The following is a 288,358-nucleotide window of genomic DNA, read 5'->3' as shown; positions in this document are numbered from 1 at the left end:
GTGAATCCATAAGAATGTGGAGTTTGAATGTGAGTGAGAAGAGAGCACTTAGCCAAGTGACCTTAATTGTACAGTACATTGTGGATGTCTAACAATAGCAGCACAAAAACTTCCCTCAGGAGTGGGCGGATCCCATAGATTACATATAAAGATAGAAGACATGTCTCCATCTCCTCCCATTGTACAAAAACGATGCCTTGTGCATTTGAAGCCAGAGTCTGTGTAGTGGAGTCGAGTTATTGATGCTCTGCTTCTTCAGCCAACAGAAACACTTGTTAGTGTTCATTGTTTGTCCTCTGCTCTGCATTTAGGAGTAGCAGTAGAGCTGTGTTCATTACTACCAAATTGATACTACATCTAAAAACCTAAACATGCATTTGAATACAGTGCGATTCCTAAAGCTACAGAGGAACAGCTGCTGTCTCAAAACAACAAACTTTGGACTTTTAAAGGAGGTGAAAATATCCTTGAGAGCAAAGAGGGCTCAAAGTTTACAGAGAAGGTGGTTGAGTTCATCACTTTGGACTACCAGCCCATCTCCGTGGTAGAGAATGCAGGTTTTTGCCTTCTATTGTAGCTTTTGGAATCAGCCTTTGTCCTGCCATCTCAGCACTACATTAAAGTCACCACCTTACTTGAGCTGTGCAGCTAAGTTTGTGACTGCATTTGAGGTGATTTAAAACATGATGTATCTGCTGTTAGTTTTACAACAGACATTTAGAGCTCTGATGTTTGTCCCATGTCATAGCTGAGCAGAAGAGAGACTAAAAAGAGTGCTTAAAGAAAGTCAATATCGCATCATGTGGACCAGAACTGGATTCCACATCAGTGAAAATGTTGTGCTGTGTAACTGTTAGGTTTGAAAATACCAAATGAATTGATCATATTGATATTTAAGTTGATCACATATCTGTGTTTTAATGCCGCCAAGAGACCGAAAACTGATTAAACATGTGAGATATTGCAGATTTTAGAAGTGGAGTAATTCAGGTTAGCAGTTGACATCGGGTTGAGATCTGTAATAGAAAGTCTGTTAAACAGAACCACACAAAACCCAGCCCCCATTCTCCTCTACTTATTTACATTATTAACCCCCCCCCTCTTTCTGCCCTGGGTCGTTGTGTTTGTTGTATAAAGCGTGGAGAGTCGCCTGTATCTCCTTTCCTCCACTCCTCCTCCTCCTCCTCAACCATTTCAGCTCACACCCAGGGGTCGTGGTCCAGTCATGAGGCCCCACCCCTCCCTCTGGCCCTGTCTCTTCAGTTACTCTGACGCGGTTTACCCTTGACAGCATGCAAGGACACACACTGCTGGCAGCCAGCAAGTCCCAGTGAGAGAAAACAGGTGTCTGACATATACATACTCAACCCTGCTCTCTTTGGATGAATGTAACCCAGAGCCTCATTTATATTCCTGTCATTCTCCTCTCACCTTAGCTGTTGGTGATTCTGAAACAGTGGGACATGCAATTCATGCATACTTAATAACTACATCAGCTGCCTTGTAGCTCAGATTTTTTTATCATTATTTTATGAATGAGTAATCCTCAGATTGAAACATTGTCTGCTAGAGATTAAGGGCTGCTGCTAAACGCTTACAGGGTAATATGCAGGGCTTTTATTTGCCACAATCAGCTGTTAAAGTGACCGATAAATCCCTCTTGTGAGACTGAAATCCTTCAAGACTTCCTGCCTGAGCTCCAGTGTTTCAACAGTGTCGGTTTCAGCATGTTAGGGAAATTAGGTACTCTCTCAGTGGATCAGCTGAAAAATGTTCTGTGACTCATTGTCAAAGTATCTTGATCGAACATTGGTTGTCTGTGTGTTTCAGTTTTAGAGTCTCTCCGTCTTAGAAATCTTGCACAGAAATCAGGAGCCTTGTATCTGTTTTGTTGTTTTGTTTGCTTCACACACTTTTGGATTAAATGTCCATGACACCAGAATACTGTACCCGAGCTTTGTCGGCTCTGTTAACTCGTTGATGAATATTTCAGGAAGTCGTGTGTGTGTGTGTGTGCTGTGTTTGTGGCCTTGCTGCCTGGCAGCGTCTCAGTGTTGTTTATGTAGGAGAAATGTTTCGCACATGTCTGACCATCTGAAGGTAGTGTCTCCTCTTGATCAGGTTAATGACTGATGGCAGCCGAAGAATATCGGCCCACACATCTAACGGTTCAGGATGCTTCTTTTTGTTTGTGTTTGAGCTTTCTTTTTTTTAATCTTTGTTCTACTGGTAATCTGTTTCTCTTCCATCACAGGGCACAGTGCAGATACAGCCATGGTGAATGGTGATGGGGCTCATGGGCACACAGATGAAGCAGAATCAAAACAGGATGGGAGTGCCGAGGTGGATGGAGGAGAGGAGTCCAACGAACAGGAAGTGATTGTGATCCAGGACACAGGCTTCACGGTTAAGATCCAAGCACCTGGGACAGAGCCGTTTGACCTGCAGGTAAGACTGCAGACACGTGTTCAAACATGCAGAGACAGCGCTGGGAAAAGGTACTTTGCAGAATCAGATATTTGCATGTTCTTGGAAAAAAATCTGATATCTGGGATGTATATCTGGACCCTGTGGAAGTGGTGGCTGACAGGAGAATTATGGCCAAGCTGTCGTCTTTGATGAACATTTCTTTTCTATATATATTCTTGATGAAATTCTTGTACTATACACCTTTTTGTTTGCTGCTGTAACTCCATGAATTTCCCCGTTGTGGGACGAATAAAGGAGTATCTTATCTTCTCTTATCTTATCTTATGTATGCTGTTGACTTGACAATTGTAACTTTAGAGAAAGAAACACTTAAGAGCCATGATAGCTTTATAAAAATAAGAAATTTGTCCTCAGTAATAGAAAAGTGCTCCTCAATGTTTTGTGTAAAATAAAAATACATTCTTGTAGATTTTATACTCAAACTAGATTTACGGGATCACATGGAACCAGCACTGGTTAAGGGCATTTTTGGTCATAACATCATGGAATACAGGAATGTTTTCAAACTAGAAAAGAAACGATGAATTCAGACCAAATTTGGCGAAGGATCACAAGCTATTAGTATTTCTGAGGTTGTACCTTATCTACATTGTTTAATCTGCCTCTTCTCCTGCCCTACATCAGGTGTCTCCACAGGAAATGGTCCAGGAGATCCATCAGGTGTTGATGGACCGCGAGGACACTTGCCACCGCACCTGCTTCTCCCTGCAGCTGGACGGAAACGTGCTGGACAACTTTGCTGAGCTGAAGTCCATCGAGGGCCTGCAGGAGGGCTCGCTGCTCAAAGTGGTGGAAGGTCAGAGTCAGCGTACTACACAGTTACTCATTACGCAAACAGTAGTTTAACCTGGTTAGGACAGTAATCACTGTCAGTGTCTGGGCTGTAAAATGAAGAATGGATTGATCCGTGTCTAGGGGTGGGAATTGATACGATTTTATCAATGTCAATGCCATTGTCGAGTCTGCCTATCAATCCGATTTCTTATCAATTCTCCTAACGATTCCTGAGTATTTTTTTTTGAGGGGAAAAGAAGGCCCGTCGAGCCTGGATGAAAATACTTGAATTTGGAGAGGAAAAACGCTTATCCTCCGGTGGTCATCGCAGAGGTATTTTACCCGCTCTCGGTGCCTCATTTTCGGCCGTGTGTGTCCGGACGTGGCCCCTGGAGCCTGGAGTTAATTACTTTGAATTTGGAGAGGAAAAAACGCTTTTCCTTTCCATGTTTGCGTAGCAGAGTGTGTGACGTAATGCAACGTGCCGCGACATGACGTGACATAACGTTGTGCTGGGAAATTAATCGTTAAGAAGAATCGATACAATTTGAGATGTACAATTCCGATGGAATTGATCAATTGGAACCGGTTCTAAGTCGGATCTGGTTTTTCCATTCCCACTCCCTGTCATACTTATCACAAAGATAGTAGTCCATAAAACTGTCTGTCTGTATGTGCATAAAAATGCAGACTGTAACTATAAGAACATTGTTACTGCAAAGATGAGGCATTTCACTGCCTTGCGGTTACAATGTCTGCAAACACACAAGTGAAAATAAATAATCATCAAAGAGATAAAAATCAGATATTATTTGCAAGTGCAGCGACAATGCATGTGTCAACCAGGATGTGTCAACACAAAAACAATAAAACATTTGAGCTTCAATTATTTACCCTCTGTACAGCCTGCACAGTTATCTGGTGCAGGGAGTTTCATTTAGCTGCAGGCGAAAACCAAACTGAATAGTTTGCTCATTATCCTGATCTGTTACTTGTCCAACCACTCCCTTCTGCTATTTATACCCCCTGTGTTTATCTTGTCTCCTCTTTCTTCAGAGCCGTACACAGTGCGCGAGGCCCGCATCCACGTGCGTCACATCAGAGACCTGCTGAAGAGTCTGGACCCCTCAGATGCCTACAACGGGGTGGACTGCAACTCTCTCTCCTTCCTCAGCATCTTCACTGATGGAGACCTGGGAGGTATGACACCATGTAGATGAAAACAGTGCAGGGTTGATTATCATGTTGGATGCATTTGTGCTTGAATGTAGCCACATTCAGGTCTGCAGGCTCTCACCTCTCTTATTTTGATGTTGATTTCAGACAGCGGTAAGCGGAAGAAAAAGGGCAATGAGCTGGAGCAGATCGACTGCACTCCCCCAGAGCACATCCTGCCAGGCAGCAAAGATCGCCCCCTGGTGCCCCTCCAGCCACAGAACAAGGACTGGAAGGTGAGAAGGAGTAGAGGTCCGGTTTAGGGAAATGAATGTTGTATGAAAAATAAATGAATTCCTAAATCCATGCTAAAAGAAATAAAAAAAACTCAACTGTCAAATTTGTATTCATTCCCTAATGTTTCAATCCCAACAGCCCATGCAGTGCCTGAAGGTCCTGACCATGAGCGGCTGGAACCCGCCACCAGGAAACAGGAAGATGCATGGTGACCTCATGTACCTGTACATAGTGACTGTGGAGGAGCGCCATGTCAGCATCACTGCCTCAACACGTGGCTTCTACCTCAACCAGTCAGTCAATATTTCAACCTTTTGGTTCTTTGTTTCTACTGCAGAGGCCTCTCTGCCAATAAACTCTATAGACTGTTCATATATAGTATATGCTCAATGCATTTAGCAGACAAAACTGTACATGGCACTACTTTCTTTCAATGTAAAACTGTGTTAAGCACTTAAAGAGATGCAGGCTCAAGCAGTAGGTGTGCTAACAGCGTCGGGATCCTAATTTTGGATTTAAGCAAGGACTTAACCCTCCAATTAAAGAGGTGTAGTTGGATAACATTGGAGATTACAATTAGGAAAAAATGCTGTGCTGGTTAAGGAATGATTTTTTTCTTTGTTCCATAACAGTCATGATAGTTTCCTCCAATGTTTTAGTCTTTCCCATTTTTAGTGGGACACCACACATGCCCCTAATTCCAATCTAGGCTTTTTTAGAATAAACATTGGTTAATTGTCACAGATAATCTTTCAAACAAGCAACAATAATGTGAAATTTAATGTTGACCTTTATGTGTGTTTATATTCCAGATCTACTACCTACACCTTTAACCCTAAGCCAGCCAACCCCAGCTTCTTGAGCCATTCTCTGGTGGAGCTGCTGAGCCAGATCAGCCCTGCCTTTAAAAAGAACTTCACTGCCCTGCAAAAGAAAAGGTAAAAATAGGTCTCTCTCTTTTTTTTTTTTTTTTCTAAGATTGCCTATGTTTGTTGTCAATTTCCTTTCATGGTGAACAACTTTGTGTCTGAGTGATTCAGAAGGTCAGTACTTATTCAGTCTGTTATGAAAAAGTCTATCTTTTCTTAAACCACAGCCTCTGTCCTCTACTTTTTCTGCACTGTAAACAGGTTCTCTTTGAGTTTATTGGTACACTTCATTTGCACTTCTTCTTTAATTCTTCTGAGGGTCATTCCTTCATACATTCACTTTATTGTATAAGTCAAGACCTGGTGTTGATTTAGGTCAAAGCCTTAAAGCAAAGTAAGAAAATAAGCTAAAAAGGTAGAATTATGAGAGGTAAGGTCAGAGCTCAGCATTTCTGCCATCTATCTGCTATAATTTCAGTGTTTATGGGCTCTTTACTGCAAGGGCAAAGTTTGATGACAAGACAAAGATACACAAAAGTATCTAAAATAACCAATTCCTGTTTTGTTTTTTTCCTGCAGGGTCCAGAGACACCCGTTTGAGAGGATAGCCACACCTTTCCAGGTGTACAGCTGGACAGCTCCACAGGTAGACCACGCAATGGACTGTGTCCGAGCTGAGGACGCCTACACCTCCCGCCTGGGTTATGAGGAGCACATACCTGGACAGGTTGGGACAACCTAACCCTAACCTCTAAACACAGAAACACACGGGCCAGTTTGTTATTTTTTTTCCCAAGTATTTATATGTTTGTTCATGTTAATGTTTATTGCAGACCAGAGATTGGAACGAGGAGCTGCAGACCACTAGAGAGTTGCCCCGTAAGAACCTGCCTGAACGCCTGCTGAGAGAGAGAGCCATATTCAAGGTATTTGCTGTTTCAGCCATTGTGTACTGATGACATCAAATCAGTCTTCAAGCATAGAATCGGTCTTCACACAACCAACATTAGAGACCACACAACAATAAATCACCCAAACTTCTGACAAATTTTCCTATCTGGCAGTGTGACTTGAACACTTTTTCCTCCTGTAGGTCCACAGTGACTTTGCTGCTGCTGCCACTCGAGGCGCCATGGCAGTCATCGACGGGAATGTAATGGCCATCAACCCCGGTGAGGAAACACGAATGCAAATGTTCATCTGGAACAACATCTTCTTCAGCCTCGGCTTCGATGTGCGGGACCACTATCGCGAGCTGGGCGGGGATGCCGCCGCTCACGCTGCGCCCACCAATGACTTGAATGGAGTACGAGCTTACGGTGCTGTGGATGTGGAGGGTCTGTACACTTTGGGGACAGTGGTGGTGGATTACAGGGGATACCGTGTCACTGCCCAGTCCATCATCCCTGGGATTTTGGAGCGCGAGCAGGAGCAGAGCGTCATCTATGGATCCATCGACTTCGGAAAAACGGTGGTGTCTCACAGCAAATATCTGGAGCTGCTGGAGAAGACCAGCAGGCCACTTAAGGTCAGTAACATGATATAGTTTTCTCTTTAAGTTATTCCTTTCTTTTTACAGTAAGTTAATTTGCTTTATGATGTGTGTGTGAATTTCAGGTCCAGAGGCACAACGTTTTAAATGAGAAGAATGACTCAGTAGAGCTGTGCTCTTCTGTTGAGTGTAAGGGCATCATTGGAAATGATGGCCGCCACTACATTCTGGACCTTCTTCGTACCTTCCCTCCTGACATGAACTTCCTGCCTGTGGACGGAGAGGTGCTGCCTCCAGAGAGTCAGCGCCAGGGCTTCCCCCGCCAGCACCGCCACCGCCTGGCTTGTCTACGCCAGGAGCTTATTGAGGCCTTTGTTGAGCACAGGTTTGTGATGCAGTACATCATCTCTTTGGATCCTAAGAAGAGCTTTTTTGGTGTTAAACTGTTGCTTTTGTTTCTCTTCAGATATCTCCTCTTCATGAAGATGGCAGCATTACAGCTCATGCAGCAGAAAGCAAACAAGGACACAAAAACTGAAACACCTGCCATCACAGAAACTGCTGAAACACCCACAGAAAGCAAACCTGATGCAACTCAGACACCGACGGCCTCATCAGACTCTCCCAGTGCAACAGATATCTCCACGGACAGCACAAGCACGACAGACAACGACACCTCTGCTGCCCCACAGACGGCAATGGACGGTGAAGAAAACTCCTCAAAGCCCACCACAAATGGGCCTCTAGAGCTCACAGCCACCCAGAACGGGGAATGCAAGAGCCCACTGGAGGGTAAGGAGCTTGAGGAAAGTATTCCAGGATTAGCTCAGGCCAAAGAGCTGGCGGAGACCTTAGTTGCCGAAGATGGATCTTGTATTGGTATGTCCCCAAAAGAAAACACCCCGTAATGTGAGGCCAAGACAAAGCAGGGAGAGGTACTCTGGTGGATTATAGAAAAGGTCGTTTAGAAAAGCAGTGATTTATTTTAGAGAAAGGTGAATCAGAGTGGTAAAGGATCAGGTGTGGCATCATGTACTGGGTATTAGTGTCTTCTTTCCACCAGAGTAGCTGTCCCTTCTGTCCTCAGCCTACAGAGGGGATGAGTGTTGCCCCCGCCCCCTATCCCACCCGTGCCCCTTCATCTCACCTCTCACTGTTCCAGCCTGCACTGTGCCTCTGCTGTGGGATTTGACCCATTAAAAAATAATCAACTGCACGGTTCTTTAATCTAAATGTGTTGTGGAGTGCAGAAATATTCTCACATTCAATGATTTGCCTGAAGCCCAATTGATACTGGATTACAGCCGCCTGCTTGCCAAACACACTGACCCAATCTGTGGTGTTTGTTGAAGTTAATTCATTTTTTTGAAACTGTGGTGGGTACACAGTCAAGGCCATGTCCACATTAATTTCAGCAAATTACTGACAAATACATCATCAGCAAAATCAGTCTTGCTATACCTTCCTAAAATGCATGTAATATGCATCAGTGAAACACTGCAAAATGTTACACATTGACAGCATCATACATTATCCTCAGTGCATCTGCTAAGTAGACTAATATGTTGAGAATAAATTGGAGGTGTTACAGAATATGAGGTGACCAAAAAATCAGCTTCTTTACATTATACAGCCACAGCACCTGATGTCTGACCAGCTCATTGCTTTCATGACTGGCTTAATGTGGACATGGCTTGCACTGTTTCTGTTTGGGTTTGTTGATAAAATGTGACTGTGTTTGGTACTTTAACTTTAACTTTTTTTTTCTCATATCTGATTCTAATCGAAAACAGATCCCAAGAGCCGGGAGGTGGTTCTCAATGCCTGCAAGGCAGTCGGCTCCATCAGCAACACATCTTTCGACATTCGCTTCAACCCTGACATCTTCTCCCCAGGTAGGCATATTAGTCACACGCAGAAAATACATGGAAAACCTTGAAAAGATTTACTGTTGTTGTAAGTAAAAGCTATATGTGCCAATATTTTTGACAATAAAATGAGCTGTGTAGCCTTAAAAAGAAACAAAACAATATCATAAAGATGGTCTTTAAATACCTTTTATTTAATGGTTGAAGGATTTAGATTCTTGTTCTTCTCAGGAATTCAACTTAAAACCAAAATCTGTACAAATAAAATGTATAGCCTTTCATTTTTTCCTATTTTGTGGTTTATGCAGGCTGATATTCAAAAAAATTAAAGGTCTGAAATAAAAAAATGATCGTTCCAAGATCAACATGTCCATGAAACACACTAAACTCACAAGCTCTAAGCTTGAGATGATTTTAAAACACAGTGACTGATGTAAGAAAGGGCAAGAATTTTGAAAAAAAGTCACAATTAGTCTGCAAATGTTGTCAGAAACTGTCCCACACATACCATGAGCCAAGCTGCAGTGTCTCAACCTCACAGATGGTTAATCTTCCTACTATTTTTAATTTAAGAGCAGCCAAGATAACAGTAGCATTTCATCCATTTGCATCCTGTGAGCTGACAGATTTCAGTCTTGCTTGTACTAATGTTTTGGCAAATTTGCCTCCAAATGTCCTTCAAGTGGTATGAGACAGAGTTAACAACTCATAGGAAAATATTAGTACAGAATTGACTGTTTGTATTCATGTGTTGTCCAACAGGAGTGCGTTTTCCAGACGACAGCACAGATGACGTGCAGAAGCAGAAACAGCTCCTTAAAGATGCTGCTGCCTTCCTGGTTTCCTGTCAGATCCCATCACTGGTCAGTGACACAGATACTCACTCAACCAGAAAATTCAACCTCTATATGACCTGGATCTGACTTTAAAATCATATGTGTGAATGTGTTTCTTATGACCAGGTTAAAGACTGTTTGGACCACAGTGCTGTTCCCATGGATGGAGCCACACTGACAGAGGCCTTGCACCAGAGAGGCATCAATGTCCGCTACTTGGGTACAGTTCTAGAGTTTGTGGACAAAACTCCTGCCAAAGCCCAGCTGGAGCACTTCTATGTGAGTTTAAAGAGTTCAAACACTGTCCCATATTTTTTTCCCCTTTTCTTGCCATTCTAATGTTTCCTTTTTCGTCCTGCAGAGAATAGGAATTAGTGAGCTGATCACCAGATGTGCGAAACATATCTTCAAGACGTACCTCCAGGTTAGTAAAATCAATGTGATCATCATATAGCCTCTTTTAAAGACAAACCCACATTTGTTCTGATTAATATTCCCTAACTCATGACATCCTACAGGGTGTCGAGTTGTCTGCCCTCTCTGCCGCTGTAAGCCATTTCCTCAACTGCTTCCTGAGCTCCTTCCCTGACGCAGTCGCCCATCTGCCTCCCGACGAGCTGGTGTCACGCCGCAAAAGCCGTAAGCGCCGCAACAGAGTCCCCGGCGGTGGAGACAACACGGCTTGGGCCAGCCTGACACCCAGTGAGCTGTGGAAGAACATTGCTTCTGAGGCCCAGAGCTACTATCACTTCACTTTACAGTGGTGAGGGATCCATCTGTTCATGCAGAGGGAATTTTAAAGCTGCTTTTAGCATTAGCATTTTGTGTGATTTATAGTTGCAAATAATGTGTTTCTTTGTGCAGTGAAAGTGTGGACCAGGTGGTGGAGAAGTACGGCCTCCAGAAAACAACTTTACTCAGAGAAATTTCAGTCAAAACTGGCATCCAGGTAACTCATTAAGCCTCCAGACATCTCTTCATGCCTCTTTGGAAAAAAAACAACACAATCATAATGTTTCTTTTATGTTTCATTTCCCTCCAGATTCTGATAAAGGAGTATAACTTTGACAGCCGCCACAAGCCTGCCTTCACAGAGGAAGACATCTTGAATATTTTCCCTGTTGTGAAGCACGTCAACCCCAAAGCCTCAGATGCCTTCCACTTCTTCCAGAGCGGACAGGCCAAAGTGCAGCAAGGTAAATATTTTACTTGCCACTACTTTCAAGGTAAATCTACTTCAGCCAAAGTCACTCAATCTCCCATTCATTTCTTCCCCAGGTTTCTTGAAGGAGGGCTGCGAGCTGATCAACGAGGCTCTTAACCTCTTTAACAACGTGTACGGAGCTATGCATGTAGAGATCTGCGCCTGCCTGCGCCTGCTGGCACGCCTTAATTACATCATGGGAGACCACCCTGAGGTAGGCAGAAATATGACACCTTTTAGCATGTCAGCAACTTAAAAGCGTCCTATTGATTTCATGTCGCTAAATGACGTTTGTGTATTTACCATCAGGCTCTCAGCAATCAGCAGAAGGCTGTACTGATGAGTGAACGAGTCCTTGGTATCGAACACCCCAACACAATCCAAGAATATGTAAGTTATCACAACAAATATTAATGCTGAAAATGATGATTTTATTATCCTCTTACGTTAATGTTTCCATTCACCTCACAGATGCACTTGGCTCTGTACTGCTTTGCAAACGGCCAACTATCCACCGCCCTTAAGCTGCTGTATCGCGCCCGATACCTCTTGTTATTGGTGTGCAGTGAGGACCACCCAGAGATGGCTCTGCTAGATGTGAGTCTTTACCCGAAGCATTGATCCTGATTTAATTCTAACCTACCACAAGAAGACTTGCCTTTTTTTTTTGAACTCCTGACAGAATCAATGACTTTTATTCTTGCTCTTCTCTTTCTTTCCTCAGAGTAACATCGGGCTGGTGCTGCACGGAGTGATGGAGTATGATTTATCGCTGAGATTCCTGGAATACGCCTTGACCGTCAACACAAAGTACCACGGACCTCGGTCCCTCAAAGTGGCCCTGAGGTAAGAAGAAGCTCCTCATGTGTATGCATATAGCAGGAACTATGCTGTCTGACACGATGTTGACATTATAGGTGCCTTGTGATTCTTTTTCAGTCATCATTTGGTGGCAAGGGTTTATGAGAGCAAAGCTGAGTTCCGCTCTGCACTCCAGCACGAGAAAGAGGGCTACACCATTTACAAGAACCAGGTCTGTCTCAACTCTACTCATTACTGAAACACTTGTCGTTATTTCGTATTACATATGTTTTTAAATCTTATGTGTACATTTTCTTCCACTCAGATGGGTGAGGCACATGAGAAAACCAAGGAGAGCTCAGAGTACCTGAAGTATCTTACCCAGCAGGCTGTAGCTCTGCAGAGAACCATGAACGAGATCTACAAGAACGGCTCCAACGCCAGCATCATGCCCCTCAAGGTGACTGCCAAATCATGACGACCTGTTTAATGGCTTCTGTTTCATCACCACCTCCTCCTAGCAGTGATGATGAGTGATATGCTATCTTCTGTTTTTCAGTTCACTGCTCCCAGCATGGCCAGTGTTTTGGAACAGCTGAACATTATCAACGGCATCATCTTTATACCACTCAGGTAGAGTAGGAGGAGAGCTTTATCCTATGGGTATACATGGGGAAACATTTTACCTCACTGTCTGTGATACCAATATATTTTGAGAATTTCTGCAGACATAAAACCTGGAGTCAAAAATACAGCTTAAATTTGATCTGCAAGAAGTTCATTTATAATTTTTATGGTGTTTCCCTTTCAGCCAAAAGGATCTGGAGAACCTTAAGGCAGAGGTTCAGAGGCGGCAGCAGCTGCAGGAGCTGGGAAAGAGTGAGGAGCCCATTGAGGACAGTCCACTTGAGCTAGAGGACAAAATTCCCATCGATTAATGTCTAAATGCCCTCAACATGGCTACTTTCTGCTATATGGGAGGGGGGAGGCCGTGACTTAACAGCAGTGTCGCTGAGCCTGTGGAGTTGAGAGCGGAGCAGTGTGAATAAGCATTGAAATAAACAGGGGAAGGGATGGGTGAAGGCAGTGCAGAGAACAAACTGTATGAACTGTAGGACGAGAACGCAGAGAGGGAACTTCCTACAAGGTAGGAAAGAGCAGAGGACAAAAGTACAAACAACATAGAATCAATGTAACGTGCAATCTGACAAATCCCCGGCCCGAGAACCTGCTGATGCAGATGTTAGCTGCTGTAGAAATACAATCGCATATGAACGCGGTTACAGCCGGGGGAGGGAGACCAAGGACGACCATGACATTGTATACCAGAGCCTTATCCACTGTACCATAATCCTCCGATAATACTTCTTCTTCTCAGCTCAAACACCCCACAGCACTGTTAGCCCAGGACCATATTCTGCCCCGCCATTCCTTATAGCGCCTTGGAGACCCCCAGGCATGTAGCCACCCCTCCCTCTCTGACAGTGCTTTAAATGAGGAAGCACTGACCCTGTCCTAGAACTCAGGGTTACTTTCTACTGTGCACTAAGACCAGAATACAGTCACTAAATTCAAGATTTTTCAAGTTGGGCTTCAGAATGTAAATCCCCTTCTTGTGGCTGTTTTGAGCCGCTTCTGCAGCAGTCACCCATCACTCTCACACTTCCCTGGTGGTTAATTAATTTAATCCTTCTATCATTTTTACTTTACGACATCCCAGGTGGGTGCCTGCTGGGTCTGATGGTTCCTGTCTCTCTGAGCAAGAAAATAGTACAGTCACACAATAGTGAGCCTTCAACCGGTTTGATTTCATTTGCTGGATTTTTTTTCTTTTTTTAAGTAAATGGATTTTGTAAAAGTGCAAAGGAAGATAAGAAGGTATTTTATGCCTGTTAATCATCAATTAATTTAAGCCATGTCTGTTTTATAGAAAAATGTATAGAAGTGGAAGAAAAGATGTATAAATCTCTATCAGATTTAGACAGGTGCTTGAATGATGTTAATGGAGAACCGCAGATTCGAGACATCCACCTTACGCAGTAGATTTATCTATCTATATACTAGCTGTGTTCAATACTCTATTTTTACACATTGAAAGAATATGTGCATGTATGTTTGTATGTGTGACTGTGTGTGTCTTTGTTGTAGTCCAACAGAAAATCTATCGGCCAGGGCTGTTGCTGCTTTCACTGCTGGTGCATAGTTTGAATAGAGGCTAAAAGCAAACATTGGCTTTCCAAATGTTTTATTTTTCTACTCATAGTCGACCTGTTGGATGGCTAATGCCTCCTTTCTTTAATTAACCATGGCCACCAATGTTGTAAATCTGTTTCTGTTTGAATTGGTACTAAAATGAGCCTCTTCTCATCATTGGCAGTAGAGACTGATTTATTGTTGCAGGGTGTGATATTTTTTCTGATTCCACTATTGGGTCCTCTTTTCACGTGTGACGGAGACGAAAACCAGCCAGGAGTATCTGTTTATTGAGCAGCGTTTAGTGCACTTTCTTCTGCTGTTTGAATGTGCGTTCATGTTCACAGCACAACCAAAAGTGGACAAAAGAAGAGCTGCCTCAATGTGGTGTACCAAAAAAAGACTGATAAAGGTTTGTGTGCGCTTGTATACATGCAATGTACCCCTCCCATGGCAATTTGTTACTTAATTGTTGCCGTGTCTAAATGTATGTGATTAAAGCAATAGAGAGATGGGGCTGGAACTGATTGTTTTTCAAGATTGAGGTTTTTACTCTGCAGAAAAACATGCAAGTTGGACTACTTCCTGTATTGGTCAAACACCACAAAAATGAGGGAGCTATAGGAGAGAAAGTAAAGGAGAGCTCTTCAGACTGATTTGATTGTTAGTGATTCTTTTTTTCTTGATTGTGCACCTAAAACAAGATGTCATAACATCAATAGCAGAGACTGGTGTGTATTGTGCCTATTGTGTATGCTTCCGAATGGAACCAGGGCGATAACAGGTAATAACTTTATGACATATGCCTCTTGATTTTGTTTTTTGGGTTTGCTGTATCTTTTTTTTTTTTTTATCAGTTTCTTTACCCACTTCATTTTCTTTTGTCCCCTGCTCACCAAGTAATAGCAATACCAGCAGTGTCCACTGAGTGGCACACCGACTGTTTCAACCTGAAGGACATTCATTGACCCTTACTGGCAGTGCAAGCGCACACAAGTAAACTATGGAAGCAGAAATGCAAATCACAAAATTAGCATTTTAAAAAAATATTTCATGGTTCAAAAATATGGCCAAGATATGCAAAGAAGTGATACAAGTTGAGTTTTTTCTTAACCTTTTACCATCAAATCAGCAGTGTATGACTTTGTGGCCATTTTATAGTTTAAAACAGAATAAACCATCAAGAATGATAAAACTATTTGTGTGCACGATAAGTGTTTTGATGCACACATAGGGCTTCTGTTTAGTCAAGGGCACAGATTGTACTGCACTGGAATACAAGCTAACATTTCTGTCTTGATTTGTGTGGTTGTAGAAGTATTTAATTTTATTAGGAATTAGCATCAGAACTGAAAAAGAGAAATATGGTGTAACAAGACTAGGAGCAAAGGTTATTCTTTCACAAATGATTTGCATACTTGTTAGTTGCTGGTCTGAAAAGCATAGCAGATGTGGAACGTGAATACTAACTGAATGACAAATACAATCAATAAAGAACAAAACATTACGATTTCAGATAAAAGGTTCAGTACAAAATCTTAAAGACTGAGAGGGAAAAAATGGTCTAATATCTACCCTTAAGATGTTATACCGCTAGCCATATTGCATTTGTTGTCACTGTGTGAAACCTATAAAGATGATTGCGTAAAAGATTTGTGCTCTCTTAGCTGAAGAAACTTTTTATGCACAAAGGCTCCTTAGGCCAAGTGTTTTAACCCGCTTCCTCTGATGATGTGTGGCATTTGTGTGTTGCTCTTTACAAAATAACAATTTAATTATATTTTGGACTGAGTATTCTTTTTTTTAAATTAAGATGAATAAAATAATACAAGCAAATGTGTTGTTTGGGGTTTGATAACTTCTTCATAAAGCCTGTAGCGGAACAAGTAGTAATAGCTTTCTGTTAAAGACTGTGCTGAGTTTTTTTTTGTATTTGTATTACAAAATTACTTCATGTGCACAGTCGTGCACTCTATTATTTTGGTAGGGCTGTTTGTACTACATGTTACTCTAAACTTAAAAGTAGTTTAATCTAGAACCATTTATTACAGGCTGACTACATTTTATTTGATTTCTCTTTTCAATTTGCAACACAAGCTGGAGAAGCTATATCAATGTAGTGGTAGACACATACAAAGGTTATGTTTTTAATGTTGTAAATAGAGTATAATTGGAGGAAACAGTCATGTAAATACAAGTAACTAAGAAGTAACAGTTAATTTATACATTTAGAAAAGCATTTAGTAATGGCAAGTCTTTAAATCAGTTACAATATATTTAATTGTATCCTTAATTTTAATAACTACGGTTAACATGTATGAATGGTCGGTATCCACGAAGTCAAACTTGAGAAAATAATGCTTAAAAAAATAAGACTGTTTCCTTTTTCATTGGCATCAATCAATCAATCAATCAATCAATCAATCAAGCTTTATTTATATAGCACCTTCATACAAATCAAATGCAACCCAAAGTGCTTTACAGCGATTGAAAAAACGAGAAAGAAGCAGAAATTAAACAATGGCAAGACATTAGGGGACAATAATAATAATAAGAAAAATATTAATAATACAAAATAAAAATGGGAACAGCATAAAACAGAGACCAATGCACACCAAAGTAAAATATGTGTAATTAAAATAAGTTAAAGCATAAAAATTAGGAATAAAAAATAGTTAAAATAAATAGATTTTAAAAAAGGGTAAGGATGAGAGTTGAAAAATAAAACTAAGGCTAAAAATATCAATAAGACTGAGTAGATAAATAAAAATTAAATAAATGAATGAATAAATACATAAAATAGAATAAGATAACACTTAAAATTACTAAAATAATAAAGCAACATTCAAGGACGTGCGCGCTCCTGTCAGCCCGTGCACGCGACCGTCGTGCGCGCGCCCATCTGAAGGCGAATGCGGTAGGCTTCGGAAAAAAAAACAAGCAGGCAGCGCCGGGGAGACAAGACGGGCACAGTTTACCTCCACATCACAAGATCATATTTTGGTGCGGAAATTTCACGCCTTGTCGGGTCGCGTTATCACAGGAGACGGCTGTGGACACTCACGGGAGGAAACAATAGGGTGAGTTCAACTACTTTCCAACTGTGAAAGCCGGTCAGAGTCGAAGGAATCTGGCGTTAGGTGGGGGAAAATGACGATGTGGCTGTAATTTTTGCACCTCCTTTTTATGTCTCAAAATGGCGGATAGGCCGCTTGGACTGGAGCAGCAGGTACCTTGTCAGCGGAGTTTATCCTTGTGTCCAGATGAACAGTATAGTGCACTTACACTAATTGAGTCGGCTAGACATCTGTGTAACTTGTAAGTGTAGCTAACGTAGCTTGGGTTGTTTTTGTACGCATGTTCAAAGTGGAGGCTATGAAGGAGCTAACTTTCTGACTGCTAACTTAGCTAACATTAACTTCAGCTAACTGTAACGATAACAGGGACAACGTTAAGCTACCGGCTGATACCGTCGGTGGGTGCACCAAAATCATTCACAGTAAAGTAAGTATGTGTAAGTACCATTAAAGCTGTGTACAGTTGCATTTGGCGAACACCCAAAGTTAGTAATGATCTGCAAGTAGCATAGTTTGAAGCATCGTAATGAACTCTGCTCGTTGAAGTGAAGTCTAGAACAAATTAAAATGTAGGTCACTCGTTTCCACGGACACCTAATGTCGTCTCCTTTTACTACCTCACAGCACAGTTTGGTGTTCTGTTGTTAATAGGCAACACCTCTGTAGCTCTGTGTTCCTGCTGGCTCCAATGTTAGCAGATGGATAGGGCGTGAGGAGACATTTTCGTCTGGTTATTTATTGACGTTTAACTGTGTAGATATGATTGCGGTGAAACCACTGACAACATGATATGCTCTGGTGTTCGTGTCCTCTGTCCTCGGCTGTTTGTCGCTGTCATCCTGCTGCTATGCTCAGCTGAAGCTCTCTCCTCATCCCTGCGCCTCGATGTGCTTCATGCGGTTTGTTGGCACAGTGTTAGAAAATCAGGGTGGAGCACATCGGAGGAGCTGAGTTTGTATGTATTGCGTCTACCCCCAGAGCTCTTGTTTTCTGTTTGCACTCCCTCTCTCTAATTGTGTGGATGTACGATTGAGTGATTAATGTAGGGCATTTGTGGACCGAGGGCTTATATACTCTGGAATGAATGCAGATGATCAGTGAGGTGGTTCACAACGTTGTGCACGTAATTGAAGCACATCTGTTCGATTTGAGAAACGTGGTCATGATATTGGATAGCATAGATTCAATCTAAGGTCCTGGGCAGGAACACTCGACTTAGACACGCCTTAAAGGACTTCCCTGCAGACGATCGTATGGATTCAAAGGATATTGATTGAAATAGTTTGTTTGCGCAAAAAGCCACATCAAAGAAACATTGACTTAAGAGTCCGATCCTCAGGTAAGAGTGTGTGTTATTAAGTCTGAGTTAAATGTATCCATTTGAAGAGGCTATTTTCACATCTATAATTTTAGCTAATGTCTGGGCTTTTGTGAATCTAGCAGGACTATGATTGACCCTTCCCTGGTGGATGTGTGCTGTGATCCATGGATGAGACCATTAACTGTAAGGATACTTGTCTGGCAACACAGTCAGAGAAGAGTAACTATTCTATCTGTTGTATGATATATATGGAGAAACAGTTATGGCTGATGATTTTTATATGCTGGTGTTTTCTGTTAATAGACCCTCCTTTTAATCATGCAAACCCACATAACTAACACGCAGGGCATAACAGCTGTAGATCTAAAGCTGAGCCAAGTGCTTGTCTGGTAATAATGAAAGGTCTTAAAGAATCTAGCAGGACTATGATTGCATACTTCCAGAAACTCATCTATCCATTAAATGAGCTGGTAAGTTGGCCATACTCCAGCTGCAAATATCAGATGAAGGGTCCTGATATCCAGCCCCACGTGTTGGGTCAAAGAGGGTGCTGTCCCAAATGGTTTATGTTCTTGTTTCAGAGTTGGTTTATTTATTCTGTTATCCCAGGCTTATTATTTGCAGAGAGACACACAACCCTATCTTGTTGCGTCAAAGGCAGGGCTATTTCTTATGGACTAATCCATATTTTCAAACCAGTGTTATTCAATTGGATTCATAGTGCAAGCTAGCGCTAAAGCTGAAATTATTAGTTTTTCATGTGTCTGAAAAGCGAACTGGCTGACAATAATGTAAAACAACTCAATGTTCAAGCTGCAATGCACAGCACAAAAAAACAGCTTAAACTGTGGGTTTCTCGACAGTTTGATGTGTTAGACAATTCTGAAAAGAAGCTACTCTTAGGAAAGTCAGCCTTCTTTCTTGTAAATATACACAACTTTCATCCAGTGGTTCCTGTAGCAGCTGTAGATGCCACTAGATGTTGTTTGCAGCTTGTCCTTCTTTGTCAGTTTTATCATAACTTGATTTGAATAAGTGCATCCTATCATCAGGGCTCTATTCACTGCAGTCAGGCACTGGACATACAGCAACACCAATTGTGTTGCTTCTACCACAGAAAGAGCTTTTCTGCTGGCACTTGTTGCCTTCCTCAACAGGAGAGTTAAGCAGTAACTGGTCATGAGGGGTGCTTCCCTCGGGTGTAGTCGAGGTAGTCTTGTGGAAGTGAAGACGGAGGGGGCCTTGTCTTTATTTTGTGTCAACAGACAATGGAGAGCCTGAGAGGCTGTTTGTCTTTGTGATTGTTGTAAGCTGAAGGGCAGATACATACCCGTATCACTCTCCTCCCCTGAGCTGACAGCAACACAGAGGTTGACCTTCCTGACAGGCGGCCCACCAGCCTGCCGACTGGTCATTACTGGCCTGTTGCCAGTATAAACTGCCTGTCAGTCATAAAGCAGCTGTTCTGATATGCCGTCTGACATTTTGTCCGTGCAGCATCTTTATGTAGATTGTAAGGAAAGACACACTATCACCAAGCTTGAGGAGCTTAGATTGTCTCAAAGACCATGCTTCATAAGTTTGGCAGCAGAGGCAGACAGATTAAGCTTACACGTCCAGTCTAAATTTGGAGTCATAATATTTTCAAACAGTTGCTTGTTGGCATGAATTTAGCCCTGTGTAGAAGGCTAAAATCTACCACAGGTGAACAAGTGTGGTATGGCTGCAAAGAGGAACTTAATTCACATGAATGAGTTTGAGTCTGTCAAGTCTTCCTCACATTGTTTGATTGTGAGTGCAGGCTGGCTTGACCATGTGATTGATTTGCTGCTCTTGTGAGCTTCTATCCTGCTCCTCTTGTGTCTCTAGGCTTCCCTGGTGGATGTGTGCTGTGATCCATGGATGAGGCCATTAACTGTAAGGATACTAGTCTGGCAACACAGTCAGAGAAGAGTAACTATTCTATCTGCTGTATGATACGTTTGGAGAAACAGTTGTGGCTGATGATTTTTATATGCTGGTGTTTTCTGCAAATAGACCCTCCTTTTAATCGTGCAAACCCACATAACTAACACACAGGGCATAACAGCTGTAGATCTAAAGCTGAGCCAAGTGCTTGCTCAGTTAATAATGAAAGGTCTTAAAGAAGATTTCTGTCTTGAGAGTGAATCCATTCAAATAAACATGAAATGATTTACATAATAATCTGCCTCACAGTGAGTTCCCAAGGTTCAGGTTCTTCACATGTTTTTTTAAGTGTCTGGAATAATAATGCTAAAAAAGATAGACAGAGCTATCATCTAACAAACGATTACATTTTATCCAGCTTACAACAGCACAGTGAAATACTTTGCATGGTATTTTCATGTGTTAGGATGACAGGAACATTTTTATGTAACAAAGTTATCTTTAATATCGGAGTCAGTGCTTGAAATTAATGTCAGCACATTGAATGATCATCACTAATTTCCCTCAATACTAAAATAGCTGAGTAGATCAGATGTGCAGTGTTTGGATCACATTAAGGCTTTGTTGCTTTTAAAGTTTTGCAAGTTTCTGACATTTAAACTGGGCCAAATGATAAAAGTCCCAAATTAACCCAAATCTGCCTTGCCACTGGCACAGTACAGGGAGGGAAAGTTCCCCTTTGATGATTTCAAAACAGACAGTCTTTGATTCAGACTTAAGGTTCAGTCATCTTTATAAAACTTAACTGCTGGTCATGTGTTTTCAACATAATCATGAAAAACACCTGGAATAGTCCCCTGTATCTTCTTTGTGTTATTTCTCTGGGTCAGCACAGCCAACCTGGTTCTGAGGTGTAGTGTAACATTTGTTGGATGTGAAGGTGTCGTTGTGAACAGAAAATGAAGATGCTCCAGATTCCAGCTGTTTGAGGTGTTTACTTTTGAGTGATGTAATGAGACGAATGGAAAACGGTGAATATGAGGTGACGCTGAGGTGATAGCTGTCAGCATTGTTAGCATTGCTGTGATGCTTGTGTGGTGAGTTCATGAGACACATAATCTTAGTCCTCTTGCACTGCACACGTCAGGGATGTTTTTTCATTTCCAAAATCATGAAAACAAACCTTATCTGACGTACATGACAGGTTGAGTAATGCAGAAATGTGATATTGTATTACTGACTTATATTTACAGTAGGGATGCACGATATTGTTTTTTTTGCCGATGTCCGATGTGCCGATATTTTACAACTCATTTATCCGATTACAGATACCGATACTGAACATTTTTCCGCACATCTAATTGCAGAGATCATCAATTCTCTTCTGTATTTAATTAGCGTACAGTATTATGGTGATACTCTTATCACATTTGTTATGTACTATTCATTTCTTGTGCAAAATAAGAAAAATACTTAATACTTAAAACTGCATATTTATTTATGAAAATGGCTTTTAAACAAAATTCATACAAAAAGATGCATCCTACTTAAAACTTGGATGATGCTCTCCCTGACACAATTTTAACAATCCCCACAACCAGGGCAAATTTGGCCAATTTCACAATTGACATAGTAAGTAAACCTAACCTCTGTTCACAGGGAACATGTGAAAAGTGCAACTGTACAGCAATTAAACCCAAATGAAATAAAATGGTTTACTCTTTGACAGTAAATGTGCCTAAATTAGTCAGCTACATGTACCTTACAGACTGCTGCTTAAATTCAGATTTAACTTAAAACATGAGCCCAACATGTGTGCAGCAGCCCATTATTTTATCGGTTAATTATATCAGCGGATATCGGCATGTTGGCCGATGTCCGATAATTCATTTTAAATTTCGGCCGATTACGTGCCAATAATATCGTGCATCCCTAATTTACAGTGCTAAAGAAATACAGTTACTCCCAACTTAACCAGGAAAAATACAATATACATGCTAATGTTTATTTTATTGGAAAATCAACGCTGACACTGGGGTCTGCACATCCTGGGACCAGAAGTCAAAATTTGGTCTCCTGGCTCTCTGTCCATGCATTTCCTGAATCTGACACACTTTTTTTTTTTGTGAAGTCCTTATTCCTAAAATGCATGGATGCATGATGGCGAACGCAGTATTACCTGTAACCTAGTCTTGACAATGAAGAATGGAGTGTATTGTGCTATTTTCATAGTGGCGCCTCTCTCTCTAAAAACTGTGAGCCATCTTTGTCACTGGAGCATCCGTAGTCACATTCCCACCACCACCTTCAGGGCCTTTATTTTCTGTATCTCTAGGCGGCCTACAAAAGTAATCCCCTAGCATTCTCTTCAACGCCGGTCTTCTGATTTCACGCTAGTTAGCTCTCTGTCACGTGACAATCAGGTACAATGGAAGAGAGTGATTGAAGGCTAACATTAAGAATTGCAAGTTGGCGTTTGATTGATGATGGTAGCGTTGGATTGAACAGATCACTGGTTGATTTATAACGCTATCTGAGGGTTATATCTGTTACTCTTTATTACTGTGTTTTCTTACATGGTTCCTCTTTTACATTATATTATATTGATACGATAGACTAAGAGCTCATGTTTCATAGTACTCATTTATCATATGATCCAATCCATATGCATGACTTCAGTGGGTGTGGTTCATCGGAGTAATGACATAGCTCTTAGTGTTTGCATTCTTAAACAGACATAAGATGAGTCTTCATTTTCATTAAAAACTGCCTTTTAGCAACAGATAGGCTGTTCAGACTCATCAGGAAATGAAGCGTCGTTTCATGAAGCAGACATTGCCATTACTGTAAGAGACATTTATTGCGCAGTTCCTGCTGCTACACAAAGAAGAGAGAATCAATGGGAGGAAGACACATAACCATTATTAACCGTCAGTGGGCAGATTTATAGATGCAGCCCATTCCAGCAAGACGCCACCACATTTTGTGCTGAGCCAATTAGCCTGATTATGTGGTTGTGCAAACATTTTGCTCAATACTGAAGCAACAAATGAGATTTGCTGAGCAGGGAGTCTAACACTTTAATGGATGCACACAGCGATGACAGCTGCCAGCAGCACAGAGGGAAGTATCAATACATAGTAGATGACCTAGTTTCACACATTACAGCACGCTTACAGGTTGACGTGAAAGAAGCAAACTTTCTAATAGAGCTGGGTGATAAAAGAATGTCAATAAAGGGTAGTGATATAATACATGTTAGTAGTTATGATTCACTTTTACATATTTGACTTATGGATTGATTTACAGCCCGGCTCTCTGCACACTAACTGTCTGCTGTCCAATGTATATAGCAGTTGTTAACTCATGAGCCATAAATTCAAACTTTACTGATGACTTTCTTGCTGTTTTATTTCTTGTAACTGTCACCACGTAGGAACAAGGGATGGGCATTTCAAGCCAAAATATTATTCGATAATCATTGGCATCTATTCACCGCTACCGGTCCATTTGTGTGGCAGTTGTGTTAACCAGCAGTGGGACGAGGTGCTGCTAGTAGCGGGCACTGACGGCGTCTGTCTCAATCTTTTTGAGTTTCTGTGGCGTGGCGTGGCATAAATGTTTACATGTTAGAGCCACACTCAGTCTCTGGAAATACGCGTGTAGTAGTGTGAGATTCAGAAACGGAGGAAATAGCCATGACTGTCGCTAATAGTGATAGACCGATATGTTTTTGTCAGGGCCGATACCCATACCGATTATTAGTACTCAAGGAGGAATAAACCGATATTTGGAGCCGATATTCATTTGTAGTAGAAGGGAAAATATTGGAGTAAAATTTTTAACAATACAAACTACTTTGTTTAAATGCCTTTTAAGCATATGCTTTTTAAACAACTTTCTAGATTTGCAACATGTTAAAGTTTTTTTTATCTTAGACTATAGACATCTTTGTTTTGCATTTTTAACAAAAAGTGCAGGAAGCTCCCAGGCTCAGCAGCATGTCTTATAAAGTTAAATGAAAACGTAAACAAATTAATAGCTCCCGATATGCATCAAAATACCGAATATCGGCGCCGCTAATCGGTCGATCCCTAGTCGCTGATGTTTTCTTCTTCTTTTGCTATTTAATGCAGGTAGTGTTGTTCTTCCTCTGTTACTTAATGCTGTCAGCAAACAGCTGTAAGACGCTCTATGACCACCATCTGGCGGGAATACCGTATTACAACACCAATGAAAATGATGAACATTTTTTACTATTTGCTTCGATTTTTACTAAGTGAATGAATATTTGAATTTTCAAAAATCATTGCTCATCACTAGTAGGAACTGATCACTTATACATTTTCACTAAAGAAACTATATGATAGATGTAATTCTCCTACTGTGTTAAAGACCGTAAAAAAACAAGTTGAGCTGAAGATAGCAGCAGCTTAGCGCACAGCCCCCAAGGCCTCGCTAAAGAGCACAAGAAATGTAATGATTTTGAACAGGAAACTGCTTTATTCAGTGTTTTTACCAGCTTAATCACCAGGGACCTTTGTATTGGAGAGGTGGAGTGCTGAATGGAAATTTAGCCCCCCAGTAAAAACCTTGGGAACAGTGAACAATGAAGGAATACTATTTTGAGCTTACTGAGTTGGTGTCAGCTCAGCATGCAGCCCCTGTTTTGGTCCTTTAAACAGAAGAGCATCTACGAGGTAGTTTCAACTACATACAACCTCATAGACAATCTGAGTGCTTCTCTGGAAGCTGTTCTGAAATTATATTATGAACCCTTTAGTTTCTGTAGACTTCCATCACTCTTCAAACTGCCTATAATATCTGAGATGTGATAAACACTTATAATAATAACCTGCCCTCGTCAGCCTGACCTCATAACAGATTTTTTGAATGTGGAGCCAAAGTGTGAGCCATTTTTAGTTTCACTGGCTTTGCAGTTTTGTGTTGTAATAGTGTTGTGACCCTGAACCACCACAGAGTAGTTGGAAAACAGCCAGAAACCCCTGCCGGCCTGCAGTAATCCACACACAGTCAGAGGTTAGCAGACATTTGGACCGGTTTCAGGTGATGACATCAGGGTCCAGAGGTTAACTGTGGGCTGTGTTGGACTGCTTTCTGTTAGCAGTCTTTCTGCTAGGTCAGAGTGTTTCATATTAACTTTACACATTCAGTGCAGTGGACTCTGTGTGCCAGGTAGGTTAATCTGAAATCTGCAGCCTTCATGGTTTAAATATATGTGAGTAGGTCCCTCAGCTGCTGTCTTTGCAAACAAAAGCAGGAGTGAGAAGGAGGAAATTTCCCTGTGGTAATGTCACTGCTGCAACGCCAGCTGAAACGTGTGAATTTTCCTTTATTGCAGCTTCCCGCAGTGTGTCCACTCCTCATGCTTACTCCAAATGCAACACTGTTAACCTCACTGCTCTGTTTTCATTCAGCAATCTCCAGCTCAACACAGTATCCGGAGCTTGCTGTTGGACATATGCGTCGGATCGTAGTTGTGTCAGTTTGTTGCAGGTCTCCTGAGGGAAGTAAATTGGCTTTGTTTGTAGCTTTTGTTTTAATGGTCTGGCAGAGATTTAGTCAGGCTGGTCCCAGTAGATTAAGAGGCTTATTGTGGCTCCCAGTTAGTATTCTGGTGGCTACCTGTTTTGGTAAAGTGCTTTTCAAAGCATTGATGTAGTATAAAAATAGACCTCATCACAGCATTGTTACATTTACTGTTCCTCACATCAGTACTCCACTTTCCGCCATAAATCAATTCTCACACGAACACTAATAAATGTTTTGCTGACACAAACAGTCGCCGTGATTTCCCCGTGCCATCAGTCAGGCCGGCCAGCTCTTTGAGCGCCATGATAATGAGACGATAGGGTCGAGCTCAGCCGTTACTCCAGCCCGCTCTGCTGTGTCCCGTTTTCCTTTTCTGTTGGCAACCTGGGAGGAGAAGTACGTCGACGGAAGAATGTGGGTCAGCTCTTGTATGTTCACAGAGAAAGGAATTTGCAGCAAGAGCAGACCAGAGCTCTCCAGACTTGACTGGTGACATGACGGACAGATTGTGAAGGGAGATAGGATGACCTGAAAAGCAAATGCTTGGTTGCAATGGTTTTAGAAAATGTCTGATGGAGGAGTTTATGCTATAAAATCTTTCCTCAGGGAGTCACTTCCTCCTCCTCTATAAAAAAATGATTGCATTTTGTTTTACTATATTGATTTACATTGTAGACAGACCCTTCAGCCATTTTATCTGCATATAGACTGGTGCAGACGTTGATGCAGCACTCATTTGGTCTACAAACAATTTCATCCCCACCCACTCTTCATGTTATCTGTCATGCATACCTAATGCTAGCTCTCTCTCTCTCTCTCTCTCTCTCTCTCTCTAGATGCAGTGTAGATTTGGCTGGTGACTGGTCTGCAGGCTCTCTCCACTTTTTCTTGTCCCTGGAGTCAGGCAGTTTTTGAGAGAGGGGGGGCGGATTCCTGCGTTCCCCTTCTCTAGGTCTGAGTCTTTTTTGTCCCGGGAAAACACAACTGCCCGCCATTGGAGTACACAGCTCGTCCTTGCCCGTGTTGCTTGGATCAGCACAGCTCATCTCCTGACTGAGGAGAGCGCAGCAGCTGCACAAGATTCACCTTCTACCGTCTGATCCCTCCGACCCCGCCCACACTGCCCCGTCACCATGGTGCTGTCACAAAGGCAACGAGACGAACTGTAAGTCACCAACACACCTTTCATAACATGTGGCTGAGAAAAGATGTCCCATTCATAATGAATGGGTTTATACATGCTGTGTTTGCAATGTGGAACATCTGCCACTGTTGCATCATGGGATATTACTTTATGTATGTGCTTTATACAAAATGTACTGTCTTATACTTGCACACAGCTGCTCAGTTAACATTTGACTATAATCTGATATATTTACACAATGAATTATAAAAATCAGAGGTGACATTATCAAATTTATGTTTGAGTGTGTCAGCTCGACTTTATGGCACTTCGACATGCAGACAGCTGATGAGCAGCAGACACAAAGCTGTAGCTACACCAAAACCCATGAAAATCTCTGCATAGTTTTACCTTTAAATGACCTAACCTGTGGTACAAACATTTACTGTCCACACAGCGCATAGCCCCCTCAGAATTACTTTCCAAACAGAAGATCTACTTGCATTTGGCACTTGGAGACCAGGGCCCGTATGCACGTCCAGCCATTACACAAACGGGACAACAAGTCTTAACGTACCTTTTATGGAAAGGCCAATTTGGCCGTAGAATTAGCCGCATGCGCGACTGCAAAACGTCACATGTCCAGGGAACCTCCTGGGAAACCCCTATCCAACAAATTCAAACTGCGCATGCCTGCCACGAATAAACAACAATAAACATGACAAGCGGTACCGGTGTGATTGAGAGAAGATCAAGGAAAATCAATTTTCAGCGGAAGAAGAAATGGACATTTTATTCCAAGAATATAGAATGGACAAACAGCTATTATCAGCAAGTCAAAGATAACAAACAAGGAGAAAGGGAAAGTTTGGCTTAAGATCTGGACCTACAAAATAAATGAAGCAACATGAAAGTGGCTTTGCACAACAAGCACCGCCACCAAGAATTGTGTTGCGTCTCCTAAATCTAAATTTGCTGTATATTTCGACATCGTCATACTATTCCAAAGGATTTGTTCGATCCCTAAATATCTGTTGTCTTCGCATATGTCGTCTTAAACGGTAACGCATAAGCACGATGTCCGCCATCCTTTCAACAGGTGCTGTAATCCTGACGTGAGCACCTGTTATGGCAGGGTCTACCACCATTAAATGTAATGCTTTGTTGGGGCGTTAGCCTGGCTCAAGTATACCGCTAATCCGTTTGTTTTTCACCATTAGTACAAATGGCCCGTTTTCATCGCTAATGGCTGGATGTGCATACGGGCCCAGAAAGTTATAGAGATCAGCAGTTCATGCATCAGTTGTGGCGTGCATCATTGGCTCGATTTTACAACACTCAGCTGACTTGAAGTGTAGAGACCAGCAGTTTTTCATGCAAGGAAATAATTGTGTGGGTTTGAGCAATTAAAGTTTTACAAAATGCCAACTATTCAAGCATTTTCTGTTGCCTCTTAAAAGAAAGCTTGCCTGCAGCCAATACATTTAATTTAGCATTCCTTATATGGAGAGATACGAATCTGAATGTAATGGAAGAAATGTCCCCTGCCAGACAAAAACTGGGGGTATTGCAGTTCATGGTTGGCACCCTGGGACTGTGAGGTTAAAAGAGTGTCACAGGAGTAAGATTGATACCTGTAATCACACATCCTCATCAGAATGTGTACAACAGCTTAACATGTCTACTCTGTTTTATCCCTTTACTAAATCTATCTTGTGTCAATGACCTTTTTGTTTATTTTGTGGCAGCCAATCATCTAATCAGATGAGCCATAGAGCTAAACTGCTGTTCTGCTGACCTGAATCCACTGTTTTTTAAGCTCCCATGAGTACAAATGACCGTATCAATGAGCTTGATGAATAAATTGTTTGCCTGCTTCATTGCGCTCTATTTGTTTACCTCTTAAAACCATCTGTTTCAACTGTTCTTAATGGTTCTTAAAATAACCACACGTCGTTTTATAACATGTTTGCCTTTCGGTAAAAGAGTGGTTTAATTACTAGAATCAGTTAAAATGAGCATGTTTTTTGGTACCCAAGAGGATGAATCGATGACTGGTTGATAGTTCCTAAGCTCCCCTGAGGTCTTGTAGTACAAATACATTGATCCTCCACCTACCGTACGCACCCCTGGAAAGGTTCTAGTGTTCACCATTTGCCCTAAACGTGTGACCTCAACAAGAGCCTAGAGTGTCACCTTTGCTTGAAAATGAACACAACCTCAAAAACTTGTTCTGAAACATTGCTTGCAAGATGTCTGGGATGTGCAGATACATTTTCTTGCAAAGACACTCGTGGCATATAGACAGAGAAATAGCTCCATGTGTGCGATTGAGTGTGTATAGAGCAAGTGGGCAAAGTGAGAGAGAGGACATTGAAAGGGGGAACTGTAATTTGGCTTTGCTGAGTCTGTGAGCCTGGTAATTAACCCCTGACACGGAGGATAAAAAGTTGAGGCAGCTTGATATGAGACACAAGGTCATAGAGGGAGTCGAGATGACTTTGCTTGGCTTTCGTCCTTAAACATCTCTCCCCCACTCACGAAGAGTCAATATATCTGAACAAGGATATGATTGAGATATTTCCCTTCTTTATATTCACTTTTAGCTCCCTTCTTGTGCTGTCATTGAGAAATGCATCAACAGTCACACGACCAGGCTCTCAGCATTCCCGACTGTTTCTGTGTTTCTAGATTAGCTCTGTGGGAGGGTTCTGTTGGTATGGAGAGATCTATTGGAATGCTAATCTTTTATGCTATTTGCTATTCAGGGGAAGCTGCCAGTGACCCCCCACTACCCCCTTTTTCCCCTCCGTTGCACAAATCTGCTGCCCCATGGCTAACAGGAAACTAATGTGGGACCATCACACCACTTCAAGTCACACTCAAGTATCTGTTGCATTCCTCCTGTTGGAGATGTTGTCCGGCTCAGTTGTTGCTCTCATTGAGTTTGCCGCCTGTAAAGTGTCTCCAAGATCTTACTTCCTAACTTCATCTTGTGAAGCCTGCTTGGAAACCTGGTGTCTGCTTTTGAATACGACAGGGTGGCAGAGGGGGTACTGTGAACAGTGACAGGGTGACAGTCTGCTTTTCACTCTCATTCTTTCGTTTGGACCCATCATGTCTTTCTCGTAGAACTTTTTAGTGGCAGGCAGCAAAAACCAATAGATTTTGTTCCCATTACAATGAGGTCTCTTATTTGCATAACAACCAGTATAGTACGCATGCAGGCTAAACCCGGTGTTTTAGTTTAATGTCTTCTCTCTTAGATAACAATTTTATTCTGCATGATTCTTAATAAGCCTAATTGAAACCTTATCTTTTCCAAATCTAAAATCCTTAACCTTAAATTTGATTCAAGTAATAAATAAGTAAGAGTTGGAGCATTTCAGTGTGTGATTATTTGTTTCTAAACAGAGTGAGACTCTGTCTTTGTGTTTATCATCTTTGCTGTGCACCATGTAGCATACACAAGCGGCAACCTCCAGTCTCAAAATATGAAGCCCATGCGGAAGTGTTATAAACTGCAATTCATCGAGAACCCCCTGGCTGCAGAAACACCGGAAACCACATACACACCAATTCAAAAAAGACGATCATTGCAGCATTAATAAACATGTTTACAGCCTGGTTCAAAAAACGAGTGTAGTCTGGATTGCTCATGTCTCTATCTGCACAAATCGTACGGGGGGTGATTTTTTTTTCTAATGCAACAGTTCAGAAGATATTAAGATTACGGGTTTTTCCCCAAATAAGGACATGACTGACCTGACTCCCAGACGGAAACACATAGCTGTTCGCTAGGAGTCTCAAACTCCGCCCCTTTACGTCACACTCTGCCTGGTTGAGTTCCGCATTTCCAATATGGCTGCCGACGTCGATTGGCTTCAAAACAGCGTCCAGGAACAGATGGGCGACGTCACAGAGGCTACGTCCATTATTTATACAGTCTATGAGCATACACAGACTTTAACAAAACACTGAGAACTCACAGGAACATTTTAAAAATGTAGTGCTGTCATACTCAGCTTGGGCGCCTTTACAATGAAGTGAATTTACTTGATGTGACAGACATGCCATTTGTTTAGACCATGTGTAAATTAGGGATGGGTACGATTACTCGAGTACAACCCATTATTCGAATAGCATTTTGTTATTCGCGCACCTGGCAAGATAATCATACAGCGTTACATGTGTGACCATGTGCTCTTTGTTTTCGCCTAACTGAATATACTAGGTAGGAAAATAATTAAGGGGACATAAACGTTTGACTTCTCTGGCCATGGCTTCAGCTTTAGAACACACCGAGCCAGATTTCAGCAAAAACAACTGTTTGACGACAGCTACGGCAACTCTCTAGGGACACGTTAGTCAACGGAAAGCGAAAGCACAACAAACAGAACCGTCTGCGACACCTGCAGCATGTCAGTTAAAAAAAGTAATGTCTGGAAGTACTTCGAAAAAACTATGAAGTTAATGAGCAGTGCAAGATAGGTGGCGTTAAACTTACATACCATAGAAATGCTAGTTTGATGCTTAACCACATGCACTTAAAGAACAAGGAGAAAACAGTGGAGACAGACAACAGGCAGTCTCCCATCACGTCTTTTGACCGCCCTGTTAGCACACGTCGTTGTGATGAAACCAGAGCAGAGAAGATTAGCCTGATAATAACCAAAATGGTAACTGGAGATATACTCCCATTAAGTTTTGTGGAAGGAGAAGGCTTCAAAGAGCTGATCGTGTTAGTCGAGCCGGAGTACAAGCTACCATCACAGAGAACAACAACTATGAGAGTGGAAGAGATGTATGAAGGAAAGGCAGCATAACTTACTACAACTCTGGTCTGGTCAGTCCGTGTCCGACGGACTTTTATTTATTTATTTTTGTTTATGGTTAAAAACTAATAATAATTGCCTGTACTCGAGTAATCGTTCATTAGGAAATTCGAGTAATCCATTACAAGGATTACGGTAAATTCCCATCCCTAGTGTAAATACATCCTTGTATGAGCTTAGAAGTGTAACAGAGAAGAAGAGCTGCTACAACGATTTATCTAGATTTGCAGAAATCATGGATACACTCTAATCATCCATGATCTTACATCATCCTATTGCACAGCCCCAAGAAAAGGCTTGTTTTTCTCTTTTCACTAAACATCAACCTGCTTTTAAACATCTGCTACAAAGACAGCAAAACGCATATCACCCCCCATGAATAACTTAAGAGAGTTAACCTTTGTCTCCCAGGCTAGTGATATCTTTTCAGCACTGCAGTCAGATGCTGTGATTGCGCAGCATCTTCATAACAACACTGTTTTTGTGAGCCTTAGCCAATGAAAAGCGCATTTGTGTTTCTTTCCAGGGTCAGGGGACTCGTCCCTGCTGGCGTCAAGTAAAAATAGATGCAGAACATAAACTCTCTGCTCCCCTGAAAGACCTGGAGGCACCCATGTGCAGATGGGCCATCTTCTTTTGAACTCTTTTTCTCTACTTAACAAAGAAAAACCCCTCAGCCCTCTCCTTCTTTGGCTACAAGATAATTCATGTGATTTTTGTTCCTTTTCCATCATCCCCTGGCTGTGAGGGCGATTACATAACAGATTAAATGCCAAGACCTCACACATTCAGAGGATATAAAGGTGACTTTAAAAAGGAATGACTAAAGACTGCAGTCAGCTGAAAGTCTGTGATGTGAGGTCCAACAGGCAAATAACATCGACCACTTCATGTTGGCTATCTCCTCATTGTTTGGATATACTACTAACATGGATATTTGACAGTCCTCTAGAATGTATGTTAGGTAAAGTAGTAAATAAGTATAAATATCTAATGCCATAAATCCTGTGAGAGCCTTTAGCCTTTCTGCATCCATCGCTGTGCTTTTAGCTCTGAATCAAAGCTTTACAGGTCCTAGTGTCTTGGGTTCTATCAGTAATACTTGCTGCAAGAATGGGATGAAAAAATTGAAAGCACAATACTTTATTCTATTAAAGGTCAAAGTGAAAAAAGAGCCCTTCGTGCACAGGCATACACAGCAGGGTTTATCAGTGATTCTGTCCATCCTTACATCCGCCAGCAGTGAATGGGATTTTGTCATCATAGAAACATAGCTGTGAATGCTAAAGCAGACTTTTATATTGATTTTGTGTCTTTAAATTGGTGGGTCAACAACTCCTCAATGTAGCTTTGTCAAACTGTGATTGCATTGTCAGCTTTAATTGTCAGAGACCAGATTTGTGGATTAAAGGACAAAGCTGAAACCTTTTTTAAGTAATTGCACTGATGCCGTCGATTACTCTCAACTTGATTCCAGAGATGCAGTATTTCACACGGTTGTCACATACCTGAGGTTACATGTCAGTGTTTGGGTGTGTCGGGTTCCTCCTTAGAGAGACTGCACTAAAAACATTTGTTGTTGAAGCACACATACTCTGAGTCTTCATGATCTGGTCCTGGGTGTCTTTACTGGTGCTCGGTGTTCTAATTGTGGCCTCTGCAGGGAGTCTGTCAGCTATACAGATCTGATTTAGCCTCAGGACTGGCACACAGATGGATTGGCATGGTAACAATATCTGTTGTCTGGACCCGCTCAATCATTCACAGCCCTGTGTGTTCAGAAATACTCTGGTCTTAGAAAGGGGAACAGTGTACTGGGCATAGAAATATGGATCCTCAGCACATTATAGTTTACATTGCTTTTCTGATGATTTGTTTGAAAGAAACTAAACCAGAATCTAAATAATAAAAATAGAAAAGATTTTGGGACAAGCTTCTAAAATGTTAGCTTATGTTTCTTTGTGAAAATGAACACTGAACAGTGAAAATAAACACTATTTGCTGCCTTTATTCAGAATAACCTGCTTCATCATGCCATTGCATGTTTCATCACAGTATAAGAAACAGCCTTGCTAATCCATTACAAGGAAAAGTATTTCAGCTCTGTCTATAATAACAATCATTTAACCACGCATAGGATTAAGGATTTCTACTTCAGTAAACACAGATTAGCAAAAGAATCTGAAGTAATATTAGGGCTGGGTGATAATTCAATAACGATAATTATCGTGATATAATTTTTCTTGATATAAATTATAACAAATTTTCGATAAATTAAAACCTGTAATTACACCCCCCAACCACTGGAAAGGGAGGGGGCGGGAGTGTGTCTTAAACGCTAGTTGCTACACAACATTAGACAGAAGAAGAAGATGGTATTGGACAGCCGATCATGTCACAGGGTAAGAGGTTGGCGGGCCTAAAGACGTTGGAGCAGAATGTAAACACAGCTGAAACAAGCAACAGCGACACTGAAAAGGCAAAACCTACCAGCTTAAAGGTGACATATCATGCAGAATCAACTTTTTAATGGTTCTCTACCTGGAATATGTTTCCCTGGCATGTCTACAAACCCCCTGAAAATGAAAAAAAACATTCTGCCCCTGTTCTGATTTCTCCACCTTTCTGTAAATGTGTGCTGAAACGAGCCGTTTCAGACTTCCGTGTTTTTGTTACGTCACAACAATATCCGGTCTGTAATGGAGTCAGAGATCGGAGCTTGTTCAGCCCATAGACTGTATAGAATACAACTCAACACCTCCTCCGTTTTTCATTACCTGCACACGTGTGCTAACAAAGGAGCTTAGGAGGGAGGCATGCTAGTTGTAGGCTGTCTTAATAAACACAAAGGTCGGTTTTACTCCCCACGTCTGCAGATTTGAAGATCTAGTGGATGATTTTTATTTATCATGGATAACTGGTAGTGCTAGTTAGCATAGCCACATAGCTACATGTCGTAGCTGTGTACCAAGACACGAGTCGACATACTGACAAATAAAACAACAAGAAACTCTAAATCTGTGACCAATCCTTCAGAAAGGTCCTGCTGTAGGCGCCTCTCTGTCAGGATCAGATTCTGGATCAAATTCAGAGGGTTGAAGTAACGCGGGTCTGTGAGCAGCCGTGTATATTCAGCCAACATGTAAACATTAGATCAACGTGCTGGAGAGCCGAGGGGATTTCCACTTCCTGAGGGGGCGTGGTCAGAGAGAAAACGGAGTGTTCTGAACAGGGCTGACAAAGAGAGTTTTTCAGGCATGCCAAAATCTGATTTCAAAGTGTTTTTTTAGCATAAACTTTAAAGACATGTTTTGGGGACCTCTTAGACCAATATATTTTGATGAAAAAAGCGTAATATGTCACCTTTAAAGCAGGGTTGTTAGCCTTACACTGTGCTGACTCAGCGTTAACTACTAACTTAATACACTTAATTAAAAACACGTTCAGGATGTGAGTAAATAAATCTGATATATGCAAATGATCTCAACCTGAGAAAAATAAGAATCTACAAACTAAAACTTCACAAAAATCTCATCTTACACAAAAGACCTGCTTCCTGTTAGCACTGTCAGAAATGATGGATTCAAGAATCTTATCAGAGAACTAGATCCAGATTCAAGCTAACAAACCGTCTGGTTTATTACACTTAGGAGCAAAAAATCTGTCTTTAAATTTAAATCAAATAATGATTTTTATTGTGATTATTATTCCATATTGACTAATATGAAAAAGAATTATTGTGATTACATATTTTTTAATATCGCCCAGCTCTACGTAACAGCCCTTGGTTTGTGTGGTTTGGAGCCTCCTCTGTTTATCTCCATATTTCAGAAAGTACTCTAGCTCTGGCTTCATCTTTGCTAACACTGTCATCATGTGATAGACACGTGTCTTCATGCGACAAACCCATGGTGTGTTTTGGCGTGTAGACTAGAAAGCTGAGTTTTCAGGCTTATGCTGCTTTTTGGATCAGTATCCACACTGCACACACCTCCAGTTAAAAAGAGTAGTAATATGACATTAAAAAAACAGTCCTGGATTGGAGCTCTTACTCTTGCTGGAAGCAGAGCGAGATGAACCTTCTCCTTTCAAGTTTTCCTCTGGCTTACAGTTGATCCTCTCTGTAGAGCTCATTACTAGTATGAAAGACGACTGCTCCCCCACTCCTCACAGCCTACCTGTTTCACATTGAAATTAACAGCATTATAATAATCTCCCGCCTAAGAGGCTTTCAGATGATTGAAAGTTTAGGAAAGTAAAGGGTAGAAACTTTTCTAGATAACCCAGATTTTCTCTTTCTTTGTTACTCTTTAAATGATCTGGTGGATTAATTGTCTGGTTAAAGGCGGCCCTGATTGCCTTTAGGTGACATACTTCATGTCTCAGTGAACAGCACAAGAGGCTCCTTAACATCAGTCGAGTAAGAGAAACAAATCGCCGATCATTTACAGTTTCATGGAGATTCCAACTGTAACGGGATGATTATGCAATCATGTCGTATGACTTTAGAGGAATGTTTCTGGTAACAAGTTCTCCTGGTCCTGTTATCAGCTGTTCATTGCTCAGCTGTTAAGACTGGGGAATAAGCTTAACTTTTGTAGCTCTGCAGGGGCCTTCTTTGTTTCTGTACACACTGTCTGCTTTGCTGAACATTTCTCATTACTTTCTCAGACTAACAGAGTGGAGGGGTTTCATAAATAGAATTAATTTAACAAAAAAAAAATGCCTTCAATGTTCCCACTAATGTTCCTACAAATCTAGTTTATTTAAAATGTATTTTTTTTGTTTTTAACAACAACCTGTTGGTTTGTGCAATTAAATCCTGAGCTGTTGTTTAAGTTTGCACGATAGACTGAATAATGGACGTATTATCCGTGAGGTCACCCATTTGGTTCTGAAGCACTGTTTTGAAGCCAATTGTCTACAAGAGCCATATTGGAAATGCTGAACTCAACCTAACTGCTGTTGAGCTAGTGTGAGGTAAAGAGGAGGGCTTTGAGCCTCCTAGCCAACAGCTACAGTGTTCCCACCTGTCAATCAAGTCAGCTGTGCCTCTCATAATGGAAAACTTGTAATCTTAATATCTTCGAAAATGCCACGTTATGAAAAAAATCACCCGCCGTACATTGTGTGCCAATCGAGAAATGAGCTATCCAGACTACACTCGTTTTTTGTACCAGACTGTAAACATGTTTATTTCTGCTGTAAAGATCGTCTTTTTGTAATTGGTGTGTACATGGTTTTCGTTACTTCTGTAGCCAGCCTCAAGCGGACACTCGAAGAACTGCAGTTTCGAACACTTCCGCATTGGCTTCAATTCTCGCGGCCGGAGGTTGCTGCTTGGTTTTACACCAACAGAAAGGTCTTTTAAAAGTCTTCAGCACCAAACATCTCTTTTCCTCCATTCTGATGCAACAATTTTTGGGCGTTTGCATAATTTTATATCAATGACCTAGTCATCGTTTGTGTCATTTTTTCTCAATCTCTTTTATTTTTTGTTGATAGATTGCAATCTTGATTTTGCCCAATAGAGGGGTCTGGACAAAGATTGATGACAGTACTGCTTTGTCATTAATTACATCTTTCCCGAAGTGCATCTAAGAGAGCGCAAAGTAACAAGTTGCAGGTTACTGTTAAACAAGAGATGTTACACTGCAACCAATGCATTTAGCAAGATAGCGGATGTCTCTCACGCTTTGATCATATAGCCTACAGATGCTACTCGCAAAGGTATGAGAGGGATGCAGAGCGAATGCACAGATCATAGATGGTGATCATACAGGGGTAAAAATGGTCAGAAAATGTACTTTGGCAGGCCGCCCACACAGATGTGTGGGAAACACTGCTGAACCTTTAGGCAGAAATGTTGCTTTATTTTCTACATTTTGCTTTGTCCTTTATATGAGAGATTGGGTTGCGTGTATCTGATGATATGGTCACTGAGTGTGTCAGCTGTTTGATGTTTCTGTTTCAAACTTGAACAAATGCACAAGTGGGTAAACGGCAGAGTGTGTGTTTAACTCTCCAGTTATTTCAACATTTTATTCCACAAAAATGACATGCAAGTGTTTCCCTTATTGGGCTCACTATGACAACAATGTCTATATAAATATTTGAAATGTATTTTTGGTATGAAAAGTATAAATTAGCTGTCCAGGTTTAGTGTTTCCTCTACAGTACTACCATACATTGGCAGTGGCCTTGCTGCTTGTATACGTGTACTTAGCAGAGGCAGTGGTTACATCACCTTCCAGTTGGCCTGTTTGTTCCTCTGTTGTTTGAACACTCCTTATCATCAACTTCTGGTACAATCTCTGCAAGTTCTATCCAACACATTCACAGCCACCAGACAATGTTTGGCCTTATCAGGAGATGGTTATACAATCACTTTCAAACACTACATGGCTTAAGGTGTTGGGAAAAACTGTGACTTTGAAAATATCTTTAGAACGTTGAATATTATATGTGCTGAGAGACCTTTCTAGATGAAGTCCTCCAACCCTTTTAATCATTCATCAAGGGTTGTGAAAGATTGAACAGGTCTATACATCATCAGATCTAGAGAGGCACCTTTATTAAGGCTTGTGCCTATAGACAGATATATGGCACAGGGCAGTGGCCTGGCCAGGCCAGCAAAACCCTCCTCATTCTAAGATTTATTAGAGTGTTTAAAGCATGTCTGCAGCTGAGTGGAGCTCTGCACTTACTGCAGTGATCAATAGAAGTCTTTTATTTTGCCACTGGCCCAGCAAAAAATGTTACTGGCCCCTTTTATATATTTTCACTGGCCTGAATTTACTATACATTATCCCTTAGTTACATTAGATACATTTAATACTACCAAGAGATCTATTTTAAAGTGCTAAGAGATCTCTCTTAAGGAGAAAGTGTCTGCAGAACAGTTCACTCAAGTAACAGAATATGGCATTTGTTTGTTAGCGTGTTCACTATATGTTCATTATTTTGACTTTTGTCATGTGCATCGGCTGCTTGTTTTTGATAGTTCTCTGTCTCTTTAAAAATGACTCATACATGTCATTTAGGTGTAAGAGCATTGCATAGACAACGGAGCTATAGCACCAAAATGTGAGGGCAGTCGAGCAGTGAGAGGATATTTCTGTGAGTCTTTCGTGCTTATGGAAGTGCTATGATTTTTTCAGACAGTAAGGGGTTGTTGCCACCACTCTTATTGCTTTCAGTGTAAACAAACACAGCTGTGCCGTCGATGGTGGCAGATGCAAGGAGAGGGAGTACAGTAATAACAGCTTCTGTGAATGTGCAGAGCCTTACTGCTGCTCTTGAAGATTGTTGTTTGACTTCTTCTAACACTGACAAATGCTTCTTGTCTAAAATCACCCTTATTCTCACTGTTGACTGACATATTGATTATTATTAGCTAGGACTGGGCGATAATTCAATTACGATTATTACTGTGATATAATTTTTCTCATAAATGTAACACATTTTCGCTAAAAATGTGATATATTTAAACCTGAAATTACATCCCCCAACCACTGGAAAAGGAGCAGCAACCGCCATGAATAACCAGGATGCATTCACTGCACTGTGGGAAACAATATGACTACGTCCATAAACCTTAGTAATCTTAAAGGGGAGTGCACTACTACAACAATACTCTATAAACTGATTCACAGAACACAACTTGATATATCGTTGTTGGTCATTTAAACCAAATTATGCAAATGATCTCAACCAAGAGAAAAATAAGAATCTATAAACCAAAACTTCACAAAAATCTCATCTTACACAAAAGACCTGCTTCCTGTTAACACCTTAAAACAGGCATGTCCAAAGTACGGCCCGGGGGCCAATCGCGGCCCAAGGTCCATTTATTTATGGCCCCAAGCTTTTATCTTTAAATGTGTTATTTATAGCACAGAAATTAATCACATTCTGAATCATCTGTGCATTTTTAGTTTCTTTCAAGCGCACAAACAAAACTCAAGTCAATCCAGAAACGTCTCAAAAAGCTTCATATGGACTACTTGTATAAAACTAAAGCACTGGGAATTCTGCAAGACTGCAATACAGAAGAAACGCAAGAACTCTTAAAGTTGACAGGTTTTTGAAATTAATGTTTTTGTCATCCTGTGAAAATGTTCTTGATGAACACTCAAAGTTTGGAAGACACGAAAGACACAATCAAAATTAGGAAATTGTGCAGAAAAGGCAAAGTTTGATGCATAAAAATTGTTCAGAAAGCAGGTAAATAATTATTTAGTTCTTAAAATGTCTGCTGGTCAGACAAGTCTTAAAAACAACATGAAAAAGAAGTGTGATGAAATCCAGATCGTGATCCTGCTATAGAAAAATAATGATGCAATATTTTCCCCACATTGCCGGACCCGAATGAAAAAAAAATTCTTACAGAAGAAGATAGTTAGCTAATGTTTACGTGGCTTGTGGAGAACTAAGGACTACCTAGTTACTGATTTATTGACAAATGATTGAAAATCATTTTTACTAAATAGAGATTTCATATATAACTTTTATGATTCCTAAGGCTCGGTAGGAGCCACTGGCCCTAATGTATTCTGACAACATCAAATGTGGCCCTCTTTGAAAAAAGTTTGGACACCCCTGCCTTAAAACAATGAGGGATTCATCTGATCAGAGAATTAAATCCAGATACAAGCTAACAAACCGTCTGGTTTCTTCAACTTTCACTCGAGTGCAAAAATCTGCCTTTAAATTTAATGAAATAAAGCTTTGATTTTTATTGTGATAATTATTGACTGATGTGAAAAATGTTATCTTGATAACAACTTTTTCAATATCGCTCAGCTCTATGTTAAACTAGCATCAAGGAGTAAAGATTCCCTGAGCTCAAGGATTGATTCTTGTAACATTCAATGTTACAATAGCAGAAAAATAACTTGATATTATATCATAATCCAATAACCATTGAAGCAAAGTAGCTTTCCACAGAGAGGTACAGCTTAACTTGGTTTTTTTGACCACATGAGGTTGACTTCATATGTAATGTTGGACACTTACAGCTGTTTTAGACAGTCAAATGTATTAGTCTGGGGATATTCTTTGTTGTTTGAACAGAAAATACAGCACTCTAAGAAAATCATGGAAGCACTGTTCGAAATTGTTTCATTGTCACAAAATTGAAGTGAAAGTCAGTGACGAAGGAGCAGGAATCCGGAGGCAGAAGTCACTCTCATACTTGCTGGATGTCTGACTCACCTCTCTTCTCTGAAAGATGAGGTCATTCATATTTCTGTCTGTCTCTCTGTGTCACAGGAAGCTCTTTTCTCCCCCGTCCATTATGAGTTTACAGTACATGAGAGAGCATCTCAGAACCAATAGGTCTGACTGACCTCAACATTGATACCACCCCTCATGGACTCAAGTTTACCCAGAGACACAAGCTTGGCTGCACAGCATAGAGTCATGTTCTTTTATTTCACTGAAACAGACTAAATGTACAGATACCATAAAGGCTGTCAGGCTCTCTTTTGTTCTTATCCTCCTCTTAATCTGTCTTCTCTGTCCATGTACTTGCCCTGCCCTCTTTCTCACTATCTCCCCATCACGTCATCTAGCTGTGGGCTGCTAGTAACCATGGAAACCATGAGGTTTGCTCTCTTTCTGTCCACATTAGTGCACATCTTTCCCCCTTTCCTTTCCCGATTCTCATCTTTGGGGACCAGAGATGTTTAAAACTGCATGTTATTGTGTGGTTGTTTTTATTAATTTACTTACCTTGTGACGTGGGGTGAAGTGGGGATCAGGAGGGGATGGGACCTTATTGACAGATGTCCACTCCAACACTCAGTTTTTCTTGATTTTGCTTTCATGTATTTCAGATTGTACTCATTAAAACACAGAAATGGTAGGCGTAAATATCAACCCTCCCCCCTTTTAGCTAATAATGGTGTTGTGTGTTGTTTTTGCACCATGCCAAAAAACTCAAACGTATTAAATATGATTCATGATAACAACCTTATGCCCCGCAGCTACATAAACAAACCGCTTTACCACGTGGGTTGCATTAAACCGCATGTAACAAAGACATTGAGCTATAAATGTTACATTAAAGTGGCTGTTGTCCACTACCATGTACTGTCGTCAACAACATTACTTGAATGTAAATGTGCCCCCTTTCTGTATCATTATTGTCAATGCAGTGTTCCACTTTTTGTTCTGCATAAGCCCCATGTTACTCATACAGTACCTGCAAAGTGATTAGATCATCTTGCTTCTCCTGTTCAGCTCAGAAAGATTCCACAGATCCAAAACGACTTCACGTCTTCCTCTAGTATTAGATTGTGCCTTTAAATAGTGGCAGCTCAGAGTTTGGTAAATAGCTGGTTTGACGTCTCATTGTTGGGTTTGCTGGAGGCACACCTGCTCACACACACTCTTCTGACACACCCTCACCACATCAAAGCTTCGTCTGTGCCTCAGCTTCCCTCACCTGCTTATACACTTTCTCACACATGCTAACAAAACCCCCTCACTACGTCCTCCTCCTCCACCCTTTGGTTTCCAGTCCTGCGGCAGGCAGCCCGTCAGATGAGTAGATAACCTCCTGCTAACCTTGAGCTTTAATAAGGCCTGCGCCTGTCGTCATGGGGATTCAGGTGGGCAGAGGAAGATGGGTGGGGGGATTCAGCATGCAAAACTGACCGTGAGGGTGCAGGGGGCACAGGCTGGGCCGACAGATTGTGCCCCCACCCCTTTCATATTGGCATGTCAAAGCCTTGCCTGCCTGACAGCTTGTCTGGCTCCTCCTGGTATTAATGGTGGAGCTCACTCTCCACAAACACAGGAAGACTGGGATAAGAAAATATAACTTTACAGTTAGATAAAAACATCAGTTTTATCAGACATTCATGATTCAATGTCTTTGTCTGCCGTCATTCTATTGTATCTATCAGTCAATTTTTATCAAGTCTGCATCACATAGAAAAACAGAAAGCGCTTGAAGTCTGAGAAATAACCGGAGCTTCAGGGCCAAAGAACACATTCAACAACTGTTTCCACAGACCAAGACATCCTCCTGTTAAATATGGCTAAGTTGATACGGTGTACATTTTAAGAATGAGTCAAACTCTTTGTCTAACCCAGCTATATCAAAATGTTCATCTAAAATATTCACAACAAACAATGTTTGACGTCTGAGGCTAGCACAGCTTAATAAGCTGTAATCACTTGTCGTGATCAAGCGTCAATCTTCGGTCTCAAAATATGAAGCCCATGCAGAAGTGTTATCAACTGCAGTTCAACAAGCGTCCGCTTAAGGCTGGCTGCAGAAGCACCAGAAACTACATACACACCAGTTCAAAAAAGACTATCTTTGCAGCATTAATAAACATGTTTACAGCCTGGTTAAAAAAACTGACTTGACTGACAGGCGGGAACACTGTAGCTGTTGGTGAGGAGGCTCAAAGCCCGCTCTTTACCTCACACTAGCTTGACAGACGTTAGGCCTTTCCAATATGGCCCCCATCGACGATTGGCTTCAAAATAGCGCTTTAGAAATAGATGGGTGATGTCACGGATACTACGACCATTATTTATACAGCCGATGGTCCTGATATAGACAAAAAGGATGGCCTCTCTCAGCATTACTTTCCTTTTCTTCATAATGTAATTGGTCAGTGCAGTCTTTTATTGTGTGTTAGGAGCATAGACCGTAAAAAAAATGGACGTCCAATCGCTTGGCTGGAAGTGAGGCTTCCACAAAAACCGCTCCCCCTGGTGGCTGGCAGTATAGGTCAAAAACTCTGTGGTCAAACTTTACAAAATAAATACACGTTGTACGAATGTTTCTCAAAGCAGAACTGTTCCTATTCCTTAATATAATTGTTTTTAAAACCATTACACAAGACATCAGAAAAGATGTTTCAGACTATTTTGTCAGATATCGTCACACTACCTTCGGACCAAAGTTGGTCGGTCTGCGTACTGTCTAGAAAGTTTGTCTTTACACTCTAAAGTGGGACACTGTGGATGTTAAAAGAAAGCATGATAAATAATTTACTTTTCTGCACCCTCATGAGAACCTAATTAAATGGAAAATAAAAGCCTGAACTATGAGACCCACAGACTTGAACCTCATTAATAACTCTCGGTAAATTGAGCTGCTGCTGAGGCTGCAGTCGTAAACCAGACCTGTGAGTGAGTGTATGTGTGTGAGAGTGAGAGGGAGTGATGTTTGCTGTGTGTGGGTTTCCCTTTTGGCTGCCCATAAAATAAAAACAGGAAGAGCGAAGACGGCCTCCTCTCTCCTCACTTTCAGCTCTGCCTGTCTGGTCTATTGTTTGTCCTATCTGGACATCTGTTCTCACATATTTAAAATTCTAGGATGGTTACACACCTGCTATGAAAGGTGTGGGTCTTATAATAAGACATAGCTTCTCTGAAAACATTTTGCATGAAAAGAAGCAAAGGTGGAGTAAATATAAATGTCCAGAAGCGTATACAAGAATTACCCCACTTCCACATTCTCCTTTTTTATGTGTGACCTGTCTTTCTCTATGTATGGTGGGATGTGCATTGACTCTCATTTTTTTCCTGATATCTACACCATAGGGAGTTATCCCTTTCCATGATTTGCCCACAGCAACAAGAGCTCATTATAGAAACCAGACAGATGTGATCTCGATTTGTGTCAAATGGGCGGAGGGGGTGGTGTGTGTAGATGTGTGTACATAAGAGATCAGGAGACTGTCTATCTTGTTTGAGATAGTGCAAAGTGTTACCCTGCATTTGTGCATGCAAAGCACTTTTGTTTTACAGCTAGAAGTGCGATAGTCTGAAATGTGTGAAAGCATGTAAAATGTACATCTTTGTCTGCCACATTTCCTGAACATGCTCATTTTGTCTTTGTTTTACAGTGTTGAATACGACTCCAGTTTCCATTTCCCTTGGCACTTTAACAACTATCTTGTCTGCTAATCAGGAGAACTAATTACTGCTTCTCTTTGTCTGTTTCAGAAATCGAGCGATAGCCGATTATCTACGTTCCAATGGATATGAAGAGGCGTATTCCACTTTCAAGAAGGAGGCGGAATTAGATAATGTGAGTAGATTGAGGGTGGACACATACATCCGCACAGCCAATCAGACTAATTTATACACACAATAATGCCCTGATTTGTTCTTAATTTGTCATTTTAGTTAACACGTTCATGAGTGTGACCGGGAGCACCTGCATCCAATTATGGGGGTCTCTGTCTGATTAGGGGGTCTTTGCTGCGTGCTCCTGCTAACTAGTCCTCTCTAGTCTAGTCTTTATCTGTCATTGAAGCTGTTGGGTTTGAGGATGGTTAAATTACCTTCAATGGCCCCTTAAATAAGGTAGATCTGTACAATCTAATGCACCTGCTACATCAGTCAGCTGTTTGGGGTTCCTATGAAGGATTTCTCCACCAAAGAGGTATTTGTGTTAATAATGGCTAAGTCAGTTCTATTAATAGCCCAAGATAACCAAACATTATTTCATTAATGGGCTTTAAAATAAGTACAGTCATAAAATGAATTCAGATGTGTGTGTCCACAACACAGAGGCAGGAGTATTTACTATCTTAACAACTGTATGCTTCTAAAACATGATTCCTGTGCTTTTCAATACCCAGATTTTCTACAGCTTCTGTGCACCATGAACTCCTATTATTCATCTCAATCCCCTTTCATATAAGAATCCTTTTCATCTTACTCTTCCTCTCCTACGTCTCTTTTTTGGCACCTCTTCTTCTCTCACCTTGTGTTCTCATGAGCCCCCCCCCTCCTCCCTGTTCGTTCTTCTCCAGACGCTTTCTCTGTGGCAGCCCCGTGGAAGCAGGCTGAATAATAGATGAATGGCATGAAGGAATAGGTGCTCCCTGTCGAGTACACGCAGCCACACACACCTCGGCAGCGTTATGCTAAACAACCAAGTTATTTTAAAGCCACATAGTTTGGCTTTTATAACCGATGCATCTCCCCGTGTCTGTCACATGTGTTTAGGTTTTATACACTGTGATTTGAATGTTCTTTGACATTTCCCCTCCAGTCTGTTAGACCACTTGAGCTGTGGATTACAGTAAATGCTGTGATGGGAAGTGTGTAGTTTCAGGTTTTCACTGAAAGAATTATTTATAAGGGTCATGCTCATTTTTACTTTTATGCTGCTATAAAGAAACTGACATTCATACATACATGGTTACTACCTACTGTTAAGAGACGGGTGGTGCTGCAGTTAAGTCTGGCACAGTCCTGTGTGTGTGTGTTCATACGTGTGTCTTTGTTTGTGGCGTTTTAATGGGCAGACTCTCCTGGCAGATGGCAGATTAGATGATGGCAGACTTGTCCACACTGGATTCCCTGCGCTCTCTCTCTGTTTTCTTTCTTCTTTATTTCTCCGCTGAGCCATTCATGTCCTTTTTTCTTTATCGACACCTCATACTAGTCACAGGAATCACCTCTTCTCATTGAGAAGTGTTTCATACAGGCATCAGGGGTGTCTCCAAATCCCCACACCTCAAGGATGTCTTCTTTGTTTCCAGCCAAGGCTGAAGAGCTAACTGTGAAATTGGAGCAAATGGCTAATTTTCTCCCTCACTGACACCCGTGGCTGTCTGTCAATGTGGGTTTTTGACGCTTTGATAGTAACAGCCTCAAGGAAATGCTATACACAGTGTCTGCACGGCTGTTGTGTTAGGTGTATAGAATAAGACTACACCAATCAAACTAAGATCATTTATTTAAGGAGAAGTAATCATCGGTTGCAGCAGCAGTTTGCGTGTGGTGACAGAGAGCATGCCACCACATTGTCTTGTGTCCTTCTTGGCAGTAAGAAACAGACTGTGCGTGCCATGAGGGCCGTTATGTAAAAGGTAGTGGCCAGCTCGTGGTATTAGCCTGCAGGTGGAATCAGGCGTCTGTCTGCCAGGACGGCCACAAGTTAACTTCCACCGCTGCCTCCAGGACCGGGTGTGTGGCTGTAAGCTGCCTAAGCCCTTCTTGTCTGCAGGAGATTAGCCTGTGTGAGAAGGATTAGGACTACGGTGTGTGTTTACGTGTGTGCAGTATGCATGTGTTTGTGTTGGTGTGCTGTACAGTAGGTTGATGGTGTCTGGCAGTCAGAGTTGGCCTGTGAGGGGGTGTGTAAATAATTCCCTGTTCTTTCTTACTATAGCCAAAGACCTTAGCATGTCACCCCAGCTGGCCCCCCTCCCAGAGGCTTCCCTGATAATGCTGAGCTCTCCACTTTGATTGGCTTTCTTCGCATATTTGCCTGATATCTTTTTTTTGTCCCCCAACACCCCTCCCCCCTTTTCCACAGAATGAAGAATTGGATAAGAAGTACGCCGGCCTTTTGGAAAAGAAATGGACCTCAGTCATCAGATTACAAAAGAAGGTTTGTGGAGCTTTTTACCGTTACAGAGAGCTTGTGGGGATTGTAGCGCGGTGAATGGTCCGTGACATTACATTTGAATCCACTGTTTACACTGAAAGGAAGTCTTAACAAGGCATAGAAAGCATTAATCCAACAGTTAATACAGTTTAATTTGTTTAAAACTGACTCCATAAAACTTTAGAACAGTCTGTTCATTCACACCCTGCTGTTCTAATACTCTGGCATTTACTCACTGTACTTATACAGTGGAATTTACTCTGCATCCACAGTGATCATTTACACCTGTACACTTCATTCCACAGGTGATGGAACTTGAATCCAAACTGAATGAAGCTAAAGAGGAGATCACCCTGGGCGGGCCCGTAACTCAGAAGCGTGACCCCAAAGAGTGGATCCCACGCCCACCAGAAAGGTACGCACTGAGTGGCCACCGCAGTCCAGTTACCCGGGTCATCTTCCACCCAGTCTTCAGCGTCATGGTGTCAGCTTCCGAGGACGCAACAATAAAGGTCAGTGCTGCTGGTGACTGCTAAACAACAAGTTTTTCGCTAAGCTTGTCATCTATGGGGCTTTTGAACTAATATTCTGGAGTTTGGCTGTTTTTAGAGTTATGTTTCTGGGTAGTCTATCTTTCCATCACTGCAATCCCTATTGGATAACTGAACGATGCCCCCTCTCTCATGCATGAGCGCCGCTGATTCGCGAACATATGATTGTGACTGATTCAAAACCGGTCCTCAGCACATCATTTCTGTTTTGCACTATGTCAACTCATGTCTCACTCAACGGTAAGAAAACACCAAAACATTATCATAGTGAAAGTTAAAAACACTAACAAAAATGAAAGGTACGTGCAGGAGGCGGACAGAACGGCAGGACGGGATTTAATTGGTTTCATAAATTGTCTCCCAAAGGCAGGGATTGGTTGGTGTTTTCCCAGGTTTACTCCGGCTGTAGATAGCAGCTTTTTTTCACTCTTTTTAAAGAACACATTATGTATTGATTGCCATGGACATAAAGATAATTTTAACAAAAAGTGTATTTAAATCTGACTACCAACCCCAGCTTTAAATTACACACGAACAACTACTTGGACTCGTGGGATAAAATAATTGGATTTTGGTGTTCAAAAGTTCAAAGCACAACTTCAAAATTCATACTCTAATCACCACTGGATCTCAAATACATGTCTAATGTGTTGGTGGTGACCAAAGTGGACCCAGAGATTTAGAGTTACTTCTCTATGACACCATAATGTCCTGGAAAACATGTAATCTGCCATTAATCCTTCCTAGTTCTTGTGAATGCAACATCTCATGAGGAACTGTGAGATATCTGATCTGGTCTGCAGAGGCAGTCAGCCACCTGGTGGTAATTCCACTTCTGTGTCCGTTGATTTAAAATAACCCTGAGCTGAGCATTTGCAGATTGTCCACTTGAGTTAATCATCTTCAGGCTGGAGATGGACAAATCAGTGAATTATCCCATTAAAGTTTTTATTACACATAATCTGATAACTCTAATCCGTTGTTTGTTTACAGTTCAACATTCCCACATACCTAAGTACTTTATATAATTACACCTTTAAGCAAACTCCAAGGTTTCCTAAGCCAGAGTTTGTAGTAGGAATATGTACGAGGCTCAGGAGTCTAATGTAGACCTTGAAGCAAATTTTGTCAGTGATGAAAAATAGATCCTGTGCTTTTTATTTTTACATGATAGAAGCACATTGATATGTTTTGGTCTGAGGGTAGGAAACCGGAACAACATGATTTGTTTCAGATGGGAGTCTCATCATGTAGTGTTAGATGGTTTGTTGTCAGATGATACAACAACAGAAACAACTTCAGACTCGAGTCACAGATGTCATTTTGTGTTGCAGAGTTGGGTTTAGAATAAGGTCACACTGTTAAAAAAGTGTCAAGGGGGGAAAATGTGGATGTTAAAGGTAAAAGGTAAAGGTCTCTCTGCTGAGAGTCAGTCATTTGTTTTCCAAAAGAGCTACATCTCTTAAACCTTGACTCAGTGCATGGGACCTTCCTGCTACAAGTTAACCAGCAAAGCACACCCAAACAGGTTTTCGTTTAATTTTGTTTCCATCAAAGATGTTTGGACTACAGCAGGCAACCCTCCTTCCCACATTACAGGAGTGTTTGCAACAAACCGCCTTTTCTCCCTCTCTTGAACTCTGCTCCTCCTCCTCATCTAGTATTCTTCATTCTTAATCAGTTTCTCCTCTTACTCTCCCTCCTAGACACGCCCTTGATCTTGTATCCCTCTGTCGCCTGTTTTTCCCAGATTCCATATATAAACTACATGATTTGTCTCTGGGCTATTTTTGCAGCAGCAGCAGCAGCCCTCCCTCGCCTCACTGTACAATGCCAATACTCTGTTGAGGTGTTTGTTCTGCATGCTTTATTCATGAGACAATGAGAGACATGTGTACGTCTCAACTCCACCCACACAGCAGGGATTCCTCTCCTTCTCCCAAATCCACCCTAACCCCCCTCCTTCTGCAATCCCCGCCCTCCAGCATCCGGCTTCATTTATCTTACACTTACGGCATCAGCTGCCACAGCATGACTACCCTCCACCAGAGATTTCCATCCCACAGGAGGAGACAGGCCTGGGCCCTCAATCTAAAATTCACCCCTGCTTCTTTTGCACCTCTCTTTCCTCCTCTCTCTGGCATAGCTTGACTCTCCCTGTGCCCTACTTTCCTGCTCTTTAACAGCTCTGCTAAATTTTTAACTCAAGAGTAGACCTTGTGTTCATCGCACTATTTCACTCACTGAGAGGCTGCTGATGTGCTGAGCCTTGCTTTTTAGATTTCTTGTTGCATGGAGGGGTGTTGTCCTTTTTTGGTGTTCTCACAGGAGCAACCCAGAAGCTGTAGTGACGGGAGATAGAAACCGTTTCATGGTGAAACAGGTCATCGATTATGATTAAATCAATATAAAATCAATGTGTTGAACAATTTCTAAAATAATGAAGGTTGCAGCCAAAGAGCAGTTAACTAAAATGTATTATTTTAACAGCAAAATATTTTTCCCTCCAGAGCTAAATGCAAGGATTAAAAACTCACCAGTCTGCATGGTTTACATGTAGCTTTGTCATGTGACCACAACTTCTGCTTCTGGGAACAATGGCCAACTTTTTCAGGGGTTCTGATGCAGCTATCGGTTTGCTAAAACAATTCCCAGCCAAGACTTCCTCTTACATGTGCTGCAGTGTTTACAGTCCAATTAGCAACTTGAGAAACAACAATGTGTTCAGATGAAAGGCTTCACGAATTCCTCCTTTTCAGATATGTCTGCAAAGTAAACACAGCCAGTTTTAAGGGTCCCTTTGTTATCATCCTCTTTCATTTATCTTACTATCTATCACAACATTCAGAAGCAACAAACAAATAAACTGTCAGAGTAATGAGCTTCTCTGTCTCTGTGATGGTCATTTGACAAGCATCTGTTTTCCTGGTTACCTGGGTGACCAGTCCCACCCTATGTGGTATATGATTGGAAGCCTGGAGCAGTGACACCAGCACTTTGCAGAGCAGTACAGGTAGAGATGTTTCAGTTGTTGCGCCTGGAGGGGCCAAACAGACACTAGGCCAACCGTCTGGGTGCACATGTTTCTCTCTGTGTACTCACATGCTGCTCTCACCTCATGTGGAACAGTTCTATTAAAAGCTGAAGCTAAAACAATTGACTGCGGGTAACTGGATCCAAGTGCCACAATCCACTTGCAGCTGATGGCAAGTGTTTTGAGGTATGATCTTGACAAAACAATTGTTATTTACATGAGGACTTCAGCTAATAAGCTAGCTAGCAAGTAGGGATGTAAGTTTCAAGTATTTTCCGTGATCGATCTTTGGAAAGTTAACGATCAATTATCGATTAATCATTAAATAAAAGTAAACGTTTTCCATGTCAAAAACCGATGCCAAATGCGCTTTTTCCCCTGAATCAGATTTTCCTTCACAACAAAATGTATATAACTGACAGTATTAAATAGCTACGGATCATATTGAGGCGTACAAAATGTTAAATACACTGAATATCACTGTGTGGAGCAGGCTCATAATCTCTGCAAACTTACAGTCATAGAAGTGAAGGCTCGGGATACAACATGTGGATTTTCTGCAACAAGAGAACTGAACAGAAACATATTTTAGACTCAGTGTCCAGTTTTTTGTCTACTCATTCTTATTGAGAAAAATAAGGATATGAAGAATATGGTCTCAGCCGGGAGTGCAACCGAGTCATAATCAGTCCAGCGGTGGAGAAAAAAAGCGCTCGTGGAAACCTGAGCATCTCCGCTGTGCGCAATACCTGTAGTCAGCTGATTCACATCGAAACATGCTTTAAACGTAAAATGCCTCCCTAATAGCTGAACAAAATATGAGACCATATGATGTTTGTTACACGTGATATAAAATCGAAACAAAAAAATGTGTTTGAGTAAGTTCCTAACAATCAATTGTTCAAATCAAATCAGATGGCAATTTTTACACATTAATACAATTTTAAATATATTGTCCAGCTCAGTCAGACAGAGTGACGGGGTTATAGCTTCTTTAATAACCTGAAAGATTCTGGGCTTTTGGGAAAACTTTCATGACTTGAGCCAAAGTATCCACAACCACGCTCCACTGAAGGTTCTCAATATGTGGTTCTGCATGGGGAGGAAGAGGTGCATCCTTGTTATGCATGGGTCGTGAGTTTGCTGCATTCTTTAAAATGTTTAAATACTTGCATCATCACTGACTGCAAAAAGGCAATGTTAATATTCAAACCCAGCCCATAATGCTCTGATAGGCCTGTTTTTTTAACAGTTTGCTGTTTCTGTCATCAGTTATTCCTCTGTCTTTGATTTTGTTCAGTCCCTCAGTTTAGCCCTTCTCTGGTCCTCCTCCTCTTTATTCCTTGTCCTCTCTGATGTTTACAAAGCCAATATTCCCATGCAAAAGTGTTCCCTTCTGCGCTGTTCTTTCACAGTATGTAAATCAGTATGTTTTGAGCATAGCATAGTGTTCACTGATACACATCAAGTAGAGGCTGGGTTAAACTGAACAAGGGCAAAGAGCTGTGGTGTCAGCTTACTCATTGCTTATTTCACAAGTGGCTTTTATACAGAAAGTCTTTGTATAAAAGACTTGGCTTTGACAACATGACAAAAAGTAGAAAGAATTTAAGCTTTTAATCGACATGAAATACAGCAAGTTTTTTTGGCAGCTTGTTCATTACTGCCATGGCAGTGTGCCACCAGGAGTCATTGGTGACATAGAGTTGAGTTACAGGTAGTTAATGGATTATGTTTGCATAAGCTTAACACAGTTTTATGTGTGTATTCTGCTCAACCTGGTGTACCTCCAAACACATTAGCTGCACTGATCTTCTCCTGGATAAACCCCCTCCTGCACTTTATACTTCGTAGCCATCTGTACTGTCTGTTGCTTCCTTTCAGGGGGAAGGCAGAAGGACTAGACGGAGGGGGGGGAGGGGTCTCCTGTCACCGTCTGCCCAAAATCCCCCACCCCAAGAGGGTAACCAAGGAGGGTTTATCCCCTCCATGACAAACCGTCTGTCTGCTTGAAAGCCAGAGAGGAAACAGCTTTCTCAGGCTACAAAATCAAGCTCACTACATTTCACTCTGTGCTCTGTCTGCTCTCCAACTGGCAGTGCCACATGCTGCACAATAAACTGTCTCTCTTTTTCTATCAGGACTTACTGTAACCCCGATCGTCCTGGCTCATGCATCACTGTCGTTACAATAGTAATGCATCACAGGATCTGAAACTCAATATGCCAAGAGTGTGTGGTGTCTACAAACTCAGGCCAGACGTGATCTGTTAGTGGGGATGCCACTGCAGCCTGGTGATATTTAATCCCTCTACCATCAGCATATCTAATTGTTGGAGTGTAATATGACTTCTCTGGAACGCTTGGCTCACACATCTTGTTTTGGATTCTGGACAGTTCAGCTGAGAAGGAGATGACACAGGGCTACAGATAATATGACACGTGGGGGTTTAGCTCCAGTTTGAAGGGGGATGATGGTGGCATGGTGTGGCTTAAATGAGAATATGATATTAACTAGAAATTTGTGGAGTTAATATGTCCCTCTATGTTTCTGTAAAGCTAATTAATTCATATGTTCTCTTCTGCAGGTATGGGACTACGAGACAGGAGACTTTGAACGCACACTGAAGGGCCACACAGATTCTGTGCAGGACATCTCTTTTGACCAGACCGGCAAACTGCTAGCATCCTGCTCTGCAGACATGACTATCAAGCTGTGGGATTTCCAAGGCTTTGAATGCATCAGGACCATGCACGGTAAGAAGAAAAATCATTAAGAAATTGTCTATACTTTACACGACCACTTCTATCTTATATGAACAATACATAAAGATCTTTTATCTTTGTAAACAAGCTCTTTTACAGTTTCAGTCATTGCATCCTAAATGTAGTCCGTGGTGTACACAGGGCTCAGGTGGTGTAGATGCTGTTGTCACATTCGATGAGCTTCAGTCTCATGAAGAGAGTTAAACCTGTTCTGGGGGCACTGGTGGCCTAGCGATCTAAGTGCCCCATGTTTAGAGGCTATAGTCCTCGTCGCAGAGGTCGCTGGTTTGACTCCCGGCCGGACAACCATTTACTGCATGTCTTCCCCCACTCTCTATTCCCCAAATTTCCTGTCTCTCTTCAGCTGTCCTATCCATTAAAGGCAAAAAAGCCCCAAAATATAACTTTAAAAATTTAAAATTAAAAAAACCTGTTCTGATAGAATGGACTGTTTTAGCCATTTATGTCTCCTTTTTTGGTCTCACAACTTATCCAAACCACGGTACAGTACTTCAGACATTGATTCTACCCCTTTTTCCAATGTCAACATTTAAATGTGAATGATTTTCAAAGATTTAAATGAGCCGTACAAGGTTTTTTTACTGAGGACGATATTGGTGATGTCATTGGCATACACCTCCTTTTTTATACCCCAATTGTCAAGTAAATCATGGCAGCTTGGTCTGTATGTGCCCTCAAATCCTCCTCATTTTAAGAATCAGCATTTGAATATTCCCCCCTTCTCAAAATTGTGGGAACATCCCCCATCAAGCAGCCAGCAGCAGTAGCCCAAACATTATGACGCCTCAGCATTTCTAAATTTGTTCTCCTCTTCTCAAGTCTGCTTTTAGTGCCCATTAATGTCTACTTGTGAAGCAGACGTGAATGAGTATCAGTGATAAGCCTGCTTAGCAAACAGACAAAAGGCATTTTATATTTGGCATCTTACATTTACACTGGAGTTGTAAGAACTGCAGAATGTGCAGTGAGCCAGTGAGCAACAGACTTCACTGGCTGCTTCTCTTCTGTAGTAAAAAGGTGCATGAGACGAGCAAGCTTCGTTCACTGTGGGCAGAAACCCATTTTTTTTATTATTATTTATTTATTATTTCACTTCTATTCATCTACTTAACCCTCCTCCATGTTTCATCCACTCCTCCTTTTTTTTCTATCTTACAAAAAATATACGGCTAACCAGGGAAGTAGATTAGTCCTGATCTGAAAAGCAGTTTAATTATCCTCTTCAGCACCACATAGCACTTTACTGTGTAGCTGTCACCCATTAAACACAGACACACACATACACACACATACACACACTTACACACACTTACACACAGAGTTAAGCTGGCCTTTTAGAGTATACTTACTGTTGTCTTCATCTGTTTAGCAGCTTAAATATGGCACTGCGTCTAGGTAATTAGGCGTCTCCTATTCTTTGTGGTAAAAAGTAAGCCCCTGCAAATTGTCTGCTAAATTACGGCCAAACTCTTTTGGCGCTGTTTGTGGCGAGAGTACATTTTTTTTTTGTTCAGTTTTAAAAGACGATGTAGAAATATGATCCATCTGTTGAAAGAAAGACTGAAGGGATGGTGTGTTTCCTTCTGAAGGGGTGCAGCTCTTTCTGTTGCTCAGGAAGCATTGCAATAAATGGCTTTTGCTTAAATCTTGTTTTTGTCTTTTCCAGGACATGATCACAATGTTTCGTCTGTAGCCATCATGCCCAATGGAGACCACATTGTCTCTGCCTCGAGAGACAAAACCATCAAAATGTGGGAGGTGGCAACCGGGTACGCAGCCTCCATAAACATCCTTGAAACCGCTGCTTGAGTTTTTAAAGCACCATATTCAGATTGATTGATCCACTCTGACAATACGATGACACGCCTCTGTTTGTCGTTTATTAGGTACTGTGTGAAGACCTTCACAGGCCACAGGGAGTGGGTCCGTATGGTGCGGCCCAACCAGGACGGCACACTGATTGCTAGCTGCTCCAACGACCAAACCGTGCGTGTGTGGGTCGTAGCGTCCAAAGAGTGCAAGGCCGAGCTGCGGGAGCACGAGCATGTGGTGGAATGTATCTCTTGGGCACCAGAGAGCTCACACCCCACCATCCTAGAAGCCACAGGCTCCGAGGTAAAGGACCACTTGAAACCCCCACCCCTCTCTCTTTTTCGAAAGATCTACGAAAGAGGAGCAAAGGTTGAAAATAATCAAACCTTCAGAGCTAGAGAGGGATCTCTTGAGGTCTGCATGTTCTTTCTATTCTCCAACTAATTATTTCTACATCACATATTCTAGACAACACTTGACAAAAATCGCCCAACAGAGCTGGTCTTATACCAAACTAGCTTTCATTCAATATGTAGCCTGCTGATTAGATGTGATGAAACCTCACACAGTCAGATGATAGGCAGTTTGTTCCTTCTCTACATGCTAGCCATGTCATAATCTCATACATCACTACTCTGACTCTCAACCATGTGAACAGGCCAGTTTAAATGAACAGTGTTGCCACGTGTGTGTATCAGCATGGCCTAGAGTCAGCTTAGATTCCCTTGTCATGTCTTGTGATCTCAAGCGTATCCAATCATCCCCTTGTCAGCTTAAAATAATATTTGCCTCGGCAGTAGTTGTCCCAGTCTAACCTGTGAGCAGAGAATAACAGAGATTCATTCACACAGAAGAGAGTTTTGTGTCCTAAAGAATATGAAGGATTGCATATCACAGCCTAACAAATGGGAATGTTTGAGGTCTGACTCCAGAGAGACGCCTGCAATCACACAGATGTTTCACCATGTGCTCTCACACTAGGTTTCAGCAACATTAAACACCTCAGGCCTCCTTCAAGGATTTTATTTAGACGATCTTCTAATTAACTGATGCTTTTTTTCTTTAGCTTTATAAACACAGGTTAATGCATAGTGGAGCTGAACATCATTATTTTGACGCCAATTCCAATAACTCAACACTAAGTGCCCCTCTAAAACCAGTGTGATAAAAGAAGACACGATATTAACGGACAAATACTGATAGCTGATGTTGCGCTAACAGGACAAAGATTAAGGTATTAGCTAGTAATGCACTGTTATTTGTTATTTCACTGCTGTGTTGAATACTTGTTATGATTCGTCAACAAAAAGCAAAAGTCTGTTGTTCCTAGACAGCAGACCGTTCTGCTCACCTCTTGGGTTTTCAGGATTCCAATCTACTATTACGGCCTGCTCACTATATGTTATCTCGTACTTGTTGTCACATGATCATTTCCCTGTAACAAGTTCATCTTTCATGGGTCCAATATATTGCGGTATCAGAACGGTGCACTGACTTGCCTACTTACCGATACCTGATATTGCACTATAGGCGATATCCTTAGACTGTATAAATAATGGACGTAGTATCTGTGACATCAGCAATCTGTTCCTGAGCGCTGTTTTGAAGCCAATCCACAGCGGCAGCCATATTGGAGATGCGGGACTCAACCAGGCAGTGTGACGTAAAGAGGCGGAGTTTGAGCCTCCTAGCCAACAGCTATGTGTTCCCGACCGGGAGTCAAGTCAGTCATGTCCTTATTTGGGCAAAAACTCGTAATCTTAATATCTTCTGAACCGTCGCGTTAGAAAAATATTCACCCTTGTACAGCGTGTGTCTAAAGAGAGATTAGCTACGTAGAGCCAAGCGTTTTTTTGAACCGGGCTGTAAACATGTTTATTAATGCTGCAAAGATCGTCTTTTTTGAATTGGTGTCTTTGTTTCTGCAGCCCGCCTCAAGCGGATTCTCGATGAATTGCAGTTTATAGCACTTCGGCATGGGCTTCATATTATGCTTGCTTATACCAGAGGCCCAAACCATACTAGAACTTGAACTCGATACTATTTTCCAAAACAACTATCTGTATCTAACCACTCTACATTGGAGTATTGGAAACAAAACAAGCATGGAACATTTAATACGTAATAAAGATGTAAAAATAGAGTTTTAAGAAATAGAATTATGAAATGTACAAAGTTAAACAAAAATACAGTTGTTGTTTGGAAGACACAAAACTAATCTGACCTTGTTCCCTGGATGTTTGCCTCAGAGGCAAAGCTATTTATTGAAATGTCAATTTCACGATTAGCCTGATTATTTACTAAATTTAGATCTCTTATTCCAAAACATTAACAGACCACAGCAACGATAACGAAAAACAGCTTCACTGGCACTCGTAATCACTTAGATGGACCTGCCTGCCTGTTTAAAAATCATCAGGCATGGGAAGACTGGGCTACTGGTGTGTTTTTCAACAGCTCTGTTTACAATGTTGGTGTGTTCACAGCACTTTATGGCCATTGATTTAAGCTCATTTATTTCCATACATGTGGCAGATGAGTGAATAGCCAAGTCTGTGTTTGTTTATTTTAGATCAAAAAATTGGTTCAAGGCCACAAAATAGATCGGATGAAATAATGATGATAAAAAGTAAATTTCAAGAAATGTGATATTTATGATTTAACTATGCGACATATTGACATATATTAGGGTGACAATTTTGATGCTTTCTTTGTGTTTGACAAAAAGTCCTAATTGTTTCCCCTTTGTGCCCCTTCAGTCCAAGAAGAGTGGTAAGCCTGGCCCCTTCCTGCTCTCTGGCTCCAGAGACAAGACCATCAAGATGTGGGATGTTAGCATTGGCATGTGCCTTATGACACTGGTGAGAACTATCAGAGCACAGAAGCCTTTAAAGTTTGAAGTTTACATCCACTGTAACATGGAGGAAAATCACTTTGTGTCTTGATTGAGATGTACTCGTCGGCAACTGGTCTCTGTTCATCCCACAGGTTGGCCATGACAACTGGGTGCGTGGTATCCTCTTCCACCCTGGTGGCAAGTTCATTGTGACCTGTGCAGACGATAAGACCTTAAGGATCTGGGACTACAAGAACAAGCGCTGCCAGAAAACCCTGTGTGCCCACGAACACTTCGTTACCTCTCTGGGTAAGCAGTCCATCTCGCCAGATGAAGCTTCATCCATGCTTTTTGTTTGACCACTTTTTCACTTGAGTTGCAGCAGGAACCTTTGTTTTCACACTCATTGGACAATGCAGCTGCTTTCACAAATATCTGCTTTTGCCAAAGGTTTAATATTTGTACAGAAGCCCAGTTTTTCCATCATAGTGTGTTTAGAGTCCCGGGGGTTGCAGGCAGCTGGGGGTTTAGGAGGTAAAAAAGAGCTGGAGGATTTTCCTGCCTCCCCTCCTCATATCTGCAGCTTTCCAGTAGATCAAGGCTCGGGAACTCTCTTGAGGAGCTCTTCAGCCAACTTTTGCTTGGCAAGCCGTTTGAAACCCAGTCCTCTTAAATCCTGTTTCAAACAAAGAGGATATCGCTCTGAGCTATTGATGTGATGAATTTTTGAGCAGTGTGGGAAAGATAAAGCACCTTTTGTTTTACATCATTGATACAAAAAGGTATTTCTCCCCCCCCCATTTTCCAAAGTATCCACCGACCTGTACACAGAATACAAAACCCCTAAATGGGTTGTTATAATGGCTGGTAACCCTTTATTCTCATTGGTTTCAGCCTGACATCATTTGCATGTTAGATCATTTTTCAGAGGAGGACTTTTTTGTTTGGTATTCCCCAAAAAATCAGCAGTTTGAGGTGTGAGCAGGCTCTGTTCATTTTCAGTAGACAAAAGCCATTGCAGCTTTGTGCTTCCATTCTTCAGGGGACCTTGCAGATGATAAGCTTTTCCTGTTACTTGATGTAAAGATCAAGTTTAAAAGCAACAGTTGCATATGAGGAAGGATACTATAAAAGCAGATCTTATTTTTTAGTTGTTCCTTGTCCTGATATTTTTTGTGTTTGCTCTACAGATTTCCACAAGGCTGCACCCTACGTGGTCACTGGGAGTGTAGATCAAACAGTAAAAGTGTGGGAGTGCCGCTGATTTGGACCTAGGAGGATTGGACCATCACACCAATTACCCAGGCGCTCCTCTGGATCCAACCTCCCCTTTCTACCACCCCACCTCCCCTTATCATTCCCCCTTCCCCCTCCTCACCTGACCTAAACCTCACCCGCACATCATCATCATCATCTCCTCCTCCGGCTGCACTTACCACCATGGTTATCTTTCCATCGCTCTCTCTGGTCCAATAACTATTGTCCTTCTATGTAAATTATTCCTGGATGTAGATTGAGCTATTAATGTTACACAAAAAAGTATTCTTGCATGGTAATCCAAAATTGTATACTGTAAATTTACATAACGTCTAGAAGTACCATAGGTTTACCACGGGGCTGGCCGTCTGTCACGCAGCCTTACCGACCAACCGAAGGCAGATGTTTTTGACTGGGTGTAAAATGTAGGGCACTAAAAACCGATAATTTAAGAAATGACAGTGTCTTTATGTGTAAGATTTATTTTTGTCTATTTTTTTATTTAGGATTTTGTTTTCTGTTATTTCTCTCCTTCACTGTCGTAGTCTGTTGGTGCCTAGCTTGGTGAAACGTTTGAGAGAGAAGGTTGGAAAAAGCATAAATGATGCGTTAAGATGCGATTGTCTGTGGGGCTTTGTTATTGAAATAATCTGTAGCTTTATAACATCACTTCTCAAATGTGCATACCATTTCTCTTCATGTGGAACTAGGTAATATTTTAATGGCTGTATATACGAATGTTTCAAACTCTTGTCCTTGGACCTCGGGGGCTTAAAAACAGCTTTGTACTCTTGTCATGGTGGCACATGAACCGCTGATAGGCTTTAAGTAAATGATCCCATCTAATGAATCTGATGAGAAGAAGAATAAAAAGATTAATGTTTAAAAGTTGCCTTGTGAATTAACCGCATTTTTTCACAAGACGACCCAACCGTATGGAGCAAGTCTGTTTGACTATCTCTGTCAGTAAGCGCCCTGGGTCACACTGACATCTGAGCAGAGTTCAGGGATTACACCTGTTTAATCTGGAGCACTTCGTTGTGTCTCCTTTTAGGAGACGAATCCCTGTAACCTTGCATGTCAGACTTTCACTGAACCAAAGCACTGCTGTCTACTTCTAGTCCTCTTATCGAGTCAATCTTGGCACGGTTTGGTGTGCTATAGGAATTATATAAAGTCAGAAGATGCTTCGTTGTCACATGGCGCCTCTGAAGGTCTCAAATAAAAGCCTCTGGTGAATATAGACCTGCTGAAAAGAAAACCTAAAGGCAGGATGAGTCAAAGTGAGCCCCCAAGGTTTGATATCTGGGATGTGCAAAGATAATTCTGAGGGTAAAAAATGGTTTTGAATAGAAAAATTCATTTTTCTGTGAAAATATGAAATGTAAATTAAGGTAGTTATAAAGAGATTTGGCAATTTTGTATTATCGCACTAAAGGATGAACGGGATGGGAATTAAGGAATAGTGAGGAAAATGCTAGCAGCACAGCAGACATGCTGAGTGATCTGTTGATGGTGTTTTGTCAGTAGAGGGGTCTGATTCGGGCAGTGGTAGCTCCTGGATCAGATATGAAGGAGAATGCTGGAAACCTGAGTGGAGAGAATCTCTACAGACAAACCGCCCTGCAGACCACATCATATGTATGCAACGTCTTCTGAGTGGGTTTTCTCAAATGTTCAGCTTTCGATCTTTGTGGAGGGGTCGTTGTGAAACGGGAAGATTTGTGCAAAGACTGGATCTTACTATAAACCAGTCCATACTGTAGAAACAACCATTCCACTCCTTGTGGAGGACAAAAAGAATGGAACATCTTGCTCCTAACTGTAGCTGACAAGGTGATTCATTAATCTTGCACATCCCTCTTTTCACAAAATCTTTGGTCCTTGATTGATGATCAAAGACAACGTTAAATTTAATGCTGTTGATAAATGCATAAACCTATAATTTCTAATTAGCCTTTTCATTCCAATGCAGTTCTTGGCTAATAAAGAATTCAACTGCTTAACTGATCTTATCCTCGCTTCTTTGCCACATTTTTCCTCTTCCTGTGTGTATTGGATGTGGTGATCTGCTGCTCAAGCTCCTGCTAGTGGCTACTGTGAGCCTAATGTGACCTGTTAATGTAGCACTGCTGCATGTAAACCTGTGCCGGAGGCAGAGCTGTCAGAACATTATTACCACAGAAGCTTCAATATTGGAGCCCTCCCATCACGGACCAATTGGTTTTTCACAATCAGATAAGCTATCTCTGTGTTCTCCAAGTACCCAGACATGTAGGGAAATGTGCTTAATTGGTATTATGCTGAGAGATAGATGAGAAGATGTATACACCTCTCAAACTCAGCTGAAAATATGATGCTACAGCTTAGCTTAGCATTAAGATCTGCTCGGAAAGAGCTAGTCTGGCTCTCTACAACAAAGCAAATCTGCCTTCTTACTCCAAACAGGTTTTGGAGTAATTAGTAGGTTTTTCTCCTGTTATAAGATAAACTCAGAAAAAAACAACAAAATGCTATTTTATGAGGAGGATTTGGAAGATTTCTTTGTTTTCTATTGCTGTTAAGGTCAAAGTGGACTTCTTAAAAGGTGAAAGTAAACAGCTATTCTGTCATGAGAACTCACATCTAGGATTTAAGGATTTTCCACGTGGATTTTTAGCATTTTACAACTGTAAGTCTTTGTGCTAGGTTCATTGGCTGCTAGCTGGTGCTGCAAATTTTTGAGCAAGTACGGCAGCCTTAAGTGGGCATATGTTTTATTGATGCTGTTTTCCTGTAATAATGAGTATTATCTGGTTGTTTCTCAAGACCTCAACATTTCTTTTTTGTTATCTCAGGATAACAAAGCTGGATTTTCCTTTGTGGTGGATAATTTATCTTTCCATTATCACAAGAAAACAAGCTTTGTTATCCCAATGTAACAAGAAAGATATGTTGCGTTGTGGAAACAGCTAAAATAAACGTGTCATTTGAAAAATAGTGATATCAAGATGATAGAGTCAGATTTTGAGACAACCAGTTATCACTCGTCAACACAGGAAAACGGTAAATAAATCAGTTGTATGGATTCATGTCCATTGAGGGCTTCTGTATACAGTCATTACAGTCTTTCAACCCTGATCAACAATCTAACTCGGTAGCACAATGAGCAGGCATTTTTCCAAAATATATGCTACTATTACACTGCTGTGTCCTCTTTGGGGGGCCAGTTGAGTTCAGACAGCTCTGTTCAAAGGTTGTAGAAAGGCGCATTTTGTTGTGTGTGATGCAATTTGAAGGTGTACACACTCCTTCTGTAAATGCAACGGGATTGTGGCAGACTAGGATGTCCTAAAGGAGAAACCCTTTCCTCCTGGGAATAAGACTTGTGTCTCCTTTTGCTGTGTGCCCCATTACCAAGGTCTTTTTTTCTTTTTTTTTCTTCAAGCTGTTATCTCTGTCCTCACTTTGGGTGGAAAACCACCACATTTTTGATACTACAAATTGGCATTGATGATGAAGATGCCAATTTGTTAAGTGTTCTCGCTAAAGCCAAAAAAGGAGACATTTGTCAGTACAATCTGGTTTAGCTTGATGAATCAGCCTTGTTCTCTAGGTCCAACATTTTGAAAATGATGCTAGTCTCCTCAGGATCACGCTATGACATGCCAGACCGTAAAATGTAAATTAAAAACTACTTCCCCTCCTTGGTTTTACTCAAGGAAGGGAGTTAATCAAAGGTCAGGACGATGTGTGTTCTGTTTCTTTTGTAAGAATTGATGGAAAAAGCTACAACACAGCTGCTTGTGTTGTATGCAACTGTGTGCCCTGTGGAAGAAAATCCCCTTTTGCCATTCGCAGGTCCCAAGCAATCCCTGTGCAGCACTGGTCAGGTGTGTGAATGGACTGACTGACAGACAAGTTTTGCCTGTCTGTTGGTTTTTTTCCTCTGGCCTCAAGTCCGCCTGTCTTCTTCTTTACCTGTCCATGAACCACATTGGAGGGCTTCAGACTGCACAACAAGCTCCTACAGGAGAGCTTATGATGTTTTCGCCACTATGGTCTCACTCTTCACTCAGCAAACTGTTAACAATATACCTGGATGTCATTATTGTTTGCAATATAATAAAAGAGAAAAATCTGCATCTTTTGTTGTCCTGCTCATTTGTTTAGAGCTTATTGTTCTCATGCTAAAGGCAAGTGCATATAGCCTGTCAAATAGCTTGGCTATGTTAGGAACATATTTGAACTAAGTAACCCTTCAAGCTAGTTACAGTTTGTTCAAGTTGATTATTACTGAGATAATGGCAGATACAAGCAGAAATTGCTTTTATTCATTTATTTTACCACTAAATTATTTGTTATTTTCTCTCTAAAATCTCATTGCTCAAAGACGGTTGCATGCATAGGCGTTTCTAGCCCATTTTTGGGGGTGCTGAAGCACCTCTAAATTGATTCTCACCACCCCTAAAATTTGAGTGTCCTTTTTAACAAGCTAGAAAAGTTTCAAAACCATACAGTACTTGGTTGAAGCGTAATATTTTAACAACAAAAATACAGCAGCTCCACCACGTTTTACATGTTGTGCATTGCATTTCAAATGAAAGTCCAAAAAATAACTCCAGTGTCAATTTTTGGTATTTTTGATACTCACTATAGGAGGCTGGTTTACTCCAGAAACATGCAAACTGTTTATGTATATGTTGAGGAGCTGCTTTATCAAAATGAGTTTGTCTTGTCGTGTCTTATCAGCCTGTGATGTGCAGATGTAGAATGAACTTCGTGACACTGGCCAGCTTGAATAGTAATTTGATTTATTACAATCAAACAGCATCAGCATCAGTAACAAGCATCACGACTGCTTGGAGGACGACCGGGCCAGATGAAGTCGCCTCTCTTCTGTCTCCACGTTCTGGCTTAAATACTATGAAGGTGCACTCAAATTAGAATGAGGGTGTCCTTCAAACATACATATATATGGACTCTTCAACAAAAGTTTCAAGTTAGCTGCTATTTGACTCCATTTATGAACGCCTTGTTCTAAGTATTGACAAAGACGTCAGCTGTCAATCATATATTTGCCTAGGTCAAAGGTGATCTTTTTTAGGCCCTTCCTAGAGACTTCTGGAGCCTACTATTGTAACTCATTCTTGTGGGCCCCTGGACTTATTTTAAACAACACAGACTAGCAACATATACTTAATCTTATGTGGTTGAATATCAGATACTTCAGTCTTTCCCAAGAATTAGGGTTACCATATGTTTCTTTTATGTTTCCAATCCATTTCTCTTTTGCTGTGGCTCAGCATTTAAATAATCTTTATCAGACTTGATGGTTTAGTCACAGACTTTCCCAAAAAGTGTTATACTTTTCTTTCACAAATGTGTGGAATGAAAATGCATTAAAATGTACAAACAAGTGAAATTTATCTTGCCCGGCTCAGCACCCCTAAACATCCTATCCTAGAATCGCCCCTGGTTGTATTTGTCATTAATTGTGAATGTTAAAAGAAGGTTCAGTCAGTTTCGATAAAGATATGAATTGAACCATAGAAAAAGGAAAAAAAAAAAAGTTAAAATCAGAGAAAGATCAAGATGATATTAAAGTTACTACACTTTATATGAATCTATTCTCTTAGCAAAGATAAAGCTTTATGGGGAAAAACGCAATGTTCTCTTTTAGAAAACATTTGTAAACAAAATGAATGTCTTGGAGTTTAAATAGAGAAGAAATTATGATAAACAAACAGCTTTAATTAGTTTGAATAACGTAGGAAATAGTGGAAAAGCTAATATTTAAGGAGTTAAGTGAGCTTTTTTAGCTCAGTTGATTTTTTTGGGACCAGTTCGTTCAGTACTAACGCCTACCCGTTTCCATGGGAACTGTATTCTGGTGACGTCAACGCGTAACGGCGTAGTGAAGTGACGTTTAGAGCATCCAGGAAGAGAGTTGCAGAAACGTTAGAACAACGTGAGAGTATTTTCCACAGCTTTTAGCCACATTTGATCAGCCGTGGTCATTAAAAGGCTTCAACACAACAAGGGAAACTTCAGTTAAGGTAGGCAGAAACAAACTACACGCCGCGCATGCGTCTAAATGTTAGCTTACTGCTCCAAATGAGTGAGTTTTCACCTATTTCAATGATACACAGCATGGCCAAGAACTGTAAGTTAAGCAAAGTTTATAGGAAAGTTTCATCTTGATCCAAAAGTTAAATTATAGTAAAAGTTACCTACAGGGTAAAGTTACAAGTTTCCAATCTTCCCTGCTCTGCTCTTATATGATTTTGAATGTTATATGTACCTTCTGTTGCTACATGCTCCCCTAAGCTTATGCACAGTTCTAATTTCTTCGTTTTAAATTCAGTCATGGCCCTGAATAAGTCCATGCATCCCCGGAACCGGTACAAAGACAAACCACCTGATTTCGGTTACCTGGCTTCCAAATATCCAGACTTCCAGCAGCACGTGCACACCAGCCTCGCGGGAAGACCTGTGTGAGTATCTGAGACTTTAAAGTTTTTAGAGAAAGGGAAGGAACCTTTTCTTGGTTGCAGTGAATCATGTTTTTATTTTTCGGTGTATCATATGTCCAAATTACAAGGGATTCAGAAGTGTATTCTGTATAATGAAAGAAACATGAATGTTTTAGCATGCTCTTGTGCAGAATCATGTCCTGAGAGAAATGCATGAGGTTGGTAAGATAAGATAAGATAAGAGATTCCTTTGCTCATCCCACAACGGGGAATTTCAAGTGTTACAGTAACAGAGTAGACAAAGTGCAAAAGAAATATATAAAGCAAACAAGAGCCTATAAAGTAACAATTATTAAAAAGTTATTAGCAATTAAAATTAAAGAGGTAAAACATAAGCATATCTTAAAATCACACACACACACAAACACACAAACATATATATATATATATTATTGGTTATAGAGTCTGACCACTGCAGGAAGAAAAGACCTGCTGTATCTCTCCCTGAGACACCGCAGGTGAAGAAGTCTGTCACTGAACAAGCTACTTAGTGTTGTTATGGTCTCCTGGAGGGGGTGTGGCGTGTTGTCCATCAGAGAAGATAGCTTTGCTATCATTCCCCTGTCAGCCACCACCTCCACAGGGTCCAGTGGGCAGCCCAGGACAGAGCTGGCCTTCTTCACCAGTCTGTTCAGCTTCTTCCTGTCAGCAGCAGAGATGCTACTTCCCCAGCAGACCACTCCAAAGAAGATGGCTGATGCCACCACAGAGTAAAAGAAGGACTTCAGAAGAGCCCCCTCCACACCAAAATACCTGAGTCTCCTGAGCAGAAAGAGTCTGCTTTGTCCCTTCTTGTACAGCACATTTGAGTTGTCTGACCAGTCCAGTTTATTGTTCAGGTGAACACCCAGGTACTTGTAAGATTTCACAATCTCAATGTCTGTTCCCTGGATGTTCACTGGTGTGGGAGGAGTGGACTTGCGTCTTCTGAAATCCACCACCAGCTCTTTGGTCTTTCCTGCGTTGAGCTGGAGGTTAGGGTTAGGGTTAGGGTTAGGGTTAGGGTTATGTGAAGGTATTTGACTGTGCTGCACAAAGCTCTGACCTCAACCCAATTCAACATCTCTAGTTCAACTGAACCCCAGATGTCTAAGTTCAACTGAATATCAAATTCATAATGCACTGATCTGACACTTAAAATCAGACTAATGCACATACTGAGGGTTTCAGTCATTTCATCATCAACCAGCTATTATAACCCATTATTACAGTTGGTCTGTTTTGTATTGTCCATGTTATTGAATAGTTTAGCTTTTCCTCATCAGACCAACTCACTCAGTCTAGGCAGAAAGCCATCACTGGTTTCATGCACTGACTCATACAGATTTTACATTGGTGAAAAAGACACTTGCATCATTGGATCCCTGATAATTATGACTTTGGAACTCAAGAAACACGAATGTGCTTGATAAGAAGGGAAATATGTTTTGTAGTCTTCCAGCTCATTAGAACGCCTACACATCAACGATATTCACACAGTCACGGCTCCCCCATATGGGCTCCATCACTCAATGTCATCAAATCCAAAGATAATGGATGTAGAGATATTTCATTAGGTTTATTTTGGTCTGCATCAACAACCAACACTTCCCTCCACAACATAGGAGCCAAAACAAAACAATCACTGAGGGATTCATCAAGAAAATATATACAGAGTCTAGCATAAACATACACGCATATCGATATGTACATGCAAACGTACACATACACATGCATGCATACATACACATGTACATTCATGCATACATATAAACATGCATACACATCCACATATATTTTAGCCAATTACATGCTGACCAAAAAAGGTGTAGACTGAAACCAAGGCTTATCCTGCCTACCCTTTAACATAACTTATACTGTATCGGCAACATTGTGAAAGTAATTGTGTTTATTACAAAGCAATCTTCAAACGTTTCAGAAACAAACTTAAAAACAAAAAACAAAAAAACATTTCAATCTCAACAAGCAGCAGCTCAGAAATCTTAGAGAAGTCTAATTTAAATTAAAGTTTATACTTCATGCATATATTTATTTAGGTTTGTTTTTAAGCATTTTTTTAAATACACAAAGGGAGTTACATATTTTTAATTCCTCATCACAACTCTTGCAAAAGTGTACCCCTCTAACCGATACACACCTCTGATATCACATCACCACACAATATTTTCAACTTGTCACTAACAAATTTGTGATTTCTTTTTGGACTAGTTTTATGAGCCCATGCATTTTTCACAAATAGAAATATCCGTTTCATCTCCCCCATCCTTCTATTTTCAACATGAAAGCTACATTAGTATTATCTCTTCCTGATAGCTGCATATTATTGTACATATTTCTAAATGGAAATATACAAGAATGACATATCGTGTAAACTATATTGAAGTAATGAACACAAAAGTTTACTGAAGTCAAATTCCTTGTGTGTTCAAGCATACTTGGCGAATAAAGCTGATTCTGATTCTGATTCTTAAAAAGAGCATCAAAGTCTAGCCCCAAGGACCCCATTCAGCACCACTCAGGCCCCAGCTGACTCAGTCAGATCCTTGCTGCTCATTCAGCTTCTGGCAACAGCAGGATGATGACGAAACCTGGACAAATGATTAATGGACTCAACATCAGAAGATTTCTTTTTTTTTTTTTTTCACTTCACCCTCTTTTTGCTGCTACAGTTAATGATACTTCAAAACTACACAGGAGTGCCAGTTTTAAAAGAACTCCCAATTTTAAGAATGGTTGAGTGTGTCAATCAAAAAGTGGCTTCCTGTGTTTCACTCAAACTGCCCGGCTACTAATTATAGTACTGGAACATTGCTTGTGCATGTGTGTGTGTGTGAGTGGGATGCTGCAGAGAAGTCATGGTGTGAATAAGTGCACGGCAGGCAGAGGAACAAAGAAGGAATATGTCTGGTGGGATTAGCGGATGCTGACGTTGAGCAGTGCTAGCTCATGATTGCTTTTTCCCCCCCCTCTCCATTTCTGTTAAAGCACTGCTGTAAGGAGCTGAGGTTTGGCTATAGAATATTTCCATCAGATACTCTGTGTTTCCCAGTTTGCATTAACACTAGCTCTAACAAAAAATATGACCCTTCAGGTAAATCTAGGGGTGTGTTTGCATTCCTGCACATTCAGAGAATGAGGATTGATTGGTAGAATCCTGGACGGACGAAGAAAGTTCAGATATTGGTATCAAATCATGGTACTTTATTGGCTCTGGTAATGGAAAAAATGTAAGAAAGCTTTGCCAATTTAGTTAAATAGGTGTTAAAAAATAATTTAAAAATATTTTTTTATGAAGTTGTGTCTAGTCTTGGGCAAAACATGTCTGCCTGTCATTCCTTTTTTATTGAGATGTTATTGTTCTTTATTGATAAAAAAAATCAGTCAAACAAAGCTAAACCCTGATGCATGTACAAGCTGACAATCATCTTCAAACTTGTATTTGTGGTCTGCTCTTCATCTGTCAGGACAGAGCCGCTCTCCTCCCTCTTTGTTTGGGGGGTTTTCTGAAACAGGTAGTCTGCCCAGTCTGCTCAGTGAGGGGATCTCTTGTAATTGTGTCTGTTTTATGCAGATAAATGCAGACATCTGTGTGTGATGTGTTGGTGAACATATTGGTGTGGGTTGAGTCTCTGCGGCTTTGAGCTGACCAGTCAATCATGTGATTGCGGGTGTAGCATGCATGTGGGGAAAGCTGTGAAATTCCACTTGATGTCTTCCTGTGACAGGTGATAATTATCAGCCTGTTGTGTCTCTGTGTCTGTCCGTCAGATAGACAGACAACAAACAAAAGGCTAGTCATCTTAGGGCTGAAAGTTTAATGTGGAAACGTTGTTAAGACAGTTAAAGAATTAGTCAATTCACAAGCATTTAAACAACAAAATCACAAGAAGCTAAATGTGGTATTGGTTGTTTGGAGTAAAGATGTCAAGAGTATAGTCTATAGTCTATGCACAGATGTTGGTATGAATTAATGTCATCCTGTTTAATACTACTGTCCTGAGCTATTACCATAGACTGTATAAAATATGGACGTAGGATCCATGATATCACCCATCTGTTTCTGAAGCGCTGTTTGAGGCCAATCATCGGTGGCAGCCATATTGCTGCTGTCATGTGATTGTGAAGTAAAGAAGCAGAGTTTTAGCCTCCTAGCACCAACAGCTACAGTGTTCCTGCAGTCAGCTGTGCCTCTCATTGGAAGACTCGTAATCTAAGTATCTCAGAAACTGCCGCGTTAGAAGAAAATTCACCCCCCGTACAGTGTGTGCCGATCGAGAAATGAGCTATCCAGACTACAGTCGTCTTTTATACCAGGCTGTAAACATGTTTATTTCTGCTGTAAAGATTGCCTTTTTCCCATTCATGTGTGTGTGACTTCCGGTACTGCCGGAGCCAGCCTCAAGCGGATCCTCGATGAACTGCAGTTTTTAGCACTTCCGCATTGGACTCATATTTTTAGACCGGAGTTATAGAGTAGATATTTGGCAGCTGTAATGTTTTCAGTTTAGTGAAGTTTTGTAGTAGAAAATAGTAAATACGAAAAAAGTTAAGCTAGCTGGATTGAAAAGTTTGCAAGACAGTCAAAAGTGCATGTTTTCACTATATTTAGGGTCTGGCCTAAGCGGCAACCTCCGGTCTAAAAATATGAGTCCAATGTGGAAGTGCTAAAAACTGCAGTTCATCGAGGATCCGCTTTAGGCTGGCTCTGGAAGTACCGGAAACCACATACACACCAATTAAAAAAAAAAGATCTTTACAGCAGAAATAAACATGTTTACAGCCTGGTACAAAAGACAAGTATTGTCTGGATAGCTCATTTCTCGATTGGCACACACTGTACGGGGGGTGAATTTTATTCTAACGCGGCAATTTCGAAGATATTTAGGTTATAAGTCTTCCAATGAGAGACACAGCTGACTTGATTGACAGGCGGGAACACTGTAGCTGTTGGCTAGGAGGCTCAAAGCCCGCCTCTTCACGTCACAATCACTTGACAGCAGCAATATGGCTCCCGCCGACGATTGGCCTCAAACAGCGCTTCAGAAACAGATGGGTGACGTCACGGATACTGCATCCATATTTTATACAGTGTATGGTCTGGCCTTTACCTGCTCTCCGTGCTCTCTGCACTCAGGCTTAACTCAATAAACCATCTGTCTTGGATTGAAGAGCTAAAAGCTTTAATTCTTACTCTCAACACCTGGTATTTACTGGGATATTTTAAGCATTACTAATTAAATGTGTGTGAAAATGTTGGCCTCTCAAGCTGACTGCAAGTTTTTTTTTTTTGTGATTATTTTCTTGACCAAACTTTTCTAGCATTGGGTCATCTCAGCTGTCTATGATATAAAGGTAGACCTGAAAGCCAATCCTCCTTTATCTACACGGCTGTTAATGAGTGAGAGTGGCTGAAAGGACTCGCCTCAGTTTTGCCTTGAGACTTTGATCCATGCTGTGTAACTCCAAAAATATAATGAAGCAAATATTACAAATGGTTTGTTATGGTTCAAGTACTTGGGTATATGTTTTTAGCTCATTTAAACAAGCATTATACAGATTTAGGTTAACTGCTACCATTTGGGTTCACTTTGTGTCCAGTTCACTGCATGATTCCAGCCTTTGTACGAACCTAATGCAAATTTTACACAACATACATTTAGTCTTTTAGCATCAAATGGTCAGGAACTCTTCACACTGACATTTCTCTTGCCTGTTTCTCCATTTCACACTCACTTCTTACACTTTGGACAGAGAACAGTGATCATTGAAGTTCAAACAAAGGCCTCTGTGTGCTTCACTCACATCACAAAATGCTGTATACACAAATGAGGCTTTGACGTAAAAAACAGCATTGATAGTTTGTCATTAAGTTAATAAAGCCTCAAGAGAAATCATTGCCCTAGTGTGGTGGACCTGCTGACATCCCCGTCTGAGAGCCACACAGTTAGTTTCAGCAGCACATTATCCAGGCTGTAGTTAGATAGTGGTTCTTTCTCTGCCTGCTATACGAACGTATGTAAAGGATTTCAACTTCATATGTGGTACCAGCTTTGGTTGGCCGTCTGCAGAAATGTGGCTCCTCTTCCCCATCAGTCTGTCATTCCATCAGTGAAGGGATTAGTGTGTTTTTTGTATTCCCCAATGAATTCATCTACTGGGTTTTTTAAGTATTAAGCAGTGAGTTAGGGATGAGCTTAATCTTGGGGAGACATTCACGCAATCCTCGGGGGAGATATGTCCCCCTTCATTTGGGGCTCGTCTTTGGAGAGGACTGATAGCAGCGGGCAGGGAGTCGAGCTCAGAGGCAGGAGGAGAGGAAATATGGTGGATGTAATTGGAATTGAAGTGAGGACTAAATAAACCCCAAACTAGTCCGGATGTTGGTTTCTTTCAGTTTTCAGGGAAGGAGAAGGAGGGGCTGAGATCAGAAAGATAGAGGGATGGGATTAGCAGCCGTGAGTGGGTATTAAAAATGCAGCAGCCCGCATGGAATTTAATTTGGAAGTCATATTTTTTATGGGCTGACGATCATCTGTTGAGGATTTTCACTTCAGTAATTAATGAAATGTTACATTTTCACACCAGTATATATTATTTAACATGTTCTTGGCAGTAGCTGAGAAATGAATGAATAATTTCGGGCTCTGGCGCCAAGCTTTAAATTGATATTGTGAAGCTATAACAGCCAGCTGCACTTCCCTCACTGGGACACTCAGCAGAGCCATTATCATACAGACCTGTTTTATTATCTGGTTGGAGACCTGCTGCTTTAGTGGGACATTTTTTTTACATTTAAAAGATCTGCTGGGGAGAGGAAATGATGTGCTGTGTGACTTTTCTGTCCTTTCCTTGATATCTTGGTGCAGACCCATCTTCAGACTCCTAACCCTTTGTCTTAAAACCTGGTTCAAATGAAATATAAATAGTTTTGGGCTGGGGGTGGCCACATGTTGTTTTATTGAGCTGATATAAACACATCCCTCACTACAGCTTAAGTGTTTGTTTAATTCCTGGGTGATGTTTTCATTAAAAGTTTTTTTTTCTAGGTTACATTTGAAATTTAGATTACAATTTTTTTCTTAAATATAGACATACCACAATGTGTAGTGAAACTGTCCATCAAAATAATTACTTATATCAAATCATGGTCAGATCCAGAGAGTGGCCGTGGCCCTCCTTGAAATCTTGATTGGCCAAACCCGTGGCCACCCTGAATGTCTTGATGTCTACCTTGATTGGCTTTTATCTTTGTCAGAGGTCAGACTTATGTGGGACTCATGAGTAGTGCTGTGTTTCAACCATAGACTGTATAATTAATGGACATAGTATCCGTGACATCAACCATCTGTTTCTGAAGTGCTGTTTTGAAGCCAATCGTCGCCGGGAGCCATATTGGAAATGCTGAATGCAACCTATCTTCTGTCAAGCTAGTGTGAGGTAAAGATGCGAGCTTTGAGCCTCCATGCCAACAGCTACAGTGTTCCCACCTGTCAGTCAAGTCAGTCATGTCCTTAAATGGGCAAAACTTGTAATCTTAATATCTTCTGAACTAAGGAATTCAACAATTAATCAACTATTGATTAATTGATTAAGAACTTACGCGAACACATTTTTTGTTTCGATTTCATATCACTTGGAACAAACAACATGTGGTCTCATATTTTGTTCAGCTATTAGGGAGGCGTTTTAAGTTTAATTATGAGCCTGCTCCACATGTTGATATTGGGCGTGTTTAACGTTTTGTACGCCTCAATATGATCCATAGCTATTCAATACTGTCAGTTATATACATTTTGTCGTGAAGGAAAATTTTATTCAGGGGAAAAAACACATTTGGCATTGTTCTTGATAATTGATTGTTAACATTTCCAAAGATCGATCACGGAAAATACTTGAAATTTACATCCCTATTCTGAACTGTCAAGCTATAAAGAAATTCATTTAGAGGAATTAGCTATTCATACCTAAGCCGTTTTATGAACTGGGCTGTAAACATGTTTATTATTGTTGCAAAGATCATCTTTTTTGAATTGGTATGTATGTGGTTTCCAGTGTTTCTGCAGCCAGCCTCAAGCGGACGTTCAATGAACTGCAGTTTAAAACACTTCCACATGGGCTTCATATTGTGAGACCAGAGGTTGCCGCTTGGTTTCAACAGACTGCTATCTCTTTGCATTTCAGTGTAGTACATTTTCTTATGATGGTACTTACAATTGAGTCTTTTATACGTTAATGTACTAGATATAATAAGTGGAAATAGAAATGCCTAGTGAGTGCAGACTGTCTTCATGCCGCCCTTGCTAAAGTCAGTGCCTCAGTTTGGCCACCATTCGGCCCCTGCGTGGTTATGGATTCAAAATACTAAGACATAAAGAGTATTGTACAGGGCACAGATTTTTCCTAATACTGAAATTGCATGCCCTTATAGCGGGTGTCCTGGGTTCGATTCCAGTGACCCCTTTCCCGCTTGTCACTTCCCCATTCTCTCTCCCGGTTTCCAGTTCTATCCACTGTCATCTCCTCTCTGATAAAGGTTTAAAAGGCCAAAACTATCACTAAAAAAAAAGAATATGGTACAAAGTTAAAAAAAAAAAAAAGGAAATATTAAAATGTAAATTTTGAATAAAAAACAAAATAAATGTATATCATAATTGAAGTGGTTTGGTAAAGACTCCCTACATGTGTTGTGTAATTTATTTAAAATGTAAGAAAAATAAATTGGAAAAATGTATAATTTGACAACTTTCCAAACAATGTATCCATCAAATCATAATTCCTAACAATCAGAATAATGATACTGGGAAAAACACGGGAAAAACAATTACATCAGCCATTGTTGCTGGCTGTTGTTAGGATTATAAATCAGCCATTGTGTTTTGTAACTACATCAGCATATCTGCAGAATAACAGATTGATATGCAAACTGTCATTGTAGCTTTACATTCATGTTGAAGTTGAAGTGATGCAGTTATTCTACTCTTGTGAGGAGTTAAAAAAGAAAAAAAAGAAAATGCCTGACTCAAGAGGAGCAGGACCAGATCAGCACAAAATATTTCACAGCACTCACACAGTGAAGTAGATGTAGCTTGAAGGTCACCTCTCTGTGGATGCAGATTAAAAGAGCCCATGTGTGAGAGTGTGAGTGAGTAAGTGTGTGTGCTTTCATGCTGATCATGTAGCTTGGAGGTGAGAGCGAGCTGTTTGTCTCAGCAGTTAACTCCCCTCCGGTTCTAATGATGCTGCCTCTCCATCCATCCGAAGAGTTTTGTGCCACGCAGCACTTTCATCTCTTCTTAACCTGCAGAGTCCTCCTCTGTTCCCCCTCTTCACCTGGTGGCTTGTTTAATCTGCATGAATCGCCTGTGAGATCAGTACAGTCATTTTAGCCCCATTCCAACTTTTTTTTCTCACCTAGGTTTGTCCCACACTGTTTCCCATCTTACACGTCGTACTCGTAAGCACGCAGCGATGCACCTACGTGGCAGCAGAGGCGTGAAAACCACGGGCACGCTCACGCTCGGTCTGGCATCAGCCATTGCTCCAGCGTGGCCGGATTTGCGTGCTCTCTTCATCTGTTCAGTAGGTGGGGTTGCCATGGAGATGTTGCATTCGCAGTGCTGCCGATGGGAGTGATTGGTCTGCACTGCTCACACACACACACATGCGCTCATCATAGACTAAAAATAGAGGGCTGGCCTGAGCAGCCTTCCTCTCTGAATATTGATCATTATCTAATGATGCCTCTGAGGAGAAATGAAAGGGGGCAGAATATCTCAGAGGCGAGCAGATGAGAGACACTTTTATTTTGGAAATGAGAGAGTTATGCTGATGTATCACTTCTCCATCATTAGTCTGGTTCTTCCCCAAAGCTCAGGACATTTTCAAAGTGCAGATTTCTTCTTTGGTTCATCTGGTGCAGACGTTGATGTACATCCTCAGAGCAGCCAGGTGTTTCTCAGATAGGTCACACTCTCCTCAGCAGCTGATTAAACTGGACCATTAACCTAATATGTTCATTAGCTGAAGAGACAGTTGGTAAGATCGATGTCCAACTCTACAGGTAAATCACTCCTCATTTGTATCTTTCTCACACCGGCTGCTTGAGGGCTGTGTGTCTCTGTTATCAGTCCTGAATGAAGAGGTCAAACACCTAAGCAAGGAGGCAGGAGGAGTTGTTACTTCACCTGTATTTTGGAGGGATCTTTATTCTCTTATTATGCCGGCGAAGCAGTAAATTTGATGAAAAACAAGGTTAAAAAAATCAAGGAAGGATGTGCAGCAAAGCTTCTCCGGGGGTTGAGATTAGAACATAGGACATTGCTGCACCAGGCCTCCTCACCTACCTCTTTTAGTTGCTTTCATATCTGTATTTCAACTCAATGGCTCATATCTAAAGAGGAGAAATAATACAGAGCCTATAAAGGAGACACAAACGCAATGCACCAAACCCTCTTTAGTTTTTGGTTGTTGAGGGAAACATCGTTACATTCATGTCCTGACAACATGGAATGCCATCAGTCAATCTTTAGGCCTGCCTCACCTTCAACACAGACTTTGCATAAATATGGACAATGTGCATCCATTTCCTTGGAGTACTGACACAATTTCAGCTGCCGTGTTGGGCTAGTAACGTATTTAGGAAACAAGGCGTGCACAGAAGCATCTGACTGGTGGAGCCATGGGGTTAATGTCACATCCCTTCCTCTTAATAAAAACATTTATCTCCCCAATCAGAAAAATCTTGTCTGTTTGAATTACATCGGACCTCCACCAGAACTGTGTCCGGTCTGTCTCCGATCCACTGTGGTCCAGCTCCAAAATAGAAATCTTACGTATCAGATGTGGAGGGCTCTGGCCTGCCGGATCTGAAACAGAGCCAGAACACAACGGAACAGAGCGAGTTGGAGGAAACACATTGAGTAGAATTGAAACCTATCAATTCCGGTGCCATGATGGAGTGGAGATAGACCAGACACAGATCTGGTGGTATTTAGCCGTTAATGTTGTTACATCTTCTCTCTTCGTTCTTCCTCTTCTCTGCTTATTTGGTAAAGAATGCTGCAGGAGCCTTATTTGTCAACAGAGCTCTCAATCATGATGTCACATCCCCTCTTTTAACATGAAATAGCTCATTCAAAGTAAACTTCTCTGAAAAAAGAATACTTGCATACAAGGCAAGACAAAATTAACAAACTGTCATGACTGTGTGTGGCATGTATTTTAATCTTCTTCTTCTTCATCCCTTGTTCCATCAATTATAATGGAGGAGGCCGGCCTTATGACATATAATCCCTGTGTTAATCATATAACACTAGGGGAGCTTTAAATGTTTTGGCTTCACTTTTGGGAAGCGAATATGCTGTCCATCATCTTATACAGTCTATGCCTCAAGACCTCTGCCACCCCACACCCACACTTCACACTCAAATCAAAACCAGACTTTTTACTCAGGGCTGAAACTGACCTGCCCCAGTATCTTGGGATAAAAGCCACATTTTGCCCACAGTGATTGGGGAACAATGTGTTCCTGTATCAGCAATTCAGTTAATGTTTGAGCATACAAATCATCAAATTATAAAATAAATGGTTCAATAAAAGCATCTACAACAGTTTGTGATACAGGACCCTTCTATTAAATCAGAGGGACTAGAGATGAAGTAGAAATGCACAAGCTAACCCAGATAGCAGATGGATAGATCCATGAAAATGCTAAATTGACCTCTTATATGTGCCTGCACACATTCCAAGAAGATTGTTTTGTTAAGTGAGCGCAGAATTCAGTTGCATCTCCATCTGTACCAGCAGAAGATGTTTTAATGTTTTGTATCTCCAGTGGTATATACTCGCACCAAACCAGCAAGGTGCCAGACGCTGCCATCACCAGGATGTGTCTAATTACATCTGCCAAGGTGTGAAAACGCTCAGCAAAGCTTTAATTATACCTATCTCGCCCACTCGTTTTGTCTGCCACACTCGTTCCTGCCTGTGTGACAGCTGAAATCATTAAACATGTCGAGAAGGAGAAGATGAGAAAGACAAACATGTGGGACCGAGAATCGGGAGTGAAATGTGCGAGGTCTGTGCAGTGTTGTAAATTTGAATTTCATTGTCATTAGCAGGGGATTGTTTGGATTTATGGGCTGCTTATCTCCCTATTGTCCCGTGTGAGTGTGCACACGTGTATGTGTGTGTCCGTGTAATTTGAATTAATGGGGTTCAGTGCGGAAAGTTGCAGAGGGTTAATGAAGAGCTGCATTAAGAGAGTTTGGTAAATTGCTGCCATGGTGCCTCGTTGGTAAAAGTGAGAGGATCAGCAGGTTAGTAAATTGAAATTCAAGAGAATTCAGGTTTCATACGAGCATGCTTTTGTTGCTTTTAAACTCGGATGATAAAAAAAATATTGCTTTAACCATATCCATTTCTGAGATATGGAAAATGAAAACATAGGCAGCTTTTACATTTTTTTTTATTTAATGCCTTGAGAAGTGGACTTTTTTTTTTTAAAGCCCTTTTTATTCATCAAAGATAGCAAAAGTTAAGTATTGTAAAATTGAAAAGGGATTACAACTTAACAGCCTAAAATTTCCAACATAACATTTAAATAATTAAGTGTCTGATAAAGAGGAAAGGATTAAAGGTTCTGACCACACAATCTCCACTAGCCTCCAACAGTGGGATGTTTCACAAACTCAATGCTACAGACAATATATAGTCTGTTCTTTACAAACACACACACTGAAACTTAACCTATAAGTTCATCTCCTGATAAAGCTGTTCCATAAACTTGCTATTTTTCTTTCATAGCAATATTTTTTTGGTTTGTTTGTTTGCCTTTGGGTAGAAGCTGAGAACAAATCTATGATAAGACCATATAAGGATCATTATTGCATTATTGTTGCCATGAACTCATTCAGCCTGTTTGTCTCTATTGTAGTGTGAATTTCAAAGAGCCAGAAGCAGTGCGAGCGCTGACCTGCACCCTGCTGAAGGAGGACTTTGGTCTGACCATCCAGATCCCTCTGGAGCGCCTCATTCCCACTGTTCCCCTCCGCCTCAACTACATCCACTGGGTGGAGGACCTCATTGATGGCCAGAAGCAGCTACGCAGGGGCATCGACATAGGTAACAGCATTAATACATCTGGAGTTTACACAAACTGCTGTGCCTCAGAGATGTAATTTTCGTGTATCTCTCCTGCAAATGACTCCTTAATGTCCTTCAATTTTAGCTTTAACAAAATTGTATATGTTGTTATATAAACAGGTATTAGGGTTTTTCCATTTCACATCAGTTTTCAAAGATTCACAGCACAGCAAAAAAATCCAAACCAGCAGCTCTGATCTAAAGGCTGCATCTCTAATCTGGATGGAGAGAGGGTTTGTTTTTTGAGGATCATGATCTTAGGCATCAACTGAATTTAAATGAGCACACATGTAAATAAGAATGAGGTACAAAAAAGAGGAAAAGAGCTGTGGATGAAGTTAAAATTATGTTTAAAAGAAGAAAAAAGATCTTGAGAGTATGAGTGGTTGTCCCTCAGTTCGAGGTTGAGGCTCTTTGCTCCTCTTTATTCTCGCTGGGGTTGCCAGTGGCTCAGAGCAGTAAACAAAATGTCAGGTGGTGCTTCCAGCTGGTGCAGATGAGCCCAGTCATTTCCAGTGTTCCTAGCACTTAGCACCCAGATCCCAGTCCACATGTCACAGCGTGTTTGTGCTTCTTGCCTGTCAGAGAAAAAGCTGTGTGCCTTTGTTTCTGTGACTGTTCCTCAGATATGTGTGTGTGTGTGTGTGTTTGTGCGTGTGCGTGTGTGTGTGTGTGTGTTTGTGCGTGTGCGTGTGCGAGTCCGAGTCCTCTGTAGGTTCTTGGGTCACTGATTGGTGACCCTGTGTCTCTCTCAACAGACTGAAGCTGTCTGATCCTTGATGGATCACCTCTGGGTGTTTCCTGTACTAAGGAGTGCCACCTTTGTCCGATTCTGGACTGAATCATGCAGCCTATCATCTGTGAATAATTAGAAAAATCCTGCAGAAACGGGCTTTGATTGTCCATTATGGCCACTGAGTTAAAGATAATTCTTCAGAAACAAACCACATCATGTTCTGGGACAATCTTCCTTTCAAACAATCATTTACTGACGTACATCTGTGGCTCAGGAGACACAGCGGGTTGTCCATTAATCAAGTGTGGTTGAAAAGCACTCCTGAAGTGCAGTCAATTTTCCATTTCCATACTGTTCAATAAAAGTCAAAAACATTTATCATCTTAGTTAACACCTACATCCCCATGTGTGTTGTTTGTGACTGTGTTTCATCAGGCACGGGTGCGTCCTGTATCTACCCCTTGCTGGGAGCAACAATGAACGGCTGGTACTTCCTCGCCACAGAAGTGGACGACATCTGTTTTGACTATGCGACAAAAAACGTGGAGCAGAACAACCTGTCTGATCTGATTAGAGGTAAGTGTGTTGCAACCAAGCTGGTCAGACATCCCTAGTTAAAATGAAACATTTTGGTTTTATCATGCATTTCACAATCAAGTTTAAGCATTTTATCAAGAAAATAGTCGATGGATTACTGATTGATTAATCCTAGTTGTTATTTGCAGCACTAGACTGTACCAGAATGTCTATTAAAACATAGCTGTAATATGGAATTGAAATTAAGCTTTCAGGTGATTAAAGGTTGCATCAGTTGTTACGTCTCATTTCATACCATATCCTGAGGGAGTGGTTTGTAGACTTGGGCTAACCTTCAGAAACTAGCCTTTTTTATTATATTATAAGTCTGCAACAACGCCGTAACACCAGCTACGTCGTCACCAGGCTACTGTACCTTCATTTTGATCCTATAAAGGCCCTAATAGGAGTGACCCAATGTGCGATTTCACATTACATTTGGGTCGTTGTGGAAGCACAAATGGTAAACACGCAGTGGGAGCTTCACACGCACAATGAGACATGGACACAGACAGCACTGATCCGTTGACTGACAGTGATCCCATCTTGCCTCTGCTAATACCTCCAATGCTAGCATAGTGGTTTGACCACCATCATGCCTCTGAGTTGTTTGTATTGAAGGTGACAAGTTACATGGAGTAAATGCCACGCCTTTAAATAGCTTTATGAAAAGGGGTACCGTCAAGATTTTAACACATAACGTCCAAGGCTCCCTCCAGATTAGCTGTTTTTGAGGTGTCAACACACATGTTTCTTCTGTTAAATATATGTCTCTACATGAGCCTTCTTGCTGTCGCTGTGATTTAAAAATCCATCCTAAGAATTACTTTAAAAATCCCTGATGCTTCAGCTCAGTAGGAGCTAAACCTAGGTCCTGGTGTCCACTGAGCACGCCATAAACTGGTGGAAACCCTGCTGTGTTCGGTCAACAGAGCTTTAAAGTCACAGTCTCTCAACATAGTTCTGTTGTATTTGTTTCGTTAAGTTTCTGTCATGACCGTTCAATAATATCTGCAACAGTCATGATAAACTTCCACTTCTGACTCACATCCCTGCCTCATCTCTGTCCTAGTTGTCAAAGTCCCTCAGAAGACGTTACTGATGGATGCCTTGAAAGAAGAGACAGAAATAGTTTACGACTTCTGCATGTGCAACCCTCCTTTTTTTGCCAACCAGCTGGAAGCAAAGGTAACAGTTTCCTGACTTACAACATTATACTATGTCCTGATCCAATACAAATGAAAGTCTTCTTGGTTATAAAGTTTGGTTTTGAGCGTGAACAGAACTTGTTGACTGGTCAGAGTGAACCTGTCACGAAACACTATTTGTTTACACGATAGTAACAGATCTGCTAATAGGATTTAATCTTAATCTCTGTTTGTCTCGTTGCTTCTCTCCAGGGGGTTAACTCCAGGAACTCACGACGACCTCCTCCTAGCTCAGTGAACACAGGCGGGGTCACGGAGATCATGGCCGAGGGTGGTGAACTGGAGTTTGTCAAGAGGATCATACATGATAGTCTGCAGCTCAAGAAACGCTTGCGGTGAGGAAAAGACTTTGACCTTCAAACTGAAATATGTGTAAAACCAAATTCAAACCAGATTTATCACATCAAATCACAGTAAGAATATCTATCAAGCCCAGGGTTCAGAATTAGCAGGTGGGTGAAAAAGAGTGCTGCCGTTTTCAGAGGCTTTGAGAGGTTTAAATAGCTGCTGAGAGCTCCGGTGAGGGGCAGACACCACGAGGGGGAACGTGCAGATGGGTCGCTGCACTTTGATGGAGCTGTCACCCAGAGTTGGTTTAATGATTTTGGCAAACACTCAGCTAGTACTGTATTGGGGAGCCCACAGGGACCAGCTGTGTTTGGGTGTGTGTTGAAGGGTGGGGGTGTCTCCAGTGGCCGCCACTTTTACCCTCCCCAGTTAACGGGGCAGTCAGTGGAGCAGCAGAGTGGGACAGATAAAGGGAGCTGCAGAGTGCTGCTATTAAAACTGATTAGACATGCCACACCTGCTCTGCCCCCTCCTGCTGACAGAGGACAGTGTGTATGTGTGAGTTTGTGTGTTTGCATAGTACGTCAGAGGAAAGACGAGTAGCCCTGAGAGGGATCTGATCTCGACACCTGCCTGCTCTTGCGTGGTTCTGTGTTACACTTGTGAGGCAAAGTCGAGCAGAGTCTTATTAAACAGGTTTGAGGCTCAGGCCAACCAACCGGAGCTAGCTGTCACTCCCAGAAGCATGCAGGGCCACCAGAGCCACCAGGTGTCCATGGAAACACTGCCAGCTTCACCGATTGGTGCTTTGAGATGCCCCACACCACCCTGCCGTGCTCCTCTTTCCCCATTTTTCCACTGCAGTGTAATTACTGTCAAAAAGGGGCGAGCCACCTTAGCTTCCAGGATAAAACACATCCACATCTCCCAATATCCTGCCACAAATGAGGTAATACTCCTCATTTATCCTGCCATTGATATGAAAATGATCACCTCTGGTTATAAGATTGTAATCATACAGCCATGCTCCAACATGTAAAGAGAAAGTGAAGGTTGAATATGGATGCTAATGCAGCTGCACACTTCAGTCTGTTTTGAAAAGCCGCGGGTGAAGGGGGGGAAGCCGGGGTGCTGCTTCTGGTGTTCCTCCCCACTGTGACAAAAAGTGGGAAACATCTGTGAATATTAGAGCTGTTTAATATTTCATAGTGACAACTGAGGCTGACATGCTGTGCTCTCCGCCCCTTTACCCTCTGGGCATCTTTATACCTTCCTATCATCATCATCACCATCATCATCATCCTTTTGTCACTGACAGGTAATAAACTGATATCAGGATGGGATTTCATTGACAGAGGTGTGTTGTGACTGTAGCTTCTATGATTATGCATTTAGATAACTGTTGTCTGAGGGTTTTGGTTTGGTGCTCATATACATATCTATATATCAAGCAAAATGTTGTAACTGTGTTTTTCAGTTTTATATCATAATATTAATTTCTGTCTGATGGGAGGAGACGCCCTTGTTATGTTTGCCATCCTTAATAGGAGCATGATATTTAGTTTTAATTGCTTTATGTTGATGTGGTTTTGATTGAGAAGGGATTCTAGAAAAACATGAAGTTGGGCTAAAAAGGTGATCTGCATAATTAACTAATCAGTCCATTACTTCTTTAATTAACTCATTAAGTTTTAGTAGTAGAGTTTTCAAGGTTGTTACAGTGAATCAAAGTCCAAGATGACTTTTTGAGCTTTTTATTTTGTCTAAAATATTTAGCAATGCTGTATTAATGATTATTTCACCTTGTTAATAGTAATTAATAATTTCACCAATTATCTGACGTGTATTTTCTCGATTATTATCACTGAGTTGTTTAGCTTTCCAAATATTATTCAAATCACTCATCTCAATTTTTGGGGACCCAAAGCTTCATCTCAATCCACCAGTCTAATACCCTAGGACACTTATTTATTGTCTTTTATATATAAAAACCTATCAAATCCACACATCTACTATCATCACTGTTAAGCTTGTCTCTCCAAAACCACTACTTTCCAGGAAGTGAAAAATCTGTCATCTGTTTGATTTAGAAAGTATACTGACATGCATAAAAGGAGGTCAATAGCATTGATTAATGCAAAAATATATAAATATTGAGATGCTAGGTTTCTGCCTGACAGTGACGTTAATCCTGGAAAATCAATAATAATAATATTAATAATAATAACTTTATTTATATAGCACTTTTCAAAACAAACTTAAAAGCACTTTACAAACAAGTGGAGTTAAAAAATTCAGAGCTCCATTAAATCAAATAATGGAACTGTATTGACAATATAATTGTTTATTAAGTTATAAGACTATTCCTGGAGACATTTTTGCTGTTTTACTCAAGACATTATCACTGTACAATGAGATATAGTTATGTTTCCTTTACATATTTTATAAAAGTTTTTATTGAAATCACAGACACAATTTTTCTCCTTCCCAAAGGAGGTGGGAGCATTTTCAAGTGAAACCAGCAATCATCAACAAAGGCTGCATACAAGGCCAAAAACATTACCAGGAAGTTAAGGTAGTTTGTGGTGTGAGGCAAAACCCCATTGTAGGAAAAAGGCAGCACATTACTTATCCCTGTAACTTCTGTGAGGGACTTCCACTTTGTCAGGATTTAGGCGCCCACTGTGGACAAAGCAGTATATCTATTTCTTTGCAGGATCTATCTCGTTCATGTGTAAATACTGATATCCAAAATACAACAACTCATCTTTGTTTTTGTAGCTCATACAGAGACATCTTTATTAATTTCTGTTTTTCATAACCTGCTGAAAGTTCCTTACAGGAGCTTTAAAAAGCTCACTGTACATTTTATGATTGCAGTTAAAAACAGAACACATGATTAGCTTTAAATGTCGTCCATTGAAAAGTATACAAACCCTGATACAGTTGATAAAAATTGTCAAGTCCTCCTGTCAGACTGCCTCCTTGATGTGTATGTCTTTCCTCCAGCTTCCCCTGGCTGGACTCTACTGCACTTATTGATCAGAGCCAGCCTTATCTCTTTATTGCACAGCAGAGGTTATTGATCAGGCCTCCACCAAGGGGCAACTTCAAAACGGCTTTTCCACCTCTGTGACCGAGCACACACAGATGTTTTTCCACCTCTCATGTTGTGCTTTCCTCTGTATTGCTCCCTAAAGCTCACCTCTGCTTCTTTTGATCTCTGCTTGGCAGTTTGTGCTTGGCCATTAGCTGCAAAGCTAACACCACGGCACACACAGCTGGTTAATGTGAATTTGTCTTTCCTGCAGGTGGTACAGCTGCATGTTGGGGAAGAAATGCAGCTTGGCACCTTTGAAAGAGGAGCTGAGGAAGCAAGGGGTGAGTGCAAATGAAGGCAGCACATACACATCTGCATGCACAGCTTTTGATCTCAGTTTGCTCACGCGTTAATAAGCCCCTTCTCTGCAGGGTGAGATAACAGCTTGTTAAAACAATCTTCTTCTCCCCACTCAAATTGATACTCACCTGGGACCCACCATTGACTTTTGAAGCAGACGGTTGGGCTGTAGAACCCCAAAAATACAACACATCAGCATTTTTAATATGCCAGCTGAGCAGCATCACAAACAAGCCTTGACTGAGCTGATTTCTGTTAGCAGTGCATGACTGGATCACACAGCACTCTGTAGCTAACATGCATTAGCGTCATTAGCCTAACTAATAGCCCGGCACATGACTCCCGACTGCTGCAGGCCTCTGGTCCTTAGCCAGTCCTTCCTATCCCTCAAGCCTCCTCCAGAGGTTTCAGGGTGCTGTCGCTGCTCATCAGGGTGAGTGCAGGCTTGGCGTACATCCAGGAAGGGAGACTGTTTCCTCATTTTAAAGTGTGTGTAAATAGAAACCTGGCTTAGTTAATATGCTAATGCTTTTATCACCCATTACTTGATCTTCTCTCAGGTGTCCTCTCATCTCTCTTTGTGTTTTTTAATTTAGCAAATGAGGATGTCTCAGAACAGAGCTCTTTGACCTTTGACCTTTTATCTTAGTGACCCTCTTCTTTCTGTTTACTGAAGCAGCCCTTAGAGACAGTTAGAGTTCCGTGTTTGCACAAGGGTTTTCACACCAAACGTGTGTCTTTTTCACACCAAGGATCTTTGTTTTCTCACTTACAATGAGAAATGTTGAGCTCACTGAAGCTAAAATCTACAGAGCTGTCTCAGTTTAATTTAGTTTGTGGAGTCCCGGGCTTTGAAAAATGATTTTGTTTTGTTCTGCTTTAAATGTAATGATACACATTACAAAACATAATCAAAGCACTGAAAGCAGACAGCTGCTGTGGAGGCTCCAGCTGTTAAGTGTTTAAATGACAGAGGAAAGTTTTACTTTCTTTCCATCTGCTGTTGTATTGTAGACGTTCTGTTCAATCAGGATTTGTTTTTGTCTTCTCTAAAGTTTGTCCAGGTATATTCAAGACATAAACATGATTAAAAGTATTCTAACAAGGTCAAAAAGAAAGCATGCAGATAGTAGTAGAAGAAGGAACATCTGACTGTTGACCTAAAGGGATCAGTTTCCCTGTTTTATATCAAATCAATGAACAGTGTTAGCACCACAGTTACTCTTTCTTTTCTTCTCAGGTGCCTAAAGTGACGCACACAGAGTTCTGCCAGGGCAGGACAATGCGCTGGGCACTGGCCTGGAGTTTCTACGATGATGTGATTGTTCCGGTGAGTAACAGATTTTCTTCCCACCCTGCTGTGCACACTTCAAACTCAAGAGCTTGTGTTGTGGTCATAAAAGCTAAGTGGTGAAATTCATCACCTGTAATGGCACTGCTTGACCTGATTTGATGTCACAAATAGATCTGACATTTAGTACTGCAGTGAATACTCAGGTAAGTCATTGAAACACTGTTGGTCATTTTACCCGTTGAACCTCTGACTCCAGCTGCTGAATGTTTCCAAAACCCCTCCTCAATTATGTAAAACCTCTGCAGACTTTCTCCTCTCTCCCTCTAGCCTTTTTCCATTAGAAGCACTTATTTCTTCCTCTGGGGAGATGTTGATGTGATTTTTAACAGGCTGTATCCAGGCAACAGTTGCTAGGACCAGGACTGTGTGCAATACAACACTGAACCATTGTCTGGTCTGGACAGTTAAAGGGTTGGATGTAAATAGAAAGCAGGGAAAGTGAAGTAAGTAAAAACAGTGAGAGACTGAGAAAGATGCTAGAGGGAGGAGAGGGTAAAAAATGGAGGGAGGCCGTGAGACGGCGGCTGACTGTGTTTTGTTGGACTCCTCTCTGTTTTGGCCTTTTCAGCATGAGAGCAGTTGAGCAGAATGATTGGCCTACATTTCCTCCTGCAGCCCTCCTCCTCCACTTTCACGCACATCCACCATCATTTACACTCACCATCATTACAGGGCAGACCCCTCAAGCATGTTCATGTGTGTGTGTGTGTGTATGCGTGTGTTTGTGTGTGTGCGTACAATGCTTACATGACAGAAGTTTCTACATATGTAATCCCACGCATGGTTGACTTCCTCATTCTGCCTGTTTGCATGTCACTCAATTCATGTCTGGTGTATACTGTATGAGTGTGTATGTGTGCATATAGAATGCATGTATGTGTATATGTGCGTGCTGGTGCTCATTAATGTTACATATAGCCTTTAACATATGTGACACGCATGCAGCTGTGACCTACTAAACCTACATCACCAGGTCAGCCCGCAAACTGTAATTACTGCCATTACCTTATACTGCATCTTCACCATCCCCCGAGTCTGTTTAAACAGGTGACACATAGGATAAAATGCAAGATGCTACACAATTAATCAATCTTACTCTAAAGATTCTCAAATGTATATATTTTATTCTTAGTCATCATTAGTGTCAGTCTCTGGTTTAAAAAGACAGATGGATTTTATAATGAATGAATAAAACTGTAGACATTCTTCATTTTGAGTCATGCAGTTTTTGGTTTAAGCTTCAAAGGGTTAAATTATGAATAGAAACTAAGCAAATAGGTAACATTAATTGATAAATGTTGGTAAAGCAACATTTGTTTTAAACATTAATGACCAAATTTTACACACACGTATTTAAACGATAAAGCCGTCAAATGTTCAAACATCGCAACAGTGATATCATCCAATACATATCCATGAAGATTTTTAATATAGGCTTTTAAAATTGATCAGCCAGCTTGTTTACTTCCAGCACCACATTCAATGATAGATTTGTTTTTTAGCAACTTCTCATTTCAGTCGTGCATGACCTGTGTGAGTGTGTGTGTGCACAGTCCCTGCAACCCCATTACCTTTTATGGGCATTGGAGGGTCATTTACCTATGTTAATCAGGAAAACTGGCATGAGCTTCGAACTCATGAGGAGATGGTGATCATCAATTCAAGAACACTGGTGTGAACAATTATGCAGTTTAAGAACAGAGTTGTAAATCTGCCTTAGACTTGTCTCTGCCCTTCTCGCACTTTTTCAGCCGAGGCAGATGGCTGTCTAACATGAGTCTAGTTCTGCTCGAGGTTTCTGCCTGTTAAAAGGACGTTTTTTTACTTGTCGCTGTAACTTGCTAGATGCTGCTAGATGCTGCAAAGTGCTCTCCTCATGGTGGTTTAAGATGAGATAAGACTGAGTCTTACCCATAGACTGTAAATAAAAATGGACAGCATTGCTCCGTCTCTTCCCGTTGTATGGTTCTGAAGCCAAAAAATCCCGCTCCTGGGCGCCGCCATTGTGCAGCCAGAGCCTGTGAAGCCACTGTGACGAGCTCTGCCCTACAGCGTAGCGTCACAAGACGCTGTGTGTCATTTGAAGTTTCCCTCTACCGCGGCTGTGAATCAAAGGAAACCCGGAAGTAAAACTCCGTTTTTCAAACTCTAATAACTAACGAAAAAGAAACTTTTCAGGAAAAAGAGGCCTGGAACACAAAACAGTCAAATAATAACTACATATCACCACAGCATACGGATGTGAGAAACATTCGTACGACATGTGTTTATTTTTTTAAGTTTGATTGCTCCCCCATTCGACAGATTTTTTTTACCTATACTGCAGCCAGCCACCAGGGGACAGACGCTTTGCTGAAAGCTTCACCACCAGCCGAGCAAGCTGCTCCCCTGGTCTTACCCTGTCTTGATGTTGGGTCTTTGTTAATAATATAAAATAGAGCGTGATCTAGAACTGCTATGTTTGTGAAAGCGTCTTGAGATAACAATTGTTGTGATTTAGTGCTATATAAATAAAGATTGATTGATTGATAAAGATGTTATTATGAAGATATTGGTGAATTAGGGCTATGCTCTTTACAGGTCTCAGAGGAATTAGCATAACACCCAGCTGCATGATGGGTAATGTAGAAGCCAGGATTTGACAAGTTGCAGAGAAAGAGATAAACATCCACAAAGATGGAGACTGTGGACATGGAGATAAGAGTGCATGCAGACAGAATATAAGGACAGAGGATAGAATAGAGGCTGGAGACTGGCAGGTTTTATCCGAGCCCCAGGGTGAGTTGTTGTTGTTGCTCATACAGGCCTCTGGCAGGGGGGTGGGTCAGCAAAGGTCCTGAGTTCAGGAGTCCATGCAGGGGCTTTGGGACTTAAGAGTATGGTTTACAGGTTTTGCCTGGAGGTGAAATAGGCAGTATTTTGTTTCCCCAGTTTTTGTGTCTGTGTGTATGTGTGTATTTGTGTGTACTTAGGAGGTCAAGATGGATGATTGAATGACGTCGTATCTGGAGAGAGCAGCTATTATCAGACTTTAGGCTTTTACCACAGCTAGTTTTCAAAACGAGGGGAAGGCTTTTATTAAGAGGTTGTCATTTACCCACATTTTGTGTGTGTGTGTGTGTGTGTGTGTGTGTTTGTGTGTGCGTGCATGTGTGTGAGGATGCTCCTGCATGAGAGTGTGTAAGTGGGATTAATAATGGAGTGAAAGAGCAGCGGAGTCAGGAGTGGATGTCGTTCAGTGGTGTGTGTGAGTGTGAGTGTGCGTGTGCGTAAAGTAAAACTGAGTACATGTAGTCTTAAAGCTCTTTGTCTGTTGGTCGTAGTTTGTGTTGTGTATGTTGACTGTGAGTTTTTGTGTTTTCATACTGATGTTGTAGTGCTTGAATCTGTGTCAAGGATGCTGCGTGCGAACAGACAGGTTCGGCTTGATGGATTTTATTGATTTCCTCTGCTTCTACGATGAGCTGCAGGGCTGGCAGAGCAAGGAGGAGAAAGGGGGAGAGACGTCTGTGAGGAACAATAAGAAATGAAAAGAAGCTCTAACCAGAAGCCAGACAAGCAGGGTCTATTGTCAAACCATTAATTAAATATGTCCATCTCCTCTGAACATGCATCTTAAGGGACCAATGTTTTAACTAAAAATCAGGATCAAGGCAAGGAATGCTTTTACTGGGGGTGAAGATGGAGCTCTCTTTTGAGATAAGCACTTGCTGGAAAGATGTGAAGTAATTTATCATACAATCTGATACAAAATCTTCTGATGTACTAGAACGATGGAGGAACAAAAACTTGTCTATAGGGAGTGAAGCAGTGTGAAGGTCACGTCGAGCTCCTCTGCTGTTTGTAGGTCAGTCGGCCATGCTGTCTGCTCTGTCACAGCACAGTGCAGGCTGCAGACCCCTGCTGTCTCCCCCGGCTCAGTCACTCTGCAGTGACTTTGCAGAGTGCAGGGTGGACATGTTGGCTGCAGTGGATGTGTATAGGGGACAAACGCTGCAGAGCGTCTGTTATATTCAAACACAGTTCAGCGACGACCTCCACCGCCATCACAGTGTGACATTTAGAGAGGATTAGAAATAAAGAACGGTGTTTAATTCACAGCAGGTTCCAGCAGGAGTGCACGTGCGTAGAGTGCCCTCTTGTGGTGCGTGATGAATATGTTATGTTGTAACTGTTAACCACACATAGACTCATTACAGCTTTAAGTATCATCTTATAGGAAGTAATGACGAGAGCAAAATACATGGTTTAGGGTTCCTGGAAGCTGTTCATGCTCTGAGATCATCAGATCAAGACATGACTGTGTCTGTAAGATGAAAGCACTCGCATGTGTTTTATTGTGACCACACCCACTTAACTACAAAAAGACCAATTAATGGCATTTTGAAATAATGGGCTTGATTTAACAATCATCTTTTCTAAATGATAACAGATTTTTCCCATCCTAAATGACAGCAATTCAAGTCTAAAACAGTAACTGGCTAATGTTAATATAAATTCGGTTATTATGTAGAATAATAGTTCAACATAAATATAAGCTATGCTCTGAAATCTAGAGCATAACCCAATGTGTTTTTTAATTTCAGGAATTAATTAGAAATGTTAAACTTGCTAATAGACAGTAATTTTCATTAAGTAATAACATTTTTACTGCATTTTTTCCCCCAAAATATTTAGTTTGTATTTTCTCTATTATAGTAATTACAGATGCCTGGATAGATATCCAGATTCCAGAAGTCCCTTGTGGCAGTATTTCATTGGGCCTGAAATATTAATGTCTACATTTCATAAAAAGTTAATTCAAGTTCAGCCATTTTGTTCATCAATTGCTATATTATTAAATTGTTGTATTTATCAAATGCAAAACAGCAAAAACAACAAAGTGATATTGGTATTATATATCTGCATTTAGCCAACCTGCTTTCTAATTATCACATCGGCCATTGAAAAACCGATATTGGTCAACAACAGGTGTACTGTATTGCAACTATGGCTGGCTAATTGATCATTATTAGTATTCACAAATTGTCTATGATTTTGGACCAACCCACTTAATATTTTATTATGTTGGTCTCCTTCTTTCAGCCTCAACAGCTCTTACCTGTCTTTGGTCGGGTCTTGACCTTGAGAAGAGTGGTCATGTTGTTTCTTGCCCCAGGATGTTTTTTCAAGGCCTGAAGTCCTACAGATCTCATTTCAGCAGATAAACGTCACACAGTATGGAAGCGCATACGTAAATCTTTGGAACTTAAGTCAAAGCAAGATATGGTTACTCTCCTGAGTTTGAATCTTGGTTGTGATTCTTGATCTTCACAAACACATGGGACACAACTGACTGCTTGAATAGTATGAGTAATGTGTAGGGAGACTTACCTTTTAGGTATAGACAAAAGTAGTCATTGAACTACAACTAAACATGAACAGCAAACAGCACTGCCCTCTGTTGGCAGCCTTGTTGGAGACATTTTGGTGTGGTTATTTAAGGATCACTACTATCATTGATGTCATGTCTAGCCTCTGATGTGGAACGTCTGTAATGTTTTGACAAGATCAAAACAGCGTCTTAGGTTTTTGAGTTTTCAAAATCCACTTTTTTTCATGCACCAACATGTAAATGAAAAACACAGAGAAGAAAAACAGAATAATCAAGACAGACCATGGAGGAGAAAAAACATATGTAAATTTGAGGGCTGCCAAAATGTAGCATGAAGAATGAGTTAAATGAAGTGAGGAATGTAAACATTACTTTACATACAGCTGGGAAAAACAACATGCAATGAGCCACACAATGTTAAACTGTGCTTTCTTTAGTTGGAACACATATTTCTGTCTGTTGTCGTTTCTCATTTATCAAGTGTGAATATTTTCATGCATGTCTCAGAATGGAACTTATCCTCTGTGTTGACTTTGTCCCCACAGATATGTCTGGTATTGTTGAATTCATCCACACAGCTCGAGAGTTCATCTGTCTGACCCTTCCTTTTTGTTTGTTTATGAAGCTTTCCCATATGAACCCATTTTGATTCCTGTTCTGCATACTTGACTCTGTTACAGCTTGGATGTTTTTTTTCTTTCTCCCGATCTGTCTTTGTCTGTAGTCTCCTCCCAGTAAGAAGCGCAAACTGGAGAAGGGGAGAAAGCCGCTGTTGTTCACAGTACCAGAGCAGGGAGTGAAGGAGCTCCAGACCAAGGCCTTGGCTGTAGGCTGCACTGCTCGCAACCCTGTGGAGAGCATCACTGTTCTGCTGGAGAAAACCCTCACTGACCTAAAGGTGAGCTTTGAGGGATGACTGACTTGCAAAACTTGTAAAACGACAAAAGGCTTCACCACTACTTCAGTCAGCGTCTCTGTGTCCTTTAAGGCATTTTTGCATCTCCATAAATTGAAACATTGGTTTTCTTCTGTATAGCACCCATGTTACATTAAACACATAAAGCATTTCAATAATCGTAGGGAAAAGCTCTATTTTGGAGTGTAGATGCACCTATATTTCATGAGGATGCATGTGGAGATATGGTTAAACTAAAGGTACCGGGATGCTAAAACTGTAAACCACAGCCTCAGATGTTAAGCTCACAAATGCATTTTACTATTGTAGAGGCAATAACTTTTTTAAATGCATCATAACTGTCCAGTTAACCTCCTCATATGTCCAATTGCCATATGTGTGTCTCTGCAGGTGTTGCACAAACATGTCCCCTGCAGAAAAGAGGAGCAGAGCCTTCATCTAACAGCTGTGGAGAACACGTGGATCCACATTCGTCAGAAACGGCGTGATGGGGCGCGACAGCTGCGAGAGCTTCCCAGGGCACCTCAGTCTGCTGGAACCAGCTCTCAAATTACCATGGTCACAGTTGCCCCCACCACATCTTCACAATCTCAAAACCAGTTTGTGCCCACAGACAACACCCAGGAAGAAATTGCTCAGGACAATTGTGCCTCTGCAAATGAGACAACCAAAGATGTGACACTGAACCCTGCTGGAGAACAAAATCAGGTCTCAGAAAATGCATCAGGTAGAGACGTGGAAATGGAGTCCTCAACATCCACAGGAGCAGGACAGGAAACAGGACCAAAGGAAGTGTCTGCTGAAGCAAGTGAGCCGCCCTGTAAGCAATCCCTTAGCCCTGCTGCAGTGGAACACTTCCTGTTTAAGTGTGTGCTGAATGTCATGCCTGAGGAGAGCAATGTGATGATCGAGATGCACTGGGTCGAAGGTCAGAATAAAGACCTGATGAACCAGCTTTGCACCTACCTGAGGAACACACTTTTCAGGTCCATTGCAAAGTGCTGAATAATCAGCTAAAGTAATCTATTTTAAGAAAAAAAAAAAGTTGATTCAGACCTACAAATGACAGCTCACATTATTGTCAGAGACGTTTGACTGCATCTCAGTTGGAAAATATTTTTGGGACAGTTTATATAAATATATTTTGCGTAACTCTCTGCAGCTTTTGAGAATTTTAAGCATTTCATTCACCTGTTGAGATTTGTTCCAGGGAGAGAAAAACATTTTGTTGCAGTTATTTTAGTAACATAATTCATAATTGCTTGCACAGTGTACCTTTTCTGGTTGTGCATATTGTACATTATGATTGAGTTCACATATATTTGCAATAAATTGACAACTTTTTTAGTGTTTCTACTTAGTGGTTCATCTTTTGTACACAATGATGTCATTTGTGCCCATTGTTTATCAATATTGCAGTACCTTCCATTATCCACGAGGGGGCAGAGAATGTATTTTTATTCTAAAGGGATTTTCCCTCTATGCTCTTTTACAGTAAGAGTATCAAACTATTGTATTGCTGCTTTGTTAAGCATTGTTTGAGTGAATAAGAAATGTATCTCAACATGATGTGACGAGCTGGCACATCATAAACTGATGCACACACACGTCTTTCTGGATCTTCCTGGACCTCCACTGTGTTTCCTGTGCCTGGAGAACCTATAGCACTGTATCCACTGTTATTACTCTGTTGGAGACTACATACTTCCAGATCAGAGCTGGGTGAATAACAGGAAGAGATACCTAAATATTCAGTGCTGTGTGCATACTTTCACATTGTTGGTGTGAAGCAAGAAGAAAAAAAAGACACAGTTCCTGTATGATCCTAGTTATGACTCCACCAGCCTCTGTGTGTGTGAGGGAGAGAGTAATGTGGGAGATATCACTGTTAAACACAAGCTTCCAGGGTTCTAAAGTCCTATTAGCCCACTGATAATGTAGATTGCGTCTGTTTTTTTTTCTGGGTTATTTGTTTATTACTGTTCAATTTTACATTCATGAGAAGACTAGACTTATAACTCAGTCTGGCCACTGCCGTAATTACAGTTACATGAATAATTTACTGGACTAGCTGGAGTAATAAGCTGATCAATCAACGTAGAAAGAAACAAAAACACTTATCAAATTGGATAATTCATTATTTAAGTCATAAATGAGATGCCACTTTTGGACATGCTACTTCTAACATTTTATCAAATAATGATTGTTGAAAAAGTATTTACATAATCAGCAGTGACTGTTTGTTTGCCCTAAATTTAACAAAATGCAATATTCCAGAATGTAGAAAAATGGGTATTTCATAGTAAAACAAATACTCAGATTTATAAAAAGTGGAAAAGTTGAAAAAAAAATGTATCAAAACTAACATCAAGTGCTAACAGTGGAAGTACTTCATTATTAAAATTGACCATAGAAGAAAATAATGAATAATGCATGATTGGATTTAACTATTAATGCAAGATACTGCTACTCTTTTCCTGTGGCAATTGGATTTGTTTCTTTACTTTGGAAGCTAGTGACTATTCCCCCAGAGTTTTTATTTATTTAATTAGTCTTTCATTCATCATTTATTTTTGCCACCTTATTAATCAGAATGAAGGAAGTACAAACTAATACCTGAACGCCAACAGCACTTAAGATTGTACTTGGCTAAGGCAAATTAATTTGCACTCATACGGCCCCTCCCGCACCTAATACTGCTCTGATTTACTTTCTTTTTATCGGTTTCAAAACTATTTCTCAAGAACCCTTATTCTTTATTCTTTATTCAGATCCCCATTGGCTGCCACTAACACAGCAGCTACTCTTCCTGGGGTCCACAATAAACAAACATGACATACAAAATATACATAAAATACAAAACTAAAAATTCTACAAACATTACAAAGAAAAACTGTGAATGCTATATAGAAATAAATTACATGAAACAGAAAAATGCTACAGACATGAAATACAAAAACAGAATATACTACAAATGTAAGATACAACAACTGAAAATGCTAAAAACACAGTGTAGAAAAACGGATTCTTCTCGTCTGAGTCTGATGAACTTGGGCCTACAGTTTTTGTGTTGATAGAACAAATGACACTACTTGTATCCATGTGTACAAGCGCCATACGTTGTTGTTCTTTACGCTGATTTGTGACTGGGTAACACATCGTTGAGATGTAAATTTACCGCAGTCGAGGTTACTTCTAATATACGGAGGCAACCCCTTACAACCTACATGAACACAGGTACTGAACAGCAGAGCAACAAGTATGAGCATCTATGCGTGGGGAAAAACACGGTGACACTTATTTCTAAAGGGACATTATAATGCACGACGGTGACAACTATAGCTTATGTGGAGTGTTAAGACACCATATCAGCAGTCTTAGGGATTTATTCATAATCAGGGTTCCCACGCGTCCTGGAAAACCTGGATAGCAGTTGACCAGTTTTCCAGTACTGGAAAACACCTGGAAAATGTGAGAAAAAGTAAAATGTCCTGGAAAATCACGGATTGTCCTGGAAAATTATTCCAACATGACTGCGTGCGATCAAACAAAGGTTAAAAAAAAACATCCCCATTCAACATTTGTGGCCATTTTTGTCATTCAGTTCTATTTAGGTCAATTTATGCACTGATCCTCTGATTATTATTCATTTCAGTAAGGCAGCTTCCAGATTCCTTTGCTGGTTCTTTTGTTTTTTCTTAGCTAATTATATATATTTTTGAGAAAAGAGAAAGCTGAGATGAGAGTTGGCCATCATTGTTACTTGGTTGCACTAATAAAGTGCTGTACATCTGTGGTTGCATTATTCTATAATCAATGTGCCATACTTTTAAGCATGTAAGAGATGACTTCATGGATAGCCATAGACTGCATGTCTTTCAATGTAGAATTCCACTGAGACGAACATATTAGACTATTTAGGAACTCAATTTAGACTGTCACACCAGCTTGATCATCACTGAAAATGTCCTTGAAATGTCCTGGAAAATGATCTCTGGAGAAGAGTGGGAACCCTGGTAATGATACATTTTAATTCTTAGTATTAAAGGGAAAAATGACAGCAGTAAGATGAGTATAGCACCAGTTTTATAACACTAGCGGACGTGACTCAGCTCATAAGAGCTTTGTAACACACTTATTAATCCAATCCGTGTCTTTCTCCGTGTTTTGTTGTCCCCTCGCTGCTGTGCATGAGAGGCAGTGTTTCTGTCTGTGGGCGGTTACAAACGGTGCGTGATTCACAAACCTTATTTGTTCCCACTACTTTGAGCGCCATCTTGTTTGTAACTCTCCTACGTAAGTGGTAGAGTTTCTACTGAGGGGGTATCCGATTACCCTTTTTCCAGCTTTATACTGGGAACCTCTCCCTGTAGTACTCGGGCGCTATAGCGTTTTGCATTATCGCCTGTCTCTTGAATAAAAGAAACCTCAGTTTTTTCCAACTGGAATAGAAATGAGCATCGAAACGCTTCTGGAAGCAGCCAAGTTTTTGGAATTGCAAGCCCAGCAACAACAGAAAGCACGTGGTAAGTTGGTGTTTTATTAAAAAATAGAGCTGATGTTTTTCGAACGTTGGTAAATGTTAAATATCAACTGTTAAATACTTAAAATTGGAGTCAAATGTTACAATGACAACTTAATTCAACTGTGAGAGATACCTTGTGAAAGGTTTTTTTCCACAGCGTCATTCGTGGTGTTAAAAAACAGGATGAGAATAACCGGTTTGTCGCTTTTAAAATACAACGTTGAGAGGAATTTGTGAAAGCCATTTTGCAACAATTTAGTTTTACTTTCATATTCGTTTTTATGTCCATCCGCATTGGAGGATAGTATCTACTTTACCTTTTTATATCCTGCTACAATGTATCTTTATCTCAACCTAAATCACAGCTGTCCACAATAGCTGATAAACACACACACAGCTCTGCAGCAGTGTCGGGGGTTTCTGCATTGAAACCTGCTGCATAGACACTGTTGTTACAGACTGCATGTAGTCATCGTGGTTAAGGGTTAACGTGGATCCTTTCTGTTTCTGATTTTTGCTTAAAAGTTTATTCACGACTGAAAACCCACACTGCTACTAAAAATGTAAGGGCAAAAACCTCAAACATGGGGGGGATACAGGGCGGTGGCGCAGGGTATGCCAAGCTCGTTTTACATAATGACCTGACATCGTCCGTGGGGGATCCATTTACAGGCTCCCACTATATTAGATGTGCTCTTAAATGATTCTGAAGAAATACAACATGCTCTTGTACTAAAACGCCATGTTCCTACATGTCAAAGTCTGCTTGATTTTGTCTTTAATTTAAAAAAAAAAAAAAACCCTCGCCTCTCAGAAGCTCGTGAAGAGCTTTGAATGTCTGTCGATGACGTGTACCAATCAACCACGCCTCCGTTTCTTAGCAGAGGATGGGGGTCTGGTCCCGCCCCTTTCACCACGTGCGTGCAGGGCAACCCCTCCCAGAGATCGTTTTTGAAGAAGATGAGTTACTACTGCATGCAGTCCGAGGAACATCTGCAAAATTAGTGTGCTAAATTTCGTAGTACAATTTTGCAGTTTTCTTTTTTTTTTCAATTTTCTTTTTATTTAAAGCTGCTGTGAGCAACTTTTGATTTATATCAATTTTTGCGCCCCATTGTGGACAAAGTTATACCTCTTATCTCTTGTTCTGCACATGCAAAAGTAGTATTTTTTATTTTTTTTGTAACATTCTTTTTATTGATTTTCGCATTGAAGACAACAGCTCAGGACATCTTATCATACTTTTTGCATAGTTTGTCTAATAGTCACATCCAGCATTCATCAATCCAGCATAGTACAGTTGTAATAGACAGTTGTATTGAACATTAGTAGAACAATCCTCAAGCATATTCATTATAAATTGCACTTCATATTTAGAAGATTCAGAGGTTTCTCACATTTTATTTTAAAAAGATGAACTCTCCTCGAATACAGTATCCCAACTTCTCCAAAGTGACAACATCAGATATCAGAGGCTTTCACAATATAATAGATGGAGATTCATCAAAATTAGTATTTTCAACAAAAACCTCACCCTGCTGTCTTTAAACAGCCAGATTTATCACTCAATGTGATTATTTGCCATGAAAACAGACAAAAAAGGATGTTTCTGAAGCCAAATGTCAATCATGTGGTCTGACACCTACCCCCTCTGAGTGGTTTAAGGCATTAAAAATGACAACAGAGAAGATATCAGTGTTTTTGTTTATGGTTTTGTTTGCTTTTGAAGGTCACAAAGAGGCATCAGTGTTGGTTTCAGTCTGTTTCTCAGCTGTTTCTCCTCATAGTGCCTTTAAGTTCAAGATAGATTTATAAAGCACATTCTCAAATGAGCACTTTTTTTCACAAGAAAAAACAAAAACAAAGAGGACAGACAAAATAACAACAAACAAAGAAAACATAACAGTCCATGTGTAGCAGTGAAATAAGGAAGTTACAGTACAGCTGTAGATTTACCTGAAATCTGTTCTATGGGGGTTAATGAACTCAATCCATCCTTTCCAACAGTTATCAAAAGCAACACTTTTGAGCCTCAGAGTAAACATTAGTTTTTCCATTACAAAAATGTCATGCATCACATTAAACCAATCTACTAATGCAGGTGAATCTTGACATAAACACTTTTTTGTTATGGCTTTTCTGCTGGCTACCAGCATTACTCTAAACATGTACACTCTGGAAAAGCCGAGAAGTTGAGGTGGCATCTTACCTAGATACAATACCTGAAAACATAAATCCATCTTGATTTTTAGAACTTGTTCCAGGCTATCTCTGATTGACTTCCAGTAATTTTCAATCTCTGAACAATCCCAAAACACATGAAAGTGGTTTGCTCTCTGAGTCCCACACCCTCTCCAACATGCTGTCTGCCCCTCTGAATGTTTTTGTACAGGTGTTATAAAAAACCTAACCAAGTTCTTCCAATTGTACTCTCTCCATGACAGGGAGTTAGTTGACTTCCATTGCTTGGCATTTAAATCCTCCCACTTCTCCATCGAGTTTGCAAAGTTACCCTCACGTTCCCATTTCTCCTTTATGTAGGATGTACTCGCTACTCTTAACTCCTGGAGGCCTTTGTATAGCTTAGAGATAGTTTTGAAACTTGGCTGGGATTTGTAAGCTGAAATGAAAATTCTTGATATACTAGATCCAGATCTAGAGTTTTCCAAACTTTCTCAATCTTGCAGTTTTTCACAAACCCCAGTCCTTATCATTTATATTTGTCTACATTTGTGTCAGGTTTTATTCTATGACTTGGCATTCAACAGAATATGTTTAATTATAACCTTTTAATAAATGACAATTTATTTACCTTAGTATAAAACACATTTCCTGAATTTGTGAATTGATTTTTGAGTATGGAGATTCATGGAGAGCAAAGCTGTAAGATCCAGGAACCTTGAACTGTCCTAGAACCATGACCGATAATCACCTTTCACTCATGGACTGTAATCTGTAATCACTGCCAATTCAACATGTGGCTTTAAGCCAATCCGTCTACCTTGGTCTTGGTAACGTTTTATAACATGTTGTCTTCAATTTATCAAATCCCCAATAGTAAATGCAAGCACCAAGAGGATGATTTTGTTAAAAGCTTATGAATCCGTCCTAGAAAATAAAGCTTTGGATACTCTTACTAGTCTGAAAATAATTTTGAAGCTACACATTTGACTCTCAGTAGCTCTGATTTCAAGCATTAAGGGCTAAGCTATCTTTCTACATCTGGAAAAGACCTAACTTAGCTCAAGACACAATTCTCTTTATGGATTTCCCTCAGAGACAATCCAGACCTGTTGCAGAAGACAAGCTGACCATGTACATTATAACTGATTAATGTGCTTGTACACCAAATGTCTAACAATTTCTCCATGATTTTACAAACTCTCAGTATGCTTTTGTTCTTAGTCTTTATCATGAAGATATTTGTAATTTTCAGTTCAGCTCAGAATAAGAGCTCAGAGTGAGAGCTCCTGTTTCGCTCCTCTTTCAGCTCCTCATGCCATGCTGCATTGAGAGAGCTGAGTCCTTCCCCCTCCTCCCCTCCTTCCCTCCCTCCCTCCCTCCCTCCCTCACTGCTACTGTAGAGCAGGTCACTGTGTGCAGAAAAGTAGGCCAGTGTTTCTGTGTGCTACTGCAGTTATATAATGTCTATAGAAAACCCTCTTGTTTTTATAGGTGTTTCATAGGTTTTCACTTGATAAGAGAACCTGCTCAGCATCGGGTGCGTCAGAACCACAACAACAAATTCATAATCTGTCATTGTGAGACATTTAGCACAAAAGCTGCACAGCACAGCAACCAGAACATCTTGTTCTTTTCTACTTGTTTTGACTTTAAGCAGCCTTTTCGGTGCAATGTCGCAAATGTATGCAGCAGAAAGTGAAACTCCTGCATGTTAAGTATGATACTATTGAACTGACCTTACAGTAAGCTATTCAGAGCTAGAGAGTGTTTTCTTCATCTTTCATGATTATAGTAAGGGTAGAATATGCTCACCAAGAGTGCCAAGGAAGTAACTTGCTAAGTGTTCTGCTTCTGGTGGATTAAGATGAGATAAGTCTCATACGAAATGATGGGACTGAATCTTATCCTGTCTTGATGTTGAGGCTTTGTAAGTAATCAAAACAATGAGTACAGTCTAGACCTGCCCTTCTTTTAAAGTGTCTTGAGATAACATTTGTTGTGACTGGTGCTATATAAAGATTGATTGATTGATTGATTGATTGTTTGTTTGTTTGTGTGTGAGTGTGTGTGTGTACAAAAGCTGTGTAGTTAAGTTCCTGACCTTTGAACTCTTTGGCAGCTCGACAAATACAGTTGTGGCAGATTATTAGTGGGGATTTATTTATTGTGTTGCAACTTTTCAAGTGTTGATTTTCATACAAAAAGCCTCATTTCGATATAGAGGGAAAAATATGAAAAAGTCAAATGCTCCCCTTAACTCAAATAACAAATAAGAAATACACCATTGTACATATACCAAAAAGTACAGCTATATTCTAAACATTATTTTATTATCATTTTTAACATTATTGCAGTTTCAGTTGCTTTATGATGAACTCCGTGACATGAACAAGCAACAGACATGTGAACAGTGTACCGTGACCCTAGAACACCTCATAACCACAACAACAAGTATTAACTCTGAACATCACTACTGCCATAATAAGCAGTCAGCATCCAGACACAACAGGGAGTGTGTGTGTGTGTGTGTGTGTGTGTGTGTGTGTGTGTGTGTGTGTGTGTGTGTGTGTGTGTGTGTGTGTGTGTGTGTGTGTGTGTGTGTGTGTGTGTGTGTGTGTGTGTGTATGTGTATGTGTATGTGGGGGGGTCTTGAATGTGAAGGGATAGTATGACATGGCCAACTCACCATATTGGAACATTGATCTCCAATACTTACTATATACCCCCGAGATGTGTTTTTATTTAACTCTTTACATCACACACCTTGTTGTGTCCTCTACTTGATTCAAGATACCTCACACAAAAGTTACTCTCAGACACATTTTCAGACTTGTGATGAGGTTTACCTCATTGTTTGTATTTATTATTTTAGAGATCTAAAGTAGACGCTTCCAACTCCCATTATAAAACATGGGCAGAGGACTGTGGCTGTGGTATTATCACAGTTTTCTAGCCATTTGTCCACGTTACATTTTGGTAATGGTTGTGGTCAGTAAGGGATTAAAATCACCTTTCCTTATCGTTTTTATCATTTATTAGGCATTACTGCAATTTTGATAAACAGAAATCTGTTGTGAGTAGCTGATATCCAGTTACACGAGTTCTGGATAATGAAGTCTGACTCTACTTTTTCTGTTTGGACACTTTTCGCTTTCAATTTTGAGGTGTTAACCTTTAACTGTGTGAAATAAGACACAACTCTTATTGATGTTTTGTTAGTTGGTATTAATCGCAGAAGAACAGCCTTTTTTTTTTTACCTTTTACAGACTCTCATTATTATTATTATTATCATCATCATCAACGCCAGGCTTCTGTCATCAATTATTGTTTTGTACTTCAACCAATGTGTTGTTCTACGGTGTGGTTTTGTGTTTAATAGTATCTGAAGTGTGTATGAAAAGACTTAGTCCTGTTAACCTGCCTTGTTTCTTCCACAGAGGATGAGCTGAGGGAGAAGCAGCGTCTGGAGCAGCTGGCAGAGCTGAGCCGCTCTGACGTAAACCATAACACAACAATCCACACCAACAATGTTTTTAAAGCTGTCGAGCTACGCACCGAGTGCCGCCCCACGCCAATCCCGCCCTCTCTGCCCCCCCCCTCCATGCCCATCACAGTCATCCCCATCCCTGTGGTCACCCCCAACCTTACAGGCTCTCCCACCTTCCCCATCGCCACACTCTCCCCTCCGGCCGCTCCACCACCCGCTGCCACCCTGCCACGTTCTCCACAACCCAAACCCGACCACCCGCCCTCTGTGCTGTCCACCAACCACAAGCCGTTGATACAGAACCACCACCATCAGCCGCAGATCATTGCCCCAACCAACAACACTAAACTACAGCAGCAGACACACCCGCAGCTGGTTCAGCGCTACCAGGGCTCCATCGTCTCGCCCCCTCAGCAACAAACCTTACTGCCCCAGCCCAGTCCTGTGCTCCAGCAAGCTCCTCTACAGAATGGCCCCTCAGGTCGGGGGAGTCCTCCCGATGATGGTCGCCACTTGGACAACAAGAAGAGGCCTGGAGGGTGAGTCCAAACCATTTTGTAATTAAAGCAAAGCTGCAAAATACTATTGTTTTTGACTGATCTGTTCATTTTTGTCAACCAATACATCAACTAAAAGTCTAAGTATGTTTGAACTTTAGCCTCAATACATCACTAAAATATTAGTGTTGTTTATATTCTAATCAAGAACAAATAAGCACAATGTAATATTTATGAGGCTGTTACGATGTAGCCATTTAACTACCAAAATCATCTCTATAAATTGGACACACACAACAGAATGTTGTCTAAAATTATCTGCTAAAAAGCAAATAAACTCTTCTTTACATGGTTTTGATTAGCTTTGTCACATTGCCCTTTTTGACACTAAATTCTTACTGTGCTCTCATTTGTGCTATTACAGGGCAGGCACAAGAGAGGGGCATAACAAGCTTGAGAAAAACAGGTGGGTTCAGCCTGTCTGCTGCAGGGCCTCCTTACAGAGAGAGAGAGAGATATGAGGACATTAATATGGTTACTTCTGAATAGTATTGTGCTATTGACATTAAGTAGTGTTATGTTGTAACTATGGCCTCAGTTCCACATGTTTACTCTGAAACTAATGGATGCTTTTGTTTGTTAGTTACAGTTTAAATCCAAATTGAGCTTGCTCTCTTTTTTTCTTTTGCCAATAACGAAATGAAAAGAGTTATGCATTTGCAGAAAGAAAGCCATTTATATTTTCTAAAAGCCCTCCTCTATGTGTTGTGTCTGTTAGACGAGCACATTTAAAGGAGTGCTTTGAGACGCTGAAGAAGAACATCCCTAACATAGATGAGAAGAAGACGTCCAATCTGTGTGTGCTGAGAAGTGCGCTGAGATACATTCAGGTGAGCGAGTGGTCACTAAGCTTTGGCTTTGCCAGGTCTTGCTGCGAAACTTGTGAACTCTAAGAAGGGTTTGAAATGTAGTTGGTTGTCTCATCACCATTTATCAGGATGTTTCATAGAAATTAGAAATCTTGTGCTCGGACATCTTCACCCCCTTTTTTTTCAGGTTGTACAGATTTGGATTAATGCGGGTGTCAACTTTCTTAAAAAAAAGAGTTTACTTTGTTATTACAAAGTGTTTTGCTGTAAGTCCGACAAAGACTTATACCCATAAAAAAACACCATATATTGAGCCACACATTCACTGTATCCACAGCCAAACAAAATTACATGGCAACTGATGAGCCATTATTTCCAGTCGGCAAACTTTAGCCGTGCATTTGGTCATGCATCATGTGAACCTTGCTACAACTTGTTTGTACTGATGAATGGCATTCATGATTACTACTGAACAATAGTGGCACCATTCTTCTGTAGCCACGCTGCAATGTGAGCCACAGAGTACTCAAGGAGGGCCGTTTGAAAAAAAATGGACTGCAATAAGAGCACCGTAATGAAAACACAAACATGTTGTGATCCTCCTGTCTTTAGAAAACTGTACAGCTAGCTTGTACCATTTTGTAGAGGTGCTTTGATTAGTGTTAGGAATGTGTGCTATGTCCACAAGTGTCTTACCATGTGTTTGAGGCAGACACTCGCTGTTAGAGTGTGGTGGTTGTAAACAGCTGGTGCAAAGGTCCACCGCTGGCCTAGTTTAACCGCTCAGACTGTGACTGCGCTGTTGAGCCTGTCACAGTGGGTCCTTTTTCTCCTATAGATAGATACTGTAGGGTGGCAGCTTTAAACATGAGAGTTCTCCCATTGGACTATCCTTCCCTCTAAAATATTATTGGCATATTTTTGTCTATGTTCCAGTTCCCTAGTAGTACGTTTTTTATGTGTCATAGCATGGCTGGGGTTTGTCACGCCCACCTAAGTTGGCTCTAATTTGATCATGTTATGTACTTGTTTGGTTTCGCTACACGTTATTTCCCTGTGCTAAAACTCCCAGTCTACATTGATACTCCTGCTTGTTTGTTTTTCTCCCAGTGTTGAAGAGCCTGTTGTTCATATCTTTTTTGATCTAGTTGTGTCGAAGGTATTTCTCCTGTAAATGCTTCAGAGCACTGCATGCTGCTGACTCCATGCTCTGAGTAGCAGCAGTATTGTTGTTCCTCAGTGCGCGTGGATACCGAGGAAAACTAGGACAGCGTGGGTGCAGAGCTCGTCACCCAATCTCCCTCCCTCTGCCCCCACTCTGTGTGATTAAGCAACACGGTGTTCAGCATGTTGCCGACTGGCTGACTGACCTGCCTCTCAACAGCTGAGCTAGCCCAGAGATATTGAAAGCAAATAGAAGTGGAGACAAAAAACACAACACTGGATCCAACTTTCTGACGAAATGTAAAGTTTAAACCCTCATTTAGCTGAGTGAGTAAATGAGGTGAAGTGTATCCATAACTGTTCTTCTGTTGTAGGTCAGATGAGTTAAGCTGTTCCTGTAAATGTACTCTTACGTGCCTCTTTGTTATAGGAACACTTCTTTATTGGCCCAAGTGATTGTTTTGTTTTTCGAGGGGTGGAGCAAAAGAGGGGAACTTAAGGTAATAGGAAGCCCAAGCAGAACGAAAAAAACACGTGCACACACTGTCATCTTGACATGGGTGGTGCAGACGCGTGTCCAGCATACACCTCTCTCTGAATGCTGCCTCCCCCCTCTCTTCCCCTCTGTCCTTTCCCTCTTCGGGGCTGGTAGCAGTAAGGCAGCCTGCACACAGTGACGCTTAGCTTAGGAGTGGGTCAAATAAGAGGAATTAGGCTAAGCATCACATTTTATTTGATGTAATGTGACTGTTATATAATGTGTCAATTGAGAAGTGGCTGGATTTTTTTGTACCAGTTTTCACAGAAAGTCACAGCAGACCTCTCTGTAGTTAAAGTTCCACCTCTCATTTCACTTAAGTTTGAAATGATGCCGTTAATGTGACCAAAAATAAGAAATCCAAATGCTCTCCCACAATTGAGAGGTGTTTAGGTTTTAACTTGAAATGCTCTGTTTCGAAAGGATCTCCCTGGAGCCTGTAGTGTTGCTGTGAAAGCTTAAGCTGTAAAATAAGCCTCGATGCATCAGAGCTCCTCCTCCCAGCTCCCCTCTCCCTCCTTCTCTCTCTCCCTCCCTCTCTGAGCTTTTAAGGCCACATGAGCAGCAAGCACATGGCTAGCCTGAGCCGCGTGACGTCATCCCCCGTGCTGGGCCTCCGCCCAGTACTGCAACAGGCAGGACTTGCCGTACCACCAGGCTTAGCTGCCAGCAGCAGGGAGGGAACATGGTGCGGTAAACACAAGGCTTGGTTTACTCCTCTCGCGCTTCATTTACCCCTCAGAGCCAACTGAACTTGTTTCTCTACTGAAGGTGCTCTAATGCCCGTCTGAAACCTGTCGGGTATGACTTGAGTTGAGAAGTCGAGGAATGTGGATATGTTTAAATCTTCAAGCACTGTTAATATATGAAATCACATTGTGCTTTTATTGTCATGTTTCTCAGAAGCACTACCTTTGAACAAAGTAGTGCTGATTGCTTTGACATTTTTCCTTCACATTTGAACATTAGAGATAATCAGCCTGTCTTTGCAGCAGATTTCTGCTTTTAATGTTTTACGGTTTATTTTAGATCTTTGGTAACATTTTTGTGAAGTCTGTGTCACTCTCCTCCTTTATGGTTTGATGTGAGAGTCAAACACTTACACCTGATGACTGCTACATTTTCTAGAGTAATAAATATTTTACGACTACAAGACAACTACATATAAAAGTAGAGTCCATGTTCAGTAACTCAGTGTGGACTATCAGCTAGTCTTTTGTCACTATAAGGTAATTAGGTCAGTGGTCACCAGCTCATAGAAACGTTGTAAAAAGTAGGATTCACATTTTTACAAAGACAAGCCTTATATTGTTGAAGTGAGGCACCACGTGAGGTGCACAGTTCCAGCTCGAAGGCACTGTGAGACAAGGGTTTATGGTTACCACACTGTCACAAGACCTCTGTAAAGAAGCCTGATCAGTCAGCCAAGCCAAGCAGCATGTCTGCAACGTGGCTTCCTGCGCTCCTGGCCCTTTAAGAAACCCAGCCTTGTGCCGTCTGCTGCAGAAGTGAGTCAGTGAATACAGCTTGTATTGCTCTCTTTCAATCCCCTGCTATCTGCCGCCCCCCCCCCCCTTCCGTTCTCTGTGGGGCCATGTGCTCGGCACTCGCATTGCTTGTGACAGCGCTTGAGCAGTGTTTACCTTCCACACACACACGTACACACAATGCAGCCGAGCCCTGTACAGATCTAGATTTTCACATGCAAACAAGGCCCAGGCGGGGCCATGTGCAGAGAAACAAAAGGTACTTGGCACCTTGTGTCCTACCAACCTGCTAACATGATTAACAGGCAGATGAAATCATGTGGGATCTATCTGCAATGTACTCGACAATCAGGTTTTACCGAGTTAATCTCAGACTAGCTGTTTATAAAGAGACGAGCCCCATCCACCATTAGAGTTCAGTGGGTCTCTGTGTTTGTGGAGCATTTTCCATCTCCATGAGTCATAGTTTGTGGCATGCACAGTTGTGGCGCCACTCACGTAAGGCTTCTGGCTAAAACAAGAGGACGAAAAGTAGACGGCCACGAATCACATATTTTCTACACTCTTTATTCTTTTTAGTTTTGCCCATCTGACAATCCTTTTAAGTTATGTGATTAATGTGTGTGTGTTTGTGTGTGTGTGTGAGTGGGTGTATCTGTGTGTATGTGCATGTGTATGTGTATGTGTACGTGTGTGAGCGTCTGTGAGTGGAGAGAGAGAAAATCAGTTCTCCATACATGTGGAAAACCTTCCTCATAATTACTCCCAGATTGAGTTTCACAAGAAATCTTAACACATTGAAATGCTGTCAGAGCAAACTAGACAAAACATAAAGGGAACATTAAGGAGTGCGCGGTCTTTTGGGTCACAGAGAAAACCTTAAGACGGTTTCCAGCTGTTTCCATGACAACCAAAGACAGGGGCATTTCGGTACATCATGCAGGGAGACTGAGGATAACGTTAGCTTACTCAGACTGACTACGGCTCTTCAAATACAACTACTTCATTGTTTGAATTCTTGTGCTTTTTCCGAAGCACTCGACCACAGCATGGTGGGAGGTGTTTTCCTCTCTGTTTGTTTTTAACAGACGGTTATTTTCTAATTTTTGTCTTGATCCATATTTGGAAACAAGCATTTCAAACAGATCTAGACTGATCAATCTAACTGATCTCTTTGCAGATATTTGAGACTATGAAACTGCAGAGGAGTCTGTGTATTGCATTTTTTGTACATCAGACACAAAGCACCCAGGGTTTAAAGGTAGAGCCAGACTGAGTGATATGGATACCAATTTCAAAGGGTCTAATATCTTCAGTAAGGACTACAGCAGACCATACAGCGGTTTCTACGCTTTGAATAGACCTTTTCTATATGGATTGGCACTTTATGCAAATAAACTCTGACACTTCTGTCTTGGACAAATAACTGAAGTAGGTAAAATATAAGTTAGCTGCAGGTTGTGGGAAATAGGGTGAAACAAGACCCCAATGCTAACCCTGAGGTTGAACAGTGAAAATGTATACTGTGATAGCACTGTATCTATGATAGGCCCGAATCAGCCAGGTAATATTCACCAGCCAATGCGTCATTCCTGGTTTGAGATAAGTCAATTCAGCGAGAGTCAAGATGACACAATCCCTCTGAGTTTACCTCTCGGTCTCCAGGGATATGTGTCAAGAATATTTAATATAGAAACTATTTTGGCCATACTTCATTATCCTATTTTTTTTATCAGTGTTGGCCTTTACTCAAACTAGTTTTCTTTAATTTAATAACCAGATTAAAAACTCATTTATATGGATTTAATTGAGCTTAACTGTGTCGTTGTCACATCTTTCCTCTGCCAAACTCATACATGAGTAGGACTTCTTCTTCTGAGTTTGTATTTGTGTGTGAGGGAACTGAAATCACTCCCAAGTTGGATGGAGTCCAGGCGCAGACTGCTTGGCCCGTGCTTTTCTAATCCTGGATAAGGACCAGAGACAGGTGCCCAATTACACAAGGCCCGCCTTTTGTCCCCATTTGCTATTTATGTACAAGTTTGTACTGTAGTCCTACACGCACGGATCATACTTACAAAAGCCTCAATGTACAATATGGTCGAGCCTCTTAATTTGCACACAAGATGACACCCGCATGTACTTCAAACTCACACACACAATGATACATCTCATGTACATGAATACACAGTGGCATGAGCACTAACAGGAAGTCCACTCTTTATGATCCTGAGTCATCATGTTGCTGGTTCCAGATTCCACAGTGTCATTTCCCTAAAGCCTCGCCCAGAATGTCTGTGTTTATTAGTTTGCCCAAGATGAACTTGAAATATAATAAACTACACTCTGTATACAATTTCAAAACACTAATCCCATACAGCATAACCTCACCTGATCTTTACTGCCATTTATTGTGAGTGTTGATCTTTCTTATAGTTTAAATGCAAAAATCTTTCTTCTTATTCCCCATTTATTAGAGTTTTCAGAGATTTTTAAACTTTCCTCCTGTTGCTCCGCTCAGTTTGCTTGGTTATGTCTCCTGCCAGCTGACGGGTTAAGGGAAATTAGGTCACAGAGAGCTGCTGCCTGGAAGCACCTCCTATTTTCCATACTCATCTCCTCCACCTCCTCCTTCCCTCCTGCTCATGTGGCTTATTTTGCTCCCAGCACACAGGCTCTGGTTGCAAGTTTTTTTTTTAATCATTCATTGGATCATTTCCTATTTAATCAGCTGTAGAGACACTGTAATTAATGCAGGTTTTCTATTAAGATTTTAGGAAGTTATTTGTTATTTGAGCAGGTGGTATATTGATTTTCTGCAGGGGTTGGACAGGAATCCACTGATAGCAAATGAAGAATTAATATCATTGAAATGATTTGTTCATGTGAGAAAAAACTGTTTTGTACAAGGCCTTGTTAGTCATGTTTTTGTACAGTACAATGCCAGGCGAATAACCTTTAATTTGCCATTCATTTTACAAGATGTGTTCAGGAGGTTTAATTAAAGTTACTGAAACCAATTTTTTTTTTCTGATACAGAAAAGATTCCTGCTCCTTGAGGAACTTGTCTGGCCACTCGAGACTTTTGCAGCACTAGTTTCATTGATCTGTCATGAGCAGAGCAGAGTGTCATACTGAGCCAGACAGCAGCCTCACACAAAACACAAAGCACATGAGTTTTCCTGCTAATGTCTTGATCCGCGTTTGAAAAAACTGCTAACAATATGAGTGTTCATTGGCAAAAGCCAACATCATCAAGGAGTTATTAAAGGCAACTATTAATGAGGTTTTATTTTATTTTGAATGTCTTCTCATCTCCTTTCAGACGTTGAAGCGGAAAGAGAAGGAGTACGAGCACGACATGGAGCGTTTGGCCAGAGAGAAGATTGCCACCCAGCAGCGATTAGCAGAGCTGAAGAACGAGCTGAGCCAGTGGATGGATGTGATTGAGATTGACCGAGTGCTCCGTCAGACGGTCCAGCCAGAGGAGGACCAAGCTTCAACCTCCACTGCCTCAGGTAAGACTGACTTTCAGGGTGGAAGTCCTGGAGGTCTACAGGGATACAAGTATTAAGAATGTGTTGAAAGTAGGGCTTTCAGCGTTGAAGTTACCTGTAATGGGATCAAGGTCCAAAATCAACACGTCATTTTTTTAAATTCTGTGCTATTTGTACACTTTGGGAGCTACTTGATTACCATCCTGCTACCGCCATGACACCATGGTGCTTTTGAATGGCTCATGTAACTTTAAAGAAGACCCAGACGGCTAGACGACCAGGAGAATAAGCACTTAAAAGCTGTCTTCTAAGTCATGGTTTCAACCCTCACTGGTGTAGTATATTATCATTATAGTAAAATATATTTCATTGAATTAATTTGATTCCCAAATCAAGACACTGGTAATAGCTTCACATTAAAATGAACTTAAAACCTGTTTGGAAAATGCAAAAATAGTTTAAACATGATTAAAATGTGATTAACCACGATTAACTCCAAAACACTGGTTATTTATGCAAATTATAATCACTACAGGTTGAGCAGGACCCCCAGGAGGAGATGGCTGAAGGGTATAGTCTCTTAAGATCAGCCCAAGATAGAAACTAAAGTTTTTGCCATAATGTCAACAAGCAGAAAAGAAAAGGTGCTGGATTGATTTTATAAGAAGTGTATGATCAGGTTGTTCCCAGGGTTGCCTCAGGCATAGAGAAATAATCACCGTTGTTGTTGGGTTTGACCAACCAAAATCAAGTATATATCACAGCTTAGTAACTAGTAAGAAAGTTAGTTTATATTATCATGTAATAACTCAGAGTACATTCTCTGTTACAGAAGGTGAAGACGTCATGGACGATGACCTTGAAGATGATGCACCGCAGAGAGCACAGACTGCCTTACCCAACGTGCCTCAAACTATGAAACCAGAGATACACAAGACTGCAATGCCCATTCAGATCCCAACCCCAGCACCCAGCACCACCACCACCTCTACCTCCTTCATCACTCAACACATCTCTATCCAGCAGAAAGCTCCTCTTCACCAACCCATGCTCCAGCCACTGCCTGTGACTCCTCCACAGCCGGTGCCCAAGTTGGCAGTCACTCTGACACCCACAGCCACAACATCCACCATCCCTACCATCCCTACTCAAGCCCAGATCCCACCCCAGACTCAGATGGTAACAATGCCAAGCATTCACCCTACAGTGATCGCCCACGCTTCAGTGTCCCACCCCTCAGTCATCCAGGCTGTCAACCACGTCATCCAGGGAGGGGGTCCAAAACATATTGCTCACCTGGCTCCCTCCACCACAACTAGCTCTGTCCAGTTAGCCCCCGCCCACCAGCCCATTGGCCACATCACTGTGCATCCTGTGGCTCACCTGGGCCAGCATCTACCTGCCCTCTATCCCCAGTCGGTGGCTGTCACACAGCCAGCTGTAGTTGGTCACATTACCCATACCCTGAACCACACCCACCCTCAGATGAACGGCACTGCACCGAGCCAAACTACCACTGCCATCGTCAGCAAGCAGACCCAAATGGTGACCCACCATCCGCAGCTGGTGGGTCAGACAGTGCTCAACCCTGTGACAATGGTGACCATGCCCTCGTTCCCCATCAGCACTCTAAAGCTGGCCTGAAAATCACCCATGGGACCATCAGGCTGGATGGAGGAGACACCCCAAGACAGGGCAGAACCACAGGCCTCTGCCCAGGCCAGACCAGGCCACAGTGAGGGCAGGAGAGCTAAAAGGCACCTGGCTGATCAGAAACAGAGATCCACTATCATTCAAAGACGATACAGCTGATAAAAAGATGGGAACAAGACAAAACTTGGTCCTCTTTGGAACTAGTCGATCACAGCATCCAGAAATCTTGATCACGAAATTAAGATATGCCAGGCTGCATGTGGGTAATAGTCTTCATGTTGACCGTGTGTGATTGCTGCAGACAACAGAGCAGTGGTTGCTTTACATGACAGCACCCTGTGACAGTGCTTTTGTAGGTCCTAGCTGGTGGCTAGACTTCCCAATATCACTGTGGATTAACCAACAGTACATCATGTACTTGAGAGGCTACGTCAGGTTTGAGGGTTGTGACAGTGTAGATTCAGAGCGATTGACCCGCCATAACCAGCAGCACATTGGAAATGTGATTTAGAGGAGCTCCTCCTCTCCAGACAGGCACATGCAGCAAGGTATGAGTAAAATCACGGACCGACCTAAAGCTCCTGAACTGGAGCTGCAGTCCTTGTTAATGCTGCATACAACTCTAGCTCCCCCTGCTGGCTGTTGCGTTCAATGTGATACAGAAATCCCCTGATTGTGAAAAAACCTTAAGTTGATGTAAAATGCTAATTAACAATGGCCACTGAAAAGCAAAACAGGCACATTTGCCAGGGTTTAAATGGAACATTAATTTTTATTAATATGTTGTGTTTCCCCTGCAAGTTTACACTTTGCACAACCACAAGTTCAGTTTTTTCACAGCCCCAAATATATTTTGAATTATTTTTGCCAAATAGGATCCTTTTGCACATCTACATGCCCTCTAAACACAAATGCCTCAACATTGTCTGGTTTAAAAGCTCAATTATTTTTAGATACTGATTGAGATGAAATTCTGAATGTGATTGATTTAAAAGGTAAAATAAATGTGTTTCAATGCTGTCTTGCAGGAAAATGGTAGTGCGATGAGTGCTTGCATGCCGTAAATGCATTACTCTGAGATTGTTTATAAAGTAAGAGCCCATAGCAGTGCTGTCTGTCTGCAGCAAGTGGATGTCGGATTTATTGGTTGAGACCATGTCACCCTTCAATTTAGTATGAATCACTTTAATGTGCTTTTTTTTTCAAAACTTTATTTCTCCAAAGCTAGCACTGTGAACATTTCAGTTTAGTGTCACTGAGCAGCAGATCTGCATTTTAGCACTTGCTAAAACTGCAACATGTTGTGCTCTCCTAATATAATCTGAATGTACTGACCTGTGAAAGGATATGGAGTAGCACACTCATCTGATGTTAAGCCCTTCTGCTATTACTTTATTAAAGTATTATGTGTATGTTATGTGTAACATGTAAAGATGATTTTGTATTTTAAGATAATATGTTGCTTGTTTCATGTTGAGAATAACTTTTTTCTTCAGTGCAAATTTGATCATTTGATTTATTTTTCCTGGGACCATCTAAAGTGCTGTATAACAGCATGCCATGACAACACAAATCTCTCCCCCAAATTGCTATTAAAATTTGGCCTGTTCAGAACTTTTTTTAAAAACTCATTTATTGGAAAGATAACAGACCCTTGGTAACATTATGATGGTTTGTGAGTAATTCTGAATCATTTCATTTTGAAATAATATTGTAGCAAAACAAAATGTTTTTAGTTTTTTTTTAAAACAACCTTGGTTCGGATACTTGAAAAAGCAACAATATACTGATGTTTTCCCTATGGAGAAAGTTTAAGTTGTATATTGCCTGTAAATGTTGGGCTGCATTTAGATCTAACTGTATTATGTTTAAAGCTTGGGAAATTATGTAAAATGAAAACTTTATAAAAAGATACTTAATAAATTGTACTGTATATTAACTGATGGGTGAAACTCATTTCTTTCTTTATATTTTTGTACTAATAAAAAAACAATTTTTGAAGGGCTTATTGGAGCTGAAAGTGACAAATGACAAACCATGAAGTGATTAATTAAAATTGATAATTGAGTTTTAATCAAAGCCCTAGTTTTATTTGTATAACAAGGGAACTTGATGAACAACATCACATACACTCAATTGATAGATGAGCTACACCTAGCAAAATATGCTGCTACTACTATTTATAGGCACACCTTGTTAAAATTGCTTCTAATATGATTTTAATTCATAGGTAAAAATAACATTTTAAATGGTCATTTTTTATAGAATGTTTTAGCTAAATATTACTACAAGAAATTAAACTGTTAAAGTTATTGAAACAAGAAAAAAAGAAGAGGAAGATTTGATTCACAGCTGTAAAACCAAAACCGGCCCGCCAGAGGTTCATATCCGGCCCGCGGAACCACTTTGCAAAGTGAAGAAATTACAGAGAAGACATTAACTGGAATTTTTCAATGAAAGTAACTACTATTTCAGATTTGTCCTCTGGGGGGTCACATCAAATCATAGGAGTAAACCAAAACCTGAACAATGCTTTTTTTCTTAAAGTGAGAAGATAGATTACTTGCTATTTGCAAAATTCAGTTGAGATCAGGCGGCAACCTCTGGTCTATAAAATATGAGTCCAATGTGGAAATGCTAAAAACTGCAGTTCATTGAGGATCCGCTTGAGGCTGGCTCAAGACGATCTTTACAGTAGAAATAAACATGTTTACAGCCTGGTACAAAAGACGAGTGTAGTCTGGATAGCTAATTTCTCTATCGGCACACACTGTAGGGGTTGAGTTTTTTTCTAATGCAGCAATTTGAAAGATATTGAGATTATGAGTCTTCCAATGAGAGGCACAGCTGACTTGACTGACAGGCGGGAACACTGTAGTTGTTGGCTAGTCAGCCAGCCTCTTTACATCACAATAGCTTGACAGCAGTCGAGCAGCATATTTTATACAGTCTATGGTGCTGACTGAGTGAACCAGAAGCTGAAAAGCTTTTTTTTTTTCAGGACTTTTTTTCACAAAGTGATAAAATAAATGACTTGCTGTTTGCATAATCCGATTGAGATTCATAAAGATTTTTTTGGGCACTATAAGATGATCCACTAACTACTAACACTAGCACTACACCGCTGCATACAACACTGTCCAGCAAGCAAACTGCTCATGCTGGAACTGAGGAGTCCAAAATAGTCAACTTTACCTTCTTCATTATTATAATCGATCTGTTCTTTTGCAGTAAACATTAAATTCGGTGTCAGGTGAATGGATAACTTGTGTGTTTGGTGTGTTCGCAGCAGGTTTCAGTGCTTAAAGAGCAAAAGCCCACTGTGAGACTCATCATGGCAAAAAAGAGCATACAAACATATTATGTTATGATTTTGCTGGTCCGGCCCACTTCAGATCAATTTGGGCTGTGTGTGGCCCCTGAACTGACATGAGTTTGACACCCCTGGTCTAAACAATCAGCAAGCTTCCTTAGACACCTGTGAAGTAATGTAGTTAAACACATATTGCTTAAACATAAGAAAATAAGTGAATTAGAGTGCAAATGGGCCAACATAAGATGATCGAATAGAGTTTACTTACAACTTGTGTAACAGCAGCTTCTTTTGGCCTCAGACAAGATAGAGGTCAGATAAACTTAACCCCCAAAACAAGGATAGTCTTCAACAGCCATTAGCATGTCCTTAGCTTTAGGAAACACTAACTGATTTACACCATAATTACACATCAATATCTATGATCAATATGAGTAAGTGGGTAGTGATTCAACATTATTTTCTTGTATAAGGTGTAGAATTGTGTGTGGTATTTTAAAGTGCAGTGTTTAAGGTGTAGTTTTCTTAGGTTTAAAGATGGGCCCATGAAATGCTTTAAGCTTAGGCGTGCAAACCACAACCATGCTCAACATATGCGCACGTAAAGTTACACTGCTAAATAATTCAAACGTTTAAAAACAAATCAATAATAATCACCTTGGAGGTTACAAATGGACTTAACACTGTAGGTAGCCCATGCTGTATCATTCGACTATGATTATTATTGAATCCTATGTTATGAAGTGGCAACCTCCGGTCTCAAACTATGAAGCCGATGCAGAAGTGTTATAAACTGCAATTCATCAAGAAAACCACTAGAAACTGGCTGCCGGTTAGGGTTAGGATTAGGGTTATGGTTAGGATTAGGGTTAGGGTTAGGATTAGGGTTAGGGTTAGGATTAGGGTTAGGGTTAGGGTTAGGGTTAGGGTTAGGATTAGGGTTAGGGTTAGGATTAGGGTTAGGGTTAGGATTAGGGTTAGGATTAGGATTAGGGTTAGGGTTAGGATAAGGGTTAGGGTTAGGATTAGGATTAGGGTTAGGGTTAGGATTAGGGTTAGGGTTAGGATTAGGATTAGGGTTAGGGTTAGGATTAGGGTTAGGGTTAGGATTAGGGTTAGGGTTAGGATTAGGGTTAGGGTTAGGGTTAGGATTAGGATTAGGGTTAGGGTTAGGGTTAGGGTTAGGATTAGGGTTAGGGTTAGGGTTAGGATTAGGGTTAGGGTTAGGATTAGGGTTAGGGTTAGGGTTAGGATTAGGGTTAGGGTTAGGATTAGGGTTAGGGTTAGGGTTCGGTTTGGGGTTAGGGTTAGGGTTAGGGTTAGGATTAGGGTTAGGATTAGGGTTAGGATTAGGGTTAGGGTTAGGATTAGGGTTAGGGTTAGGGTTCGGTTTGGGGTTAGGGTTAGGGTTAGGGTTAGGATTAGGGTTAGGATTAGGGTTAGGGTTAGGGTTAGGGTTAGGGTTAGGATTAGGGTTGGGGTTAGGGTTAGGGGTGGGGTTAGGTTTAGGGTAAGGGTTAGGGTTAGGGTTAGGGTTAGGGTTAGGTTCTACTTGTTTTATGGTCGGTAGTAAGGGGGGGTAGGCCATTACTCCCTTTTTCAGGGTTGGGTATTTAACGGGGGTTATGAAGACTTCTTCTGTTCAAGGACATAGAGGTTGTATGGTGACTTTTTTATTAGGTTTTGGGGGAAATCTGAGGGGAGGTGGGGGGACTTAATCAGTGGAGGTATGAAACTTTTTTTTAGCTTTAGGACTTAAAGTGGGAGGGGCTTGTGGCCACTTTTTTTAACTTTTTTTCAGGTCGGAATGCAAAGGAGGGGAGCCATAACTTTCTTCAGGCTTGGTGTGTAGGTGACCTATTGCTTCTTCTGTCAAAAGGGTCACCAAAGCAAAAGACTCTGTTGCTACAACAGTGAAAAGAAGATTTATGCTAGTTCTTTAGCCATTGTTGGTGCTCTCTTTCTTCGTCTTGAACCCTGACCTGTCAAAAGCAGCAACCACAGACTTCCTGAATCTTTGTGGTGCCTGGATGTGTGCCAAAGTCAGTGTGTTTTTTTGAAAAAAAAAAAAACCATCCTTGAATATAATGCCATGACAGAGATTAATTTTTACTGACCCAAGTGCATTGGTAGCGAGTGTGAGATATAGTCTATTGTCCTAATTTGTTTGTCTGTATCTATGTATGAGAGGAAAACACTACATTACTTGTTTGTGCTTTTTTATTGTTTGACAATGTTCTACTTTTTGTGTCCGGTTTACCATTCAGTGATTAACACAGGTATTGCCATGGCACCCTGCAATGTATTGTTGTTAGGACTATGGTCTTCAGGTATCACCACAATACCATGGGACCTTAGACATTATGATTTGTTGAACTATGTTTAAAGCTGATCTTATGAAAACCCAATGATCTCCTTTGTTTGTCTGAATTAACGTAAAACCAGTAACTCAATACCCCAACAGAAGCTCTCATTTAGGTCACAAGCAAACATGCCTTACCTTAGATGTATCCCATTTAATTTTGGTTTGTGTATACAACATTGGGTGATACCTGTGACAAAGATGACATCATTGTTGTTTAGTTAACTTTGCACAGGCACATTTAGTCTATGTTCACACTGCAGGCAAAAGTGGCCAAAATCTGATTTTTTTGGTGTGTGACCAGGTCAGATTTTTTAGAGGCAGTGTGAACACTCAAATCTGGCCCAAATCTGATTTTTTCAAATCAGATTTAGATGACTTCCATATGTGGTCCTGAATCAGATACAGATCAGATTTTTTTCAATGCGACCTCAGTGTGAACGGCCACGGAGGATTTGATGCGCATTTGATACTTTCACGTCACTTTATAGCGACACACGTCACAATTCTGTGCTGCGGTAGCCTTGCAAAAGTGGAGGATAGCAACAATGGAGCAAGTCAATGGAGGGAGAGCGAGGTCTCGGACCTTATAAGAATATGCTTGCCATACAATCAAAGCTTGTAGGTTCATACTGTAACCGGTCTGTGTTTGAAAGTATATCGAAAGATCTTTTGAAACAGCTGCATGTGACGTCATTGTTACTGTTCTTTTGCTCATGAGGGGCAGTTCGGAGCCGCAAACAGTTCACACTGGAATCGGATACAGGTCACATTATAGATGGTAATGTGAACGGGCAAACAAAAAATCGTATCTGAGCAAACAATTGGAATTGAGCACTAAGCCTTACAGTGTGAACGTAGCCTTAGACTCAGCAGTGGTTTAGGCATAGAGCCCATTCTGACCTGCTTTGACATTTTAGTTTTGCTTCAGGATCAAGATTTCAAGACTTCTCTTTATTTACATTTCCTCTACAATTTGCATACATAGTGAAATGAAAGTACTGTTTCTCACCAGGTTGTCAGTGCATACGTTAAATAGCCCCACTAAAAACACACTTAAATATTTAAAACACACTAAAACATTTAGAACACAGAAACACTTACAAGGCAAATGTTAGCAGCAGGATAAAAACCATGAGAAAGAAAGAAGTCTGCACAGTGCTTTTTATGGGATTCAGCCTGACAGGTGTCTAGCTGTCAGCTGAACATGTGATTTGAACATGAGGATGATTTGGATGTGAGCGTGTGAGAGTATGAAGAGGGGTGGGGACTGTCTGTGTATGGTCCACACAGCTTGTAGGAAGAAGCTTTTCAGCATCCTGCTGGATCTGCAGTAGATACAACTGCACCTCTTCCCTGATGGCAGGAGGGGAAAAAAAGGCCGTGAGAAGTGTGGTGCCCTGCAACACCTGGACCAAGAAGTGAGGCTGTAGGTGTAGGATCCTCTCAATGGTGCCCCGTAGAAAATGATGAGGTGGGGGGGGGGGGGGGGGGGGGGGGTGGGGGAAGACCTGCCTTTTTGGGTTTCTGGAGGGGATGGAGCTGCTGGTGAGCTTTTTTGAGGATTGCTGTGGTGTTGGTGGTGAATGTCAGGTGGTCAGATAGGGGAACTCCCAAAAAACTGTTGTTGCTAACCCTTTCCACAGCAGCACCGTTGATGGTCAGCGGTGTGTGATGTAAGCTGCTCCACTTCTATTCTGAATGCGGACTCATTGCAGGGAGGCGAAAAATAAGAGAAAAATCTTGTTGATTGAGGAAAACAGCTGATTATTTTCCTCCAATGCATTCAATACGCTACATGGTTTACAGCAATGGTTTATTGTGATAAAAAATGAGGGGGCGTGGCCACAAGGTAAGCTGCCCTCCAGTCATAACTCAGAAACAAAGGCGCCAATTGACTTGATGTATATTGGTGATAGACTGTCAGCATGTTTTTCATAACATAAAGCACAACTCAGTTTCTGATGGAGGCATGACATTTTGACCATATTTTATTACAATATTAGAATTTGTACATTTGTCCTCTCCATCTGCATTTCATTTTATAAATTTCTTACATAAATATACTTCAAAAAGTAGAATAACAAAAGACAAATTTGATATAAAACAAATTCATAAACCAAAATAATACCTGACTCTGGGACAGAAGCTTGAGGAATGTTTTTTTTTTTACATAACAAAGGTCACACAAGATGGCAGAGTCATTCAATTTCCAAAAAGAAAAAGAAAGTTTGTACGTAGGGGTTTAAAAAATGACTAGCTGGAGAATCAAGTTCATCCAAATAATTTTGATTGTTACTCTTTGCTTTTAGGTTTTTTCTTTAAAAGAAAAGCTTAATGTAAGTCACACTTTGAAAAGGAAATCAAAAGTGTAAGACAATTGTTGCCTTTGGTTATAAGAGGAACATTAAGTTAAGCACACATCCAACTTACAAGTCCCCTCAAAAAAAAAAAAAAAAAGAATGAATCTCTTCTCCATACATTTCCCCAACAATTACATGGCTACATATATTCATCGCCCACAATAAACTGGTCATTTTTTTTATCTGCAATCTGTGTAACCTGCACAAAACACATGCAAAAATAAATACTCTACCTGGCCTTTTGCTGCAACCTTCCCCCTGGAGGCTCACCTCATGCACATAAAGGGCCTTGTGTGATCAAAGTCCTAATCACCGCTAAAGACTAACAGCTGGCGCAGGCTCACACAGGCGATAGCTCTTGTGTGAGATTCACTGACTTTGAAAAATTGTTCTAGATATTTCCCCCCAAAATTAAAAGAGTTCTTCTCATGTAAAAAGATACTTCAACTATGATATGGCGATCAGTAAGCATTGCAGTGGGTTAAGATTGGCTGACACTGAGCAGAGCCACTAACGTGCATTCTGTCAGGCAGCAGAGGTTGCAATTAAATGTAAATTAATCCAAACCCATTAAACCAGAGGAACCTCATCAGAAGGAAAATGATAGAAAATGATAAAAAAAAAACAATCTATACAGTAGAACAGATGTTTATGAGTGTTTTATGGATAAGTAAATTATAACAATATGCATGATGACCTTTAAGATAGTAAAAATAAAAACTTGCACCAAAAAAATGTGCTTAACAAAATCTAAGCAGGTGCCTGTATGAAAAACCTCATACCAAACCTTATATAAAATAAAATACAATAAAAATGAAAATAAAAAAACCCTGTGATCATGTGGCTAAATAAAGTTCAGATAGCTGAAACATCACTCTCATTATTACAGGAAACCAATACTAAAACCGTGTCCTATTCTTTTAAACGTCAGACAGAAAACAGAAGAGTGAAGGGTGGAGTGTTTTGCAGCAGTGGAGTCATAATGTCAGAGACCCTGAAGAGGATAAAGGGAGCCATTACGCCCGAATGTCAGAACCATATCATACCGCCTGCTCCCGTCCTTGATCCATGTACTGTGGATGGTTGTGTGGAAACACAGGATATCAATGTTCAAAAGAGAAATAAAGGTTTCTGGGTGTTCTTTTTTTTTCAATCCCAGTTGCAGAGTGACATGTAGAAAGTGTAACTTGTGTCCTGTGTTAATAGGCTTCCTTCTGAGTGTGCATTTGATCCTGGATCCTCTGCAGCATCTCCTGCATCCTCCGTAACTGCAGAGAGAGGACGAGACGAGTGTCAGTTAGAATCACACAGCATATTGCCTTTTATACATGCCGATTATTTACATGACTGCACACACAACAAATCAATAACAGTTGGAAGATCAGTGTGCTCTGTGTGGATCACGTGACCTGCACCAAACGAGTGTAGGGAGTCCTTTTCATCAACTTCACTACAGTATTAGTAGTATTGAATATAACTACATCTGATATTTATGTGAGTTCATTTATTTCAGGGAGGTCAAAAAATTATTTTTGGGCTCAGAATTTTGTCTGCAAAACAGGAAAATCACAGTTCAGTTGTGCTTCCTTTACAGGGCCTTTGCTTTGGCAACTGAAAGTAAAATATTGTAGCCAGTGGGGAGACTGTTATCTTTCACATCTTCACTGACGTAGTGAGGCAGTGTGAGATGAGTCATTCAGACTTATAAATTATGAATTTGAGCAAACAATTTGACAATCCACAATGAAATCAATATATATATTTATATATATTTTTTCGATTCAAGCATCGTAATATCAAAGACACGAAAATGCAGCAAAATATCACATTTGAGCTGCTGTATAACATTTTGAAAGAAACAATGGAGCCATTGATAACAAAAAGTTATGGCCAAATCATTTTCTATCTGTCTTATCAATCAATAGCTGCAGCTCTATTCACGTGTTAAATGTTGGTTAAACAAAAACAGAAAAAGAGGACAATTACGGAGAAACGACATCTTTATTTCTTTAAATAAATGACTGTAGTGGGGGAGAGGGAGGGAACTTAGAGGCACCATTAACAGATGTGTCAGGGGCTGTATTTTCTCTGCTCAGTTCATCTTTATGTATCTTTCTCCATTAAATAGTTTGGCAATATGATATCTTACAGAAGTTTCCTTTAGCCTTCGGTTTATAAAATTATGTTGTATGCAGACGATGTGGTATTTTCACCAACCCAGGGCTGAAAGCAGTGCTAAATCTTTAGAAAGTGGGATTTTTTAATCATAACCTAGCATCAGTGGTGGACAGTAGCAAAGTAAATTTACTTTAGTACTGTACTTAAGTACATTTTTGGAGTATCTTTACTTTACTTGAGTATTATTTTTTGGGGTTACTTATTACTTTTACTCCACTACATTTAGGAGACAATTATTGTACTTTTTACTCCTCTACATTTCTATCAGTGCTCTAGTTACTCACTACTTTAGCTTTAAAGTCAGCTCATGAATTTCCTTCTCTTTTCTGAAATCTGATCCCTAAGACAGTATTGTGGAAGGACAGTATGGTTTAGCCGTACCTGTATATCGTGCGTCTCCACGGTTGAACGTGGAGCAAACACAGAGCAAGTTTCACTCAGATCAGACAGTTCATTTAGGGGTGGTAATGATTGCTTTAATTTTCCACCTGAGCACCCATGGTCATATCTTCAGCGTGTGTTAGAAGTCTGAATTGAAGAATGATACGTATTGTTTGAAATGTTCTCTCTGTTTCCTACTCTGCTCAAACATACAAAAATTCACTGTCCAACCTGAGAAAGCGTGTTGAGCTACGTAACATTTGTTTCATTCCAGATGAACATTTCAAACTAACTTGTCTGTGATTAGAGTAACTTAGTTTCTGTTTTTATTCCATGGTATAGTTTTTAGAGATTTCAAGTAATGTTTTCTAAATAAACATAATGTAAAAGAATGTACTCCTATGTATTCTTGACTACACTCATGTATTGTGAAAATACAAAGTTTTGAGATATTTTAAAAAGTACTTTGAATACTTAAGTATTTTTAAAAGAAAACTTCAGTACTTTAACTCAAGTAATAATTTGACTAAACAACTTGTATTGGAGGATTATTTGACATGGAGGATCTATACTTTGACTTAAGTAATGAAGCTGTGTACTTTGTCCACCACTGCCTAGCATAAAGTTTAATCTGGGTTCATGAAAAACGGGTACACTGATGAACATATCAGTAGTGCTCAAAATGAGAACTCATGTGGATGCAACTGTAGCTCTATAAGCAGAAAAACAGAACTGATCATGATTTTCATTTGGCAGGCTTTTTTTCTCCTCTATTCAGAGTTCAAAGGTCAAAGGACTTGTGAGGACAGGAAGGAGGGATTTCAGTTTATATTTTACATAGATTCATGTTTAGTGAGGGTACTCATTGTCAGCTTCAGAAAACATAACCTGTGTGCTTCAAAATAATAAAGATAATCAAAAGGAGCTAAAGACACTCAGAGGGCTTCATCTGCCATGTGGTCTGAGTGTGTCTCTGGGCTGTGCTGACGCTCTAAGTGCTCGTGGTCAGAATTATGTTCGGACTCGTGATGCTCGTGATCATCGTGTTGTTGGTGGTGCAGGTCCGGATCATGGTCGGTATGCCGTACCTCCTCGTCTTTCTCTCGGATGAGCTTTTCTGTCTCGTTGTCCCCTCCTGACACCACGGGGACTGGGAAATCTGTGCCGCTCTCCCTGGTTAGTTTACTGAAGAAAGACGCAGGTTGTAGAGATGTTAAACATTTAAAGAAAACCCTTAAGTAGTGTAGATAGATTTTAACTACTTCTAAGCCAAACTCCAAGTACCAGGTAACCTCTACATCTCAATCTGTATACCTAAAGCTGCTGAGGTCACCCACACTTGACTGCACTTTCCCACAAATACAGGAATAAGTCACTAGGTTTAACCATTTCCATCTTCTTCAAAAATATATATTTCTAAAAAAAACATCTACCCTGCAGTTTAATTATGTGCTCTTTGCTTAAGTGTGAGCCTACTTGCGGTTGCGTTCCTTCACCACTATGCGGGTCATGCTCTGGATGCAGTGGGCTCTGTAGTTCTCGTAGTGAGTCTCCCGGGTAACATCCTTCAGGTCTTGCATATGTGTCCGAACGAGCATGTTCCTCAGCTTTATAAAGTCACAGTGTGCCGTGTTCTCCACTGAAAACATCCGCATGAAGATTGGTTAAATATAGAAGATGACTGAAGGCTACTTGATGCTACAAATGATCACTGTGTAGTTATCTTTGCCTGCTGTTTAACAAATCACATTAACCTTTGATGGATTACTACAAAGCTTACCCTCTACGATGCCCCAGGGGTACAGTCGTCCTCGCACCCTCTTTCCTTTTGCCTCCACCACTGTGTTGCTGCCGATTACTGCGAAGGGAATGCTTTCCTTGATTGGGGAACACAAACAATCATAAAGAGAAGATGTAGATAACTTTGTTCTTGAAGATGAGCAAGAGAAAGATGCGTCGTTAGCTACATATGAAAAAATGTGACCGTCACTTTTAATCATAAATGACCTCTTCCATATTTAACCCTTCTTATTCATTATTCAAACCCCTCCATCTCTTATCCCGACTTCTCTCTGCTCCATCAGAGGCGAGAAACACACTCACTGCATCCTTACTGCCAGCTCACGGAGCCAGAGAAGCAAAGAATGGTTGAGTCATCAAGGATGTGTAGTCGGTAGTGACTCACTGCCAAGGTCTTACATTAAATCATCCTTACATTCGTTTCAACATCACAATCAGATATTCTTAGGCTTGTTTTTTTGTTCAGGGCAAAATTAAAATCCTATAATGTACACACAATAATATGTAATGACAAACCTTTGGTGATTGGGTGATGTTGTTGGGTGATTTTATTGAATGATTCGCTTTAACATCACATTGACTGTGGAAAAGAAGGACACATGGCAGGGTTGTCTCTTACCTTGAGCTCAATGTCCTGCTGCTTGAACTCCTCATCTTCATCAGAGTCACAGTCAGGGAACTGGTAAATCTTGATACCATATTGCTCAATCTCTTCTCTGATCTATAGCACAACAATGAGACCAATGAGTTAACTGTATGCTGACTGGTGTAGGGCAAATGAGTTAATCAGAGATGATGTGAGCAGAATTTATTGCCTAACAAGAAACTGATGACTGAGTTGAGTGAATCTGGCGTGTAATCAAGGCCTGATCATAGGTTGAGTTTATTGAATGAGACCAGGTTGCTTGCCTTGAATTTCTTTTTCTTGACCTCAGTTGGAGTGAGTGTGTCTGCTTTGGCCAAGATGGGGACGATGTTGACCTTCTCATGTAGGGCTTTCATGAATTCCACATCCAAAGGCCGGAGGCTTGAGAAGTACAAAAGAAAAAGACACATGAAGTAAACACATTACCTTTAACATGATGTGACATCGATTTTTAGCATCTAGAAACTTTATCTATCAGACATCTTTTAAATGTAGGGACAGTTTTCCTTAAAGTCATAAGTCTGACTGCACTAAGGCAAAAAATGGAACATAAGATTTCGACGTAATGTGCTGTCTCTCTGGTACATCACTGGTTGCAGAGGTTTGCTCTCCAAGTGACCTCTCTTGGTGTGGAGCAATGGCTGAAGCTCATCAACAGAGGGAGCAGTTTCTCCATCATTGTGACATTCAAAATGCACTGCAGCATTACTTGAGGGGCTTTATCTGCTCTTTAATGAGCATGGTAATGTGGAAAAGTGCATGTGCACCAGTGCAGTAAAAAGCACAACATCAGCATCAGGTCCCAGCACAAAGAATTGATCACAGAGAAAGCTCTGCACCAGAAATACATCCACCTGAAGGCAGCTTAGATCTGCTTTTACTCTCATCAGGAGCCAACTGCATTATCAATTTATGGGGTTGACTGCACTGAAAGTATGCACCGGTTCTTTAGATATTTACAGTAAAACTCAATTACTTCAGTGCATGCCCGTGTCAGGAAAAATGGTACATGCATGCACATGATTTGCTAAAATATGGGCCAAGACAAATCTGATGCAAATACCAAAAGAAGAATTAAATACAGCAGCTAAAAGGTTAACATAAAAGAGAGAGCCAAAAGGAAAGTGCAGATGTGTTGTACCCATGACCAAATGGCGAGATGAAATAGAGGCAGCAGTGGACGCGGTTGTCCTGGATGTTCTTGCGGTTGAGGCCGCTCTCGTCCCTGAAGTACTGCTCAAACTGCTGGTCGATGTAGTCAGCCACTGACTTCCAGCTGGAATGGAAACATACAGGGACATTCAGTCTCTGAGGTAATGCACTCTGTGAAACTACTGCACATGACTTTTTAAACACAACAGAGCTAAAATAAGATGATGAAGCTGAACTCTGTGAACTGTTTGATTTAATTCAAGCTATTTCATTCATAAAAGATGTGGTTCATGTTGACCTGACATTACCATTCAGTGTTGTTTACAGCATCTCCAAACCCAGGGGTGTCCACGATAGTGAGCTTCAGCTTGACACCTTTCTCCTCTATGTCCACTGTGTGTTTGGTGATTTCTACTGTTTGTATGATGCGCTCTAGAAAAACAGAGCACTGTTTCTAATACCAGTTGTGAAAATGATCATTGAACAAAGACAGAAGAGCGACTCTCACCTTCAGCATTGAGCAGCTTCCTATCTTTGTAAAGATCTGTGAGAAAGAGGCTGTTTACCAGAGTGGACTTTCCCAGGCCAGACTCTCCTTCACACAAAGAACAACAAAAAGAAAAAGAGAGGCAGATTTAAGACTTTGAGATTAGGAGTCTCTTCATAGTTAAAGGTGGGCTTAGGATCAAATTTCCACCAATGTGAAAATGAGGGCTTACCTGCTACCATGAGTGTGAAGTCAAATCCCTTCTTGACCGACTTGCGATGCACCTGGTTGGGGAGTGTTGCGAAACCCACGTATTCCTTATCCTGGTCCTTAAAAGTAAACACAAAGTTGAAGTAAAACATTAGGTAAGAAGACATTATCATTTATACATGCCTGTTTAAAAATAACTTTTCAACACAGTTTTAAATACTTGTGTGATCCACACCACTGGTTAACAACTCAACCAAAGCAAACAGCAGACGAGTCTCAATCAAAGCTGTCAAGCCATGAAAAATAAAAACTCATCAGCCTTTTCTTACACAATCTTTAAGAAGCTGTCACAAACCAATCATCAACCTGGAGACAATTAATTCAACACATTAAAGCAGATCAACAAATAACTTCTGAAAGCAGAACTAAACCCCTCAGATCTTCCTCCTTCTTGCAGCTGTGCTCCTTCTGTTACCTCATTATTGTTGTACGGGTCGAATCGACCCCACGGACTCTTGGGTCTGGTGGGACTGATGGAGGACAAGTCAAACTCCACACTCCTGCTCTGAGGTAAACTCGGCTCAAAACCAGAATCCGACTGTGCACCAGCAACGGGGGGACGTAAATAAGATGGGGTGTGGGGGCGGTCTGGGCCTTCAGCTTCGCTGTCTGCATCATGAGGCTCATGGCCAAGTTGGAGTTGGTGCTTGTGGTCATGGTCATGGTCATGGTCATGATCATGATCATGATCATGATCGAGGTCATGGTGCTGTTGCTGGTGATGGTGGTGGTGGTGGTGGTGCCCGTGCCCTCCATGGTGGTGAGGGTCGTGCAAAATGTTCTCCACCTCTGAGTCGTCTGATTGGCTTGAGTGCTAGAGAGACGCCATGGTTGAAGGGGATGTATGGGGTGTAAAATAAAGGGCAGAGGACATGTGGAGGGGAGGAGATGGAGATCCAGAGAATGCATCATTTTAGAAATGCTCATCATATTTTATGGTAATGGGAAACAAATATTTGTATTATATAGAAAATATGAAACTCAAATTGAATGATCTGTGATACTTAGGGATAAATCTAATGGGACACTCGTTGAAAAAGATGGATAAGGATATTATGGTTTTATGGATTTTTAAGTCTCCTGACCACTTAATTTAGCAGAGCTAATGTGTGCTACAAAAGACTCCTTAATGGATCTATGAGGAAAATTAATATTTCAAGCATTGTGTATACATTTTTCAATCCTGTTTTTTTTTTAGCATTAAAAAACCAGAGTGTCACAAAGTTAAACTGAATGTAGTTTTCCTGTAAGAGGATACACGGCTAAAGGGACACCAGTTCCCACAGGCTATTGTCTCCCTGCTAGTTGAGCACTTTGATAAATAATGCAGTGGAACTTCTGAAAGCAATTAGGCATTTAAATTCAGCTGTTGGCCTGTTCTTGGGGGTCGAGTAAGGGGGTTAAAAACGGAGTCCTGATGTCTTTGAGGTTGTCACTAGTACCTGTTCAGCCTCATGGTCCCTGCTGTGATTAGCAGAAGCAGGGCGAGAGTGATGCTCATCTGACGAAGAGTGAGCCTCGTGGTCACTGTCCGCCATTGCTATTGGGGCTACAGTGCACTCTGCAATCTCCAACCAGAAGGAAGCACACACGGGGAGAAAGAGCAGGAGGGGCATGACAGGAAAAAAGAGGAGTAGGATGCCCAGAGAGTCCACAATGAAGCAATCAGGTGCATGTTGTTGAGGAGTCGCGTATGGGGCAACAAGAGGAGTGAAATGTTTAGGAAAGGCAGTGAGGACAAGAAAGAAAATAAAAAAATAAGTGATTAAAAAAAGGTCAAAGGAGATATGAAACATCAACATACCATTTAGCAGAGGAAATGGTATGACTGCAGAGCAGATAAGATGGCTGTTTGAGAGATGATTGAGGGATGTATAATGGCGCTCTGAGTGCTGTCCTTTCTATGTTGTTGTCGAATATCGGTACAATCTGGCTTCCTGCCATTACAGCACTGCCTAACATTATTAGCTTCTCTGATATCACCCTACACAGTGTTTCAGGCACTATTAAAAATGCACCAGTGTCAGTACCAGCAGGTAAGATTATCTGTGCCAGCTGCACTTACATAATGCAGGGAGTCATTAATAGTCTGAGGAAAGTTTTAACACCAGAGTTAGACACACAGAGGCATGATTCTGCATGATTTCACTCACATGGAGGAAAACTCAGGATTAGTTTAATTTCCTTACATGTTGATAATCCCAAAATACTAAGTGTAATCTCATCTTGTTCTTCGTGAAACATCTTTTTTTCCCTGCTCTTTTTTTGTCCTCCATCCTCACCCCGCAGTTTTTAATTATCCTGAGACTTAGAGCTTTAGGGCAGAGGAGAGATTGATTGTTTCAGTTTAGGAAATCAGTGACCTGCTTTCCTTTGCTACAAACCAATGCACAGAGATCAATGTCCAACATGGTGGATCCAGTGACCTAAAAGAGATGGTCTGCTGCAAAGCGATGACAACTTTGGAGCAGAAATGTAGAGAAATCATTCAGTTCTATACTTTCTGTTTTGAAATGCTCAAGATAGTTGTCGACCAAATCTTACATAATCTCCTCCTAAAATCACAGCAGCAGCATAGACTGAGACAAAATTAAAACTCAAACACACTCCTCCCTTTTGGGAGCACAGATCATAAAACTTGCATTGCATCCTCCCCACCCTCAGTCTACACAGATCCTCCCATCCCCTCCTGCAGCACCTCACCTGTGATACCTGTTATCAGCGTTTGGCGCCTTTTCTTCTTGCCTCTGCGTATACTGCTCCTCATGCCCACTCCAGCAGGCAGTAGGAAGCAAAAACCAGAGGCTACAGCATTTATACGCCTCCGTCCCAGAGGACACAGCGCCCTTCAGCCCCATCGAGCCGCCCAACGCCCCGGGAAACTGATCAGCAGCATTGACGAGGCCAAACGTCACAGATCACAGGCTACAAACCAACCCACACTCTGATGCTGAATCTACTGTGCTGCTGCTGTGTTGTTTTATTTCTTACAAGAGCTCTACATTAATATGGGACTGCTAATGCATACAACACAATATGAATGAACTCTTTCCAAAGATGTGTTTGTATCTAAAATTTGCCTTACACATGTTACGTTGACAATAATGGACCATCAGATACACACATCTTAAAGGCAGAGTTATAGGAGGAACCTGTGTGTTCTCATTGTAATGATCACAAATGACTTTTAAAAAGTCACCCACTATACTAATTAGTTCACTAATCAAGCATTAAATGAATTAATTATGAACTATTAATAAACCTACATCTTTTTATGCAACATTAAGCATGGAAGAATTTACCTTGTTAATATGCAAATGTATGCAGCAAGTTGCTCCAAACCTCTGGCTCTTCATGACAAACACCACCACCATGACAAAGTGTCTGAGATTATACACCACTCACTTAACGGCTTAACATCACTCTTCCTTCATTACATGTCTTAAGTTTTCATTAGGTCCACTTTACCTAATTTGGATGCCAAATCTAGCTTTTGAGCTGAGCTTCTGCTCTACGCTACACAAAAGATCTGGGTGGACTGTCCCTTTATGATATCATGACAATCAGCTGGGAGAAAACACCAGAAAGAAGTCGCTCCATGTACAGAGGCTATAGTTCTAGTTGAAGCAGTCACTGGTTTGACTCTCAGTCTCAGCCTTGACCCTTTGCTGCATGTCTTCCCCCACCCTCCACTCCCTATATTTGCTCTCTTTCAGCTGTCCTATAAATAAAGGCAAAAATGCATGAAAGATAATAACTAATAAACTAAACAGTTGAATGGATCACGAGAGAGCAGATGCACAAATGAAACAGAGATGAATGCGGCTCAAGAACAAAAGTGTTTGTTATGGAGTTGTCGTCATTGTTGACATCATGCTTTCCAACAAAATAGACAGTCCAGTCTGATCAACTTTGTGGTTGCGACTTGCAGCTGCGTGAAGTAGGAACAGCTCCACTTCTGCAAAAATGTGATATAATCTCAGACATTCAAAAGAGAGATTAGAACAAATTTGACTATGAGCTCTCTTTCCAAGTTAAAACTTTGTGATAGTTCAGTTTGACTCAAACTTTTCAGATTCATTAGAATTCTTCAGTCACAGAACTCTTTCCTATGCCTCTATCTAGTTTGATTGATTTATTCTTTTTGCATCACTCAGTGAACGTCAGTTTTCCACAGCGCCACTGCAGTCTAGGTGGAAGTTTGAAAAAGCAGAGTCTTATGTTACAACTTAACTCTTCCAAAAAAAGGCTCAAAAACCGTCATTGCATGAGAGAAATTGTCTGGTTTCACAATCGTCCTTTACAAACATCTGCAACAACTGTGTGTTTGTGAGCAGCAAAGTCTACGCTGTGTTCAAACTCAGCAGCATGGCGACTTCAAGACTAAAGCCAATAGAAAACTAATGACATGCCTGTTCATGTAAAGCAGATAATCAATATACTAGAGAAAAATATTGATTGACTTTACAACAATACACATCAATCCAGCTATATGTGAGTCACTCTATTCACTGATCCCATTTATAACCACAATTCCATATGAGTTAGGGTGCTGTTTAAAATGTTTAAAATAACATAATTTGATGGTTTTGAAATCATTTCAGGCTCAAATGTAATTGAAAGTAGTGCAAAGACAACATATCAAAGGTTGAAACTGGAAAATGACGTTGATTTTTGGAAAATATATTTTCATTTAAAAATTGATGCTAGTAACACGTTTCAAAAAAGTTAGGCCGGGGCATTTTTTATTGATGCATCACATCTTCTTTGAACAACACTCTGTTGTTGCAGAGTGTTGTTCAAATTGTTATTTAGAACTGAGGAGACCAGTGTGTTGTTTTCAATAGGGGATAAATTGGGCTAGTTAAAGCTGGGGTTGGCAGTCTCGGAAAACTAGCATGAATTTGAATGTAGCTTTTCCTCATGACTCCGTCTAACCCCTCCCCTCCTCCCTCAGAGCTCCTCCAAAACGACGCCCCCCCGCTCACATGCACGAGCGCCGCTGACTTGCGACCATATGATGGTGACTGATTCAAAACCGGTCCTCACCAAAACATTATCATAGTGAAAGTTAAAAACACAAACAAACATGGCTGCTGTTAGTACTCACAACTATCATGCTAGCATTATCCAGTTGTACTGGTGACACGATTTCAGGAGAAAAGTTATAACACATATATAATACTGTAACAACTCTACTGTTTGTTAAACGTGTTCAGTGTAGATGTTCTTAATTCCTACAGTGTTGACGGTTAGTGAAGGCATCAGGAGAGGTGTAGAGTGTGTAAGCGGGAGAGAGGAGAGACAAGAGGAGAAGTTTTTCATTCATTCAAACATTGATTGTTGCTTTGTTGGTTGGCGTGGTAACGGCCGACAGTGACCGGTAAGTAAAGCTCAACGTGTTCACAAATCGGCTCGTCATCCCTACAGCGCATCTACATTTCTGTAGGACTTACTAAATGTCATTCATTCTGCTGCTTGTCAGAGCCCCGTGGTGAGAGCTTTTTAGACTCTGATCCGGACTACAGTCCTGAGCAAAGCACCTCATCAGTTCAGAGGGGACAGGCCCGAGGTCGAGCGAGAGGGGCAGTCAGGGGAAGCAGCGGCAGGAGACGGGGACTCAGAGTGCATGCCGGGGGGGGGGAATGTACGCACAGGAGGCGGGCAGAACAGCAGGACGGGATTTGAATGGTTTAAGTTTTGCCACCCAAAAAAGGCTGATTGGTTGGTGTTTTCCCAGGTTAACTCCGGCTGTAGATAGCAGCTTTTCTTTGCTCTTTTTTAAGAACACATCATGTATTGATTGCCATCAGGACATAAAGATCATTTTAACCAGTATGACAAAAAGTGTATCCAAATCTGATTACCAACCCCAGCTTTAAGCAGCCAAGCCTCTTCTACTAAGGAGCCATACAGTTGTAATATGTGCAAAATGCAGTATGGCATCTTCTTGCTGTACTATGCAATATCTTCCCTGAAGAGGTAATTGTCTGGATGGAAGCATATGTTGCTCCAAAACCTGTATATATTATTCTGCATTATCAACTGATCGACCTTTTTTATATAGCACCAAATCACAACAAACATTATCCCAAGACGCTTACCAAACAGAATCTGTGTCAGTGTAGTGGTGCCTTTCCAGTTGCCTGTTTAAGCTATCCATACCATGGGTACATGCATCTCTATACCAACACCGAAGCTTGCTATTGAGCTGCGCACTGATACCAAGCTGGGTGGTCCCTCCCCTCTTTGAGCGGAGGTTGCAGCATCCATGATTTACAGAATGTCACTTTTTGATTTGTCAGACCACACAAGTTTTCCACTTTGCCTCAGTTCATCTTTAACAGGCTCAGGCTCCAGAATTTCTGGATCATGTTTATATCAAGCGGCAACCTCCAGTCTAAAAATATGAGTCCAATGCGGAAGTGTTAAAAACTGCAGTTCATCAAGGATTCGCTTGAGGCTGGCTCCGGAAGTACTGGAAGTCACATAAACATGAATGGGAAAAAGACGATCTTTACAGCAGAAATACACATGTTTACAGCCTGGTACAAAAGAAGAGTGTAGTCTGGATAGCTAATTTCTCGATGTGCTCTCACTGTGAGGGGGGTGAATTTTATTGCAACGTGGCAATTTCGAACATATCGAGATTACTAGTCTTCCAATGAATGGCACACCTCAAAACAGTGCTTCAGAAACAGATGGGTGACGTCACGGATTCTACGTCCATATTTTATACAGTCTATGGTTAATATATGATTTCTTTGCATGGTACAGTTCTAACCTGCATGATGTAGAAACAAACTGTGTTCACAGACAATATTTGGAAGTGTTTTTTAGCCCATGCAGTGAGTTCCACTACAGAGTCATGTTTCTTTTCTATGCAGTGCTGCCTGCATTTTACCCAGCATCCAAACTTTTATGGAATTGAGGTTGTACTTAAAATAAGACAAAAAACTTCTGATAAGCCAGTTGAATATGAATCAATGTCAAAGCCCTTTTCATGATAAAAACTTTAGCTTTACTTTGTGTAAGATTCACACAAGTGTAGCTTCATATGTATAGAATGAAATTAATATCATGGTATGAAAGCAGTTTTCTATTACTAGGATAAAACCTAATGGGCTCTGACATCAATTTCACACATTTTCATTAGGATACAACACAGAGTCTCACAGCTGAGACCTGAACCAATTACAATTTCCATAACTGGCTGCACTGACATTTCAGCTCCTCTCCAGGGTTTAGTTCATCATGACTAATAATAAGAAACCTTTATCCTGAGCAGTACCATGCAGGGATTGTCAGTGCTGAATATTTAAGCCTCAGACCAGGTGAGACCGCAGTGTGGCTGGTTCAGGTCCAAAGTGGCATAAAGCTGCTGAGAGCCCCAGGGAAAGACACATGACTCTCATTCCTTTGGAGGAGGTAAAAACATAAATGTATTAGAGCTGATGTGTGACAATATGTCTTCATATAAACAGGACAACTCAAGTACACTTAATTTTAAGACTTCCACACATTCATTCACATTTTCTACGTCAGCCAAATTAAAGAGTTGCAGGAATTAAACAAATATTTGAGGGCAGAGACTTTGAGCTCCTGCTAATGACATCATATCTTCATTTTTCAAAAGCTGCCTCTTTGACATTTCCTGCAATACTGATAAAACTGTGCATCTAACACACACATGCTGGACTTCAATCTGCTGTAAGATCTCCACTCAGGAGGACACTTTAGCCTGGTATGTCCTGTTTGTCATGGGACCTGAGGTAAGTGGGTGCACTGCTTAAACTACAATTTGACCTCAGAGCAGTTTATTGCATACACAGTAAAGACTCCAATCATTTTTAATGAAATTTAATGGGCAGTCTGAGGGGCAAATGACATGTTGCTGCACAGCTACAGAAACAAATGATAACCTTCCAGGCCTATCAAGGAGACCATTGTAGAGGAAGTCACCTTTGGAGGATGTGGGACATATTTTATGAAGGGATTGAAACCTCTATGCAATGGATAAGCGATTCAGAGGACACGGACACGAACCTATCCTCTGGAGCTGGAACTTCAGCTCTATAAGTTGAATGAATGAATCAATGGAGGGCAGGGATGGTATGATCAAGGGAAGGAAGTTTTAGATTTGTCCTTGTGACTGGCAAAAAGTAACCTCAATCAATGGCCTTTGAACGCATTAGGGAAAGAAGGAGTGTGTGGTGAAAGAAGTGCAGAGTCACTCTATCGATCAGTGCGTGATGAGAAGTCGGTTGAGTCAGTCTGCTGAAGTTCAGCAATAGGTAGTAAAAACCACAGCTCACAAGAGGGGGACAGCGCTGTGGGAAGGGGGAATGTTTCTGAGGCAAGTCTGCAAGCCAGGGATAGGACTTGTGGTGAGGCATATTGTCAGGTCCCAAAGTTGGTGTGTAGGGTAGGTATACATGGAGGCATAAACAGGTGTTGAAAAGTGGCAGGAATTGAAAGTAGAAGAGGGCAGCCATTCAGCTTTTCTGTGAGGATTTGGTGTTGTGGGTATAAGGATTGGGAGATGTAGGTGGATTTGGAGGGAAAACTTGTAATTCCACAGGAGATAGTCTGCACTAACTGGAGGCCTGACATAGTACGATGGTCGACCAGTCAGTGGAAAGTTAATTTCATAGAATCAATGGAGATATATGAAAGTAAAACGTTTTGATATGTAGAGAAAGATAGGATTTTCCCAGTAGAAGTAGGATAGGAGGTTTGTAGTAGGGGGTTTCTGAAGCGACTGATTTGCCTGTCGTTTAAATGGAAATTAAAATTCAGACTACCTGACTAGTCTAAAGGTAAGAAAACAATGTCAAAACCAAGCACAATTTATTAAGCAAAGCTAGACACACAGGTTTGCTGAATGTGGCAAATTTTTATTTAAATTACATTATCAACCACAAGTCTGCATTTGATGCATATCGCTCCAATCGAGTTAATCAGACACATCCCACATACAACTTCATCCCTATTTTTGAAATTAAGATACACCAAACTGCGTCATGCTCCGGATTTTATATCAAGACCGGTCGAGACCACCACTGATGCACTCTGTGTCCCTGTCATTACTGTGATAAGAGAAATAAACGAACTTTAAGGAGTCAAAGGGAAGGCAACAAAGACAAAACCGAACCTTGTTTGTTGCTGTCAATAGTATTCAAAGCAAACTTAAATGAAATAAAGCGAAGTCTTTTATTTTGTTAACTCTCATAATGAATTTTTCATTGATATATATGGTCTTGGTCTTGTCTTGGTCTTGCCCTGCCTTGGTTTTGTTCTTGACTCGTTCTTGATACCTAAATGTCTTGGTCTTGGTTAATGTGTTCTTGACTACAACACTACTGTCACCTATGATTGTTTATATCCAGATAGTAGTTGTCATAAACTGGAGCTACAGCTTCGGCTACTGGCGAGTGGCTACACAACAGCTCAGACACAACACATGCCCCCATTTCAGGCCTACATTACTAAAATATTGATCACTCGTTTAGTCGACTAGCAACTCTGGTGTCGACTAACGAGGGTGATGATGTTTCAAATTACTGGGATCTGGAAGAAGATAAATAATGCCAGATGGGGGACGAAGTAGGATAAGTCTGGTTCTATCCTTTTTCCCCCTCTGTCTGCTCTCATGAGGGAAGTAAGGGAAGGTACAGAGTACAGCCTAGCCAGGCAGGGGAGAGCTCTAGTCCAAACAGACTTCTCACCCTGGCCCTGTCTTCGCTGTCCTCTTACAAACATCTCGCTGCAGATGCTTCCCTTTGATGTTTGTAAGGCTGTCGGGGCCAGTAGAGGCCATGTGGTTGGGAAGGTGGTATTGGTGCTGGCACTAACTGTAGCTTGCCTGAACAGAGCATGAGTGTGAGTGTGTGGTGGAAGCAGGCATTGAGGGGAGTGGCTCTGGGACACTAGCTTCCCCGAAGTGTTGAGTGCCTCACTTAGTGAAACACCGGTGAACACAGGTGCCCACTTAATAAAGCTGTCACCATATACCTCAGGTTGTGTGGGGACATCAGGAACCATGTGGTAGGTTTCTTCACTGAGCGCTTATCCTTCTTATAAAAGCACATGTTCTTTGTGTTTATTTCAAACTTTATGGAGCGCCAACTCAATCCCTGAACAACAATTGGAGGACATGAAACCCAATGCAGCATAAAAAAAATTTGTGTGGTTGACTTCACTGCTTTGTTACTCTTGGATGGTGGTTGTAAGTTTGCCTGCCATATTGCTGATGGATGGTGATTTTTTAGCATAAAACACAGCTCTCAGGGGAAAGACCACTTCTAATTCTTCCTGCATGACATGGGAAATGCATCCAGAAGCAGTCTGAGGTCATAAAGAAATTACCCAGTTCCACAGTTTTATTGACTTTCTGTGATGAAAGAAAACTTCAGCTCAGACAGAACAATCAAGCTTGAATAAAAACTGTGCAGTAACTCAATGAATGCAAAATCATTTTTTCCAGCATGTTCACCTTCTGCTGACAGGAATGCTAACTAAACTGTACGCTGGGAGATGTAGCATACAGTGGGTTTGCAGCTGATTGATACACAGTGTGATCTTAAGAGGAAAGCATTCAAAGGCATTAACAGAAACAACACTGTGTTTATTCCTCTTTCGTGAAAGTGGACTGCACAGGCTCAATACCAGTGAGATTTCCCCTTGTGGTGCGGCCAGTAGCAGGTGGTGAAGTGAGCCATGTGCGCTCTGTGTGAATGCTGTGTTTGTTTGGATGGTTAGAGCAGGGCTCTGTGTGAAGCTGGCCCAGTACAGAGAGAGAGAGAGAGAGAGATAGACAGAAATAGTCTCCCCTCTCCACACACACACTCCCACAGCTATAGAGCTGATGCAAATTCCCACGTGACTAAACTCCAGATATTCACTGCAACAGAAAACACAATTATTTTTTCTCTGTGCTTAACAAGTGCAGAGGAAGCTAAAAAACAAAAAAAGACAACGGTGCACTAAAGGTGCGTGCATCTCTGGACAAAGTGCACTACTGTCAGGAACAATGTCTTCCTCCATCAGCGGCTGCAACTCTCTCCACACACTGAGTGCATTAAGCTGTCATACGTGATCAATACATGTGCATTTTAACATCACACAGCTTGGAAGCAGGGAAACACTCAGAAATGCACTACAGTCATGTGGATAACCTTTCAACAACTTAGCAGAAAATCCTAATTTCTTGTGCAAAATTATAGTTAAACACAAAGCCTGGTCACATGCATCCATGTGAACAGTCAAGCTTGTGTGGATAATCCATACCCCGGTTCATGTGTAGCCACAAACAACCATGTTGGAAGAGAACACAGAGTAAATCACACACAGAGAGATACACATAATTGCAGTGTCAGCAAGAAGAGAAGCAACGAGCACATACCTCAGCATCACTGTTTGTTACTGTATTAGCTGCCATAATATCCCTTCAATTCCAGCAGTATTCCTTTCAAATCAGGGACAGAGCCGAGGGAGAAAACAGAAAAAGGGCCTTGGAAAGCTCCTCAAAGAGAGACTGTCACTTCTTTGGTTTCAGGGCAACCCACATTACGTAAGAGCACCTAGTTTCCCTGCCTCGCCAATCAGATGGCATCCAGGTTTCTTTTCCAGCCCACTGCTGCCCCCCCAAACTCGACCTGGAAGTGCCTTATTTTAAACAGGTACGCCCTTGGATCTTCACTCTCCATCTGGACTATTTCAATAGCTCCGCCCTTCTCTTGTTGTGGCCAATGTGCAGCTGATATGCAGATGAGCGAGCAGCTCAAGTGTCTGCAGAGAGTGACATCTGACCTGTTGTCGCCCTACTAACTTCAGCCTGCTCGTTCTTAAAAGACACACGTGACGTCTGGACTAACAAACAACAACAAAAGTTTAGAGCATAAATAGTTTAGGTGAACATTGTTCATAGTTTACCATGATATAGGAAAAGAAACAACAATCTAAAAAAAAAAAGAGCATGATATGTAATCCATGCATTAGACAAGGGCAACAGCAGTATGCAAATAACTTCTCACAAAGGCTGTCACATCCAACCCAGACCTCTGAGCTGGTGGTACCAGGGCCAGAGCCCTACAAGAGGACTCAGTGTTTGTGTGTGTGTGTGTGTTTGTGTGTGAGTGCGTGTGAGAGAGAGAGAGAGAGAGAGAGAGAGAGAGAGAGAGAGAGAGAGAGAGAGAGAGAGAGAGAGAGAGAGAGAGAGAGAGAGAGAGAGAGAGAGAGAGAGAGAGAGAGAGAGAGAGAGACTGTGCTCGTAGGGAGGAGAGGTGATTTGTGGCCTACATGCTACAAATAATCTTTCTATCTAATACACACTTTCTCTGTCCTCTTTCTTACACACACACACACACGCACACACACACACACACACACACACACACACACACACACACACACACACACACACACACACACACACACACACACACACACACACACACACACACACACTTAAGTGGGCCACAACACAAAGCGTTTCCTTTAATCTCAATGGATCTCAGTGCCCTGTGAGTCTTATAATACTTGTTCATTCTTAAGGAATAAGGATTTTGTGATTACGTTCTGCTTTGTGCAGGACTGAATGGATTCAATGAGTGTAAGGTATCTACTGCATGACTTTTAGCTTACAACAATCAAAGTGACTTATGGCCAGACACTGTCTAAACCACAGAGACAGATGTCTAGTTTGAAAAGATCTGCTTGTGTCTGGGCTGGGATCTAATCTTCAGTGTTTTAGTTTAAAATAGGAGAGAGGTGGAGAGGAAAAACAGAGGCAGAATTCAGCTGAGAATTCATTTTCTGCCTATGGGAGGAAGAACTAAACGTAACATGATCCCAATCTTAATAGCTCTACCGGCAAAGTGTGCCAACTTATACAACAGTAATAACTACCATAAGTAGTAGACAGAGCAACACAAATAGTATCAAAGCAACAGACATGTCAGTCTATCAAACCACACAGTAAGCAAATCTCAGTAAATCCCCTCTTAATGTGACACACATAGAGAACTGGCATGGATGAGAGGAGAGGGCGCAGAATGTGACGCAGGCTACCAGACAGGAGACGTTACTTCCTGTGAGGAAAGATGGTGTCTGAGTGGATGACTTCAGGTCTGCTTTAATCCTCTGTGGCCGGCCTTCATCATGAGGGTGATTATCATGGACTGTCTGAAAGGGCTGACAAAGCCTGAGGCACGGATGCCTTCAGATATACAATCTCAGACTGCACACATACAAACGTTTCTGTGTGAACTCATATGTTGGCCTCTGGTCAGATACACCCGACATGATAATTAAGCGCTTGGAGGATCACATTGCTACTGATAATTAAATTGTTATACAGTATATACTGTCCCTGTTTACAGTCTGGGGTCATCTGGCTCAGGGCCAGCAGGGCTGGAATGAACCTCTGCACACAGAGCCGTGCAGAAGCCGACAAACACTGGTATTCAAAAATGGCCAACAGATTAGAGAGGAGTCTGATCTATCGGCTGAGTCTGCACAAAGAATGCTTGTTGCTGTTATGTGTGTGGATTTATCAGAGTGTAATTGAACTCACTGCAGATGGTGCAGCGTATGAACTGTCCCCATATGGGAGCAAAGAGTAGAAGGAGGGCAGTGCCACCTGCTGCTCATGACCGGAAACAGCCTGACCTTGCTGTACATAGCTACGCTGACAACTTTTTGTGTGTGATGCAAATCCAGACATATAGGGGTGAAATGTCAAAAAAATTGGAACTAGTAAAATCACACTAGGCTTTTTGTATTAAAAGGTGACATATTATGCTCTTTTTCATCAAAATATATTGGTCTAAGAGGTCCCCAAAACATGTCTTTAAAGTTTATTGATCAAAAAAACACTTTGAAATCAGATTTTGGCATGCCTGTAAACCCCTCTTTTTCAGCCCTGCTCAGAACAGGCTGTTTTCTGTGTCTGTGCCTTTAAATGAGAATGAGCTCTCTGACCACGCCCCCTCAGGAAGTGGATGTGGCCTCGGCTCTCCAGCACGTTGATCTAATGTTTACATGTCGGCTGAATATACACGGCTGCTCACAGACCCGCGTTACTTCAACACTCTGAATTTGATCCAGAATCTGATCCTGACGGAGAGGCGTCTGCAGCAGGACCTTTCTGAAGGATTGGTCACAGATTTTGTGTTTCTTGTTGTTTTATTTGTCAGTATGTCGACGTGTGTCTTGGTACACAGCGACGAACATGTAGCTATGTGGCTATGCTAACTAGCGCTAACACTTTTCCATGAAAAATAAAAATCATCCACTAGATCTTCAAATCTGAAGACATGGGGAGAAAAACCGACCTTTGTGTTTATTAAGACAGCCTACAACTAGCATGCCTCCCTCCTAAGCTCCTTGTTAGCACACGTGTGCAGGTATTGAAAAACGGAGGAGGGGTTGAGTTGTATTTTATACAGTCTATGGGCTGAACAAGCTCCGAGCTCTGACTTCTGTTACAGACCGGACGGCGTTATGACTAATGAAAAACACTGAAACTGAAACGGCTCGTTTCAGCACACATACAGAAAGGTGGAGAAATCAGAACAGGGGCCGAATGGATTTTTTCATTTTTGGGGGGTTTGTAGACATGCCAGGGACACATATTTCAGGTAGAGAACCATTAAAAAGTCGATTTAGCATGATATGTCACCTTTAATGTATTTGCATTGTAATTAAAAGCGTTCATTTTCAATGGGCATAAATGCAGCTGAAACCCAAATATTTCAACATTAACAAAATAATATAACATTATAGTCATTATGGCTTTTAGAAAAATGTTTTTTTGGGAGGTGGGGTAGGGCACTATAGGCCCCTGTGACACAGCCTAAGCTTTTTTCCTTAATGCCATTTCCCCCCCTTACATTACTTTTACTTTTATACTTGAAGTAGTTTTGAAACCAGTATTTTTACACTTTTACTTGAGTAAAAAGCTTGAGTTGATACTTCAACTTCTACAAAAGTCTTCTTAAACTCTAGTATCTAGACTTCTACTTGAGTAATGAATGTGAATACTTTTGACACCTCTGCTATGAAAACAAACTTTCAGCAGCACACACAGTCATGTCATGTGACTCTGTCCACAGCAGAGCCTTTTTGTAGACAGGAAAGAATGTAAACCTGTGTCGTTTGATGCAGACGGGAAATATGCAGAAAATGGGAATTTGAAACACATTTTCTCTCAAGTTGTTTGAGAAACTGGATGAAACATCTTAACTGCACAAAGAACAACATGCAGCGGACTCTGACGCCCTGCAAAGCAGATATCCACCACCTCTTCAGGAACATAAATATTGTTTCACAATAGCAAAGAGCGAGGAGACGCTGGATCTGCTGAACTTACACTTCCTACGCTTCCTCGCCCATTCAATTAAGGCTCTTTATCTGTCACAGAGAAATTCCTGTTGGAAAGCAGCTAAAGCTTTTACTCAATTTGTTTTTTCCTCTTTTTAAAAGGTGGCAGGGTGCAACAAAGGCTCATGTGGCTCTGCTGAGGAAAGGGGGGGTTTCCGCTGGAGGACTTGGAGAAGGCGAGAGGCTTTTCCAGATTAAAATCAAGGAATTCCTTTGTTCCTTTCAATCATACTGTATATTACAATCCTCAGGCATCTAAGGGGCTTGGAGGGACACATGCAGGTATTTACAGTATGATCATGGGAGGCAAATGTGTTTTGTATGGTCACAATCATCTGTGGCTTGTCCAGGCTGCATGTCCACTCACTCATATGGAGAGTGTGACTTCCAGCTGGCCCAAAATCTGTCTCAATATCATGTCAGCTACGATAAAGTTCCTATTTTACTCAATCATTTTGAGCGATTTGCAGAACAAATGCACAAAGAATCAAAGGGAAAACAGCAGAAAATTGGGCAATTATGGCCATATTTACTATATTCCCATTTTTAGAGTGTGTGCCCTGCCCTGGTTGTAATCTTTTTGACAGTTTAAGAAGTCTGAACTGCTTCATTAGCAGCAGCATGGAAGGCAAAGTGTGGCCTAGCTAAATTAAGAAAGGATTGTTAAAAATATCAAACAGATTTAAAGCTTATCTAAATCACACATGCACACGCTAAATGTTCATATTATGCTTCAGAAGCTACAACAAAGGGCAGCGTTTCATCTGAACTCAGTAACTGCATTTTCATTTATTTGACAGAGCCTCATTTTAATGAGATTTACGTGTTCTCAGGCATTATTAATGGAGTATGTGCGTGACTCGGATACAGTCTAGAAAGGTGCCATTAATATTTATTAAGATTGGCGTGGTTTCACCCAAACAGAGCAGAGAAAAACCAACACCTGTAAGCCAAAAAGCAACGGCAGACAAAACAAGCCAGCTGAGCCAACATCTGCAGGGTGGTGACCTCTGATTGCCCCACTGAAAGGAAGTCAGTGGGTTGTTGTGTGGCCTTGCTTCTATAACACTTGAATTCCAGTCTGTCTAAATCCCACATTACAAGAACACAAAACCACTTTGTGTGATTTTTGGCTCCTGCTGGTCCTTATCACAATGGCACTGAAGAGGGTGAAGTCTAGAGTCGGAGTCACAGATCTGCCGAAACAGTGTTGGTATTGTGTTTTGAACAGATTCAATAAGAGAAATTACATCAGTGTCTGGACTGGGTTTCCTGTCTTGCCAAAGGTACCAGTCGACTGGAAAACAAACACAAGCTAAAGCTAAATTCCTCTCAGATTCACTACTTTTGCAAGAGCGGTTAAAGAACCAGCAGGCTGGAGTCCCGCTGGCAGGCAATGTTGGAGGTTTACTGTTCATTGCATCATATGTGATATGCATAAATAGGTTGACACTACAGGCAAAACACATGCCCCGGAGGTAATCTTTAAAGTTTAACAAGTTGCAGTTTCACCACAGCTTTAACATTATCAGCCTGTTTCTGGATCATTTGAACTTAGCCTCCTGTAGTTTTGTTGTATGACTTTAAACACAAACATGTGTTTCTTACTGACGGACTGCTGTAACAGTAATCTGATTCACAAACACAACCAACAGCTGTTGCGCACTCCAAAGTGTTTTCCATTATCTTTATAACTGATTTGAATTCTGCAACTAGCAATACAACCTGATACCGTCTCTTTTCTACGAGACATGAGAAGACCCTTATATTGGGGCAGAGTTCAATATTGAATGAATCACCCCATCCACAGCAGTTTCATTATTTCAATTTCAAATTTGTTGGGGTTCAACTTCAACTAAAATTGTATGTCACCATCATTTATTTTGTAACAGTAGTTTATCTCACAAAAAGCAGCAGAAATGACTGTAACCTAAAAAAAACAACAACAACACTGGTCTCCTGGTGAATATGCATGATTTAATACTTACAATAAGATAGCTCACACCCACACTATGTGTTTGCTGCAGAGGGAGAAAACAGGTGATAAGCAATGTTATCTCGCTAATGATGCAGGCTTAGCCAATGAAATCTCAAACATGCGGCCTGCAAGCCGAAACTGGCCCAACAGAGGGTCCAATCCGGCCCGCGGAACAACTTTGCAAAGTGAAAAAACTACAGGGAAGACATTGACTGCAATTTTTCAATAAAAGTCACTACTATTTCAAATTGGTCCTCCGGGGGTCACATGAAATCATAGTGCTGACGGAGTGCACCTGAATGTCGCTCCGGGACTTGTTCTTCTCAAAGCACTATAAGATGGCGAGGTGCAATGCTCATTGTGGATTAAGAGATAAGACTGAGTCCTCTCTGTAAGAGGGGACTGGATCGTATCCTGTCTTGAAGTTGGGTCTCTGTTAATAATTTAACATAGAGTACGGTCTAGACCTGCTATGTTTGTAAAACTGTCTTGAGAAAACGTTTGTTGTGATTTTGCACTATACAAATAAAGATTGATTGATTGATTGATTGATTGATTGATTGATTGACATAATGGTTTGCTGTCATTAGTGTAAATAAATGAATGAGAGGAATAATAAAAGAGCTTTATAAAAGGGTTAATTTACCATTTAAGAGCCACATCTTAGTAATTGTTTTAAATTCAGGATTTCTTCTGAGGGATCAAAAACTGTATGCTGTCTACAGATTGAACTACTGTCCACCTGATTACCTGTTTCTGAATCTGTGCTCTCTCACACCACGGGCCTCCTCAAGGCATCGCACTGAACACATTATCTTCACGTATCCAGAGACATCCAATATTTGATCTTATTTTTATTTATTGTGGCTTTGTTTTCTTTTTCTTTTGAACTATTTGTTTTTATTGATTGTGTTTTTAAGCTTGTACAGCACTTTGGTAAACTGCAGTTGTTTTAAAATGTGCTATATAAAGAAAATTTGACTTGCCTTAACTTGACTTGACGTATCACTTAAGAGAGTTCAGAAGTAAAAAAGTGTTTCAGTTACCAAGTGTGAACTGAGCTTGGAGTGGAGACATATCATTTTCGATGAAGGAATGACAGTCCATAAGGTCTTTTTCGTCCTAACATTCTCGGGTCAATAGTCTATAGAGTATGTTTTGCTCTCGAGGGAGACAGGACTCGCTTTTCCCAACCAGCGATGGTAAAATGTGCTGGTCAGCAAATAGAGGATCACACAGAAGTGAACATATTTTCATTTCATAACGTCCTTTCACAGGAAAATCCCCAACATCTGTAAAAACTCAGATTGTCTCCTGGGACCAATTTTAAAATATAGGAGTAGGAAGGGCTAAGCATTACTGCAGATAATGTTTCTGATAGCAGAAATTCTCTTGTATTATATTGACCAAAGAGGAGGTATCGTTGCTGAAAATCCGGCATCAGACTGTTGTGTAAGTGGGAAAAATGTTGTTGTGCATTAAACACTAATATCAAAGGGTACATAGCACCACATAAACACACAACAGGCCTAAAATAATATGATTCATGTAGATGTACACTCTTGATACTGCCTCTTATCAATGTTCTCACCTTCACTGTACAGACAAAGTGTTTCTGTAAGTGAGAACAAGTTTGATGTGTGAAAGTGTTGAATTCTTCTAAAGGACAAAAACGAGTCACACTCCTTTCCAAAGGAAACACAAGTACACAGAAGCATGAATAATATTTGGTCTTTAGACTCCTATAAATAAAGTTTTGGATCATTAAAGAGATAAATATACAACAGGCTCACATGTCTTCCCTTAACCAACAAGATCATGATGTTCCATGTCCAGATACAATATTTGCTCTATAAGTGTGAAGCTTCCTTTTTTAAGCTGACCTTGCTGGGCCGTGTGGGTCACATCCCTGTGGATCAATCTGTTTATGTCTTCTGTATCATTTATCAATAAGCGGTAGTTCCCAAGTTGAGCCAATGAAAACCTGTGATTGACACTCCGGACATTGCAAGAGGATCTCTGTGTGCCCAGGATTACAAAGCTGTTAGCAGAATAAGCAGTTCAAAACCTCTGTGCACACTGGGGCTAAGAGGTTTGAGATTGTTTGGATGCAAATTTAGTCAGAGCAACGCTGTCAAAGCTTGAGTTAATGAGCCAAAAATAGATGATTTCCTAATATGCATGAATTTTTCAAGTTTCTTAGTGCACCAGTCTGGAGTCCACACAAGTTTTTAAAAGTGTAACACAAACCTAGACTAAACGTTAAAAAGGATTTCTGATAAGTCTCAATATGGATTCAGAGCTAGTTACGTGTCGATGACTTGTACCCTCAACAGATGGCTTTGGCGACCTCTGGGGCGGCGCCTGACCGGCCTGGGCTCCATAATTGTCCCCTTTTCTCCTTTTCTTTCCATCTGTTTTCCTCCTCCTCCTCCTCCCGGATGTAATCTGCTTCTTTAATCTTGATGCCCAACTACATCAAGAGCCACATAAAAACCTCACACACACACACACATTACAGAGCTTGGAAACCTCACCACAAGGACCCACACACACACACACACACACACACACACACAGATGGGACACCTTGCCAACTGACTCATTTGTGATGCCAGTGACTTTAGCACATTTAGCTTAAACATACGTTGTGCTAACTAATGTGCAATCAACATTAAACTCATTCATATAGGATGAACACTCGTCTTTAACATATAATGTACAGCTGGAGTGAAACTATCAGAACATCTGTCTGCCAGGAGCTTTGCCCTACAGATGAATAAGAACTCATCTGCATTGACCTTTGTAACACTGCCATCAAGAAACATCAATCCAAGACGTATAGTACAACTATTCCTATACATGCATAGTAGGCAGGAAGTCCAGGCAGCACATTATTAGAGGCACAGCTTTCCTATTAGGGACTCATGACTAGTCCAGACGATAAAAATGATGATAGACCACTGCTCAGAGCATTACACGATCAATATCATTGTCTTAAACAAAAGGCAGACTGATGAAAACATGACTACATCTGCCTCTTCACATTACAAACCAGGAAAGGTTGTCTGCGACAAAAAGCTTGTGTAGCCGAGCTTATCTCACTTCTCATCACAAGTCAGATGACACACTTACCATTCTGCAGACGGCCAACAAGACACACAAACATACACGACCCAGCAGAGGATGGCGAACGACCATGAACTGCTTCAGGTCTGTGCGGGACAAACCCTCTGCACCTCCAGCTCGTGCAGAGCTACACAGTCTTACAGGCAGACATTAATAACGTAGCACTGCACAGGCACTCGCTGCATCCAGAGGAATGACTGGCTGGTGCTGCAGCAGAAAGAGAGGCGATGGGGGGAAAAAAGGAGGAAAGGGAGTGATGGTCAGGCAGACGTGGAAGGAAAAGCTTGATTCACTAAACTCTAACTGTCTTATATCAAAGCATATCAAATCTGGAGATATGAAGACAGGACCTCTAAAACACAGAAAATATACTTAAATATTTCATAATTTTAATGTAAAACAACATTTCCTAACATTCTCCAATTTAATCACAAATCTAGTGTTAAACTGTATTAATTAAAATTGAGTTTATCTTAAAACTACAGTACCCATTTTTAGGAATATTTTACATAAGACATTAAGACTTTTACAGAAAGTTAAGTCTATCACAGCTTAAAGTGAAGGCCATCACGTCTTGTTTGTTTGGGTACCTCTTGCCCTGATTAGAAAGTGTCTGTTTACAGTCAGTGGGCATGATAATATTTATTTAGGCTGTACAAAGCCTATTCCCTCACACACACACACACACACACACACACACACACACACACACACACACACACACACACACACACACACACACACATGAACAGAACAGCAGCTAAGATTCAGTTTGACAGCTCTGTCTAACTACTACTAACTACTCTGTCAAAGTCAGCACCTGACACTCAACTATTGGGTAAACCAGTTATTGGCAACTAAAAAATACATTACCTTCTTCTGCAGATTACTTTCACATCCACAGGGCCTTAAATAACAATGATCTACACACTAATAAGGATGCATAACAAGTACTGCAGCAGGTTTCAGGAGTGAGACGGATGATTTTTTGAAGTATGAAAATATGTGTGGCACATGGTGTGCGTCAGCAGCCCTCGCACCTCAAGTTAATGTGGTGTCAAAAGACCGTCAAGAGGAAATGGCAAAGACTCGGTGAGACACCTGGCATCCTGCAGGGTCTAACACAGCATGATGGTTAATCCAGATCCCAGCCCCAAAAATTTGAGGAGAATTAGAAGTTGGGCAGAACATTTTCAATTTATGATCCTATATAGGCGCTTAGTCTCGTACTAAAGCTGCCGGTGTGTTTTGATATCTCCCGGGAATGACTTGGCTGACGCGTTGTACTGTCATATGTTTGTCCATACAATACCGTTTACTGTAGTTGTTGAAATAACAGGTCTTAGGCATAACTTTGGTTTGCAGCACAATACAATCCATTTATTGCATCACCGTACGAACAGTTAGACAGCGTCCACAAGTTTCTCATTCATTGCACAAACAAACATTTTAGACGCGGTTCTCCATGCCGCCTGCCGACGTAGCGTCACTGCATCCAACGTAACATCGTGACAAGGCAACAACATGACAACGTGACAACACAACAACGGTCAAAAACCAACTGCCCTTCCGGGTCAAGACACACATCTGATACCCAGGCGGTGACGTACTTTTATACCTGTGCCCTTAATGAGCAAAACGATGACACCTTGTGGCACAATAAACAATGTGTTTCACAGCTTGACCCAAAAACATGAATCTGGCTCTTACAATCCTATTTAGAATGTTTTAGTTAGGTTTGAAGGATAACACTCAGACCGCTGCCACGTCTTTCTGAATCTACACGAACAGTTTAAATGACGCTCTTCTAGAAATCTAGGATAATTCAACAACAACAAAAAATACTATCAGGGTACAAACACTGAAGACTTTTGCATATGCAAAATGACTTAAGGAATACATTTCTGACTGTAGGTTGACTTATATACTGTGTGCTCCCTGCCTGCCAATGGTCTCTTATAGCAGTGCTTCAGTGGAAAAAGCAGAAAACAATGTCAAAAAACATTGTTAGGGACTGTCATTTTGTCTCTTTTCTCGTGGGTCCTATGGACAGAGTGGTATGTCTTGTCTATTCACTAATCATGTAGGGGAGAACGGGGTTGGTTGTCACACTTTTTACTGTTTTGATGATTGCTCATCATCAAAACATCTTTCAATAGTCATTCCTACATTAAATTGAAGCTTAAGGTGTTGGCTTAAAATGTGTATCCCTCTCATTTTCCAACTCATTGTAACAAAGAGGCAATTAACAATCAAAGACACTCTGACACATTGTGAAAATCTTTTAAAAATGGCAAGAAGGCAGAACTAAATTTGAAAGTTTAGTTGCACTGACAAGTGATAGTCCTACATAACTTAATGCATTTTAACATAAAATGAGCAAGGAACATGAACAGGAAACACATCTTTAGGCCAGCCTATATAACAACATAAAGAGCAAAACAAATAGGCCGAACAATAACGGCCGACTCAACTAGGCTACATGCAGTCACTGTCTGAGTTACAGTGATGGCACTCCAACTTATTTCACCATGCATGATTTTGTCAACATAGGAGTTGGTTGTTACATGTGACAACCAACCCCAAAGAGAATCTGATGAGCAACCCCCACTGGATTTTTTTGCTAGCATCAAGGCTAACAACCATCAAACAACTATTTAGCTAGCTAATAAAAATCCAAGCTATAGCTTTCCCCTCACACTTTGTCAGGGTAACACTTGTTTTGTTATAAACCCATCGTTTAAAAGCCTAGAAGAAAAATAATGAGGAGCTGAATATTTACAATTTGACATGAAAAACACAAAAAGTCCTCTCACCTCAAGTTCAGCTGTCTTACTCCAGAGAAGACTATGTAGGTGAGCTCTGATCCTAATTCTGGAAATGTCCATACCCAAATTTGAGAGACAGTGCCCTCTGGTGGCGAGATATAACGAGTGTGCCAACCAACCCGTGTGACAACCAACCCCGGTCTCCCCTACTGTACATGCAAGCATAGTATCATTATAAAGAAATATAACTGCTTCATTTTAACTGTGAAAATGTGCCAGTGAAAATGTAAAGACTGTATTTTTTTATCTGCTTGTTGTAAATCACTGTCAGGATCAGGAGTCTGATTTACATAACGGTGCATATAATCCATAATAAAAGTGTACCTACGCGAAAAAAAACACAGAAAAGGCATGTGCCAAAAATTATTCACATTTACAAAATTGTGTGGACGCACACTTTAGCACAATGTTCCCTTTATAAATCACCGTACACTCAGCTCGTATTAGGCCCTCTACACGCCCACTTTCAACCATAGAACATCAATGAAGGTATTTTTCTTTACATGGCACAGTTTACAAATTATCTGCAGATTTTTTGTTTTTCAGGTGAGGTGGGTCTATTCACAAATGTGTATTTAACATAATGAAACGTGTGAAATGCATTAAAATATAACCTGACTTCAGTTCACCATCTCACCACCTGTGTCTCAAATATCCTTTGCCTCCAAATTACACCTACGCATGGGTCAGAGTTTGCTTGTTAGTGCGCAAATTTCACCACTAAGTTTAATTTTATAGATCACAAATTTTGCTCGGAAAGTGGCATACACCATTTTCAGGCCTTGATTGCTGTGTACCAAACGTTTGTAAATGAGTTCTCAGATCTGTTGACAGGCATTAAAGATAGCGATATAGTTAAAGTCACATTCTGCTGATGACCTCATCTCTTTTTGTAGGTCATGTAGAGGCATCAGTGTTAAAGTGTGTCTAGTTAAAAACTTCTCCCAGGAGGTTTAAGGTGGGTCATTGCACCATTATTAGGGTTTTGTGAACAGCTCAGTAGAGTCAGGACAGGATGTAATGTAGGAAAGGAATAAAATGGATAAATTGAGAGTGCATAATGTACTGCATGTAAACTATTAAAGCTAGGGTTGGTAGTCTCGGAAAACCAGCATGAATTTGAATGTAGCTTTTCCTCAGGACTCCGTCTAACCCCTCCCCTCCTCCCTCGGAGCTCCTCCAAAACGACGCCCCCCCCCCCGCTCACATGCGCGAGCGCCGCTGATTCTCGACCATATGATCGTGACTGATTCAAAACCGGTCCTCACCAAAACATTATCATAGTTAAAGTTAAAAACACAAACAAACATGGCTGCTGTTAGTACTCACAACTATCATGCTAGCATTATCCAGTTGTACTGGTGACACGATATCAGGAGAAAAGTTATAACACATGTAATACTGTAACAGCTCTCCTGTTTGTTAAACCTGTTCAGTGTAGATGCTCTTAATTCCTACAGTGTTGACGGTCAGTGAAGGCATCGGGAGAGGTGTAGAGTGTGCGAGTGGGAGAGAGGAGAGGAGAAGTTTTTCATTCATTCAAACATTGATTGTTGTTTTGTTGGTTGGCGTGATCACGGCCGATAGTGACCGGTTATTAAAACTCAACGTGTTCACGAATCGGCTCGTCATCACTACAGCGTCCGAACGGACGCTACAATAAATATATATTTTCTGTAGGACTTACTGAACGTCATTAATTATTCTGCTTGTTGGTGAGAGCTTTTTAGACTCTGATCCGGACTACAGTCCTGAGCAAAGCACCTCATCAGGTCAGAGGGGACAGGCCCGAGGTCGAGCGAGAGGGGCAGTAAATAGAGTCAGGGGAAGTAGAGGCAGGAGAAGGGGACTCGGAGGAGTGCACGCCGGGGAAATGTATGTGCAGGAGGAGGGCAGAACGGCTGGACGGGATTTGATTGGTTTAAAATTTGGGGAGCCAAAAAACGGTGATTGGTTGGTGTTTTCCCAGGTTTACTCCGGCTGTAGATAGCAGCTTTTTTTCACTCTTTTTTAAGAACACATCATGTATTGATTGCCATCAGGACATAAAGATCATTTTAACCAGTATGACAAAAAGTGTATCTAAATCTGATTACCAACCCCAGCTTTAAGATACTGATTACATCTGCACCAAACTAAATCCCCTTATTTAAATAACAGAGTGAATGTGGGAGGATTTAAAAAGACTGGGTTAAATCAGTCTCTACTTCTGGTCAGTGCAGTTTTCTCCTGTTTCCTCCTTTTCTTTTAATCATATCCCGCTTTTATTTGGCAGCAAAGAGAAAACAAACAATCCTGTTCTGGCTGCTGAGTTTCGAGATGAAATATTTGAACCTGGCTGACGAGTGAGAACTGGCATTGGGACAATGTTAAATGGCAAAGAGCTTCTACAGGAGGCACACACTCCCATCTTATCTAGGACTGTAAGAAGCCTCTTTAAGGGAGCTGCAGTCAGAAACACTGAAGCTGAACACAGTGATGAACTCCTCTGCTAAACAGCCTTTGGGGTCTCTATGACTGCTGGGAACAGTTGGGGCTTGGCCACCACTGCACAACATGACAGTAATGAGGAGAGAAGAATGTGGGTGAAGGGCTTGCTCAGAGGAATTAACAACAGTGACAAGATAGCAAGAAGGGGAGCAAGGCTGTGAGCAATGTGGGGATTAATTCTCAGAGATCAACATTTAAATAACATCTTACAGCTCACCATGAGAGATGCTTTTTTAAGTTCACATTCCTGCATCTCACTCGGTTATAAAAAGATGTATATGGTTATGATAACCATAAAAATGGGTGAACTTTACTTGGCAAAAGGCTTCAGGCGCTTAAGAGAGTGCTCTGTTTCTGCATCTGTGCAGAAGCATTCACTTAAAAAGTCACTCTACCAGATGTTCAGAGTATAATCTCCATAAATCAGAAATAAGAGATTTATGTTACAAAGTGACCATAGCACACATTCAAGAACGAGGAGACCAGTTTCTGTATTCAGTGTTATAATAAACTAAGCTATAGCTACATCACATGGGTAATGACACTGTTGTCAAACTGACTCATGTGCACTATTTAACCCTTCAGATGGGAGGATTTTGAGGGGATTGTAATCAGTGTGGGTCATTTCGTTCAGACTGTGGTAACGTTAATCTGGTGGGGGCTGTTCTGGGTTCCTGCGCAGACCATCTGTGACTGACGAATAAGAGGCCATGTGTTGATATTTGTTTAGTGTAAATTAGTGTGTGATGGCTGTGCCTGGGTAGCTTTAAGTTAAGCTGTAAACTCCAGATGTGTGTGTGTGTGTATATATTCACTGACCCTCATGTGTCTATTTATCTTACTGTGTTAGTGGACAGATTGCTGACAAAGCTGCCATCGTCTAGCCAGCAGCTGGGCTGTGCTAATAACAATAATCCAGTGAAGCACATCTTCAGCATAATTTAAACCGCAGCTATTTTACAAAAGAAACAAAGGAAAGGCCTTCTAACCATCAACATCACAACGAGACAGTGACATTAAAAGACTCTGATAGGGTCCAAAAGTGCTCTGAATGTAGCACAGTGGGCATTGGATTTTTGTAATACTGGTATTTTCACCAGTCCTAGAGGGGGAAATGCACAGATTAGGAATATGGTGGGTCATAGTGGTGAGCCTATACAGCTATGCAAAACTCTAGAAAGCTGTACATTTTTTTGAAATATAAAACTTACCCATTTAATATTTAACATTTATATATAATATACAAACTAAGTATTGATTTCATATCTAGCCCGAGCAATTTTATCTGCATTCAAACATCTGTTTTTATGGATGGGACATGATTATCGAATGGACGAATGTTTGTTCACTTATTAAAAATCGAAGAGTTAATGTGAATGTTATTTCATTTTAAAGTAGGTTTTTCATCGTTTTCACCGGTGCCTGGTTGCAATCAAGCGGCAACCTCCGGTCTAAGAATATGAGTCCAATGAGGAAGTGCTAAAAACTGCAGTGCATCGAGGATCTGGAAGTCAAATACACATGAATGGAAAAAAGACAATCTTTACAGCAGAAATAAACATGCTTACAGCCTGGTACAAAAGACGAGTGTAGTCTGGATAGCTCATGTCTCGATCTGCACACACTGTGAGGGGTTTCTAATGCGGCAATTTCAAAGATATTTAGATCACGAGTCTTCCAATGAGAGGTACAGTACAGCTGACTTGATTGACAGGCGGAAACACTGCAGCTGTTGGCGAGGAGGCTCAAAGCCCGCCTCTTTACCTCACACTGGCTCGACAGAAGCAATATGGCTGCCGCCGACGGTTGGCCTCAAAACAGTGCTTCAGAAACAGATGCGTGACGTCACGGATTCCACGTCCATATTTTATACAGTCTATGGTTGCAATACTGTATTCCCGCCAGACAGTGGCTATAGAGTGTCTTAAAGCTGTTTGCTAACCGTATTAGATAACAGAAGAAGAAGAATGCAAACTGAATTGAATAGCGAAAGAAGTCGTAAAAATTAGCGACAGTCGCTGGAAATACATATGTAGTTGCATGAAATTCAGAAATGGAGATAATCACAGAGACTGAGCATGGCTGTAAAATGTAAACATACACGGCATGCTGCTGCATCACAGGAACACCGACATAAAAGGTAGAGACAGATGATACCAGTGCCTGCTACTAGCAGCACCTCTTCATGCTCGATTATGAATATTCGTCGAATAGATGCCAGTGATTATCAAATTGTATTTTGGCTTGAAATGCCCAACCCTATTGTTATTATGTTTGTGCTTAGAGGAAACATATACCCTGATGTCCATTGCAGATTGGTGATATCTGCCTACAGAGATATCAGTCATGCTCTAGCAGACAAAAGGATGCTGAAGTAAATAAAGAGAGCATGCCTTCTAATCTGACATGTCCACTCTTTATGAAGCCGAAACTGCTGTGCCACAGCTCCAGCACATAAAAATGTTTCACCTCATAAATCTAAAAAGCCACAGTGTCACTGAGATGCTGAGGACACATCCCATGGGTAAAGAACTTTTCCTAAAGTGGTCTTTTCAAAATCTTGAAGCTGCTAGCATAGACTAGGCAGCGGGCACTGTTCAGGAGTGGGTACCCTTACCTCATCATTTAGGCATCCTACAAGAGTGAAACTTTACATACATGAATAGCAATGCAAAAAAGGCATGATTTCTGAGAGGGACTTTTCTTCCTTGTTCCCTTCCACTAGTTGGGAGCAGGAATCTGATTGCTGACCTTAGTCTGAATTCTCAGGCTAACTCTATTAATAGCCCAGACACTAGCGAGCGCAAGACTCCTAAGTCAGCAGCCAGAGCTCACTGGCCAGGCTTCCTTGTAGCCTGGCTCTGGATGGACCAAGCTGTTGATTAGAAAGAAAAACAGTGCTCCCGGATCAGCATCTTAACTCATTCAATTTAGTCACTCTCACCAGAAAAGAACAACACAGCTAAAAATATCAGACAAGTCCTGTTGGGCCACTCAAACAGCTCAATATGTACAGTATAACTTCATGAAGATGAACCGGTGTCTCTTTGAGCAGAATGGTTGCACTAGCCTTTAATATTTCCCTTTAATACTAATACTGCAGAGAAGGGGCAACCCTTAGGCACAATTTCAAGGGAAACTGGGCAGCACTGCGAGAAAGACGCTGCTCGGACTGCTCATTTAGAGAGGGAAAACTTGACTCTCCACAGAAAGATATTTAGAGATTATTGGTGCTCTGCAGCTCCAGCACCAACAAGAAGGAGCTGTAAATCATTCAAAAACTTTCCTTCATCCAGAGAGAGATTAACAGCTCCCGACAGATGCTCTTAGACACGCCAAACTTCCATCACACTGTTAACTTTGACTCTGTGTGTTTTATGGAGGCAGAAATTTACCGTTGCAGCTCCTTCATGTCACACAGGAATTGATATGTTTTTGTGGGGTTAGGTTTCCTTAAAGCCCCAGGGGGTTGGTACACATTGTCTTGAGTTGTTATGCAATGCCAAGATGTCTCATTCTCTGCCCACTTGTGCTGTAGTTTTCCCAGAGAAAGCAATCTCATAACCAAAGTGGCTGAAAGGCAAAGACCGCAAAGTGCCATTTTAGATATTCACATTGTAAGAGCTACATCTTATTGTCTGGATGTGAAGTTTTTCCTTGTTGTCCAATCAAAATGTGAAGAGAACAAAACTATATCTTATGTTTCCTGCATAAAAAAATAACTGATGAGAACATTTACTCTAGTTTGTTATGTGAATGTGCTCACTGTGTGTTTTGTTATTTGACCCATCACATCATCAAAAAGTTAAATACATTCCTCCGTCCTCATGGTGCTCCCGTAGTATGACACATTCCTCACAAAACAGAAATAACACAAACAGGCGGCACAAGAGGGCGGCTGGCAGTCTTCTGTGGCTGCGGTCAACAGGTGGAGTCGAATGGCAAGGACACTGAGGGCGTTTATTTACTCTCCAGGGGTCTGCTCTGTGGTGGGAGACTACAGGGCCCCAAAGGGCTCATAAAATGTTTCAACTGTTGGATTGCACTGTAAAAAAAAAAGGCATATTGGTGTAAGCTAATTAGACAATTATTTTTCAGGTATTTTTAGTTCTGTGTAAATAAGCCCAGAATCATTCACATTCAGGAGAGCGACCCCTGGAAGTTAAATAATTACTTCTTTTCAACAAATGTAGAATTGTGACGTTCACGAAAGATACCAAATCTATTGACCGGCTCTTTGACACGAACGAGGGAACCGATTTGTAGTTGCACGCCATTCTTTTTTTGACAGATGTAAATCATCCTACTAGTGATTATTTCCCAGATAAAATGAGTCAACCCCAGGCTGGCTTCTTAAAAATTAATAAATAAATAAATAAATAAATATAAAAAGGAACCAGTCTTTTGAAATGCTGTTTGAAAGGAGCTGATATACAAGATCCAGCTTCCTTCAAAGAGCCGTAAATTCCATCTCTAAACAGCTGATCAAAAGCAACAGTGTACTTCTATCCCAGTTTCTTTAATGTTTTGCAAGTAAGATGTTTTTTTCTTTTCCCTGGTGTCTCAGGGAAGCAGACTGTTCCAGGTTAACGTGTCTTCTGCTTAATCAAACTCCTTTGAAGAAAAACATGTTGGTTTCTGTCTGCAGGGGTAAACAAGTGACAAGAAGAAAGAGGTTCACACAACTTTTCTCTGAGAAACTCAACTCAATTAAAGGCTGATGAGGTCACATTGAGACTCAGTGATCAAATGTTGGTGAAATACAGCAGGTGCACATGCACGTTCACAGATGAAAACACGGTTCATTTCCAAGCATAAACGTTATTTTGACCTTGGTGAGCTCTACGTTTTACAGGAAATTGATTTGATAATGAAGTCCAAAATACTGCAGTCACCATGGGCACAGCAGATATTCTTACTACATAATATCTTTAAGACAAATTATGTGTTTTCTCTGTGTGCCCTGGCTTTCAGTGTCCTTTAAGTTTCTATTTTTACATCAGTAATTCTATAAAATAACCAGAGGGCTGAGTGTGCTGCTATTCTCCTGGTTAGACGTTTAATAGAGAGCTATGAGCGCTGGGATCCTCTTCATGTAAAAACCTTGGTTCCTGTGTCTTTTTCAGAGTTTCAATAAAGAAACTATAAAAAGATAAACTGGGGATACTCAGAGAAAGTCCTAAAAACAGCACAGCTAGTGAGTATCACCCCATAAAAAAAGTTGCCCTTGGCAACCTGTTAATCAGCTACAACTACTGGATGTTTTTCTTCTTTCCTTTCAATGAGAGGAGTCTAAAAAAGAGACTAGAGGAGGTAAAAATAAGGAAGTCATTAGCTGTTTGTGGTGCTTAAATACTGAGACCCGCTTCATAAAGCAGTCAGTAATGGGCACCCACTCTGCATGTCCTCTAAACCTTTGAAGGTCATATGTGCACACACACAATCCCACACAAACACACACAAAATAACACAGACACCTGAAATTAAACCCACCTCACACAGTGCTGCAGTGAATGAGTTGTGGTTTCCTGCCAGACGAAGGTTTTACTCTATAGTTTAGCAATTTTGGTCAAAATGCTACTAAATAAATGAAAAAGATACCCCTCATTATAATGATACAAAATAGAAATAGAGGAGCAGGTTAAGGGATGTAAAAAATATGTGACTTTTTAGTTGTTAGTTATTGAAAATAAACCATTGAGTCATTAGATCAATCTTGGTGGACAGCTTGTAGTGCATGGAAGTGTTTTAACACCACCTTAATAAGGGGATGTTTCCCGTACACTCCCCTTTGATAAACAGTCATTAAGAGTGTTTATAGGTCTCTGATTAAAGGGTCTATACAGCAAATGCATATCCAAAACTGCAAGAGTGCTCATGGGAGGTTAATGACAGAGGAAAAACTAATAGAAGTGATCAAAACCAAGATCTGAAGCAGCATCTTTGCAATAAAGTATGCTTCAAAAAATAAACAACTATTCCTCACTATTTGTTTTAGATTCACAGACTTTCTCCTCGGCTGTGAGGATGGAGACACGTGGAGAGACACGGATGCTGGTGTGGTCTGAGCTCCTGGATAATAGTGAGGTCGACATGCCACAGGTATGTGAGTGTGCTTATGTGGAGGTTAAAGAGAGAAAGCCTGAAAACCAGAGGGAGTGAATCCTGTAAGTGAGACGAACTATTTTGGACAGACAGGGAGTTCCTTCGTACATGGGAAGACAAAAAAGAGGGTTTGAAAAGAATTCGGGAGCACATGAAAGAGGACAGAGGTGAGAAGGGGCGAGCAGGCTCTACAGGGATGGAGGGAGGCAGGAGCCACATGTCTCCTCTTTGATCCTTCAATGAGACACACATGTTGTGTTCATTCAGTTTGCAGGATTCTCACAGAGGCACACTTTAGATACTTTGGTCCCAAATCCAGACACGTGTAGCATTACTGTTTGCAACTCCAACACATTACCAAAGCATGCATACTAGCATGTGTCAAACAGTTACCACTCTACAGACAAGTAAAACAAAAACTGGCAATGTTACGAAGCAACAGGATGTCAATCAATACAAAGACAAGTACCAAAACACGACATGAGACGATCCTCATTGATATGTATATACTAGAGGTGTATTTGAGTTAGAAGAGAGTTCAACAGGAATTTCAAAAGACTCAAAGGTTTCAGTAGCAAAGCTTAAAGCTGTCTGATCTTACCACAAAGCTGTGTAGATCTAAGACAAAGAGAACATACCTCAGAAAGATGGAAGAGACTTCAGCACGTATCGTAACATCAGTGTAAGGGGATCAGATCACAGCTGACTGTTGGTATCATTTGGATATTATCTGCTACTGAGATTTATTCAAAGCAACTCAATTCCAAACACACTAAATGTCTGCAGATCAGACAGAAGGAAAGAAATGAGCTGTCGATTTTTGATTTGTAGAAATCAAGAAAGTCTTTTTATGAAACTTAAGAGTAATAAATATTTACTGAACAGTGGCGTGCCGGTGCCGCGGTTATTTCAGTGTCTGGTTTTAAAGGGGCCGGTGGCAGATTGATGTGGATAAGGTCAAACACATGTACCCAGACACACACATACACACACAGACAGAGTCAAATGTGATACGCTGAGGAAGGAAAACTCACACACTCTGATGGTCAATAAAAGCGCACCTGGTCTTTGCCTGCCCCCATTACATTTCTGACACTGTTTATTCACACTGGGCAAGCAGCTTCTCTCTCTCTCTCTCTCTCTCCTCTCTCTCTCTCTCTCTCTCTCTCTCTCTCTCTCTCTCTCTCTCTCTCTCTCTCTCTCTCTCTCTCTCTCTCTCTCTCTCTCTCTCTCTCTCTCTCTCTGTGTGTTTGTTTATGCAGTGCCTATCTGTCTGCTGCAGATAGTCGGGGTCCCCTGTGTATGTTGGCACTAAGCTGTGGAGATCTATGATTTTAAAGGAACAGTACATTCAAAACTGACTGATTGATTCACACAAACTGTTTTATTTTTTCTCTCTCTCACTAAATCACTTCCTAAATTATAGTAAAGTTCTCTAAATGTGGTTTTGTCTCAAACTCCCAGCCTCCTCTTACCTCCATCTATCATCATGTCACAGCACGCTAACACATTCCTCACTTTACCTACACCAAAGTGTTTAAATCTGATACCTCCATGTGTGTAAGTATCTGTTTCGTCTGTGTGTGCCTGCAGGTTGACAATGTGGATAGCATACAGTAGGATGAGCAATCAAACTGGTTTCGCTTCACTGCATTTTTCAATTTTTTATGGGATGCCAGCAGGTTTAAGGAGCTGCTTCTTTCGAAAGTCTTTCACATTTCCACACAGTTGTTTTGGGTCAGATCCTGGAGATAAGGCATTCCAGGCTGGAACCAGATAGAGATTTGATGTCCTCCAGGGACGTTAACCATCATTTACTATATCCCCTGTCCTCAAGAAGATCTCCTCCATCTCTGCTGCTCTTCCTTTTGGCTTGCCTGGCATTTCCTCTCGCTGTCCTGCAGCATGATGGGAGCATCTGGAAATGTTTTCTTTCAGGGTGCTGCAGCCGAAGACCATGCTGAGTTTGAACATGTAGGATTGTCATCTCTATGTAAACACATACACAGACAGCTAAGTACCTCTGGTCACCATCAAAGATGTCAAATTCATGTAATATTTAAATGTTAGGTTGCAAAAATAACTTAAAGGCTGAAGGCAATGTCAGGGATCTTTTACTGCTGATGGGTTAGCACGTGTTGGATGGCATGATGATTAACTAACATTTCAATGACATTCTTTTTAGCTCAAACATAGTTTTTTTACACTATTGATGTAGTTGACAAGTCATATATCAAGTATGTCCGATGCTATGCTAAATGACCCTTCATATGTAGTTATGATGGAAACATTTAAATGACTGTCATAATTTGTTATCCGCCTGATGTGATGCTGTGTCTTCACACTGCTTAAAACCTCTGACTTTGTTGGAGGCTTTGGCTCTTGGCCCAGGATGACTGTCCCTCTTAACTAACATCAGTCTGATTGGCACACCGCCTGTGCTACATGGAAGTATCGTGCTTGACAAGAACAATATCATCAAGTTTAATGGATGAATAGAATGGTGTACATAAAAACTCTTAAAGGTACGGATCAGAGTTTATAAATTCTCTGAAATGCCTTTTGATACAATAGCATGGTATGGTAACCTCTCTGTTCAGCTCAAAACCAAACTCTCTCGCCTGGTGCAGACTGCCATGAAGGTCATAGGGAAGACTGGCAACCCTTCCTTTCAGGCCATTTATGAGCAGTGTGTTCTTGGGCAGGCTCAGAGAATACTTGGAGACCCGTTGCACATCCTTTACTCTGAGTATGAACTTTAACCGTCTGGAAGAAGGTACAGAGTCCCCAAGTGTAAATTGAATCGTTTTAAAAACTCCTTTGTGCCAATTTCTATTAGAACTTTAAATAGTAAATAGCCTGTTAGGGTTGGGACAGTGTTATGGTGCTCTCTCTTTAAGAGTATGCTGTGTGTTGTATGAGTGTGTACTATTTATTGTACTTTTTCTTATTTATTTATGTGTTCTTGTGTCATTGTGGTGATTTTTGTAGGAGCAGGTAACATGTGCAGCACTGATGTCAAAGACAAATTTCCCTACGGGGACAATAAAGTACATTGTATCGTATCGTATCGGACAACTCACTGACACTAATAGGAACAACAACATTTAACCATCAAACATATCCAAAAATTCTAAATGCATATATTTCTACTATAAAGGCGTGCCTCCAAACACCAAAGTATGGCTTAATGACTGCATGAATAAGACAGAAATGAGCATAACTAAGCTGAGCACATCCCTGCACATTGATTTAATATGCTGATCTCAGTAGGTTGAGACATGACTGCACTCCAAACCACAGAGTGAAAACCTGGAGGAATTTGAGAGTCGTCCCACGGGGGTTGGAGGTTGGGAATAGATGCTGCAAATACTATAATTGTGCAATGAGGGCATGGAATCTGAGTATGCCAAAAAATAAAAACACCCACACTAGTGATGTAAACTTAAAGCCAAACTCCAGTGGAGTTGAGTATTTTTTATGATAAGTCTTTGATTCCCTAACAACAGTAATGAACCATGATGTTTGCTAAATCTTTGGTGACAAAGGGCTTCTTTTTGTGCTTCAATTTAAAGAATTAAGCTGTTACTGGAACGGAGCAATGATATGACTCTTGAGGAACTGAAAGTAATTCGTCTTACTCCACAAGTGCGCAGGCGTGCTGTTATCAAATGAAATCACTATTTAGTAAAACTTCATAGGGTTTCTGAGTGCCTGGCCTAGCTGATTGCTGAACAAAAACACAGCTTTTACTCATTGGTATTGGGACCAACAGAAGCCAGTTCAAACAAGAACAATACCAAAAAAATTAATGGCAGCTTCAATAAGGACTGTGTCTACAAGATAAAGACGGAAGGTCAGCTCAGGGCGACTTTATAAATCCACCTCACAAGTGCCAAACTCCTTAACTTGATTTTAAGAGTTACAGATGGCTACAACAGCGGTAGAATACATCTTAGTTTTATCCACTGACTGTATTTAAATATGGATGATACACCTACGTCTCTACCCATTCTTCAAAAGCAAAGCCAAAACTATTCTGTGATGGACTGCATTGGTGACATGTTTTGGAGCCATGGCTTGCACAGAAGCAATCTGGCTGGTGGGGTCATGAGACTGACATCAAACCTTACACACTTACCAAACCACACATTTAACTCAAAGATAAAATGTCCAAGATCCTTCAGGTCTATAAGTCAGACAATACAGTAGAACAGATTTTTGTCTCATTTTGAAGCAGACACTCCCTGTTATAGAAATTTCAATGACTCTTGTGTTTGCGTTAGTACTTGTGTTTGTTATGTTTTCTCTCACCGTTCCTCTTTTCACTCTGCCACTCCAGCAAAGAATGCTGCAGGAGCCCACATTTGTCAACAGAGCTGTCAGTCATTACGCCACACCCCCTCTTTACAACATCGTAACTAATGGAAACTAATGTTTTTACAAAAAATAATTCTTGCATGATAAGAACTAAGCATATCGACTGAAAGCCTATTTAAGCTAAATTTGATTGTGTATTTTACCTTTCTAGTTTGAACCATGTCCAATCTGTCAAAATGGAGGAGGTGGGCTTTATGATTTATACTGTAGCCAGACAATAGGGAGAGCTCTGGAGGATTTGGCTTCACTTTCTGGGAATGGTTGTGCTGTCCACCTTCACTCCAAGCGGCAACAAAACTGCAGTTCATCTAGGATCTGCTTGAGGCTGGCTCCGGAAGCACCGGAAACCACATACATACCAATTCAAAAAAGACGATCTTAACAGCAGAAATAAAACATGTTTACAGCCTGGTACAAAAGACGAGTGTAGTCTGGATAGCTCAACTCAATTGGCACACACTGTGGGGGGGGGGGTTCTAACGCAGCAATTTTGAAGATATTGAGATTACGAGTCTTCCAATGAGAGGCACAGCTGACTTGATTGACAGGCGGGAACACTGTAGCTGTTGGCTAGGAGGCTCAAAGCCCGCCTCTTTACCTCCCAATCGCTTGACAGCAGCAATATGGCTCCCACTGACGATTGGCCTCAAAGCAGCGTTTCAGAAACAGATGGGCGACGTCACGGATACTACATCCATATTTATACAGTCTATGCTATTATCCACAACCCCAGTCCCTGTTTCATTTGGGGTGTTAGCCTGAAAAACGGAACTGGAAGTGCGAAACCTAATCAAACACTGAGTTCCACAAATACATCACAACGTTGAGCCATACAGTCCATAGATGGACAATTCACGTGTCTCAAACCAAGAACAGCTGGAACACAACACAAATAATTATCAGATTAAATCATTGACTCCATTCAATCATGGCGGTCAAGCTGCTCTGATAACCTTGACACCTGCTCCACTTCCTTCCAGAGAGCGAACCCACAGAGGAAGTAGAACAGAGTAACCCTTTCTTTGGTGTCCCTGTTGCATTTTATGCATGTCTAGCTGAGTACCGGGACATTGGTGGGGGCCATGGGAACTGGGCTGAGATTATTTATAGCGGGTTGGGGGGCTTGGCAGAGGCCAGTTCTATGAGGCCTTAGAGGAATGTCTAAGGTCGCCCTCTGACCAAATCTTGTGCACAGTGCTGAGGCTGGGTAATGGGAGGCTAGCTCAGGCTGATGTGGGACATCTGCAGAGATGAAGACACGAGCCGATTAGTTTGAGGGTCTGGTGAGCAGGCCCAGCAGGGACAGGAAGGAAGCGGTGAGCATAGGAAGTAAGAATGTCAGAGGAGGACCAAATAGGGCAATCCAGCTAAGCATTTCAAAGGTTTTTTTTATATAAAAATGTGGCATTCAATGGCAGTCTTGGATCAGATATTCCTTGAGGAGATTTGAAGAGGAATGCACATGTGTTTTTAACACTATTTGCTAAAACTATCTGAGTCTTATATATTGCATAACTGTGCATCAACTCCATGATATTTCTGAGTCTGTTGTTTTCCTGTAGGTGTTAAACACAGCACAAGTGTTACTAATATCAGTAACAATGTTCAAGTGTTCCAATGAGCCTTGACAACAAACCAGCATCAACAGAAATACCACTTTGACACTGAGGCGGCTAAATGGAAGTCAATCATCATTAATTGTATCATCTACACTTTTGCTTTTCACAACTGTGATATCGCGGGTGTATTGAAGAGTATATTTCATGTATTATAATGTTGATTCTGATCATTTAATATAGACGTTGACAAAATTTTAAGTTGAATTACAATGCAGCTTCTCTTTGTGTGGAAAAACAGGCCCTTTTGGAAGGATATTGTACCCATAGATGGCGTGCAATATTTACAATAAATCCCCCTTTGAGCACTCATCTTTCACCATCTCTTTATTGTTGTCTTACAGCAGCCTCCTACTCAGTGAAGTGTTGCGTGCCTGCTCCCTAGTGCGATTGTTTGCCCTCACATCAAACTGAGGAAGCCCAGAGGGCGGCCTGTCAAAGCTTAACCCATGAGCTAAAAACCCCAATGTTGCTACAGCCTCTGTCTCTCAACTGTGCCACCATCAAACAGCGAATGGAGCCAACGCACTTAACCCAGCGGAGAGTAATACCCGATGATGGGTCAGGTTTCACTGATGAGTGATGCACCAAGTTATGTCACTGAAGAGCTCACGGAAGAGAGTGGCACTATTGTTTTGGGTGTGGATTCAGTGAGATAATCTGATGGACGATGCACTTACCGCACTGCCAATATTATGTTAGTATAAGAACTGGAGGGTGTTTAAGCCTCACATGATAACAATGTGACTATATCTTGTGCAGCAGGAAGTAAGAGAAGTTCTAATTAAGCACAGTAGTGTCAGACCTGATTGAGTCTCATAAAGTGTCGCACCCATGATCTGACATTCCCCTTGTATGATTACTTTCAATGCTATGTTCATAAAATATGTACTGTATGTGATTCTTCAACAATGAACTGTCAGTCATTGAATGAATGGGTGTGGTGCTGCATATCTTCTTATACTACTATTCCAGTTTGCAAATGAAAGCAGAGAGCACACACCCTGGAACTGACAGCAAATGTGAAAAACAGACACAAGAGAGGAAAACTGGCATCCACTGCAGAAGCTAGCAAGCTAATGGGCTAATAAAGTCCAAGTATAGGCTGCCTACGCTTTGGCTGCAGTGGCAAGCAGCAGTTGAAGGCACAGGAAGCTAATGGCTAGTTGAGAAAAAGCCACAGAGGAATGCACCATAGTGGATGTATACATGTATATGTGTGTATGTGTGTGTGTGTGTGTGTGTGTGTGTGGAGACACAACTGCCAAGAGAGAGAAAACCATCCCCTCCTCTTCTTCTCTGTCCAAAGCTGGCACTGCCCATGAACAGTGACGTCTTTCTATCTGTGTGTGCGTGTGTAAGAGAGAGAGAGAAAGAAGCTATGTGGCATTTTTGGGCTAACAAAAAGAAGCCACAGCCACCCTCTTCTTCCGTCACACCCCTTAGCCTTGCATGATTTAAAGGCACTTCAGATATGTTAACCTGGACTAAATGATGGCTTTCAACGGAGAGATACATTGTGTTTATGTAAATCACACAATGGGTGTGGTTTGAAGGAAAGAACTAAATTTATGCACACTTGGACATCTGCTTGTTTAATCACATACCCGGCAGCGAGAGAAGTGCCAAACCACCATGAGAGTAACCAGCGAATGCCGTCAGCCGGCCAGGAGCCTGCAGCAGCTGCAGCAGGAGCAGCCTCCAAGCTGTGGACAGATGTTGACAGTCTCTTCATAAGGTGTTACCTCTGTCAGCATACAGTACAGGTTTGTCACATAGGCTAGGAATGCTGCTGAGGAAGGAACCGGGTTTGTCACACCCATACAGATCCACTCCTCTCCACCCTTCTGTAAACTGTTTAGTCCTGAAAACAAACACGCCTCCCACCCCTTCTTTCATCCCCGACTCAGCTCAGCCAAACACAGCTGCAGGGCTCGGGGATATAGACAGTGAGATGAGGAAGAAGAGGGGGTCCGTTTTGACAGAGAGGTGACAGGCTGCTGACTACTGGAAAGACCTGAACACATGAACACCATCAGTGTTGAGCTAAGATACGCTTCAGGCGAGATGCTGACTCTGCAGAGATCGCCAACCATCAACCACGAAAGAGTGAACTCAGACAAAAGCATCAGGTACACAAACAAAAGCAGACGCACACAAAAGATTCTCAGTTGTCACTTTGTGGCGAGACAAGGAACAAGAAAATCAGGGCTTTGAGAACACACCTATTCTCACTCAGCTATTCTTCTTTAGTGCCAAGTCAAACTCTAAAGAACATAAACCCAGCAGAGACGTCACACAAGCTCAAAGTATTTACAGCAGAAATCACATGCTCATGTTGAAGACAAAGTGAAGCCCAAAGTGAATATTTCACAATGACCACAACCTTCTCAAATCCTCACAATTCACAGTGGCTATCACTGTGGCGAGCATCAACAAAGCACAATATCCACCTTTTGGTGAAATAGTCAAAGACAACTTTCCACCCATGATGTAGTCCATCATAAGCGGCAGCAGGACTGAGGAAAATTCTGGTTTCTTACCTCATCGTCTGAAGATTGATCAGATTAAGGAGTTATTCCAGCATCCACATCAGATTGAGGTCAGAGGACATAGAAGAGGAACAGAAACACAGATTTGTCAACATGATGGAAATAAACCATCTACAGTAAAGGCAACAGAAAAATATCATCAACACTCATTACCTGAATTACATTTCTAGAAATATTCTGATGAACAGTCGGTTGATGCAGAGGTAACATTTAGCATATGACCGTTCTGTGTCTATGCTAATGACATATTGTTTGGCACCTGGATCATCCAGTTTCAGGATCTGCCTGATGACTCTATTTTTTAGAGCGAATGAGACCCTACTGCTTGTGTAGACATGTCAAATGAAACAGGTTCTACATCACCGACCAGTTACATACATATTTTGCCTTGGGCTTTAGTTGTTACGAACATGTTATGTATGAAAGTTCAAGCTTGGAAATGTGTTTTAGACTGATTATTTGAATATTTCAGACCTACTAGTGATCAGACATTTGAACAAAGATCTTTAAAAATCAAAAGCAGTCACAGATACGTTTGAGAGATGTCCGTATAAACCTCAACACCAGGATATGTAAACTTCACACTTCATACACAAAGCATTGTGATGCATTCAGATTTGATCAGAGACTTTAATTTCTGAGGAACACTAGCTGTGGTGTGCAAGGTGACTTAAAGACTGCATGAAATGTCTTCTTAAAGATGAGCAGGGTTGTGTCTTGCCCAAACAGTGATGCCTGGGTTCATAGTAGGCTTTTTGTTCTTCCAAGAGGGTTCCATTTTTGAAGAACTTGATTGCACTTGAAGAAGCAGCATGATGTGCAACAATCAAGGACAGACATAGTTATTTCTTAATGACACATTTAGTAATCTAGTATTCCCATGCAGATAAAACACTCTGCTGGCCACTCATCTAATTGGCTGAGAGTCAGCTCAAATTTTCATGATGTTTGCTGCTTACTAATTCTTACAGTTCTTTTGGTCAAAACAATTTTCTTTACTCTGACACACTTACTGGCAGAGCTACAAATATTGATTATCTGCTTTACACTCAGGACCATCTCTGGCTGTGAGCTCATACAGTAGACCGAGCTGAGATGCAGGTCAGAGGACTGAAATGTCGTCAGAGCCTCTTCCATCATGTGCATCCACTTCAGACGCAGCTGAAATGTAACAGCTGGCAGGCTGTGCTTCAGTCCTCCCTGCATATGGACAATATATAATGTATGAGCAGTATATTGCTGCTCTTAAAAACAGAGTTGGCATCAGCAGGCAAAACTCCAGATGCACTTTGATTGAAATTACCGTGGCAGCAGGATGACATGTAAATATGACTCCTGTGCACTGTTTACAGAGCAAACAAACGGACAGATAAATAAACCAGCCATGACCACAGCGCTCCGAAAACGTCTTCAAATGTAGAGCTAAAACACCTTATTACAGAGATCATGTGATCGACGTTAAATTCCTCTGCTGTGCTATAACAGCCACTTGCTTGACTTGTTAATTTCTTGAGGCTCATCTCTTGACCTACATGCTGAGGTCTTGCACCAACGATGCTGTCAGTGCAGCCACAGGCGGCGGCGAGGATGTTAGCTTCCCTCCACAAGGCTTTCCCTGAGGAATGTCAGCAACTGCTGACTATGCCACCCTTCCACACCACACTCACTTTCCTACCAGGAGCTTTTTACTCTGTTTATAAGTTGAGACAGGGCTGATGTTGGTAAAAAATAAATAAATGTTGCTTTATATGTCAATCAGATATATTTTTTTAGTAAACAGGGCCTAGATCTAAGCTCCACCAACAGCTTTCAGATCGTTTCAGCTGGAAGTGAAAATTAGTGAAGAATAAGTATTACATTTCATATAGTGTATTTACAACTTGTGTGTGTCTAGATTCATAGGTATAAATTTCCAGAAAGTTAAACCGTAAGTAAAAATGAGCACACATGTTGGTGTAAAACCTGAAGACAGACTTCACAGAGATATTGAAGGTGATTCACAGGGCTTACCATCTCACTTTAAAACACACAAGAGATCCAATATAGAAATAACTCTAAAACATGCAAAACGGCTCTGAATATGTTTGTTTCTTAGTGTCCTCAAAAGGGTACTTTCATGGTTTCTGGTTAAACCAATGCAGTAATATAAAGTTTTATTTAGACCTAGTCTTGTAATTCAGTCATATATCTACAAATAGCACTGCACTGAGTAAAAAAGGACCAATTGGACCTTGTGTTAAAGATCAATTGACATAGAAGTTCCCTTTTGGCCTTTTTTTATGTTTGCAATTTAATAACCATCAAATCTGACCTGCACATTAGCACATGATCACCACATGCTTGAAGAAAGCCACATGGAGATTCAGCACTATCTCTGTCCGCTATCTGAATGAGGACTCTTACTTTCTCCTCTACATCTTTGTCCCAAACACACCCACCCCTCTACACCTCAGGGCAAAAGTTTCATCATGCCAGATGTTTCAGTGTGACTGCAGCCTTCTGTGCTCCATATCATGAGACTGCTGTGACTGGAAATAAGCTGCTGCTTTTCTTTTCAGGAGCTCATACGATAGGAACAGGCTGGGAGCCAACAGAGACATGATAAGAAACAGGTGATCTGCATCTGATACAGATGGAAACATGACGCTACATTTATTTATTTATGATTTAAAAGGACCATGCATATTAATTAACACTTCTGTAAATATGCCAGAATTAGCCAAAAGACTAGTTTACATCCGTAGTCCCTTGCCAGATGTTAAAAAGGCTCCCTAAAAAGATCAAAATTAAACAAAAATAAAATCAGAATAAGAAGGTAGAGGAGAAACCAAAACACAAACAAACAAACAAACAAAAACAGAAGAAAAGAAAAGCGCAAATAGCACCATACGATTAAAAAATGACTAAAAGCTACATAAGGACATAATATGACAATATGACATCTTTTGGATGCCATCAAAACAGGCTTAATCTATAGTGATAAGCAGAGCTAGGCTAATATACCAGCTGATTATTGCAGATATTAGCTTATGTGTACATTCAATACTGCTATGGATTGAAGTGTTTTCATTGTAGTACACTAGGGCAGGAAAATATCTTGCACACAGGTCAATAAACAGGTAGATGGAAACCAAAGATAGACAGATCCAAGTAAAATTATAATGTTAACTGATTTGTATAATAATAACTTACATTTTTAGGTAGGATAGGTATGGTAGTGGATTTCGGCTGACAAGTTATACATTCATTGTCTTAAGTGACAAAAGCTCCTTGACACAACAAACTGATCCAGAGCTGCTGGTTTTAGAGTAAACATGCAAACAGTGTGACCTGGATACGACTGCAGCCCCTCAGTCCATCATTGAAATACAGCTCTATCTTTTCGTGGTACAGAAATAGTTTAGTGTGGTGAGTCTTGGTACCACTCTTGCATAACTGCAGAATTACAGTGTGCTGCTGCCGCCGTGTCCCGTGTGGAGCTCAGGCTGCAGGATTTTTCAGGGATTTTCGCCCTAAGAACGAAATGTACCCACTGTCCAGTGAAAGTGTCATTTTTCGACATTGATTTTCAAAAAATGCACTCTTATCTCCGATCAAAATGTGTGCAAACAGAATCGATATAAGGAGAGTGACATGTTTGTGTGTTTGTCGGCTTCGAGTAATGAATAAAAACACGATTTAAAGGAGAAATCTGTGTCGAGATGTACAATCCGACTAATGCAAGAATCACCTGACAGAGAAAACACATCCCTCATGCAGAGTCAAATATTACTCACCATGGTTGAACATTACTGAGCGAAACCGGTGGTTGCTGGACGAATTTTCCATCTTTCAAAGTTTCACTTAGCTAGCGCCGATGGCTGCGACCTCCTTTTTTTCTTCTTCTACGTTTTCCTCTTCTTTTTCCCCTACTTCTTCTTCTTCGATATGTCCTTAATATCCTCTCTCAATCTCTACACAACTGCAGTGAAATGACAGGCTGTATGTTGTGTTTGACCGGACAAACCCGTCCCCCTGCTCTTTTGTGTGTGTGTGTGTGAGTATGACTGTTTGGTAGCAGCACACACACACATTCACACACACTCACGCGCACAGATCGCAGCCGTCCTAAACGGGCGAGAAACGGAGCAGCCTCGTGACGTCATGAGACAGCAGCCTTTCAGCTGCAGCAGTGGAATGAAAACAATCGCACGTGGATGTGATGGGAGACAGGTCACGTGCTGCACCTGTAAAGAAATAGCCCAATTTTATGGCCAAATTCACGACAGTAGAGTCAGGTGGGCGATAGAGTATGGAGGTCAGGTATACAACTAAAATAAAAACATTTGAATGTAAAAGCATTACTTTCAAAACATATATACCCTTCCACCCCATCTCAGGAGTGGTGTCGCAATTTCTGTAGGAGTATTAAAATGTGCATCATTAAAGCTGCAAACTTTGTAGTAGTTTTGCTCATTTGCTAATAAAAACCTCTATTTATTAGTTTCTATTCATATAAAGGGTAACCACCGACTACTTTACAAGACTAAAGTAATTTAATGTAATTTCACACATTAACTTAAGTGATCTACTGAGGTGCTTATTTTCAGTTGGGGCCTACTTACCCGCATTTTACTACTACAACTTAATTTAACTTAACTACTCGTTTTATTCTTAACCCTCCTGTTATGTTGTGGGTCAAATTGACCCATTTTAAAGTTCATAAATCCCCCCCCCCCAAAAAAATGTCAAAAGTATTATTTCGCATTTCTAATGTCACAGTTGATGAAAGGCTATTGGTATTCAGAGGTTCCTTCCATCTTAGGTAATATATGCGTTCCAAACCAGCTAAATACAGCATAAAAATCTGGGCAGCATGTGACAGAAGAGGTGTCTCATGTTAATTTATCAACATCACAACATAAAAAATATATATTTATTCAAAATGTAAAATAAAATAAACAAAATTCTGTCATGTAAAACTATTGTATCTATATTTAGGGCTTTTCATAAAGACTTTTTATATTATGAAGACCTTCAGTTTGGTTTACTCAAGTTAAGTCTGTTGAAAATACCTCTGTACTTTGAAAGTATTATTTTTAGTGCAGTACTTTTTTGCAATGGAGTATCTGTACTTTATGGTGACCTCTATTTAAAAAAATAATCTGGTTATTTTTCTGCCTGTGGTCTTATGGAATATCTATAGTAAGAGAGTGAATGACACTTGGTGTGTACTGTTAATATTTGTTTACCTACACTTTGACATTCTGCCATGTTTTATTCGCTGTAAAGAGCAAATAGTGACATCTGGTGGTGAATTTAAGCTGTTTCATTCCACCTTTCCTCCTTCAAGCACTATTTTTGACACATTGCCTTTTATGTGCTTTTATGTGCTTATATGACACAAGCACAATTTGACTCACTCATGTTGCCTGCTTATAGTGCTGTCCGCTTGTAGTGTGAAGTCAGTGAAGCAGATTTTGCACATACAATTGGATCTGTTGCCCTAGTGTGTAATTCACTAACAGAAGAAGATGTAGAAAAAGGCACAGTGTGTAACCAAGATGCCTTTTTTCATTGGGATGCCATCTGGTTTCAGAGAAACACAATTTATGAACAGAGTCTCTCAGTGTGTTTTAGAAGCAACAGTTTTATTTTTAGCTGTGACAAAAGGAAAAAAAAACAGTCGCCTCCTCATCGTCTAAATGTTCACGTTCAGGATTAAAGTGCAGAATTGTTTTCACAGCTTGTGTAAAAAAATTAAATAAGACCAAAAGAAATATAATATTAAATTATCAAAACTGACAATGGAGATCTGGAAAAAATAAATATAATACAGAACAAGATGAAATCTCATACAACACAGTATCAGCAATGATATTCAATCCACTTGAATCAGGCTTGCACATATGATACATTAAAAAAAAGGAAATCAGTTCACGTTTTCGAGTCGTTGGCAAGGCTAGCTTACAACAAAGGCACAGCATTGTTCAGAGGTAAAGATCCTTTGCAAAGAAGTGCTGCGGCGACATTCTCAGTGATCATCAACGTTTCCTCACAGTCACACCTAACATGCTTGACATGGCTCAGACGGGACTGAAGACAGAAACACGGCTAAGCATCAAGTGTGTACAGTGCATGCCCGCAGACGAACACATCAACCGGGAGGGGGTGCTTGTTTTACATAAGCGCATTTTGTGTTATCAGCCTAAACACTGACAGGTTACATGCCCTGTGAGTTTTACTATTACGGTTAAAAGCTGCTATCCTGTTAATCTGCTGAATTAACTGAATCAAGCGACTTATGCTCCAGAAAAGTGCGGCCCTGAGCCAAAAGAGTTGTTATGAAGAGGTGAGAGGTGAGATAGTTTAAGTGCTCTTTTATCAGAAAGACCTGCAGTGGTTGCAGCCTCTGTGGGCAACACATACAAAACCAAGTAGTCAGAAACAACACAGGACATCATTCACAAAGGACCAGTCTGTAGGCAGCAGGCAAGCTGAGAAAAGACATCCTCTTGGTAAACAAAATCACAACTTTGAAAGTGGTAGTGTTGGTATTTTAGGTCTGTTTAAGTTTGTATGGCTGATCTCAAAATAAATTAAATTGAGGGATTGAAAAGGTTTCTGAAAGTATTGATTTTTTTAAGTTAAACCAAAGAAAAAATCCATAAGGATAATCTGAAATGTTGTTTTCAAGAGGATGAATTTCTCAGATCCCATTTTTACAGTTGAAAGGCTCTATCAGTGTCTTTGCATTCATATAACAACCTGAACCGACACAATTTATTTCCTTATCACAAGTTAGCCCAAGAGAGGAAATTAACAAACATGGCTTCAACACGCCATATAGTTAAATAGTGCAAATTAAAAATCTATACAAAAAGATCTCAGTGGTTATTTATATCAGTGTAAAAAACAGATGCTGTGTTTTTTCTCATTTCCTTTTTAGTCTGGCTTTCTGTCCACTTTTTTTGTCTTTCACTCTTTGTTTTCTTATTTAAAATGACATAATTTAAAGAGAAATCAGCTCAATCTAAGCTGAGCAGACTTAGCACAACACACAGCTTTTGAAAACAACGGCATGAAATTAAGAAAAACAGATTTTTAGTCCAGAGATAGAAAAATTAGAAGGTGCAAGAGAGAAACTGAGCATGGAAGAGATTATTGTTATGGGAGTGCGCATATTTATGCAATGCACGCAGACAGGGGTTAAGACAATTACATACATATGAGTGATATTTACAGCACACATTTACATGTAAACAAAGAGTGGGCTGTCCACTAAGAGGAGAGACGAATACAAGAACAGACAGCTGACATGATGAGGCAGTACCTGGTGATGTAATACATCTGAATCACTGTACAGTACATGAGATGATAGTAGAATTACTGTGTCACTTCATGCCAGGTCTAAACCAAACTCCACCCCTATGAATAACTTTTTTTAAATACTTGAAAAATAGTCGGCTGGAGAGAGGGGGCAGGATGGGAACATAGATGTTTAAAGCAAGAGTAGCTCTGTAACATTGATTAATAGAAGATTCTATATTTCCTTTTTACAATATAATCTCATTACACTAAGTCCCACCTGGTTCACCCCATGTAAGAGCTGATTTTTAACAGTACATGAAATGTCATTTACAACCTAAGAAATGCCAATTAAAAAAAAAAAAATTAGAATACCAGTGTTGATGTGTTTTTATTTCATTCAGTTAGCAGCTCAAAAACACATTCAAGCGTTCAAACTTCTCAAATCACATAACGGTGTTGATCATAATGTCCAGATTTGTTTCAGCTAATTTGACGTGATAAGATTGTCTAAATTTTAAAATAAATGTACTCCAGCCCACCTTAAGCGGCACCTGAAAACTCTGACATCTCTTTGAAGATGGAGGACAATGACAGAATGTAACATCAAATGTGTTTGGACTGAGGGTAGGGGATAATTCCTGTCGATACAATTTCTCTTATTCTCAAAACCTAAAAGCTCTCAACTTGCCACAATGGTGACAGTATTTAAAAAAAACAGCAAAAAAGGAAGAAGTTTGGCTGTGTCCTATTAATCGCAGTCAAACTTGAACTCTCCTTAATTTCAATTTCACTGGTCATCCAATAAAAATATGGCAATGTAGCTTACGTATATAAAATATGTCTTTACATTTACAATATTTAAAACATTTACAATGTTGCCAGCTATTTACAATGGTATGTGTTCAAATGTATACGATGCCATGTCAATATGAATGAGATAACAGCTCTTGAAATTTAAAACAACGTACCACATGTATGCAAATAATGTGTAACTCAATGTTAAGTCAGTGCTACACAATACATGTTGGACAGGGGCAGTGCCACAGACACGTGTGGATATAGGAGTTTACGACCAAACAAGGTCAGAGCAACACAATGAACCAGGATTTGACCTGACAGCATTATTTACAGTCATGCACACTTCAGTGAGCTACTTAAAGCTTGAAAGGTTTTGTTTGACTTGTACACGTGGACAGCAAGTGGATCTTAAACATTTGTGTCTGAAGTCACAGACAAACTCCTCTCCTTGGTAATATTCAGAAGTTCAGAGTTGATATCCAAACTAAAAGCAAAACCAAACTCACAAAGAAACACCTGCAAACACACGGCACAATGTACTCTGTAAGGGCCTAAAGTGAGGAGGCTGAAGATCTGCTGTAATCTATGTTTTTATGCTTAATCCACATGAATATACACACTACAGTAAGAACAGGAAAGTATCCTTGAATGGAATGACCACTAAGGTTAAATCTACACGTCATGATTTGAAAGTCGGGTTTGATTGCATATGACATAATCCACTGAAGCTTTGGCTGCAGAAGACTCAAGCTACTGTAGTAAATCTCTCTAGATTTGACGTAAAATGTGTGTGCATCTTGCACAAGTGGCTCTTCAGAGCCACACTCTCCCCCCCGAGTCCACTCGTTGAGCCTGAGCCAGCCAACGCTCCCAGCATCTGCTTCAAACATGGAGGAGTGTTCACATCCTCTCCTCCAGCCACCCAGGCAGGAGATGGCTGCCCATATGGGGTTAACTCTAACTTCCCACTCTTCCGGTCGCATTCGGCCCTACTCCGGTTGTTCAGGGTGGGTGTGCAGGCCGTTTTCAGGGCGCATGATGCTGTTTTTCTGCCAGAAGGCCTTGTGCAGATGGTCCAGCTCAGACATCAGGGGTAGACCAATGTCCAAGTGCATCTTAAGATTCTCCAGCCACCCCTCCAGTTTGGAGAAAGCAGGTCTAAAAAATGAGAATAAAGACGTTTCAGTTTAGAATGATACTAGATCTATTCATATTCAACCAAAAGCCAACATAACACAGTCATTATAAAAACAAAAGTCAGAATGTGAGTCTGAATATATTACATCAGGGTTAGCTACAGCCTCCAGATACAAAACTCCCCAAACTTCAAGTGAGAGGACAAAAATGATTATGTTGGATGAACTGTCCCTTTAGGTAACTTTTCAGTTTGAATCTATGTCTGACCGTTTGTCTGCATCAAGATCACAGCACACAGCAGCCATGGGGAAGAAGGCAGGGGGACAGTTTGGGGGACAGTAGTGCTCCAGGAAGCCAGACACATTAAGCCCAAAGTCCATTGCCCTGGGGAGGTAGTCTGGGTCTGCGTTCACCCTGCCAATGATCTGGAAAGAACAAGAAAAACAAAACAAAAAATGTTAAAGATAGAGCTGTCAAGAGTATAAAAGAGAGCCATCCTGTGCCGATCTGCTGGAAACCAGTAAACCCTCCAAACTGAAGCTGGTCCTTCCAAGCAGACCGCAACTACCGTTAGTCTGCCTGTCAGAAGCCACATGAAGACAACATTGCTTTTCAGCTCTCTCTAATCCCAGCTCTGTTTTCTGGTTAATGGTGTCCATCTGGGGAAGTCATGCTCCGAGTGTCTGAACTAAACTGTTGAGCCCGAATTATGTGGGTGGTTTCTGTGCCAGGCCCAAAGCTCACCACACTCCGGTGCTGCATTTTTATTTGGGAAAAAAAGTTCAATCTTTTCGGGTCTCCAAAAAGCTCTCCCAGAGAAGAGGAACTTCGGAAAAGCAGCATGTTTCCCTCATAAAGTGAATGAGAAGTTTTAACCAAATATTTATAGAGGAGATAACACTCTGAGTTTTAGAATCCGAAGTATTTAGGAGAAAACCTGTCAAAATGCAAAGTAAACCAGCTTAAAGTAAAACCATGACGTAAGAAGGAATGACTTTCAGTTTAACTCCAATGAAAACCCTAATATTGTCACTGAGCTGGTAAACATCTTTGAATATTAAAACTGGTGAGTCACCTAGGAGTAAGAAGATTGTGAAAGCGTCAAGGAATGCTGCTTCTACACATGACAGGTAAGCATTATTTAAGTTTGTGAAGCATCTTTAGTTCTGCTGATCAAACAGTGAGAAAGTAGTGAGTGGAAGTCACTCACCTCACAGAGCATGATACCGAAGGAGAAAATGTCTACTCTCTCATCGTAGCTCTTCCCTGGAAACAAAATCGGCAACAAAATTAAGACAATAATACCTTTATGCGAGGATTGCATCTTATCTTAGTTAATGGTAAATGGCGTCTTGATTTTATTAAAAATGACACAAAGACATGAGTATCCCTGTAGCTCATACCGTGGATCATCTCAGGAGCCATCCAGTAAGGGTTTCCCACCACAGTGTATCTCTTTCTGCGGTCCGGCTTCTTCAGGCCAGACAGTTTACTCCCCTGCGACAACTTCTCCTCGTGTTTGTCGTCCACCATGAGCCGAGACAGCCCGAAGTCTGCCACCACAACAGTGTTGTCCTAGACAGAAAAAGACACATTTCACAAACTGTTATTGTTGTGCTAAAGGCATACATGTGGCCCAAATCACAAAAGAATGTAGATAGAGGACATACGTTTTAAGCAGTCGTAGAAAGCTGGATTCGGCTTAAGCTTTCTGATTTTCTGATGTCATCATACATGCATTCAGCAATGCAAACCTTTTGTTTGTCATGTGATATGTTTTGAACAATGCTGTGTCTGTTTGAGTCGTGTAAGCTGGAAGTTATTTTTGAAGAGTGTGTTTTAAGAAGGCTTAGCGTGTCACAGCTCCTGCTTACAAAGCCCTCCTTTGTTTTTCTATCTGAAAGCCTGCAGTGCATGACAGGTGCCGTATGTTAAATCCTTAAAGAAAACATACTGTATGTCCAGGAGTAAACAAGCTCTTACCTCTCTGACCAGGCAGTTGTGTGAGTTGAGGTCCCGGTGGATTATGTTCATGGAATGCAGATATGTCTGAATGACAGATAGATAGATAGATGGGTAAGAGAACACAGGAAGGCAGGAGGGAAAGAAAAAACATAACAGAAATGTTTAGTGGTGATCTAAAACACATGCAGGAAGAACAATCCTTCCTTGTTTCATTGCATGAAGCTGGTTTTGTGAATACAACAATCCAGACATGAACAACATTCATCATTGTATTTATGTCAAAGGGGAATCATGGAGAAGCAATTGTCTAATCCTGAAGGAATTCATGCTGTCATCTCCTCAGAGGAGGATGGAATGATTGTGGGCATTGTAACTAAATAATTGTAGTTCACTAACATGGCCACTAGAGGGAGAGAGCAATGAAGATAACTGGAAACTCAGCACCTTTCCTAACTGCTGCAACATCAAGGCATTTTCCTGCCTTTGTTTAAGAAGGCAAATTATAAGCATTTAAAGAAACAATCTGCAAAAAGTACTTGCACGTTTCTGTCTTTGAACCTACCATGCCAGCCGCTATGTCCTTTGCAAAACTGACTCGTTCGTTCCAGGGATAGTTGCCGTCCTGTGAGAAATAAAATCACAACACAAATCTTAATCAGCTGCTGACATATAAAGGCATAAAGACATTTATTTCAAATACTGCACAGGAAGTTGACACATTATATTTTGTGCAGTGTTCATTTCACTCTTACCATTTTCTTGATGATTTCTCTCAAAGTGCCTCCCTTGATGTACTCTGCGATGAAGTTGAGTCTCTTGTCCTTGTAGAGGACTCCAATGAACTTGAGCACGTTGGGATGATCCAGGCAGCGCATGACCTTTACCTGTTGAAGTGGTAACAATATGAAAACAAAGCATTAGTGATTGTTTACTCAGATGGGCCATCTTGCATGCTGTTTTGGAACATTCCTGAGGGTGGCAGCAGAGGGCAATTTGACATAATTACAGTTTTCAATTGAATCATAACTTCAAAATACTTCTGGCTAATTAAAGAATGGCTTTAAATTACAAATCATTTTGCAAGCATTTTTAAAGCATCACATTTTTGGTATAACTAGATGCAGATTGATGAAGAAAAGTCCAAATGTTTTTTTTCACGTCCCTTTGTTATCTATTTGACCGCCTCAAGACAAGTTGATGATTAAAAAAAAGCATTATAATAGCAATGCTTCACTTTTTGGTAAATGTACCTTTTTTGCCTATACTTCAGAATCAGAATCAGAATCAGCTTTATTGGCCAGGTCTGCTTGAACACACAAGGAATTTGACTTAGGTAAACTGTGCTCTCTTTGTACAAGGCATAAGAATAAGACCTACAAATAAAAATAAAAATAAAAATAAAAATATAATAATAATAACAATAACATCAGCTATAAATATAAAGACCAACAAATAGTTGCACAGTACATATGCAGCTTTATCTAGCAGCAGGTTAGCTTAGCTTAGCATGGCATAGAGGCTAGGGACAGGGGAAACACTCAGCTCTAGCTCTGGCAAGCCACTTTAGCAAGACCTTCTTAGCACCTCTTAAGCTCACAAATAAAATACTACAAGTTGTTTATGTATAGGATCAGAGTTTGGTTTAAACAAACAGCTATTTTTGTAGGGGTTTTATACTGGACTTTACGTAGGGGCAGTCTTTGAGCTAAGGTTAGCCTACTGGGGGCATACAATCGCTTCATAAGACACATGATTGATCTCAATCTATTCTTCATGCTGAAACACAACAACAACAAACTACTTTTTTGATGAAACGTTTTTGTTAAAGCACACTGCCAGCCTCAGCATAGGTTTTTTCACAAGGTGTTGGGGCAAAGCTTACAAGGAAAGGGGTACAAAATAGCTGTACTATCATGTGACACCTCATGAAATATTTGCCCCTCAGGATCCAGCTGTAAGGGAGGAGAAGGCTGCTCACTATTACACGCATTCATATGAAATATTACCCTTCAAATATATGTGTGAAATATTTTTCCAAGCTTCACCGGAGAAGCTGTGGGCCTTCAAATGAGATCACAAGAGAGTCAGTAATGTTAGACTCTGGCTGACTACAAACAAACATCAGGCTGTAATAATAATCAGACTCATTATGGCCGGGGGAGTGGGGTTGTTTTATAGCAGCTCCCTCTACTCTGTCTTGGTCCTCATTAATTACAAAGCAAAGACTCAGTGCTATCGTAACCTCATGATAAACCCAATGCTGATAGGCTGAGCAGAACAGGAACAATTTTCCAGAACTTCAAACATCCCAATTAAAACAGATGATTGAGTCTAAGATACTGAATATCAAACAAGAGCATCAGGAGTTCAGGACACTACCAGGGTATCGGTTACTCAAGTCTACACTAGTCTAAACTTCTGCATATTCTTCTTTTACTTTCCAAATGAAACTTTCTCTTTTGCTCTATTTCAGAGGTGATTTTGTTTTTTACTTTCATTAATTCAGCCGAGAGAACTCATCTTTTTTATTCAGCCACCATGCCCTACATAACAAAGTACATTCACACAGAGGAGGAGCTAATTATAGCGACAGTATTCAGTGTTTAGTCAGGTACTGAGAAAAACATTTTTCTTTCACTTCACAAATTTTCTCAGCAGTTTTAGGGTGCTTTCTGTTTTCATACAAATAATTTGTCTAGCAGCAGATCGTCACTTAAATCTAACAAAAAATATGTATTTAAGGAAATGAATTATGAGCTTTTTAATTCATGATGTGAGACGGATTCTAAAAATGAAACTCAGTAAAACTTACACTCCTGAATGATCAAGTGTCTGTGATTGTCCTTCTCTACTCACCTCTTTCAGGAATGTTCTTTGAGTCTCATCATCAAAGCGAATCAACTCTTTCATCACCATCACCTCCCCCGTCTCCTTGTGGGTCACCTGGAACAAAACACGGAAGTTTGTGAAGCTTTCATCCCACTGTAAGTGTGTCAGCATGAGAAACACATTTTCAGAACTCCAGTAGGAGTCATAACTACAAATATTTAAACTTCTGTCTCTCCACAGTTCCTCCACTTATCTCAATACTGCCGCCCACAGGGCAGTTTCAGTATGACTATGTATTGATCTATGTATACAGCACAAGCACTTCATAAAAATGCTGGTATAAACACATGCTAACGGTGTCTGACCTTGATGGCCTGTCCGAAGCAGCCCTTCCCCAGCACCTCTCCATGGATGAGGTCAGAGGGGCGGAAGATGCGGTGCGTCCGGTTGGAGACGACTCGGAGTGACTCTGATCGATTGATGTCCTTCCTCTGGGAGACGGGGGATGCTGCATTGCTGGAGCCTGGTGACTTATCGATGCTGTAGCTCCGCCTGGACGAGGAGAGGAAGAGAAAGAAGAGAAGGAAAAGGAAAATGAGAGATGAGGACGACACAGTGAGGGAAGGGATTAATATTTAAATAGTGTTTGCTGCTATGAGAAAAATTCCCTGAGGTTCATCTTTATGTAGGGCACAAATAGTGTATGCTAAAAGGCCAAATGACCTTATTATTATGGTACAAATCTGATTGAAAACTGAATGTGAAAAGACTGTAATGCTCAGCAAAATAATTCACTCAAAAATGTATGAGAAAAGGAAACACTGGACACTGTTAGAGAATTCCTAACAACAAGCTCAAGTTCTATCAAAGCTGAATGAAAAAGATCTACACTTAGATATTTTGTCACACATTTAAATGTAAATTCTTACGTAATGATGCGGGATTTTCTGTGGCTGAAGTCTGAGTTGGGGGGCTGGGTGATGGGCAGGATGGGGCTGGGACCCTCTGACAGAGGAGTGGACAGGGGGCCGTCCACCTGCTCCTCTGTTGATGAGGAGCCGCCCTCCTGCCCCTGACTGTGAGGGTCGTGCTCGATGGTGAGCTGCAGCAGCCGGCTCGTCTCCTGGATCAGAAGGTCAATCTGAAGGAGTTAAAGGAGACAATTATTGTTACATTGTAATTACCGAAGCTCTAAGGTGGACATTTTCCGTCCCCAACCTCCGGTATTAATAAGCAAGATTTGCATTTTTACAGTGGAGTCAGTCATTCTAGTAACAATGCAAGGGAGTGTGGGGAATACCTCATCCAGAGGGACGTTGTGAATGGGCGTCCCGTTGATCTCAAGGATCCTGTCTCCAACATGAATGGAGTTTTTCACATCCGGACTGATGCAGTCCGCATCCACCCTAAATAAAACAGAACAATAAGTATATACAATGATGAAGAAAACCTTTATGCATACACTGAAACATTCTTCATTTGGACTTCAGACTTCAGATCTGATAAAGTCTCAGCTCATTTGAATAACAGTGACTCAGATTTCTTCTCATTTCCTTTTCCTTCCACTCTATTATACATTTTAAATGAATCTCATCCATCACACTATCCTCCATTTTCAATCCATTCTTCTTCATCCTTTGTCCTCCATCATGCTGACCTCTGTAGACTCAGTGTCCTTGCTCTCTTCAAACAATAAACAGGAAGATGAACATAAAAAAAGACTCACTGGGAGACTCTGACGGTGGGTCCATGTTCAGGACTGAAGCCGTTGGTTGGGCTAAGCGGCTGGTCAATGGACACGGAGAAACCTCGCCCTCTGCGTCCGTTGGTTCCCTCTGCAGTGGCTGGGATGGAGACGAGTGTGACGGTGTGAGGGATCCTTGAGCATGGCGAGTCAGGCAGGGACACAGGGGTGACGATAGTTTGGTAGTAACAATGCCCGCTGCAGCCAGAAAAAAAGAGATGGATGGAAGGAGGAGGGAAGTGGTTAGAGAAAAGTAAGCAGAGTGAAGCAGATATTTTAGGCTCTTAAACTGCCAAGCATCATAAGGGAGACGTCAAGTCCTGATTACAACAGCATCACATGTTGTTGACGAGCTTTATCTTGGTCTGAGGAAACACTGTACCGTCATTGTTCAGACTTGAGGCCTCACGTGGCCATGGATGGGTCAAAATCTGTTAAAAGTTTGTTTTACAAAGGAGACTACTTTTCCAAAAACATGAAGAATGCTAAGAATATGAGGAAAGCTCACTAAAGAGAAATACAATTCCATATAATAAACAACTCAGTGCTTTAAAAATTAGTTCAGACAACTTTCTTTTTACAGTTTTAACTTTTAACTGAACCCACCCAATCTGGTACATCTCAATTAATTTAATGATCTGAGACAATCTCACTGTCAGCATCGACTTCCCCTGAAAGGAAAGGACAAAGGCTGTTCTGTCTCTGCGCTTTGTTTCACATTGAACGCTCTATTTTTGAAGCCTGAGGCTTGTGAGAGTCACACTCACAAGCCTACAGCTACACAAGTCAAGAACATCCTGATCCTGATCCAAACACAAACAGACCCTTTTTTTTTTACATTAGCCATTAAAACTTTTAAAACATTTATTTCCAAATATATTCTCTCTTACCACCTTACAATAACTCCACACTGGATACTGTGTTTGTCTCGCTGGATAAGTGTCTTTGCAAGTCACCAAAAAAATGCATCAGATTTCAAATACTAGGCTTGAGCACTTGTGGTTGCTCTGAATTTTCAACATGTCAGGCAATGCCACAGTTTGTCATGATGTTAACAACAAGTCCTTTGAAGCTTAAAGTAAGGCGGATGAATTTCAGATTTTGTCAGTCAACTGCAGCATTAGCCACTTGTTCGTTTTTTGTGGCTTTGGTTAAACTTCAAAGGGGTTCCAGATGGATTAGCTCTCTGCAGGAGAGGATTATGAAAACTAACCAAAAGAATAAAAAGTTTGGTAAATGAGGAGGGAATGTAGGACACCGAAAAACTGCACACTGCTTTGATTTTCCAGTATTAAAACATTAGATTCTGAGTGTTTTTTCACTGACTATGACATTCCTTCCAGCATTATGTTTGAAGCTCACCAGTACAATTTGGATCTCTCCACCAGAGCGTATGTGTCTCCGTCACCGATGAATGCCCTGCAGTTCAGACAGGTGAAGCATTCTGGGTGATATTTCTGTTCTCCTGCGACCTGTCAGAGACAAAAACAAAGACACGGTTAAAATGATGTTCAGCCTCTGTGTTGTGAAAACTCGATGTACTACAATGTCAAAGAGGGCGTTTGCTGATCCACGCTGACTCCAGGCTAGACTATCACAGCAGTGTGTTTGATGTGACTGGAACAACAGGCAACAGGATGCTGTAATGACTAGTCACAAAAGTAGGGCGAGGTCTGGTCACTGAGGGTGAAAGTAAGACTGCTAGATTGAATTTGCTGCTGCCAGATGCTCCTGCAGAGCTTGGGGGGGTTTACAAACAAGAAAGGGAATTGAGTTAAAGCTAAAAGACAGAGCAGGCAATGAGCAGATTGATCACACAGGCAGATCTGAGGATGATATAGCAGGAGGAGGTTTCCAGCTCTGGGTATGCTTCAGACCACGGACTGTTAAAGTGTTCAAATAAATCACTTTTACTGTTGCTCTTTTAACATTGCACATTAAATCCGTTTTCCTTGCTTGTTGTGACTCTGATCGACTGACAAATCAATAAAGTGGCCTGCACTTTCACATAGCAATATCGACCCATTTTAACTCCTTCAGGTAAATCTGCACCCTTCCATGTAAATGACCCACCCACTCTTACAGCTAATGACCTTGGGTGCTTAACATGGAAACTCATGTTTAATCATAGAAGCCAAGTCCACCGGCACTATTTGCTCTCCAGAGGCCTGAGGTGCTTGTGGTTTCTTTTTGTGCTGTGACTGGCAGAAATGTTTTTGAGGGAGTGGGCCCCCCCTGTCAGCCCCTCTCAACTGCAGTGATCTGCAATGCTAATGAAGTATAACGGGAGTTAGGAGGGGCTTTGCATGGACGTGTGGTGAACAAAGAAAAATCAATTTAATGCCCATACAAAAGAGAGAATTTGAGGAATTTGTTTTGAGCAGTGTCGTTATTTGAGGAGAAGAAAATATATTTGCTTCACATTCCTTTTAAAAAAAAGCACAGAATAATTACTATACATTATTCAGAAAACATTTCTGCATCATCCAAGTTTAATTTGTTTTTATTTTTAAAACAGGTTTTTGTACTTCAAATCACAGAGGAACTAACTATATGAGCTCATGAATGCAGCCTTGTAAATGAATCGGAAATTGAAAGCAGAACTAAAAATTCACCCAAAGGAAAAAGAGCTCTTCCACTAATGGTGCATTGACTAAAACAAAACACAGAAATCTGAGACTATAAGGAAGAAAACGTGAAGATCAAAGAATCAATAAAATCATTATGTTGGGCCATATGTCTGCAGCCCCACCCTTCTGGGAGAGCAGCAGTGAAACCACAAGCACACACAAACAGATAAACACTGCCTGTGAGCCCCCAGGCCACTGTACAAGCTTATTAATTAACTTCTTCTTAAGTTATTAATCGGAGCAGTTCCTTTAAGCTAAACAGGAAAACATGCCACCACTTGGCTTTGATTCAGGGAGTGCATTGACACCCTGATTTATTTATCCTATGAGCACTCCATCCTTTACTTTCATGTGTTTTGGGCTACAACAACTAAGACTTAGAAAGACCACCTTACAAATTTATGATGTTCCTCCTTTTTCTTTTACATGCCGTTATATGTTTATGCAGACAAAACAGCCTCATAGCAGGAAGATAGAGAGAGAGAGCAAGAGGAGAAAACAGATGTAATGGCTCTGGTAATGGACAGGAGACCAGACAGCTGTAGGGCTTATTGACCAACTAAATGCCTTTATTTCTCCTCCATGCAGACTCATAAATAGAAGACATAAACAATACTGTCAGACATTCCCAGTGAGAGTAAACACATTGGAAAAACAAAACTATGATACAGAGATGAGTAGAGAGAATCTGAGGACTTACAGTTAGATGACTCTGGGATGGAGAGATAATGCTGAAGTGATACGCCGTAATTTTATTATTATTTGAGGCATCAGATTTGTGGATAGCTCAGCTGAGTGTTTTGTGTTTTTGGAAAGTGTGTATGTCTGTTTGAGTTTGTCAATTAGGTGCTGCCCTACAAATGGGAAAGACAGGAAGAAAGGACAGCTGGACAGAGATGAAAAGAGTGTGTGACTCTGCACGCCCTGACACTTTGGCTGCCATTTGCTTGCCAGGGAAGCATGATGCACACACACACACACACACACACACACACACACACACACACACACACACACACACACACACACACACACACACACACACACACACACACACACACACACACACACACACACATCCATCTTGCACACACACCGTCTCTTAAACCACATTTGACAGGCAGCAGCTGCTGTCCTCACATTAAGTTCATACTTCCTCTCCAAAGTCTTGGTATAAAGACAGCTTCAGAGAAACAGAAATTTCAAAATAAGACTTGGCTCTATCCCACTGCCATGTGACTGCTTAACAAATATTGTGCGAAAGGCAGATTCAAGAAACATCACATGAACTGACACACCACCAGTTCCACTTTATACCCTCACTAAACACAGATTAGAGTGTGTCTCAAGACTCTGAGGGTGTATTTTATTATTTGTGAATTAGCTCATCCTGCTCACGAGTGCATGACTACAAGTTAGCTGCTCATGTAGCCTCGTGGCATCTTCAGGAGACAACGAAACAAACCCGATGAGCACATGTCTGCCCCCTTTCCCGGGGCAGACATGTTAACCAGGTTAATATGCAGCACAACACTAATAGCTACCTTAAATTTTAAGAACAATGTGATGTGACACCCCCCCCCACCACTTGCTTATTTAACATTTTTTTATTTGATATCTTAAAATAACAAAAGAGACATCTTTGCCTGTAACTTTTTTATTAAGAAGTATTTTAACCCACTAATTGTATGTAACCTTGTTGTGAAACGTGTGACCGAGGAGAAGCAGAATTGTATCATTTATTATCCTGTATTGAGCCTGTATCAGTCATAAGTTGAATTCTGTTTAACCATCAAAACTAAATATCTCAGTCAGTAAAGACTTCCGTAATGTGTACATCATCTACATTAACAGAGTCACTGTAGCATCAAAAAGTTTTAAAATATCTGCCGAAATGTACAGTTCTAACAGCAGTATTAAACTTTTACCAAACTGTCAGAACCTTTAGAAATGCAGGCCATTTTATTGTAACTTATGCATAAAATTGTTTTAGAGTTAGGACAGTTTTTAATGAGAGGGACATACTGTTTATGCTTACTTTGCTAACATGTATCAGGTCATTTTAGTGTTGTATTAAAAGCAAAGCATTCCTTTTTTTTTTCCATTTACTTCAATTTAACAAAGTCTTCTGCTAAAAAATAGCAAATCAAGATTCAATACTCAAGTTACCATTTTCACTCTTCTTCGTTCAGTAGGTGTTAGCAAGCTAACATTCACATTTTTAGTTAGCTAATTAGTAAGTCACAACAGTAGTAGCAACTGCCTGTTAGCAAGAGGTGATATGAAGTTTAATGTTAAGACCAGTTTTCTAAATTCTGTCTCATTTTCATTCAATAATGACTGAATCTTCACTCAGGAAACAATTATTTTCAGCTATATTTGGCTATATTTGAATGAAGGTTCATCTCAGAAGACAAACATTCAAAATGACAGAAAAGCCTGTAAAATACACATTACGTGAGAGCAATATTTTTAATATTTTTTGTCTTCCTGTCATTTTGTAGGTATAAAGTTATAGGAATAGCACCAGGTATGCTTAATATTGTCCTTCTCAATGCTCACTTGCTCAAGCGTGAAGGACTTCAGCCACTGGGCCTGGGGTGTCTGGTCCCTTAAGCTTTATTTGTTTTTAATGATTTATACGTGTCACCCTAGGTTGGCTGTGGAATGTGAACGGAGCCTTTTAGGCTGTTTGGAGGAATTTACAACGCTCTAATGCTCTTTGTGACACTTAACACCTAAAAAACATGTTGGTAGTAACTCATGCATGCTTGACAACTCTTTCGGGCCAGACTGTAAGTCAGGCACACTTGTTGACACTTTCTGAGAAGAAGTCTGGGTAACCACCCCTTGGGAAATTACAATTAGTTTAGCACTATATGTTAAAATGTGAAACTGACAGTGTCTAACTATAAAAGGGGAAAACTGACATATGAGTAATAACACAGAAGTAAACAGTTTTTGTTAAGTAAATATTCAGAACTTCTTTCACTTCTTCTTCATAGTTTCTCTTTTTAGGTGACCTGTTTTGAACAGAATCACTTCTATTTTTCACTCATAACATTTGTTGTCAACACATTTCAGATTTCCCCACAAAACTTTCCAGTTTCCACACATTGCACATGCTCCTTGTTGATTATATTAGGAAGTTAAGTTGGCATGAGTGTGAATTAACAAAGCACCAGTACTGCAAAGATTAAGAAGTGGCCAACTTTATGAGGATTTAAAGATTGTTGTAATCTTTTATATAATCAGACTTTTAATAGCTAAAAACTTTACCCAGGCTGAAGTTTATTAATGTGCTCTGTTGTGTCCAATGCAGACATGGCAAGGCTTGATTACAAACCACATTATAATATCAATAATGCTACAAGAGGAAAACTTTGAGTAAAACAGGAAAATGTGAACATGGGATGAGAAAGAGAAATTGAACCTCTACATTTACATTTTCTTTATCATTTGTAAATATATCCAGTTTTATAGTGGACTATTCATAAAGCTTGGGCTCTTGTTGGTTCAGGGAAACCACAAAGACATATAAGAATAGCTCATTTCAATTGAAGCTAAAATATAAGTTCAATTGAATCTTAATTCATGAACTACTTTGACAAGCCTTAAAATCATGCTTGTAGCCCATTAGATGTTGATCTAGCCATTTATAACTGGCACTGTTAGTGTTTAACATCTACCTAATGAGTTAGAGGCATCGATACATGAGGCATCCTTCAAACCATTTGGCCAATAATTTCAAATAAACACAGGGTACTTGTGCTTCCTGTTAAACATTACTGTGTTGTAATCAGCTTTTGCAATTTCAGTTATTTTGGGTTCGTGAAAGGTACTTTTACAGAGTACAACATGTCAAACAGCAGGACAAAACAGGAACTGTAAATAACAACCAATATGCAGACTAAAACATATTGTCATTTCAATATTTTAGAATACTGCACATGGCAGATTTTTCATATTGGCAAGCTGAGTTTATGTCTACACCACACGTTTTCATACACAGCAGGACCTGATCAGGAACCTTTGCATGCCCCTCTGGTCTCATTACATCTACAAGCTTCACAGAAACCCTGTTCGAACCCACTGACTTCACTCTTCTCCAGCTATATGTGGAGCAATGACCTCAGCACAATACTGCTCAAGGTACTTCTGAAAGACCTCACTAAATTATGGCAGATCTGGCTCTACTTAGCCTCACGTTCGAGGTGATGAACTTCACTTCCTTCATTATCTGAGCTCAAAAATACAGACCACATGTGACTGAGCTCTCAGAATCAACGGGGGAACAAGGTTTTGAAAATGACCTCATGTGGCTGTTTGGAAGAAAAAGGAAAATTCAGCACGTGCATGAGGTACCTGATACTCTCCCACAGAGAAAAATACAACTGGGTCAGATCACAAATATGTGTCAAAGGGAATTCCTTAAGCTTCAAGACAAACTGAAAACACAAAATGGCTTAGATGATTCCTGCTGCCATCAAGGCTGCATCAGAAATAAATTCAATGGAAGACATGACATGATACTGACTCTCTTTAGACTTCCCACTGTAGATATCATTTAGCCAAACACAATTACACAGAAAGCCTGAGAGAGAAAACAGAGGGCCACATTGATGCTCTCTGAATGGAAACCCCCTTCAGCTACAAACAGTACAGTACCACAGTATGTACACAGGCCTCAGCTTTACAAATGCTTTACATGTATTCAGCCTCTTCCTTCCTCTCGGTTTGTCTGTGCTGTGGCTTGCATGAAGGTGGTAAATAAAAATAACACAGTTGCAGTAACCCAGTTATCAGGCTTGACAACTGTTGTCCGTCTCTGAATGTGCGCACTCACACAGTTTCAAACACGACTTTTATCCGGAGAAGAATTGTCTCTAAAAATAGGACACGTGCCATGGCTCATCAGTTTTTCATGACATGAAAAAAAGAAAAAACTGGAGCGCTGCACGGAGAAAGAGGAACAGATTGGCCCGGCGATGCACTGACCCAGTTTAAAATGACACACAAAATATGGCAGGATCCTGAATCATGCCTTAGATTCAGATTTCAAATGAAAGACATGAAGATGGAGAGAGTTTTTGAAGAAGCATACTAAAAACCTCCTCCCTATGACACCCTCTGCTCCTCTACCACCTTGTAGCTCTTGCTCTACTGTGCATCACCCCTCATAGCCCCAGTAACCCCCCATCATCAGCAGCAGCCTCACCTTCTTCTCCTTCTTCCACAGCCTGAGACAGCAGAAGCTCCAGAAAAACAGGTCTCCCACCATGTCAGCAAGAGCCGGCGACTCCTCTCGCTCTTTCAGTTCATTCTACTGAAGCAGGCGATTCCCCCGCTGTCACAACAAAACACTGGCAGCGGCCAAGCCAAGCCGGCCGGAGAGACGGAGCTACAGGGGGAGGAGGGAGGAGAGAGAGAGCAGCCCACGCCTCTGCAGCTGAGCTCATCTCTGAATCAGTGTCACACCCCCCCCACCAGCTCTCCCTCCTCCCATCCACCCTGCCTTCCTCCTCCTCTCTCTCACTTTTGCTATGACCTCATCGTTTCCTGTTTGGCCCTGCCCACTCTTGCACACGCGCCACCCAGCTGCTTCAACCACACACACACACACACACACACCTCCCCACCCCCACCCCCTGTGTCTTTAGTAAATTCCTCACTCCTCCTCCTCTTCTCCCATGCTGCTCCTATTCCTGCAAATCACATTTCAAAACCAGCGAAAGTGACTTATGGGACATTATGTGCAGGACTAATGTTCCTTAGCTAATTTGTTTATGTTTTAAAATTTCATTGACTTGTTATTTTGAAGTGAAATAAAGGCTGAATGAAATTTTTCCAAGCATGTAAAAGTTAATTTCCAGTATAAACTGTGTGCTTGTTGTTTGTTCTTCTGATTATTTCCTGATTAGAGCTACTTGGTCATTACCTTCATTTTTTTTTTGACTAACTAATCAACAGTAAAGTAAAAAAAAAAAATCTAAAATTAATGACAAGATGCCAGAGATGCTTCTTGATGTATTCAAACTCTAAACTTTCACCACATCCCAATCCAAAACCAACTGAAAACATCAAACTAGAGAAAAGCAGCTAATTTTGATGTATGACATTTATTTAAAAATGACTAAAACACTACATACAAGACTTTTATTATAAACTTTGTCTTTCTCATTGTGACTTCTTCAAAACAATTTTTTGTAAATGTGTGCACCTCCCTTATTTTTTTCACAAAATAAAAATGCAACTAAAAAAAGGCCCAAATTTCAATTTTTAACACAGAAACAGATTAGATTAGATTAGAGAACTTTATTGAACCCCTGTGGGGGAATTTCATATGCCATAAGGGTCTGTTCACAGAATCCACAAACAATAAGACAGTACAGTCACAAAAAGACGACAAATAAACAAATAACACAGTCACACCATTTGAGGCCTAATTAACAGCTATGGGTCAGATTCATGGCTACAAGTGTTCATTAAAAAATCTGACTGCTGCAGGAACAAAGGACCTTCTAAGACAGGATCCAGTAGAAGTGAAGTGAAGATACTTTTGATTACTTGTGTGTCGTTTAACGTTAGTATACACCAACTTTTCCTCACCTCGTCCTTCCTTTCTTCATTAACAATCTCTCCTCTCAGGTTTATCAGTGCTGTTGCGTCACCCTTTCTCTCTCCAGCCTTGACTGTGTCCTAGCCCTGTTATCTCACTTTGCCCCTAAAATATGTTCTGCATGCCAAGTGTGGACCACTCCCACACTACGGACCAGTGCTGGAGGGCCTGTTCTGACTGTGCAGATATTAATAGATGGTTAGACAGAGAGAGACGTCTGGTAGAGAAAACCTGATTAAGTTACCGTGGGAGTGAAGCTGCACCAGGGAAAAACTCTCTGCCAGCAGCATTCTTTGATTAGCTAATAATTTAACAACAATTAAGTTTGAATGACCAGTTGTGCACTTCAATAATCCACAGAGATCTGTCTTCAGCTTTGATTCACTTATTGACTTTACTATAATATTGGTTTTCCCACTGCTCACATCTAATAAAAACACACTTTTGCTATTTTTCTTTTTCTTTTTGTGTTCATTATTGTCTTCACCATGAACAATTACTGTTTCTATCATTTCTCAGAATGTTTTATGTGCTTAAACCAGTGATTTTCAACCACTGTGCCGTGGCACACTAGTGTGCCGTGACAGATCGTCAGGTGTGCCGTGGGACATTATCAAATTTCACTTAGTTATTCCAAAAAAGTATTATTCATATCCTGCAAATAATTTGCCATGTAGTGTGTCTGTGCCTGCAGTGTAGTGACTGGCGGAGTAATTCAGTCCTCGTCCATGTACTGACCTGCGCTCCCCACGCACTGGGTGGCAATGAAGCACACTTATGACCTTGTTAATTTAAGACAATAGAATTATTGATGCGTGTGAGGTGTATGTGACAAGACGTAGACGTACAAAAGCGATGGATAAATATTCAAAAAGGAAAAATGAAACTCCAAACTGGGCCCTGGACAAAATTCTAACCCGGATGAAGAGCGTAATAGGGGTGGTTGAGAAAAACTACAACGGTGACTGCGAGAGCTCTCAAAGCTAGCTACTTAGTAGCTGAACTCTTAGCCAAATTAAGAAAGCCACACACTGTGGCAGGGACAATAATACTACCTGCAAAAGCTATTGTAAATAAGATGCTTTGCCCTGACACAGTGAAAGAAGTAGCCAAAGTCCCTCTCTCAGATAAATAGATTAATATATTGAGAGACTAAATGTGTCATTTTGTAAAACTTTTGGTTGGTGGTGTGACTCAGGATTTTTTTAATGTATGAAATGTGCCTTGGCTCAAAAAAGGTTGAAAAACACTGGCTTAAACCAAGTAGCAAGCTCCAGTGTTACAAAATAAAACAACAATACGAAGTGTTAAAAATTGCAGTTCCCCAAGAGTCCACTTAAGGCTGGCTCCAAAAGACAAGGAAACTCACTTAGACCCCATGTATACAGTTAAACGGTGTCTTCAATAAGTCTCTTTAGCACATCCATTTTTATAACTAGGCTAAGAGTTCAGCATACATTTGTGGCGATTTGAATGAGAAGTGGGTGTGCTGTAACTGTTAGCCAGGCTGTTGGACGATAGCTTCAACTCCTCCTCTTCCACTGTTTTTAGATAAGCTGAAAGTTAGTTGCATTTCCAATATAGTCACCACCATCTTCAAGCTTCAGGATGCCTTTTCAGATACTAAAGGGTGATTTCACAGAGACTACATCCATGTTTTATGTAGTGCATGGATTAATCATAGCTCATGTGCAGGTCAAAAATAGAGCGAGTAATCACGAAAATGAGAATGAGCTTTACTCGGGTCTGGAGCTCGGACTCATACAGCCTCTCTCTCTCTCTCTGTTTTTAATGACAACTACTAAAAATAAGGTGTAGAAATGCATTTTTTCGAGAGTAGAAATTCCTCCTAGCAGCTGAAAACTTTGCAGAAAGATGAATGCCTGTTTCAAATGAAGTTCTGTCTGTTTTGGCTAAAAAATTAGACTGCTAAGGCAAAATGAGAGTGTATGAGAGTCTAAAATGCTGTGCTGAGCTGATATTTGGGGGATGATTCTAAATGTATTGTGTGTGCCACTTTTCACAAGTAGTCAGTTGACCATTTTTAATATAAAATACTGATGGTGTAGCTGCTTTGTCATTCTCCCAAAGAGTCAAAGTGACCCCCATACAGGCTCACTTGAAAGATTCAAACTATGTTTTAGTATTAGCAATGAAAAGTGTATCAGTGACTTCATGGTTAACACAGTGTGGTTGAGTTTAATGGAACCAGCTTGAAGTTAGACAGAAAGTGAAACCAAGCAACCCACGGTGGGGTAACTGAGGGGATTTCAGCCCACAGAGGACGCTGCTTTCGTCACTGTTCCCTCAGTGGAAAGAGGAAACATCTACCAAGTGCCAAAAAACACTTCAGTGAAGATCAAATGTCAGTTTAATGAAAGCTTTTATATGTTAGTGTTTATATTGATTGCAATATTGAGCAGATGATCAACACAAGTCCTGAAGTTGAAGCGTCAGTCACAGCATGGAGCAATTAAGTCATCTGGAGTGCCCTTGAGCAAGACACAGAGGCTCCATCGGCTACATAAGGACAGCTCTTTGTATGTGGCTCTGACCTCTGACCTTTAAGAGACATTTAAACAAATAAGACAACTCTCTCTTATCAGAAAGGTGATGCAAAACAATTTTCCCCACGGTGACAGAGAGCTGTGTCAAGACCAGATTGACCACTGCGTACAACGTCAGCGATGAGATCACCAGCAGCTAATCCTGTTGCTAAGAAAACAACAGCACAACTTCTTGAACAGCAACAACATCTTATCAAAAAATATTACCCAACACTTATTACACACATCTGTCTTCACTTAGAGACAAAAAAAATCATCAGCCGGTTCCTAAAACTAACAGCAGACTCACACTCAACCACAGAGTGACCTCACACCAGAGGGGGCTGATAAAGTTTACTGTGAATCTGGGACTTTCCCAGAAAAATATCACTGTTTCCTAATACTAACCTCAAAGGTCAATGTATATTAGTCATATAGTCCAAATATAATAAAGTCAAGGAACACAAATCTGCCATATACCCTTCAGAAATGGTATGAGGGTGGAGGTAGGGCATGGGATATAACCTTCAGATTGTGAGATCTAAATTTCACAAGGCTACAAACATGATGGAAAAGTCCCTCAGAGTCTTAGAAGAACTTGTGATTTCAGGGGAACTGCCAATCTTTCTTTTTCAATTTCTCCTTCCCTGAAACAATAAAAAACAAATAAGAAACAAAGACACTCCCTCAGTCTTCACTGTTACACAATAAAAATAGCAAATTTGTGATTCACATGGTTAGCCAACTTCCAATGAACCATTGGGAGTTTGTTGCAGCAAGAAAAATAAACTGAATGTACAACTAGAACTTCAACTAACATGTGGAAGAATCTTGACTTACAGTATCTACGTTTTCTGACAACTGATCCAAAAATAGTGACATCCATTGAAACTGATTATCTGTAACCTCAATTTGAAATAACCTGAAACCCTTGGAATCACTTTTAACATGTGCTAAGCACTCGCCGTGACAGCAACATATAATCTTACGCCCTTCTATGACTAAATGAATGGCTGTGTTTCTAAGACTCTGTATCTTAACAACATCTCCTCAATTAAAACAAGTTTCTGACAGACACCTATTCAGTCACAATCTTTAAAAATATGCAAGTAGGTGAAAAAGAAAGGATTTGAACTTCAATTTGAGCTTTCTTTTTTCCTTTACATATAAACTTTCGGGTTTTTTTATATGAATACTGAACATGATGTTTGATTGCTCGCATATTCTTTACTTATTAAAAAAATCAAAGAGTTAATGCGAATATCATCTCATTTTAAAAGTACAATTTGTCATTGTTTTCACCGGTGCCTGGTTTTAATCCGGTATTCCTGCCAGACAGTGGCTGTAGGGCGCCTTTAAAGCTGCTTGCTAACCGCATTTAGTTACAGAAGAAGAAGAATGCTAACTTCATTAAATAGCAAAAGGAGAAGAAAACATTAGTGACAAGTGCTGGAGTGTAGTGGTGTGAGATTTAGAAATGGAGATAATCGAAGAGACTGAGCATGGCTGTAAATGTTAACATACAGTATGAGGACATGAGGGATAGGTAGACGTGCCAGTGCCCGCTACTAGCAGCACCTGGGGCCTCATGTATAAAGGGTGCGTACGCACAAAAACGTGGCATATGCTCTTTTTCACAGCAAAGTTCAGATGTATCAAGAGTGAAATGACCGTGGAAATGTTCTGTAACTCGCGCCAACATCATGGCTGGCATACGCACGATTCTACAGCTGTTGATCCTTGCACACAGAATCATACATCTGGATATTTTTGTGTGTATGACATTTTCTGGATTTGAGTGTACGCCATGTTTCAGTAGGAAATCCATGCAAGTCTTTGTACATGAGGCCCCTGGTCCCGCCACTGGTTAACACGACTGCCCCACAAACGGACCGTTAACGGGACGGGTATCCCAAGGAGTGTTTACTTTTACTATCTACGCTTGGGGTGCAACAAGTGTGTTAGGAGCTGTTGTCTCTACTTAACCTTTCAAACCCGCAGTCAGAGGGCTGGACCCTACAAAAAACACACTGAAAGACTCAAATCAATTACGAATAATTGCTGAATAGATGCCAGTGATTATCTAATAGAATTTTAGCTTGAAATGCCCATCCCAAAGTGGGACAGTTATTCAAAAGTGTGTGACTTTTTCCCTGCATTCAAAATATATGGCCTCTTGTCTCTTGCCGCCAATGGCTGACAGTTGAGCCTGACTTTGTGATACAAACTAGCCTTTTCAATCATAAATTTGCACTAACATGTTTCCTATATGTCTCCCAAAGTAATCCCAAAACACTCAAAATATGTATCTTTATGCTAAGAGGAAAAAACAGTCAAACTGTGAACTCCACCCCAGCGTTATATTTTTGTCTATCAACAAAACAAGAAATTACAGATGGGTCCAGAACCTTGACTGACTCAGGCTGCTTTCAGAACACCTGGGCTCCATCTCCTCAGAATCCAATGAGTGACGTCATTAAGTCTACGTCCACGTTTAATACAGTCTATGAGATCAATGTTGATCTGAAAGATAAAACAAACTAGACGCTTCTCCCAAACTCTGCACATTTAACAAGCCCAGGTCGATGTCTGGCCATGCTCCCATCGGCTGGCACTCTGCCCCGAGCTGTTTGCAGGAAGCCCAACTGAGTCTGAAGTGCGTGTGGAGATACTGCACATTCGTCTGCCAAGGGGAGCGGTGCTGGACAGACAGAGTGAAGGAGAGGTGGTCGAGGGGAAATTCAATTGCTTCACTGAACTCAGTATTCAGCACATAAATCTGCTTGAGTCAGGTGGTAAATAACTGCGTGACGTCCTCTGGCAGAAACCAACTGAACCCAGAAGACTACAGAATGCCATTGAACGCACATGTTGGTTCATTTCTAAAAGTTCTCCACAAATCTTGATATTCTTTGGTCTCCTTGATATTCTCAGTGAAGATGTGATGGAAAGCCTGATAGGGGACACTAAAGGAGAGGAACAGAGGTCTTCAGTTAAATCCAAACCAGGGAGTCTGAAGGCTTCATAAAACAAACTAAGTCACGTGATGTGTTAACAACATGAAAAAGTGTAAAAACGGGGTGCTGGGGGCCTAGCAGTCTAAGCGTGCCCAGTATATAGAGGCTATAGCCCTCATCACAGAGGTCGCTGGTTCCACTCCTGGTCGCGACCATTTGCTGCATGTCCTCCCCCACTCTCTGCTCCCCACGTTTCCTGTCTCCCTTCAGCTGTCCTATCAATAAAGGCAAAAATGCCCCAAAACACAAATTAAAAAGAAAAAAGTGTAAATAAATACCTGTTGTGAATAACATACCCAAAGAAAGTGAATATACCAGGGGTGCCATCGCCCCCTCACTGATTGTAGCTCAATCTGTCCTGTTGAGTTTACATTTCCTGTTGCTATAAAATGCAAAAACAGAAGAAACTGCACATACTGTCCTATAGTCTCTTATTGAAGGTGTTCAGACTTCACACTTACTCATCTCAATACAATCAGACTGCTGCATGAAATCAGCATGATTATCATTTTCAAGGACAATTCTTGAAGTTGGCAAAAATGGCTCCACTTTAAACTGCATGTGTTGTACTAGGGGGTTTATTGCACTGTTGGCACACGTTTAAAATAACTCATGGGGCGCCATTGCCCCATGAGTCAAAGCGCGGCCCCTATATACAGAGGCTATAGCCCTCGTCGCAGAGGTCGTAGGTTCGATTCCATCCTCAACCATTTACTGCATGTCTTCCCCCACTCTCTACTCCCCACACTTCCTGTCTCTCTTCAGCTGTGCTATCAAATAAAGGCAAAAATGCCCCAAAATATAACTAAAATAAAAAAAAAAAAAAAAAAAAAAGTAACTCATACATTGTTAATTATGCAGATGCATTATACAACTTAAATCCTGGTCCACTATAGAGCAACATAATGCTCTAAGTTCCACAACCTGTCCGAAAGAGTGTTGTACAATACTGGATCAAGAGAGTTGTTGATGAGAAATCTGGCCACTGAACCACACAAAAAACAAATAACTGTTTTGTTTCCTAAAAGTCATTAGGCTATAACTGTCAAACTAAGAGACAATCATAGCATCATAATGACCTCCTTGGTGGTAGTAATCAAAGAGTAGAAATCCCTTAAAATGCCCTTACAGCTTCTTGTTTGTGTCAGGCTGACCATAAGTACAACTTTTCTTGCTGCAGGCTCTGACTCATACCTTCATCTGGAACGAGAGGTGTTTTTAGTAACTGCTACAGCAGCTTTTTCAGGGGCAGTGCCATCAGTGATGTTAAAAGTAAGTTGGAGATTTGCTGCTAATCCACACAAAGTGACTCTGACTTCACTGGACTGAAGCAGACTTCTCTTTCATCCTGGGTGTGGCACTAATAGAGGGAGATGACCTTGGTTTTCAGGTCTACACATTGGTACAAATGGCCCAGCCATCCTTGCAATTCAAGCCGTTTTGGCTGACCAGTCTCAAATTTGCTAAAGTGTACCTGCAGAGTCAGTCAATCAGAGTGTTTGCCATAGAAGGAGTAATAAACCAGAGAAGGAGAAAGAAGAGGAGAGGCAGTGTAGCCATCTCTCCACCTAATTCACTTTACAGTCTCCTCCATGTTTCATTACTGAGATTGCACAGCAAAGAGCAAGCTGTCTGAAGGCTGTGTAAATGATAAAATACACACTCAAGCGCACATGCACACACGCTCAGAGATGCAGAGAAAGGCCAAGCCATGAATGATTTCTGTTCATCGTGGCCATGACACATGACCTGCCAGCGGCTGATCTGTCCAGGAGGCAAATGTGTCAAAGAAGATTCTTTATGTGCAGTGAATGAACTCAGCTTTTTATTTTGACCTGTTTTCCCCCGTCCACAAACAGCCTGTGAATTATTGATTAAGTCCAGAGGTTTGGTTTTTGGGTGGTTTCAGATGCAGTTATTGCCTCAACTAGTCACAAGACATTTTGTAACAGCCACAATTTATAAGAAGAATACAATCTATAATCTTTTGTTTAAAATTAAACCTTGATTTCAAAGCTGAGTGCTAATGATTATGTAATATTTTGAAACACGTTGAGATATCTAATGCTACACCGCACTTCAACAAGGCTCTTAAACATTTTGTCAGCAGCTGATAATGAATCCTTCTACAAGGAAAGTGTGTCCTGTGGATAATTTCCCCTTGCCCACATTCCAGGCGATGGCCTGACATTTGTTCTTGAGGCAGCTTAACAAGCAGATCCCTAAAAATTGCACTTTGCTGCCTAATCAGCACCAACACAGCCTCAGCTGCATGTTTCTAACGACCTCAGCAGAGTGGAGTTCATTTAGAGCTGGGGGACTAACACACAGGCACATAAAATAGACTACAGGCCTTGAAACACTGCTTCACTTCCATACTTTTGAGCTGCTGCTGGCTTTGCATTGGCAGTATCCTAAGACACATACAGAAAACATATTTCATTACTGCAGACATACAGTATTCATATGTTTCTTCAAGCCTTGAATGTGTGTGATTCAATCACCATCACACAAATAGAAACATAACTCTCCTTTATTTCCTGTATCTTGTTTTCTCTATAATGCAGCAGCACTTATCAGCAGAGGCTCACTCCTTTGTTTGTATGCATTTCATTTGCTTTGACCACATGAACCTGTCTGCTCTCCTGTGTCACAACAACAGCTCCAACTTTCACTGGTGGTGTGTAAAACAATCGGACAAAGACCTCAGGGTCAGTTACAGGTCTGGCACAGATCCTACATGCATTGTGTAGGTTGACACACACCTACTGGTGAGGCTGTAATTGTATGTACTCAGATGTGCATGCTGTGGGTGTCATATCTCCTCATTGCAACCAGAGCTTCATCAGCAAACAAAGGCCCTTGGAGGTGATGGTGGTGAGAGATGAGAGTCAGCAATGGATGCTCTTACCATGATGAGGCCTGTGGTGATCGGGTCATTGCAGCCATGGCACAGCTCCCCAAATTTGGCCCAGTAGTCCTTCTTGCAGAAGAGCCGTCCATCTTTTTCATAATACCAGTGTGACAGCGAGGCGCTGCACTCACAGCATCTGACAGGAGGAAAAAACACAGGAAGAGATCCATTAACAGGAGAGCTACTATGGATCTATAATTTCTCCTTTTTTTTTGTACAATTAAATAACAATGAAAATGAGTGGCTCGTACATATCCAGTTATACTGTATGACCTAACATCATCGTAAGTGGATTAGCAATCAGATGGTAAAAGTTCTAAGAGTTAAATACTTTTATTTCTGCTACTATTGGTCAAAACTTGAGATACTAAATCAACAATTATTAGTGGGCAGAAAACACAGGACTAGAAGTCATCAGTATGACACTAAACCAACAGCTAAAAAAGCTCCAGGTCCTAAAAATAAGTGCTCTTCAATTAGAGGTGTTATTGTGTTGACAGGACATCATGCTATCTTATGATGTACCACACTTTGTAAGCTGTACTTTTAGCCCCCTAATGACACCCTGGTGGACATGCAATTATAGTTTTCACAGTAATAATACATCCCATAGTAGAACTAACACTCACCACCACAGCAGAGGTAAAAATAGACGGATGGGATCACTCAAAAACATACAACTATGACGGGCCTCTTAAAAACATAGGAAGATAGAAAGAAGGAAAATTACAAGGAGTACTACAACAACATGCTTTCCAATGGATCTATGGATACCATATTCAAATATTTAAAGTCAATCTGTTGACAAAAACAATGTTCAAAATTAACCTGTACTGTCTATATTTAGATTTTTTCCCATGTTTTACGATCAACTCTACCTTTTCTACTTAATCATCCACTTTCTGCACACTCTGGTAGCTACTGAGCTGTATATCAGACTTGTTAGTCTGTAGAGCGCTGTCTGGTCTGCCCATCTGTCACTAGAGTTCAATTGCAAAGCCGCTCTAAAAGTCCAGAGTGATGTCAGCCAGATAGACATCAGATGCTGATGGAGTTAAAGGGGGATGACAGAGTTGCAGATAGACAGGAGGGAATAAGATGGTGAGGAAGAGATTGTGTGGAAAGGGAGTTGGCAAACACACACTTGAATTTCCTTTGCAACATTTACATACTTTTTCATTATCATCATTTTTAAATACTATATCTGCTTGTGTATCAGTCTATGTTTAGTTAATTGCACGCAAAGTATCATGTAGCTCAAGCTCGATCCGCTGAACACACCAAAAATCGTAACAGAGTAAACTAGTTAGCTCCTAACTGATCTTCATTTGAATCAGAAAATTTTTACATTTCAGCATTTTCATGAGAATGTGTTTGCATGTCATGGTAGCTAAGTAGGCACATTTGCTCAGCATGTGGCCATAAATCAACATGTGTGCTAATCCCCATGCTTATGTTAAAAGCATTTCTGTATGTGGGAGTTAGTGCACTTGTGTTTGCGTGCTTGCAGGCTTGTATGCCTTTGTTTCTAATCTGTATAAATCTCTGTGTCTATGTCTAAGTGAGTGTCTACACTGTCTCCCAATGGAGCTTCTCTCCAAACAGCAGTCTGGAGTAGTCTATGATTAGGGCAGCTTAAAACAAGATCAGCTTGCTTTGAATTGTATTTAATATTGTGTGTTTTAAAGGCTTGAGTTCAATAATTTACCCAATTATTTAACTAACATTTACCTTAATGTTTTTCCTTTTATTGACACTGCCTATTTCACAGTTTCTGTCTTTGATAAGACAATTATGGATTCCCTTTGCATACTCGTGCGAAGTATTCAAAGCTGTTTAGTATGTTTGGCTTGCAGGAGTAACCAAAGAAATTATCGTCAATATGTTCATTTCCAAAAACATATGTCACTCTTTCTTTAGGCCAGGTAAGAAATCTGTTCATTTACATTTTTACATTTTCATTTACAAGACAAGACGACACTTTACAATTTAAAATGTTAGAGAGCTGCTGCTTCTGCTGAATCCATAAATGTGTCCTTCACTACTTGTATTCAACTTACCAGCCTCAGTGACTTTGCCCAAGGGCTTGTACCTGCACATGCACACACATGTAACCCTGTAGCACACACACATGCACACAATTATTTATCAGACGAAAAGAGACACACCCCCTCTTCCCGGCATCTGCATGCAGAGCTTTGGTGCAGCTCAGCAGATTGTGGAAGAGCTGCTTCAGTATGCAGCACGTTTGGGGGGAGACAGGGGGGGAGGTGGAGGGAGACTTGGAAGTGGGTCAAGGCTTTCAGTAGACGTCCGCAGCGCCGAGCCAGGAGCTACTCAGCTGTCTTGGCTTTCTGACGCTCGATAACAGCCTTTCAGTGCACATGCATCCTGCAAACCCCTGCTGGGGCAAAGTCATACCAAGAGAGGGCACACACAGGTGCATACATACACATGCAGAGGAAGCAGAGATGTTAATGCTCTAAGGTTCAGTTCTTTCAAAGTGAAACCTCTCAGAGCAGAGCAGGGAGTGGCAGCAGAGAATTAAAGATATGGGTGAATAAATTAGTGACTCCCAGATGGAAACACCAAATTTCTGCCTCCAGGACAAGAATTTTATCTCAGAGGTGGCGTAGACAGAAGACAGGGCTCAGCTGCAACTCCATATTTCCATGAATGTAAAGAAAAGAACCTTCTATTGCAATACAAATTCAAATTCCTTTTTTCCGGTTGAATGTGTTGGTGTGTGTTTGTGCTCACATTTGGGATTTTTTTGTGAGACTGTTTGTGTGTGCATCGGCACGGACTGGTAAGAGGATTACCAGTGTGAAAGACTCAGAGAGTCTTCGCCCGCTCTGCGATGATGCTCCGAAAAATCAAGCTGGATGAAAAGCTTAGCAGCCTCTATCACCTCAATGTGCAAAAATAAAATAATGCTGACAAATGTATTGTTATATTGTATTTGCTCTGGCAAAGCAATCAATACTAATGTTTATGGTCAAAACAGAGACATGAGAAAATCTGTGAGTATGAACCGACTAATAGAAAAAAGACAACAGGGATTAAATAATAGAGCAGCTAATACATAAATGGTTGCCAGACAAGTTAGAGGGAGGAAGGCAGATTTGAGACACTATGAAACCCATCTGGAAACCCCGGGGGTCAGGAAACAACCAATAACAGAGAAGATGAGAATGTGGGGTAGACTGGGGTAAGTAAATCTGCAACTGTCGGTCCCCCCATCCAGCTCAAATCCCTGATGGAAAACGCTAAAAGTGTCTGGGAGAGTAATAAATTCCTTTTCCAGGTCAAAAGGAGGACGCCTTTTCCCCGGCCTCTCACCTTCTGCTGTCTGAGTTTTTTAACGTTTGATTCCACCAGAGTGCTGTCACCGTGATTTACTCTGTGTGCTTAACCAGCAGAGGCTAGTGTTTATACTCAAAGAGGATATGTTTAATCTTTTGGCTCACTTGTTCTAAACCAGGCCCCCTCTGAGAGGCCAGCGATACTGTAAATACCAACAGTTTGAGATAACTATCCGATTATTTCAAAGAAATGGAGACAAAAAGTATAACAACATGCTATTAGCTTTGTGAGGCTAACAAGCTATTGCTAAGACGCTGATGTTCAGCAGGTTTACTGTTACATTTCTTTGCTAAAAGTCCTATACACTGCATCAGTTTCACTTTTATTAGATAGATAGATAGATAGATAGATAGATAGATAGATAGATAGATAGATAGATAGATAGATAGATAGATAGATAGATAGATAGACAGACAGACCTATGAGCATGCTTATGTTGGATGATTAGTGCGTCATACAAATGCTAACAAAGAGTTAAGTTAAACTTTTGAGTCAACAATACAACACATAAAAAGTCACAGGATTATAATTATTCAGTTTGGGAACATGACAGATTAGAAGAGGGTTTTTTTTTTTTGATGTTTTTTGAGATGTTTCACTGTGCACCAAAGCCACGTCACTAGCATGGCTTAAAACCTGCATTTTCATGGATGTGATCTTAGTTATTCTTGTTTGACCAGGTCAAAAACATTGAAAAACATTACCTTCAATCACATTAATATGACACTATTTTATGCCCCTAGGCTGTGGAACTCTTTGCCTCTGGACATTAAAACGGCGAGCTATCTGAGTGTTTTTTAAAGTAAACTTAAGACTTACCTTTTTAATCTAGCTTTTAATTTGGAGTAGTTTGTTTTAGCCATGGACTGCATTCTTATTTCTATTATTTGTGTTATTATTTTAATCATTATTATTTAAACCATTGTTTTAATATTTATTTATCTTATTTATCTTATTTATAAAATATATTATTCATCTATCCATTTATTTCTTGTGTTCACCTGATCTTGTTAACTCTACCTTATTTCTATTAACTTTTCTTTTCACTCTTACTTATTTTATTAATTTTACTGTGATGATTTTCTTTTATTTTTAAGTATTTTTTTATAATCATATTTTACCATTGCTGTTGTTTTCTGACTCTGTTATTCTGTGAAGCACTTTGGGCTGCATGTTTTAATATATGAAAGGTGCTATATAAATAAAGTTGAATTGAGTTGTGTTTGGGCTCAAAAGACAAAAAAATTTGTCAATCTTAATCAACTAATCAATCTGAATTTCTATAGCAACTAATCTTAAATTCTGATGATTTTTTGTGAAAAAAACCCAATGTAAAACATGAAAAAAATGTAATAAATATTAAGATTATTTCACTTTTGGGGGCATAAACCAACAAACACATATACGTAAGCGTGTATGGGTGCATGCATGTGCATAATATGCCAGAGTAATTATCCATGCTGCTCTTTAGTCAGTCCATTATTATTCATGTTCATTATTCTCAGTGAGTTCATTCATTGGACAGTTTTATGACATAATATGTTTTTGAAAGACTGCGCTCACTATGTATCATGCAGGCAGTCTGACCCAGGTCAATACCTAACATGATGAATCAGTCCCCTGCTGATATGAATGAGCTAAAGCTGAATGAGAAAAACATCAGGTCTGAAAGAATGAATGGAGTTTTATCCTCATGGGGATGAACTGTGAAGAGAATGGTAATGTAAATATATTGAACTGGAAATAATGAGTCACAGGTGTTCAAACAAAGGATAAAAAAGATTCTGTATGTGACCAGTGAGTATAAGCAGTAACAACATGAATAACCCTACAGTTCACTGGTGTGTGTGTGTGTGTGTGTGTGTGTGTGTGTGTGTGTGTGTGTGTGTGTGTGTGTGTGTGTGTGTGTGTGTGTGTGTGTGTGTGTGTGTGTGTGTGTGTGTGTGTGTGTGCGTGTGTGTGTATGAGCATTAAAATTGAGAAACTTCAACTCGTCCATTAACGGACAATTATCTGGGTGCTTACTGTGAGGATTAGCTGCTCCCTTTGTTCTACATAGAAGAAAATCAAAAATCTCTGGGTTTGGGACTGTTGATAAAACATAAAAGAGATCTAAAGCTGTAGCCCCAGGCTATGAGCAAATGTGATTTTATGTATTTAATATTTCCCTCCGCTTCATACCCAAGAATTTATCCATGAAAAAAAGGAATATCATGAGCAATTAATCAGCAAAAAATATCTGATTCACGCCAACAACAGTTTCCTTCCTTTCAAAATCAATAAGGTTGAGGTCGCACGGAAACACGCACACACAAGGGAAATGGCAGAATTGTAGATGGACAATTAATTATTAATGTGGGCTAAATGTTTCCATTAATTCAGCTGCTGAACTGACACAAAAGGAGTTGTGGTTTCACATGATAGTGAGGTCTCAAATATGGGTCTGCCCTGAAGCTGCGAGGCTAAAATGGAAGCTAATGAGTGTCATTTATGTTTGATGATTGTGTTTGAATATTCATTTAATATTGGTCTTTGAAACAGCCAACAACTATTGAAAAAATGTCCACCCCAACAGCCCCAAGCCCAAAATGATGTTTTGCCCAACAACATTTCAAACACTGAAAGATTTTATTCCAGTATGTATGAAAGAAAGATTTAAATCCTAACTAAAATAAGCAAAATAAAACATTTTTCTCTATATTTTGTGTGAAAATAACTAAAACTATTAATCATTCATCAAAAATGATTATATCATAAATTAGTATCATACACTAATTCAGTAATCTGCAGGTTTTTTTGTAACAAGAAAGTTAGTGAAGCGTTAGCTCTTCTCTCAGACTGCAGTTTGTTTTTAAGACAGGACCTTGAACGCATCCTGGTCAAGGAAAACAACCCAGAATTGAATCTGACTCCCACTCAGACCTTGCTGACCACCCAGCTCTTTGCAGCATTTTATGTTGTGTGTGTGGGTGTGTGTGTCTGCACATGTAGCCACAGGTCATCAAATGACACGCAGGCTGACACAGCTACAGGAAGCAGGAGGAGGCAAAAAGGAAGCAGTGTGTGTGTTCTGGTGGAGGTGTGAGCAGGTTCATGACTAACTGACAGACGGGGAGCTAAATGATTTATAAGGGGCCACACCTCTGAAACACACACACGCAGATTCACACACAGGGACATGAGTGTATATCTCCTTATTAATTATTAAATCTTCCATCATCTGCGTCAGGCTCAGACGGATCATCCATCTCCTTTCTATCTGCACAGACAGCAGAAAACGCTTATGAGTTCTTCTGATCGATAAACCAATACAGCGCTCCTCGCAGCCTGAAAGTGAAATCAGGAAAAAGAGACAATAAACGTCAGGAATATTGAGCCTGAAACAAATGTGTCTACTGCAGCTCAAAAAAGTGCCCAGCTGGTTCTAAATGTACTTGCAGGCTAAGCTAAAATCCTCACAGACATAAAGGAAACACAACCTCTGGGAAAGAGAGCAGGGGGTTGTGGGTAAAAGGGATGTACACACGCACAGACACACACACACACACATGCGGGTGAAAGTCAAGCCAAGGAGATGGCAGACATGTCTGGGGGAGACCCCTTTTTTCTCCCCTCAGAGGAGACACAAATAGACGGAGATTCCTGGTCCAGAGCCAAGATTTCCGCTTCTAACATTTTCCAGAAAACTAACAGGATTTCCCAAATGGAGTAACATACCTGTGTGACTAGAAAACAACTCGTCTATTAGTCTACTTCGGTTGAAAGCATTAGTTTGATCCATTCAATGCTCACACATTAACAAGCACGCATTCAAGGACACATTTGTCCCATTCCCACGAGCCTCTTTTTTGTTCCATCTATTTTATCATCCCCCAACTTTCCCTCCCTCCGCCTTCTCCATGGCAACATAGAATGCCACAGCGATGATGTCATCCCCCTCACATAGAAAAAGGGGCATTACCTCATCACCCAGTACTAACCCCACTGATCTCTTTTTCTATTGGCTGGTTTCAACACAAGCTCAGTAGCATTTACACCAACATTAACTCCTTGAATAGATTTTTTTAATACACTTTAACACAGCAGAGGAAAACGGGTTGTGCATTTTAAAGAGGAGCTGGAACAGCGCCCTCTGTAGCCTCAGCTGCACAACAAATGTATCAGACTGTGGGAGACTGTCTCTTTATTTGTAGCCCGGTGGTCTATTCAGCTGGTAAACAGGAGCCCTGGCAGACTGTGAGTAAATGATGTGCACCGCAGCAGTTTCCTTTGTGACTGTTAATCTGCTCTGAATGAATGACTATCAGCTCAGTCAGTCTGGGGCCTTCTCACTTGTTCCACTGCTGAGAAGTGATAAAAAGGTTTCAGCAAACTCTGGGAATCATGATGAGTGTTGTTCAGCAGAAGTACAGAGGAGAGAGCAGAAACTCATTTATCATCAGGACTCTAAGCTAAACAGCTGAGAGTACACTTTCAGCAAAAGTTTGGACTCATGCTGAGTACATTAATGCACTATAACCAAAACAGGAAGTAGTCCATGAGACACTTAATGTAGCTGAACCTCAGTCTAATGTAGAGCTGAAAAAATTACATCACAAAAAATAATTCAGGAACAAAACAGGATTTTTGATCCAACTTACAAATTCCTTCCAACAAAGCAAGGAGTTTTGAGCACGCCTGAACACAGCAGGCTGACACAGAGGTTTGTTGATGTGAAAAATAACATAATTATTATGCTCAACTTAATGTTTGCTCTCTGCAATGTTGGGTTCAGAACATTTAACTATTGGTTTTCAGTGATCCAGACTATGAGGGAGGTCAAACCACAAACATCCCAGCTGCAGAGCCATCTGAAACTACAAAAACAACATAAATACAAAGCCTCATTGATATAAAACATTAATACATAGTCAAAATACAATGGTATGTTATTAACTTTTGTTTGTATGATGTAAGTTGGGGTTAAATCGGACATCAATGGATTAAAAAATATTAGTTAAATATGTTTCAAAAAGCTTGTCAGAGGCCAGATCCTAAAATATTGTTAGTAATGGTCACAGGTAGAAGTTATTGTGCCACTCACTGCAACAATCACAAGGTCAATCAAAAATTTCATCTATTTTTAACACAAGGCTGAGCTTTAATTAACTAATTTTTGAACATTGAAGTTATCCTGGATAATTCAACAGAAAGAGAGAGCAGATATTTTGTATGTCAGTGTTTTATAGTATCTGGAAGCTGACACAGGGTGCATACTGATATAGTTTGAATATAAACGTGACAGGACCCACAAAAAAGAGGGTGTTAATCCCCCTTTCTTTCATCACATGCAGGGTTTAAGTCTTTCAGCTCCAAAAATTCAATTTCCATCGTGTGATTAAAGTGCTGTACGGCGAGCCAAAGGTTGGAGCACGGGAACAGGTGATTAATCAAAATACACTGACACACTGAACAACTCCTTTTTCTCCTTTGCTAATGTTATCAGCAGGTTTGAACCCTGAGACATTGTAGTGAAGAGGAAGAGGAAGAGGAATTTCTGAGGCAGGCGAGGAGTTAAGAGTCACTTTAAAATCCGTTAAAATCTCCAATCACAATCTAATTTAGAGAATGAAGCAAAGTGAGTGAAAGTGACCCAATTTCTTTCATTAATTTAAGTCTTTATTTACTGAAGGAGTATGTATTTTGTTTATTAGATATTTAGTGTCAAATTAAGTTATATGTCATGCTTAAGCAGAATTACTACCATAACATAAAAATGGTTTTAGAGGTGTTGAACAGAACAGTTTTTAGATTATCATAGGTGGTTACACCAGAAGAAGCATTTATAAATCTTAATTAACTTGAAACAAATATTTCAATTCAAGGTTTTTGGAAGATTTCTTTAAAGCTGTTTCAAATAGGTCTTTATTAAAATTTTTACTTTTTTGAGATGTTGCAGTTTTACTACACTTTCAATGACTCAAAGTGCAGTTTGATTTATGATAAAGAAAAATGCTCTCTTTGATCATCTGACATGCACAATGCTTTATGCATAAATATGTAAGTATTTATGGATTCTATTTACAGGCAGGCTTGTTGAGTACAACTATATTTATTACAGTGCCTTTTCTGCAATAAAAGAGGGGAAACTAGTCATCCAATAAGATAAACTCATGAGTTTCCCCTCAAACGGCCTGGCTCTGCTGGATAACATATTAGTTTCTCCAGCCGTGACATTATCAGCTTTGACACACACACACACACACACACACACACACACACACACACACACACACACACACACACACACACACACACACACACACACACACACACACACACACACACACACACACACACAAAATTTGCGTGATGCTGTGAAGTGTCACCATTCAAATTTCTGAACCGGTGGAAACATACATTTAGTTAGAACTCATGAAGAAAGCAGAGGGAGAAAGCAGAGACATTTAATGGTAATATTAATAATGTGAACACCTCAGACACAACATCCATCACATACAGGCAGCCAGGGTTTGATTCATTGTTCACAGCTAAATCAGGGAAGTCTAAACAATCATGAGATTTTTGGTCAGAAAGGCAGAAGTGTGACAAGCACAGGACAGCTGTGTGATGTGTTTTTTAGGGAAGTGAGACAACAGAATTTTTAGTGAATCCTCCAAACACACAGTGACAGAGTTCAGAGTCTAATTTTAGATGTTGTAGATTTGAATGAAGACACCAAGGGGACTTTTTGTTTGACTGAACAATGAATGGAGATTAATGTTGGATGAAGAGCTGTGGAGTGAAACATGAGGGGCAGTGAGACAGACAGTCAGCTGATACACCTGACCAAACCAATAACAATGCAGCAGAACATCAGTGGTAATGGTTAAGATTTCGTTGTTTGTCTAAGGTGATTGTATATTTTGGAGTTTTGAAGTGCTTGCCAGACAAAAAAGATTCACAAATTTTGGACATTTCATAAACAGTTCAAAAAAAGGAAATGGAAAAGAAAATAGTTGGCAAATTGATCAACTTTGAGTCCAACTTTGAAGTAATCACCAAAAATTTCACTTCAGTTCAATATGTAAATATCAAACAGGTTTAAAAGAATGATGTCAGTTTTCTTTACTTATTCGGATTTGATGAAATGTAGCATAAGTGGTCGCACAAGTCTAATTTCTTTGTAAAAATAACAGAAGAACCTCAACTATGAGTGGATTGATTAACTCTCCATCAGAATGACTAATAGTCCGCCAGTGGTCTTAGGCTTTCAGTCCTTTTGGAGGAAAAAACCAACAACAAAGACATGTATTGTGAGAATTTGCTGCTTCTCTTGGTCCTGCATATACCATGAGGCCGTTGATGAACACTAGAAGACAGTGGGTCAAGTGCATCATGTTAAACTGAATATTCTTTGGATTTACACAGCTAGGTCAGTGTGATGATATCCCCTCAGGTCTAAATGTGCAGAGCATTTTTTATAGTTTTCAAAGTTACATGGATTACGATACAACACAATACAACACGGTACAACACGATACAACACGATACAACACGATACAACACGATACAACACGATACGCACACATTAATGAAATCTAACTTCCATCGCCACAGGGCTCTTGTGTGATCCAATTGTTTTACGTGAATATAAAGAGTTCAATTTTACTCCAAGAGTTCCAGAATTATCACTTCAACCATTATCTTTCCGTCTAGTTTTGCTTCACTTACTTTCTGTGTGTCTTCCTGCAGCGTCTGCTCTTTGCTGACATGTTTCTCTCGGGAGCTTCAGTCTTGTTTTGACAGTCAGAAGACAAACTCATGTCAGCAGCTCTGATGTTTGACTCTCACAGCTCCACCAGCCTCTGTCACAACTATCAGTCCCTCTCTCTCTCTCTCTGTCTGTTCCCTCTCTCCTTCCTCTCTGGGTGCAGCTGAGCACAGAGGGGTCACGCTTCCACATCAACCATTTCCTGTCGTTGGCCCCGCCTCCGTCATGGTTCTTAATTCTTCTTTTTAACATCATGAAGACTCTCCCCAAAGCTTCTTTTGTAACATGAACCGACCACTTCCTGCACCACTCGATACATTCTAAGATTCTGGTAACCCAAAATCAAATGATGCTCTTATCCATCATGTATTAGAGCTCTTCACCTCCTCTCAGCTTATTTCATTTACATCCTCCTCACAGGAGTCCTGAGGTGCTTTGTTTTCAGCCATGCTGGTACCCTGCCAGGGTCAATATAGTGATGGAAGCAAAACATAAGCCTATGGCTATATAAACATGACATACCAGTATAATCAAATACCATGCTTTGGCAAATATATCAGAAAAATAAGCAACAACTGTTGTTGCTCTCCACCTCTGTCAACAGAGGCTTAACAGCTCTGATGTTAGAAAGGACTGTAGGTGAACACCTTCTCAAATGTTGCAGACTTTATTTACACCTGTACCAAATTGTGAATGAAAGCTCCATTATTGCAGCAACTTGAACCCTGCGCTGATTGTCATCAATAGTAACTTCACTGTTTTTATCTGTGCCTCACTCAGTTCAGTGTCTAAGTTCTGCATTGAGACTTATTTTGTGACTCAGCTCAGTAAAGCATGAATCATCCATCATGTCCTGCAGCTTCTGTCAGCAGGCAGAGTTCATCTGCAGGTAGAAACAGCTGAGTCACTGCAGCGCGGCACGATGTCCGCTCCACTGCATCACAGAAATGGAAAGACTCTGATTAATAAATGATCACCTCTTACGTCTATGCAAAAGTTTTAACCCTTCAGGCAGAGCAATGATCATTATCAAAGATGTATTCAGACAGCTTTTGAAGATACAGGTGTCAGTAATGTTCCTGCAGACATGAGTCAGGGTAGGAGGGGCAGAAATGTGTCCCGAGCAGAGGGTCAGCTCGTCCTTGAGACAATGTAGTCTTACTTGAACTGTTTGTGCGTGTTTTGTTTGTAGATATGAATGCAGAACACTCAATAGATATGTCCATTTGAAAAAAACACTGGTAATGATTGAAAAGCACAGTTTTCATTCTGCACGTCATCATTAAATGCACTCTGGAAGTAAAAAAGAGGTTGTTAAATAAAAGTCCTAACGAAGCACAAGTCCGTTTTCATCATTTGGGATGGATGTTGGGACAGTGAGAGTGAAGCAGAAATGTTTTTTTTGGGCAGGATGGTGCAGCACTGTGCTGCAGAGAGACTGCAGCACAGCAGGATGAAAACAAATTCATGTTCTTAAGATGAGAATGTTTTTCTTTCTCTGTAATGCTCATTTCTGATGGTGTATTACAATTAATGAAGCAACAGAAAAGCTAATGTAAGTATAAAGAAATTAATGTGCCACATAATCCACTGATTCAGACTTTACATTAACATAATGACCGTAGATAACAGTACAAGAATATTAAAAAAAAGTAAATGAAGTAAATTCATAAATAACAAGCTAATGCTAAGAAGTGTGCAGGTCAAGAAATCCTCTCTTAAGGATGCAGTGAGAGATCAGGACTGACTCCAGTCCACTTATAATGTTGCTACACACCTTCTTACTATGTCTGCTGTCTTTTCTCAAAAGTCAAGAGCTGCTTTAACTTAATCCCTCAAATCCACAGAGGAGGCAGTGAAACCCACCCAGGAGCGCCTCTATGAGAGCTCTCTTATTGAGAAGCTTTTAGAAAGCCTTCAGAGTGAGCCTGAGAACCGTGTTCTGAAACATTGAATAAACAAATGATTAGAATAATAAAATGTTATTATCTAAGAGAGAAGAAAGGTTTTAGTGATGCTGAGAACTGAGGAGGATCAGAAGAAATCCAGTCAGGGGCATCTTAAGAAAGACTTATTGAGGACTTAAAATTCAATGTCTCCTACAAAATAAAAGCCTTATTTCAATGATTTACTCTTGGCTGTTGGTCTACAAGCAGTGATGGATGTGTACAGCAGACAGTTTGGGTGTAAATGTTAAAGTTTGGCTTTGTTTTGTTCTGTATAAATTGGGATTGTTTGCAAATTAACTGATCCTGTTTCCTCCCGCAGATCTCAGAATACATGAAATGAAATGCTAGTTTTCAGACACAACATAACACTGACTTTAAACTACAAAGTTCAAGGGAAATCAATACTCATTGATGAATAAGAGAAACGTACTGCCAAATTCTACTCATAAAACTGCTTTTCTAGTAGTGGAAAGCTGAGATGACTGAATGGTACGGCTGTGTTCTTCTTGTGTTTTGCAGTGTGTACAGTTGAGCTTCTGAACAAACAGTAGTCGGAACGAAAACATAAACTATGTGAAAACAGAATTCGACGCATTTTCCCATGAAGGCCACAGTTTGTAGCTTCTATTTTCTGACCACCCGAGGGACTGTGCAGTCTTCAAATAACACTCCGGGGTGCTTTAATTTTGCATTCCCCTCCTCTCTCTTATCATCCCCACTTCCTTTACACTGCAGTAATACTCTGTCACAGCACAAAGGCCTGCAGCTGGGCATATTTTATTGTTTGGATTATAAGCTCCAGCCGCACTAGTCAAATTTTCCACAAAAGTCTCGTCTTAAATCCTCCTCTTCTCTGACAATCCCGCTCTCCCTCAGGATTTGGATCTGGGTCAGAAAAAGATTCCCTCTAATTTTTAGACATGGTTGAGGAGGGTTTCTGAGAGGATGCAACACTTTTTGGAAGGGTTGTTTTAAAGTTTTAATTGCTCACATAGCTTCAGTCGTATTAGTTAAATTGCTGTGGTGTGTGTTGTGTTAGTACATGGTGGGCAGAGAGGCCAAAGGCTGCAGCTCATATCTGAAGCCTCAAAGACCTCACACCTAATGAAGGTACAGTTATCAGGGAAATGCAAAGCAATGCTTTCAGGGTGTACATTAACAGTGTGACAAGTTTGCAAACATACACACGCTTATAGAAGTGAAATGAAAAATACTTCGACTTGAAGAAAGACCCCTCATGGTGAAAATCCTTCATCCACAATGAGGCAGCCACATGTAATTCCCTCATCTCTGTACTCTGTCATCACATACACACAAACACAGGCCCACACACACAGAGGCACATACACACAAACACACCACAATACTATTGTGGACTCTGCCCTCCTCAGATTTCCCATTCAGACATCCGGCAGGAGAAATCATTAATGACACACTGAGCGCCGAGTTTTTTTCCACTCAGCCGAAGCCAATCCGCAGATCAGATCAGGTGAACAAAGTGAAAGCATGAGTGGCATGTATGATGTAGCTAGTCTTGTATTACCCCATTAAACCGAATCACTAAGAAACTGCACAGGAGGCAAAACATTGCGCTTTCAAAATAAAACAAAGACATGTTTAACCGCTTTTAAAAAGTGACATTAGGATGCTTGACAAAGCGGTAACGTCAAGTCTTAAAAAAGTGTCCTCTTGAGGCTGGCTCATTAGTGAATTAATCAGGCACTGGAGCTTCATTCTTTGTCTAACTGGTGGTGACTGCGTTAGCCGCTACTAGCATACAGATTCTAGAATCTTTGGCAGTACAGTTTGCAGTCCTGTGGCATTGTGGGTAATGTATGCAGCAGTTTTTGAGAAGAAAATAAGTGGAATACAATTTTTAAATGTCTAGTTCTGCTGTATTGACTTGGATCCTCTTTGCAGTAAATTTGTAAGGTAGCAGGTAGATAATAGATTCATCATTACTAAGACATGCCCATTTTGACCATTAAATTGCAGCTTTTTCCATTCAGGATGTAAGCTTGTAGACCAGATTTGAGACACACGAGAAGGCAATCGGTGACAGACTAATGTCTCAGTTAACAGTCCTTGACAAGCAGCTGTTTGATTTCCTGCTTGTCAGAAACAAGGTGAGCTTGTAAGAGATGACAGACGGAGGAGAAAGGAGAGCAGGAGGAGGAGATATTACATAAGATCACCAGAAACAAAAGCAGCAGCAACACCAACATTCATGTGCTATTAATAATAAACAGAACAGCCTGGTAAAATCTGCCCTACTTTCAAAGTAAACAACTTCTCCTGGCTCAGCTTAATGAGATCATCAGCGCTCATGAGGAATAGCAGGTAATGTTTCAGCAGCAGAGTCATAGTGGGGTTTAAAAAATAAACACTGAGAGGTACTAAGATGATGGTAGCTGCTGTATAAGAGGTAATCCATCCATCTAACTAACAAATAATGTATGCATCTAGAAACAGGCTTTTATTTCCATGAGGTAAAGGAAGAGGTCATTGTAAAAAACTGTTTGTTTGAATCTTTGTCCCTCCAAAGTCTATCTGAGAATCTGAAACTGGAGGCTGGAGGTCTCAGATTACAGCCTGGTGCTTAAGAATCGATGGCTATTAGGATAACCTCTCAACCATCTGTGAGTCCCTTTCTTTATATTCACAGATATATTGTGTTATACGACCTGAGGGGACTGTACTGGTCTTAATTTGATTGACACCTTCATTTCTTACTTAAGAACAGCATGTAGCAGAGACAGTAGGGCTGCTGTGGAAGCTAGTATGCTGTCTTCATTAGTTGGAATATGTAAAAATCAGTCATTACAACAAAAGTTTTGATGGGCCTCTTACTGTGTTTTAAAAAAAAGAAAATGTGATAATGTACACTTCTGTTATAGAAGAATATGAGATACAACTGAAAGCTCAATTCAGCCACTAAACAGACACTTTGGTGAGATTGTTAAGACAAGTAAAAGTTCATTTTAAAGGGCAGAAATTGTAAAATAAAATGGTTCATCAAATAACCGTATAATAATAATATAGTAAGGTTTTTGGAAATGATAAGAGAGTCTGCGTTATTCAAAACTGAGATCTGATCAGAGAAGATTTGTGCTCCATATTCAGAATCACAAAGCTGGTCCGATTTTTAAAAACCTGATTTCTTTCACACAGAGGACATGAGATCTCACTGCCCACACACACAGCGTGCCGCAGCACAACAGTCAAACAGAGAGAGGAAACAGGAGGCTACAGTTTACGATGGAGAGGGGAAGAAAAGAAAGACTCAAAATAAAGCAGCTTTAAATTCCGAGTAAGCGCTTAAAACTCTGGGTCAATGTGGTGTTGAGTATTTCTGTATATATATCTTTTTTTCATCATTATTTCAACACATATACTTGTTTCACGCTCACTAATGACGTTTTAATGAGCATCTCTTTCCCAGGATGCAGAGGTGGCCATGGCAACCACAGAGGCAGGAAGCTGTCAGATAGTAATTGGGAGTGAAGTCTAACAAGAACTTGTACAGATTTGAACTAATTTACTGTCATGCTTTGGTTGTATCTTGCACCTTGGCATGCCAATATGCAAACACGTCCATTTTCAGCCATGTTGGTATTTAAAAAACCTGCTTGATGTCACACAAGAGAGAAGAAGAGCAGGATACAGCAAAGGTTCACGAGGAAAGCATGATTACTCCTTTTCTTTTTATTAATCTGCAGATTATTCGCTCATTTAACAAACTAATCTTCCAAAAATAGAGATTCTCCGAGATCAGAGGTTCTTTTATCCAAACTTCACAGTCCAAAAGATGAAAATAGAGGTTGTTTGAGATTCTTTTGGATCGAAAATGAATCAAAGTCAATCAAAATACTAATCTTCAATATCTATTTTCATGTAATCATGTTAATTTTGCACTCATGTTTGACGACTGGCAGAAAGAAGAAGTTGGAAAAGAGGAGGAAAAGCATGGAGGTGCGTCATAGCTGCCTTTAAAAGTATGGATTTTTGTGTCACAGTGATGATCAGTGAGTTAGAGTTACCTGAAGCAGACAGTGTGCCAGTCTGTGTTGAGGGCCTGCAGGTACTGCTCATCATAGATCCTCTGTTTGCACCCCGCACAGACGGGCAAACTTCCTCCAGCTGGAAAACAAGGAAACACACAAGGTCTGTTTATGATAGGTCAGTGTGAAGAGAAATCAATGACAGCTTTGATGATATGTAAAAATAACTGATGTTTGCATGCTGCTGTTATCTGTGGACTTATCTCACCACTAATGCAAACTCCATGCTCATAAGTGACACTGGAGCCACAGATACTAAACAAACACACACACACACACACACACACACGCAGTCACTGAGAACTTTTTTCACCACTGACAGATCAGAACCTTTAACATGTCGATCAGACTCAGTGAACTGCTCCATGTAGGCTGGAGACAACTGACTGTAAGTTTTAATGAGAGGATTGCTCCACAGGATATCACTTGTTGCACTATTTTACAGACAGTCTTTACTTTTGGTATCTAAGTGTATTCTTTATTATAAAGGAGAGTCCAGGCTTTGAATTTACCATGCACACTGTGAACTTTATTTAAACTTGTAGTCATTGCTATAAGGCTCTAAAGCACCACCACAAATATCAAAGTGACTGAATCTAAACACGTTCTTGCATCTTGAGGAAAACTTTGCCTTCTTTCTCCGACTTCAGCTGTGTGATAAGCAATTGCTTCTATGAGATGATGCTCCCACTAATGAGGAAAATGTTCATTATAAGAGTTTCAGAAAAAAACAACACATTTTCAGAGCTGGAGCAGCTAATCCTGTGATGCACTGAGGCCAAAGCAGCAATGTGTGTGTTTGTGTGTGTGAGCGATACAGTTCCTTGGAAAGGAAGAGGATGCAGCACCATCACAGATGTCAAGCTACATGTAGCATGTTCTTCATCACTGCAGCTTCATTTGGCTAAGAACACATCAGAAAGCCTTTACATCATGATACAATGAGATGCAAAGTTACAACAAATATAAACACAGCTACCCAGTAAACATGGTGATACTTTGGCTGTTTGCAAATATGACACTGTTAAAAAGCAGGCCTCTAATCTGGAAGAGGAAGAAGGCGTTCAAAGTTGCTACTGCCCATGCATTACTCCTTATCAGCATCACTGCTGAGTCTTTGTATTTTCCACACAACTTAAACTTTTTCCTTAGTGACAGCAATATGCTCACCATCACAGCTTTGAACAAGGCAACGCTTAAAGACACCTCTGATTCTTCATCATTCAAAATATCTCTCCCACTGTAAAGCTGAAATATAAAAGCTTTGATGGTGGAGGTTTCATTCAGGCCACTCATTGTAATACCCTGTTGGACTGTAGTAGTTTTATTGATTATACTGGCTTGTTGGCAGGTCTGCTTAATGCTGATGCCTTTCTCTCTTCTCAAATCCCCGCATTTTTTAAATCTAACATCATCTTTGTCGTTTTGCATTCCTCTCCCTGATAAATGTGTCCTTTAGATGTTTGCAGTCTCACAGAGGGCACACATACCTCAGTTGAGAAACACAAACACACACTTTGTAGCTTGTGCAGGTATTTAGGATTGGCTGCCCCACCTCTCTGAACACATTTCCCAGATATAGTTGCAGCAGCTCTTCCTGCAGATTAGCTCAACTCACTGATATGCAAAGTGAGTCAGCACACAGAAGGTCTATTGTCAAGTTCAGGGGGGCTGAGTGACAGCTACGGTGTGCTCTGTCACTGATAAGCAGCATTGTTTTCACATACACAGTACCTATACTGATTCTTTCCTTGTTTTAAGGCACAAAATGATGTGTAAAAAACACAAAGGGTCTCTTGGTAATTTATATATTAAATAAACAAACAAGATGAGGATGTGGTATGAGTATTTTTTTTATGTTTGGCATATTTGTTTACCATTTAAAATATAGGTTATAATGCAATATCTTGGAGGAGTCCAGGGTGAAAGTGATTCTCCAACAAATAAGAATAAATCAAAGTTGTTATAACTCACTGATTCTTCATCTACATCAGTCTTATACAATGATATAAGGGAAGTTATAGTACTAAATATTTGAACTATGTAGCTTCAACCTCAAACTGCCTTGTTTAGGTCATTAAAGTTCAACTTTGAAGTATCTTGAGCTTGGACAAGCAAAAACCTATATTTGGTATGATCACCTTTTAGAGTCCTCATTTAATTTCAAGGGAATAACATTTTTCTTAAGGGATCTCTTGCAAATGAACACTGTGACCTGAGGGAGAATACTGCATCCAAACATGACGGGTGTATCTACTTGGAAAGGAAACATGGCTTCAGTGGCAACATAATATGTTAATGCAGCCTGACGCTCCCTACACACACACACATGCACCAATGAAACACTAATGTGTGACAATGACTGACATTTATCGACGCCCAAGAAAGAAAAACTGCCAAAAGCAAAGTGTTTACGGCCAGTTTAAGGTGTGCATCCTCTGTGTTATAGCGTCAGAGGACGCGTTGCTGTGCCTGCATCTCCCGCCCCTGTATGCAGCCCAAGGCTCCTTTACCCCAGCAGCCCCTTTACCTTCCTCCTCTCCCATGCGTTCGTCCTTCCAGGTGCAGCAGAGCAGCATCAACCTCATTCACTCTCCGACACCGAGCTCCGGGACAGAGCCAGCCGCCTTTGGTCGACAGATTACCGGTGTGCGACCACAACCGCAGCCCGCCCAGCGGTCGTGTTGCTGTGCGTCGGTCGCTCCCTGCGGCGGCACACAGAGCTGCTGCTTCCTCCTCCTGCTGCACGTTTCTGCGGCGCTTCATTCAATAGAGCCGATGACCAATGATGCCTCGGATCCGGGGAGAGGAAGACCCGGGCCGGCCAACCAGGAACACTCCCCGGTTAATTAATGCGTTTCTTTGGAAGCAGGGAGGAGGAGGGGTCACCGGGAAGAGAGAGTGCAGCGAAGATAACTGTCAGATTTTTCAACTCCAAGAGAGTGAATCATTCTCTTCAGAAATCTAGATTTAAACTGTTTAACACAGTAACAAATTACAATGTTACAGTTTTAAGTTTATTTAGAGATTTGGAGCGATGTTTATGTGTTCTTTATTGAACAGTGTGAGATTTTAAGGTGGAGGTCATTAAAGCAGTTGAAGTGATATTTAAGTGTATTCACTGAAGCAGGTGGTATGGGATGGGATGAAGTTGAATTCTTAAGAGTAAAAGATGAAAGCATTTCAAATGTAAGTTTATCAGTTTAAGGGAGTCAAATGAAAAGTTGAAATTTTCTGTCACAATCAGTTTGAATTAAGTTGTTGAATAAAATTGAAGTACTTGTACTTTTAGTTAATGTTAAGAAAGAACTGATAACAAGTCAGTTGAAATATCAAAGCAGATGTTAGCAACATAAAACCAACTGAAGCCAATACAAGAGTGACAAAAACAAGACAGAAAGAAAGAAAGAAAGAAAGAAAGAAAGAAAGAAAGAAAGAAAGAAAGAAAGAAAGAAAGAAAGAAAGAAGCAGGTGATCTCTTAGATTTCTGTAGAAGTGTGAGAAACAAAAGTTCCTAAAAGTGAAATAGATGTTAGCTCTGGATTTTTTTAAGCGGCTATTTTTTTTCCGTTTATGTGTAGGCCTACATTTAAATTCTTGTCATTTAGTTTGTAGGTAAGTAACTATCAGAAAACAGTCAAAAATGAGCACAATTTATTTGACATGCTAAGTATAGGATCACAGTATGCATGTAAACTCTCAAACTGGTTTGCCAAGTGTGGCCACATGTGCAGGCTATGCATCACTTCAGTCGAGTGGTTGTGTGCCAGTTTAATCTGACCCAGCCAACATACAACTTTGTCTCCACTTTCTAGATCAAAATCCAAACTGCACTGTGCTACAAATGACATTAGTCATCCGTGCTTCTTTACATCCAGGTAGTTAGTAGGGCATGATAGCATGATGACAGTGGCCATTGACGACAGACTCAGGTAGAGGTGGGTGGCTGATTACAGCTCAGAAACGACATACTACTGCCATCAGTAATTAAATAATAATTTGTATGCTTGCTAGGGAGGGTGAAAACATTATATTGCACATGCTGCTAGAGGTTAAAATGCTGGTGGATAAGGGAAGGAGCAGTTTAATGTAAGAGTTAGAGATCAAGGCTGTTTAAATATCATTTGAGGAGTAACAGTTGAAGAGTAAAAGATGAAAGCAGATTAATGTCTGTAAGAGAGAGAGTTAGAAAAGGAATTTACAGTGTTTGTTGAAACATGTCAGGTCCGCTCGACAAGCAGAATTGTGATACAGTAGTCAAAAGGAAAACTATGCTTCAATAAGTTGTATGAAATCAGTCTATAAAACCAAGCTGAAACAACCAATTATTTGTTTTTCATTTTCCCAATAACTGACATCAAGTTACTTCCTGGTTATTTACAGGTCAATGATGATAATTGTTCTTTACTTAAGATATGATACAGTATCTCACAAAAGTGAGTACACCCCTCATATTTCTTCTAAAGCTGATGCACAAGAAAGTCCGCAAATAGTTTGCTAAGGACAGCAGACTAAGGACATGGATTACTGGAACCTTGTCTTGTGGTCTGATGAGACCAAGATAAACTTATTTGGTTCAGAAGGCGTTAAGCGTGTGTGGTGGCAACCAGGTGAGGAGTACAGAGACAAGTGTGTCTTGCCTACAGTCAAGCATGGTGGTGGGAGTGTCATGGTCAACTATGAATGCCAACATGTACCATGACATACTGAAGCAGAGCATGATCCCCCCTCTTCGGGGACTGGGCCACAGGGCAGTATTCCAAAATGATAATGACCCCAAACACACCTTCAAGATGGCCCCTGCCTTTCCAAAGGAGCTGCGGGTAAAGGTGATGGAGTGGCCAAGCATGTCTCCAGACCTAAACCCTATTGAGCATCTGTTGGGCATCCTCAAGAGCAAGGTCTCTAACATCCACCTGCTCCATGATGTCGTCATGGAGGAGTGGAAGAGGATTCCAGTGGCAACCTGTGAAGCTCTGGTGAACTCCATGCCCAAGAGAGTTAAGGCAGCGCTGGAAAATAATGGTGGCCACACAAAATATTGACACTTTGGGCCCAATTTGGACATTTTCACTTAGGGGTGTACTCACTTTTGTTGTCGGTGGTTTAGACATTAATGGCTGTGTGTTGAGTTATTTTGAGGGGACAGTAAATCTACACTGGTAAACAAACTGTACACTGACTACTTTACATTGTATCAAAGTGTCATTTCTTCAGTGTTGTCCCATGAAAAGATATAATTAAATATTTGCAGAAATGTGAGGGGTGTACTCACTTTTGTGAGATACTGCATATACTTTTGTGGTAAAGCCAAAGCACTTGGTAGTTTTGTTTAAATAAACAGTATTGCAGAATTAGAAGATATGACACCCTAAACTGCAGATCCATGAGACACTGTGATAGTTTATAAAATGGGTAAGTGTCACAAGATGTAAGGTGATGGAAGAAAAGTGTAAGCTATTTCTTCTTGATCACGGCTCAGTGGATCTCTAGCAGTGTGAGTTCATTATTTCCAGCTGGCACAAGAACGGAGTTTGTAGTCACTACTGGAAAAATGTCTGCCTCAAACTGGGATTGTGTTGGTATGACATGAAAAAGCTCTGCCAAATCAAACATATAGGACTATCAGATGATAAAATCAATAAATCCTGGTTAATGTTGCGCGATGGGAGGCACAGTACAGATTCGACAGGACTGATATGCAACAAAGATCTAAGTCTGAGCCTGGGGTATTAATGATCTGTGGTATGTTGCTTATATAGGAAAGTGATCTCTCAGGACACACTGGACCAGATGGTTTCCATCACCAGACAGGAAGACCTGTTGCTGCTGAGGAATGCACCTCACAAGATAAGAACAACATAGAGGAGGACACATCATCTTTTAACACATTTTATTTTGTTATTTAAAGAAGAAAATAAAATGCCAGGATATCCGGGAACAAGTCACATCTGTGTCGTGGAAATATAAAAAGTGCAAACCACACTGTTCCTCCTTCTAACAACAGTTTAAATAAAGATGAAGAGTATCCCACGGCACATAAGTTGAGCAAGGCTCAAACACAGTTCTTACACAGCACCGAGTGAAGAAACTGAGGCCAGCTTACATCAAATTAGTACAAAATACAGTACACAATACAGAAGTAAGAGTTTGCAACAGCGCTCATGAACCTTTGGTCAGTAAGCCTTTCTTAAAAGCAGCTCAAGTAAAGAAAAACAATGGGAGCTTACGCCTCTTATAAGCACACCCATTTAACAAAGTCCTGTTTATATAACAACTTTAAACAGATAATAAATGCAAAAGCTTTTCTTTTATGGTCACACATTCCTGATAACAGAGCTATGAGCCAAAGCTTGGTGCAAAAAGGTACATCAGTTACATAAATGTATATAACTACTGCTGCAAAGGACTAAACAATAGAAGCAGACTAAATCACTCCATCATGGATGTTGGGACAGTGACACACAATTACACATTCATACAAACATAATATACATTACAGAGTAGTATCTGAATTAAACTTTGGAATTAAATGGCAACACTGTTTTTCCTGTGGTATTAAAACATTCTTTGATGAACAAGCCATTCTTGCGTGTCTTCAGCATATCGGTCAGCTCAAAGCAAAAACTGCTCTTCATACATCACAAGTTTGGAAACGCGAGAAATGCTGAGAAAACTGAACTGCATAGCAACGAGAATCGGCAAAGTTACTGAGAGCAGATGGGCTGGCCTGAGCCCCGATTCCCGCTGCTTTATACCCAGCAGGTCTAAAAATAGCAGCAGAGAAGACGGGAAGCCAGAAATGAAGCTGGGATTTATCATTTTTGGACGAGCCTTGACCAACCCGACCCCTCTGACATGTCGAGGTGAGACAGTGTGGGCTCTGACACTGATGACAGGTCACCCAGCTTCAGGATTAAAATCAGGAGGGAGATCATTCATTGGTCACATTGGTGATGGTTCAGACAGTCTTTAGCACAACAGTACAATTAAACACACACACACACACACACACACACACACACACACACACACACACACACACACACACACACACACACACACACACACACACACACACACACACACACACAGTGACACAAACACACTCTTTGTATTGTAACTAGACTGGTGCAGATAAAGCTTAATGACTAAAGGCACTATCAATAACATACGTCACATTAGAACGTGTACAAAATTCAGGGTCGGTGGGTTTTGTATAAAAACAGACCTTTAAAAGTCAAGTAATTAAAAAAACATCTTTACATGATTTCTAATGGGGTTTGTTTGCATATAAAATGTACATTCTTGATCATGCAGTAGCACCATGGTTTCTTGAGGTCACTCTGGATCTCAAGAGATCCTCTACTTCCTCCTCCCACAGAATTTGCCCAGGCATCCTGCAGCTCCACCTGCAGAATGGATTACACAGTAATCTTTGTTTTGGTCTTTTTTGTTTTTTTACACTGGAAGGAATTTCACACTATTTTTTAATGCCAAGCATTTCACCTCTGTAGGCCCCTCCTCCTCCTCCTGCACCAAGGAAACCTTGCAGTGGACCGTACTTTGCTGCTTTGGCTGAAAAACAACAAAGAGAACAGACAATGTGAGCCATTTAGTCTACTTTAAAATAGTTCTCTGTTGTAAAGCATGTAATGACTTGAGGTGTTCCACTAGAGTTTTTAGAGTAGTAGATGTATTGTTTGATTATTGCATCCACCCAGCACTGATACTGCACCACTAGCCTCCAAGAGAAGCTGCCATACATTGGAAACAGAAGGTCTTATGATTTTAAAGATAAGGCCACCAGCCCTACCCTCATCCCAAACTGCAAGAGTTTAGACCTGCAAAATGTGTCAATCTAAGAAACCACATGTGCTTTCCTTAAAAGTATCCAACCAGCAGTAATCTCTGATGTTCAGGAAAATGCAGAGTATTCCATTCATATTAGTCGTGCCCTGCCATCTGCACCAACAGGCACACGCAGTACCAACCCACGCATAGAGTTTTCAATCTCGTCTGAATAATCTGACATATTTCCATTCTCTTCCAAGCGGCACTGACACACATTTGAACACAGGCTTTGGGGCAAAATACAGAGTGAAACTGTAAGGTATCACACATAGTGTGATATTGATTGTGGAGTGATGTGTAGAGGTGGATGTGTGGTACCTTGTTGAGGAGTCAGTGGGGCTGGTACGTATCCACCTAGACAACATTAAGACAAAGACGGAAGGAGAGACAAGATTATGATATTAGACTGAAACAAGGTGAACTCTGGGTCTGTCACACTGGATAGTGCATGTGTCCGGGTCAGGATGCAGTGAGGAATAGATGTTTATGACAGAGTAGATCACACGGGAGGCACTGTGCTCTGGTGCTGAGCTGTGTGATCCTCAGAGCTTCAATGTTTCACAGAAATCAGACTTCTGGACAGACACTGATTTTCTCTTTCTGTATTAAAACATAAAGAAATCTTGGTCAAAGGTTGATTGATTTAGAAGGAGAGAGCTTTTTTAGCTGATGACATTTGAATAAAGTGAGCTCTGACATGGACTGCACCTTTCAAATTAATTAAGATGTATTTTGCAAATAGGAGAAACCCAACATTAAACAAAGATATATTAATTCCCCTACTGTCTGGAATAATCCAATTAATCTCTCTGTAACTGGGTGCTCTGATGAAAAATGCACATTATCATTATTCGAGCACACAATAATTCCCTTAAGCAAACTCAGCTTCCCGTGTGAGCTAACAAGTTAAAAACTAGAGGTTTAATCTTTTGACGTTAAATTTGAAAAGCCCCTGACGGAACTTAGTTTAGTAGACAATACGCATCATTTTTTCATTAGAGCAAGAGAATAAACAGAATTGTATGTGTATTCAAGAACATATTTGATCATCAGAGAAAGGGTCTGGACTTTTCAAGTTTAAATAGAGATGTACAATATTTGGGTTAGAAAGTATTTTTTCTTGAACTGTAGTTAACATAGAAACCCTCATAGAGGAAGCAAGCTTAAACATGAGTTGAATTGGGTTTGGAAGTGTCTAGCATTGAGGAAAGGAGAGAGGGGGGACTCAAGAACCTGTAAAACAGAAGAGCTAATGAGCCTAAAACAACCTTAACTGTCTTAATATGTGGTCTCCTTGATTGGATGTGAAGTAGATCATATAATGAATGTCCTGCAGGTGCCTCCCTCTTTCTTTATGCACTCAGCTCCAAAGAGGAAAGCAATGCATCAGTTTTCCTGTCCTTCAACTTTTCCAGTGGTGTTACCTGTATGTATGCAGCTGTGCATTAATCCGCCTCCTGATCCAGAAACAAGGATGAAAAGTTACAGAATTGTTTGTGTTCCATTTCTAAGTTTAAGGAGGCAGCTAATCAATTGATGTTGGGATTTTAGTAGCAGGAAAAAAAACAGCAATAACATACTGAGAAAAGAAAAAATGAAAAATCGCAAGCATCTTTATTGGAATTAACAGATGGTCGGTACTGGAGGCAACAGATGCATAGATCAATAATAGAGCTGAAGCTGTGGCGTATGTATTAAGTTCAAATCATAGCTTTTGTTTTGTATTTTTGTTCTTGATACACACATGTTACACACACACACACACACACACACACACACACACACACACACACAGACACACAGACACACACACACACACACACACACACACACACACACACACACACACAAACACACAAACACACACACACACACACACACACACACACACTCACCCTACTTCTGCCAACTTCTCTTGCTTCCATGCACTGAAGATTAATGGCTCAATTCTGTCGCTTTTTCACTGATTATCTTTTCCACTGACTCCCTAAAGGTCACTGCGCAGAATGCTGTTTACAGCCAACACATGTACAATATGTTTGTCGTAAGCTATATCATATTGTCTCACAATAATCAGCAGAAAGTTTTGACTTAAATCTTTCCTTAACCTTTTCTTTCACTCTTTTTTTGCACACAAACAAAAATGCTGAGGAAGCAGTACCTGCACCTGGATAGAACTGTTGGGGGTAACCTCCTCCATAGCCAGGTACCACTGAACCCACACCTGTATAGAAATAAAAGCACACTTAGCAAAGAAAAGCTAAACTTTGAGTTTAAGCATACATACAGTATGTACAGTGAGGACGACAACTTGACCTAGTTTTCAAGGAGCCAATAATTATTCTCTGTTTTGTTGTAAAGTCTGCACTCACTATTGAAGAGATTTGTTGGACCATCTGTGGAAGCATTTCACACAGACAATAATATCTCCGTACCCACTGGGGGAAGGATTAGAGCCATGAGTTTTACTGGCTGGCCTGTGTGCTATCGAATGGGCAGAGAGAGGAGGCTGTACAGTCAGCTGTTATTGTGTGATTACATTCATCCCTCACAGACGGGCAGAGGAAGAACAAGGAGGAGGACAGACATGATCACTGCACACACTGTAAAGTGTGTTGTGATCGAGGCAAGGGACATGTGTTTCTTACAGTAGGAGACGGGGAACAGAAAATAGTGAACAAACATTTGGCGGCCCTCACCTGGCTGATATCCGCCACCACCTCCAAGATTGCCATAGCCTGATCCAATGACAAGTACACATACAAAATCACAATAATACATCTATTGTTATAGTGTGCGATTAAATTATAGCTTGTTGTGGGGTTTTTTTGTCTCGAGTGTGACATGTAGCCAGAAGCTCAGCTGAGGTTACAGAAACAACCTCATCCAGATGTCCTCTAGCAGAGTTTTGTTGTTTCAGGGCAGACTCTCTGGGGGTTTGTATTATCTTCAGTTTCACTTTGATGTTGTGCACAGTTATACTAACAGGAATCAGACATCATCTGGGAAATGTTGTGTTGCTGTCTTGCTTCATTTACAAACTCCTAACAGTACCATAACACTACAGGGATTACTGCCTTTTGGGGAAACTGGGTTTTGTGGAATTTTTGGTTTTCTAACCATCATGACTACTGTTTAGCTTCAGTAGTACACGCGTTCTCCTTTTCATTTTGTATTAAAAATACTTACTATATTAACTATATATTCTGTAATAGATACTACAATATAATATGTTTCATTAAATGCAAGTATACTCACCATAGGGAGCTCTTGTTACAACAGTAAACTTAGAGGAACCAATAATATAGACAAGACTCAGCTTCACAGCATATATACTTTTAATAGCCTGTTACTCTACCTGGTTTGGGTGGTTTGGCTCCACCACCAGCACCAGCACCTCCCAGTCCAACCCCAGCAGGATACAACCCACCTGTCAAAAGAAACAAAACACTGGATAAGATGAGGTAATAAAGAGTATTTTTACTATATATATATCATTAGACTGGAAATACTGACATGTCTACACCAATCTATTTCCTTCACCCAAGTGTCCAGCTGCTGTCTCATTCCTCACACAGACACTTATCAGCATGTCCGCCAACTTCCTGCACAGGAAGTATATCGCGATGGCATCTCTGACCAACTGTCACATTGAGCACTGGGCAGAACGTTTTGGGATTTTTTTTTTTTTTAGATCAAGAGAACATTGTGTGTACATGCTGAAGGCCTCCTCTCTTCTCGTGCACACCCTACCCATTAACATGAAGATATGGACGAGAGCAGGAGCAAGACAACTCATCTCCCACATTTTGTGTTGGGGCATTAAATGTTTTTATCTTGAAGGAGGAATCAAACAGCAGTGAGGTTTTTACTTGTTTCCCTATGATGACACCAACATCTAGAGCTCTTGGGGTTGTAAAACTGAATGTTGAGTTCTGACCGTAATAACCTCCTGCTGACAGTGGGATTCCTGCCCCTCCTGCTCCAGGCACTGCAAAAAATTAAATCATATAGTATGGCGACTACATAGAAATCTTAAAAATAAAATTCATAAATGTGTAGCAAGGACCACTTTAAATATACTTTGGGATGTGGTTTGTTGGAGCAGTGCATGCACTCACTTACCTGGTGGTTTCAGAGGCTTTGCTGCAGGCAGAGCTCCAGTTCCAGTTCCAACTCCTGTACCAACACCAACACCACCATAAGGACCTAAAGCACGGAAAGGACACAATTAAAAGTCTCTTTCATTTAAACCGAGTCTTTAAATGTTTAGAAGTAAATCTATATTGTATCTGATGTATGTATATGCTCCACCATATGGATATGGATATCCAGCTCCGCCGGGGCCAACACCTACTCCGGTACCTGTGGAGAAAAGGCTGAGGCTGAGGAATCATAGTTTTAAAAATTAAACATCGCTTTACAATTGTTATATTTAGTAAGAACTGCATTATCATATTTTTTCAGAATGTTAGAAAGAGCATATTTGGTAAATCTGTCCTCCTCTGTTACACTCTGCCTAGATTTAACTGATGAATGAATGACTATTTATTTTGGTCATTCGTTAAAGAATAACATGAGTCTACAATTTTTGTGAATATTCAACTGATTAAATACCAAATAACACCATTTTACATGTATACCCTGGTGCATTTCACACAATAAAACCCCTACAATGAACGACTACAAAAGGAGTTTTTAAAGACACAGTATCTAAAAATTGAAAGTATAAGATCTTATGAATAATAGATGAGTAGTTTCATGGTGACATGCTTTATTTATTACTCTCAAAGCTTTTTATTTGGCTCTTTATTTGTTGTTTTATACAGTTCCTCAGAATGTTATATATGGCATAACATGTTTATGTGTATTCCATGTCTGTTACTGGTAAAATAGTGCAGGGAATGGCTAAACTGCCCTGAAACTGCTAATCTGCAGATAGTATGAACTGATTAGTGCTCAATTTCTCTGCAGGGTTATAATTGGGTATAAAAAAGCCTGAAGCTGCTTTTTCTTAACATATTAACTACAGGTTTTATTGATTTAAGTTTGATTAATTAACCGTCTGGACAGAAAGTGCACCATGAGATTCACACAGTCCTTTGTGTGAAAGTGGGATCAATAACAAAATCATTAAACAAATGTTCATCTCTTAAGATATCATTTTTAAGCAACACTGAGTTGCAGTTAGAAATAATTCTGTCAAGATCAGGACATTAAAAAAATGAATGTTTTTAATTATGATGTTTGATTAATTTTCTATAACAGAACTAGAATCTATCCTGCTGCAAAGTCACACACTGGAACTGACTATTTTGACATTCAAATTGATTATTTAGTGACTATTTATACTAATGTATCTGAAGAATCTAAATTAGTAATATTGTCCATAACTGTACATTACATTGACAGAAAAACTTTTTTTCCTTATGATGTTCAATCTAAATCATCTTTACCTGGTAAGAATGGTTTAGGTGCTTTGCCTCCAGTGCCAACACCAACACCAACACCAACTGGTGACAGCAGAGTTGAGAATTATAATAGTCACAGACATCGGCTGAGACGAACAACTTCAGTTGTTATACTTGTCTTTGTCTCCACCATGTGGCCAGATGAATGTATCATACTCATTAAAATTCAGTTTAGATTTTAGTAGTCAATCAAAATATAAATAACGGCCTACCTCCTGGTTGTTGGACTCCCGGTGCAACTAAAGAAAGGAGATAAAGACATGAACTAGTTATATCAATCAATCAATCTTTATTTGTATAGCACCAAATCACAACAAGCATTATCTCAAGGCACTTTTACAAACATAGCAGGTCTATACCATACTCTATGAGAGAGAGAGAGAGAGAGAGAGAGAGAGAGAGAGAGAGAGAGAGAGAGAGAGAGAGAGAGAGAGAGAGAGAGAGAGAGAGATGATAGTGAACAAGTCAATAAGAAAGTGCCAGGACACAAACAATAAAACACAAGTACACGCTTAACAGATTCGGATCATTTCATGAAAACAAATTTGCTACATAAGAGTGAACCATCCTTTTCTTATTTCAATCTTGTATTTCTTTAATCTATATGTGTGTGCACATACAGAACAAACAGTGCTGACAGAAACTTGACTTTTCACAGATACAAACAAAGGTTGTTCAATCTTACCAGGCTGACCTTGTCCTGTTGTACCAACTAAAACAAAGTCAGAGGTTACATCGGTTATCATCCAGCATACATTTTGTTAAATGGCCAAGAGAGAAACTTACTGAGACTAAATCAATGTTAGAAGGACACAGCACAGCTGTTACTAATATCAAATATCTAGGTATGTATGCAAAGAAAATTAAATGTGCTCTTACCACCTGAGGGTGCAACACCTGCTCCACCTGTGACAAAAACATCAAGGCACTTAAAGATTTGTAGTATATGATGCATGCAGAAGAGGGGGTGGGGGTTGAGTGTTCTGAGTAAGGGAAAAGTTTTTAACATACTTACCAACACTGGTGCCCGCTGTGAAATAAAAAAGAAACATCACATTAAGCTTATTCAGTAATTATTTATTCAGGAAAATGTTCAATCAAACGATAAAATGTGTTCAACTCACCACTAGGCTGAATGATTCCACCGGCAACTGTTGAAAGAGTCACAAATAAAATAACTTAAAAAGAGGTTCAAACACACATCATACATTCACTTAGTGGAATAATATGCTGTTATTTTGACCTACCGCCTGTTTCCACAGATTCACCACAGGAGAACAATGTGTGAAAAAAGAAGAAAAGAGCAACATTAGTGGAACTGTCTCTTGAAATGTTGATTTTTTTTTTTTGTCTTTTGGATTTGGTTCATTAATGTATGTGAAATATGCTCTTTTGGAATTAAATTACTTGAAGGGGAAAGAAGGCAAAATCATGTTAAACAAACATTCAACATAATAAGAAAATTATTTTCAGATGCACACATTCCAAAAATTACTGAAAGACATTCTATAGCAGGGGCTTTGTGTGCACTTTGTTCACATACATGATCATTTCAGACTATAAATTCATCTTATCACAATACAATCCTTCCTTTTTACTAAATTTAACCCCTTTAAATATGACAAAAGAACCCTGCTGTAGAACTTAAACTGAGACTCATTTGAGGAAAGAGAAAACATTCATGTTTACAAAAACTACAAGCCCCTCAGATATTTGAGAGCAATCAAATGTTACCAGTGAGATAGTGATCTTCAAGCATTTACCTGATTTTATCTAACAGTCCAGTTATCTCTACTTTATGCAAGTTATCATTCAAGGTGAGTGAGAGCTGTTAGTAAAAAGGAAAAGGGAACACAAGACAAGCAGAGCAGTGCCAAGATAGTGACAATCTATGACCACAGTCGTCAATGCAATGACTGGATGGGAGGTTTGGGGGGGTCATGTTCAAATGTTGTTGTATCATACAGATCACACATACATACGAACATACAATCGTGCAGAACACAACAAGTAAAATTATGAAGCTGCAATTTTCTTTTACAGTGATATCCAATTTTCAGAAAATAAAAACCTCTCATTAAGGTAAAAAACAGAATCTACAATTCCCCTTTAACTTTAAAGTTAAATCAGTAGAATCAAGAATTTTCATTTTATTTATTTATTGTACAAAAGTATGTCTAGATTTTGAAAAGATTGAAATGCAGCGGTGGAGGCTATTTTTGATTGAGCATTGATTTATATTGCACCACAGGCAGATTCCAAAAGTGGTGGGCTTCATTTTTTTGTTGAATTTTGAATAAATATGGTGCAATTAAGACTAAAGCAGTAATCATAAAGAATCTTTAACTCACCTTCAGTTTTTAGAGAAAAAAATAACAAGAAATACTGATTTATTAACCCATACTTCACTTGAGTAGCAAACAAATGTATTTCAACCTCCATTTTTATTTATAAAACACCTCAGAATTCACTCAGTGATCATATGTTTCATGGAAACAGCAAGTCTTACTGGGCTGTGGGACCTCTGGGGCCTTGCCAGTTGCAGAAATAGACGTGGGCACTGGCAAAGACAACAGATTTCAGTTTCATCCATTGTGCTTTAAACAGGGGTTCAGTAGGACAGAGTAAAAAGGCAGAAGCTGTGAGGTATACCCTGTTATTGCTGGGAGGCTGTAAGCTAGAGTTGGTCAATAGCTGGTAGCACTCACATTACAAACAACATATGAGCTTTTTGGCCAGAAAATAGATCAAGAAAATGTATAGCGCATAAAAGAAGACACAGTTTTGTGCAGTTATCCTTAGCGAGGCAGCATCTCAGAATATGAGAGGAAGTATTGCTTTTCTCTCTTCCTGCAATATGTGCAAATAGCTGTTGCATAAAGAGTGTGTTTTCCAAAGGCATATACATGTATGTGTATACTGTAAAAAATATCCCAGAAAAATACAGCAGTGGTGCAACACTGTACCTGGTCGAACAGTCGCAGCAAAACCTGTGTCCTTTTCTGTAAAAGCAATGACAACATTTCAATTGCAACAATTTTAAAAGGCCATGTCTCAGGATATAGGGATTTTAGTGAGTGTTTTAAGTTTTACCTGGCTTTACAGGAACACCTGTGCCCCCCACAACAGCAGAACCATTTGGAACACCACCCACAGTTGAATCTACAGTAGCTCCTGGTACAGCAAGTCCTCCTCCAGTGACGCCTCCTATATAACATGGAAAACATGAAGTCAGCCAAGAGTTTTTGCGAAGATTTGTCTTCTTCTAAAATCATGGATTGTCAATAACAGACAACTAGTGTGTTTCTCTGTTGGAGGTCAAAAAGTAGAGACGAGGTTGCAGGTTTTGGGAGAATCTGCAGGAGGATCTGAGAACAGGGTTCCCAGGGAGGATAATTCTTGCTTTGATTTCTGAGTCAAAGTATTACAGAAGCGAGAGCCGTGTCTGCATTCTCTGCTGGGTGTCCACGAAAGTTTTTGTTGACATTGGGCCATGTCAAAAATGAGTCTTGAGACTAATCACTTTGTGTCTTGGTGTATAATTCCATTGTAGAGTATATAAAGGGATATGTCTGGTGGGAATTGTCAGGACTGTGTTTTTCATTTTGAAACCTTGAGCTTGATGAAACACATAAATTCTTAAATTAAAAAAAGAGAAGTAATATCAAAAGATCAAAATTCAAGTCTCAAAATACAGAATGAATGAAAGGATTTGTACTTAGTGAAGAGTGAACACTACTTCTGAATACCTACTCTTGTAGTCAATCTCTATAATAACTTATTCACGATTGTAGGACTCTGGATATGTGATACTTGTGTGCTTATTCTTTTCACCATATTTGGCAGCTTTTGCAGCAGCAGAGTATTGTCCACCTCCAGGGCCTACACCAGGATATACTCCTGCCCCTCCAAGTCCTCCAGTTCCTACACCAACTCCAGCTCCTCCTGAAACTCCTATGAAGGAAAAGGGGCAGTTTACATTATTCCTGTACTGTCAATAAAATCCAAAAGTCCAGATGACGTTAAGGTCAGTGAGAAAACAGTAGTTTTTTAATATTGAACAACTTCTGTCATACTTTCTTTACTAACCACTGACTGCCTATGAATGTTTATTATATTTGTATGCATATGTATTGTACCATATTTGGCAGCTTTTGCAGCAGCAGAGTATTGTCCACCTCCAGGGCCTACACCAGGATATACTCCTGCCCCTCCTAGTCCTCTACCTCCTAACCCTACTCCAGCTCCTCCTGCAACTCCTAGTATTGAAAACAGAGCAGGTTTGGGGTAAAAAAGAAGGATAGGGAAACAATAGTAGGTGAAGTCATTTGTGACACAAAATCAAACGCATGTGAATTTATTATAAGTAGTTTATTAATTTTACCATATTTGGCAGCTTTGGCAGCAGCAGAGTATTGTCCACCTCCAGGGGCAATACCAGTACCAAGTCCTCCGAATCCTCCTGTCCCTCCAACTCCCCCTGCCCCTCCTAGTCCTCCAGTTCCTAAACCTACTCCAGCTCCTCCTGGAACTCCTAATTTAAAAAAAAAGTACGGTAGGTGCATTTTTAGGTACATTATTAGTTTTCACATAATAAAACTGAATGACATGCAGGAACATAACTGGAAACTTTATCCTCCCAATTTGCAACAAATGTGTATATTTTAAAATGTCTCTCTGGATATGTTGGATATAAATCATTCATGCTTCCATTACTAAGCTAGACACTCCTATAAATCCAGTGTACCTTAGTCCAAGACCAAAAGCTTGCACTGTAACATCTTTAAAAAGAACTAAACCCTAAGATCTCTAAACAGTGCTGCTAAACATTTGAGTGTCTCCTAGTTTAATAGTCTCTACCACATTAGCAGCTAATCACTGTACATAAAATCGAAGGTTCCGAAAGCATGAAGATGCTTCAGATGACTGAAAAATTAAGTTAAAAAAAAACAACAACATCAGAAGCTACTTAAAGAAAACCTCTTACCATATTTAGGAGGTTTGACACCAGCACCAGCTCCATAACCTATGAGGGAGCAAAATGTTTGTGACTGAGGGTTTTTTGATAAATCAAAATTAGGAAGATGATGCATTTACATAAAAAAGGTCAACATAGTATCAGTTTCACAACTTACCGCCATAGCCACCAACACCACCTGGAGGTACCTGCCCTAGTCCCCCTGGAACTCCAGCTCCTCCTAGGCCTGCTCCTGGTACTCCTATCGAGAGGAAAAAAAGGACTCTGTTTTTCACTGTTACTAATGAAAGATTATAAATGTTCAGCACTGTCATACCTTGTCTAACTGACCAGTGCCTTTAACTTTCAAAAGTATACTGTGTATGCAAATTTGTGAGTACATCAGTAAAAGATAAGTTAGAGTTGTAACATGGTAACTACTACACTGCATTAAACAGTAAAGATCAGTCTCACCATATTTAGGAGGTTTAGCTCCAGCTGCCAAAGCTGTGATGTAACATGTAAAGAAAGGTTAGATTAAAAAGTGATTCTGGAAATAAAAAAAACTCTCCTTCATTACTTCTGCAAATCAAAAATCTGGAGGCATATTTACATCCATATCCTGGTAAAAATGGGACTCTTCCAGGAGTTCCTCCTCCACCACCTGGGACTGCCCCTGCACCACCTTGACCTTTAATTAAAAAATGAGTCCAGTAATTATTTTAAATTCTTCCATATGATGCAATTAACTTGGTCTACAGTAGTGTGTCCTGTCAGAGATTTAATTCCAGTCACCATATTTAGCAGCTTTAGCAGCAGCAGAGTATCCTCCACCTCCAAATCCTCCTGCTCCACCCAGTCCTGTGCCCCCGAGTCCCGTTCCTCCTGTGCCTCCCAGTCCCCCCACACCTGTAGATCCAACATTTTAACACTTAACTGAAAACACATTGCACAATCAATTTTCAGCCTAACAGACCTTCACCAGGTATGATTGCCATCATACCTGATGAAGGTCCACCTAATCAATAAACAGAGTGAACTTTAGTCAACATGTTATGCCACAGAGATCCAGATTTATATTTGGTGCAAGAGACACTTGGTATGATCAAAAACTGAGATTTCTAATGTTTATTAATTAATCATTCTGGAATCTTTACACGCCAATAAAAAAAACATCCCATACCATATTTAGCCGCTTTAGCAGCAGCAGAATAACCTCCTCCTGCACCTCCCAGTCCTCCAGTTCCATATTGTCCCCCTGCACCTCCCAGTCCTCCAGTTCCATATTGTCCTCCTGCACCTCCCAGTCCTGCAGTTCCATATTGTCCCCCTGCACCCCCCAGTCCTCCAGTTCCTAACTGTCCTCCTGCGCCTCCCAATCCTCCGACTCCTGTAGAACCATATTTTGAACAACCCAAATCACATTGTGCAATTCATGTTGCACTCACAATGTCTACATGTTTTCATTCAAAACAACAAAATTAGTGGCAGCATTGTAATTCAAAGTCATTTTTTTCTATTGTAACAGAGACTTATTCCCAGCAACAAATTAGATTTCTTATACTTTTTTATTCTAGATGGATCTACTCGCCAATGAGACAAAGCCCCATACCATATTTGGCAGCCTTGGCAGCAGCAGAATAACCTCCACCTCCACCTCCAGCTCCTAACTGTCCTCCTGCACCTCCCAGTCCTCCAGTTCCATATTGTCCTCCAGCTCCTAATTGTCCTCCTGTGCCTCCCAGTCCTCCAGCTCCTAACTGTCCTCCTGCGCCTCCAAGTCCCCCGACTCCTGTAGAAACAAATTTTGAGCAAACAACCCAAATCACATCTGCCATCCATATTACACTCAAAATGTCTACATTTTGTTTCTTTCAAAACATTGAAACTAGTGGACTTCATTGCTATTAGAAGTCTCCCTTTTGGTCGTTTGTACGTTTCTGTGTAGTTACTTAAGTTTTTCTTCAACAAAAAAAATGAAACAAAACATAAAAACAAAAAAAAGTGGGATTATGAAGTTGGAAATTCGGGAGAAAGAAGTTAGACAAAGTTTGATTTTTTCCTTCCTGCACACCTGATTGTGTGACAGGTAGTAGGGTGAAACTATAAACCAAAGAAAAAAGGTTCCCACACTGTCCCACTTCAAGCAGACATATTTAATCATTCTTACAACATTTCAGTCTAACAGACCTGTGACTATAAAGACTAGTTTTAAGCAACAAATTAGATTTTCTTTTATTCTGGATTAATCTACTTGCCAATAAAAATAGTCCCATACCATATTTAGCAGCTTTGGCAGCAGCAGAATAACCTCCTCCTACGCCTCCAGCTCCTAATTGTCCTCCTGCTCCATATTGTCCTCCTGCGCCTCCCAGTCCTCCAGCTCCTAATTGTCCTCCTGCTCCATATTGTCCTCCTGCGCCTCCCACTCCTCCAGTTCCTAATTGTCCTCCTGCTCCTCCAAGTCCCCCAATTCCTGTAGAACCAGATTTTGAGCAAACAAATTTTTGACGTTAATTGTAAGTTTCTGTCTGATAACAGAAGAGTTTTACAACAAGGTATTAGGGTCATTATTAAAAAACAAAAAAGAGAACTGAAGGAGAAGAGATATATCCCAGAGGAACATTTTTCTGCTCAAGGCTTTCTCTTCTAAGTCTCCAGAGACAAAACTGAGATTCTCACTTCAGCCTCATTCAAGTTTCAAATTCTTCTTATTGGTTTCTCATTAGTGTCTCCTGAAATTCACTAGGAGAAATAGTAGAGACCATGACATGAGTCCTATTTTGAGACTTAAATGAGAGATCTCATTAATGGCTCATTTTCTTAAATATATTTTTGGCCTTTTTGCCTTTATTTGACAGGACAGCTGAAGAGAGACAGGAAATGTGGGTAGTAGTGAGCGGGGGAAGACATGCAGGAAATGGTCAAACGGCCGGGAATCGAGCCTCTGTATGTGGGGCGCTTAGACCGCTAGGCCACCAGTGCCCAAAAGAATCCACCCCTTTAATTGTAATAATCTGGCTAAATCTGGTCAGCCCTTTTTGTGGCCCATATTTTAAATAAATGGTCTGTCATACCTGGTATGAAATCTCTATCTTTTGCAATTTCTCTCAAATCCACTAAATCTTTCTAAAGCTAAAGCTTGAGACACAAAAACTGAGTCTGACAAAAACAAATGGATGAGGTTAGATTGAGACAATTGAGAGAGCTCCCTGATTTCTCCACCTGAGCTCAAAAGGAGTCACAACACTTGAGAAATACCTGAGAATCATTTCAGATTTTGACCAGATCTCCTTTTGAACTGAAAGGGAGACTAAGCTGAGACTTTTTACAACTTTTTTTTCTGGAGGCAAGAATCAGAAACAAGAGACATAAGCTATAGTCTCATTTTGCTTTCAAACAGATCTCATTGTTGTCTAGGAGACATGAATGAAACACTTTTGAGATCTCCTCTCTAAATGTATTTTCCTATGGGATCCTGAGATGAAAGTTGTACATGCAGTTGCATTTTTTTTCTGCATACCTGAATGTGTGATAGGTAGACGCCTAAAACTATAAGATAATGAGAAAAGGTTCCAATACATTGTCTTGCTTTATAGAGACATATTTGTTGAGTCATACAACATTTCAGTCTAATATATCTAAAATGTTTAGTGATTAGATGGACCTTCATCAGGTATGATGGCTATCATAACAAATTTCTGATTCTTAATTATCCTAGAATAATCTTTACTTGACAATAAAAAACATCTCATACCATATTTAGCAGCTTTTGCAGCAGCAGAATAACCTCCTCCTGCACCTCCAGTTCCATATTGTCCCCCTGCACCTCCCTGTCCTCCTGTTCCTAGTTGTCCTCCTGCACCTCCTAGTCCTCCGGTTCCCAATTGTCCTCCTGCGCCTCCTAGTCCTGCAGGACATTAATCCAAAGGGCAGAAAGGCAAAACTTAATCATAGCTATCATGTTGCTGAGGAGTTTTTAATTGTTGTGCCATGACTATAAACTACAGACATCGTACCATATTTAGCAGCTTTGGAGGCTGGTAAATTACCACCAAACCATGGAAATCCTGGTACCCCCCCTGGAACCCCTCCTGGTACCCCTCCTGGTACCCCTCCAGGTACCCCTCCTGGTACCCCTCCTGGTACCCCTCCTGGTACCCCTCCTGGTACCCCTCCAGGTACCCCTCCTGGTACCCCTGTGCAAAAAGAACCAGCAAATTAAACTGTTAAATTAAAAAAGGAGGTTCTGCTAAACATATCAAGTATCAAATATTTTTTCTGCTGCCATCTTACAGGTTGGTGTAAGATCTAACATATAATTTGAAAGAATGTGTGATGATTTGATTTGAGGTATTCTCTGACACTCAAAAGCAAGTTCTAACCATATTTAGCTGCCTTGGACCTAGCATCGTATCCTGCTGTAAAATATTCAAAGACAAGAAATCAGATGTTATCTTTTTTACATTAACAGTACGTAGACAAGACAGAGGGAAAGATACCACAAAGTAAAATAGTGAGGCTGAGGGAATGCCAGTGACTTTGATTTCTAGCCAAGTGTTGAGATAGTATAAACAGTATATAACTTTTCCTTTTATGCTTGTTGTTTCTTGTCATTTGCAAGATATTTTACCTCCTGGCACAAGCCCTGGATACAGTCCTCCAGTGCCACCAACACCTCCAAAGCCTGGCACACCTCCAGCCCCTGGCACACCTCCAGCACCTGGCACACCTCCAGCACCACCCAAACCTAGGGCAGAGAGCACAGACTTTAAAATGCAAATACATTCTGCCCAAACAACACACAACTTATCCTACATTCTTCATAATGGAAATGATTTCTTTGGTCATTTATTTGGTATAATACCATATTTGGCAGCTTTAGCCTGAGCGGGGGAGATCCCCCCAGGTCCCACCCCTGCAAAACAAACAAACAAAGAAAAAAACACATCAGGCACTGCATGTCTACTCTATATCATTCAACAGTGCATATTTAAGAAACAAACCAGTTCCAAATGGATAACCAGGCCTTGACCCGGGACCACCTTGTCCTCCTGGAAGTCCAGCCCCAGCATTACCAAAGCCATAACCTGAAACATTACAAAGCAAGTCTTCATTAATCCCTTAAGTTTACACTGTCACTGAAGTTCTACTGAAGATTTGGAAAGCTGAAGTTTTGTACCATAAGGTAATTTGCCTCCACCAGGTTTTGCTCCATAGCCACCTAAAGAGAAAGGAAACGATGACAAGATGTTGAATAACGCTGCATGCTTATGCTTGATCACATGCAGAAAAAAGGTACTGTAATCACTTGTCTTTGTGAAATAGAATATCTCATGATAACAACCTTAGAAGATTATAACTTTATAATCTTTCATCATTTTGCCACTTTCATAATAAAACATACCACGCTGGCAAGCCAATAACAAATAAAAACTTAAACCTTCCAAAAAATGCAAACCAATTGTTAAGACATGTAAATATAAGATTAATTTCAGCCATCTCAACCTATTTAAAAAAATCAAAACCCTATGATTTCGGTAGAACTGAAGATGGTTGTCAAATCTCCCATGTCCCAATTTTTAATTTTGATTTTCTTTTAACTATACAATAAAGGCAAAGATGCCAAAAGTTACCTATAATGCAAGGTCATTTCCATTTCAGTGATTCCATTCCAAACTGTGATTTTTGAGGACAATGATACAAAAAAGTTGCGCAATTTCATATAAATGTTGAAGAGTTGATTTCCTCTACAGTATAAGCTAGTGAAAAAGTCTGTAAGCTAGAGGAAAAAAAGAGTACACTAGGAAAGTTAAAAAGCGACTGTACAGGTACGGGTCACACAACCTCACACCTTGCACTTTTGGGGATGTGAGCGGGTATCCATGGAACACTCCAGGCTGCATGGGTCCACCATAGCCACGTCCACCTGCAAGGAAGAAAATGAACCTTAACCATATCATATCAGTTATGCTAAAAAACACTCACGTTTTTGTTTGTAATTCTAAAGGATCAAAGAATCAAAGAATATTACCTGGTCCTTGACCACCAGCTCCTCCCCCTCCAACTGCATAAGAAAAGTACCATATAATCCAATCAGACACATGAGTGAGTTTCAACATATGAAAGTCAGATAGAGTTTTAGCAAACTGAACATTGTTCATCATTTAAAAGATGTTCTACCATATAGTAGTTTTAAGGCGTATTCACACTATTGGACATCCATTTTTACTGTTACTGATATTTTCAAAAGACTCATTGTACCAGTTTTAAAAAAACAAGTTGTGGTGGATAAAACATTAATAAAAGCTTAATTGAAGTAGATCATTTGGCATCTGATGAAAAAAAGCAGAACTTTTGAGTAACAGTAAACATTACTGGATTTGGGATTCATGTTGCTGCCAGTGGCCACCCCAGGGAGAACACCGCGTCCACCGAATCCTGAAGGGGGAGAGAGCAACACAAACACAAAAAAAAGCATTACAGTGCAATGCATTACATGCAAAAAACAAACAACAAACAAACAAACAAAAACAGAACATTACCCATTAATGGATGAAAAAGACAAACCTTGTCCGGGGACCAGTCCACCTTGGTAAAGTCCAGGCACACCCACGCCTGCCACAGCAAGTGAGAAATATTATTTCTGCCTCCAAAGATCCAGCATGCATGAGCAGCAATAATCTGTTTTGACCTTTGCTTTACAATTTTTACAATTATATGCCTGTCAATTATTAAAACTAAACAAGACCACAAAATGAGCAAGACAGGATGCAGCAAAGCCAGACAGGGATCTTGGCGACCTGTAAGCATACTGACTGATACTGATACTGACAGTAAAATCTTATAATATCTCATAATATAATTTCCAAATATTCATTTTTCATAATCTCACTTACATAGACTAGATAATGGTGTGATATTTCCAACAGAATACATAAAATAAAACCAGGACATAGATACACACACACACCTTTAGATGCTGAGTTTTTTTTAGTTGCTGTACTGTAAGCAGGGTTTCTTTGTCAATCTGAGGATCTACATCTCAGTGAAAGCTTTAGACATGAGGGCCAACATAAAAACTGCAAGCTTTAAGTTTGTTAAACACTATCATTTTGCCAATAATTATGAATAAAAGTGTTTCAAAAGATTTCTAATCACTGAACCCACACCACATGGAATGGAAAATGAATTTGATGCAGCTCTGCTGTCTGGTAATCTGCATCCACTCTGTGTTCAGCCATGTGAATTGATTGTTGAGTCTACAAAACCTGGCACTTTGGCTGCTTTCTTTCCAGCTCCAAAACCACCCCCTCCGGGAAGGCCAGTCTGAGGAATAACAGGTGCTGAAAAAAAAAGCAAATGTTACTTGACTCATCAGACAAATATACAGTATGGAAACATGGGCATATCTTTCTTGTCCAAATGTCAAATCCAAACAACTAATGATGGGATTTCTGCCTCTGGGGGTGAATTCGCTACACTTTTAACAGCTCTTAAAGTTTGAAATATGTTTGTCTTGCCTCCAGCAGGCACTGCAGCTCCAGTCCCTGTGCCTCCAGGAACTCCTCCAGCTCCAAGCACAGTTCCCCCAGTCCCTGGTAGTGAACATGGTGCACAGACATACAGTATAGTTAGTTATTTAGTTAGTTTATTCTCATTCATTGTGTCACACACCAGAAAGGTGCGCAGCACGCATGGACTAACAAGACACTACAAAACAAAACAATTTAGGAGTAAAAACATAAAGGAAAAAAGGAAACATTACTGCACATGTTCAGGTATGACCATAAGTAAGTCGAAGCAAAGTGTTACACTTCAGACATTGGCACTCGACATATAGATTTAATATGAAAACATACAGTTTCTGGATTAATTTTATACTCAGTTAAGTTCACCCTCAGTTGAATCTGAGTCATTGATGCATTGTTGTCTTCAGAGTAATAAAAACCTTGCAAAGCAATTATTCTATAGTTATTCATGCAATGACCACAAGAGGGCCCTGCGATACTGCAGAGAAGCAATACGGAGTTATGTGGCTGGTGCCAAATTTGACCCGTCTGCAGGGAGTGAGATCTTTAGACTGCCCATTGGTACTGGGAGCAACTAATCCTGCCCTAACAATCTGTCATCACTCCATGACCAACGGTAATACGGTCAACTTTTAATCTAATCAGGAGAGGCAGTCAGCATGCACAACATTTGCCTTGCCTCATCCAGTGCCTCATTTCTTTGGCTATCCCCTCATGCAGGAAATGAGCTGTCAGGTTCACTTGTAAAGGGGCTTGGCAGCAGTATAAAACACATTGGTTTATTTGGTTAAACTCTATGTTCTTTAATCTTAAATCCCCCACACTTTTGACCGGACAGACATTGCGCACTGCCCGTAAGTATGTGGCCTGGGAGATTTGCTGAGGAAAAGTTTGGCAAAGGCTGTTTTGTTTTATCTGCACCGTTTTAAAGGAAGTCATTCTTTTTCTGAGTGTCATGCAAAGAATACAGGCGGATCTGGGGACAGCAGTTTTGTTATTGCCAACCAATACTTAAGAGTAGGCTCTTTGCCATCCTGCAGCTCTAGCCATGATTGGCCCTCCTGAGTCCATGCTTAATTACCCAGCCTAATTTAAAGGAAATCATGTGCACCTGAACAGAATAGACTTTCAGGTTATGCTGGACTCTGCTGAAGTACAAACTGTGGCAAACACATTTTTACTTTTTTTATTGTATCTACAGACCTTGGACAAAGTGTTTTTTCATACAGAGTCACAAGTAATGCAAAACATTCATTTTGGCTTTCTGACTCACATGAGCATGCAAATCTATCAAAGTTCTAAAGAGCTTCATGCCAGTATTCAGCAGTTTTATTTTTATGGAAGTCTATCAGGCCAAGATCAGCTTACCTCCGTGTGGCAGCAGACCACCTCCTGCACCTGTGGTTAAGACAACCAGTATTTCATTGGTATCAATTACAAAGCAGATTGATGTTAGATATACAAGGGATAAAGACTTGAGGGACCCTCAGAATGACTGTGTGCTCAGAAACGTTTTCTTTGTGTCAAAACAGCAGCCCACTTCAATCAAACATGAACCCAGCTAAATATTTGCAGGTAACTCTTATTGTGTATAGAGTGAACTATTAGTCAAGTAAATAGCATTACAGTCCATTTGGATGAAAACTGTTTCGTATTATTTATGCTTAAAGTTATTTGCAAGTGTTAGATTTTGTGATAACCTGTGCAGAAGAATATGTCACCTCTTTTTGTTAAATGATCTTTTAAATGGCACATTATAACCATTCCACCTCAACAGACCAGGCTTAAAACCAGAGGTGACCAAGCCTTTGTGGCAGCTGCTCCTCGACTCTGGAACAACCTGCCTCAACATATCCGCTCTGCAGGATCAATCCAGATTTTTAAATCCTCTCTTAAGACTCACCTCTTCTCCCTGGCTTCTAATCAAGGTTGAGTGGACATCTGGCATAATCTTAATTAAATCTTAATTTATTTTATTCTATCTTATTTTATTATATATTTGCACTGTGTACATCTTTTAGTATTGTATTTAGTATGCTATGTTTGTCATTTGTGCTGTTTTTGATCTGTACAGCACTTTGGTCAACCCAGGTTGTTTTAAACGTGCTCTTTAAATAACGTTTGAGTTGAGTTGAGTTGAGTTGAGTTGAACAGAGCTCTTTAACGACAAGGCTAAAAAGGTAGCAGACCTGGGTACTGGGAGTTTTTAGGCCAAACACATAGAGGAAGGCCAAATCGTTCCCAAATTCAGGAAAAATAAGCTAGTGGAACATGTTGATATTCCATCATTATATTTTATGAGCCCTTTCAATTACAATCACCGAGCCAGGTTTGACTGCTTTTTAAAGGAATGCTTTTTAAGAAACAAATACAATGTGCTCAGCTGCATGTGAAGTGTTCACTTGTTGAGTCAAGTAGAAGCATCCATAAACTAAAGGTAACAGGAGTCACACCTGGCTGATGCACTCATCAATCCTACATTGTCAATAGCAAGAAGTAATCCCCCAAAAAACATATTTTACACATTCTGTCATTTATATGTCTTTTTTTTTGGCAATAGTCTGTTTTTTCCATTCTGTGAAGTGTAAATACTGTCAAATCAGAGACATTTCTACACAAATACCAGAGGTAAAGCACACCAAGAAACTGCCATAAATGGAGGGTTTTAACTAAAGTGTATTACTGTAGGAAGGATACATTACGTACAAAACGTCACTCTGCATCTAATTTTTAACCAATCATTCAATTCATCGCAATAATTTCTTGGTACCATCACCCCTGCGGTAAGGCACTGATGTTTTAATTACACCAAGGCATTTTCTGCCATCTGCTGTACCTCTTTTTGCAGCCTTCTGTCCAACACCCCCTGGGAAGAAGCCCCCCGTGCCTCCTCCTCCATATCCTCCATAACCACCTAAATGAAACCAAGGTGCACAAGTGAGTGTGTGTGCTTGCTTATGTTATGTTAACACACATTTGGCACATATAATACATTATAAGAACAGTTTAAAGGTATGTTTTTAACATTCACAATCTAATATTTATTCCTGAATCAGTTCCAGGTACTCACCTCCTCCATGGCCACCACCTCCCAGGCCACCCCGTCCAAGACCTCCAGCTCCTAGATTGCCATAACCTTAATGTGAAAAAACATCACAAACAAACAGTTGTGCAGTGAGAAAGACATTAGCCATGAGGTAAAAGTTGACCCCTCACTGAGTAAGAAACATGAAAACATAGAAAAAACCTCAAATAGGTCTGTCCTTCTGGTTATGCTGTGTTCTTAACACTGGGGGGAGCCGTAAGTTCTTTCTGATACAAAAATCTCCAGACCCATCCTATGAGCTATAAAGCTTCTGGCTTGAAATGATGCATGAATAAAGTCATAACCCAGCTTGGGTTCCTACTTGCTGACAGGAACAAAAACTTGTTGGGAGATGATAGCAAAAAGGAAAAACTGTGGAAGGACATGGAAAAAAATGATCAGCAGCTGCTCATGAAAGGAGAGGGACTAAAAGATCCTGAAATATGGGGCCCTTAGAGGAAAATATAGCCCACTTAACAGTAGGTGAAAGGTTTTTGTGTTTTAACAGCAATAAATCAATAAAAAGTGTAAAGTTACAAGTGCCAGAAGACCCCAAAAAAAGAGAAAATTGCTTGAGAGTAGTGATCAATAAGTAGTGAACAACATTTCTTTAGGAGTGAATACCCCACATATCAAAATTAAAACAAGTTAATTTCATACATCAGTAAAACACAATGTTGTCGAATGCATTTGTCTTAAATATTCAGTACATACAGTAAACAGGATAGTTGTCTTAAAAGAAGCTATGAGCTCAGCAAGCTCCCAGATCAGACACAAACATGCAGGAGTAATGACTGTTTTTGGTACAAGAAGAAATCTGGTTCCTTCCAGCGAGCCAGTCTGCTGAGGAACTTGTTTTCATCAATACCTCTAAGCCAAAAAGTCTGGGGTGAGAGCAACTAAGCATGGGAAACAAGCTGAACACGGGGTGAGAGGGAGAGACAGACAGATCAGAGCAGGGGTGAAAGCTTGGAGTCCAGCAATCTGCGGGGTGCAGGTAATGATACTGACGAAGAGGAGGAGGAGAAGGAATGTGCTGGGAGATACAGAGAGAAATATGTTAGTGTGGAGTTTCATGATCTAGTCAAAACAAATGTGGGCACTGGTCTTGCCAAGAGCTTGGCAAACAGATTGAGCATGCAATGCGAGCTCAGACGCTAGGCTAAGCACCCTTGCGATAATCCATCTTCTTCAAAGCTTTCAGGCTGGATTGCTCAAGCATCCCCAGGCACACCTCGAAGTAATAACAACCATAATCAATTCTTATATAAATCAGAGTGTACTGGGGTTTTCCCCTTCCCCAGCGTCACTCGTGCTGACACCCCTCATTTATCTCATTTTTATAAGTGAGCTACACATACCATAATAGTGTTAAGGAATTGACAGTAATGCAAGATAGTTAATGGACATTTGGAAGACTGTTGATTCTCAAAACCCTTAAGATTTCTTGGTCTGGCATGAAATGTTTCTTTAAGACGTCCAGCCTCCTGATTACAGAAGGCCTTCTCTGACAGTGTGAGGTGTATTTGTCAGTCTGAGTGAGTGTTGAAAGTATACAGCAGAGATTAGGTCACTGGAAGAAAAACATGGAGAACAAAGAAGACAGACTGGACTATAGAGACATTTATCTGACTCATCCATCATCAGGCCCACCTGTGCTCACACATGCATGACCCAACCTCGCTTCTGGCAGTAGCGCTCATGGCAGACCGGCACCTGCCACGTTGAGTTTATCATTTGAGAAGGTCAGAGGACAAGATGCAGACACACAGCAGTCAGTCTGAGAAGTTGCAAGGCTGGTGTGCGATCAAGAATGCAGGACTGAAGCAGACACAAAGTTTAGACAGAGTGGAAAGGAAAAGCATCCTTATTTAATGAAGTTCTGACATCACTAGACAGAGGAGAAATAATAAGCCCTTAAGTAAAAGATACTACCCTTGAGGTTGTGTATGTTAAGGGTCAAAGTTAGAGGAAATGTTAACAAAATCTGGATCACTTTCGGTCTGGCATCCAACCACTGATTGTACATTTTGAGAGATGAGGGATTGAGTTTTCACACAAAAGCTCTCTGTTTAGCCATATTTACTCAATATTGTCAGCTCACACAAGCAAGCTTTTGTTGGACTACTATTGTTACAAGACGTCAGCTCACACAAGTGGACCTGTCTTAGCTCACACATAATGGGAAGTCTACACCAATGTTGTTTGTTGTCATAAACCACACACATAGACATCCTGCACCATGACCCTGATATCAAATCACAGCTTTTCTTGGGTGCTGCTCCCAGTATTTAGCTGATTGCTGACAACCTGAGGGATTTATGTGCACTAATGTAGCAGCATATTTTCTTGCTGACCCTCAAGGCATAATGGGAAGCCCAAGAGACCACTTGAAACCAACTGCCTCTGGACCTTGGACAAATCAACTCTACAAAAGGTCAATGCTCTGAATAGCAGATGGAAGGGACAGAAACCCAATACTACACAGGGGGAGGACTGGAGGCCAAGGAAACTGGAAGGTAAGTGATGCAGGCCTGGGATGCATCAGAGTTTCCTCCATTTAAATTTAAAAAAAGTGTGAGAGGAACATGGTTTACTAGCCAGTTTCCATTCAGAAAGGACCTCCAGTTTTTACAGCTGTGCAGTGACAAGTGCAGCAGCAGGTTGTCTGGGTAAAATTTGTGATGGTGTCTCGCTGCATGATTGAGCATCACAACTGCAAGTGAGACCACAACTCAAATCTAGTCCTTCTGTGACAAAGGGGTCTTGTTTTATTTGGATGGAAATGTAATGACGAAAAGGTATGTTCTAGCCTCCTGCTGTACCCTGTCATGGCACATCATTGTATACTTACTGGAGGCTGATTCTGGAGTAAAACTGGCCAGACAGCATGGCTAGTTTTTTCAGTCACCAGCCATGTTCTCAAACTTGGGTCATGTTCAAGTGATGGAGTTAAGCCAGTGGGAAGAGAAATATCTGTTTTCAATCTGAAAACTGAATCGTCTTGCTCATGCTCCACAGGGGTTAGGTAAGGTAATCCTCTATTTCAGGACTAGGGGAATACAAGGGACATTAATCAAAACATTGTCTTCTGATCACAGTCTCTTTCGTTTACTGTTTTTCTCCCTGGTCCTGCATCTTTTTCTGTTTCCTCTCCAAAAGGTGTCTCTGAGGTTGAGCTGACCAGACATGAGGTGTTAATAGCAACAACTAGAGGAAGCCAAACGTGAGCAATGAAAGATAGATTTTCTCGCTCCTTTCCGTCTCCCTTTTCCTCCTCCAGTCCTCTTCTCCCTACTTTGTGATCCAGCTGGGCTTGTTGAAGGGTTTAATTTAAGAGAGCAAAGAATTCCATGGCAGATATCCACAGCAACTGTCGGCAGACGCACAGAAAGTAGACTTTGGAGCTGGATGGAGCTCTGGAATGTCCAGGAATGTCTAGGGACTTGTCTTTCACTGTTTTCTTTGTTTTAGGTAATTTTTTATCAAGCATATAATCCAAGAACAAACGTTTGTTTATTGAAAAGTGAGGAGGATTGTTGACTACTAATACTTCATTTTTATACAGCTGGAACCCAAGCCAATGAGCAAAAATGTCGAGGTATTCTATTACACAAAATCAAAGAACAAATACACACAGACTAAAGATTAGTTTAAAGAATCAAAGAGACAAAGAGACGTGCTGTGGCAACAAAGATGTTGCAATTTTCTCAAATGTCATGGAAAATGTTCATAATAACTCCATCTTCAAAGGCTCTTCAAAGGTCCTCAGAGAATCTGCATTTTACCTGATTGACAGGCAGAGTCTATTCTCCGGCTGTGGTCCCATAAAAATGTCCACTTTGAAAGCTAAGCCCACCATTATGTCCTTCAGAGTCATGACACCAGGTTTTATCAGTATCAAATTATCACACCATTCCACTTCCAAGTTAGTGGATGGATTGCATTCTTGCGAGATGACGCAGGACAAGCTGGATGAAAGCACAATGATGCGGGGTGCTGTAGTGATTCCAGATCGCGTGAGACAAGTGGACACTCTGACGCTCCCCTTGCTGCCTCTCCTGTGACCTCCCCCTGCTCCTTGTCACTTCCAGGTTGTCTTTGCTGTCAGTCAGGGGCACTGAACTGTGAGAGGCAGGACTGGTCACATGTTGGACTAATTAAGCATTCACACAGCCACACCAGCGCACACAAACTTTGTCCCTCTCTGGCTGGTGTGAACTAGCCAACTTTGGCGTCAAGCCTTTTATTGTTTTTGCTTTCCTTTTCCATGGAGTCATTGACACTATCAACGAGAGGTCCCAAAGCCTCAGCCTCAATCTCTGCCAGATGACCCCAAGTGCACTTCTGCCAGGGCTCCTACAGACGAACAGGGACAGGGTCTACATTTGCTTAATTCTGTAAAATCTTTGCTTTTTGGCCACATCCAGGTTTGAAAACTGTGTAATATAACTGGACTTCTAAACTGTTGCGTGAGTGTAGTCAGACATTGTTGGTATGGGTGGTCACTTTTGACTTTTATGGGGGACATTTGCATCATGCTGAAAAAGCGATTGCGTGCTTTTTCATTATGGGGTCAGCACTTACACTGATGAAGCAACTTTGGCAAACTCCCACTGACCCACGCACTTGGGCAGTAGAACACACACCATGAGGCTTTGAGCAATTCTTACAAATGGTTCCAAATTAACTGTAACTGTAAAAGTCACCATTACATGTCATGTGGATTACAGGCACTGCCACAGGGCCAAGCTGGCTTGCTTAGCCAAGTGACGTCTGTGGCTGCCTGACCTCACCAGCCTGAATATTCTTAAGTCTCTCACCTCCACACACACACACTCACACGCCTTACATCAAACACATCTGTGCTAACACGAATACTGTTGTCCCTTATTTCAAACTGTGCTAATTGGTACATCATGCCTTAAACCATGTCCACTGAGTTTTTTGATGTCATTGTTTATGCTTCAAGTCATACAGAGCAGAAAATGCTATGCTATAAGCTTTCAAGTCAAGCAAACAGTTCTGCCATTTCTCCAGTTTCTGTGAGAGCTGAGAGCCTCTGCTATTCTTCTTTTTATCCACCTCTGAAAGAATATCACTGTTTCTCTGCCAACACTGAGCCCCTGACTTTGTTCAAAGAGAATCTCTAACCCAGGGCTCATACCATAGCCTGTTTTAGGTTGGCACACCAAATCAAAGCACGTATTGTAAAGGCATGCGGACAACACAGAAACACTGCCTGCATTAAAGTATACTATGATACACAGAGTGCAAGTGCACTTACAGAATCCTACTTTTAAAAGCTGCCAATATCTAATAAGTACATTCCATGTCTAATTAAGCTGAATTTTGGAAGTGATGCATAGGGCAAGAAAACTAGTCCACAAACACAGCTGGTGGCCATGGTATGTAAAGTTGGCCAAGTGTGTTTCCTTTCCCAGATGGTCCACATATGCATCTGCCATTCCACTGAATACTTTTCTGACAACTCAGGGTTGAGAAGAGAGACTCAAGTTCCTAAGGCCGGCTCGACCCAAAACATGCACGTTGAAACGCTGACGTTAGACTTCTTGAGGTTCCAAGTTCCTCTGTCATTACAAAGGCTATGATCACTGAGGAGCCATGTGAAGCATTTCGCCATTACAAACATATGGGATGCTCTACAAAGGAAACAAGTGAGAGAGATTAACTGCATCACTGACAAAGGACAGCTATTTACCAAATTGTACATTACATGTATGTGGAGGTATTGCTACACATCAGGATACCTATAAGTCCTTAAGAGCCAAAGCTGAAGTCATTTAAAAGCCATTCATCTTCACAAGTCATTTAGTCCAGCGTTGAGTCTGAATAAGTGTTGAGAAATCCAAAATCAAAAACATTTCAGAGAGCTGAGATAATAGCAGTGACTAAAACCTTCGTGGGAATGCAAGATTGACTTGAAAAAGAAAATAACAAGAATTTATTTACTGAAATACATACGCTTGTTCATGGACAATTGAAAACCAGTGTATTTCTCAAAGCATCGCTCCAAGTCGCATCAAAGCTCAAAGCAATAAGTTCTGAATTATTTTTTTCCTGATTTACTCTCCGACTTAGTCAGAAGTAATGTGTGCATCAATCTTCAAGATCCCTGTTTTGAACATTGCTGTATAACACACATGACGATCTACCTCTAAGCTATACTGGCCAGCAGTGGGCACTTACAACAGACTTAGATAACAAAATGGCACTGTTGTAAACAGAACAGACTCATCTGTTAAAATACAAAAACAGCATTGTCGTTGCTTACTGAACCAAACAGCCAAAAAACAGACCCTCTAATCTAACAGACTTCAGTCCACTCCTACTAATGATTGCAACAAGGTGGTTTAGTTGGTGATCTATCTTCATGGACTCTTGGGGAAATAAAAGCAAGAAAATTCTCCATCACTACATAAACAGACCAGGCTGCCAGATGGACAAGTATGGTGGTCTATGCTCCAGACCTTCTGGCAAACTGAACATGGGAGAGGTTGGGAGAGCAAGGGATGGCTCATCAACTAACACCGTGAACAGGGGAAACAATTACATTGGTGGTAACTAGAGAAAACCCATGAAAACAGAACACAAAACAGGCTGGTTGAAGGCCAGGGGGCTGGAAAACTGTAACCAGTCAATTGTTTGACTGATGAGACACAAATAAAAACTAACTGAGCCTTGATCTTATTGTTCTCATGCAAATATCACTCTAATTTACAAGATGTCATTATGTGATTACAGAAATTAGGTGACACCAAACAAGACAAATCGCTTGTGAAGCAACAGGCCTTTCCGATGTGAACTTTGGGTTGTGTGGACATCAGATGGGCTGAGTCCAGGGAGAGGGGTGCTACAGTTCTCATATAAAAAAGTCTCCTTGGCAGACATTTAAGGTTCCAAAATATTGAAAGCTTGACACTGAGACCTGGTGTAAACCAGACTGAGAGGATGAGGGAACATCAGTGTGTAATAAAAGAGGAAATTGCCATGGTTCACATAGTCTAAACAAGTATATTGTCTGTGAAGGACACAAATTCAGTATTTTTGTGTCTGTGTGCTTTTCTCCAAACTTATAATTACACGCATATGAAGACTATGAACATATTTACATACACTCTCTGGTCATGCACATTCACATGCAGATGCTCTCGGTCTCTGACAGATCAGTGGACAGGTCTGAGCCCTTAATGAAAAGCATGTGTGCTCCTGGAGACTGAACCTCCTCCAAACTCATCTTCTCTTGGCTAAACACTTTCATCCTCACCTCAATCTATCAGTCTCCTTTCTGTCAGCAAACTCTCTAAGCATGTGTTTTGCACGAAACGAATGTGCATGAAAAGGAGTGTTTTTTTATTGAAGGTGAATGCCTGTGACATAAACAGTACACAGTTTGTGCAAGATTTATTGCTGCTTTCTGTTCTGCTTGCTTTGCCGTCTCTTCTGTTCACTGTATATCGATTCTGTCTTTTCATGTCATTTCTCTGATTTTTCCTCATCTTCCTGTTATGAAGCAGACAAACACACCTACCCCGTCTCCAAATGATGACCCTGATGTGAACCGTTCTGAATTTAATATGAACCAGACAGGTCTGCAGATGGACCCAAAGATAAGTCTTATGGATGGGCAGTGAGGTTTCAGTTGCAGACAGATCCACATGATATTAAGCTGTACTCTAAAATGGCTCAGTGGGTGGTGAATTAACAATTTTCTTGGTAACTAGATATGAGCAATATTTCGTGTAACAGCCCAAAAGTGAGTCCAGCTCCAAATTAGAGTTAAGCGTTGGCCACATCTCTGCTCTACTACAGGTTGGCCTGCTGTCACAGAAATCACCAGAGCCAAGATGTCAGAGCTGTGTCATAATAAATCCCAGAGACAAGTTGCTGCGTTGACCAGTGTAATGAATCATCTTTAATTATATTTGTATTGAAGGTTTTCCAAGTGCGATTTTATCTTGAACATAATTGTTTGAACTACACACCCTAACTTTTCATTATTATTATATTTATTAGGTGGCAGTGGAGACACAAAACAAAGATTCCATAAGAAGTGATGACTATGTACACCCAGTTTCCAGTTGATTAAATATTCTTCACTTGTGCAGTCAGGTCTGCAATCAATCATACCTCAACAAGGGAGTGTTTTTGAGTTTTATTGCATCACAATGTGAGGCCGAGAAGGCTATTATCACGCATTTCATTCTTTACTTTGGCTGTAGGTGGAAATCCACAACCAGCCAGTGATATCAAGTGTACTGAGTCCTCATGCACAGGAAAATTGTTGGTCAACTTGTCGAGTTGATCTTGGACTGAGAGCCTTCCCGGCAAGCCACTTATTTCTGCTGAGAAATGACTCTCCTCAACTTTTTCTCAGTTTTAACAACAGCAAATAGAGGAACTGTTTAAAGACAGTAATAAGTACGGCAATTTGTGAGCAGCAATTGTGGAGGCCGTAGCTTCAACAAGATGCTAATGCTGATTCTAGGGAAGCCCCAGACAACCCACTCTCCTACACACTTTATGTGCTTCCTGCACACTGATAAAGAGCTGGCTGGTAGTGATTCTCATGACTATGTTGAGAGAGGGTTTTTAATTCTTGGCATGTGAACTGAGTGGCAATCACTAGCACTGAAAAATGCTAAGCTAAGCTTCAATACATACGCTATATACATTCTACCCAGGCACATCTTTTCTCGACCAAAAACAGCCGTGTTTGATGGTATTTCGAAACCACACCACAAGAGTAAAAACAGTTAAATGTGATATGTTTCTTGCTAACAGCCTTCACACTGCTGAAAGAGTGACAAGGGGCTAGCCTACAAAAGTCCATTTTGGAATCACTACACAAGGATTAAATCTACCTTTGCTGGAGGCAACACAAGAAAAGAAACATTGTCCAACAGCTGTTCATAAAGAGAGAGTTCCTCCTTCAAGCTTTCAGTGTTTTGTCAAAGCTGGATGCTGACAGACTTCACAATTAGTGTAACATTTACAAGGTCTTGCATGAGCTACGCTGCAATTCACTGCAGTCACGCTACTCACAAAGCCAGCTGCTGTTCTCCATTACTGGCCAGGCAAGGTGCGTATCTGTGGAATGCAATGTCACTGCTTGCTTTCCATAAAGAATGAATGGTAGCTCTCTTAGTTTGTGTATGTGTGTGTGTGAGTGTGTGTGTGTGTGTGTGTGTGTGTGTGTCTGTGTGTGTGTGTGTTTGCCAAACTAAATAATGGAGATATATTCAACCTGCTTTTTTGATAGCCTTACCAGCGAATGAACTTTATATGTTTATTCGTATAATAATGAAAAATAAAAACATAAGGTATGTTAAGTTTTCATTTCCAAACACTGATAGTTTCAGGCAATCATTTCTGATGGAATGTAAATTGCTGGAAGACGCCACTGTTGGAGAGCAACATTCAGAGATTACTCAACATAATTACAACCATGAAGCAGAACAAATTACAACCCCTTGGTGAATTAAAGTCGCTTCTTTCATTTCAAAAATGTGTAAAACCTTAGTTGACCCCTTGCTGTTCTCTCTGTGTTAGGAGTTGAAGTTTTCCATGCTTCAGAGATTAGCATGGGCTGGGACAGGGAGATCCTTGACCCAAATTACTCTTATTTCAAAAACACAAGGAGCTGCTTTTAACATCATTTGCTTTCCCTTTCCTCAGTAATGTAACATTTGTCATGTCCAACCAGTGAGGTACAAGGACAACCCAATTGCATGCAAAAGCAGGGCCACAATTCCCTGCTGATCCGAGCCAAAGTCAACTTCCATCAAATACTTGATATTAGGTCATTTTCACATAATGGCTCTCCTGCAACTCTTGTAGGAGGGTGGGGCTGTGGCGCTCCACAGGGACCCTTCTGTAACCTGCTCCATGTGTTATCAGGACTATAAGATGATTGCTTGTTTCCTTATCTTTCTCAACACATAGAGGTAGGCAGAGATATTATCAGCAGTGCTTAAAGAAATTTAATGATGGCTAAACATTGTTAAGTACCAATACAGCACGGACTATAATAAAGCAAAAGAAAATATTTACTGTACAGTATCGGAGAGAAGGGCTGTGGTAAGTTCCACCACAGAGGTTTCCAGATATTGTAAGGGTCTAACATTACAATAACATTAATCAGTGCTCTAGCACCATTGTTTGGCAGGCGTTGATGGCTGTTTTCACTCTGCCAATCATCACTCCCTTATACAGCAGAGGTGTAGGAGAGGTTAAATCTCGCCCCAGATACATGTAAAGCCAGTGTAAACCAAAGCCGACGAAAACATGGGGTTGATAAGGAAAACCTTGTGACAACCAATCAAAAGACTGTTTCGCTCAAGCAATGGGTCTGATCCAGGTCAGGTCTCCCTTTTCTGATGGTTTATGTAATGCAGTCCATACATTAACCTAGTGTATCCATCCAGTAACAATACAGCATATTTCCTTCCCTTCAAACCAAACAGTATACACAAAGCAGAGGTATTTTCCATGTTGTAACCTGAAGAATTTTGTTTCCTTTTTGTTACCGTGCTGATTTGCAGCTGCATGTATATACAGTGATGTAATGTAAACTATAACACTTTGATGTTTTTGCAAGAGAAGTTGAATGTATTTCATATCCTATTGTGAAATGTATATGTGGTATGTAATATATTACAAACAAAACCCAAACCTTTCACAAAATACAATATTATACACACAGTCTAACTTACCTGGCTTAGGAGGCTTTCCACCTTGTCCTGTTTGGTCAAAGGTGAAACAAAAAGATTTACATGAGCATTGCTTTTGCAAAGTTGTTTCAAAGTATTTGCAAAAAGGACTTTCTATACAAGTAATGTCATTTGGTCTTAAACATTGTAGAATACAGGGCTACATTCCCGTTTTTGAAATGTGCCTTCTTCATCTCCGATACTGAGAAGTTGATAAAGCTCTGAATCATACAACTACGTGTCTACAACTTCATACCTGCACCCAGTCCACCTAGTCCCAGTCCACCGATGCCTAGGCCACCTGGCCCACCGCCTCCATAGCCTCCTATTTTCAGGGTGAAGCAGAGACAGGTGTTATGTGCTCACTATGGCCACCAGCATTATTGTTGTCAACTTTTATCATCATAATTAGCTGCTAACAGTGTTCAGATCATGTCGTCATGCCTTTGTCATCACTGACGTTGTTAAGATCATGCTAATAATCCCTGACTGCTGAACTTGTGTGAGAGAAATGAGTAATAAGCCACAACTTTTCAAAGGTCAAACCCTGTAATGTTTTCCAACAAACTAGCGAAACCACAGTGGTTGGCCAGTTAACACATTGTTTATTGCCACAGCAATATCCCAAGGATATAATTATTCTTCTCTTGTGGTGGTTTGACAGGGAAGTTTGGGCCATGTGTTTCCTCCAGATCTGACCAAACCAACGCTGAGTGTTGACAGGGAATTTGTCTTGAGGGGAGCAATCCCTTTCTTCTTGATTTCATTTAAATAAAGGCTACACTGTTGGATGCTGCAACTGTATGCTGCACTGGGACACAGCTTAAAACATACAACCAACAACTTAAAACTCACAGAGTAGGTTCACAACTCAAAGAAAGTCTCATCACATGATACCCCTTTAATGGCTTCAGTTCTCCTGGCTAACAAAAAGGTGTACAGGGTCAAACTTGTTTAGCAAATGAGCTGCAGTCATGCCAGGGTCCTGCCAATGCTCTGATCCGCTGCCCAAGTAGACTGTTCATGCAGAGCTGAGTGTAACTGTTAGGAATATTCGAAATGATACACACAAAAGAGAACTTCTTCGGCTGAGCATTACAGCAAAGAGAGGTAGTGGCTATAACATAACATTACTTAAATCAATCTAAAAGTCATGCATTTGATAATTAGGAAACCAAAACATTAAAAGGTACAACAAAGCTTTAGTTTCTTATGCACAAGCCACTAAAACAGTAGTGCAGGAACCAATCCATGAAAAAACAGATGTGATTATGAAATACATTTTATACATGGGCAAAAAACCTAAATCTAGCGTCCTCTCTACTCACCTGCAGCTTTAGCTGGTTTATAGCCCGCATGGACTCCTCCAGCAGCCCCTTGTTTAACAATAAACATACAGAGAATGAAGTTATGCTACTCCTACTTGCAGTGATATATGGCTAAGAAATCTATGAGCCAAGCTATTCATCATCTGACTTTTATTAAAATTCCCACAAGACTAAAGAAGAGCATGCAGTGGCATCATATCCTTGTGGTGAAGATGGTTTTGTGGTTCAAAGTACATGTTCTTTTTGCAAAATGTGACCCTACAGTAAAACAATGCTAAGATAAGCTGTCACACATTTACTTAGATTGTGCATACTTTTAAATTTTGATAGTAAAAATTTCTACTACGACTCATACGTCCTCTTGTGCTGACATCTTTTGTGGACACAATGCAAAGTTGACATTTAAGTGCAGTATATCTAAAGCACAGAGCTCCACATGAATGTTCTAAGTAAGCACATCAGTGTGCTTTGGGAAACAAACATTTTTGAAAACTGTGACTAACTATTGTAGGTCACACATACAACATGAAGGGAAGAGTCCTAATCAATTAATGAGACTACAATAAATCACACAGTTGTGGCCGTTCAGAACTGTTTTTGAGTTTGCCTCACTGAAAACATCCAGCTTCAATATGATAGGTCACATGTGAGGGTGACACAGAAAACTGAAATGTACTGACTGTATATACTTTTTCGATGATTTGAAGCATCAATGTGGTGACTCTTAAGATGTACTTTTTTTCCAAGGAAATGTTAAATTATTAAAGGTGGCATATCATGCAAAATCGACTTTTTAATGGTTCTCTACCTGAAATATGTGTCCCTGGCATGTCTACAAACCCCCAAAAATGAAAAAAATCCATTCTGCCCCTGTTCTGATTTCTCCACCTTTCTGTAAATGTGTGCTGAAACGAGCCGTTTCAGTTTTCAGTGTTTTTCATACGTCACAACGACATCCGGTCTGTAACGGAAGTCAGAGCTCAGAGCTTGTTCAGACCATAGACTGTATAAAATACAACTCAACTCCTCCTCCGTTTTTCATTACCTGCACAAATGTGTGCTAACAAGGAGCTTAGGAGGGAGGCATGCTAGTTGTAGGCTGTCTTAATAAACACAGAGGTCGGTTTTACTCCCCACGTCTGCAGATTTGAAGATCTAGTGGATGATTTTTATTTATCATGGAAAAGTGCTAGCGCTAGTTAGCAAAGCCACATAGTTACATGTTCGTAGCTGTGTACCAAGACACACGTCGACATACTGACAAATAAAACAACAAGAAACACAGAATCTGTGACCAATCCTTCAGAAAGGTCCTGCTGCAGGCGCCTCTCCATCAGGATCAGATTCTGGATCAAATTCAGAGGGTTGAAGTAACGCGGGTCTGTGAGCAGTCATGTCTATGCAGCCAACAACGCCAAACATTAGATCAACGTGCTGGAGAGCCGAGGCCACATCCACTTCCTGAGGGGGCGTGGTCAGAGAGCTCATTCTCATTTAAAGGCACAGACACAGAAAACAGCCTGTTCTGAGCAGGGCTGAAAAAGAGGGGTTTACAGGCAAACCAAAATCTGATTTCAAAGTGTTTTCTTGAGTAATAAACTTCAAAGACATGTTTTGGGGACCTCTTAGACCAATATATTTTGATGAAAAAGAGTAATATGTCACCTTTAAAGTCCCAAATTTGTGTCAGTTCATCTCTAAAACTTTTCTAAACTCTATGTTTTCTCACAATGTTTTCTTTGTTTGTTAAAGCTTTGTTTTGTTTCATGTCTAAACTGTCCTGACAGTCATTGGAGTCTGTTACCTGGATAGAATCCAGTTCCTGGCCCAGTTCCTCCTTGTCCAATTCCAGCACCTGGCGGTACGTACACACCTGGATCACACAACACAGAAAGCAAAAGGTCATCCTCAATCAATCAATCTTGATTTTTATAGCCCCGTCATGTCAAATGTTAACTCAAGACACTTCACAAAAGGAGTAGATGCAGATAGTACTATTTGTTATACTTTTTACAAAGACCCAAAATGAATCCACCTTGAGCAAAGCGCTTTGCACCAACACTCTCAACACCAGCTTAAAGTGGTCAAACAGTTCTCAGCCATCAATTCTTTGTTTTATTGCTATGCTAATAAAAACATTTCTAAACAATGACCCCATTTATTAGATAAACATTCTCATACACTTTCATCATCTGTGACCCAGACAGCAACTCTGAAATCTGTCCCTTGGCAAACAAATCCACCCAAGACCAAAGCAGTGATTGGGTGCACAATGAAACGTGAACACAGCCATCCCAAAAAGAGCCAGGTTGAAAAAAGGGAACTTTAGGGGCTTGATTATGAGAAAATTCCAATTGTTTTCAATTTTTCTGATGAGGTAGTGCAGTCGGAGGCCTTCCTCAGAAAGCTGCTGCTGGACATCCCTCAACCCCCAGCGACACCCCCTTGCCTAATTTCTTGCTTGATTTCTGGCTTGCACCCAGAGAAACTCCTGTGATAGTTGATCTGAATCCCAGACATGGTGGCCTCATGTATGTAAGGAACGGCCACAGCAATAAAAGAAAGGGAGGATTAAAAAATGCCTGCAGTTGTTCTGGGACGACTAACGGCTAAATCCAACGGGACCATTGAGTTAAGGCCAAAATTACAAAGTAATATTTTTTAAGGGGAAAACCTGGTTTATATCACTATAAACACAACGCAATGGAGAGAGTGGTGCTGCAGGATCACAATGATTATGTTTAATGGTTCTTACATGTTTTGTAAGGCCAATTTATTTAAACCACATGTCAAAGGCGTCCATGTGTTTATTAGAGAAAAGTGTGTGAACACTGTGCTTTCAGTTCCGTCGGCTGTCCGTGACCATTAGGGGAAGAACGTTACGTGGTATTACTGTCTGATGTAGTTGAATCAAAATTTATGACATCACCTTCACACATGCCAAAAAGTACAACGTATATGCATCTTATTAAATTTGCCGGCATATTGCTGCACTACTCTGATGACGGCTTTGGCCATTCAGTAACATAATACTATCAGGAGACACGGAGTCACTGCCAATTATTAGAGGGAAGCATTGAAGCGCAAAATTCAGGAAACACTAACTATTGTATGGGTTGTGAAGATATTTATCAAATTTTACAGGATAGTGAGTACAAACAATCATGGGATGTCTGCTTTCTAAAGAACATGAGTAAAAGTGTAGGCCTGTAGAAGGTAATAAACTCTAGAATTCAACATGGCACATGGCAAGAAGGAGGTTGGATGGAGTAACAGTCCTTGTCTGTTTTAAATATCTACTTGGGTGAAAAACAGTGTTCCAACGATCATTTGCAAAGTGGGCCAGCTTCCCATAGTTTAGGTTCATTTTTTAGCAGCAATGTAAATGAGAACAGATCCTGTGACAGCAATGCTTGGGCCAGAAAAAGGACTCCATGGGATGAATAAATTGGTGAATGGGTGGAGGATTCTTTATCCCACATGGACAGAACAGACCTAGAGACAATAGCAGTATACCAAGAACTGAAAATAATTATATAAAGGTCTTTAGGCTTAAATATAATGAGAAGAAATTATGGCCCTGGTTCTGTGGTTGATTACCAGTCAATGCAATAATGCATGTGTGTACTGTTTATGTGTGTTTGTGTCTTTTAGTGTGCTCCAGCCATTGACTTTGTTGCAGAAACCTTAGGTTCATGCACCACACGTCAAGGTAAGAGTGATTGTTCTCGATTCTGCCACTTCATTTCACAATCAAAAGGAGGATTTCCTGTCTCGGCACTGCATGCGAGGCAAAAGGGAGTGTGTGTCTGCTCCAGTTTTCCTCTTTCTTAGAATCCCATCAAGCTGCTGTACCACTTTTACAGAGTGCATTAGGTTCACTGAGACCATACATCCAAATAAGGCACACACTGACCTCTGCCAAGTGACATGACCTGCCTCAGTCAATTTGAAGATTTCCTCATGATCGTACTAATTATCCTCCTCATCATCATGTACTTATGTTCCTTGCAAAATCAGCCAGGTCATGGGAATGAGCTGGAATGTGTGTGAAAGACAAGATGTCTCAAAGAGCAAAGGGGATTAGATTTCATAGTTATCTCAAGTCAAAATGTGCCCTGAGTTTTTATAATATGATTGAGGTTTGTGGATAAAAAAAAAACCTGGGAAAGCTTCTTTTTAAAATTGCATTACCATATAAGTGGTCTGATTTTGTAGAAGCAATGACTCATATATTCAAATATGAAGAGAGAAGATGACAATTCAAAATATGTTTGCAACCGTCAACAGGAAGTGGACTAGTTAGAAACCATTATATGGAACTATGTTATTTAGCTATGGTCAGGTGCATTCAACTTTGACGAAGCAAGAAGTTAAGATGACAAAAGAAAAGTAAAAAACAAAACAAAACAAATCAATTACTCTCTGTTCCAGGCTCGAGCAGGTAATAAGCTTCACCAGTTCTAAATAATTAGAGTTTAACTTAATAGGCCTTTTTTACGACTGTGGTTAGAGACCAGAGTTGCTCTGAGTGCATTAAGAGGGTGATGATGTGCATGGACTCACAGGAATCCTGACAGTGATTTGAATTTATCTTCACTCCACCTAAGACTTGAATGTAGTCCAACTCGCAGTGGAAGGAGCGTCAGTGAGCTAGGAATGCAGCCAGTCATCAGCAAAAGGAGAATAAGTCAAGTGGATGTGTAAGGTACAGTGTCCAGGAGTAACATACTGATAATTCCTGCAGTGTTTCAGTGTTAATCACAGTATCTCTCTATTGAGTGTTGGAACTATTGTATAAATTATTCCCATCAAGTAGGCTATACGGGTCTCACATGGACTATGTCTGGAATTCATGTCCCTTTGTGGGTCAAAATGCAATACCTCTCTGTTACTATTTGGGATAAACCAGGGTTATCATAGGCTGGTCAAGACTTTTGAATAACCATAGACATTTTTTATACCAACCAATCAGTAGAGTAGCTTTTGGAGTAACAGGGATATCAAAACTACCTTCAAATGAGCTGCTGTCCATAGGGCTGAAAGGTGCCTATGTCATGGGGGAGTTGGTTGCACAAATATGAAAAAGTGCTAGAGGTGATATTATTAATTTTAAAGAAAATAGAACGTTTCACAGATCTTGGGAAACTTAAAAAACTGACATCCAGAAATTTAAACTTTACTTATCATGACGTACAAAATAAATGAAGATAAAGAAAATGAGAAAACAGATCTTAACAGTTTGAAGTGAACTTGGGGATGACTGCTGAAATGTGTATCACATGTAGGCGAAAGTCTACAAACATTACGCTGGAGGACAGCTTAGAGGGCTATTTAGAAAATAGTCTGCCAAACATCATGAGTGCTCAAGTTCTCAAAGATGTCATTCAGTGAAGGCTTTTGTTACAACCCAGAAGTTTTGTGGTACTTTTTTTTCCTTTAAGGATGGAAAATCTCATCATGTCCTGACATTTGACAAAATCTAACAAGGCAGCACAATTGCTGCGAAATTTCATAATCAGAACTCTTTTCCAAGTGATTTTAGTTTGTTTGATACAACATGAATAGAACAATATGTGATGGGCTCAAAGGCTTTGGAATACAATCATATTGTGTATACAACTTCAGTGTATAGCAGTGTTTTGTTTTCATCCCTCTTAAATGACATAATCCACCAGACACGAGTTAACAGGTGGACAGGTCTGTGTGCAGCACCACAGGTTTAGGTTTTTCATCATGATTGGACTGTCAGCTTGGAAAGTAGGTGAGCTAGGAAACGTTGAGCTGGACGGTATTCAATTTGATATTCCACCTGAACATCCAAATGTAGAATAAAAGCCTATAGAGTGAAACAAATGATTAATGCATTTATTTACAGGGGACAGTCTTTGTGAGCATTTTTACAGGTTTAAAACCCTTCATGTTATAAGGGAGGTAACTTGACCCCAAAATAATGACTGAATCAAACAGGAGTTTGGAAACTCTAAGTCAGGACTTGTTTTGTTATTGAATAAAACTAAAGCCAATTCCTGTTTTTCCACAGCACTTCACATGTTAATGACAGGTTTTACAATAGCACTTTGTGTCTTTAAAAAGTTTTACTTCATTGACAACAAGCTGCTGAGTAATGTGACATTTCCATGACCCTTTGCAGAGGTACTTTTAAAAGTTGGCCTTTTAAAAAATAATGAAATGCCTTAAAGTTGGTGGAAACATGTGCATATACCAAGGTGTTAGTCCATACACAAGACACACACGTGAGACCTCACAAACTTAATTATATATTCCCTCCTTTTCAAAAGGCTAATAGGACCATTAACAACTATGATCACACCACTTTGGTCCACATAGATTTAAGTCCTGAGGAAATATGCTCCCACTGTTTTAACAACCTGCAGTTACACAATTTTACACCACTATTTCAATCACTTTCAATGGCCAAATATCAACTGTTGTTTTCAGACGTATCCAAAACCACTGTCCCATAAGAGGAGGTTTGGTTCTCACTTCTTGGAAAGCTGTCATAGTGCAACCCCGAGCAACAGTGCAGTAAAGTAAACACTGTGGTTCCTGGCACCCTTGCATCTCGCATTATCAGACATGTGACAGCTGGCATACTATCAGTCACCCCTTGCACCATCTAGTTTCCTCTGCAAGTTGGAGGGTGGAGGAGGAAAGTGTGGGGATCATCAAAGAAGTGCAAATTTTGATGGGAAATCAATCTTACTCTCTCACTCACCTCAACCTGACTCCACCTCTCATTCTTTCACTTGCCAGTAGTAGCACATCAGTTTGATGTATGCACCAGTAAATAAACTCACAGGTTATACGGAACCTGTCCTAATTTCGTCATTGTTCAATTGCTCGCCTTTTGGTGTCTTGGGAGATGCCAGATGGGGAGGCTGTTTATTGTTTGTTTAATTTGCTCAATTTACATGCCATACCTATTTGAGAAAAAAATGAGCTCACAAATGAAAAAGTATGACTGAGTTGTATAGATACCATCCCTGCATTGTCTGTCACACTCCACCATCTCATCCCGAACTCTCTCTTCACTGCTGCTGGCATTATAATGCATAATATACTGTATTATAATTATCTTGCCGTATTATATTATGTTATATTACATTATTATTCTAACTACAACTCATGGTCATATTGCATTCCCACATTACTTTTTATTTATTGCTTAATATGTCATTACGAACCATAATCACATCATGTCAACCTGTCACTACTGAACATTGTTAATACTGCCTGTAATTTAAATTCCGTTGTAACATTGTACATATCTAAATTGTATTCTAGCTTTGTTTATCTATTTTTATTTTTACTTATCTCGTTTTATTTTATTTTATTTTATTGAGTTTTTACTTACTGAAACTTCTTTCTTGATTGTACTTATGTCTGGGTTGCTGTAACAACTGAATTTCCCCCCCGGGGGATCAGTAAAGTAAAGTAATGTCTTGTCTTGTCTTGTCTTGTCTTGTCTTGTCTTGTCTTGTCTTGTCTTGTCTTGTCTTGTCTTGTCTTGTCTTGTCTTGTCTTGTCTTATCTTATCTTGTCTTATCTTATCTTATCTTATCTTATGCTGGAGCAGGCATCGCTGGATTTCCAGTTTCTGTAGGGGGACGTAAACAATGGCCAAGCTTATAGCAAAACTGCTTCTTTAGCATCCACTTATGATTAAAAAAGTTATGATGGAATTTAATCATTTTCACAGCACCTAAAAACTGAGCGCCCCCCGTCATATACTGAAAAAAAAAGAAGCAGAACTTCAGCGCTTTGCATTGTGGGAAACAATACTCGAGGGTGCGATCCATACTGAGACATTTTTCTGAATCAGTACGTCATCCAGGTTGTTTTGGTATACTGCAGATTTTGCTCTTGTTCACATAATACATACTAGTACATACTTCATTTTGGCCACTCAGTATGTACTACTAGTATAGTAGTCAGTTTTTAGGACAGCCCTAGTCTCATCAGCTTTAAGTTCAACTCCCAGCCTCGACCCTTTGCTGCATGTCTCCTCCCTGCACTCTCCATCCAACATTTCCTGTCTCTCTTCAGCTATCCTATCAAGAAAGGTAAAAAAGCACTTCTAAAGAAAATTTTCTGTTTGCAAATCTGTAACCTTGCAATGGCATTACCTCTCTAAAATAATACAGCTAATGAATCATTTGAATCATAAAAAATAGCTTGTCTGATAATCATATTCATGAATAGGATTTTAGGGATTTAAGGACAAAAACACTTCACACGGCCTAACAGTGAAAACACAAAATGTACAATTCAAATGTAGCCTATGGGAGAAGTGGATATTTTCACCAGTAGTTGTAATTCCAAAACGAAACAAAAAACTTGCACAAATGCTGTTTTGTTCTGTTCAGACCAACTGACTGATGCCAAAGGCCTAAAGGTGCTGTATTACCCCCACCCTGTCTCACAAAGAAAGCATCCCAATAAACAAAGAACAGACTACAATGTTTTCATTTCAGAGTGGTCTGATTACATAGACGTCATGTGTTTTCATCAGAATTTCACTCTGTTCAATTTCATTCTATTTTTATTAAAACAATATTTTTATGCTTATATTGTAATGTTGTTTGTAAACCAAGAGGAGCTTGGACATGAGTATGCAGTAGGCAGTGGGATAAGATGAAAACATTCCTCACAGGAGCCATTTGAGATTGCTGGCCCAGTGAGAGCGCTTGAAGCAGACCTCACAGCCTGGTGAAGGCTGCTTGCAGAGTGGCTTGAATGAATCATCTGAGTTAATGTGCTCCTTTGTTGAACACTTGGCACTGGTTGACTACAGAAGAAACATCCCTGTGGGAGATGTTAGGACTGATATTCATCTACAAAAAAAAGAAAAAGGGTAAGAGCTACCCATTTTATTAACAGATGCTTTTTTTGTTGAGGAGTCACTACAACATCAGGTTTACAAAAGGTAAACTGTAACTATTAAAAAATGATGTGAATGGTGCTTCTGAGAGCAACTTTCACATTTGCCGTGCAGTCCTTTGAAAAATGCATCTACTACAACAACCAATCTATCCCACACTTCTGGTCTGATTACAGCTCTAATGCAGAGTGTGACCTCCGATCCATGCAACATGCTTTGATGTAAATCTGCAAGCAGTGGATCTAATAAGCCATTCTCCCAACACTTTCCCAGGACTTGTGCCAGAATAAGACACAAATACATGGAAAAAACTGTTCTTTCACAATAGCAAACCTAAGTCTGTGATTGTAACCAAAGGGCTTCTTCCCACATGAGTGTTGAATGAGGTCACTTTGCTTAAAATTACACCAAACTTTTCTACATCAACAAATTAAAATGCTTTTGCGAGTCCTGCATTGAAGAAGTAGAAGTAACAGAACAAAAACTGTACTGACTAAAGCCTTTTGAGTTTACACAAACCGCACTTCAAATGGTCTATTCCTTTAATTGCAGTGTAAGCCTGTTGAACACTGGGGTGCCTCTGTGTCACATTAAACCAGTTTGCTGTGGTTGGCACTCAACCTTTCCAGAAGACAGATCAGAGCCAGAGGTGTACACAACACACGCAAGCACTAAAGCCTGAAGCACCACTTGCTCAGGGAATTAAGACAATCAGTTTGGGTATCTACCAGCAATGCTGGGGTAACACTGCAATTCATCACTTGTGTTTGTGACAGCAAAATCATGCCATCCAATATGCATTAGTTAATCCACAGCCAAGCAATTGTCCCTGATTAATTCATCAAATCCTCTGAAGTCTCAGAGCTGAACCTGACCCGTGCCAAATGAGGCAAACTGGCTTCCAGGAGTGCTTAAAAAAACATCATACAACTTCTTGACTTCTTTGGAGACTTTGAAGGAACATGGCAGCTATTTCCCTCTTAATCTCCTACTGGCTGCTCAGAATTGTGCTATTTAATGTGTCAGTCATAAATGCCAAACTCAGGCAAAGTACACCAGTTAATATTTTACCCTGTCAGAGGAAAACGTATGTCAAGGGAAGGAGTAGATGAAACAAATAAGTGATAAGGGCATTTACAAGGTATAATAAATAACATAAAGCAAACTTATGAGCCTACTTTTATTGAGGCAATAAGGGCATAAGCTTGATTAAATTCCTGCGTTAAGGAATCTACTCAAAGAATGTTATCAACTGTCTCAGCCTGGGTTTGATTAAGTTATCAAATGTAGCAATAAAAAACAGAGGCAACTGAGCCCAAGCTGCTTCAACCCAAATTCATAACCTCCAACTCACTGTGACAGATGTTGCCTGTTTGCAGAATGCAAAGTAAGCCAGCCTCCTCCATAGTAAGAGGTGGAGACACAACAAATACACTACAGTACCTACAAAGGGTCATAACATCGCATGACAGGAGGCTAATTTATTTGCAAACTCCCTCCCAGATGTTTCCTCTATCACTGTAATTCATTTACACGTGTCGATGGAAATCATTTAGACAGCCTTTGCACTCCATATCTTAGTTCAAAGGGTGATATTTTCAAGCATTGGGGGGTTTTTTGTGCAGAGGTATTAATGACAGGGTTGGGTTTTCATGAGGTTCATGTTACTCATAGATAACTGACCCTTCAACCACTGTCAGAACTTTTTCAAGCTGGAGAGCTTAGACACAGACGGAACCAGTTTGTGCGTCACAGAGATGTTTGATATGGATGGATTCAATGTTCGCTTGAGATCAAAGTTGTGCTGCTAAGCCGATATTTGTTGGCTCCTTTACCTGCTATATATCTCTGCTTGAATGCACCCTTAAAATCCCAACTGAAGAGTGGCTGGCACAGAAAAGAAATGGGAACATGTGTTAAGAAATAGAAAAGAAGGGAAAATATTTTTTTACATGATACAATCGAGGACCTGCATAAACAAACTGGGTATACTTTGTTATTGTGATCAAATAAGATTGGGTAAAAGAAAAAGGAAAAAAAAAACAGATGGGAGAAATTGCTCTTTATATGGACAAAATATTTCTTTTTGGAAACTTGGAATCCAAACACAATGCATCTGATTAGACATTTGGAAATTTGGAGATAAGAAACATAAACAGCTGTGACTTAAAGTAAATAATTACAACATGAAATCGACTTGACTGCAGCATATCCAGCCCAAGATGCTTAACATGTTTTCCAGGTGAGGGCTAAAAAACTCAAGAGAATCTCAGCCAAAACACGGACAAAGATCAAATCACAGCAATGCACAAAAGGCCAATGCAAAGGCTGAATGAGAGTAAGAAGAAAGGCATGCACATAACCTCTCAGTCTTACTCTCTCCCTGTCTGAATACATATCTCTTGATTTCAAAGTGCACATCATGCTAACCCCTCAAACATGCATGTTGCTGCTCTGTGAGTTCATTACAAAACAGTCTTCTTACTTCTGTATAAGACTCTATCAGAGCTGTTAAAGGTCTAGAATAAACTGTCTGTCCAAGAGGAAGTTCATCAGGGTTGAATTTCAACATTATTACTTTGATTTGTGAAAAGTTTGACCCGCTGGGACCTTCTCTTCCTGACATGCATGAGGATGAGGCTGCATGAAAAGGTGTTTGTGCAGATGAAACAGCCAGACTAAACAATCATTGAGTGTAGAATGGGGAACTTGCAATATGAGTTTATTTAGATCACCACACCAGTTTGCAAGCACAGAAATGTCTCTTTGAGGCTATAACTGGGATAAGCCAAAGAAGACTATCTAAACTAGGATTAGATATATCACTTTTATTCAATCTATATCTACAATCATGCCAGAAAATGAAAACATAACTTAGATGTGACAGAAAAGAGTTTCAACTCAAATCATTGATACTTTATTACTAATATGCATTACAAAACTTTGACATTTTGGGGTATTCGGTCTGAACTCTCCCAGGTAAAGGGGAGGCATAGACATAAAATGCACCTGTCAAAGGCTGTGGCTGATGCAGCAAAGATCACGGCTCAGTTCACCTGTAGCATGCACTTACCTCCTTGAAGAGAGGGCTGAATCAGTGCAAGGAGGAAGAGTCCCAAGAAGAGCAACAGAATGTTTCTGTTAGCCATCTCGCTCCAAAATGCACCACCCCTCTCCCGATCAGCTGGTTTTATTCTCTTCTAAATAATTACCCCAAGCAAATAATCTTAAGGATGAAAGAAATGAGGAGAAAAAGGAGAAAAAGACAGGGACTATGAGTAATTAAGAGAGAGAAAGGACTCTGGTTCAATGGATCACTGTGCTTTTTTCCTCCTCTATGTCTGGTGTTGCTGTTTTTATTCTGGTCACTCCTGCCAACAGCACAGATGCTGCTTGCCAGCGAGGAAAGAGAGAGAGGGGGAAAGAGAGACACACAGGGAGTGAGAGAGAGAGAGAGAGAGAGAGAGAGAGAGAGAGAGAGAGAGAGAGAGAGAAAAGAGAGAGACAACCCTCCCTCCCTCTCATCCAGAAGGAATTGAGCTGTCTGCCAAACATTTGCATGGATACTGAGTGGACTTATCTATAAGAATCAGAGGAGAGACTGAAGCACAATCCCAGATAATTACTTGTTCTTCATAGCTCTAATTTTCTGATGGTTTGTTTTCAACACATACGTTTTTTTCTGTATCTCGCTCCAAAATTCTTTGAGGGAGAGAGAAAATAACAGCACTATCAGCATGTGTCCACAAAATATCGGAGCAGGACGTTACAAAGTCACTGGCAACGTGAGTGAGCTGGAAACAGCAATGCACTGTGTCTGGAAGTTTGCAGGAGCCAGTGATTTGGGAACAATACTTTTATTAAACAGAGGCCAAGCTGCATCTTTATCATTGGTACAATAACAGCTCCTCTTTCATGGGGATACTTAGACTAGGGTGATGTGTCTGTATCATCAGACCAACAAAACAAAACAACAACCATGAAAAGCCTCACTATCCTTGAAAGTTTGTGTTGCATCATCTCTTCATCTACCAAATATGATTACGAAAATCACGTTAGAACATATTTTTAACGTCTGACTGCTCAACGGTTCCAAAGCTCTTGTGAATGTTGCACTAAAGCTCTATCAGGACACATCCTTAGAACACACCTAACTACTGACAGATCTACCGCTGTCCATCTGTTTGTTCTGCCCTGGGACACATTTTTGGGATTTCAAGTAAAGAAGTTCAGCGGACTTTTTACTGGCAAGAGCTGCAGCCAAAGTCATTACTCCCTCAGACACAAACCTGACAGACTGGGCTGTTGCATGCATGCTAATGGGGTCTGCTTTCCAAGACACACAGTATCCTTCATAGTAATGACGTTTACCATTAGTGGTCATAGTTGATTTCCTTAGCATTAGGTCAGGCAACTTTACAAAAAAAAAGCTGTTATAAGGAAAACATGTTTCTGCTTGACCTGTGAAGTAGAGTCACACAACTATAGATAATCCTGTAAATTTCTCTATTTCTCATTCATACAGTGTACAAAGAATCTGTTCCTGTGGTGTATTACATTCGTCATGCTCCTAATTTTCAGGTAACATTGAGTGTGAAACATTTTAAGACCTATGTACGTCATTGAAAGATTATTCAATAGTTTCTTGGGTATTCTAAAATGTGTGGAAAAATCACTGTTTCTATCAAATCCTGAGGAACTGTGGAAATATAAAGACAATCATTATCATTAGATTGAGTCTGGACTGTTTAAAACTCAATGGCCAAATTGATTGAAGTGTGACCTAAATGTTACTTGAAAATCATTGTACTCCGCAAAGGCTGGTGGCAAGAACATAAGGCAGCCTGTGGACGTTCCAGACTCCAGCTGCTACGGACGTGCTGGACTGCAGTGCAATTCGTCTCATCACTATCATCGCCCTCTCTCTCTCTGATTCTCCTCTATCCCTCTTTCCAACTGCAACTCGGTCAAAGCACACGGCTGTCTAACATGAGTCTGGTTCTGCTTGAGGTTTCTGCCTGTTAAAAGGAAGTCTTTCCTTGCTGCTGTAACTAGCTAAATACTGCGAGGTGCAATGCTCATGGTGGATTATAATGAGATAAGATCGAGTCCTGTCAGTAAGAGAGGACTGGATCTTATCCTTTCTTGATGTTGCATAATTAATTTACACAGAGTAAGGTCTAGACCTGCTATGTTTGTGAAAGCATCTTGAGATAATGTTTGTTGTGATTTGGCGCCATACAAATAAAGATTGATTGATTGATTGATGATGATAAGGTGACACATGAAATAACTACATGTACAGAAATGAGGGGTCCAAGTTAAGTGAATACAAACATAAAGCCAGTTCAGCAAACCCTATAAAATCTGAACCTGTTTATTGATCTGGTTCTATCAAGCATGCAAGGAGAAACCTCAAAAATATTCTTTGTAATCCAAAATATGCTCATAATTTAAGATAAGAAAAGATGGCACATCGCACACCAAAGGATTATTAAGATTATACTGTGTACCACAGCGAGCTTGCTAGAAATTAGCAATTACAAGATGAGATCCATCAAACTCTAAATGTACTTTTTCAACTCGACGAAAGCTGTCACTGACCAAGTGGCCAAACTAGTTTTCTCCTCCGATTGTTGGAAGCTAATCGAGTTCAAATCATAAAATATGGACTTAGGGTCCGTGACTTCACCCATTTGTTTCTGATGGGCTGTTTTGAGGCAATCGGCGGCGGCAGCCATATTGCTGCTGTCGAGTGATTGTGACGTAAAGAGGCGGGCTTTGAGCCTCCTAGCCAACAGCTACAGTGTGTCTCTCATTGGAAGAATCATAATCTCAATATCTTTGAAATTGCCACGTTAGAAAAAAATTCACCCCCTGTATAGTGAGAGCCCATCGAGAAATGAGCTATCCAGACTACACTTTTGTACCAGGCTGGAACCATGTTTATATCTGCTGTAAAGATCATCTTTTTCCCACTCATGTGTATGTGCTTCTGGAGCCAGCCTCAAGCGGCTCTTCGATGAACTGCAGTTTTTAGCAATTCCGCATTGGACTCATATTTTTAGACCGGAGGTTGCCGCTTGGTTCAAATCAGCAAAAACTCCTAATGTCTGAGGCAGACATAAGTGTGTGTACTGTATCACTGCATTGTTGTGATTTGATGACACTAACAAAGTCTGCTCTGCTTTCCCCAGGGCATACCTGACATAGATAGATGGCCAGTGCAATCTAACATGCAACTCAACTTATAATTTCACAAAATATTCCTACATCATAAATGCTTGAATGATGATTTCAACCAGTGAAACATCTGTTGTTTCAGTGAACTCATCAGATGACCAAAACCACAATGAAAGATTCCAAAAATCTACAATAGTCAATAACAAGGAAGCATTTGAAGTGCTCTCAGAGCTGCTTGTGATTCCAGTAAATCATTAGTTACTATCCAGACATCAGAGGGACACTGACCTAATACTGTATCCTGCTTGATACTTTTTTTTCCATGTTTGATTTAAGACCAAAAACCCCAGCTGAGTGGTCTGTTTGGGAAGCAAAAGTGTACTCTGGATGAGAGTCATGTTTTTCTCCGTGTATTTAGAGTCTAAATTTCTATTTTAGCTCATGTCTGGTATTTCTCCATTGGGCTGCACCTTATGGTGTTTTTGCCAAAAATTAAAAAAAAATCATACTGTAGGTACTACAATGATTTTAGTCACAAGTACATAGACATGTTTAACATTCTTTTTGATACTGTGGTGTGGTGTAATTAGTCCAACAGCAGAACAAAGCAACGCAGTTTCTTTAAATGCACATTTTCTTTTAATTTGGACAGATAGATCAATGAGACAGACATTTTAAGTAGCTATTAGACAGGCACTAATAATGCAAAGGTTGTCCTGTTGACCAGTCCCAGGTCATTGGCCAATTACATCCTCTGATTATGAGCCAAAGTTCAACTGAGACTACGTTTCAGAGTACGACTTGTCTTGTGTGTTTAAATCACTTCAACAGTTTGGACCTTCGTCTGATTTTGTCACATAACATTTCAAAATGAGCAACAGCTTGCAGGCATCTTTGGTTCTCTCTTGGGGACAGATTGGGATTACAAAAGACCCTCGCTTTAATTGCACAACATCTGCAGGCACAGTTGGCAGAGCATCACAGTATAATCCACTTTAACCTTCAAAGTACTTTTGGCTTTTGGCAGAAGGGAAATGAAGTCTGTCAAGACAGCTTCTGAGGTCATCGCCAGAAACCATATCAGCTCACTAATGTTGAACAAGTATAATAAATTGCAATGCACAGTAGGCTTTACTTACCAACAGATAAGCTGGTATTCCTCAGCTCCAAGACTTAATGACAGAATTTAGCCAATTAGTTAATCTTAGAAAAGCTTTGCATCTAATGTCAGATGCAATTTTCCAATCTTAATTGATTTGAGTCAACAGGTTTTGAATTTGCCAGAGTAAAATGCAATCTAAAGTGCTAAAAAAAAAAAAAGATTTCAAACGTAATGAAAATATGTCATAACAATTTTCACTCTGTTAAAAATCAAACATGTATTCAGCAACACAACATTCCTTCTCAAAACAAGGCAGTGACTTGCAAAGGCATGCAAGTGTATATCAAACAAATGTTGTATTTGTTGCATCTGCTACTATTTGACCCCAGCATGCAACTCCATTAACTTAAATGTAAACTGCTTTGGCTCCAACTTACTTATACCATACGTACGTGATGTCACAAATGTCAATTTCAATATTTCCCCCTGGAGCAGACACATATTTCCCTTGTTGGTTGCATTCAAGGTAAACAAAGCTGTCTATATGTTCTCAGCTTTAACTGGCTTGTATGTTGGTATGTTGTTTTCTCATGTCTTCCTTTTTTGCAGGAGATAGAATTACTGTTTAACACTCTACACATGGACTACTACTGGTACAATGAACCTTTGTTTGGTGGGTAAGTGTTTACATCTTGCTGTGGGGTGCTGTACTGGCTCAGCTCTTAGATTGTTATCATGCAATAATCAGAGTGAAGTTGGCCAGCTGTGATGGTTGGTTCCATCACAACAGGGATTCTTGAATCTTCTTTTGATCTTAATTTGACACTGTACAGATAGGTTTTGGATCCATACAGTCTCTATTTGTTTTAAGCTTCCAAAAGAAAAAAAAGTCAACCACCGTGGTTAGACTTAAGATAAAGGCATTCTGTCAAGGTCCACTGTCATCTTCTTGATGAACAGGGACATTACAAAGTGAAACCATCACATATTGGTGGATGGATAGTGCACCGCGGTGTTAAAATATTCTTTTAATCCCCTGTGGTGTCACCAACATACACAGACACACTAAGACACACACACACACACATACACTCACACACACAAGTGGACTGGCCTACCTCCAAAGTGTGATACACACATCCAGACCACACTCCAGATGTGGTTTCTTTGCAGTTAACATTGCTCGGTATATGAAGCAGGTTCCAGTGAAGATCAGATTTAAGCCCAGGCACCAAGGGAAAACTGATGAGTTCTGGTTAAGGTCAGACCAGGCAGCTGGGTGACTCATATTTGGCATTAAAACCTACAGGACTTCAACTTTAAGAGAGCTTTGCATGCACTCAAGTAACACATCCAAGTCCCTAGGTATCCATTCTCCTTCAATCTTTGCAGAAATCATTACATTGGCTTTATGGGTTTCAATCAAATATATGGCAAAGCCAGGCTACGAGCTGCGTTACATCTAGTGTATAAGAACAGAGTGGAAATGTAAGCTTTTTATTGAGACTTTTATAATTACGTGTATCTATATGTAGATTCTCAGCAAAAAATTAAAATCAAAACTTGAGTTATCTGAGTTGGTACATGAGTTAGATTTTTGACCATGTGTGAAAGTGACGAGCAGAATCATGACTACAACAATACCATAATATTGGGCAGTACAGTACGGGCGTTGATCCACTTTGTAGTGATACCTCTGCATAATAGGGAGAGGGTTGTTGGATTCGAAGGTCAATGTCAATACTTTGGGCCAAAAATCATATTTGTGTTAAATATACAAGATATAATAAATAAAAGCAACTCTATTTTGCTCAATTTTTGATTTGCTTATATGTAAAGAATACCATTATAACTGTGAATAAGGACTACAAATAAACAAAGCTTGGATAATATTTTCCTTGCTAAAAGCGGTGATGTGAAAGATTTGGTGACAACTCTATGACAGAATTCACAGGGGAAGAATTATTCCTAAATTCTTGAACAATGTTTCATTTTTGGCTTATCACAGTTTACCCGAGTTCTCAGGCTTTCTCTGGGACTCAGGGGCAGGAAAGTCCGGCAAAGTGCCACTAAAGAGTGAGAGAGTATAGGCAGCAGCATTCAAGAGCAATAAAAAAAAAAGCAGATGAAACTACTTTTCATCATGTCAGTGGTGTCCAGCCAGAGCCATGCCTAAGATACTGCAACCATTAGATGAGATGTTAACGTAATGCTGATGTGGCGGTACCTAAGACGTGGGAAAATAGCTTAACTGAAGCCCAAATTATCAGCCTTCCCATGCATTTTGCCAACTTTGCACAACCTAAAAAGTCAACCCTGAGATCATCAAGAAACAACAAAACTAAAATTTCCTGTTTCAACTGATCAAAGTTACGCATACTCAAATACCTCCAAGTGAGATCCATCTATCGTTAGTTTAACCCCATTTCTCAGGGCTCAATTAAGTGCAGTGATACTCATTTCCGACAGACACAGTAACGCACTTCCTTGACATTGTTATAATTTCCTATTGTCACCCATAACGGAACTCTTTGGGGCCAGCTCTGTGGCCAACAGAAGGGAGTTCACCCCATGTGATAAGTCCTAAGTACATTAGTTTACTTAGTGTGTGCTCCTAGTGTGTGAACATGAATACCAGCGGAAGAAAGATTGAGACAAACTGAGCCAATCCAAAGATAAGCTAGCAAGTTCTCACACCAAGTCAAAGTTGGTCACTCTAAAAAGAGAAACTTTCCAAAAATGTGAATCTTTTAAAAAAAAATTCAGAAGAAGCAAAGACATCCACTTGAGGAACTTTATGTGACCCTAATCATTTGGGAGATTTATTTTTGTAACAAACTTAGGTCTCTCTTCCCACTCCTCATCTGAAACTATGTTGAGCGCTTACAGAAAAGTATGTCGCCAAAGCAAATACAAATGGCATTTGATTCAAATGCACTTACAAGAGGGGGATACAATACAAAACAAAGCCACAGCAACTATGTATCTTGTATCTAATGCCTGACTATTGGGCACTGTTTGTAAAGTTGTGCACACTGAAAATAAAAGCAACAATCAATCTCAATCAATTCTCCCCATTTAACTCTTAAATGTCTTGAAAATACAGTGCACTTTTTTTTAAATCACATTAGAGGAATATATGTGATCATTTTCACATTTAATTTTGTTGTGACAAATATATTTAAATTAAAATCACTGTTGAATCCAAATGCTAAATACAAATATAAAAGCTAAATGTTCAATCTCAATGTCAAACGTTAAATCTAAATGTTCAATATTAAATCCAAATGTTATATGTTGCTCTACTATCCTAAATATTTAGCTAATATGCAAATTCACACTGCTGCCTAGCAGAACTACCAAAATAAAAGCTACCAACTAAGCTTGTCCGTACCATAGACTGGGTCAGTACGGTCTCTGTTCATTGTGAAATCTCTTACTGGCCTCCTAAACTGCCTTTCCAATTTTTCTGCTAAATAAGTGCACAGCACTTACTTATGGAAAGCAGGCAGACTGGCTACTAGTTACCCGTAGGGGTCAGTACTGACTCACTAAGGTTGTGTTATCAGTTTTACTTTATGGAGCTTTTATTTAGTTACTTCTGCTAGGCAGCAGTGTGAATTTGAATATATGCTAAATATTTACGTTACTAGAGCAACATTTAAAATGTAGGTTTAACATTTAACACTTAGATTGAACAATCGACATTTTGATTTAAAGGTGACATATCACACAAAATCAACTTTTTAATGGTTCTCTACCTGAAATATGTGTCCTTGGCATGTCTGCAAACCCCCCTAAAATGAAAAAATCCATTCTGCCCCTGTTCTTATTTCTCTACTTTTCTGTAAATGTGTGCTGAAACGAGCCGTTTCAGTTTTCCGTGTTTTTCATACGTCATAACGCCATCCGGTCTGTAACGGAAGTCAGAGCTCGGAGCTTGTTCAGCCCATAGACTGCATAAAATACAACTCAACCCCTCCTCCGTTTTTCATTACCTGCACACATGTGTGCTAACAAGGACTAACTTATTTTTCATGGAAAAGTATACTGACATTATACTGTCAGTACATACTGACAAATAAAAAAACAATCGTTCAGAAAGGTCCTGCTGCAGGCGCCTCTCCATCAGGATCAGATTCTTGATCAGATTCAGAGGGTTGAAATAACGCGGGTCTGTGAGCAGCATTCAGCCAACATGTAAACATTAGATCACATCCACTTCCTGAGGGGGCGTGGTCAGAGCTCATTCTCATTTAAAGGCACAGACACAGAAAACAGCCTGTTCTGAGCAGGGCTGAAAAAGAGGGTTTTTCAGGCATGCCAAAATCTGGTTTCAAAGTGTTTTATTGAGCAATAAACTTTAAAGACATGTTTTGGGGACCTCTTAGACCAATATGTTTTGATGAAAAAGAGCATAATATGTCACATTTAAAGCTTGGGTTGGTGGTCAGATTTAGATACGCTTTTGTTATACTGGTTAAAATGATCTTTATGTCCCAATGGCAAACAATACATAACATGTTTTTAAAAAAGAGCAAAAAAAGCCGCTATCTACAGCCGGAGTAAACCTGGGAAAACACCAACCAATCCCTGCCATCAGGAACCAAAATATGAAACCAATCAAATCCCATCCTGCCGTTCTGCCCGCCTCCTGCACGTACATTTCATGTTTGTTTGTGTTTTTAACTTTCACTATGATAATGTTTTGGTGTTTTCTTACCGCTGAGTGACACATGAGTTGACATAGTGCAAAACACAAACAATGTGCTGAGGACCAGCTATGAATCAGTCCATGGTCGCAAATCAGCGGCTCTCTTGCATGTGAGAGGGGGCGTCGTTTTGGAGGAGCTCCGAGGGGAGGGGTCAGACGGAGTCCTGAGGAAATGCAACATTCAAATTCATGCTAGTTTTCCGTGACAACTAACCCTAGCTTTAACATTTAAAGTGTAGATTTATATTCAACATTTAGATTTAACAGGGATTTTAACTGAAATATTTTTTTCACAACTAAAATACAGTAAAAAAGATCACAAATATTGCTCTAAATGTCAACAATAAGAGCATCAAAATCTGAAAAAATTCTAGGAAGCTCATAGACATCATGCTGGAAAAAGTAAGGTATATACAGCTTCTGCATCATGTGGGCTCATGAGAGAGGGTTTCGACTGCACTGTCTAAGATTTGTCTGTACATCAAACTAAAACAACGAGCTTAAGGAACTGCAACAACTGCAGAGATATCCACATATTACAAAACTCCTCTACAGAAGCAGGTAAAAATTTGGATGTTGACTGTGTATTGAACTTGCAATACAGTGCCAGTGCACATTAAAACTATTGCTCACCACCATAATACATCACTGTCTTGGTACAATACAGAATTAATGGCACTTAATGAGAGATAACAGTGAATAGTAACAAAAGTAGAATCCAGTATCAACACAGCAACTGATGACCATAAACCTTGAATAATCAAAAGTGATTCTAAAAATAATGTTTTTAAAGTGAGAAGAACAATAGTATCTCCTTCTTTGGTTTATGGCAATAAGAAGATAAGTTCTTTCATCACTCAACAATAAGTAAGTGCTCTTTCTGTATTTTGAACCCATTTCTTTGTATACTATGTTTATTCCAGGTGTTTTTGAATCTTTTTTATGCCAATCAAACAAATAAGGTATGACAGATAAGATAAATGCTTAATGCCAAGATTTTGCCTGTTTGCTTTTGTTCTGCATGACTGCCTTCAAAATTATTGAATTAATTGATTTAAAGTGGAGAATCATGTTGATATATTGGCTCATTCTGGACTTTCCAAAGGCCAAAGCTATTAATCATCCCATCAAACTCTGAGCTCACCCTGAAAATATTTAGTGTGATTCGAATACATCACATTAATAAAACATCTTTCTTTCAGTGTAGCTACAATACCAGACGTATAGAAATTAAAACATGAAACGAAGAAGAAACGGGGTAAATCTCCAAACTGTTAATGTTGGTTTATAACCTCAGTCTAAACCTATGGGTTTGTATTATATAAGAGGACTGGAGGCAGGTTTTGCTATGTTGTGATTCTAAAGAAAAATGTAGGGATTCCCGTAAGAGAGTGTGTAGGGATGCACCGAATTGGAAATTCTTGGCCGAAACCAAAAATGAGGAAGCCAAGGCTGAAAACCAAAACAACGAAATAAATGATTATGCCAATTATTAGTAGGGAGACCGGGGACGGTTGTAACATTTCATTCCTTAGATTTGAGATTAAGCCATGCATTTTCTGTTTGTGTTGCACAGGCATTTTCTAGGCTATTTATTAGCAGACACTTGAAGCTAGTTTTTTATAGCAGTTTGAACACACTGGGCTAAAAGAGACAAATGTCAAAAATGTTACAACTGTCCCCGGTCTCCCCTACCATTGCATTTATGCCATTTTTATTTTAACCTCACTAAAATCAAGGATCTCATTGAACATATCAGACAACGAGGGTGCATGCCCCTCATCTGGTTCAGAGAGACGAGTCCTTTTTTATGCGCTCTGTTCTCCTTCTCCTTCCTGCGCTGTGCGCCTGGATCATTTCTCGTGCGCGCTGCTTTATTCCCACATCCAAGTAACGACATTTATACTGCGGATCAAGTCCAGTCACGATGAAGTACAGAGGATCCAAATAGATCTCAGTGAAACGTGTGCTGACAGACTCTAAGAGTGTACTTTTTATTGTTTTCACTCTGTGGTCCGTCTCAACCTCTTTGCCAAGAAGACGCTTTAGTGCTGCAATTAAAGGAATAATGGATGCAGACATGTTGGCCCTTATCCAGACAAGAGCGTACTGGTACTGGTCTTCACAACATTCTGTTTCGGCCGTGTTGTTTCTGTGATAAAACTCTTTCAGCCGTAACCGAAAATGCACTTTAGGGCCATTTCTGGAAATTTTTTGGCGGCTGAATTTTCGGTGCTTCCCTATGTTCCATAGTAACATTAAAATGTAATGAATTAACTGAGATCACAGGAATTAATGCAAGGGAGTACTACAGGAGGACGAAAAAGTAACAAAAATAGATAATGTTAAAATTAGCTAAGAATTAAGTTTAATTCATCATTCACACATGTTTTACAAAAACATGACATTTCTACTGTCCCTTATTGGAATATTGTTGTGTGTACACAAGTCCGTACATTAGCGTGTTTGCAGTTAAATAGAATTTTAAATTGCACAAAACAAGCTACAAACAACAAGCTATACTCGGAGTGAAATAACTGCAATTTCAACATATACCGTAACTAAAGAAGTAATGTCTTAAAAACAGATTTTCATTGGTAGGTTTCTTTTATTGACAGAGGAATCAAACCACTGTATAGTAACTGTCAGATGTTTCCATCAGTGGTTGAATCCTTTGTATGCATTTAGCTGAACAAAAAGCCACTGTCTATTTGTTCAACACAAAGTGGGACAGCTGGAGGAAAGAGCACACAAGAGGTCTGAAGTAGAACACAAGACAGCATAGCAAAATGAATAACAGAAGCAGCTGTTGTGCTTAGCATATTCTGACCACACAGGTAGACATACAAAGCAAGCCTTCAAAAAGCTGAGCAGGAGGATATGCAAATAAAATCTAGTTTATGTGTCCTTGACTATGCAATAAATTTGATCTCACATTGTTTGTTCATCAGCATTATGTCTTGCTGTGATCTGGTTTCAAGAGGAGCTACTAATTCAATACCACACAAATGTACAGTGCTTATTATGTGATATTGATTATTGCACAGTAACAAACTGTCCCTTTCAAAAAGCTTAGTTAACTATGTTTTCCATGCTATTTTTTATCACGCTGGCTTTTAAACTCAATGTTTCTTTATTTACAAGGTGTCCTCACCTTCATCATGCTATTTTAACCATAGAAAACGGTGCCTAAGGCTGATCATAAAAAATATTTAGTCCTGTTCTGCAAAAAGTGTATACTCTGTTGGAAAGTCAATACATTCCCCTTGCAGCTGCTAAAAACTGCATGCCAGGTCGGATGTTTACCTAGGGTGAGATCACATCAGATAAAATCCCAACACTCCCAACACCAGTGTAGAATAGCACTACAACAGTAAAAGCATATAATATCCAACTGCAGCAAAACGCCAATGTTAACACAGACAGCAAGACTCAATGAACTCCACAAGTCCCTAAATTACTTTATTATTTTTTTTACGCATTTCTTCTCCAAAAGCATGACGCTACAACAGTAAAGAAAGGTTTGGGGATTAGAAGGCAATTTAATCTCTTTTTCGGTTGAGCATGTAATTCACAGAGGTCAGCTTTTCTGGTTTTTAGTTTTAGCTTAATAAAACAGTGAGTGCAGATAAAACATGTAAAACAGAAACAAGAATAAGGCATGTCAAAGTTGATTGACGGTTCATTACTGAAACATGAATCGTAAAATGTCTCATGATATGATCAAACTTATCTGATTAAAATTAAAGTAAGTAAGTCGGAGTAACACAATACATTATGAACAATATTGGAAAACCTCAATTTAGAGGTATAACTTCATACTTCTAAACATGTTTATCTACTGTAATATTAAAGGTGACATATCATGCAAAATCAACTTTTTAATGGTTCTCTACCTGAAATATGTTTCCCTGGCATGTCTAAAAACCCCCCCAAAATTAAAAAAATCCATTCTGCCCCTGTTCTGATTTCTCCACCTTTCTGTAAATGTGTGCTGAAATGAGCCGTTTCAGACTTCCGTGTTTTTCATACGTCACAACGTCATCCGGTCTGTAACGGAAGTCAGAGCTTGGAGCTTGTTCAGCCCATAGACTGTATAAAATACAACTCAACTCCTCCTCCGTTTTTCATTACCTGCACACGTGTGTGCTAACAAGGAGCTTAGGAGGGAGGCATGCTAGTTGTAGGCTGTCTTATTAAACACAAAGGTCCCCACGTCTGCAGATTTGAAGATCTAGTGGATGATTTTCATTTATCATGGAAAAGTGCTAGCGCTAGTTAGCATAGCCACATAGCTACATGTTTGTCACAGTATACCAAGACACACGTCGACATACTGTCAAATAAAACAACAAGAAACACAAAATCTGTGACCAATCGTTCAGAAAGGTCCTGCTGCAGGCGCCTCTCCATCAGGATCAGATTCTGGATCAAATTCAGAGGGTTGAAGTAACGCGGGTCTGTGAGCAGCCGTGTATATTCAGCCAACATGTAAACATTAGATCAACGTGCTGGAGAGCCGAGGCCACATCCACTTCCTGAGGGGGCGTGGTCAGAGAGCTCATTCTCATTTAAAGGCACAGACACAGAAAACAGCCTGTTCTGAGCAGGGCTGAAAAAGAGGGGTTTACAGGCATACCAAAATCTGATTTCAAAGTGTTTTTTTGAGCATAAACTTTAAAGACATGTTTTGGGGACCTCTTAGACCAATATATTTTGATGAAAAAGAGCATAATATGTCACCTTTAACATAGAACAAGACACATAAGGCATTAGCTGATTAAAAAAAAAACATTAGACCTATTACATACACATAGGGTTTTTTCTAAGCTAAAATAATGAGTTTATTTGCTAAAGTAGTTTTGTTATAATCAAAAAACTGCAACAGAATGGTAAAACGTTTAATTTTTAGTATCAGCTTTCAATATAATAGGTCCAACCCTTTAAAAAATGTACAATTGACTTATAACATAATGATTTTAAACTATGTCTGTGTTTGAAATGAGTTTGCATGACATGCTTTTTAACGAAACAGTCCCAGAAAATGTAGACTTCTTACTCCAAAAACCTCAACATTTATGTGCCATTTATTTGGGTAGAGGAATATTGAATCGGTACGAGAGGTTTGGTGCCAAGTTCCATATTTCTTGTAAGTTCTTATCTGTGGTGTCTGCAGTGGCTCTAAAGACTTACTTGGAACAAGTCAGTACTCATAGTGCCCAAAAGCAAAACCACCATTAGCTCAAACAGGAACACCAAACAATAAACCAGCTAAGCCTGTTTTTGACTATGGGGGGGGATTCATTAAATACACCATTTACTATCTCAGGTTAAAAACAGCATGGTAGGGCTACATTAAAACTTAGACTTGAAAAAAATCTAAATGTTTATTTTAGCATGGTCCAGCAGCCGAAAACAAACCTTTGGTAAGGACCATGTGATCACAACTCAAAAGCAGTTTATTATGTAAGGATACTACCGATTTATACATCATGCTGTTTGATTCAGACTATCCTATAATAAAGGCAAAAGAAAATGGTAATTATGCACCAATTATATGATGATACTCTTGAAAGTTGAAAACTCGGAAGAATGGACAGGTCAGGAAAGATCATCCGCCATAATCCTCAAAGGCGCCACAAATTTCTTTCCAGCCTTCCAGTCCTGTTATAATCCCAATTTGCACAGCTTCACATTGCGAAATATGTAGCCCAAAACAAGTTCTGCAGCCCTGTTGTTAATTATGACCCCTGTTCCCAAACTTCCCCAGGAGATTCTGTGCATAATTTAAACCATGTTCAAGGAGAGTGTGCTGTGCATCATCTAGCGTGCTGAGTGTCTGAGTAAGAATAGACTCCAAATACACCCAACTATTTCTCTGATAGAACATTCGTAAGACAGGACACCCTTTGCTTTCCATCTTTACAAAACACAGGGCTTTTTTTTTAAACAAGATTTAAAAACATACGGTTTCATTTATAGAGTTTTTTCGCTCTTTCTTCAGTTCACCTTTCATAAAAGAGATGAACTAGATAATGAGGAGAGCATATTTGATAGAACCATTGCATAATACTGCACTTAAATACCAGGAGCATATTAAACTGCTGGGGGCCCTGCTCATCCCTGAACTCTTCTGTAAGCATAAATTACCCTGATTCTTTTATTATAGAAAGAGCAATATAAAGTTCAACATTTTCAGGCAGTGATGTTGCCAGGTTCTCAATGTAGTAAGGTCCAATGACCCATGAGTTGTTTTTTGAGTGGGTGCCTGGGAAATTAAATTGGTCCCCAATAACATTCTTGTTTCTTGATAAATTGTAGTGTTACACTTGTATTAAATGGTATGATATGGCACTGCTTCATATTCACTTCTGTTCCCTAAAAGTCTGCTTTCATACAACAGCAACCATTGCCACTCCGCCCTTTCATGGTGAACTTGATAAATAGAACTGACCACACCATATTGAATGGACAAGTGGAGGCACATCTATCCTTCTTCTGTGTGGGACACCAGGAATGGTTGATGGGAATGCCATCTCTGTTCAATTTGAACAACAAATCTGCTCAACACTATATGATTGTCAGGTTTGAATGGGGTTGTTGACTATCCTATGTTTACTTTTCTGTCAGTACTGAAGCCCACGAATGGAACAGGAATTAGTAATTATATTCAAGACTGGAAGGCCTACAAGATTTAAAGAGAGCTGCCAACAACCTCAAGCAAACCATTTTGATATAATAATTATGTAACTTGACTAAGTTGACCAGGCTGTCAAAAATTTGCCAATAAGACTGTATCTGATAAAGCCTACTCTTGTAAGGTTAGGTTATTGAATAAAAGTATTTGATGAATTGCTTTAAAAGGAAATTGCATTTTAAAATGAGGTATAGTAATAGTGTAATAGTAGAGGGGGAGGTTACCTGAAAGTGATTGTCAAATCTTTTGCGGACTTACATAAACTGTTGTATTTTTTTGCACTTTTGGTTAAAAGTCAATATTTCCACTGATTTAACAAACTTACAACTGAGTAAACTTCATATGTTTCAGATCTAACTGGTGGTACCTAATTTTTACAATTTTAGTACAACTACAGCACGATACTCTCAGACCATGTTTGCCCATTTTTTTTCCATGAACATCTTCGATTTCATCCAATCACACACTTCAGCCAATACTGGCACTGTATTTTCAACAGACATTTATTCTGTTCACTTGGAGTGGCATTAACAGAAAGGGCTTAAGAGTGAACATTTCCTCATAAAACAGATGCGCTATTCAACAGTTGAAGCCTTTCCTGACAACCCCTTTGGCACATTTTAGCAGTCATCCCACATTTGTTTAATTGTGACTTGGCCTGTTAATTTCCGAATGTGGTTTTTGGCTTGGAAAAGTGGATGATTAATGGGACAAAACCCCTCGGTAATGTCTGTAATATGTCCACCGAACATGCTCAGGAAGGGTTTGGCATTATTGTTCTGTATGCAACGTAATTTAGTAAGCAATGCCAACTTGGTCACTCTGCTCACCCTCACGAACACTCACACTCATACCCCCCTACATTCTCTGTTATTCCAGTTCTCCTGAAGAACCCCTTGTTCTCT

The 288,358-nt window shown here is 40.5% G+C and overlaps 7 protein-coding genes and 1 long non-coding RNA gene across 20 annotated transcripts in view; 5 read left to right on the top strand and 3 right to left on the bottom strand.

The window, feature by feature from the left end:
- The window catches only part of cluha (clustered mitochondria (cluA/CLU1) homolog a), a 19,497-nt gene extending 4,862 nt beyond the window's left edge, over nucleotides 1–14,635 (top strand). For 2 of the 4 annotated variants that reach the window (XM_034700293.1, XM_034700295.1), the window contains exons 2-27: nucleotides 2,255–2,448; nucleotides 3,115–3,286; nucleotides 4,321–4,464; nucleotides 4,588–4,715; nucleotides 4,855–5,009; nucleotides 5,529–5,654; nucleotides 6,165–6,312; nucleotides 6,419–6,511; nucleotides 6,679–7,113; nucleotides 7,203–7,462; nucleotides 7,544–7,869; nucleotides 8,871–8,972; nucleotides 9,708–9,808; nucleotides 9,908–10,060; nucleotides 10,143–10,205; nucleotides 10,300–10,544; nucleotides 10,646–10,730; nucleotides 10,824–10,977; nucleotides 11,060–11,199; nucleotides 11,295–11,375; nucleotides 11,457–11,582; nucleotides 11,710–11,831; nucleotides 11,925–12,018; nucleotides 12,112–12,246; nucleotides 12,346–12,419; nucleotides 12,598–14,635. In XM_034700293.1, the coding sequence (XP_034556184.1) occupies nucleotides 2,255–2,448; nucleotides 3,115–3,286; nucleotides 4,321–4,464; nucleotides 4,588–4,715; nucleotides 4,855–5,009; nucleotides 5,529–5,654; nucleotides 6,165–6,312; nucleotides 6,419–6,511; nucleotides 6,679–7,113; nucleotides 7,203–7,462; nucleotides 7,544–7,869; nucleotides 8,871–8,972; nucleotides 9,708–9,808; nucleotides 9,908–10,060; nucleotides 10,143–10,205; nucleotides 10,300–10,544; nucleotides 10,646–10,730; nucleotides 10,824–10,977; nucleotides 11,060–11,199; nucleotides 11,295–11,375; nucleotides 11,457–11,582; nucleotides 11,710–11,831; nucleotides 11,925–12,018; nucleotides 12,112–12,246; nucleotides 12,346–12,419; nucleotides 12,598–12,724 (3,983 nt within the window). In that variant the 3' untranslated portion in view covers nucleotides 12,725–14,635. Of the gene's footprint in view, nucleotides 1–2,254; nucleotides 2,449–3,114; nucleotides 3,287–4,320; nucleotides 4,465–4,587; nucleotides 4,716–4,854; nucleotides 5,010–5,528; nucleotides 5,655–6,164; nucleotides 6,313–6,418; nucleotides 6,512–6,678; nucleotides 7,114–7,202; nucleotides 7,463–7,543; nucleotides 7,957–8,870; nucleotides 8,973–9,707; nucleotides 9,809–9,907; nucleotides 10,061–10,142; nucleotides 10,206–10,299; nucleotides 10,545–10,645; nucleotides 10,731–10,823; nucleotides 10,978–11,059; nucleotides 11,200–11,294; nucleotides 11,376–11,456; nucleotides 11,583–11,709; nucleotides 11,832–11,924; nucleotides 12,019–12,111; nucleotides 12,247–12,345; nucleotides 12,420–12,597 lie in introns of all 4 variants that reach the window. The other 2 variants (XM_034700292.1, XM_034700294.1) reach the window with 1 other exon arrangement.
- A 2,240-nt stretch (nucleotides 14,636–16,875) lies between these two features.
- On the top strand, nucleotides 16,876–63,570 carry LOC117825917 (lissencephaly-1 homolog). Of its 2 annotated transcripts, none has more exons than XM_034701907.1 (11): nucleotides 16,876–17,059; nucleotides 26,675–27,003; nucleotides 44,772–44,856; nucleotides 47,101–47,175; nucleotides 47,478–47,684; nucleotides 53,345–53,513; nucleotides 55,210–55,312; nucleotides 55,430–55,658; nucleotides 58,115–58,216; nucleotides 58,344–58,500; nucleotides 59,382–63,570. In XM_034701907.1, the coding sequence occupies exons 2-11, from the start codon at nucleotides 26,972–26,974 to the stop codon at nucleotides 59,453–59,455; spliced, it is 1,233 nt and encodes a 410-aa protein (XP_034557798.1). In that variant the 5' UTR covers nucleotides 16,876–17,059; nucleotides 26,675–26,971; the 3' UTR covers nucleotides 59,456–63,570. The 2 variants fall into 2 exon arrangements, with proteins under 2 accessions (XP_034557798.1, XP_034557799.1); XM_034701908.1 differs by lacking the exon at nucleotides 16,876–17,059 and adding an exon at nucleotides 17,160–17,483.
- Nucleotides 63,571–65,326: 1,756 nt separating this feature from the next.
- Nucleotides 65,327–94,314, top strand: mettl16 (methyltransferase like 16). Of its 3 annotated transcripts, none has more exons than XM_034701212.1 (10): nucleotides 65,327–65,486; nucleotides 65,795–65,924; nucleotides 78,898–79,085; nucleotides 80,278–80,418; nucleotides 81,491–81,606; nucleotides 81,819–81,961; nucleotides 85,226–85,295; nucleotides 86,555–86,644; nucleotides 92,767–92,940; nucleotides 93,349–94,314. In XM_034701212.1, the coding sequence occupies exons 2-10, from the start codon at nucleotides 65,797–65,799 to the stop codon at nucleotides 93,961–93,963; spliced, it is 1,665 nt and encodes a 554-aa protein (XP_034557103.1). In that variant the 5' UTR covers nucleotides 65,327–65,486; nucleotides 65,795–65,796; the 3' UTR covers nucleotides 93,964–94,314. The 3 variants fall into 3 exon arrangements, with proteins under 3 accessions (XP_034557103.1, XP_034557101.1, XP_034557104.1); XM_034701210.1 differs by lacking the exon at nucleotides 65,327–65,486 and adding an exon at nucleotides 65,497–65,593; XM_034701213.1 differs by lacking the exon at nucleotides 65,327–65,486 and adding an exon at nucleotides 65,552–65,667.
- Nucleotides 94,315–97,232: 2,918 nt separating this feature from the next.
- On the top strand, nucleotides 97,233–114,799 carry mnta (MAX network transcriptional repressor a). 2 transcript variants are annotated; one of them, XM_034700298.1, is made up of 6 exons: nucleotides 97,233–97,484; nucleotides 103,106–103,694; nucleotides 104,077–104,118; nucleotides 104,431–104,542; nucleotides 111,036–111,228; nucleotides 112,040–114,799. In XM_034700298.1, the coding sequence occupies exons 1-6, from the start codon at nucleotides 97,412–97,414 to the stop codon at nucleotides 112,849–112,851; spliced, it is 1,821 nt and encodes a 606-aa protein (XP_034556189.1). In that variant the 5' UTR covers nucleotides 97,233–97,411; the 3' UTR covers nucleotides 112,852–114,799. The 2 variants fall into 2 exon arrangements, with proteins under 2 accessions (XP_034556189.1, XP_034556190.1); XM_034700299.1 differs by lacking the exon at nucleotides 104,077–104,118.
- Nucleotides 114,800–120,334: 5,535 nt separating this feature from the next.
- Nucleotides 120,335–172,479, bottom strand: sept4b (septin 4b). Of its 4 annotated transcripts, XM_034700694.1 has the most exons (13): nucleotides 172,051–172,479; nucleotides 168,266–168,273; nucleotides 167,330–167,428; nucleotides 127,775–127,871; nucleotides 127,564–127,650; nucleotides 127,364–127,487; nucleotides 127,045–127,179; nucleotides 126,167–126,284; nucleotides 125,877–125,978; nucleotides 125,238–125,334; nucleotides 124,934–125,096; nucleotides 124,546–124,642; nucleotides 120,494–122,166 (listed from the first exon to the last, which is right to left on the bottom strand). In XM_034700694.1, exons 3-13 carry the CDS (start codon nucleotides 167,357–167,359, stop codon nucleotides 122,098–122,100), a joined length of 1,119 nt encoding a protein of 372 aa, XP_034556585.1. In that variant the 5' UTR covers nucleotides 167,360–167,428; nucleotides 168,266–168,273; nucleotides 172,051–172,479; the 3' UTR covers nucleotides 120,494–122,097. The 4 variants fall into 4 exon arrangements, with proteins under 4 accessions (XP_034556581.1, XP_034556585.1, XP_034556583.1 ...); XM_034700690.1 differs by lacking the exons at nucleotides 167,330–167,428; nucleotides 168,266–168,273; nucleotides 172,051–172,479 and adding exons at nucleotides 128,228–128,626; nucleotides 129,255–129,350 and having other exon boundaries at nucleotides 120,335–122,166; XM_034700692.1 differs by lacking the exon at nucleotides 167,330–167,428 and having other exon boundaries at nucleotides 172,051–172,477.
- Nucleotides 172,480–173,883: 1,404 nt separating this feature from the next.
- limk1a (LIM domain kinase 1a) lies at nucleotides 173,884–221,757 on the bottom strand. 3 transcript variants are annotated; one of them, XM_034700687.1, is made up of 16 exons: nucleotides 221,423–221,757; nucleotides 218,872–218,971; nucleotides 201,761–201,899; nucleotides 185,400–185,509; nucleotides 184,020–184,235; nucleotides 183,594–183,699; nucleotides 183,223–183,434; nucleotides 182,659–182,845; nucleotides 182,321–182,407; nucleotides 180,217–180,348; nucleotides 180,027–180,086; nucleotides 179,483–179,548; nucleotides 178,903–179,074; nucleotides 178,710–178,765; nucleotides 177,767–177,924; nucleotides 173,884–177,520 (listed from the first exon to the last, which is right to left on the bottom strand). In XM_034700687.1, exons 1-16 carry the CDS (start codon nucleotides 221,478–221,480, stop codon nucleotides 177,352–177,354), a joined length of 2,028 nt encoding a protein of 675 aa, XP_034556578.1. In that variant the 5' UTR covers nucleotides 221,481–221,757; the 3' UTR covers nucleotides 173,884–177,351. The 3 variants fall into 3 exon arrangements, with proteins under 3 accessions (XP_034556578.1, XP_034556579.1, XP_034556580.1); XM_034700688.1 differs by lacking the exons at nucleotides 218,872–218,971; nucleotides 221,423–221,757 and adding an exon at nucleotides 212,843–213,053; XM_034700689.1 differs by lacking the exons at nucleotides 201,761–201,899; nucleotides 218,872–218,971; nucleotides 221,423–221,757 and adding an exon at nucleotides 191,886–192,194.
- LOC117825068 lies at nucleotides 178,549–183,063 on the top strand. The gene is made up of 3 exons (XR_004633774.1): nucleotides 178,549–178,629; nucleotides 182,330–182,448; nucleotides 182,681–183,063. It is a non-coding gene; the product is annotated as an uncharacterized LOC117825068 (long non-coding RNA).
- A 3,013-nt stretch (nucleotides 221,758–224,770) lies between the features above and the next one.
- elna (elastin a) lies at nucleotides 224,771–272,082 on the bottom strand. The gene is made up of 51 exons (XM_034701583.1): nucleotides 271,831–272,082; nucleotides 261,657–261,725; nucleotides 259,853–259,900; nucleotides 258,781–258,849; nucleotides 258,528–258,554; nucleotides 247,777–247,842; nucleotides 247,543–247,620; nucleotides 246,075–246,104; nucleotides 244,698–244,772; nucleotides 244,446–244,520; nucleotides 243,745–243,792; nucleotides 243,553–243,615; nucleotides 243,209–243,241; nucleotides 243,029–243,103; nucleotides 242,357–242,398; nucleotides 242,181–242,264; nucleotides 242,042–242,092; nucleotides 241,808–241,924; nucleotides 241,560–241,595; nucleotides 241,194–241,373; nucleotides 240,932–241,084; nucleotides 239,453–239,650; nucleotides 238,787–238,966; nucleotides 238,358–238,564; nucleotides 237,970–238,083; nucleotides 237,788–237,865; nucleotides 237,649–237,681; nucleotides 237,353–237,436; nucleotides 237,205–237,243; nucleotides 236,602–236,751; nucleotides 236,357–236,476; nucleotides 236,052–236,171; nucleotides 235,311–235,424; nucleotides 235,184–235,219; nucleotides 234,727–234,777; nucleotides 233,465–233,467; nucleotides 233,342–233,368; nucleotides 233,233–233,247; nucleotides 233,097–233,123; nucleotides 232,903–232,929; nucleotides 232,430–232,456; nucleotides 232,203–232,259; nucleotides 231,061–231,111; nucleotides 230,872–230,955; nucleotides 230,687–230,737; nucleotides 230,105–230,176; nucleotides 229,446–229,484; nucleotides 228,908–228,970; nucleotides 227,065–227,100; nucleotides 226,402–226,470; nucleotides 224,771–226,304 (listed from the first exon to the last, which is right to left on the bottom strand). The coding sequence occupies exons 1-51, from the start codon at nucleotides 271,904–271,906 to the stop codon at nucleotides 226,258–226,260; spliced, it is 3,714 nt and encodes a 1,237-aa protein (XP_034557474.1). The 5' UTR covers nucleotides 271,907–272,082; the 3' UTR covers nucleotides 224,771–226,257.
- Nucleotides 272,083–288,358: the final 16,276 nt, after the last annotated feature.

Source organism: Notolabrus celidotus, chromosome 14 (assembly GCF_009762535.1).
Source record: "Notolabrus celidotus isolate fNotCel1 chromosome 14, fNotCel1.pri, whole genome shotgun sequence".
Taxonomy (NCBI): domain Eukaryota; kingdom Metazoa; phylum Chordata; class Actinopteri; order Labriformes; family Labridae; genus Notolabrus; species Notolabrus celidotus.
Note: the sequence above shows the minus strand (reverse complement) of the source record. Positions and strands in the feature narration are given on the sequence as shown.

What these genes read in the sequence shown, in the direction of transcription:
- LOC117825917 (XM_034701907.1), top strand. Translation starts at nt 26,972, where the DNA reads ATGGTGCTGTCACAAAGGCAACGAGACGAACT. An exon ending in CCGAGGACGCAACAATAAAG is followed by an intron (nt 47,685 to 53,344) that starts GTCAGTGCTGCT and finishes TCTCTTCTGCAG; the next exon opens with GTATGGGACTACGAGACAGG. An exon ending in ACACTTCGTTACCTCTCTGG is followed by an intron (nt 58,501 to 59,381) that starts GTAAGCAGTCCA and finishes TTTGCTCTACAG; the next exon opens with ATTTCCACAAGGCTGCACCC.
- mettl16 (XM_034701210.1), top strand. Translation starts at nt 65,515, where the DNA reads ATGCGTCTAAATGTTAGCTTACTGCTCCAAATGAGTGAGTTTTCACCT. An exon ending in AGCCTCGCGGGAAGACCTGT is followed by an intron (nt 65,925 to 78,897) that starts GTGAGTATCTGA and finishes TCTCTATTGTAG; the next exon opens with TGTGAATTTCAAAGAGCCAG. An exon ending in CCAACCAGCTGGAAGCAAAG is followed by an intron (nt 81,607 to 81,818) that starts GTAACAGTTTCC and finishes GCTTCTCTCCAG; the next exon opens with GGGGTTAACTCCAGGAACTC.
- mnta (XM_034700298.1), top strand. Translation starts at nt 97,412, where the DNA reads ATGAGCATCGAAACGCTTCTGGAAGCAGCCAAGTTTTTGGAATTGCAA. An exon ending in AACAAGAAGAGGCCTGGAGG is followed by an intron (nt 103,695 to 104,076) that starts GTGAGTCCAAAC and finishes GTGCTATTACAG; the next exon opens with GGCAGGCACAAGAGAGGGGC. An exon ending in AACAAGCTTGAGAAAAACAG is followed by an intron (nt 104,119 to 104,430) that starts GTGGGTTCAGCC and finishes TGTGTCTGTTAG; the next exon opens with ACGAGCACATTTAAAGGAGT.
- sept4b (XM_034700690.1), bottom strand. Translation starts at nt 129,350, where the DNA reads ATGGCGGACAGTGACCACGAGGCTCACTCTTCGTCAGATGAGCATCAC. An exon ending in CTTCACACTCATGGTAGCAG is followed by an intron (nt 127,651 to 127,774) that starts GTAAGCCCTCAT and finishes CTTTGTGTGAAG; the next exon opens with GAGAGTCTGGCCTGGGAAAG. An exon ending in GAAGCTGCTCAATGCTGAAG is followed by an intron (nt 127,488 to 127,563) that starts GTGAGAGTCGCT and finishes CTGTTTTTCTAG; the next exon opens with AGCGCATCATACAAACAGTA.
- limk1a (XM_034700687.1), bottom strand. Translation starts at nt 221,480, where the DNA reads ATGAGGTTGATGCTGCTCTGCTGCACCTGGAAGGACGAACGCATGGGA. An exon ending in ACGCATGGGAGAGGAGGAAG is followed by an intron (nt 218,972 to 221,422) that starts GTAAAGGGGCTG and finishes CTTGTTTTCCAG; the next exon opens with CTGGAGGAAGTTTGCCCGTC. An exon ending in AGAAAATCCCGCATCATTAC is followed by an intron (nt 182,846 to 183,222) that starts GTAAGAATTTAC and finishes CTCCTCGTCCAG; the next exon opens with GCGGAGCTACAGCATCGATA.
- elna (XM_034701583.1), bottom strand. Translation starts at nt 271,906, where the DNA reads ATGGCTAACAGAAACATTCTGTTGCTCTTCTTGGGACTCTTCCTCCTT. An exon ending in AGGTGGTGGCCATGGAGGAG is followed by an intron (nt 247,621 to 247,776) that starts GTGAGTACCTGG and finishes GGTTTCATTTAG; the next exon opens with GTGGTTATGGAGGATATGGA. An exon ending in TGGTGGCGGATATCAGCCAG is followed by an intron (nt 228,971 to 229,445) that starts GTGAGGGCCGCC and finishes ATTTCTATACAG; the next exon opens with GTGTGGGTTCAGTGGTACCT.